We start from the raw sequence: 288358 nt of genomic DNA on the forward strand, positions 1-288358 counted from the left end.
CCCTCTGAGAACCAGCAGGCATTCATACAGCCGGCCTGCTGAGGGGTGAAAAAAAACAATCTGCTGGGAGCAAGAAGGGGACTCAACCCCCCAAAAAAATTAAAAATAAAAAATAAAATAAAAAATAACAAGCCTCAAAACGCTCTCTTTACATTTGTCTCCAGATACCACTATTTGAAATTATATTTGTTTACACTGTAAATTGTCCATTGCCTCAAGAGAATGGGAACTCCATGAGGGCAAAGTATCTGCCTGACATTCAACACTCTATCCTCAGTGTCTACAATAGTTCCTGACATATAGGAGGCCTATTCAACCTTATTGTTTTGCTCTTGTCCTGTTCCATAAATCACCTTACCATTTTCCTGATCACAGTGGCTTTTTCACTAAAATGAAATCAGGATACATAGATTCTGTTTATAGCACTATGAAGCTCTGTACTTTCAGCAAGAAACAATTCTTCTCAGGCTCTCCAATAATTTGGAAATACTATTTCACATAATGTAGGGTTCTTGTGAAAGCTACGTAAAAATGTTAGTATATAATGGACTACAGTTAATAGTACAATCATAAAATTGTTCTTTCATGAAGTGTAACAAATGTACCACGCTAATGCAATGTGTTAATAATAGAGTGGTATACAGGAAATCTTACTTTATGCATGATTTTTCTGTAAACCTAAAACTACTCTAATAATAAAATATATATATGTGAAAACATAAAACAAAAGATAATAATGATGTAATCATTATTTTGAGGTCTAATTCAAGTTCTACGTCTTTTTAGGCTTTCCTGCAGTCTTCTAAAGGTATACTATTCTCTAACACCCGCCAACCCCCCTTCCCCCCACCAATTCCTACACTTTTTGCACCACCCAGGTTTGCACCCAATTTTACCCCATTTTGCAAATTTATTTTTGGTTAATTGTTCACAAATATCTTATCTTCTCCCCATATCCTAGCAGAATTATAGGCTAATGATGGAGGACAGAGATTGCTATTTACAGTTCTTTTGTGCTCCCCCCTGGAAAAGGGGAGAAATTCTAGGAAAACCATTTATTTTTAAACACCAGTGATGTTCCAAGTAATATTAGGATTATTTTATTTAACTCTCTTAAAATAAAAGAAAAACTTATCATTGATCACCTCTCTCAGATACAAAAATTAGTGAAAAGAGAGGTGAACCTGCCCAAAATCATATGTGGCAAAACTGAAATTCAGACTCAGGTTTAAATGGAAAACTACACTTTGCTCACTAAACTGATGACAATCAAATGATTAGACTATAAATATTAAATATTGTGCAAATAATACTTGATTAGCCTTATTTATTGGTTGACTTCACTGCAAACTCTCTGAACTGAGATGTATGTATAGATCTGCTCTGGGAATAAAAGATTTCTCTGATCCAGAGTCAAGTCTGTTCAACCCAAACTAGGAACACTATGTAATTATACTTTAGGCTCTTTGGCACTGATGTTGTACATAAAGTGGCCTAGAATTATGTTGATTCATCTGCTTATACATAAAATGAATTTACAAAAATGTTTAATTACCTGTTCCCTACAAATATGCCTTAAATGTGTTTGGCTAATCTTGGCATGTGTGTGTTTTCACTGTTAATTGGGTTTTCCTATAAGACTCATAGATGAAGTGGGATAAACAGTGAAATAAAATTGAGGAATATAAAAGTTGTTTTGGAAATATTGGTTGACAGCCTTTTCTTCCTGCTTTCATGATGATCCCATGGCCTAATTACATAAAAAATGGATTTTTAATACATTTCCTGTGTTTAAATACTCAATGGGTTTTACTGAACTGGTGTGACTTTACTATGCTTGTTGGCATTTAATAGTCCCTAGATGTTAATTAGACCTGGCAAGTCTTTAAACTACACATTCCTCTGATGGTTCAATTATCCTCCATTAGATCTAGTGCCACTCAGGTTAATCCCTGACTTCTACCAGTTTATGGAAGCAAGCCATTATTCTTTATCAACACATGTTTCTTCCTCACCTTCCACCCTTTGATAATTGGCTAATAACCCAATTTCAGGGTTCACTCTGGATGTAACCAATGTTTCTGAGCCTCTACAGCCTTATTTTTTTTTCCATCAGTATACAGATTTTTTTCCCAAATGGTTTCCTCTCCAGCGATGTTCAATATGGGTTCCATGAACTTTCAATTGATTATTTTAAATAAGTCTATCAAATGAAGTTTATCTTGTGGTTCCCTGTCTCTTTTCTTCTAAGAGTTAGACTTTTTTTTGGCTGCATGTAACCAAAACAAATTTAAGTGAAGAGGGGAAATTTATCGGAAAAATCCTGGAATATTTCATGTAACCAAACCAAGGAAATAAATTATGCTAGAAACAAATAATGGAACAAAAATTCCACTATGTTTAAAGAAATTGAGGTAGCAGTACACTTGCTCGTGTGGCAAGATATTGAAGAAATACTGTGAAGCAAGCTATGGAACACTATATATCCCAACCCCACTAGTTCATGCTTATAAATGAATACAAATTCTGGAAGGATATGCAAGAAAAGGACCTCCTCTGGAGATTAAGTTCAGGGTAAGGGGATGGGTGTCAGTAAATTTTTCTTTTCAGTTTATTTTCTTCGTGAGATCTGTTTGTTTGCCATGAGCACTGTAGTGGCTACTCACATCAGCCTTAGGAGAACCCATTGTGAGAATGGTAGTTGGCTGGACAGCTTCCAGATGCTACCTTTCAGGTGCTCTGCAGTATTCAAACTGAGGCCCAGGCAATGACTGAAGATGGCAGGGATACTAGACATGAGGTACATGGTATACAGCTACTGCTTTGGGAAACACATTTTCTAATTGCAGAAAAAAGGGCAAGAAATAATTTGTGTCCATGTGAAATGGCCACTCATTTACACTTTTGCCCCAGGGATGTTAACTCTTTCAATCGCTGATGATATAATCTGAACTCTGGACCAATTAGACATTCCACTGAACATCACATTTATCCATTCACATTTATCCATTATATCAATGGCATTATACTGATTGGACAAGATGAACAAAAAGTAACTAGGCCACTGTAGGCCTTGCTGAGACACATTTTACAGAGGGTGGGAGATAAACTCTACGACATTAGGGGATATGCCATTCCTGTAAAGTTTTTAGGAGGCCAGTAGTCAGGAGCATGCCGGAACATCCCCTATAAAATAAGAGATAAATCACTACATTTTGTATTATCTACTAAAAGAAGGAAGCAAAGTATCTAGAGGGTCTCTCTAGATTCTGGAGACAACACATCCCAGTCAGAAACACTACTCCAGCATATCCAGGCTGTGATGCATCTGGCCCTGCAGCTCAGCCATATGATCTGGCAAACCTTATGGTACTGAAGGGGTCAACTGTGGGAAAAAGAAAATGCAACTTATAATTTATCAGAGGTCCACTGAACTGTGCTCCTCAAACGTATGAAGTTATCTGTGCAGTGTAAGGGGTGGATGAGGTTGCCGTGGAGGTGCACCACAGATCAAGAAAATCTGATGCAAGTAATGTAGTGGGTCTGACAGCCTCCAGCTGCCTCTCCTGATCTGCTGCAGCATTCACATGGAAGCCATGATCTCTCCCCAGACTAATCCCAGCACACTAGAGTCCCTGCTGTCCCCCAAATTCATTGGACTGTATTTTAGGGTCATGTTACTTATTTGCATTTGGGACATTTCTAGCAGGGAATATCCATTTTCCTGAGTAACTGATTTACTTCTATTTAAAAACACTATGAATCTTCTGATTATCTTATTCTACTCTTTACCAACTGTGCTCCACCTTTAAGCAAATGTACAAGACCTGACAGTATGCACTTTAATTATTTTAATCCTTGCCTAACCTTTTTTCTCTCTTTTGCCTTCACTCCAATTTTCTGTCTTTATACATCTTTGTACACTGCCTCAAATCATTTTTTGGAAAACAAGATAATGCAATAAACTCTAGAAAGTCATATTCTCATAAGTTATTCCTTATGGCATACAGTATAGATATTCTTTACTTGCTTAGTTCTCCCATTTTAGGATCAAGAAAGAATATATTTGTGATGAGCATATAAGGCAAGAAAGTCTAGAGATAAAAAATTAAAAACAAATTTTTTTTTTTAATTTCTCAGTTAGCCAAGGACGTGTGAAGACAAGGAACCATCAGTCTAGGAGAAATGCCACAACTACAAACATACACACAAACACACACACACATACAATCTTCCAAATACAAGATCTTACGAAAAGAGTTTAATTAGGAAAAATGATAGGAAACAAGGAAGAGAAAACTCATAGTCCAACTATTGGATGAAAAAAGATTCTATAGCTCTTCAACAGGATAACCAAAATTCACACAACGAAGACAGTTAGCATTTATTAAATATCAACTATGTACTAAGTACTATTAGGTATTATAGAAGTTAATCCTTACACATTAAGCTAGTAATGTAAAGTACAATTATTTTAATTTTTAAAAATACTCTGTGACTACGTGGCAGTAAGAAAGAACAATGTCGTGAAACATATGACAACATGGATGAACCTTGAAAACATAAGGCTGAGCGAAATAAGCCAGGCACAGAAAGAGAAATTACATGCTACCACTAATGTGAACATTGAAAAATGTAAAATAAATGGTTTATAACGTAGAATGCAGGGGAGCTAGTGATAGTGAGCAATTAATGGAGGGGGAATGATAACCCAGTAAGAACAGATAAGCTATCATGGGTAAATTTAACATTCTGGGAATGCCCAGAAATGACTATGGTCTGTTAATTTCTGATGGGTATGGTAGGAACAAGTTCACAGAAAAGTTGCTATATTAGGTTATTTTCTTGGGATAGAGTAGGAACATGTTGGAAGTAAAGTAGTTATTTTAGGTTAGTTGTCTTTTTCTTACTCCCTTGTTATGCTATGGTTTGAAATGTTTTTTTTTACTGTATGTTTTTTTATTTTTTGATAGTTAATTTAAAAAAAAAAAAGAGTTAAAAGAGAAAAAACATGGGAAAAAATATGCAGAGCCCCCTTGAGGAGCTGGTGGAGAATTCAGGGGTGTTAGGCTTCCCCACCTTGATGGTGGCTGATGTGCTCACAGACATAGGGGACTGGTAGTTTAATGGGCTGAGCCCTCTGCCACAGGACTTGCCCTTGGCAAGACTGTTGCTGCAAAGGAGAGGCTACACCTGCCTATAATTGTGCCTAAGAGCCTTCTCCTGAATGCCTCTTTGTTGCTCCGATGTGGCCCTCTCTAGCTAAGCCAACTTGGCAGGTGAAATCACTGCCCCCCTCCCCCGCTTAAGTGGGATCTGATACCCAGGGGAATGAATCTCCCTGGCAATGTGGAATATGACTCCTGGGGAGGAATGTAGACCCGGCATTGTGGGATGAAGAACATCTTCTTGATCAAAAGGGAGATGTGAAAGGAAATGAAGTAAGTTTCAGTGGCAGAGATTCCAAAAGGAGCCAAGAGATCACTCTGGTGGGCACTCATACGCACAATATAGACAACTCTTTCTAGGTTCTAATGAATTGGAATAGCTAGCAGTAAATACCTGAAACTATCAAACTACAACCCAGAACCCCTGAATCTTGAAGATGATTGTATAAAAATGTAGTTTATGAGGGGTGACAATGTGATTGGGAAAGCCATATGGACCACATTCCCCTTTGTCCAGTGTATGGATGAATGAGTAGAAAAGTGGGGGCAAAAAAACAAAAAACAAAAAAAACCCATCCAGTGTTTTTTACTTTGTTCTTTTTCACTTTAATTTTTATTCTTATTTGTGTGTGTGTGGTAATGAAAATGTTCAAAAATTAATTTTGCTGATGAACACACAACTATATAATGGTACTGTGAACAACCAAATGTACCCTTTGTATGACTGCATGGTATGTGAATATATCTCAATAAAAATGAATTAAAAAAAAAAATACTCTGTGGCTTGAAGAAGGTGACTAGCCTAACTAAATGTTATGCAGCCAGGAATTAGAATTTGGAATTAGAATCTGAATCAATCTGACTACAAAGCCCATTTTTTTGTTAAAAGTACTACAGCTGCCTGCTCTTAAATGTTTAGTTGGTAGACAGATAGACAGACAGACGATGGGTAGGTAGGTAGGTAGGCAGGTAGGTAGGTAGACCGACAGATATGGCAAAGGTGGCAAAATGTTAAAATTGGATCTGGGCAACTGAAGGTGTAGGGGTATGTTGGAGTTCTCTGTATGGTTCTGTGTGTATGTGTGTGTGTGTGTTTTGCAACTGACCTGTAAGTCTGAAATTATTTCAAAATAAAAAGTTAAAAAAACTAAAATTTAGTGGACAAGGCTGTGATAAGTCTGTGCCTGAGCCCTGCATTTCTTCAGAGATAAAAAACACAGCAAGATTTATTCATCATGGGCATAAAAGTATGATGAAAGTGACAGGGGAAAATCCATCAAATACACATATTTGAGTGTCTGCCAATGTGTCAAAAGAAGTAAGTTTCAGATGATGTTATAGAGATCGGTCTGTCACGAACTCAAGGATTTTGTTTCTCAAGAACCACTCATGGTACCAAAATCTGATGAGTTTCATCTTGCATAAGGTAAAGAGTAGAACAGAATGAAGAGAATGACACATGTAGAGCTAGATTTCAAATCTAGATATCTGGACTGAGGATGGAGTGGGCAAAAAACAATTGCCAAAAGAACAAGTCAAAATGCAGGCTATTTTCCAGTTTATAATGTATTTATTTTAGAAAACATATCAAGTCAAATAGATTAGAGATACTGCTCCTTTGTTCTGTATTTTTATCCTCCACTTGAAAAAACACACAGTCAAATCTCATCCATTCTGTTAATGAGGCAAGCAAAAAGTATCACTGGTTACTTCAAAAGGACCTGGGGAGGGTGAAAAAAACAAACGCGTACACTCACTTAAATCACAGACTTAAAGCAATCTCTATAAATAGAATAAGAAAAAAGAGAAATAAAAACAAAAAATCAACTAATGTAACGATAGTAAAATATTACAAATTGACTAGACTACCAAAATCCATAACCAGTTTTTTGTAATTCTAATACTTGGTGAACTCAGTTGACAAAGATACACGCTGATTCTGACTTGAAGGACTTTTAATGTTCTCATCATTAAAAATGAAAAGCTAAATCTATTACTGTTTCAACAGGAGCAATCTCACTTCCAAATTTACTTGGCCCTTTTTGGGGAGAAACTATTCTAACTCCCTGGAAAGAGTCCTTAGTTCAGCTTATAGGTCCATTATATTTTCTACTTTATCAAGATGCTGGCAACACAATAGCCAACACTCTTTTCTTTATCCCTGAGTGCTGTGACTCATTTCAGTTATAAACCTAGCTAAGAATACCTTCCTACACTTACAGATTAATTTAAACTGCACTGTAGAAATAATTTATATATACTTTTTAAAATCAACCCAATCTTAGACACAGAAAATTCATCATCATTAAAAAATACACAGGGTGCAAATAAAGATGTGTAATTCATGTTAATTGTTAACAATCCTATAATAAAGACAATTCTGATCCATTTTAGTCAGAAGAATTGTACATAAGAGAAAACACCTGAGGCAAGAATAAAATTTCTTATATAGCATCACACAAAACAAAACAAAATTATTGCACCAAAATGCCCAAACAAAATTAAGCTTAATTGCCTTGCTCAGGGCTAAATTTTCAACAAATTATAGAATAAGCAATAAATTTTGATTGATGAAATTCAAATCGGTTATAATTCAGTTCTAAATCATTAACATTCTATATACTAACACAAATTCTTGATTAAAACAAAATTTCAAAAAATTTCAAAATTCTAACCGTTCTATCTGAGGTAGTGTATCCCTGTGTCCCATACTATTACATATTAATCAGCATCAAGACAAGCAATTTTTAAAATTAACTGCCTATTTAGACAATGAGATCAGTTTTGCTTCATGCTACTATTCTGCCTAGTATTGCAAGTATACCAAATCATCCTTGTTCATTATTCACTTCTCCCACTGTTAGCCTACAAATCTGCAGGGAAAAAAAAGCATTTCAGAATAATGTAAAGCTTTACTTTGTTGTTGATTGATTCATCTTCAAGAGTGGGAACAGAAAATGGGCAAGGGAGAGGGAAAGGATGGATAGTATACCAGATCTCATGGAATTCATTCTTCTCCCTTGACCAGAAATTACAAAGAACACAAAGTTTTCTTTGCATCTTGGGCACCCTTCCAGAATCAAACCCTGGTACATGATATACTAATAATTATATTGCTTAATGTATATAATATAAATGTACACACATTAAACATGCAAACAATTCTGTACACAAACAAAATGGCCACTCACATCTTGCCTTAATATCCTTTACTGGAATAAACTCCCCACCCTACATTAGACACCGCAGGAACAAATAGAGACAAAGTTCTTTACAACATCACAGCTCTCTTTGCAGAGCATTTGTTCAGTGACTACAGATTTTGAAGGTCGCATGTTACACAGTGCAACAATTACTGTATTGGCAGTCAGGAGACTTAGGTCCTAGTTCTGACGTTCTAATGTTGGGCCAGTCACTAATTTCCTGACTTCAGTTTCATCACTGCAAATTCAAGATTATATTAGCTACTCTCTAAACTTTCCATCTTAAAAACTCTCAACTTCTATGGCAGGCCTTTGTTGGCCAGTAGCTCAATCTGTTACTACAGATGTTAACAGGATCAGAACTCCCTTTGTTTAGATAATCTTTCCTCTGGGTACCCTGTTTTTACCATCTATAAACCTAAAAAGAATTATTTGCATGACATTCTTAACAGAGCTAATAAAAGTATTTCTAAAATGCTCACATATATAGCCCAGAAAAAAGATTAAATCAGAGTTTTAACCTTCACCTGAAAGACAAAAAGTTGATTTTCCCTAGTATGTACATCTATAAAATACTGACTGCTTTGCTCATTTTGATTTCATTAGAGACTTAAAAAATCAGAGTAAAGTTAAAGTTAAAAATCTAGATAGATTAAGAACTATCCTTTCTGTCCAAGTGATTTTAAATAGCGTGGTTGCCAGGAATTATAAAGAGACTGTGGGTTAAAATAAACAAATATTGAGTAAACAGGTCCATAGCTTATTACAAATTTAGGAATTGAAATTTACATCATTTAATTGTAGGGGACTTGAAAATATCATTTAATTTCTTCTATTTGGCCTAGTATAATTCTAATATGTAGAGAAGTACAATCAAGTTGGTATTCTGATTCACATATCTAAAGGTGTTGAAGCAAAGGAAACACAACTCTATTACACAAGCAGATATAGAGAATGCAAATGAGAAAAGAGGAAAGAGGGAGGGAGAAAAACAGACACGCACACATATACAGCAGACACTAAGAAAAACAGTCAGGCAGAAATGAAAGATGGCAACACAAGTATATAATTCAGAGGGACTGAACAAGATAGGTAAGTACACAGACTGAGGTCAGAGAGCGGCAGAAAGTCAGGGAGGCAGAAGCACAACTAGAGAAAGGAAGAGAAGAAAAGTAGAGACAGATGAAGAGAGAAAGGTGAACAGGCAAAGTGGAAATGAAGAGCATAAAGTGATGAGGAAATGGGCCTAGATAGAAAAGGGACAGCCTGTTGAAGAAATCTTTTAACCCCCCATAATTTTTTCAAATTATATTCTTTTGTTTTTGTCCCTCCAGTGCTCCCAATAAAAGAGGGGGAGATGTAAAAAAAAAAAAAAAAAAAAAAGTAAAAAAAAAAAAAAAAAGAGGGGGAGACTTTAATTTCTGTAAAATGGTTAACAATGCATATTTCATTTCTATTACATATTTTTAAAAAGTCAGATTCACTGTCAACAAAATTTTTGCCATCATTAAGGTTCACAGATATCAGCGTACTGCGAAGAAACCCTAATTTTAGGTACTAATTTTTTTTCAAAGTAAAGAATGAGAGTACATGAGTTAGGACAAATTTGATGAGGCAAGGACCTACAGGCATTCATGATTACACTGCACAATGACTCATAAAACACTATTATCAGATTTAAAACACACTCTTATAATAGTTGAAAACAACTCACCATTTAGAGTCAAAATCCAAGAATCTTAGTCCTGTTTCCATTTTTTTGCCCCCCTTGCTTCACTTGGTATCTCATGTTCTATCTCTTCAACTATGCAGACTTTAAGTCAGTAGCCATCAGTCTGAATAATTCCTTCTTCTGCTGCCACCTACCAGTTTATTTCTCTGCTGCAGCAGAAGAGTATATAGAAAAAGTTCTTGCTTACTATTCAGATTAAACAGAAAGAATTACTTTTTTAATATTCATATATACACATCTGCACCAACTTAATGTCTCCCCCCACTCCCACTCCCAAATTCGAAACAAAAATCCCAAACACAGAAAATCAAACAATGTATGATCAATGTTTATGCTAAGCTGGAAAAATAAAAATTTTAAAGAAGTGTAAAGATTTTAGACACTCAGCAGTTGCCATCTTTTCAAAGAGCCATTTTATTTTCCTTCATCACCTATCCCTACAATTTACGAAGAAACACGTAACTTAGTTTTAACTAGGTATTCTACAGCTTCTGTAAAATCTGAGGTCAATACCAACGGAACTGTGGAAGATGCAGCAATATAAAAGAGCTTTTAAAAGTAATTCTAGAAACTAAGGGTGTTAGATGCTTTACCTGCTTGAGTTTTCAATGTTCTGGACTGCTTATTGCCCAAAGATTCTGAATACATTAAAACACGAACACATACGCCACCTACATTTAAAATAGGGTAGCATTTGTATGCCCATATAAGCATTGTGCACTGTGTATATTCCTTGCAAAAATAATAAACTCACTAAGTCCTTTAAAAAGGACTGACCATGAAAGTATATTTCCTCAAACTGCATATACACACAGAAGTGGGGGCAGAGTGGGGAAGGGAACAGAGTGACAAATGTATAGCAGTTGCAGGAGAACTGAATTGGAAATTAATACCACATAATGTTTTCTGTTTGTTAAAATCCTCAGATTCATTTCTATTCCCATTCTGTCTGTTTCTAGGGTCTAGGTTCCATCTACTAAGGAACAGAGTAATAAGAGTAATGGCTTGTTTTTGTTCCACCCGCCCATTACCTTTATCCTAAAATGAAGATATGTAGTTTTGCCAAGTAAAAATAAAAATCAGGAAATGAAACAACACTGACAACTTAAGCACAAAAGTCTAGTCAACAGTGGCACTGCAGTGACATTGTTTCTACTTTCTTTCTCATTCCGTCCCCCAGTCTCAAGCCCCACCCTTTGACCTCTGTAAATGGGATGAGCCTGAGCAGGAGAGTTGGTGATGTCAGGACTGCGCCGTTCCCACGGATGCTCCTAGAGGCCTGCTGTGCTTCTGGGAACTGGGGCACAGGGATGTCTGTCTGACTGAAACCTAAAACAACAACAGTTCACCCTACCCCTCATGTTCCATACCCCACAACAGCAGCCATGTATATATGCTATATAAGGCCCATCTAATAAGTTTGAATATTGTGAAATCTGAAAGCAGTATCCCTCTTAACAAATCAATGATACTCAATGGGGGCAGTAGAATGGAGGATGTCAAACTCTCCATGCCTCATGCAATCATGTAGTTTCTACATTCTAATGCTGGCCATTCGTATCAGCAAAAGAACAAGGTTCTCTTGAACCAGCGTTGTTTAGTACACATCATAAATGGAGGAGTGTATTTGGGATTCCTTTGGAAATTTCCTTTCACAGGTAAACATTTTTGTCTGAAGACACTTGGGGGAGTGACTGTCCCCATCTTTAATGAGTGAACTGAAGCACAGAACACATTAATGACCTATTACATGCCTTCAGCTTAAGAAACAGTGGTACAAGCCAGGATACCCAAATCACTAACTAGTGATTTATTGGACTTGATATCCTTTTTGGATAGGACATCTTAAGCCACAGGATAAAATTATGCTGAAGTATATCCCGAAAAGGCCCTTAGTACTTTCACTAAAATTCTACCTATTAGAAAGAGAATTATGCCCCCCCAAAATTACAATAACTCATATGAAACTTTCAGGATGAATACAAGAGGAAAGGGTAGATGGATTGGGGCAGCAGAAGAGGGAATAGCTTGTAACTTATTGAAACATACAAATTTTAGTCCGACTCCTGCCACTAACTTGCTTTATGGCCTTGGTTTATCTGCTTAACCATCCTGTGCTTCAGAAATGTCCTTCAATCTGTTCAAACTTCTGCTTTTTGAATGTTTAAACCATGATTTTATGATAATCTCAAACTGTTCAAATTTATATCTTTGTTAGAACTAGCAACTCAAAAATGCTAAAATGATTAGTTCCGAAGTCACGTTGCTCCTAAAATAACCAAAATCTATGTCTCATGATTCTCTTTCACTTTTACAATGATGTCACAGAAAAAGAAGCACTAAAAATCAGCTGAAAAATATGGTGCGTTTCTACCATATATATAACCTAAAACCTAATTTTACCTTTTCAAAACTAGTTTTCCATACCTGTCAACTCCTAATTGATGCCTTTATACTGTATGTGAGCTCATTGTGTATTCGGAACACCAACCCCTGAAAAAGCTGAAGCCAGAGTAGCACAATGGAAGAAACAAACAAACCCAAAACAAAAACAAAGCCAAAAGTCATACTCTGAAATAATTACAGACATATATGCAAAGAATGGAGTCATCTAAGTGACTAAACAAAATCCCCAAAGAAAGTCCTGACTTCATCCCAACCAAATCAAAACTTTACCCCCAAAGGTCTCCTTTAATCAAATTATTTGCTAGGATATTTACACATTATGTTTAAAAATAAGAGTTACTATAAAACCAAGGTTGCCTTTTAATTATATTAAGAAAGGAAATTTTTAAAAAGTGAAGTTAGCCTAGGGATGGAAAGAAAGGAGAAAGAATCAAATTACCTGCAAGCAGCCCGGGGCTGTGCCTGAATCCAAACCGCTGCATTTACCATTCATTATACAGCTGCATTATTGGGGGAAGGGGAGTTTAGAAGGGCACTGACCCCAAAAGTTCTCAATACTTCTCACTCATCATCAGGAATGGGGGAAGAAGGAAAGTTTTTTCTCTGGGTATTTTTTTGTTTGTTTGTTTTTGTTTTTTTGGCTCCTGAAAAGGCTGGCAAAGAACAGTAACAGTGCAAGCAGTTAGAATATTTCTTTAAAAACAATTTTTAAAATGCAAACATTAGGAATTTAAAAAGCCAAACTTTCATAAATAGAAAGAATTTTCACTAGAGTTAGGCAGCCACCCCAGAATAGCATGACAAAAGGGCACTGGTATAAAAGAAATGAAATACCACACAAAAATCCAAAACAAAACTAAAATCATTTCAAATTAAACCTGGAAGACTAGAAGATTCCAACAGCAGATTTCTGTCCACTACGGAAACATTCCAAAATCCAAGCTTCAAAGGCGCCTAAATATACTTTAAAGGAAATTTTTTGTTTTGTTTAAGGAAAAAAAAAAAAAAAAAGGAAAGCAGTAAACCTGGTTATAAATCCTACAATATATTACATTTTAAAAAATCCTAGTACAAAAAACAAATTTTAAATGAAATTAAACAAACAAACAAACAAATAAAAACAGTAGCAGCAGAGGTTACCTGTCTGAGCACCTACATTTTCTTAGGAGGGGATCGTGTCTCACCAGCCATATAGCCCATAAACCTTCTCAAAAAGAGTGAGCCAGGAGAAAAATATAACACAAGATTTGATTTCACAATGTCTCTCTAAGCCCCCCAGACCCCAAACTGGGTATTCAATGAAGAGAATTTGGTTTTCCATTGTGTTCCCTTTGAGAAGAAGATTTTGAAAGTCGATGACTGCTTTCAATGCTTCCGATACCTTCTCAGTCTGATAAAGTGCTTGATGTCAGCGAGTCTCTTGTTGGATTTTTTTTTTCTAATGTTCCAAGGAAGTTTCTTATTGATAGTACATACAGAAAGATTTCAGAGTTCAGTGGAGAAAAAGCCAGTAGAAATGATCAATTATAGGCATCAAAAAAGAAAAAAAAAAAACTTTAAAATTTTAAATGGAATAGTTCATACTTATATGTATATATACACATATACATATATATATATATGAAACCAGTTTTTATCACAGGTGACACAAAAACAATATCAGTAAGAATTATTTTTAAAATACAATTTACAATTACAATTTTAATACACAAAAATTTTACAACATTCCGATTTTGGTATAATGATTATACATGTCTGATAAGTACATTTTTACCTTTCAAAATAGTGATGAAGATTATACAAAAGTTATTAAACAATTTGAAAATAAAGTTAACTTTCACTTAAATTATCTGCTGCTGTTTCACTGGGTTTTTCCAGAATGATGTGTTGTTATTCTTTACCTTAATTGTTGAGGGAATGCAAGAAGATATCCATATTTTTAAAGTCTAAGATGACTACTACTGCCCTTTTCATTCTAACATGTGAGTGTACAATCCATAAACAGGTTGATAAAGCTATGTTCTACTATAGTGTGAATAGAAAAAAGATGGATAAATGGTCAGTAAACTAAAGGTAAAATAATTTCGGGTATTTCTTACAATCAAGTTTGTTAATTCGGTGGGGGTTAAAAATGACAAACTACATTTTTTCTAGTCCTTTACCCCACACCAACACAAACCTTGAGATTTTCATCAGAGGTTGTTCTCTTTGTATGTAAAATGCATTGACCTACATACGTGTGATATAACTATTAAAAGTGTATGTATTGTAACATAAATGGTAACCAGATCGTCCCTACAGAAACATATGAATGACGATTTCACTTTCCCTTATTTCTCTATACCAAATAATATGAATACCCCCAAATAATGGTCATGCAGTGAAAGAAGTACCAAGTATTTCTTTCTGTTAATGAGCCAGAGGTACTTATATATGTGTGTGAATTCCCCAGTAACCCTGCTCAAGTCAAATTTTAGGTGTAATTAGATTATCCTAATATAAATGAGAAACTTATGTACCTTTTTCTGAGGTGAAATGAAACACTGCACAAATCAGAGGTACTATTCTATTCATCAACAATCAACCTTTCACTCAATTGTAATATTATTTAATTCTATGAAAAAAAAAAACAAATTTTATTACATTCTTTTTTAAAATGGGGGAAAACTGTACAAGCATGATCAAACCTTTTGTTAGAGCTGTTTAATACTGATCTTTTATCATTGCCTTGAAGTCTCTCTAGTAGTGTCCAAGAAATTAAGTTTAAGGTCCATCTGAAGGAAAACAGCACTGGAGACGCAAGAAAGGGCTTGGGTAAAAGCTTCAGAGGATTTCAGGGAGATGAAACTTGCTGTTTAAAAAATTACACTGAGCACTGCAGAGTCTCCATTTCTAACACACCTTCCAAACCCATTACTGGAATAGTTTTATCCATGTTTTAAAGGCTCATATTATATGCAGTTTGGGAGGATTTTATAAATTCAGAAAGTAAAGGATTAAACAGTGGAGAATACTGAAGGCTTAAGAGTACGGCTGTAAGAGAATCAATAACACTAAATAAGTCCCCAACAAAAATCGTCCAGCTCAACCCACCCTAAATCCTATGAGTAAAAAGAGAAGTGTTGAAGAAAAGCATGGAGCCTTGAAAAAAAATCATACACTGAACAGTCTAGAACCGAAGGAAAAAAAAAAACCAAACAACATACATATACACAAAAAAGGTCTAGGAAGCATCAACTCCCTCCTCCTTTTGTCTTCTGGTGGGTTCCTCTACCCACTGTGGAATCTTGTTAAAACTCATCTGTTTTTTCAAACTCAAAAAGTGTGTTTCCCATCATGCTCCATTTTCTAGGATCTAACATTTTGATTGGTTGGTGTAAACAAAAAGCAAAACACATACACATGCATGCATGCACACACACATATATATACTCCCTCCTAAAATGTGAAAAATGCAAATATATAATGCTGACATTAGAAATTACTTCGGCTTTATACTTATAGGCCCTTGATTTGTCCCTTCACCTCCCCCCACAATCTTTTCCCTTGTTCTTATCTTTAAATGCCCAACCACCAACAGAAAAAGGAAAAAATAAAAGGCTTTAAATGCACATGTTTCGAGTCAGTGTCTTGTTAACAAAAAAGGAATCATTTTCTTCACTTTGGCCATTGTTAAAAATGCAGGCATAGAGCAAGGAATGTTAGACTAGCATGTATTAAAAAAGAAAAAAAAAAACATTAACAGAGCATATATCTTTCAAAAAGACTAAAACACTAACAAATACAAGTCAATGACATATTTTAAACTAGTGTAATTTTATCTACATTGGAATAAATGTTACTTTGTATACCAGACATTGCAATACTGTTCATTCCCCTCTCATCATGCAAAAACATGCCAATTTTGTCATTAAAAAGCCTTTATTAGGACATATTCACTTTGCCCTCCCACCCAAGGGGGAAAAAATCCCAATAAAAGAGCCCCTCAAAATTTTATAAACAACTATGAACATAAAGCTGCTAGTTAATACAGAAATACCAGAAGTTTCAGATTTATACAAAAAAATTCCTGTAATTTAGGCAGCTTATTTCACCTATTAGAAATCTTTGCGACACAATGTGAAATTATGCTACTCTGAAATTTATACTGTACAAAAACAAAAGGGACTATGAAAAAAACTTATATGTTCCTCATGGTCCATGAACATACAAATTTTTGAGTAATTTAAAAGGGTAACTACAAAAGCATGACATTTTTCTATATCCTACCTTTTCTGCCTCTAGATCTGTAGGATTTATAAAAGAAAGTCAGTAACATTTTAATAGCAGAGGTCTTATCTATCTCCCCCTTCTCTGCTAACTAATCCCACTCAATTTTCTCTCATGTTCCTGAGCATTTTTCATGAACAGCATTGCAAGTTGGTTAAAATAAAGAAAGAAAGAAAAAGAACGTAAGTTTTACAAGGGTTTTGTTGGTTAATTTATCGGTGGAGTCACTCCACCAGGAGTTTGATTTCATTGGCTAGCAGCTGGTTCATGTTGAACAGGCCCCCTGGGAGCTTGGTGGGCAGCTCCCGCTCCGTGCTTTCAGGGTCGCTGTCGACAGAGCTGGAACTTGCGCTCATGTTGTCGACAGCAGTGCTGGCTGGGGGACCAAGCTCCGGCTCACTAGTCTCACTGGCTGTGGACACCACGGAGAGCAGGGACATACGCCGGGTGAGCCGGCCAGAGGGCAGAAGGGAGGCGGCATAGTCCGCTATGATACCAGCTACATCTAGATTACAAGCCTTATCAAAGGCGATGAAACCTACATTTGCATTGGCCTCGCAGACACAGAAGGAGCCGTCATCTTTCATCAACAGGTCAATGCCACACACATCCATTCCCAGGATATTAGACACCTGGATAGCTAGCTGTTTCCCCTGTTCACTCAACGAGCACATCATACCCACACCACCTGTCAAAAGAGAAACAAGACAGGAAGTTACCAAAAGGACAAATTTTTTGGAATAAAACTGAAGCTGGCCTCCAAGGCTAAGCCTCTAAATCACTAGTGAAAACAAAAGTGCTATTCTAGCATACAATTTTAAAGTCTAGGTTTTCATAATTAGGAATCCCTCCTGACCCAGTCTGACTTAGCTCCAGTTACTTCTACTCCTTGAGACTTCCTGTATGTATCAACACAAATCCTGTGGTATTAATATAATTCTAGTGCCTTGCTTCATGGAAAACTGAACTTTGGAAAATGATGTGAAAACATATACTTTTCTATAATTGTGCAAGTGTGCAATGTGCTTACAAGAATACTTCCTAAACAGAAATTTAATTTCAAATTTCCAACTTTTCATTGCTAGCACATAGGAAAGCAACTGGCTTTTATATATTAATCTAGCATCCTCCAACTTTGCTATAATCACTTATCAGTTCCAGGAGTTTTTGTTGTTGTTGTTTTGTTAATTCTTTGGGGTTTTCTGCACAATCATATCTATCAACAAAAAACAATTTTATTTCTTCCTTCCATATCTGTGTACCTTTTATTTCTTTTTCTTGTCTTATTACATTAGTTAGGACTTTCAGTACGATGTTGAATAGGAATAGGAAGAGGAGACAACCTTGCCTTATTCCTAATCTGAAGGGAAAAGCATCTAGTTTCTTACTATCGAGTATGATGCTAGCTGTAGGTATTCTGTAGTTGTGCTTTACCCAGTTTAGGAAGTTCCTTTCCTCCTCCTTTTTTTTTTTTTAACCATAAATGGCTATTGGATTTTGTGAAATGCTTTTTCTACGTCTTTTAGTATGATATGATTTTTCTTCTTTGGCATGTTGGTGTGATTAATTACACTGATTTTCAAATGTTGAACCAGTTTTGTATACCTGGAATAAATCCCACCTAGAAGTATTGTATAATTTTTACATACATTGTTGGTTTCAAGTTGCTAATATTTTGTTCATCTGTGTACATGGGAGAGACTGGTCTGTATTTTTCCTTTCTTACAATGTCTTTGCCCAGTTTGAGTATTAAGAAAATGCTGGTCCCAAAGAATGAGTTAGGAAGGCGTCCTCTCTGTTTCTAATTACTGGAAGATAACATAGAGAATTGGAATAATTTTTTCTTCAATGTTTGGTAGAATTCACCAGTGAAACCATACAAGCCTGGCGCTTTCTGTTTTGGAAAGTTATTATTATTGATCCAATTTCTTTAATAGATACAGGCCTATTAACATGATCTGTTTCTCCTTGTATGTGTTTTGGTAGATTGTATCTTTCAAACAATTGGTCTGTTTCATCTCAGTTATCAAATTTTGGGGTACAGAGTTGTTCATAATATTCCTTTATTATCCTGGGGATCAGCAGTGATAACCCTCTTTCGTTTCTAATAATAATATAATATCAGTCTTCTCCCTTTTTTTCTTGGCAGCCTCACTAGAGGTTTATCAATTTTACTGATGCTTTCAAAGAACCAGCTTTTGCTTTTGTTGATTTTTCTCTATTGTTTTCTTGGTTTCAATTTCATTGATTTCTGCTCTAATTTTTATTATTTCTTTTTTTCTGTTTACTTTAGATTTAAATTGCTCTTCTTACTCTGAATATATGAACAGGGAGGTGTATGGAATGAAATAAAATTGTTCTAATCTCATTGGAGATGAGACAGAATAAATGGCAATAGGGGAAAGTGACAATATTTCAGAGGCTTAATATTATGAAGGAAAGGGAAAATTGTTTTTTATCTTCTCAAAGAATATAGAGATTATATTCTGGTTATGAGCATAGGGGAAGAGAAGGTAACCACTAATGGAATGCAAAACCATAGCTGGGCTTCCAAATTAAATTGGTTTGAGGGCAGGGGTGAAAGTAAAATTAATGGGGCCTTACAAGCCATGAAAAACTAGAAAGAGGTCAAGGACGACTCTTAGAATTTTGGTATAAACTGGAAAGATACAGTTGTCATTAATGATAGGGAAAAACTGTGGATGGAACACATCATGGAATTGGAGCACAATTCAGTTTTGAATATACTAAGATTGAAATGTCTATTAGATATATATATATGTGGAAGATATTGAGTGACAAGTATTTATTTATATGAACCTGGAGTTCAGAGGGAAAGCATAAGCTAAAGATATAAATTTGAAAATAGTAAGCATAAAGCCAGGAGAATGGTAAGATTACTAAGAAAGTGATTTAGAGAAGAGTAAAAAATCCAAAGACTAGGTTCTGAAGCACTTCAACATCTCTGAAAACACATATTTAAGACAAAGATCAGCAATCTTGTTTGGTAAGAGTAATAGGTAAAATGAGTTAGGACACAGCTTAAATGAATTCCAACTATACACAAATTAAGTTTACCAGCATCTTATAAATGAATACAACTCTATTATTAAAAAAAAACTCAAAAAGTAGTTTATTATTATATTAATAGTGTATCTACATATCCTTTTTACATGTGAAAGACAACATGTTTTTAAAAAGTTACTGAGTAAAAACACCTCAAGTTATAGACAAATGATCACTGGAAAAGTTGTACCATTAATTTATATACTAGAAAGAAAACTGCATTGTTTTTACCTAGTGAGCAGTTGCTTTGCATCCTTCCATCTGTTGAACAACGCAACATGGTGCCAACCACACGGCCTCCCACAACAATGACACGTACATCCCGTCCATGAGACTCTTTAACATACTTCTGGAACAGGTATGGAGCTTCATGACGAATGAGATGGCTTAGATCAGCCAAATGATGCTTATCTCGAGCCAAGAAAACAGCTTTGCCTGTGATCGGAAAAGAATGAAAAATTGTGTGCAGTTGGTAATTCTTATCTGTATCCTCTTGAATTGCAGACCATCTGCTTTTACAGAACCAATCACACCTTATTTCTTATAAAATTTTCTTTGTTAGAAATGTGTTAACCAAAGTAATACATACTTACAGTAACTGGTGAAAAGATGCAAAATTGTATAAAGACAAAGTTAATAATCACCTTCTACTACTCCTCAGCCCCATATTCTTAAAGAGAATCTAGAATTTCTTTTGGTATGTTGTGAGGTTGGGGCCTAGAATTTCTATTAATCCAAGTTAGCCAATAATGCTGGCCTTATTTATTAGCAAAACCATTTGCTCTGAATTCTAAGTTATGTGCTATATCCTATAACAGTATCTAATATACTATATTAGTATATAGTAATATAACAGAATGTTGTTACATAATGTTCTACTGCTCTATTTGTCTATTCTTGTGCCAAGGGCTGTAGCTCCTTTTATTTATTTATTTATTTATTTAATCTTCATTTTATTGAGATATAGTCACATACCACGCAGTCATACAAAACAAATCGTACTTTCGATTGTTCACAGTACCATTACATAGTTGTACATTCATCACCTAAATCAATCCCTGACACCTTCATTAGCACACACACAAAAATAACAAGAATAATAATTAGAGTGAAAAAGAGCAATTGAAGTAAAAAAGAACACTGGGTACCTTTGTCTGTTTGTTTCCTTCCCCTATTTTTCTACTCATCCATCCATAAACTAGACAAAGTGGAGTGTGGTCCTTATGGCTTTCCCAATCCCATTGTCACCCCTCATAAGCTACATTTTTATACAACTGCCTTCGAGATTCATGGGTTCTGGGTTGTAGTTTGATAGTTTAAGGTATCCACCACTAGCTACCCCAATTCTTTAGAACATAAAAAGGGTTCTCTAAAGTGTGCGTAAGAGTGCCCACCAGAGTGACCTCTCGGCTCCTTTTGGAATCTCTCTGCCACTGAAGCTTATTTCATTTCCTTTCACATCCCCCTTTTGGTCAAGAAGATGTTCTCCATCCCACGATGCCAGGTCTACATTCCTCCCCGGGAGTCATATTCCACGTTGCCAGGGAGATTCACTCCCCTGGGTGTCTGATCCCACGTAGGGGGGAGGGCAGTGATTTCACCTTTCAAGTTGGCTTAGCCAGAGAGAGAGGGCCACATCTGAGCAACAAAGAGGCATTCGGGAGGAGGCACTTAGGCACAACCATAGGGAGGCCTAGCCTCTCCTTTGCAGCAACCGTCTTCCCAAGGGTAAAACCTATGGTAGAGGGCTCAACCCATCAAACCACCAGTCCCCTATGTCTGTGGTCATGTTAGCAACCATCGAGGTGGGGTAGGCCAATACCCCTCCATTCTCCACAGGCTCCTCAAGGGGGCACTACATCTTTTTTTTTCCTTGTTTTTCTTTTTTTTTTTTTTAACTTTCCCTTCTTTTTTAAATCAACTGTATGAAAAAAAAGTTAAAAAGAAAACAAACATACAATAAAAGAACATTTCAAAGAGACCATAACAAGGGAGTAAGAAAAAGACAACTAACCTAAGATAACTGCTTAACTTCCAACATGTTCCTACTTTACCCCAAGAAAGTTACCTAATATAGAAACATTTCTGTGAACTTGCTCCTACTGTATCCATCAGAAATTAACAGACCATAGTCATTCCTGGGCATCCCCAGAATGTTAAATAGCTTATCTGTTCTTCTTGGATTATTGTTCCCCCTTCCTTAATTGCTCTCTATTGCTAGTTCCCCTACATTCTACATTATAAACCATTTGTTTTACATTTTTCAAAGTTCACATTAGTGGTAGCATATAATATTTCTCTTTTTGTGCCTGGCTTATTTCACTCAGCATTATGTCTTCAAGGTTCATCCATGTTGTCATATGTTTCACGAGATCGTTCCTTCTTACTGCCGCGTAGTATTCCATCGTGTGTATATACCACATTTTATTTATCCACTCATCTGTTGAAGGACATTTGGGTTATTTCCAGCTCTTGGCAATTGTGAATAATGCTGCTATGAACATTGGCGTGCAGATATCTGTTCGTGTCACTGCTTTCCGATCTTCCGGGTATATACTGAGAAGTGCAATCGCTGGATCGAATGGTAACTCTATATCTAGTTTTCTAAGGAACTGCCAGACTGACTTCCAGAGTGGCTGAACCATTATACAGTCCCACCAACAATGAATAAGAGTTCCAATTTCTCCACATCCCTCCAGCATTTGTAGTTTCCTGTTTGTTTAATGGCAGCCATTCTAATCGGTGTTAGATGGTATCTCATTCTGGTCTTAATTTGCATCTCTCTAATAGCTAGTGAAGCTGAACATTTTTTCATGTGTTTCTTGGCCATTTATATTTCCTCTTCAGAGAACTGTCTTTTCATATCTTTTGCCCATTTTATAATTGGGCTGTCTGTACTATTGTCATTGAGTTGTAGGATTTCTTTGTATATGCAAGATATCAGTCTTTTGTCAGATACATGGTTTCCAAAAATTTTTTCCCATTGAGTTGGCTGCCTCTTTACTTTTTTGAGAAATTCCTTTGAGGTGCAGAAACGTCTAAGCTTGAGGAGTTCCCATTTATCTATTTTCTCTTTTGTTGCTTGTGCTTTGGGTGTAAAGTCTACGAAGTGGCCGCCTAATACAAGGTCTTGAAGATGTTTTCCTACATTATCTTCTAGGAGTTTTATGGTACTTTCTTTTATATTGAGATCTTTGGTCCATTTTGAGTTAATTTTTGTGTAGGGGGTGAGGTAGGGGTCCTCTTTCATTCTTTTGGATATGGATATCCAACTCTCCCAGCCCCATTTGTTGAAAAGACCATTATGGCTCAGTTCAGTGACTTTGGGGGCCTTATCAAAGATCAGTCGGCCATAGATCTGAGGGTCTATCTCTGAATTCTCAATTCGATGCCATTGATCTATATCTCTGTCTTTGTGCCAGTACCATGCTGTTTTGGCAACTGTGGCTTTATAATAAGCTTCAAAGTCAGGGAGTGTAAGTCCTCCCACTTCGTTTTTCTTTTTTAGGGTGTCTTTAGCAATTCGAGGCATCTTCCCTTTCCAAATAAATTTGATAACTAGCTTTTCCAAGTCTGCAAAGTAGGTTGTTGGAATTTTGATTGGGATTGCATTGAATCTGTAGATGAGTTTGGGTAGAATTGACATCTTAATGACATTTAGCCTTCCTATCCATGAACATGGAATATTTTTCCATCTTTTAAGGTCCCCTTCTGTTTCTTTTAGTAGAGTTATGTAGTTTTCTTTGTATAGGTCTTTTACATCTTTGGTTAAGTTTATTCCTAGGTACTTGATTTTTTTAGTTGCTATTGAAAGTGGTATCTTTTTCTTGAGTGTCTCTTCAGTTTGTTCATTTCTAACATATAGAAACATTACTGACTTATGTGCATTAATCTTGTATCCCGCTACTTTGCTAAATTTGTTTATTAGCTCTAGTAGCTGTATCGTTGATTTCTCAGGGTTTTCTAGATATAAGATCATATCATCTGCAAACAATGACAGTTTTACTTCTTTTTTTCCAATTTGGATGCCTTTTATTTCTTTGTCTTGCCGGATTGCCCTGGCTAGCACTTCCAGCACAATGTTGAATAACAGTGGTGACAGCGGGCATCCTTGTCTTATTCCTGATCTTAGAGGGAAGGCTTTCAGTCTCTCACCATTGAGTACTATGCTGGCTGTGGGTTTTTCATATATGCTCTTTATCATGTTGAGGAAGTTTCCTTCAATTCCTACCTTTTGAAGTGTTTTTATCAAAAAGGGATGTTGGATTTTGTCAAATGCTTTTTCAGCATCTATTGAGATGATCAATTGATTTTTCCCTTTCGAGTTTTTAATGTGTTGTAATACATTGATTGTTTTCCTTATGTTGAACCATCCTTGCATGCCTGGAATGAACCCCACTTGGTCATGGTGTATGATTTTTTTAATGTGTCTTTGGATTCGATTTGCAAGTATTTTGTTGAGGATTTTTGCATCTATATTCATTAGGGAGATTGGCCGGTAGTTTTCCTTTTTTGTAGCATCTTTGCCTGGTTTTGGTATTAGATTGATGTTAGCTTCATAAAATGAGTTAGGTAGTGTTCCATTTTTTTCAATGTTTTGAAAGAGTTTGAGTAAGATTGGTGTCAGTTCTTTCTGGAAAGTTTGGTAGAATTCCCCTGTGAAGCCATCTGGCCCTGGGCATTTATTTGTGGGAAGATTTTTGATGACTGATTGGATCTCTGCTTGTGATGGGTTGGTTGAGGTCTTCTATTTCTTCTCTGGTCAGTCTAGGTTGTTCATATGTTTCCAGGAAATTGTCCATTTCCTCTACATTATCCAGTTTGTTGCCATACAGTTGTTCATAATATCCTCTTATAATTTTTTTAATTTCTTCAGGATCTGCAGTTATGTCACCTTTTTCATTCATTATTTTGTTTATATGGGTCTTCTCTCTTTTTGATTTTGTCAGTCTAGCTAGGGGCTTGTCAATCTTGTTGATCTTCTCAAAGAACCAACTTTTGGTGATATTTATCCTCTCTGTTTTTTTTTGTTCTCTATGTCATTTATTTCTGCTTTAATCCTTGTTATTTCTTTTCTTCTACTTGGTTTAGGATTGGTTTGCTGTTCATTTTCTAGCTTCTTAGGTTGATCCATTAGTTCTTTGATTTTGGCTCTTTCTTCCTTTTTAATATATGCGTTTAGTGCTATAAATTTCCCCCTTAGCACTGCTTTTGCTGCATCCCATAGGTTTTGGTATGTTGTGTTCTCATTTTCATTCGTCTCTATATATTTAGCAATTTCTCTTGCTATTTCTTCTTTAACCCACTGATTGTTTAGGAGTGTGTTGTTTAACCTCCAGGTATTTGTGAATTTTCTAAGTCTCTGATGGTTATTGACTTCTAATTGTATTCCATTGTGGTCAGAGAATGTGCTTTGAATAATTTCAATCTTTTTAAATTTATTGAGGCTTGTTTTATGTCCCAGCATATGATCTATTCTGGAGAAAGTTCCGTGAGCACTAGAAAAGTATGTGTATCCTGGTGATTTGGGACGTAATGTCCTGTATATGTCTGTTAAATCTAATTCATTTATCAGATTGTTTAGGTTTTCAATTTCCTTATTGGTCTTCTGTCTGGTTGATCTATCTATAGGAGACAGTGATGTGTTGAAGTCTCCCACAATTATTGTGGAAACATCAATTGCTTCCTTTAGTTTTGCCAGTGTTTCTCTCATGTATTTTGTGGCACCTTGATTGGGTGCATAGACATTTACGATTGTTATTTCTTCTTGCTGAATTGCCCCTTTTATTAGTATGTAGTGGCCTTCTTTGTCTCTCAAAACATCCCTGCATTTGAAGTCTATTTTATCTCAGATTAATATTGCTACACCTGCTTTCTTTTGGCTGTGGCTTGCATGAAATATTTTTTTCCATCCTTTCACTTTCAGTTTCTTTGTGTCCCTGTGTCTAAGATGAGTCTCTTGTATGCAACATATTGATGGTTCATTTTTTTTGATCCATTCTGCGAATCTATATCTTTTAATTGGGGAGTTTAATCCATTTACATTCAACGTTAAAACCGTGAAGGCATTTCTTGAATCGGCCATCTTATCCTTTGGTTTATGTTTGTCATATTTTTCCCCTTTCTCTATTAATATCCTTTATTGTACCCATACCGAATCTCTTTAGTACTGAACCTTTCTCCAAGTCTCTCTGTCCTGTCTTTGTTTCTCTGTCTGTAGGGCTCCCTTTAGTATCTCCAGTAGGGCAGGTCTCTTGTTAGCAAATTCTCTCAGCATTTGTTTGTCTGTGAAAAATTTAAGCTCTCCCTCAAATCTGAAGGAGAGCTTTGCTGGATAAAGTATTCTTGGCTGGAAATTTTTCTCACTCAGAATTTTAAATATATCGTGCCACTGCGTTCTTGCCTCCATGGTGGCTGCTGAGTAGTCACTACTTAGTCTTATGCTGTTTCCTTTGTATGTGGTGAGTTGCTTTTCTCTTGCTGCTTTCAGAACTTGCTCCTCCTCTTCTGTGTTTGACAGTGTGATCAGAATATGTCTCGGAGTGGGTTTATTTGGATTTATTCTATTTGGAGTTCGCTAAGCATTTATGATTTGTGTATTTATGTTGTTTAGAAGATTTGGGAAGTTTTCCCCAACAATTTCTTTGAATACTCTTCCTAGTCCTTTACCCTTTTCTTCCCCTTCTGGGACACCAATGACTCTTATATTCGGACGTTTCATATTATCTATCATATCCCTGAGATCCATTTCAATTTTTTCAATTTTTTTCCCCATTCTTTCTTTTATGCTTTCATTTTCCATTCTGTCATCTTCCAGGTCACTGATTCATTGTTCAACTTCCTCTAGTCTTGTACTATGAGTGTCCAGAATCTTTTTAATTTGGTCAACAGTTTCTTTAATTTCCATAAGATCATCCATTTTTTTATTTAGTCTTGCAATGTCTTCTTTATGCTCTTCTAGGGTCTTCTTGATTTCCTTTGTATCCCGTACTATGGTCTCATTGTTCATCTTTAATTCTTTGAGTAGCTGCTCTAGGTGCTGTGTCTCTTCTGATATTTTGATTTGGGTGCTTGGGCTTGGGTTATCCATATCGTCTGGTTTTTTCATATGCTTTATAATTTTCTGTTGTTTTTGGCCTCGTGGCATTTGCTGAACTTGATAGGGTTCTTTGAGGATTTGTAGACCAATTGAAGTCCTTATCTCTAATTTATCATATCTACAGCTTCATGGAGTACACTTTCTCTAACTAACCAGCAGGTGGCATCCACGAGCCACCTGTTCTCCACAAGCCAGTTCTCCCCTGCTTAGCCTTTTTAGTGAGTGGGGGAGTGAGTCTTGTGGGGTCCAATTGGTGTACCAAGCTTGCGTGTGTAGTTGGTGTTGCCTGCCCTGTATATGGGGCGTGTTTCTGGGCAGTCAGTGAGGGGGGGTGGCCCTAACAATCAAATCTCCCTGGTGATCCTAGAGTTTTAAAGCTGCTGCAATAGTCTAATCCTTCAGTTCAGTCCTGCCACAGTTTGTCTCTGCCACTGACCCACAAGTCCTTGGTACTGGCATATGGCTCCTGAGACTTGCAAGTGGGCCCCTCTTCCAGGCTGTGCACCCCGGGTCCTCTGTTGAGGGATGACTGTGCTATGTCACAGGTGAGTGCCATCCCCCCAGGGCGGTTCTGGGCTGCTGGGCTGTGTAGGGAGGCTCCCAGTGTGCTGAAATGATGGCTGAATGGGGCTTTGTTAATCCACACTGCTCCACCTTCCCAACTCTGGGACAATCAGCTGAGGTTGCAGGGAAGGCTAATGTCCACGCCCAGTTTTGTGGAGTGTGCCTGTTATCTGAAGCACTTCCATCACACTGGGTTGTCTGGGGCAGCTCTGGGCTATGGGGCTGGCGATGGGCAGGAGTGTTTCCTGTCCCCCAGGATGATGGCTGTGAGTGGACACCCCCCTTTTCTTGGGAAGTTGTGGTGTTTAGTGAATTTTCTCAGCCACTGGATTATTGCCTTTTGTCTCAGAGCTCTCTTAGTTCTGCTCTTGACTTGACCTGCCCAAATTGCAAGTCGTTGAAGCTTTCTGTATTGGGCTTCTTAGAGTAATTGTTTTAGAAAAAGAAAAAAGGATTAAAAAAAAAAAAAAAGGGCCCTCCTCACAGATCTAATGGGTTATTGAAATGCTGAGACAAAGCAACCAGGGCCATTAAGGAAAGGTCCACAGGGCAGAGAGATCAGCTTTTCCTTGGGATTTGCATATGCGCCTCAGGGCCTGAGCTCTGCCCTTCCCCTTTCTATGTTCACCAGAACTCCAAAAATCCTCCGCTTTTATTTTGGAGTTTTTCGTGTTGTTTTTTTTCTATGCCTGTCTCCTCTCTGCTGGGCTGGCTGCTCTCAGATTCTCTGGTGTCTGGTCTCAGTCTATGTATGGTTGGAGTTTGGATCAGTAGAATGAGTTTCCGATAAGGGCTGCCACTGCAGTTCTCCCTTCTCCTTCCCGGAGCTGACAGCCCCTCCTCCCACGGGACTGAGCCTGGCAGGGAGGGGCGCGGGTCCCCTGGCCGCAAAAACTTACAGATTTCACTGATCTCAGCAGTTCCACGTTTTCATGAGTGTTGTATGAAGTATGCCCAAAGTCAGATTGCTCTGTGGTGTCCAGTCCACGCAGTTCCTGGCTTTCTACCTACTTTCCTGGAGGAGTAACTAAAACATACAGCTCACCAGTCCGCCATCTTGCCCCGCCTCTGTAGCTCCTTTTAAAATATGATTATTAAACTTCTTGACATTCTTCTTATCAAGGGGCAATGGCAGATATGGCAGATGTCCTTTCTCCTCGAATCTAGAAGAGCTTTAACTGCTTCAAGCAACAGAATACAACTGGCAGAAGTAACTCCATATGGCTTCTGAAGCTAGATCATAAAAGGTCATGCAACTTATGCTTTGTTCATTGAAGTATTTGCTCTAGGAGCTTGAGACTTCTTGGGTGTCATACTGGAAAGGCCAGATATAAACATTCCAGTCAACAGTCCCAGATGAACCTGATCCAGACATCCCTATCAAGATGCTAAACATGTGCTATACTTGTACTTAGGAATCTTTTATGGTTTACACTTTTCATGCCTTAAGAAATCCTTCCTTAGACAATTATATCATAATGTAGATTACAAGGGGTGACAGTGTGATTGTGAAGACCTTGTGGATCACACCCCCTTTATCTAGTGTATGGATGAGTAGAAAAATGGGGATAAAAACTAAAGGACAAATGGGGTGGGATGGGGGGATGATTTAGGTGTTCTTTTTTCACTTTTATTTTTTATTCTTGTTCTGGTCCTTTCTGATGTAAGGAAAATGTTCAGAGATAGACTGTGGTGATGAACGCATAACTATGTTATCATACTGTGGACAGTGGAATGTATACCGTGGATAATTGTATGGTGTGTGAATGTATTTCAGTAAAACTGAATTTAATTAAAAAAAAAAAAAAAAGAAATCCTTCCTTAATCTGAGGTCATTAAGATATCATCATATATACTGTCCTCTAAAGTTTTATAGTTTTGCTTATACATTTTAAGTCTTCAAGTCACCTGGAATTGACTTTGTATATAATGTGATGCACAGTGCAATTTCATTTTTTGAAATCCTGATATCAATTGTTTTAACACCATTTATGACCTATATGTCTCAACCTGCACAAATACCATGTGGTCTTAAATGATAGGCTTCACAGTAATTTCTGACAAGTAATATGGGAAATCAATCCATCTTCTTCTTGAGGAGGGTCTTATTCTTGACTCTTCCATATAAATTTTAGAATCAATTTGTCAAAATCTTCAAAAACACTTGTTAGGACTTTTAAATTGATGCTATATTCAATCTAAAGATCAACCTGAGGAGATGACATCTATTCCTGTACTGTCCGATATGGTAGCCATTAGCCACATTTGGCTATTTAAATATAAATTTAAAACCAAATAAAATTAGAAATTCTGTTTCACAGTCACATTACACATATTTAAGTGTTCAATAGCTAACCATATATTTGCTAAGGGAAGAATAAAATATTTCCATCACAAAGAAAGTTGTGCAAATCAATAATGAGTACTTCAATTCATGAATATGTCAGAAGTCACCATTCTGTTAGGTCTTCTTCAATGTCTTTCAATAAAATTTTATAATTTTCTTCATATGGGTCTTTACCCTATTTTATTTTATTAGATTTATTTCTAGTTGCCTTATATAGTCTGTCATTTTAAATATTTCTTTAAAATTTTTATTTTCTAATTGCTTGTTTTTCATGTACCAATATACAATGTATATGTATTGATTTTATGAGGAGGAAACTTACTAAAGTTGTTTACAACTTTACAAACTCTAAAAATTTATCTGGCAATTATTTTGAGTTACCTGTGAACCTAATACGTAATAAAATATCATACAAATTGGTAGGATGATGATTGCAGTTAGTGGCGTAAGGTCCTTGTTTTATTCGGATGGTCAAGGTACTGACTTGAGACTCAAGACACATGTTAAAACTTCTAGGATAACCACTAAAAGAATAGAAATAGCTTCTAACCGAACCGAATACCTCACAGTTGGCTTCTATAAGCTTTAGGTACCATGAACTTAACAATTTTCCTCTAATTGTTCTCCAGAATCCCTGTTTCAAAAGCAATAAACGACTTTACAATTAATAACAAAAAGACTACCGTTTAGTCAATAATCACAAGCAAATAAAAAGAAAAATACAAATAACTGCTTTGATCTGATAAAGCAAAAAATCTATTTTATATAATCGGTCTTATTAATTCCCAAGAGTAATTTTCAAAATCGTGCTGTAGCAACAACTCATACACACCTCTATGGCCTCGTGTGTTCTTCACTACCATTGGGAACTCTAGTACTTCTGCTTCATCAATCATTTTAGCAAAATTTTCATGGCCACCTGGTTTGAGCAAAAGATATATTTAATAATAGCAACAGAGATGTTTTGTGATAAATTTTCTCTCTCCTAAAGACAGGCAATGATTAAAGGGTGACAGAAGGTAAGAACCTGATGACCAAGTTTGTTTTTCTTGGAGACAACAAATATAAGCTGGAAGTACAATTGAATATTGTTTAAAACAATTACATGGTTTAAAATGGATAATGGCTATCTTAAACTACACATATACTGATACCCAACTTTAAGAAAGTATCTTTCAGCTAAACAAAGCTGCGGAATTCCTAAAAATTTTTTATGTTTTTATTCCTCTACCACATGAATAACAGAACTTTCAGAATGTACTTAAAAAAAAAAATCTGCTTTATATATTCAATTTCCTGGTTGCTTTAAGAAATCGAAGAATGCGCCTGAAGAGATGCTATATGCAAACACACACACTCACACTTCTCTTTGTATTACCAAATATGTTTATCAATTTTATCTCTATTAATCAGAGCACAGAGCTTCTCAGAACTCATGATTCTTACTGTTTTTACTGCCCAGGAACAAATTATACAATAGCAAAAATGAATGGTAGTTGTGCAAATCAGCATGATGATAAAGAAACACCAAGCCAGAAAAAAGTTCATTAAACAAATGCAATATCATAAATTTGCAATTAGAGAAATTAAGAGATTCAGTTCTAAAAATTTAAACCTTCAACATTAGAACATATGGAATATTTTATCTCCTTTCCATTCTCTTCAGAACTGTAGAATCTTGATGCCTCTTCTTGGACATCTTACAATGGCAATTTCATCCACATACACTATACAGATTTGTGGAGGTCCTTCCTTCTTTACATTATTAAAAATAAGAAAGAGGTCAGGGATTTCTCTCTCTAAAGCCTCTTCAAGCATTCGACTGGATATTTATTTGGAGAAATACCTTTAAAGAAAACTCTTTACTGATTTTTAGTAAGTCCGCTTTTCTCCAAACTAGAAGAACCAGAAAGGCAAAAAATACATTATCATAAAATTATTTACAGCAGAGCTACTCAAAGCATGATCATGTTTCTGTGACTGTCTGCAACGTGTTTTTTTTTGATATGTTACCAGATAAACAGAAAAAGTAAGCACTAGAAACTTTTATAGCAATTTCACATTGCTTTGATGCTTTTACTGTGTTTTACCAGAATAGTGGTTCACAGCAGTATTGGCCTTTTTAAAAAAAAATGGTCCTTTACCACAGAAAATTTTAGAAGCACTGATTTAAGATACTCATTTTCTAAAAAATATGAAAGTTATTTATGAAGAGTTATCAAGAAATTCATAATATAGATGAGAAATTAAAGGGAGATGTCTCAAATTCTATTATGTTTTACTCAGAGATTGGTAAATAATAGCCTGTGGGCCACATTTGGCCCACTGCCTGTTTTTGTAGTAAAGTTTTATTGGGACACAGCCACATCCATTTATTTATGTACTGTCTATGGCAGCTTTCATGCTACAACAGCAGATGTGAGAATCATAACAGAGATCTTAAGGCCTACAAATCCTAACATATGTACTATCTGGTCCTTCACAGAAAAAGTTTGCTAATTTTGTGCTACCTCATATCCTGAACCAAATGTTAAGACTCATAATTCTCTGGCCCAGTTTGTCGAAATCAAAGAGGGTCTTTCATGTTCACAAATTTCCTTGTACCACACAATCCTATTAGGTTAGCTTGGCATTCAAAACTATTAGTGCTTTAAAACTTAGGCAATATTATTATTATGAGTGAACTCACCATAAGAGAAAGTATCTGGCAGAGGAACACCATGGCCAGCCAACTCCTGAAATGTCCAAAACTTATTAACACAGTTTAGGATGGCTTGAGGTCGGTTCATCAACCTACATCCCATCTTCTCTAGATGACGCAAAACGGTGATGTCACTATCACTTTGCACCCAAGGGGTTGGTACTCTTACTACTACCACCTGGGGGTAGGCAGTAATTAGTTCTCCATTGATCCGTAGACCTGAAATATACAGATATGAAGACAAAATCATTAGGAAGGAATATATAATAAAATTGAGGAATAGAAACATACCATAACTTTAGGTCACAAAATTAAATGCACTAGAGTTTGTTAACATTTGACTGGGATGGAAGGACATTCCTCCTTAAATTATATTCCTTTGTAAGAAAATGTGATTAGAAAAATCCCTGCACTAGTTAAATTATGGTGCATGTGAATACAATGAAACAGCACAAAGCCGTTAAAAAGAATGGCACAGACAAGGCACCTTCCTGCAATTAAAAACAAACAAACAAAAACAAAAAACAAAAAAAGAATGGCATACATAAAACGTTATATTCAAACATGGAAAAATTGTTCATATATAATGTTGAGTTTTTTAAAAAGCAAATCTGAGAATAAGTTTTATTTGTGTCTACATATGCATATAAAATGTCTGAAAGAGTAAACAAAACAACTGGCTCCCTCTGAATGTGACTGGATGGCTAGGCAAGAGGAAGGTAAAAGAAGGGGGAGACTTTAACTCTGTGCTCTGTGCAACTCTCTATTTGTTGAATTTTCTTTTTTGTAAGGACATAAGTCTTTAAAATGGAGAAAAATAATTTTTAAAAGAAGTTTTTTGAACTTTTATCTAATACCATTCTATTTAGGGAAACTCCAAATAATGAAAGACAACAGTATTTATGTGAGTTGCTCCTTAAAATGTATTTTCATTAAAAAAAGTGTATATCCTTGTTAAAAATATTCAATACAAAAATATATAACATATATTCCAATATGGTAGGAGTATACTGAAAGCAACAAAGTTATTTCAGGATATTTGTTTTTCTTATTCCTTTGCTACATTTTATTTGAAAATGTTTTCTTTTTAATTTTTTATAAAGTTAATAAAAAATATTTATTGTTAAATATATACATATATACAGATATATATATATAACATTCACCTCCTATCTAACATCCTAGGTATGCAGTGTTTAATAGCATGTATTTTCCCCACTGTTATCTAAGTAAATAAAAAAATACATCATTTTAGAAAAATAAGATTTTATGTATTTATTTTATAAAACTGTTTGCAATTATATCACGGACATATTTTATGTTGGTGGATACACAAGCTTATTTCATTTTTAACTGATGGACATTCAATTATTTAATCAATATTAGGTAACTGCTCTGTGTTAAATTATTTTCTGTTGGGAATAAATTAATAAGACAGGTAAGGTCCTTGGCTCTCAAGGAGCTTTTATTCTAGTGAGAGGGACAGATACGGTGAGTAATAATATTATGTATTAATATTTATGGTATTATCCTTTAAACAGAGAAGTTATGATAAAGTTCAGGGAAAGCTAAAATCATTATGGTAGAAGTGGAGTTAATGGCAGAGTTAGGGAATAAGCACTGAGAAATATGTGTATGTTTAAAGAAAAGAGAGTGGATACTTCGGATATAAGAGAGTAGCAGGAGACAAGTCACAGGGGAAAGAGAACAATATGTGTGCCTCAACTGCAAATTTGTACCAAGAAATATAAAAATAACATTGGTAAGACAAGGTGTCATATATGGAAAGCCACAAATTCTGAGCTCAAAATTTTATATCTCTTCTAATGGAGGGAACTGGGGATGTGTGCTGGATATTACCTGATGACACTCGACACCACCCCTAACTTTTAATCTCTCCCCATTACAGGAGAAGCCATAAACACAACTCCACTCCCTTGCCAGCAGGGTTCCATTTACTAATCTACCAATGAGAGGCAATTACACAAAATTTTGAAGGTGAAAGAAAAACAGAAGCCATTATTCTCCAGGAACAGCTTGGGTAGGTAGGTGGTTGTCAGCAGACAGCCAACATGAGGTTTTGCCAGTAGCTTAAAGCATTCTCCTCACATTCAGTTAGCTGCTACAGACATCTTGAAATCAGCAGCAGCAGCTTTTTGCAGTCCTGCACTTCCTCCTTTCTTAGGTTTTAAGCAATAGCTTGGCTGAACAGGCAAATCTAAAGAGCATTTAAAACAAAACAAAATAAAACCCTTAGTGACCAGAATGGGAGTTAAAATTTTGGGGACTAGGACATAAAAAATGGGAAAACTGAAAAGTAAAATCAGTTTGGGGCAGAAGATACGGAGTTTGGATCTAGATTTCAAAGATTGGGTGATACCAGAAGGAGGTTAAAATAGAACTCTGTAATAGTTCAAGATGGAATGGAATAGAAATGTATATATGTTTTGCATATATGTATACATTTTGTATATATGTACATTTTGTATATATGTATACGTTTTGTACTGGGTATGTGGCCTGTGTGTACACGTGTGTGTATTTATTTATGGGAGTCAGCAGAGAAGTAATAGTTAAAAAAAAATGAAGATATATTGGCTGAAAAAAAAAAAGGGAAGAATGGAATAAAGGACCAATATTTGGCAGATTTCAATAAGGTGTGGGAGTAGGATGGAAAACCTGAGGAAAAAACAATCAAAAAACTAGGACAATCTAATGTTTAGTAGTAAGTAAAAAGAAAATACACATTCTCTCTGTATTATCAAGAGAGTGTTCAAATTTTGTTACATGAAAGAGAAAAAAATGAGACTGAGTTTTGAGAAAAGCTTGAGCAATCAGGAAAAGAGATACTATCAATTGTCAGGAGAAAATTCAACCATTATTGCACTATCTTCTCATCAACACTAAATTGGAGATAGATTTGTTCCTTTTTAGAAGTAGGATAAAGAAAACCAGAGAACTCTTCCACTCCCAGCACACACCACCAGAATGAACCATCCATCTGCTGCCACCTGAAAATGAGGGAACTTTACCCAGAGAAAAGTCAGATCTGCATAGTATACTTTCATGTGTTTTATTTTGGATGGTATTCCTTAACAAAACAAATCTTCATGTTGTTCTAAGCAAGCAGTAGGTGATCAAAGGCTGGATAAACATAAGATACATTTATTTATACACATAAACATAAGTCAAAAAAAACCAAGTGATAATCTATTAAGATCCTACCTAAAGTACTGTTGATTTCTTGGTCATAACTTGAACAAATGCCACTCTTATCCTTGCTGCAGAGCTTGTAAAATTGAAATAAAAGGAATGGCTTCTTCCCTTTGATCCCTATTTTCAAGATACACATGCACATGAATGTGTAAAGAACTTTCCCAGAATTGCACTACACTCAGTTATTCCAATTGAATGTGCTAAAGACAAAGCTGACCAACTCCACTTCCTCAAATGCAAAATATTTCTTCAAGAAGGTTGGGGTCACACAGAACTGATGGCTACTATAAATGCAAATTAGTCTTCGGGTATATCTTTTTTTTTTTTTTTCACTTGCTTGTTTCTTCCACCAGGGCACAAAAGTAATTAGCTAAATTTTGAAGAGAAAAGGACAACTAGTAATGAGAATTTATGGTACCAAGGGTCAGAAAACTCTCAAAAAGTTACACAAAACATTAGAAATTCTTTATTAAAGCTGGATAAGAATGCATAAGATTATCAATTATGAAATATCAAAAACATCAAAAAAATATGCCTTTGACATCTGCTTAACAGCTTCCTAACAAGATATATTTTGTGTTTTCCCCAAGAATATCTCTTTTAACATCCTCATCAATCCCTTTGCCTTCTAATTTCTTAACATCTTATTTCTACATATTATCTACCGATTAATCACAGGGAGAGACATTTTTTTGTGAAGTATACTCTTTTGGGAATGATGAGGAACCAAGAGAATTCCTCTCTCAGATCTCTCATCAGCGGTTCAGAAAGAAACAAAAGGAGGACTGCTCTAACAGCTCACCTCATTATCACTGAGCATTGCCGCATTGCAGCTGACAGTCATGTGTTTAAAAAAAAAAAAAAGAACATGAAACAGAAAGGAGAAAGAGAGGAGGAAAAAAGAAAGCAAGCAAACAAGCAACAGATTACGGCTTCTCCTGTTTTAAAAGCATCGCTTCCTCAAGGTAATATGACTGCCTAGTTTCTTTTTAAAATACTTTTTAACTAAAAGAATCCAGTCAGTATCTGAGGTCCAGATAACCAACCCTATCCCAAAAATTGGCAAAGGAAGTAAAACATTTCAAAGATAGGGAAATGTGATACCAGCTAAAATAACTCAATTCAATCCATCTTTTTAAATTTTATAATTGCTAACATTCAAGCTCTGTATGTTTGAGTGCATTCTTTTAGTTCTTCCATACACAGGTAGTAAAATAAAAATTAGCTCAAGAGAAATACTTCATGAACTTGAAATACCAAAAGGCAAAATACCCTTAAGGGGCCCCTTCATCCATCCATCTATTCATTCAAAAACATTTGCTGGATATGAGAGAATTATAAAAAATATGCATATCCATCAGTCTTCCAAGTTTATTTTTCATTCATGTATGTGTTTGAGTAGTCACTATTTTTTAGTACCATAAAAAAGGAGTCTTTCCAATTGTATAACAATGTAGATTACAAGGGGTGACAGTGTGATTGTGAAAACCTTGTGGATCACTCTCCCTTTATCTAGTATATGGATGGATGAGTAGAAAACTGGGGACAAAAACTAAATGAAAAATAGGGTGGGATGGGGGGATGATTTGGGTGTTCTCTTTTACTTTTATTTTTTATTCTTATTCTGATTCTTTCTGATGAAGGAAAATGTTCAAAAACAGACTGGGGTGATGAATGCATAACTATATGATGGTACTGTGAACAGCTGATTGTACACCATGGATGACTGTATGGTATGTGAATATATTTCAATAAAACTGAAATTAATTAAAAAAAAAGGAGTCTTTCAATGCCGTGTTTTCTGCAGAATTTTCTGTAATTAATGAGTGAAATGTAATATGGAATTTACTCATTCTTTAAAATATTTTTGAATACAAATATTGCCTGTTGAAATACTCATTGAAGCCACATACTGCAGATGAAAAAGTTTTCCAACAACATGAAAGAAAACTAAGCAAATAATAAGATTTTTAAAAATTAAAAAAAAAAAAAAAAAAAAATTTGCTGGGCACCCACTTTAAGACATCTGAGCCTTGGGAAAAAGTCCTAGCCCCACCCAAGAGGTTTTGAGGAGCACAACAGGAAAAAAAATATGCATGTAAAGTACTTAAGTGATTGACTGGAACATAAATAAGTGCTTAATATTTGTTAGCACTCATTAACTGCTCTCTTGCTCACAGTGGTAGGGTGAATAGGCTGACACAGTGGGGTAAGTAGGTTGATGCACATGTGGGAACTGATTTCTTTATTCCCTTCTCCCACACAATCAAACTTATCTTGTCTATTTACTATATGATGCCTAAAAGGTTCAGCATTACCAGTTATCTTTATGCAAGCTTCAGCTAGATACCCTGAATGGCCACAGTATGCCAAGCCCTAACCAACAGGAGTCCCGAAATACTTAGGTCCCTATCTGAGACTCTATAAAGTTTCACTCACTAAGTTATTTTTCAGAAACTTAAATCCACCAGAGTGTTCCTATGCCAGACAACTCCTAAAACCCAGTAGCAACAGCCTCTTCAAGAACATCAACCAGATGCAGTCCCTTTTGTCGACATCCCTTTTTAATAACAAGTAAGGTTAGACTAGGTTAGCCTAGACACCCCTGAAGATCAAGACAGTGACTGAAGGAGAGGGAGTAGTAGTGATAGACAGGATAGGATTTAACAAAGGATTAGGAATACTGAATCTTTATATAAATACAAATATATATATATGTATATATGGTTTTTTTTTTGTTTTTTTTTTTTGTTTGTTTGTGTGGTTTTTTTTGGATACTAAGGTATTGGAATAGCTGAAGGGAAGTGACTAAAATGGTAGAACTGTGGCCTGTGGCATTCTTTGAAATCTGTTCTATGGCTACTCGTTACATTGTACTTTGAAAGTTATTACCTTTCTATATATATGTTATATTTCATAACAGGGAAATGATTGAAACCGTGGAACTGTAACCCATAACATTCTTTGAAATTTGCTAACTACTTGTTAAATCATAATTTGAAAGTTACCACTGTTCTGTATATATGTTAAATTTCACAATAAAAAATGTATTTAAAAAAAATTAACTGTAGTCTTCCAGCAACAGACTACCAGAGAAGAAGGAAAGGAAGAAGGAAAGCTTTAGCCTCCTTGCCAATTCTGGAAAAGGGTAAACTTCTGTTTAACAGTGGTTCCAAGTTAAAGTCAAATGTTTATACTAATCTTTTCATATCCAACATTTGGCAATCAAGAAAGCTTATACAACTTCATGATGGCTAGAACTTTCTGAATATTGATATAAAGTGTTATGGAATGAATAACAAAGAGGGGGGAAACTATATCAAGCCCTTTGAATATTGAAAATTCTGAAGAAAATGATGTAGAAAGTAGGATATATATAGGTTTTTGCCTCCCATGTTTCATTTAAATCCCAAATATCAAGAGATAATGAGAGAGGATAGCAAAAGGCAAAAACTCAAGAAGTAGATATTTGCAGGACTCTTCCTGGCATGTAAGGACAGCTGCATCCCTGGGTCAAATCCCAGCTCTGCCACTTATAACTGTGCAAACCCAGGCAAGTTACTTAATTTCCATATGCTTCAGTTTCCTCATTTGTAAAAATGGCAATAATAGAAGTAGCTTCTTTATAGAGTTGTAGTGAGAATTAACTTGGTGAACATTAGTGTAGAACTGCCTGGCACATAGTAAGCACTCAATAATTCTTAATCATCATTATCATTATACATCATTCACTTTTCCTCATGGGAAACGAGAGTTAAGTAACTAGCAAGTAAGTTCCACAAGCATAAGGGACTTGACTATCTTACTTGCAGCTATATCTTCCAGCACCTAGAATACCACCTGGCACACAGTAAATACTCAATTATTATTTACTGAATGAATGAACTTAGCCAAAGCCTCACTGTTTTTAAGAAACAGAGCTGAGGTTTAAAACTAGGTTGAGTCTGAAATTATAATGCCCTAAAATGAGACTGTCCCTATAAATGCTGAAGAAAAACTAGTCAACCTAAAACACCATAAATAAAACCATGTTAATACCTAAAAACACAAGTAGAAAAAAGAGTAAGATAAGAACAGAAATTAATGAAAAACAAACAATAGAGAAGACCAACTAAACTGAAAGTTGGCCTCTAGAAAAGATTAACAAATCTGTTAAATCCCTGGTAAGATTGAGCAAGGAAAAAAAAGGTACAGATGAAGTCAAGAATGAAGGCGGGGGTGGGGTGGGGCTTTCAGATGGAACCACCATCTTGCAGTAATTCACCAAAATAACAGCACAAAGGGAAAGATGAGAGGCACCCGCTACATGTTTTCTAGGCCTTTTAGAAAACACGGAGTTGTTCCTCTGGCAAAACTACAAGAAAGGTAATATTGTAGACATCAAGGGAATAGGCAGTGTTCAAAAAGGAATGTCTCACAAATGTTACCAAGGCGAAACTGGAAGAGTCTACAATGTTACCCAGCATGCTGTTGGTATCGTTGTAAACAAACAAGTGAAGGGCAAGATTCTTACACCAAGAGAATTAATGTATGTATTGAGCATATTAAACACTCTAAAACCTGAGATAGCTTCTTGAAGCATGTAAAGGAAAATGATCAGAAAAAAAAAGAAGCCAAAGAGAAAGGTACATGGGTTCAACTGAAGCACCAGCCTGCTCCACCCAGAGAAGCACACTTCATGAGAACCAATGTAAAGGAGCCTGACCTACTGGAACCTATTCCCTAAGAATTCATGGCATAAAACGTGTATAAAAGAAATAAAAGACTTGTGGATTGTAAAAATGTTACGTCTTCGATTTTCTCTTGAGTAAACATGTTGTATCCCATCCCCAAAAGAAAAAGTATTTAAAAAGCCAACCCTGTCCTAATTCACTGGGTAATAAATGCCTTTACTGTTAAAAAGAAAGAAAGAAAGAAAGAAAAAGAAAAAAAAAGGTGGGGCATAAAGGAAGGATTTTATGAACTTTGGAATGTACAAAAATCTCTAGTAAAATAATTAATCAAAACCACAAGAAGGACTATATCATCTGAATAACTTAATAATTAAAGAAAATTAATCTATTAAAAACCTTTGCTGTTTTTTTCAAGACCACAAACTGTATTAAGGATACTTTAAAGAGTTGCCTTTGCTGAAACACTATACACCACCATGTGTTAACAGTAAACACGGTTCCTTGCAAGAAAAATTAAAAATTCTTAGTGAAGACATGAAGCTTTACACTTCATGTAATTTTTTTTCAGAAAAATGTCTTCAATTCTTCTTAGTTACTCTACGAAAATATCTGAGCTTATATCAAATAATTTTTCAGAAATACTAGTGAAAGTGCACTGATATTGAAATCATGTTTGTTTTTTTGCTCTTTTTGTGTCTTGTGATTCTCATTTTTTAGCACAAATATTACATATCAGATTGTCCTGATTTATGTTTACATGTTCTAAAAAGTTTATGATATATTTTAGTAGCATTAAATGTATTATAAAATGTGGAGTAACCAGTTGTTCAACTGAATGGCATTTTCTGTGACTCACTGTTGGTAACCATTTATAATGCAGGCAAGTAAAAATTCACATTTAATTGTTTAGGAAAAATAACAAAGCATAACTATTTGCACTCTTTTAAAATTTAAAAGTTCTTTTGATTTGTAGGACTACATTTTATCTAAATTTTATGTTTGTTTTTGAAAGAAGTTCTTTCTTAGGTTGTTTTGATTTAAAGTCATTTTTTTTTAAAGTAAAAATGTTTGGAAACAATTATTCATTTCCTTAACACTAACCCTTATTGTAATGCTTTTGGTATATTTTAACAGAGTGACGGAAACTTTAAGACCTCATTTTTTTGTTGTTTGTTGTTGCTGCTGCTGCTTTGATAGAAATTCGTTATTCAGGCTGACAGCACAAAATTGGTTCTCCCCCTAGTCAAAGTAGGAAATATGGAAAATTTCAGTGTTCATTACTTTGTTACTTTCTCATCTATGAATAGCACTTTAAGACAGGCTAAACTAAGCAAATATGCAGTGTTATGTGGATCATTGTGCAAGGAAGCTGCTAAAGTCATGTGTGTGGTAAAGTCTGATACTCTCAAGCCTTATGTAAGTGCATATCATGTAGACATTTTAAAATATAAAACTTTAACAGAGATAGGAAAGCTGTTTAAAGCATTGTATAGTTGTACATAAATTGTTCACCTGAATTTCTTTTATTTTAAATAAACAAAACAAAACAAAACAAAACCTTTCCTAAGGTGACAGTGTGGTTGTGAAGACCTTGTGGATCACACCCCCTTTATCTAGTGTATGGATGAGTGGAGGAATGGGGATAAAAACTAAAGGACAAATGGGGTGGGATGGGGGGATGATTTGGGTGTTCTTTTTTCACTTTTATTTTTTATTCTTGTTCTGGTTCTTTCTGATGTAAGGAAAATGTTCAGAGATAGATTGTGGTGATGAACGCATAACTATGTTATCATACTGTGGACAGTGGATTCTATATCATGGATGATTGTATGGTGTGTGAATGTATTTCAATAAAACTGAATTTAATTAAAAAAAAAAAAAAAAAAAAAAAAAAAAAAACTCTCCCTAAGTAAATTCTAGGACCAGAAAGCTTTCAAAGGTGTATTCTATCAACCATTTATGGAAGCAATAACAAATGCAATAACACAATTCTTCCAGAAAACAGAGAGATAAAAACAAACAAAAACAAAACAAAACCTTCCCCCATCTGTTTTTTGAGGATGTCATAACTTACCAAAAACTGACAATGACGTTTCAAGAAAGAAAAATTACAAGCTAATCTCACTCATGAACATAAATGCAAAAATCCTAAACAATTAACAAATTAAATGCAGCAATGTAATAATAATAAGAAAAATCATAAACAAGTTGGGTTTATTCCAAAAACTCAAAGTTTAACTATTTAAAAATAAATCATGCTATTCACAATAGCCAAAAGGTGGAAGCAACCTAAAGGTGTGCATCAACAGAAGAATGAATAAACAAAATGTGATACATACATAAAATGGAATATTATTCAGCCATAACAGGAAATGAAGTTCTGATATGTGTGACAACATGGATGAATCCTGAAGACATCATAAATAAAATAAGTGAAAGGGGACAGATGTATGATTTCACTATATGAATTGACCAGAAGAAATCTTTCAGTTACAACTACTATACTCTATTGAAGAAATTAATAGAATGGACAATGAAAGTATGAAATCAATAACCACTGCACAAAACATTTCATTCAACAAAAACTATAAAAAGTCCAATGAATAAATAAATCAACGTCTTTCACCACTGCCCATTAACAGCATTTTGTTTTGAAGTTTGTCCTCCCTTGGTATTTGCAGTTTTTAAAAAAAAATTTTAATCTGGTTAATAAATAGCAGATCTAGTACACAGCAATAGTCCACAGCTTACATCATTACCAGACATTCTGCAGTTCTTTGACCTAGGAAAACAAACATTTTTATTTGACTTTCAGATTTCTTGTGTCCAAAAAAGCAATTTTAGCAGCTTTTCTTATTCCCTACAAGATATAGTAGAAGGAAAACAGTCTAGAGGATGACAGATGTAAGTGAACCACTTCATGCTCCTCTTTTTCCCCAGAAGTGAATTTCTGCTTCCTTAATGTATTCTGTATTTAGTTAGTCTCATAAAAGGACTACAAAGAACTCCAAAGGTTTTATCCAATGGTTTACTGGAACAGAGAAGGCATAATTCAGTTTGCCTCTTAGCATTTATTTCTCCATCTGGCAGTAAGATGCTTATTTTAAATAAATAAATACATGTATCTAGTTCTATAAAATGATTTGGAATAAAGATTAACTCCTTCCTCGTTCCTCTATGATGAGCTAATTAATGGGAAAAATATTGAAACACCATTTCATAGCATGGGCAAGTAAAATATGACTATATACAAACCAAATAGCAACCAAAAAAAAAAAAAAAATCTATGCTGTTTTAAACCCACAGCTAGAACTATTAAAGGAAGTCATATTCAGTCCAAATAACAAGCTTGATTCCTTAGAAGGAATTTAAAAGTTTATAATTTAATGAAATAGTATTTTCACCTGTGAAACTAAGAATGTTATATGTGTAATATATATGAGTTATGGAGACAGAGGATAGAGGCACTAATTTCCTGCTAGTGGGAATATAAATTATATAATCTTTCTGAAAATCCTTAAGTCACTCTGGCAACCACACACACATGAAAACATTTATACCCTGACTCAGGAATTCCTCTTTTAGAAATTTTCTCTAAGGAAGTAAAAATTAGCAGTATAAACAAAAACAAAACATAAACAGAAGTCCACAGATTACTTGACAGTAAAAAACAAACAAACAAACTCTGGAAGCAACCTAAATTCTAATGATAAACTATTGGTTAAAGTACAAGAAAAGTAACTAACATTGAGACTTACTATTCCAGGCACGATTCCAAGCACAATGCATTTATTAACTTATTTGATTTTCATAACAACCCATATAAAGGTGTTTCCATTATACACACAAAGAAAAGGACTAAGACAAGTCAAATTACTTGTCCAAGGTCCATAGCTGGTAGGTTACAGATAATTTAAATCCAAGCAGTCCGGTTCTAGAGCCTATGCTCTTAACCACTAACCTTATATACTGCTATATTACATCTATATAATGTAATACAACAAAGCCCTTAAAATCTGTGTTATGGACCAATATTTTCCAAGTTCATGAATAGTCAAACAAGTATGTTTGAATAAAATTAAGATTTGAAGGACAAACATCATAAGTTTAACAATTACTTTCTCTAGGTATTAAAATTATGGAAAAGGTTTCCTTTGTTCTTAAAATGAACCATTTATTATTAAAATTAAATCCATTAAAAAATACTTGCTATGTTTTGTACTCATGTTATATATTAACATTGAAGTATTTTTCTCCCATTTCTATGAAAACCTATCACATAATTTAAAGGATAGAAGGCTTGATAAGCTCCAAAAGACTAAGTGCCACAAAAGATGACTCATACCACAAAGGAGAGGTTGGGGAAAAATTTAAGTGCCTACTCTAAGAAGCTCAGTATACAATGCTATTATTTGTACAGGTACTGTTTTAGTTTCTAAGGCTACTTAGGCAAGTACCACGAAAAAAGGGCTAATTAAACAATGGGAGTTTATTTGCTTATGGTTTTGAGGCCGGGAAAATGTCCAAATCAAGGCATCATCAAGGCAATGCTCTCTCGCTGAAGACTGTGTGGTGTTCTGGGGCAGGTTGCCAGTGATCCTTGGTTCCTCTTGTCACATGGCGACATCTCCTAGTCTCTTCCTTCTCTTCCCAGTTCTGTTTCAGCCTCTCCCTTCCTGTGGCTTTCTCTCTATATACCTGAATTTCAGTCTGCTTATAAAGGACTCCAGTAATAGGATTATGACCCATCCTGATTGGTCTGGGTCACACCTTAACTGGAGTATCCTCATCAAAAGGTCCTACTTACACTGGGTTCACACCCACAGGAATGGATTAAATTTAAGAACATGTTTTTCTGAGGTACATACAGCTTCAAACCACCACAAGTATTACCATCCCTGTTAAGAAACTGAGATGAGTAGTAGTTGGCTTCAACAGGCCTGACTGTTGATGAGACTACGAAAAAAGAGGTTCAGAATGACCTCTGGCAATTTAGAGTAACTCACCAATGTTGGTGAATAATATGTGGAAAATGCACTGAACTTGGATTTTTCTTAAAAACAAGGTTTTATTCCACCAAACTGAGTAAGTGGCAATGTCTCAGATGGCTTCCTTTTCTTTAAAATGGAAGGTGGGGAGTAGATGTCAGATTCCTAAAGCTTTTTCTGGCTTAATTTTTGTACCAAAACTATGACACACACACCCCGCCCCCCCCCCCAATGTCTGAAAATTAGTCAAATGAAACAAGTATTCCATTTATTTCATATTATCCATTTTAAAAAGGATGTGAAAGCATACTACATGTGATCCTGGATGTTTCTGCAGATATGTCTATGCAACCCCTTATCAAAACACATGCTTCAGGTAAGACTCATTTTCAACAGTAAAAAAACTAAATCTCTAAATGTTTGTAAAACTTTTCACTTTACATGACTAAAGCTAACTAGCCCTGACCTGACTTCAAGAGCTCCAGACTATTTTCCCAACTCTTCCTGGCTATCTCCAACTAGATGTTCTAAAACTAGCTCTTATCCCTGACATTAATTGTATAACATTTTCCCAGCTACTCAAGCCAAGATCCTGAAGTCTTCCTTTCTCCTCCATGTCTTTAGTCAATAGGTCACCAAGGACAAAAGATTCACTTCCAAATGCCTTTCAAGTAAAACTGGCCCATTTTCTCTAATCCTGTTGCTGCTGCCCTAGTTCAAACCCTTAAATTTCTGACTAGACTTCTGCAATGGTCAGGTCAGATTATTCTTCCTGAAGGTTCCCCCTCCTTCTCCATGTCTTGGGTTGAGGCTATTTTCTTGCCTGAAACACAATTCTTTGTCTCCTTCTCTAAAGGTTCAATTCACTCTATAACGCCGAGGTAAAATGTAAACTTTTCCAAAAAGCTTCCCCACTACCCTATTCTACTAGATTGCTCCTCTGTGTTCTCAAAGTACCTTACTTGTATAAATTTTATAACCAACAACACTGTATCTTTATAATACTCTAGTATACCTAAAATCTCTTGATAGGGTAGGGACAATATCCCTTGCAAACATTAACACCTTTCAACAAGTCAATGCATACATAGTAGGGACTCAGTAAGTAGTCCCTGAATGAACTTTAACAAATTTTTTCCTTCACATTAAATAAAAAGTTTCAGATTATTCCAGTCTTTTACACAGAAATTTAAAGGTTCATTAATAATAGAAATGTTCCCTCCCATATCTATTCTTAACTCTGCTGGTAAGTGACAGATACTACTATGATGGACTTTACCGTGTAAATTCTTAATAATAGATCCTTGAAATTAATATGCTCTGAACTGATTTTTTAAATTTGAGTTTATTTTCTAAATAAAATATGCATAGCATAAAAGCAAGAATTCAAACAAAACTAATTTTTCACTTATAATCATTCAGACAGAAGTGATCTGAAATACACCTTTACTCATCTAATCTTTCAATTAAAACGCAAACCAGATTACAAAGAAAATGCTTAAATTTCACAAGAAAACTATCTTCAAGGACTTCATAAGCACCAATATAATGGTAATTACAAACCATATTTACGTATTTTATTTCTTGACTCAAGCAGTTTCCAAATAGACATTTACTAGGCAATACTGCTATTTGAAAGCCATGTATGCTTAAACTTGCTTTTCTCAGAGACTCACACAAATATGTTTTAGTCAGAGAATAAGTCCAGCCTTTTGGGATGGCAATCTTGAAAAATATTTCAAAATTTAAGACGTTAAATTCTACTGGCCCCAAATTACACTAGTCATTATCCTATGGTTATCTTCAAAAAGAATATAAAAAATTACAGAATATAAAAAAAAAAAACCACTAATCTTTGGTTGAAAAGATAATAGAATATTAGCTGCTGGAAGTAGGGTAATTGATTGGAAAAGAACATAATTTTCTGGGAATAATGGAAATGCTCAATAGTTTGCCACACAACTATACACAAGTACAGATAGTTGGAATTGAGCTTTTAGGATTTATGCATTCTAGTGCATGAATTACCCCTTGTTCTAGTTTGCTAATGCTGCTGAAATGCAAAACATCAGAGATGGATTGGCTTTTATAAAAGGGGGTTTATTTGGTTACACAGTTACAGTCTTAAGGCCATAAAGTGTCTAAGGTAACACATCAGCAATCAGGTACCTTCACTGGAGGATGGCCAATGGTGTCTGGAAAACCTCTGTTAGCTGTGAAGGCATGTGGCTGGCATCTGCTCCAAAGTTCTGGTTTCAAAATGGCTTTCTCCCAGGATGTTCCTCTCTAGGCTGCAGTTCCTCAAAAATGTCACTCTTACTTGCACTTGCGGTATCTGTTCTCTCTTAGCTTCTCTGGAGCAACAGTCTGCTTTCAACAGCCATCTTCAAAATGTCTCTCATCTGCAGCTCCTGTGCTTTCTTCAAAGTGTCCCTCTTGGCTGTAGCTCCTCTTCAAAATATAACTCTCAGCTGCACTGAGTTCCTTCTGTTTGTCAGTTCATTTATATGGCTCCACTGATCAAGGCCCACCCTGAATGGGTGGGGCCATGCCTCCATGGAGATCATCTCATCAGAGTTATCACCTACAGTTCGGTGGGGCACATTTCCATGCAAACAACCTAATTCAAACATTCCAACTTAATCCCCACTAACATGTCTGCCCCACAAGAGTGCATCAAAGAATATCGCTTTTAATAGGGGACATAATACACTCAAACCAGCACACCCCTCAATTTAAAAATAAAGAATAAAGCATTCTGTCTGGGCTAACATAAAAAGATCTCCAAGGTTACATATATGGGAAAAAAGTAATATACACAACTATCCATAGACAATGATCTTTTTAAAAGAATATATATTTAAGAATATATTCTGTTATATACATACTATTTTTCTCCAAAAAAAAAAAAATACAAGGAATTTAAGACTTCTGTACAAGAACAACAAAAAAACCATAATGTTTAACAAATACATGTAGCAGACAGATTTTTATGGTGGCTTTCCACCACTTCCTGGTGTTCACACCTTTATGTAATTCCTTCCCTTTGAGTGTTGACAAGGACCTATGATGTGATTCTAACCAACAGGAATAGGCAAAGATAATGTTACTTCCATGATTATGTTGTATTACGTAAGATTACATCTTGTTGGCAGACTCATCCTAGAGAGTCTCTTTCCCCATTTGCTTTTGAATAAATAAGCAGCCATGTTAAAAGGCCCACATGAAAAGCTGTTGAAAGTAGCCTTTAGGAGTTGAGGGTAGTCGCCAACCAAAAGTTGGCAAGAAGCCAGGGACCTCAGTCCTAGAGCTGCAAAGAAATGAATTCTGCCAACAACCCGAGTGTGTGTGAAAGCAGATTAATCCACAGTCAAACCTCCAGATCAGGACACAGCCTAGCCAACTCCTCAATGGCAGCCATGTGAAACCATACACTAAGGATCCAGCTAAACTATACCTGGACTCCCAGCACAAAGTAACGATGAGATACTGAGTTACTTTAAGCTGATAGGTTTGTGGTAACTGTATACCAATAGATAACTAATACAATATGCAACACATATAATAGGAAAGGACCAGTATTCAGAATATATCTAAACTTCATACACATAAAAAAATAAAAGACATAAAAATTCGAAAAATGTACAAAGAACATGAGCATTCAATGCAAAGGGAAACCTCAAATAGCTATTAACATATGAAAAGATGCTTAAACTTCACAAGTAATCAGGAAAATACAATTCAAACCCTAATGAGATACCTATCAGACTAACAAATTTCCTAAAGTTTGACAGCACCTAGAGTTTAGGATGTAAAGGGACAGGCAATCTCTTACACTATTTGGGAATATATTTTGCTTCAACTGCTCTGAGAAAAGAGCTAGCAAAACCTTGTAAAGTTAAAAATGAGTCTAACTTACAGCTCAGCAATTCCATTTCCAGTTCCATACCCTTCAAGTGAAGAACTGCTGCACATGTAAACCAGGAAACAGTTACAAGAACATTAACAGCAGCAATGTTTAAAACTAAGAAAAACTGGAACTATCCACCAATAGGGAAATATAAAATATGGAAAGCAGACTCTGTATCAATAAGACTACAGCTCAAAAGCAATGTAAAGAGAAAAAGCAATCTACATTGTGCCATTAAGGCAATTTTCAATAATTGATATATACATTACATACATACATACATACATAATAAAAGTACAAAAGCACTGAATGGCTCAACATCAAATTCATATTGTGGCTGCCTTTGGGTAAGGAAAGAATAAGAGGAAATTGCAACTTTACTGATAAAGTTTCGTTTCTTTAAAAACACCAGAAGAAAATATAACATTCATCTTTGTAAAGTCAGGGTAATGAGTTCATAAATATTCGCTCTATTTTCCTTTATTGATTTTAGCACACTGTATTATTTTAAATTTAATTAAAAATAGAAAAATCTTTAAATCTTACTTTAAAAAAGCAATTCTCCCAAACCAATAGGAATCAGCAAAATGTAATTACATATGAAGCCAATCACTTTTCTCCTTAACAATTAGCTTAAATGATAAAATGGCTCCAAATTAGTCCTGATATGTTTCTAAATGTGCTAATATCAAACCTGGGTTTTGACAGGCCAATAAAGTATGACCTTCAAAGTTTGCATTAAAGAATATTTATAATTATATTTAGCAATTTTTATTGACTTGAAATTAATAAAAGTTTAGGATCAGAATGATTCACCATCACTACCAAAGTAAAAATTACAGAAGTCCCTTCCTCTAACCTGTGTATCCATACAGCAAATGCTTCTTAGATTGCTGTTATACTTCAGAAAGATTCCTCAAGTCCCCACACAGTTACTCCATTCAGATTCTTATTTACTTGCTGTCAACCCAGAGCCCAAAAATGGATGCCAAAGAAGTCACAAGAAGGAGGATATGAAGGAAATCATCAGAAACTAAACTTTTCTACAGCATATAAATGAGTGAGGGGGATATTTAGGAATTCTTATTCAATAACAAATTCATCCTTGCATGATTTCCATGTTAAAATCGTTCCTGCTCTTATCTCAATCTAGCATTTAGAATCAAGTAGTTCAATTAGTGCTTAGTTTACTGGCTGCTAAGAATAGACTTGCTTAAGCAATGGGAATCTGAGGCAAGGAGAAGTTCAAAATCGAGGCATCGGCAAGGTGATGCTTTCTCCCCAAAGACTGTAGCTTCTAGGGCTGGTTGTCAGTGATCCCTGGGTCCTTGGCTTTTCTATCATATGGCAATGTACAAGGCGGTTTCGCCTTTGTCTTCCAGGTTCCACTGACTTCCAGCTTCTGGCTGCTTTCCATGGTTTCTCTCTCCTTGTCCAGTTTTCTGCACTTGTAAGGACTTCAGCCATTTTGGACTAAGTAGGGCCCACCTTCATTCAATCTGAGTACACGTAAACTATTAACATCTTCAAATATACTATTTACAAACATGTTCAAACCCACAGAAGTAGAGGTTGGGACCTGAACATGCCTTCTGTGGGGGGCATGATTCAATCTCCAACAGTCAGGTTGGTAACAGAAGTTTTTTAAGAAGTGTGAGAAATAAGGTTGGCAAAGATGTAGGCCTTCAATGTTGAAACCTAGGGGCTTACACTTATGTGAGCAACAAGATACCATTAAAAGCTTCTAAGTAATGAAAAGACATAATTATGAGTGGGACTGAGAAGATACATCTGGCATCAAATATATTCCATATATGGAAAGAATAAAGTGCAGAGGTATGGAAGGTTTGGAGGGCAATTCAAAGGCTATTTCACAGTTCAAGCAAAAAGTAATCATGGATTCTCTAAAAGAACCAATGACTTACAGCTATACTAGCACAAAGAGGCAATGATTCCTCACCCCAAAAAAACAAGTAACAAACTGGACAAATTTAAGATTATACTTCAGAGCTCTAAAAACTGACCAAAGGTGAACAACAAATTAACACACATTTATTAATGAAAAATCTGCTAGAATATGGGTATGAACAGTGGAAGTCTATGTCCTTTTTGTCTAGGGCTGTTCCCATTCCCACCTCCACCTCACCCTCACAGCTTAGCTGGCACAGTAATTTAACCAGACTGGGTAGGCTGTGCAGATGAGTGGCCCTGCTGCTGGAGGGAGGCGAGGGGGGATCTGACTTGGGACAGAGGCTAAAAACCAAAGGCAGCACTGTTAGAAATATTAAGAAATGAGCAGGGAAAACCCAGACTGCTAGCCCAAGAACATCAGGCAAATGGCAGACTGCCCAACTCCACTGTGGTATATAACAGCACAATTTATACAAAGGTATATTTTGGGATGAATGCGCCAAAAGGATTACAGAGATCATGGTATCTCACTGTGGTTGATATGGTTAACACTTTTATGCTGTAAACAAGGGACATTCAACATACACTGATTCATTAAATAAGGTATGAATAAGATCACAAATATTTATGTGCCCCATATCTGGCCGAGAGACTGTAACATGAAACGTAAGACAGTCCTCTGGACTTGAGAAACTGAAAAGATAAAATAAAAATAAATCCACTGTAGGAAAAAATGACTTTGTAATTAAGGATTAAATGTGTCCCATAGGCATTGAGTGCATTTAAAGTAGTCAGGGACAACACGAAGGTGTGACAAGACCAAGGAGGGCATTCACATGGAGTGAAATAGGTGAGAAAAGATAAAGAAACAGTAATGAGCAAAAGTGAAAATACTAATCCAAGGAAAAGAATAGGGAGTAAAGGGGGACCATGTTGAACAGTCTATCTTATAAAAAAAGCGACAGCATTTAAATCAAAGTGAGTCACCAATAGGTTGGAACAGGGTTTCTAACCTATTAAAGTGTCTGTTTCCTCATCAGAAACATGGTAATATCACCTTTCTTACAAAGTGATCTGAGATTAATATAAAATACGGAAAAGGTCAAAAAACCTAGAAATGCCTAGATACAGGAGATGCGTAATAATTTTTATCATCAACAAAGCATCTTAAAAATCAAGAAAATTAGATTTAATGTTACAGGGAGAAAAAGCGAGCTTCTGAAGGGTTTTTAGAAGAATGTTAAGATGATAAAAGTGGTGCCTGATGAAGATTAGAAACGGCTAGAGAAGAAAGACCAACATATAAGTCAGGTCGATAGAAGAAAGGTGATGTCAAAAAGACAGAAAAGCTGAGATAAGATAGTTTTAGGGGGGAAAAGCAAGTTCAATTTTGATTGGCATAGAAATGACAGTTAAGAACTAAGTGAAAACGTACAATAGGCTACTGAGATAAAATCAAGAGCAGTCAGATGTGGCCATTCTCTCTCTCTAAGCCCACTTGGCAGGTAAACCCACTGCCCTCCACTCTACATGGGACATGACTCGTAGGAGTGTAAATCTCCCTGGCAACACAGGACATGACTCCCAGGGATGAGCCTGGACGCAGCAACATGGGATTGAGAAACTCTGCTCAACAAAAAGAGGGGAGCAAAATAAAGTTTCAGTGGCTGAGAGAATTCAAATGGAGTCGAAGGTCACTCCGGTGGGTATTCTTATGCGCTATATAGGTATCCCTTTTCAGTCTTTAGTATATTGGAATAGCTAGAAGGAAATATCTGAAACTAACTGCAACCCAGTAACCTTGATTCTTGAAGACGATTATACAGCTATCATCTGACATTGTGATTGTGAAACCTTATAGCTCACACTCCCTTTATCCAATATGGACAGATGAGTAGAAAAATGGGGACAAAAATTAAATGAAAAATAGGGTGGATGAGGGGATGGTATGTGTTGGGTGTTCTTTTATGCTTTTATTTTTACTTTTATCTTTTTTTGGAGCAATGAAAATGTTTAGAAATTGTGATGAATGCACAACTATATGAAGATACTATGAACAACTGATTGTACACTGTGGATGACTGTATGGTACGTGAACATGTCTCAATAACAATGAATTAAAAAAAAAAAATCAAAAGCAGTGTGGTTTTCAATCCTAGATCTTTTTCAAACTATGACACTTTTAGGGATGCCCATTTCCGTCTCCCCAATCTTGACTAATTGTGTGCTTGACAGAAGCTAGCTCACACACAGAAGTCTACCTGCAGAGGACTCTTAGAAACACAGTCTTTGGTTTTCCAACCTCTAATATATAGGAACATTAAGCAGATACTGAATTTTGGAGAAAGGGTTTAACTTGATTTGATCAGGGATATTTGTAAAAACTATGGGGCAGTGTGGGGCCAAGATGGCAGAGTGATGAGGCATGGAATTTAGTCTCTCCTCTAGGGCAGTTGGTAATTACCCAGGAACTGTATGAAGCAGTGTTTTCGGGGTCTCCAGTGACCAGTCACACATCATATACAAGTTTAAAACCAGAGGAAAAGCTGAGATCACAGCAAACTTTGTAAGACCAGGGGTCTGGTGCCCTCTCCATGGAAGGAAAAAAAAAAAACAAAAATCTGCTGAGGGCAAGAAGGGTGACTCAACCCAGCCTCAACTTCAGAATTAACTAATTTTTGGCACTAGGGGGACTAGAGAAGGGCTGGGCTCCGAGAAGGGGGTCACATAAAAGTGGGCACCCATTCCCTAGCTCCAAAAAAGCTTGTTTTTTTCCTCCTACATTTTGTCCCTTCTCCTTTCTCACTGACTCCTTACTTTTTGCATTTCAATAGCCCCTGGCAAGGGCTGTAATTATCAGACAACAGCCCAAAGTACACCTTTAAATGCTCTATTCTGACACTGACAAAACTTCCGGGCTGGGGAAAGGCTTTTAAAAGGGCCTTTTTTTTTTTTTTTTTTTTAAGTAACATGTGGTTATTTCCTATGGTTATTTCCTATCAGACAGCTCAGGTCTAGGCTGGTCTTAGGGGAAGACAGAGCACCCAGAACTTCTTTGAATTTCAGATTCACTTCTGAGGACGGTCTCCACCCGACTCTTTAATTGGCAACTCAGGCTGACCAAGGAAGTAAGATGGAGTTGCCTCAAAGAGAAGGGAGAAGGGAATAGTGCCCTTAGGAGACAGCTGGAGTTCCCAGGATTGGGAGAGTGGAGGGAGGTACAGCTCAATTGGCAGCCCTCCTTCTGGGAACTCACCCCAGGAGCTGGAATTCAGATGCCAGCTTCAGTCAGCCATGCCCCCAACAGGATCAGAGTCACCGGGAGAACTAAAGGTTCCATACCTCCTTACACTGGTGGGGGAACTGCAGGCTGGCAAGTGCCACCTGCTGTACAGCATAGGAAAAGCACCAACAGAGGCCTCACAGGAGAGTCTCATTCTCAGGGAAACTCCATAACCTCCTCATGAGACCTGGGCCTCTCTAGACTGGGAAAACCTGACTGGGGTCGACCGTATCTGAGGAGACCCTCTCACAAAAAAGGCTACATAGAGGCAGGGCAAGAAACAGAAAAACAAGACGTGAAAAACTCTGATCAACTAAATAGAACCTAAGTTAGAGGCCTAGAATAAGCTGAACTAAACACCAAATGTTAGAGAACAAAGCCAACAAACAAGAAAACCCTAGGTAAAAGAGTGAAAATGAGATCCAGAATAAACTAATCAAGAAAGTCAGATGCCTAGACAGCTCAAGATAATGAGTCATACTAGGAAACACAAAAATATGGACCAGCCAAAGGAACAAACTAATAGTTCAACTGAGATACAGGAGTTGAGGCAACTAATGCTAAATCAATTCAATGAACTAAAGGAAGAACTAATTAAAGATGTTCAAACAAATCTCCTAAATCAACTCAAAAATCAAGTCAACGAACTGAGGGAAGATATAGCAAAAGAGATGAAGGATATAAGGAAGATACTGGATGACCACAAAGAAGAAGTCATAACCTTGAGAAAACAAACGGCAGAACTTACGGGAATGAAGGGCATAATGGAGGAGATGAAAAAGACAATGGAGGGATACAACAGTAGATTTGAACAGGCAGAAGAAAGGATCAGTGAACTGGAACACCAGACATTTGAATTCATACACACAAAGGAACAGATGGTGAAAAGAATGGAAAATACAAGCAGGGTCGTAGGGAGCTGAGTGACAACATGAAGCGCACAAACATACATGTTATGGGTGTCCCAGAGGGAGAAGAGAGGGGGGAAAAGGGGCAGAAAGATTAATAAAAGAAATAATTACTGAAAATTCCCCAACTCTTATGAAAGACAGAAAATTACAGATTCAAGAAGTACAGCGCACCTCGAACAGAATAGATCCCAATAGACCTACTCCAAGACACTTACTGATCAGACTGTCCAATGTCAAAGACAAAGAGAGAATTCTGAAAGCAGGAAGAGAAAAGTAATCCATCACATATAAGGGAAGGTTTATAAGACTATGTGCAGATTTCTCAATAGAAACCATGGAGGCAAGAAGGAAGTGGGGTGATATATTTAAAACACTGAAAGAGAAGAACTGCCAACCAAGAATTCTATATCCGGCAAAACTGTCCTTCAAAAATGAGGGAGAGATTAAAATATTTTCAGACAAACAGACACTGAGAGAGTTTGTGAATAGGAGACTAGCGCTACAAGAAATACTAAAGGGAGTGCTACAGGCTGATAGGAAAAGACAGGAGAAAGAGGTTTGGAGAAGAGTATAGAAATTGAAGATTATCAGAAAGGGTAAAAAGAGACAGAGGAAAAACTAAGACATGACATATAAAATCCAAAAGACAAAATGGTAAAAGAAAGTACTGCCCTTACAATACTAACACTAAATCTTAATGGATTAAACTCCCCAGTAAAAAGACACAGACTGGCAGAATGGATTAAAAAACAGGACCCATCTATATGCTGTCTACAAGAAACTCACTTTAAACACAAGGACAAAAATGGCCAAAAGTGAAAGGCTGGGAAAAGATCATGCAAACAGCAACCAGAAAAAAGCGGGAGTAGCTATATTAATATCAGACAAATTAGACTTCAAAAGTAAAACAATTAAAAGAGACAAAGAAGGACACTATATATTAATAGAAGGGTCAATTCATCAAAAAAAATAACAATCATAAATTTGGGCCAGAGTGTCCCAAAATTCATGAGGCAAACACTGACAACACTGAAAGGAGAAGTAGATAGTTCTACAATAATAGTTGGAGACTTCAATACACCACTCTCATCAACAGATAGAACATCTAAACAGAGGATCAATAAGGAAACAGAGATGTTGAATTGTATGATAAATGAACTAGAGTTCACAGACATTTATAGAACACTACACCCCATAACAGCAGGATACATGCTTTTCTCAAGTGCTCATGGAACATTTTCTAGGATAGACCATACGATGGATAACAAAGCAAGTCTCAACAAATTTAAAAATACTGGTATTATAAAAAACACTTAGATCATAATGGAATGAAGCTGGAAATAAATAACAGGCAGAAGACTGTAAAATTCACAAGTATAAGGAGACTAAACAACACACTCTTAGAAAACCAGTGGGTAAAGGAAGAAACTACAAAAGAAATTAGTAAATACCTCAAGGCAAATGACAATGGAAACACAACATATCAAAAGTTATGGGATGCAGCAAAGGCGGTGCTGAGAGGGAAATTTATTGCCCTAAACATCTATATTAAAAGAGAAGAGAGAGCAAAAATTGAGGAATTAACTTCTACATGGAGGAACTAGAGAAAGAACAGCAAACTAACCCCAAAGGAAACTGAAGGAAAGAAATAACAAAAGATTAGAGAAGAAATAAATGAAACTGAGAACAGGAAAACAATGGAGAGAATCAACAAAACCAGAAGCTGGTTCTTCAAGAAAATCAACAAAACTGATGAATCCCTAGCTAGGCTAACAAAAAAAAAAAAAGAGAGAGAGAGAGAGAGAGAGACAGAGAGCGGATGCAAATAAATGCAATCAGAAATGGGAAAAGAAACACAACTACTGACCCTGTAGAAATAAAGGAGGTAATGAGAAGATACTAGGAGCAACTATATGCTAATAAACTAGACAACTTACATGAAAGGAACAACTTCCTAGAAAAGCATAAACAACCAACACTGACCCGAGAAGAGATAGACGACCTCAACAAACCAATCACAAGTAAAGAGATTGAGTCAGTTATCAAAAAGCTCCCAAAAAAGAAAAGCCCAGGACCAGATGGTTTCACATGTGAATTCTACCAAGCATTCAAGAAAGAATTAATACCAATCCTGCTCAAACTCCTCAATAAAATTGAAGAGAAGGGAAAGCTACCCAACTCATTCTATGAAGCCAACATCACCCTAATACCAAAATCACATTCTGGGAATGCCCAGGAATGACTATGATTTGTTAATTTCTCGTGGATATGGAGGGAAAAAGTTCACAGAAATGTTGCTCTGTTGGGTCATTTTCTTGGGGTAGAGTAGGAACATGTTGGAAGTAAAGTAGTTATTTGAGGTTAGTTGTCTTTCTCCTATTCCCTTGTTTTGGTTTGTCTGAAATGTTTTTTTATTGAATTTTTTATTTACTGTATTTTTAAAAATTTTTTTTTGATATAGTTAATAGTTAATTAAAAAAAAAATGAAAAAAATATTCAGCGCCCCCTTGAGGAGCTGGGGGAGAGAGAACGCAGGGGTGTTAGGCTTCCCCAACTCGATGGTTGCTGATGTGCTCACAGACATTGGGGACTGGTGGTTTGATGGGCTGAGCCCTCTATCACGGGACTTGCCCTTGGCAAGACTGTTATTTCAAAGGAGAGGCTAAGCCTGCTTATAATTGTGCCTAAGTGTCTCCCCCTGAATGCCTCTTTGTTGCTCAGATGTGGCCCTCTCTCTCCAGTTGAGCCAACTTGGCAGGTGAAATCACTGCCCTCCCCACTATGTGGGATCTGACATGCAGGGGTGTAAATCTCCCTGGCAATGTGGAATATGACTCCTAGGGAGGAATCTAGACCTGGCATCGTGGGATGGAGAACATCTTCTTGACCAAAAGGGGGATGGGAAAGGAAATGAAGTAAGTTTCAGTGGCTGAGAGATTCCAAAGGGAGCCGAGAAGTCACTATGGTGTGCACTCTTACGCACAATATAGATAATCCTTTTTAGGTTCAAATGAATTGGAATAGCTAGTGGTAAATATCTGAAATTATCAAACTACAACCCAGAACCCTTGAATCTTGAAGATGATTGTATAGCAATGTAGCTTATGAGGGGTGACGGTGCGACTGGGAAAGCCATGTGGATCACACTCCCCTTGTCCAGTGTGTGGATGGATGAGTAGAAAAATAGGGGCAAAAAAAAAAGTCACCCAGTGTTCTTTTTTACTTTAATTGTTCTTTTCCACTTTAATTTTTATTCTTATCATTTTTTGTGTCTGTGGTAATGAAAATATTCAAAAATTAATTTTGGTACTGAACGCATAACTATATAACGGTACTGTGAACAACTGAATGTACGCTTTGTATGACTGCATGGTATGTGAATATATCTCAATAAAACTGAATTAAAAAAAAAAGAAGCACACTGAAAGAAAAAAAAAAGATCAGGAACAAGACAGGGATGCCCACTGTCACCACTGTTATTCAACACTGTGCTGGAAGTTCTAGCTAGAGCAATTAGGCAAGAAATAAAAGGCAACCAAATTGAAGAAGTAAAACTTACACTCTTTGCAGATGACATGATTCCATATATAGAAAAATCAGAAAAGTCTACAGCAAAGCTATTAGAGCTAATCAACAAATACATCAAAGTGGCAGGCTAAAACATCAACATGCAACAAAATGTAGTGTTCTTATACATATGTAATGCGCAACAAGAGGAAGAAATCAAGAAAAAAATTCCATTTACAATAGCAACCGAAAGAATCAAGTATTTAGGAATAAACTTAATGAAGGTGACAAAAGACCTATACAAAGTAAATTACAAGAAACTGCTAAAAGAAATTGAATGGGACCTAAAAAATAGAAGAACATACCGTGTTCGTGGATTGGAAGACTAAATATAATTAAGATGTCAACTCTACCTAAACTGCTTTATAGATTCAATGCAATGCCAATTAAAATCCCAACAACTTACTTTGCAGAAATAGCAAAACCTATAACCAAATTTATTTGGAAGGACAAGGTGCCCCGAATAGCCAAAAATATCTTGAGAAAGAGGAACGAAGTGGGAGGTCTCACACTACCTGACTTTGAAACGTACTACAAAGCTACAGTGGTCAAAACAGCATGGTACTGGCATAAGGACAGATATACTGACCAATGGCATCAAACTGAGTGTTCAGAAATCGACCCTCGCATCTACGGACAATCAATCTTTGATAAGGCAGTCAAGCCAAAGCAACTGGGACAGAGTAGCCTCTTCAAAAAAACGGCATTTGGAGAACTGGACATCCATTTCCAAAAGAAGAAAGAGGACTCCTATCTCACACCTGATACAAAAAGTAACTCAAAATGGATAAAAGACCTAAACATTAGCGCTAAAACCATAAGACTCTTAGAAGAAAGTGTAGGGAAATATCTTAAAGGTCTTGTGATAGGAGATGGTTTCCTAGGCCTCACACCCAAGGCGTGAGCAACCAAAGAACAAATAGACAAATGGGATCTCCTCAAAATTAAACACTTTTGTACATCAAAGGACTTTGTCAGGAAAGTAAAAAGGCAGCCTACGCAATGGGAGATGATATTTGGAAACCACGTATCAGATAAGGGTTTAATATCCTGACTATATAAAGGGTTCCTACAACTCAATAACAGAAAGACAAGCAATCCAATTAAAAAATGGGCAAAAGACATGGACCGACACTTTTCTGAAGAGGAAATACAAATGGCTCAAAAACATATGAAAAAATGCTCAACTTCACTGGCTATGAGGGAAATGCAAATCAAAACCACAATGAGATATCATCTCACAGAATAGCCAGTATCCAAAAAACAACAAATTAGAAATGCTGGAGAGGATGTGGAGAAAGAGGCACATTTATTCATTGTTGGTGGGAATGCAGAATGGTGTAACCAGTCTGGAAGACAGTGTGGAGGTTCCTCAGGAAGCTAAGTATAGATTTGCTATATGACCAAGCTATTCCACTGCTAGGTATATACTGAGAGGAACTGAAAGTTAAGACACAAACAGACATTTGTAAACCGATGTTTATTGCGGCATTATTCACGACTGCAGAGAGATGGAAACAGCCCAAATGCTCATCAACGGACGAGTGGATAAACAAACTGTGGTATATACACATGATGGAATATTATGCAGCTGTAAGATAGAACAAAGACATGGAACATATAATAATGTGGATGAACTTTGAGGACGTTATGTTGAGTGAAGTTAGCCAGAAACAAAAGGACAAATACTGTATGGTCTCACTAATATGAACTAACGTTAATGAGCAAACCTTTAGAGTTAAAATATGATAACACAGGCTATCAGGAGATAGAAAGAGGGTAGAGATTGGGTATTTGATGCTGAAGGACTACAGAATTTCAACAGGATTGACTGTATAGATCCAGAAATAAATAGCATAGTACTGTGTGATGGTAACACAATATTGTAAGTACATGGAACAAAGACGTCTGTGAGTAAAGCTGAAAGAGGTGGGAGAGGGGAATGTTTGACACCAGAGGTAAAGATAGATGATAAAGACTGAGACTGTATAACTAGGCAAAAACTGGAGTGGTCAATGACTGTGACTAAATGTACAAATAAAAAAATGTTTTCACATGTGGGAGAACAAATGAATGTTAACCATGCAGAGTGTTGAAAAAGGGATAGTATTTGGGAAATAGCATAATCAAAGTAAACTGGAGTCTGTGGTCAACAATAACACTGTAATATGCTTCCATTAAACATAACAAAGGCAATATACCAAAGCTAAATGTGTATGAGAGGGGGATATAAGAGAGGGACATGGGATTTTTGGAAGTGGTGTCATTTTCTGTCCTTACTATCATAATGTATTTATGACATTTCATTTTTCTATTATCTTTTTTATTATTTGCTAAAAAAAAAAAAAAAAACTTTTGTAGCAATTATTATGTTCAAGTGCTGATTCTAGTGATAAATATGCAACTTTATGATGATATTGTGAACTGACTGTACAATGTGGATAAATGTATGGTATGTGAATATATCTCTATAAAATTGTAGAAAAAATATAAATAGGGGTAAAAGTGCTGGAGAAAACATGGAGAAAGGGATGTACCTATCTAATGTGGATGCAGAGGCAGAATGGTGTAACCTTTCTGGAGGTCAGTGTGGCGGTTCCTGCAACCTCATTATGGGGTATGTACTTGGAAGATCTAAGAGCAGAAACATGAATGGACATTTGCACACCGTTGTTTATGGAGGCAGTATTCATGATCTGCAATGGGTGGAGGTGGCCTAAGGGTAAATTCACTGAGGAACAGAATGGTGAACTGTAGTGTATACATACAATGGAATATTGAGCAACTACCAGAAGAAGTGAAGCTGTGAGACAGGCAACAAGGTGAATGGATCCTGTAGACAGCATTTTGAGTGAAGCACACCAGAAACAAAGGCAAACACAATAATGCCTCACCAATATGGACTAACTACAATGTGTAAACTCAGAATTGAATATTAGAGCACAGCCTAACAGGGGAACGATTATTGTAATGGTCTCTAGATAGTGAGCTCTTACAGCAGTCAAATCTATTCCTGAATTATAATGGCTATCTCCAAACTCCAAGATGCTGATTCCTTTGTGTATAACCTGATTAGTCTCTGGAACATTGGGTATCTGTGTGACACCTGAAACTCAGAGATAGAGCTCGGCAGATATAAATGTCAGTTGCATACAGCAACTGTTAAAAAAAAAAAAAAAAAAAAGGCTGAAAAAGAGCCCAGACTTCAAGTAGAGATATGAATGAAGCAGATCTGGTTAAGACTAGGGCAAACTGGGCCAAAGGGAAAAGGTTGAAACTGACTGTGTATTAAAACTTCAACTTCCATGTGAGACCAAGGGAAGAGATATTCATTTGGCACAGCATCTATATTTTCTAAACAGTGTAACTTCTACAGTCAGTTTGCTCAAACACCACAATTACATGGAACTTTGAATAGGAAGTGAGATATGGTAGGTTTCTATAGGTTAGAGTGAAATAACGACATATGCCAAAGTAATTTGGGTGGAGAATAAAAATATATATATTCAGGTCCCCGCTGAGGAGCTGGGGGAAGATGCAGAAGTGTTGGACTTCCTCACCTGGATTGTTGCTGATGTTCTCATAAATATTGAGGACTGGCAGTTTGATGTGCTGAACCCTCTATCATGGGACTTGCACTTACGAAGCTCATTACTGCAAAGGAGAGGCTAAACCTGATTATAATTGTGCCTAAGAGTCTCCCCCTGAGTGCCTCTTTGTTGCTCAGATGTGGCCCTCTCTCTCTCTCTAGCTAAGCCATCTTGGCAGGTGAACTCACTGCCCTCCCCCCTACATGGGACCTGACTCCCAGGGGTATAAATCTCCCCGGCAACACAGGGTATGACTCCCAGGGATGAATCTGGACCCGGCATCATGGGATTGAGAACATCTTCTTGACCAAAAGGTGGATGCAAAATGAAACAAAATAAAGCTTCAGTGGCTGAGAGATTACAAATGGAGCTAAGAGGTCACTCTGGTGGACATTCTTATGTGCTATACAGGTAACACTTTTTAGGTTTTAATGTATTGGAATAGCTAGAAGTAAATACCTGAAGCTATCATACTCCAACCCAGTAGCCTTGACTCTTGAAGACAACTGTATAACAATGTAGCTTACAAGGGGTAATAGTGTGATTGTGAAAACCTTGTGGATTGCACTCCCTTTATCCAGCATATGGATGGATGAGTAGAAAAATGGGGACAAAAAACTAAATGAAAAATAGGATAGGATGGGGGGGGTGATTTGGGTGTTCTTTTTTAGTTCTATTTTATATTATTAATTCTGATTCTTTCTAGTGTAAGGAAAACATTCAAAAATAGATTCAGGTGATAAATGCATAACTATATGACAGTACTGTGAACAGTTGACTGTACACCATAGATGACTGTATGTATGTGAACATATTTCAATAAAACTGAATTTAATTTATATATATATGTATGTATAATTGGAGAAGATATCCTTTGGACAACTGAAAAAGAACATAGACGGAATATTTGATAATATTAGTTAATTTTCTTAGGTATGAGATATGGAGGGTATGAAGAATATATTTACTCTTTGGAATTTCACAATGAAATATTTAGTAGTAAACTGTAAGATGTCTGAAACATAATTTCAAATATCATTTGTTCTAAGTGGAGGGGGGTTTTGAGGGTGTTAATTGTATAATTCAGTGTGTCTGTATTTCAGCTTGAATTTTTTTTAATAAAAATTTTGGAATAAAAAAAGTACAGGAAGGATGCAAAATGGCATTCATTCCCTTCATTCATAACTTACCACAGTTATAATAATATCATTTCATGTAGGATATAGGGACCATGTCTAATTTTGCACATAGTAACTAGCACATAGTAAGTGTTCAAATAATATTTAATGAAAGAATGAACCAGATTCTATCCCAGATCTTCTGAACCTGGATAAACTGGTTCAGATGTAAGAACTAGGTACAAATATTAGACAACTGAACTGAAAATAAAATGATGAGCACTGTTCTTATAAAGGTAGTTATTACAACTTAGAATTATTTTTAAAGCAGTAATAACTGCTGAAAGATACTGAGGGTGAAAAATATTAAGAGGACAGAGAATAAAGACTTGATCACTTGCTAAGAAATTCTACTCACCGTATTTTACTAAACAGGCCAAGAGTCTGGATCCTTCAACTAACTATGAAATTATCCTACAACATTAGATAAAAGACTCCACTGTACATATTTATTGCACATTATAATTCTCACAATAACCATCTCTATTTTATTTATGGGGAAATTAAACCATGTGGTCTCATTATGACTCTAGCCAAAAAGCTTATATTCTTCTGCAAAACTGTCATTAAATTAGGAAGGGTTTTCTGAAAGTCAAAAAATTCCACTTACACGCCATCATATAATACCCCCTAACAGAAATGATCGATTTGGACATGCTAGTCGTAACTTTCCAAAGCAATCGTTCAGAGATTCCTGAAGTCAGTCCTAAAGAATGTCTACACTCTTCCAGGATATCATCCTCTTGTAACTCCAAGACAAATATGAAATATGAAAAATATTTATCACCAACCAAGCCAAATCATCAGGACACTTTTCCCCATACAAAAAACTGTATTACTATTTAATAAAGAATAAAGAATCACATGTGGGCTTTGATTAATTTACTAAAAGGACCCCAGAAAGTACAAATTGTCTTTATAAACCAGGTATTTAAAAACGAGAAGACAGTAAAAATGGAACAAAACTAGTAGATCATCTTTAATTTGATTTCCCTTCCAATGATTTCCTAAATACAACAATACTGGGTTCAATAAATACTAGTGCTTTTGTTTCTTACATAAAATATATTACAACTTAAGATTAGATAATACTTAGGAATGGTAAGACTCCTTTTTCTTAATTATTCCTAAAATGTGCAGATTCACCATATACCTTACTCTCAGTAAAAATCCACAAGAGAACTTAGTTTAATCTTACCCAGGTTCCCCTGCTCAATTGTCAGCACCAGCTCATCCATCACCACAGCCCTAAAGTCCAGTTCCTCCTCACAACATCTGGCCTTCAGAGCTCGTAAGATTTCTTTTTGGGGATAGTCTTCTCTGATGCGACGATCTGTCAGAAACCACAACTTGGCAGCCACAGAGCTACACATCTTGATCTGCTTATTCCTTCTTTTCCTGGATTATTTCCTCTGGAATGTGAACTCTATCTAGATAGAAGAGAAAATACATGTACAAGGTAATAAACCAACAAATCTACTTAATTTTTGGTTTTCACACAAATATTTTGATTATATATTAATTATAAAAACAAATAAAGGCAAATAGAGTTTTAACACCTTCTTCCCTTTCATTCAAACTAGCAACCTTTCCTGAAATAAGATTTCACCATTTTCAGCTGTGAAAGCTGGCACTGCAGTTTAATTACAACAGGTCACTTATCAGCAGAAACTTTCAATCTATTCCCTATATTATTTATAGTCAAGGAGCATACCTTTATCTGATCATCTATATTTTTATTTGATAATCTACTTTTCACTGATTTTTTTCCAAAAAAATTCAAACCCCTAATATGAAATAGATGAGATTCCAATAATCAATATGACTTAGTTTTATATTCAACTTTCTTTCCTTCTTTTGGTATATATATAATCCTGAGTCTTAACAAAAAGGTCAAACTATGTTCACTAAGACAGGAAAGAGCCCCATGCAAAAAAAAAAAAGAAAAAAATTTCTGGCACTTAAACGGGTAAGCCTTGGCTACCCAATAAGACATTTGAAAGGAAATAATTTATTCTCCAGCAGTGTCAGATAAATGTGGGGTTTGTGAATGTCCACATACACAGGAAGTACAGTACTTCCCTGATAGAAAACTCAGGTCAAGTAACTCCCATCCTCTATTTCTTTATTTCCCCAGAATATCCAGGAAAATAAAGTACACATATTGGATATCAAAGAAATGCAACTGATGAACAGGTGAGTAGCTCTTTTGAAATAAAGAGAAAGTCTATAAAGACAAATTACTTTTATATGATAGATAGTCTTTCCCTGTAAACTTCTGGATAGGCACACCAACAGAAAACATCAGTCATCAAATAGTCTAGGCAAGGCTAATTAAAAGGTTGGGAATCATAAATTTGTAAGTGAAATGCTTCGCTCACTCTCTGACTTTGAAAATGAACAAACTTTTCAATACTGAATATTTCCAAGATTCTTTTTAAGAAAATATTTTAGAAAGTACTACTTTAATTACTTTCCCCAACTTTTGGTGTTAATTCCCATAAGAAAACAATTCTAGAGATAATTTAATATTTTTACCTGACAAAAATTTTCAAGTAAACATTCCTAGAATCTAAAGCTTAGTAGCCTTTTCCTTAGCAGGTCAAGATTTCTCAACAAAGGAAAAGCTCAATGTTTGGAGTCAAAACCCAAAATACATTATGAATACTTACAATTTCTGAATGTATATATAAAAAACATATTTCAATCTATTCTTCCCTGCAGAAGGACAAATGGGATAGTAAAAAAAAAAAAAAAAAAAAAAAAAAATTGCATCAGAATAAGTGAAGAAAAGCTAAAATGAATGATTGAGGACACCCTTTCTCTCCCCTTATTTTCCTTGTGTGGCCCTTCCAATAGTAAATATTCTGGTAAAGAAAAAGCAAAATCACAATCTACCATCTGGAGCTATTAAGGCACATCTGCTATTAGTAAGTAATAGTATTACCATTCCAGGTAGGACACATCATCTGAACTCAGAAGATTGAAAAAGAAGTTGGAGAAGAAAAAGTTGTATAATAATATACAAACTAGAATTCACTCCATCCAGCAGTTACTACAAATATGTTTGCAATGGTATCATCCACTCTTCAATGTAGAATATAGGAGCTGGAAGAGGCTTGTAGAGAAAAATAAATTGGTGTATCATGAGTTTTAGGTACTCCTTCAGTCTCTTTTTCAAGGGCATTTTTCTCCTGACAGTTCCCTACTATACTATACCTAATACCCAGGACTTTTTAAGCCCTTCTCTCCCCTCTAGGAATGTCATCCACATTCAGTTTCGACAATAATCATTAAAACCTGACTATATCATTGAACCACCAAATGTTTCTTCCAAACTAAAAGCTCTCAGACCCCATTTCAATTTCCTGCTCAGCATCCCTAACTAAATGCCACCCACGCTACCTGAAGTTGAGCACGAAAAAACAGAACTTATTTTTATTCATTTACCTGCTTCAGCACCTGTTTTTCTCATCCTAATTAATGCTACCACCAGGCACTTAATCCAGAAATCTGGGAATCCTTTCTGACATCTTTCCCTCACTACAAAAACATACACCACACACACACTTCAATTCTGCCCTTCTCTCCAATCTCCAAGTGCATTCACTATATGATACATGGAATACTATAAAACCATTCAAACTAATCTTCTCCCCTCTATTCTCTCTTACTTCCAAATTTCTGAACATGTTGTATTCTCTCATGGTTCCTTTTTCTTAAAATATATATCCCTGACTCCTGAAGTCATTTTTCCTCCATGAGCCTACATTATCTTATTATACATATATACCCAGCCATTATCACACTATATTGTAATTCAGGGTTTGTTTGGATTGTTTAACTAGGGTCTTCCAAATGAATCCTTAAATTTTGTTTTTGTGTAGATTACCATTTTTTAAATGATTCTATTCATCATATTTTTTTTCAGGGGTAAGTCATAATTGAAAGGTATGTTCATGGAATAAGTCCAGTTTAAGGTAGTATTTCTCAAAGTAGGGTCCACAAACACATTCAAGGGGCCAGGAACATTTTTATTTTTTTTTTCTTTATAATTCAAGTTTAAAATAGTCCTAATCAAGTAGGTACTATAGACAGGAATGAGATCTTCTTGTCAATGCATCATCAGAACCTAGCATTTCCAGGATATTATTATATGCCCAAATAATAGAAGCATGATGTTTGTAAATGTTTTACAACTACATGACTTATCAAAGTGCAGACAGAGGAATAACTAATTTAATGAGCTTGTCTATATATGCTATCTCAATTACAACTCAGGTATTATAGTCATTTTACAGATTAGTAAACTGAGGTTAAGAGAAATTAAGAGACTCAACTAAAGTTTAAAAAATAAGTAGAGCAGCCTGGATTTCAAGAGATTTTCTGATTCTGAGTCCCAAGATGCTCCCTCCAAATCACACTATAATCCTAATAACTGACAATAAAATTGTGGCCTCAACACCAACTTTATGCTTCAGGTTTTTTAAACCAAAGATCTGTGTATCAAGGTTTTTTCTCAATGAGTTTTAATGCTTCCAATTCTCTTTAGCCCCCCCCAAAAAAAATAAAAACAAAATTTTTCCCTTCCCTTTCTCTTATTCTACCCAAAAGTATATCAGTGTTGTATCTGATAAAAAGACAGAAAAACAAGACGATGAGTAGGGGTAAAGGGAAAAAGGCATTAACCAGGATGGGGAAAAACGACAACCACCCACTGCAGATTTTAACTAAAGGTACAGGAAATGAATAAGATGAAAATCTCAGAAAAGTCTCAAATAATAATAAATTAATAACAATCAAATAATAATTGTTAGCCCAGTTACCCCAGCATCCACTAATTGTATTCCCCAGGAAATGATCACAAAAGAAAGTCCATATAGTTAATTCCTATGCCATCTCATCTCTTAACTAAGATGTTCCCTTAAAAATTCCACTCTGCTTAGGTATCTGAGTTTATAAAATGCCATTTTCTTTACCACGTTAACTTGAAGGTAGACTGGAATGCTGTGAAAGTAGGAGCAGGAGGCTAGCTATTAATCAAAGATGGCTTAAGCAGTGACAGTCCCATAGTCCCCCTTTATTCTCAAATAGTATACCTCAAAAACAGAGCAAACATATTTTTCTAAAGCTATCGTGGCACATTCCCTCTTACTTTCTCCTGATACCTTCAGTAGCCATGAAAAAATTTGACAGCTATATATGATACATGACTACATATATGATTATAGGTGAAAAATGAAAGTATGACCATTTTCCTATCCAAACTCAATATGGTCCCTCTATCAAAAGAGTGAAGAAAAATAGTAAAAGGTGACTGTTTAAACATTTTCCCAATATATTTTCTGATTTAATCATCATCATAATTCTATAATGAATACAGGTATGTATTATCCCCATTTTAAAGAAAAGACAAACCCAAAATACAATAGTAGGGACTGGAATTCAGGTTTTCTGACTCCTTTGTACTCTATTCTACTATATCTAAAGATACTATCAAAGGAAAGTTGGATAAAAAAATGAATTCACATTTTGAGTATGTAACAGATACTGTGTTAAGTGATTCATATCTTCTCATTCAAACCTCATAACCATCCCTTTGAGTAATTACTGCCTTCATTTGGGAGCTACTACAGCACAGAGAGGTTAGTTAATTTGCCTAAGGTCACACAACTAGAAAATGGTAGAGCCCACATACTGACTACTCTACATACTCTATGGAAGAGATTACCAGTTGCCTCCCAATATTCATTTTCAACTTCTTTCTTATTAATAAGATACTTGTGATTTAGCTGAGCACAATGTCATATTCCCCAGGCTTTCTTGCAGGTAGATAAAGCCATATAACTAAATTCTGCCCAAAGAGATCTGAGTGTACTACACTGCAACTCCTAGGGAGCATATTTAAGAACGATGTATTCTTCCTTAGCCCTTCTTCCATCCTGCTACCTGGAACGTGGAAGTTATGACCACAGGTCCTGCAACCATCTAAACTATGAGGACAGGGGTCAACTCCAGGAAAAGTACAACTATGAGTTGGAAGGAACTTGAATCCCTGACAACTGTGTAGTGCCACAGCCCTCAACTGCCTACCTACTACCTCTTTTATGTGCAGTAGAAATAAATGTCAATGGTATTTTGACATCCTTCACTATATGCCACTGAACCTTATCCTAACAAACATATTCCATCAAACCTTGCTCAAAAGCTACAGGAAAGCATTCCTTTGACATCAAGATTTGTATACATCAGCAAGTATTATTACTGAGTGGTACTGTTTGGATTGTTTGTAATTAAGCATTGTTTACAAGTGGGACTTTCTCTTCACACTTAGATTATCATCATTTTCCTCAAAATTCCCAAAACAGGCCATGGCATACAAAACCTATTAAAATAAAAAATAAGGTTGTATCTGGAATCCAAATAAAATTTCTGATGATTTCACTTAACAAAGGAAAGTCAAAGTGTCTCTGAACCATGGCACAAAATCTATAAAAAGATCCTGAGATACAATGCACAGTATGGCTCAAAGTTCATCACATTTAACATGATTAAATGTCAGCCTTCTCTCAGAATCTTCTTTCTATAAATTACTTTGAGAAAGGAGTTGAGAAATTATTAATTTATTCATGCTCGAGTCTTTATAGACATGGCTGATCAAATCACATGCCAAGGGGTAAACTAGCAACGGAAAATTCCAAGCATCAGTGAAGAATTCCAAAGATGCTGTTTGAGCAAACCTGCATGAATTTTCAAGATGCAGTTTTCTGATAAACCATCACAGTCTGAAATGCTGCCAAAGATGTGACAGCAGAGCAGTTAACACAGAAGTGGTCTGATCTTGTATAGCAACTCTATGTTCTATTTTAGAAACTGTATTTCTAAATTTATAAGAACATGAAGCCAAGAGCTAGTATCAGAAGGGGAGGGGGCATTTTTAAAAAGATATGGAATGTAAGGAGCCTAAAACAGACTAAAATTACTTAAGAGGGGGTAGGAATATAAAGTTTGGACTATTATTTTTTTTGTCACAACTTGGTGATGTTTTGCCACTTTTGAAAGACAGGTAGTAAAATTAATCAGGCATGCCAGTACTTAAGCAGATTTTTGTTCTGCTACCTTTCCGTTCACAAATTGGTACATATTTCATTAAAGAATCTAGTAAGCTTCTCTAGACATTGCTAGAATTGACTGACAGAAGAAAAGAATGGGGATCAATGAAATTAGTCAGACTTTAAACTCCATGAAGACAGAAAGAAATCACATCTGTTATTCTCTGCGGTTATCTCTAGTGAGAAACATAGATCCTGATAGATAACAGACTGAGGCATTAAAGGCTCACAGTTTTTTTGCTATATCAAATCACAGAGTATCAAAAACTTTCGCTCTTTTCAATATTAAGTATCAGGCAGCTTTGTATCCCCCTAAGATCTAAATGTAGCTGTCAGAAATTCATAATTTATTTTTTCAATTTCTCTTTAAAACAAAAAACGAAGCCTAATGTTACCTCCTATCATCATCATACAACCAATCCTAAAATAATCACCTGTGTTAATGACTAAAGTTAGGGAAAAAAACAAAACCCATAATTTCAGTAAGAGGAAAAAAGATATAAGCAAATGGGTTCATTGCAGACCAGGGTCTAAGACAGTAAGTTGGCCCGCTCTATGCCTTTTGTCCTCCAAGCCAATTTTGGGAGGAAAAAACACTGGAAAAGAAAACATTAAAAATAACACCATGGCACTAGTTCCGTGAAGCCAGAAAGTCAGTCCTTTCCTGAAAATCTAACACGCATACAGTTAGATATGGCACATGAATCCAAAATATGTTGTGCACAGATTATTTTGAGATACTATATTATTTCGTAAGAACCCTTAATATGACAAGCAGGAAAATTCTGAGCAATGAAAGACAATTACCCCAACATCTGTACTTAATCTTCCTACTCCACTTCTCTTGAAATAACTGCACATGCCAATACAACTAACATCGAAAAATACTTTTCATTATTCCAATCATAATCCCCTGCTCTCTCAGATTTTAAAATAACATAACTATTATAATTGCTAAAAGCTCTTTTCTCATATGCTTATTACTTAATCCCACTTGCAGAATAGAATACTACCCTACCATAAAAGTCTCTCTACAAATCCACATCACTGAAGTGCCCCCAAAACAGTTGTCAGTAAGCAACATACAATATAACTCACCCTCCTTACTTTATGTTTGGTTTTCTCTCACTCTTCACATGAAGTTCGTGGGTATAGAAGTTCTTCCTCCACCCATTTTCACTCAGTTTAGGTCTCTATGCCTGCTCCCCAGAGGAAGATGATAAAATCTACTCCTGCTTCCCAAAGCGTGGAACAACTCACTGTGCTCTGTCCCCTTTCCCCAGTACCCTCCTGTGTTCGTGATCGATCAGCTTCTCAGCTCATAGGGAAAGGAGATGTATTGAGCAATCAATCTAGTGCAAATCCCAGGTGAATGCAAACTGAGAAAAGGGGGAAATGGGTATATTTAAAAGATATGTTTCTCCCTATGCCTCAACAACCTATTGCCTGGAGCTTGGTTTGTGTTCTTTGGTCAGAAGAAATAAGAATATCCACTTTAGGGGGTTTCCCAACGATATGGATGAAAAGGGGTAAAAGATTTATAAGATTTTGGGGGTGATTTCCCTCTGGAGAGGAAAAGAGGACTGAATGAGAAGGCAAAAGAAAAAAGGGATAATTTGTCCCTCTCCCCTCCACTCCCTGATCCTACTACTGAAGTGAATACTTTCAATCGGGACTCTAAGGAAACATTAGGAAAGAAGCTACCCACTAGAAAATAAGTGGAATTTTAGCTGATAATCAATAGTCTACAGGTTAGATACTCAGCTCCTTGACCCGGGCAGGGAGAAAGGTGGGAAGAGAAAAGTGGCTCTTGACTGAGTGGAGGACTGTATGACAGAATTTGCTGTTCCCCTTCTTGGGTCTTTTCTCAGAATCACAGACTGCCCCCCTCCCTGCCAAGCAGACTCCAGCACCTGGTGGGGGTAAGAGAAGACAAGAGAGAAAAAAGGGAGACACAGAAAGATAAAAACATCAACAGCCATGTTGTCAAACTAACAACTAAATCAAAGAAATCAAATGAAAGAAGGAAATTAATTGCACTGACCAAGAAAGAAAGGAATAAACCTCAAAAACAAAATAGGCTGCCTTACCTTTGACATGCTAACCAAATAACACAAAGCGATTGTTGGTGAAGAAATTTAACTACAACTATTAATTTTTAAATCAGAGGCTTATACTCTAAAATTTAAGAATCTCCAAGCTGGGAATTTCAGAGAGTGTTTTATTTATTTCAAATGAACTGTTTTTAAACAACAGAAGAAATGACCTTTAAATTACCCAATATTGTGAAAGGAAAATGAAATTTAAATAACATTTTAATGGTTAGTTGCTAAGAACAGTATATAAATGATAAACATATCAAGCTCATAAATAAGAAAAATCTTTCATAATAAGCAGCCCATAAAGTTTCCACACAGATTTAGAATTTAACCCAACTCCACAAAGATGTGGAAAACAGTTTATGTAATTAATGGGAAAATAAAGCACACTGAAAGACTTTATATCAAAGTTTCATTCAAAATGGTTGGCATAATAACCCCAATCATAGATCAGAATTAACACATCATTTCCATTCATAAATACAAATGGGATAAAATACTGGAATTACAATCTGGTATCAGAAATAAGAATAAATTAGTAAGGAATGACTTTAGAAGCTATCCCCTTTTTTTGGAAGGGAGGGTTAATGCTTGCATCGTGGTCAAATGACTAAAAAAATCAAACAAGAAAAACAACCATTTGGTCCCCCACCGTCTTATTCAGAGGACTATCAAAGGGACGACAGGAACGACTGCCACACTCTCTAAAATTTACACATAAGGAGGAAACATGGAATTAATGTACTAACTGCAGGACGAACCCCACCTTCTCCTCCTCCCTCGGAAACACCACAGGAATGTCTGAAAGAACTAGGGGCAGAGAGACTGCCATAACCTGGAGGACAGGTTAGGAACCCGCATTTTTCACCCCAACGAACATTTCCAGGGTTACCACACCCCCTCACAAACAGGGGAGAGCACATTTTCACGCCCGAAGTCGCTACGTCCCTCCGACACAGCTCTCCAGTCACCGCCCCACGGCATTTCAACCCCTCCCAGCGCACACACCAAGACCAGGTTCTGACTCGCTCCTCACCACCTCGGGCACCGGAGCGACCACCGGCCTCCACAAACACCCGGCCCCGGGCGTGCACCGCCCCGTTCCCTCCGGGGCCGAGCCCCGCTGGTCAGGGACTCCTTTCTGCCGACCTCGCCCCCTAGGGGGGTGAGCGCGCCGCCACCTCCCGCCCCTATACCGGAGAAAGGAAAGCGATCGTACCGCTCACCTGGCTCGGACGGCTCCTCCCTCGCTCTCGGCCAGCTGGGGCCTCGGAGGGAAGCGCAGGCGTCGGGGCAGACTGGAAGTCGGAGGAGGAGAGGAGGGGGAGGGGGTCGGGATGCCGGGAGCCGCCTGCTTTCTCCTCCGGCTTCTGCGGCTCCCGCGGCCGGGCCGGGCGTCCTCGCACACTCGCTCACTTTCTCACAGCCTCGCGGCTCCTCACCCCTACCCTCCCACACACACACTCACTCCCACACACACTCACAGCCGGCCGCTTATCACTCCCTCACGCTCACTGGCCGTCGCGCGCGTGCGCGCGACCCTCTCACACAGCGCGCGCGACGCTGTCGGAGGCCGCCCGCGTTCCCCAGACCAAGGCGCCGCGCGCCGCCCGGCCGCGTGCAGAGTACCCGCGCGCGCCCAGCCCCGCCCCGCCGCCCCGCCGCCCCGCCGCCCCGCCCTCTAGGCTCCGCGGCACAGGGCAGGGGGCGGTGGCTGGCTGGGCGTGGGGCCTAATTCGGCAGTGCAGATCTAACACCTGCGTCGAGACCCGCCTTCGCGGCTCCTTGTCCCCACTCGCAGCCATCGCCGGCCTCTGGGCCTGTGAGAAGGCGATGGAGCGCGCGCGCAGGGAGGGAAATGGAAGCGCGAGAGCTCTCCGAGGACGCGCTTCTTCCACCCGCCCCCAAACCGTCCGCGCTGAGAAAGGGAAACGGGTAGAGGGAGAGGTTTGTTTCCAACTCGAAATCGCGAGATTAGTCCCTTCCGTTGTACGCCCTCTCCGCCCTCAGGTTCCCTTCTCGGGCCCATTCGTCCACACTCTGAACCGGTACGCGAGCCCACCAAACCTCTTTGGCTCACTGTCCTGTCTACGTGTCCGCGCCTGTATGCCCCCGCCCAGCCCACCTTCCACCCAGCCTTTCGGCCGGCCACCACCTAGAATCTTCTCTTACCGTGGTCTCTCCCCACCCTGGTGGCATAGATTTGGGGACAAAGATCCTTAATATCTATAGGATCCTTAGTCGTGTACGGAGGAAAAGACAATGCCTTTGTACACTGTGAGGCAAATTTTAAAACTACATCATAAATTCTCTGGGCTTTAAGCAAGTTTAAGGCTATAGACTGGATAGTGTGCTACCAGCTCTACACTTAGAAACCAGTGTCTTCCTCTGAGCCTTTTTTAGGAAAAATTAAGAGTATATTCCGGGGTTGCTGTAAGAATAAAATGGGGCAATTAAAAGCATTTCGTAAATTACAAAACTATATAAAAATAAAGTAAAATTATAGCCCAAAGGAGGCTGGGAATATGCATATGTTCAGCTATTACTCTCATAACAAGATCATTGTAAGGATTTAAACCAAAGGCAGCAGATGGCCATCTTACCTTACTTGGAAGATTCATTTCCAGATAACTTCAGTCATTCATTAACGTCAGCTATCCCTAACCAGTTTGCCTTTTTTGCAGGTTATGTCGCCTTCCCACTCATCTCGCCAACTACTACTTTTCAGCGCTTATTTCGCAGTATATTGCCAGTATAATTTAATTACCGGTCTTTTGTTTTTTGGGCTGCGTTCCCTCAGGGCACTGAGAGTCCTTTAAGAGATTTAGCATAACCTAGAATGATAATCTCTGGAGCCAGACTGTCTGTTTTGGATCTTCAGAAGTAACTTAACCTCTCTTGCCTTAATTTGCTCAACTGTAAAAAATGATAAAAAGTTATTTACTTCATTGAGTTATTATTAGCAGTAAATGAGAAGTATACAATACTTAATGCTAGGCAGAGATCTAGTGCTATTATAAGTGTTTATTAATATGTTATCACACTGAGAATCACCTAGGATACTGCCTTATTTTCATAGAGGGTACCTGGAGGAACTGATGTCTTCTTATATGATGTATTACCTTCAGAAGAAAAAGGACAAGGTCTACAGAACTAAAAATTTTTTTTTCCACTCTGATATTCAGTTTCCTAGGACATAAAGTATATTCAACCCAAAGAGAAGCATTTTGTGGTCATGGGAAGCCTGATCCCAGAGATAATAACATATGAAAATCTGGCAAAAGATATATAGGGAAACGGATGCAAGGAAGTTTCCATGGCTCTGCCCAGCCAAGGATCAATAATACATTGCCTAGTCCTTCAATCCCACTATTAAGGAACCTGATTCATGGTAACATGCAATACCACCCATGGCCAAATTGTGTTGTATTGGTGAGATTGTAGATAGGAGTATTAGACTATTAACTCGCTTGCCATTAGAACAAACAGTGCTACCTACCATTCAGTGTACTGCTACTGTGTGCCAGATACATCCTAAAAAATACCTAATGTGTATAACAACATTGATTTTGACTTAAGCTAGTTGGGAAAAAAATGCCTCAGAATCATATTAAAAATATATATATGTATGACGTGGCTTATCATATTGATAAGATAATATTTATGATATGAATGTATAGTTTCAAACAAGATGACTTGATGACAACTTTATAAATCCAGGCATGGACTCAGATCTCCTTTTGGTAACAGTGTATGCTCAAAAGTGTAAGTAGCTTGTCTTATCTTAATCATAGTTCACTCCTTTTTAACCAGAAAATATTCTTCAGAAGGCCCTGGGGTCAAATGAATTCCTTGGGAAGACATGATATAGGTAACTTTAGCATCTCTGGAGTCAGATAAATAAGATATGAAATCCCAGCTTTATTTATTATTTACTGGCAGCATGGGATTGTTGCTTAACCTTTATAAACCTTAGTTTTCTCATCAGCAAAACAGATATTAACACTACTTAGGTTATAAGGATTAATATCTTAACTCGAACATAATGCATAACATAAAAGTACTCAAGAAATATTAGCTATTATTATTCATGACTAATGATACTAATTATACATACTGAACAGTAAGACAGGTTGACTGTATGTCCTATGAGTATGAAACCAACCCTATAATTTGAGACAGAATTGAAGTGCATCCCTTGCCTAAACCAAAACACCTCCAGACTTTTGCCCTTATTCCCAGGCAGACTAGAATTAACTGGAGGTCTTTTAAAAACTGGATGCCGAAAACTGCACCCCCATGTAGATTAAATCAGAATATCTGGGATTGGGTTGTTTTTTTTTTTTTAAGTTCTCCAGGGGATTCCAATGTGCAGTCAAGGTAAAGACCGCTGGTTTAGACAACAGAGATGTTAGAATTACCTATATTTGGCCATTGTTGAAATGGTAAAATAACATGAAGATACCAGAGGAGGACACGCTTCTTAAATGATGGTTTGATAAAAAAAAAATCTCCTCTAACAAAGTTAGGGGTCTGTACAACCCCCCGTGTCTTTGATCCTACTTGTGTGCATAGGTGTATATGATCATTGGCCAGAAAAGCATAACTCACCCTTGCAGCAATAATTACAAGTTGCATTGACTATGCATGTCCAGCAAAGATCTTTAAGTACTCCATAAACACCATCTGGATTTAAAGACAGGGAAAAAAGCTGGGATTTGATCAAAACTATAGGGCTCAAAGTAGTAAAGATGAGAATTGTAAATAGGAACTTAATCTCTGAATCCAGACTAGTTAGTACTAAAAATAGTATTCCTTATGGAGTATCTAATGTGATGACTGCAAAATTCATGTGGCTGGTGAGTGTCTTATATCAGAACCTACACTAGCAAATAAGGAACAGTAGCAGCAGCTGCAATAGATCTAGCTCTCCCGCCTGGCTGCTTCCTCTCCCAGAGCCAGCCGGCTAGAACCAGCCTGACAACAACAGACTTCGCAGTTAGAATAGCTCAACTCTGAGCTAGCCTTTCTCCACCCACATCCCTCCTCCTTTTCCTCCACTCCCTTTCTGCACATTAAACTAAGAGACTCTCTAACTACACTAACAAAATGCTGATGCCAGACACAAAGGGAGATGGGGTGGGGAAAGGAAGGAAAGGCAGTAAATTGGCTGAATCAGAGAAAAGAGATAAGGGTGGTAGGAAAAAAGGATTTAGAAAGAGGGGTAATGTAGGTTTTTTCCCCTTCCTTTTTAATTGTATCTGGTTAGTAATATTTCTTTTTTTCCACCACATAGGAATAACGTGGGATGCGCGTCAAAATGCAGATTCCTTCATCCTCATCTCTGACCTGAATCAGCCTGCAAACCTGCATTTCGTGAGCCATCCTTAAAGTTTATTGAATTGGCCATAAGCTGATTGTAAGGCCCATGACAGTTTGAGACTGGTGTCATAAAGAGACTGGAATAACCATTTGTAGAATATTCTTTATTTAAAGAAATCGACGTTTATAAGCAAACACTGTTAGTGCCCTCTGACAAAAGAGAAAAGCAACTAAATCACCGTTGGTCATTTCCTGATCATCTGATTGTCCACCCACTAGAGTGTCTTAAAAACTACATCAAGCTGGGAAGAAAGGAAGAAGAATGGAATAAGTAAATGTAAAAAGGGAACGTGTACAAAAGACTAGAGGAAGCACCAAGTAATAAAATAAATAAATAAGCCCTCCCCCCCCCCGCCCGCCACACACACACACACACACACACCCCCACCCACCCACCCACCCTTGGTGCTATCTCCTTCCAGGGAAACATGACTGGTAGCCATGCAATCCAACCACAGAAATGATAATATTCAAACCTCTGCAAGGGTCATTCAGATCAGTCTCCATGCTCCAAGCAGCACCCTGAATGGTCAATAAATATTTGCAGATTGAATGAATAAATGAATGAATTCAGGAATGGCCTATGCCACCGTAATTATCCTGGTCTTTGGTGTCCTTTACACAATGAAAAAGGTAGACTAGGGAGCCCTGTTCATTAGTATAAATTAATGTATTTACTCTAGGTATGAAGACACGGAGCAGTTTATACCTATTCTGTTCACATCTTACTTGTCCTATTTCTTCATTTTAAAAAAATCATTTTTGCTGTCTGTTTACACATCAATACTGAGCTAGGTTTTCCCTAGTTTTCTATTTAACATCTCTTCTCAACTCCATCTGAATCCCCAATCTCCTTTCTTCCCTTGATTTTTCTTCTCTTGCAGTGCTTTACAATTTGCATTTCATCCTAACAGAATGAAAAGAAAAATCACTGGAGAGTGAAACAATGAAATGAAGAGGAGACTGTCTAATACACAGGTTCCTAACTTTTTTGCTTGCTTCCCAGAACTTTTTTGGATAAATAGGGCAGATATCGTAGACTGAGAATCTATCCTAAATGGTGAATGAAGAATAACGAAAACCATGTATGTACTTGAAAGATAAATAGTTACATATCTCCCCAGTCTGACAGAGCTTTTACATATATTGAGCCATTTAATCTAACAACCCTAGTGGATTTCAGTAGCTTCTTTTTACAAATGAGCTAACTAAAGCACAGAGAGGCAAAGTAGCATGTCTGAAGTCATACAGGTAACAAGGAGCAGAATCAGAGTTTGAATCCAAGCAGTCCATGCCCTCCAAAGACTGTGAAGATTTTGTCCACATTTTCCCTCTACTTCTAAGTGAATACAGTTTTATTTAGATATCAATTTCTGCTGTTTTGGCTTATGTTCTCCAATAACATTTCAAAAAATTGGTACATATACCTTAGAATTAGCCATGGAGAAACAGAAAAAAATGAAAAGGAAGGAAACTGAAGACTGTATAACAATAGTTCTAAGTCCATGGGCATTTGCACTCAGGAAGCTTCGGAATAATTTCAAAGGATCCAAGATTCCATTAACCAAGAAGCACGTACAAAGTTCAGTAATTATAGCTATTGCTAAAGTCATAATAGCTTTTTATCACTGTGCATTTTCTCTGTAACTACCATCCTGTGGAAGATTGTGAAATGTTTTGGTATTTAAAAAGTGACCCACTGACATGTTGGTACAAAACAGCAGAAAAACCAGGGTTTAGTGCCTGAGAGACCAAAAGTAGGTCAGTGTCCCTGGCTGTCACAGCTGGTGGAGAGTGATGTCATGAGACATGGGGGGGTGGTGGTGCGGAATTTAAGGTGGGGACATGGAGAGAACGTTTGAGGGGGATAACAGTGTGGGTGGGAGAGGGAGAATATGCAGGAGGGCTTTCAGTCTGCCTTTTATAGACTGATTGCAAAAACAGCTGAAGCACCACTCCCCTCCCCCAATCCCCGCCTGCTTTCTCCCAGGCCTCATTCCCTGTTTCTGCATTAGCATCTGACCCCCTCTGCTGGAGACAAAGACACCGGAAAAAGGAATGTAGAGAAAGAGACCGAAGAAGAATGTTTTCGATAAAGGAGTGGCAAGGAAAGAAGTGAAAGAAAATGTTGATCAAGTCCAGGAAAACATAAGAGGAAGAAATACAAAGCCAGGTGAAAGAATAAGAGAGAGAAAGGAGGAAAAAATTGCTGAATGAAACAAAAGACAGATTAACAAATGGAGCAAAGGTGGTATTGTAAATATTATTTAAATAATTGCTAATTATGTAGGTTTTAAAAAAATGAAGTGGGCAAAGAACTGAGAAAGAAAGACCTCATAGTGGATGTAATTTGAAATTGCCAAAAATATGTACTTGGTGTATTGGCAATAAAGCAAAACTGGGATACTCCCAACTAGGTTCAAAGTTATGCCATCTCTGTGTGTATCTATCTAGAGCTAGAAGAATTTCCCATGACTAAGTTAAATATCTCATTCCAGGTGTAGATGGTCCCTGTTAAATTTTGTTAATAAAGTAACAATAACCTTCTTTAGAATGTGAATATATGGTGTGTTTCAATGGCCCTGCACTACACACATTATTTTAATCATCAAAAAGACTCTTTTTTTCTCATCTAAGAGCTAGTAAGGAGCCTTCTGTATAACTGTTAAGGTTTTAAATATCCCATGGTGTAAGCAAAATATACCTGTAATATATATATGTCAAGATGAATCATGTCTAGAAAGAAGAGTAAGAGGGAGAGTAAGAAATATCTTACCCCAGGACCAGGGGAACCAAGGATGTGCCTATATCTGGAAGAATATATTGTTTTTCTTTCCCTCCCCCTATCAATTATTTTCCCCGTCTTTTATTTATCTTCTATTTTCTCATTCCCCCTTTCTCTAAATCTCCTTTCCTTGCCTTTCCTCTTAGTGTAATAGCTTCTCTTCCTTGTTTCCGTCTCATGTTGCCCCATGTTTCCTTCTAAATTCTGACTTTGTTTTGCCTTGGCTTAGTCTGTCAGGCTTCCACTAAACTTTCAGAACTAGAATCAGAACACTGCATTTGGCAAGTCAGTCACACATACCACGCAACCACAAATAAGCACTCTGACTGCAAAATCCTTTCAACAGTACATCCCTGTTTATTGCAGTCAGCAGTTCACACAGACCCATGATCTGAAATAAGCAACTCATACATTCATATGCATTCTGCAGGCACATGGCCTCTGCAGTCAGCTCACAAAGACACAATGTCTGCAGAGAGGTCTTGCAGGCAGCAAACGCAAGCGGTGCATTCTCCACCCCTTTCATAAGCTCTTCCTGACTGGCTCTTACTCCCTGCCACTTCCTCCTCCTCTCATGCTGCCTGGCAATGACACCCCTCCTTTTCCTGCAGTTCTCCAAATCCCAACTGCAGTGCCATTCAGCACTCCCCCAGCAGATTCTCAGGCAAGGCGATGGTTGTTTCTTGAAGCTCCCTGTTTCCCTGACTGGGAACTTGCTCTAGCAAAAGGACTGCCAGAACAGAATCAACTTCTGTCCCAGTACTGTAGGCTGGTCTCTAGTACCCTAACTTTTTTCTGCAGGTTTTAATTTTGCTATGAGAGGCACAGGGAGAAGGCCAGGAGGAAGGAAGGGAGGGGGGAAAAAAAGAAACGGGAAGGAAAGGGGAGAGAGAGAGTCCTGAAAGAAATTCCACTGAAGGCAACTTGGACAAAATCATAAAAACAGGCTTAAAAAGAAAAAGGGAAGAACAGAGGAGAGAGGAAATGGAGCAAGAAACAGATAAAGTACGAAAGATTAGTTTATAACATTTTTAAGCTTTTTATTACTGAGGTGACCCCAGAAGTAAGAGAAGATTCTCAGAAAAGGTTACTAGGAAAAACAACAATAAAGAGAATATTCCCCTGATGAGACTGTATATTTGAAATTTCCTAAAGACAAATTAGATATCCAACACAAATATCTGCTACAAGGGAGATTTAAACTACTAATTTGCAAGTATATGGTGATGCTTGTAGAGAAAGCACATGTTAGAGAAACAAAATCTCCTAATATATAAATAGTATAGCTGTCTGTGTCCCTAATTAAGTTTCCCAGTTGTCTCTCATCTTTGAGCACTTATTACTATGCACATGGAAAAATACCGGGACTATGAATAGATATTTATATTACATGTGACAATTTATGTGCACAGTAGACAGCAGCAGGTCCATAGAATAATCACAGACTCTGCTCACAGTCCTATTTTCCAGATCACATAGTTTTGGAAAGCACATGCTGTTTCTAGAGCACTGAACTAAAACCATGCCAAAGAAGCAACATGGCATGCCAGAAAGGGCACTGGACTGAGTCAGGAGACCTGAATACTGATTACTAACTAGCATTGTGTCCTTAAACAAGCCAGTCCTCTCCAAGTGTTAGTCACCTCATCCGTAAAATGTACAGAATGATAATATTGTACCTATTCAGGAACATGCTATGCCTACATAGAATTCCTACTAAATAAGATATTGCTATTAAAACATGAAAGAACATAGACACAGAAAGAAATCCCTCTAAAACTATCCTCAAATGTAAGTATCGAAAATCATTCTGTCATCTGTGGGACTTTTTCTTAGAACCATTCACTATTATGAGTATTTGAAAGAGCACATGGGTTTAGGTTAAGCAAGATGTGGAAAAGAACCAATTTGATATTTGATTTAAGAGATCAGGGGTTTGCTTAGCAGCAGTCAACTATTGTGTTTTGGTTCCGAGTGGTTCCTTTTTGTTTGTTTGTTTGTTGTTTCTTGGATTCTTTTCAAGAGCAGAATGGCATTGATATTAGTTTGGAGGTTCTAAAATTCCAGGTATACTCCTTCTGAGTGCCTTATTAAAAATCAATATAAAATTGATTTTCTCTTATCAAAATTGTTCTCCTTTGCTGATCTCATCTGTTCTCACAGCTGCCTTTAGCAGGTGGTCTTTTTGAACTCTCAAATCTACAAGAAAGAATTTTCTTAAGCTGTAGATTCACATCTTTATCCACTGGACACGTACGCATGGTTGTTACAGTAGTAGCTCCCATTTTAGTTGTCCAGAGCATCTTATTTGATTAGATTCATTAGATTTGAAACCTCAATATCATATATCTTCTTCCATACCTCCAGAATGAGTAGCCTAATCAGTCAATTCTACTTCTATAAGATGCTTTATAACCAACAATAAAAAAGAAAAAAGGCAAGATAAAGAAAACTCAAAAGGAAACTCAGACTTATTAACCAACCAAATTCTAGAAGACAGAGAAGCAATCCCTGTGTTCCTGGATTGGAATTGTTAAATATCAGTACTACCTGAAGCAATTTACAGATTCAGTCAATCCTGGTCAAAATATGAGCAGCTTTATTGCAGGAATGGAAATGCTAATCATCAAATTCATATGAAAGAGCCAGGACCCCAAATAGTGAAAACCAACTTGAAAAGGAAGAACAAAGTTGGAGGACTCACATTTACTACAAAGCTACAGAAACAAAACAGTTTTTACTGGCATAAGGATAGACTTATAGATCAATGGAATAGGATTGAGAATTCAAAAATAAACCCACATCTGTATCCAGCTGATTTTTGAAATAGTGGCCAAATCCACTCAATGGGGAAAGAATAGTCTCTTCAACAAACGGCACAGGGAAAACAGGATATCCACATGCAATAGAATGAAATTGGATCCCTACTTTACACCATATAAAAAATTAACCCCAAATCAGTTAACAACCTAAAAATAAGGGCTAAAACCGTACAACTCTTAGCAGAAAACATAGGGAAATATCTTCAGGACCTTGTATTAGGTAATGGATTCTTAGAAATAGCACCAAAAGCACAAGCAACAGAAGAAAAAACAGATGAACTGAACTTCATCAAAATTAAAAATGTGTGTGCATCAAGGGACATTATCAAGAAAGTGAAACCTACAAAATGGGAGGAGATATTTGGAAATCATTTATCTAGTAAGGGTTTAATATCCTGAATATATAAAGAAATGCTACAATTCAACAACAAAAAGACAAAAACCCAATTTAAAAATAGGCAAAGGACTTGACTAGACATTTCTCCTAAGAAGATACACAAATGGCCAATAAGCACATGAAAATATCTTCACAACGTCATTAGAGACATGCAAATCAAAACCACATTTTGATACCATTCCACACCCAACAGGAGGGTTCTAATTTGCTGGTGAGGTGAAATAATTGGTGAGGATGTGGAATAATTGGAACCCTCATGCATTGCTGGTGGGAATGTAAAATGGTGAAGCCACCGTGGAAAACATTTTAGCAGTTCTCAGAAAGTTAAACTTCGAATTACCATATGACCCAGCAATACCACTTCTAGGTATATACCCAAAGGGCTTGAAAACTGGGACTCAGATACTTGTAGGCCAATGTGTTATTAGCTGCATTATTCACAAAGCCAAAAGATTATGCTAAGTGAAAGAAGCCAGACGCAAAAGGACAAATATTATATGATTCCATTTATATGAAATTCCAGAATAAACAAATTCATAGAGACAAAGTAGATTATAGGTTACCAGGGGCTAGGGATAGGGAAGAATAGGGAGTTATTGCTTAATGGGATGGAGTTTCCATTTGGAGTGATGAAACAGTTTTGGCAATGGTTAGTGGTGATAGTAGCACAACATTGCAAATGCAATCAATGCCATACAATTGTACACTTAAAACCTGTTAAAATGGCAATTTATGTTACACGTGCTATCAGAGTAAACATCAAAAAAAAAAAAAACTCTATGTTCAAGAACACTTGTAACACTGTTGTTCATAATAAACAGCCTGAAAATATAGCCTTTGTGTTAACATGTTGCACCATACAATGGGATATTGTGCAGTCATTAAAAATATGATACAGATGAATGTTTATGCACACAGAAAAAGTTCATGTAAACGTAAAGCAGTGGTTCTCAAAGTATAGTCCTTTGACCAGCCACATCGGCATCACCTGGGAACTTGTTAGAAATAGAAATCCTCAGGTCCCCCACTGAGTCATAATCTCTGGGGAGTAGGGCCCAGCAATCTGTGCCCTAATAAGCACCCCAGTTTATGTTGCCAGCTTTAGCAAATAAAAATATAGGACACCCAGTTAAATTGGAATTTCAGATAAACAGATGATTTGTCTCAAATATTGCAGCATTTGAGACCTATTTGTAATTAAAAATTATTCACTGTTTATCTGGAATTCCAATTTAACTGAGCATCTTGTATTTTATTTGGCAACCTACCCCCGGGGATTCTGATGCATGCTCAAGTTTGAGAAATACTTGTATAAAGTAGGAAAGCATGATTTAGTAAGACCATCTGAATCAGATTCACCTGGAGGTGGTTGCAAAGTGCAGATTCTTGCCTCCACCACAGACATCAAACCAAAATCCGAAAGGAAAGAACCCAAGAATCTTCATTGCATGATTTTGATATACTACAGTTCAATAAACACTGACTACTCATAATTTCTCTGTGGAGTCCTCTGTAAGTCTGCATGGAGTTGAACACTGCATTTTTTATATACATCTATATATACAACTGCCACACTATATAGCTTAAGATGGGGTGAATGCCTCCCCCTATCCTAGAATTACCTGGGATGGTGTAGCAGGTGGGTGGAAGTAGTATAAAAGCAAACATGTCAGCCTTTCAGAAGATTCTAAGTTTTGGATATCCAATTTTATTTGCACCCAAAATCTGTCACCCTAACACCTTAAGGAGACCTTACTGATAAAAATGGGTCAGGTCACTTGTTTCTTCTTATGTTGGGGCAGAAAACAAAAGTTGGGAAACACTGAGTTATGTTTCTCTTTCCTACTAAATTCTTGACTCTTTAAAGGTAGGAACTGTGACTGATTTATCTTTTTTAATTGCCAATACTGGCACTGAGAAGACACCCAGTCTATAAGTGAAGTACAGTTCTGAGTCATTAGGAATCCTCTATTCTGTCAAGCACAGGCCAATATTCATTCTACAGGAACTACACCGACAGAAAGTTGGAAAAATAAATGGGATGGACGGAAGACAACAAGACAGCAAGACTGGTCTGGAGAGGTTATTTGCTGCCCTCTAACGCCCAGGTTTAGGAAATACAGCCTTTCCCCTCCACACTCCTAAAACTTAAGGTTCCTTAAACTTTAAATCCAGTACATCTTTTGACTCATAGGATGTGTAGTTGGTATGGGGCATACAACGGTGAGCAAAGCATCTTTCCACAAAAAGTCCACATGGAAATGAGGGAGACACTCAAGAAAGCAATCAAAGGAAATATTGTTCAAACTGAGTTTATAAAGGAGTAGAAATCATTATAGTGGACATGTTCCAGAGTGTAGCATGTGAAACATTTTAGAAACAAGAGAGAACTTGAGAGTGCTTACAGACCTGAAAAACAAGAGTTGAAAAAGTGTCAGGGTGGGTGGGCTGGAGTACTGGTGATTAGAAATAAAACTATTATCAAGAGCCATGTATGTATGTCATGTTAAGGAGTTCCATCCTATCCCAAGTAGTCTTTAAAAGGTCAGGGAGTGACTTAATCAGATTAGTGCTTTAGAAAGACTGTGCTGACTGTTATGTTATGAATGGGGATGGGAAAACATCAGAGCTGGAAGACCAATTAGGACTCTATTAGATTAATGACTGTACTGAGCTAAAGTGGTGATAGCAATAATGGAGGGAATGGATGGATTTGGAAGATATTAAGGACCTACCATCAATAGGATTTTTGGACAAAAACGGGTGTGTGTGCACACATTGGGACTCAAGGTGAGAAAGAGAAATTGAAGAAACCATGGATGTTCACACATATTTCAAGAGAGGACTGGGTAGAGGGTGGTACCATGGTCTCGTCTAAGCGAGGAGAGAGGCAGGGAGTGAGGATCCATTCACTGTTGTGATTTGTAGCAGGGCTGGTGTAGTTCTGGAGCCTGAGTGGTGACATCCCACTTTGGAAGGCGGCCTCCAGATGATGGCAGGAACAACAGTCTCTTTTTTTAATGGATTGTGAAACAAGTTTATTATTTAAAGTTATTAATGTAACCAAATGTAACCAGCCTTTAAAAATATATAACCAACAAAATCAGAAGGAGGGGTTCAGAAAAGAAAGTAATGTAAGTAAATCAAATTTCATATCTTTCATGTTGGTAGATATTGCTTAAAGCCAAGAAATCATGAAGCAGAAGTATAAGCATATACTTTAGAGCTATAGATGTAACTTTGAAAAGACTTAGAGACTGAAATAATCAAAAGGGATTACTTATGAGCAGTAGGGCTGAGAATGGGAAGCAAAACTTTATCTCCTTACCGTTTGAGTTTCTATTTCCATATGCATTTTGAAATAATGAAAAATGGGTGATCCACATGCTAAAAAAAACTAGGAAAATTTGGAACCACAGCCCTACAACATTCATAAGCTCTGACCATCTGTATTAACAACAGTCTCTTGAAAGTTACTCCTGGAAACTCAGCCTAGAATCTGTTTCTTCAGCCTTCCCTCAAATTTTAAGTCATTTAATAATCTTTCTGCTGAAACAACTTTGCTTTCTTTAATTAAAGCCTGACTGGTTCAAGGTGCTTACAGGACAACCAACTTGAGATGAGCTGTTGCACATTCAGGGATGGAGCTCAGTAGATAGACGATAAGTTAGACTGAAATATAGATCTGGGAGCTTTCTTTTCTCCAGGCAGAAATAACTTAAATTCCTTTAGCTCTTTGTTACAAACTGGGTTTTCTACATTTCAAGTGAGTTGTAGTACTAGATGATATAAAGGTCTGATTCATAGTGAATATTAAGGGGTGATTCTATGGTTTCTATGTGTTTTCTCTTTCTGTCTCTTTCATCTGCTTCCTTTTTCTCCCTCCCTCCCTCTTTTCCTCCTCCCTCTGTGTCTCTCCCATCTTGTCTGTCCCTTTTCTCATATCCTCTCCCCTCCTTTTTTTCCATCTCTCTCCTTCCTTTTATTTCTGTTTTCCTATGAATTTACTCATTTCAAAAGGAGGTATAGTGGCATAATCATACTTAGCATAGTGCCTACTGTGTGGTAAATCCTCCATAAACATTAGCTATTTTATTAATAGTTTCTCTTAACAGCTGATATATAACTACTTTATTATAGTACTTAATGTTAATTTAATTATATCAGTCTTCCCATGGTTTATGGCAGGCCTCAGGTTGCTGGCTATTGGCTAGTAACATCAGTTCCTTTCTTCCATAACTCACGACACATCAGGTGGCTTTTTTTTCAGAGCAAGTGAGCAAGCAAGAGAGTGAGAGAGAGCACCCAATGTGGAAGCCACAGTCTTTTTGTAACCTAATCTGGGAAGTTATGCCCATCGCCTCTGCTGTCTTCTATTTGCTTAGGAGTAGCTCAGCCCATATTCAAGAGGAGGGGATTGAACAACTGGGTAAAGACCAGAAGGGGGGAATTATTGTGCCTTTTTAGAGAATGCCTAGAAGATATAAAAAGTACATTATATAAATGTACTGAAATAGCAAATTATGTTACCTATTATTAATAGGTACATATGTTTGCAATTTCTGATTTTTTTTCCTTCTATACAAATTGTAGAGTTTCCCTGCCATCATAGTCATCGTCATCATCATCATCATCATCATCATCTTCTTTTAGCAGGTGGAGTGGGAAGATGGAGAGTTCCCTTCCATTAATGAATTTTTAGTATTTGTTTTGTTTTTGTTTGCCTATAGTCAGTTTTTTTTTGTTTTTGTTTTTGTTCTTGTTTTTGTTTTTGTTTTTTCCTTTTCAGAAACTTTAACAGATCCCTGAACCTGGATCAACCATTTTATATCTGCATGGTCAATAAAGTATGGATGTAGCAGTGTGAGGCCAAAATTCACAAAAAACAAAACAATAAGACAGTAGCACTAATTATGGTAGATACAAATTGCATTTGTTTGCATGCACTGATTTTATGTCCTTTCTCTGTGTTGGGGTGACCTATTTCTTTTCCATCTATCCCTCTCACAGTGCTTCAGCATTGATTACTTGTCCACTCACTCATACCCTCAAACTGATTCTCACCTGGAACTTGATCCTTTTACCCTCTGCATTTTGCTCAGCTTTTGATTGTTTTTATCTTAGAAATGGGAAGTTACTAGTTCAAATCCTCATCACAACTTAATTCAATTCACCAGCACTTATGTGCTAGCCATTATGTCAGTCAGAAATGAGTAAGACCTAGTTTCTGCCATCAGGAAACTAGGTTAATAATAGTACAAGATTATTGGTTAATAATAGTACAAGAATGTATTTCCATGAATTAAAACAAATGTATGTCACAACTACAAGGTGTTAATTATAGGGTGGTAAATGGGAAAAAATGTACCTAATGCAAACTGTGGACTATAGTTAACAATATCTTAATGTTCTTCCATCAACTGTACTAAAGGTAACATACCATAGTAGGTATAAGGGTTTTTTCTTTTTGGAGCTATGAAAATGTTCTAAAACTGACTGTGGTGATGTAAGCATTGCTTCATGATTATACTGAGAGCCACTGATTGTACACTTTGGATGGATTGTATGATGTGTGAAAAAAAAAAAGAAACTCAACCTAGCAGGGATTAAAGATACATAAAAGAATGTTTAATAAAATTGATGATATAATTACACAAACAGAGGAGGAGAGGGAGCTCAGTAGAGGGAGTGGTTAACCCTTCAGAGGTAGACAGGATCAGAAAAGACATCTGGGAGAGGGCAATTTCTAACCTGGGTTCCGATGGACAAATAAGCATCTATTTACTGGAGAATGGGGGAAAGTTTATTTCAGGCAGAAAGAACAGAAAATGCAATGCACACAGGCATGAACAGAAATATACTATAGCCAGTTAGGGTTACTGAGAAGCAGGAAGTTTCCCCTAGCCCAAGTTTTCTGAGGATATATGTCTCCTGGCTCCTAAGTCTTGCAGTAAGTCTCTCTTGAGTTTGGCTGTTATTTGATTGCTTCATTCCTCTACACACATTGCTCCCTCTCCCTTCCTCCCTCTCCACCTCATATAACCCTCTTCCCTTCCCTTCCTTCCTTTTATGGGAATTTTTTGTGTTTAGCCGTTGGGTTTAATTTAGTTGGTTTGGACTGTGGTAATAACGTTTCTGTACATTTGCCCAGAGGCCTTCAGCTAATGGGTGTATTCTTTACAGGCCAATAAACAGATGAATGGAGCCAGCCTGCTGTCTTGCATCTCTGCCTCCCTTCTCTATCTTCACACTTTACCCATCTTCCACTGATTAGAGATCTTTTTCAAAAACTAAAATTTTCCTGGGTAACCCAAATGTAGAAGTCATTTCTGTGCCTGCTAGTCAATTTCAGGGCAGGGTTTGCTTTTGCTGGAGGAAGTATTGTCTACCCACAGGAGATCCAGTCTGTGTAGGAAGGAAGTATGGACTGCTGGCCAGAGAGTTCCTCCCCAGTGTCGGGGAGAACCTCAGAACATGATGGGCTTACATCTCTAGATTGTATCTGCCCATTTCTGACCCTTTGTGCTGAGTTGGCTTGCTGTAATCAAGAGATGATGAACTGGTGGTGTGACAGAAGGAAGGCTGACCCATGACCCGAGTGAAGTAAGTATGAGGCTCTCCAAGCCAACATCTGAACACAAATGGGGAACTGTGCTGAAAGAGGCCACCACAGTTGCCAAGAAGAAGAAATTAACCAAACTACCTTGCAATAAACTGCATTCTTGAAAGTCTGTCCAACAACAATATACGGTTGTTTCTGCTCTTCCACCCGTTCCCGCCTGGCTCCTCTCCTTGTCTTCTGAGGTGATGTTCCCTCCCTGTCCTCTCTTTCTGTCTTGCTCTGAACATTCTGTTCCCATTTCACTTCTCTAACTTCAGACTCTCTGCTCAGCACCCCAGGAGAGCACTCCCTCCCACTGCCTGGGGAGGCGCCTTTCCTAAACTATGGTCTCCAGCTGGGCCAGAACAGTTGAGGTCATTGCTCTCCCTGCCAAATGACTGGCCTGAGTTCAGTTTCTCCATCTGTCTGAACTTCATGGAAAACATGATTGTTGCTCTCGGCTCTGTTCGGTGCCCTGCCTTGGCTCTGCTTTGCATCTGCCTTTTCATTTCCCCTCCTCCCATCCTTGCTTTTCTTTCCCTGGCTCTCTCCAGGCTAGAATCACATCTGTTTTCCAGCCTCTGCCGTCTCACAGAGGAGTACCTGGGAGAAGAACGAATTCTGGCCAGGCAGATCAGGAAGAGCTATGATTTATACTCAGATTTGTTTTGAGGACTGACCAGAATCCATGTATGTCAGAGATGGGGCACTTCTAGCTCCCTCAGAGGGAATCAGAGGTGCTTATGATGTGCTGTTTCTGACCATGTCCATTGCTGTACCTTTTGCCAAACTAGACAGCTAGCTAGCTTCCTTCCTTCCTTCCTTCCTTCCTTCCTTCCTTCCTACAATCCTCCCTCCCTTCCTTCTATCCATCTCTTATTCACTCTTTATCTTTTTTTCAGTCTTTAATCTATAGATACTTTCTGCTATTTGTCCACCTGCACTCTTCTCTAATTTTGTCCTTCAGTGAAATACGTAATGTAGACTAAGGAAGAAAACAGATAACTTGAAATGTGCACATTTCTATTGGACATAAAATCAACCACTCCTCAGACAGTTCAAGTTTACTCCCTCCAAACTGGGGATATTTTAGTGTTCTAAGCCCTAAGGTCTCTAAGAATAAAAGCCAACACAGTCTTTAAAACTCTTGTATCAGAGAAAGTATTGTTTAAATATCACATGACCTGAGGTAAAGTACTAAAGGAAAACAAGGCAAGCAGAACTTGGCTCTCAGTTTTCTTTGAGTTTCTGATGGCATTTTGTTCTTAGGATTTCAGAAACCAAGATTCTCAGCGTATGCCTAAACGAACATCAAAGTCAGAATAAAGTTGGCATCCCCTCCATGGAACTGGCACACATTTGAAAAGGATTCTGAAGGTACTATATTTCCCAACTTTCCCAACTCTGAGACAGCCAGCTCCTCTTAGAAAATGCTTGTGTCAAGTCTCTGTTTGCTTGGATATGGGGAATCTAAGAGGGGAGCACTGAGAAGAGTCTGAATGTGTTGATCAAGAAAGATCAAGAAAGAAGAGAAATACAGAGATACAGATGAATTTGTTGAAGAGATGAATATTGAAAAAGCAAGTGAGAAAGGGGAATAGAGAAATGATTCAAATATGGAAGATAGCTAGAGAGACAGAAACAGTCTAATGATGTGCAGTAATACATGCTATTTGGGTAAGAAGGAACCCAAGGAAAGAGAAAGGGCTGGGGCCAGACTTTGAGAGGGAAATAAGGCTGTTGGCAGAAAGGCATACATGAGCTTGGACCAGCCCTCAGAGCCAGCAGCAGTTCCTCACCAGTGTGGTCATAACCTTTGGAATGAGGGTGTGAGTAACTGTAAATCCTCAGTCTCTTTCTCATTCCATCCTGGTTATAACTGCATTCTATTCCTCTAGCCTGGCTTTCCCTCTCTCCCTCACTCTCCTTCCCTCTTTGTTTCAGATTAGGCCAAATGTGAAGTCCTTTCCTGGGAGTGGCCCTATTCATTTTATTCTCTAGCCAAAGTAGGAAGAGTGTGAGAAGGAGAGAGAGAGACATTCAGCAGCCAAGGAGTCACTAAAAGAGCAGAGCACCACAGACAGTGAGTACTTTGATTGTATAAAACCCTAAACAGACAGAGGGTGTGTCTGTGTGTGTGTTTGTGTGCCTGCATTTGCAAGTTGAGGAATAGGAGGGGTGATGGGGGATATCATAGAATTTAGAATTGAGCAATTAACCATGTACTTCAGATGAGGAGAGACACCAAGGTGGGCAGAAGAAGATAGCAAAAAGGAAGATTCAGACACTAGGAGTGAAATAGGCCACAGGGTAAGGGCAAGAATACAATATAAAGCTTATACAGCTTACAATATAAAAATGCCTTCATCTTGGTAGAAGAGAGTAATGAAAGTAAGAATAGTTTAAGAATAGAACTCGAGGTAGAAATAAATGTTGGGTGAAAGGACAAGGAGAAAGGATTTGAGTCAGAAGAGGAAATCAGGAAAGCTCCTGGCAACACAAGGAGACAGACACTCTACAGGTACCCTTCCCTGGAACTGAAATGCTGGTGTCTTACCCTCTACTCCCCATACCATCTCTGTTAGATATGCTCCTCTTGGGACCCAAGATGCTGCTGTTTCTCACTGCACTCATCATCCCCTCTGGTGAGTTCCCATCTTTATTCTTTTTTCCCTAAAATGCCAGCTCTGCAGCTACATGTGGGTGGAGATGTGTGTGTTAGACAGTGGGCTGGAAGGAGGTAGCAGGCAAATGGGAGGAGAGTTGCTTGCTGTTGAGCTCTAGAATTGCTATCAAAGAGGAAAAGAATAAATTCATTTCAAAGGAGAAAAGGAAGGAATATGAGTAGAGATGGCCTCAGACTTGAAAAAAGTATCCAGAGGATTATGAAACTAAGGTGAAACTAAGAGAGGCACAAATGCATATTAACCAAGAATTACATATCTTTACATATACAAGAAAACAAATACCAGAAGCAGCAGCTAATATACAAATGCATACAAACAGATAGAGACTACACAAGAAGAGACTGGACCAAACCTAAACCCTGAAGGAAAACAGTGGGTATATTTATACTACACCTAACAAACACTTGTACCAGCATGCACACAAAATATCTATGCTACACCTACACACAAAAGGAAAATGGACTTCAGAGATTTTGCAGGAACTAGCTGTAAGATTGGCCACCGAAAGGGAATCTCAGATATTGAGAAAACCTACCTTATTTTTTACTCATTCTGTCATATGCAGAATGTAATTACACAGTTCCTCTGCCTGATTCATTAGTGTAGCTGGTGGGATGGTAGAACAGTACATACTGGAAAGGATCTGTGGAATAAGATCCTACTCCTCCAGCTTGGGAATGAGGGGAAAAGGACATCCTGAATTAGGGCATAGCAGAGCAGGACTTCTTGGTGACTTATTATTTTTTTTTTATTTCCATACTAACTTACTAAATTAAATATATTTGCAAGCACCTTCTATATTTGTAGTGCTGATCTGTGGTATACATGCCTTTAAACAGTCCCCTCAGGGACTTCTTGTCTTTCTTGGGTGCTTCTATTCCAACCAGGTTTGTGTGCAGTATTAATGGTCTATGTAATTTTGTCTTGAGGTATAAAGGAGTAAAAACACAGAAGGAGAAAGTACAACTATTTTTCCATTATGTTCTGGCTCATCCCGTAAAAAAGGTGATGGGGTCTGGAGCTGGAGTGAATCAATCCCTTTTCTTCTTCCTTTTGGTACAGACTGGATAACCCTCGGGGTCAGTGCTCAGCGAGGAGGTAAGTGAACCCTTGGGTTTGGGCTCTGTTGAGATTCTTATCAAGAAAACCTGGACGAAGTGTCAGAGTTAGAGAATCTGTAGTGTGACACAGAGATAGATTGCCAAGGTGTGGGAAATAAGATCCACTTTGGTTTCCAAAATCCATTTATCCCCCATTCATAAAACTGTCTTGTCTTTTTTTTTTTAATCACTGAAACACCTTTGCCAAGACCTTCTCTCGTGCCCATTGTTTGCTTCTACTCCCTTCTATACATCTCTTAACTCACTCTGAAAATGCCCACTAATACTAGCAGAAAGCATTTTTCTACCCATGTAACAACAGAAACACTAACAGGCAAAGATAGAGCGAGAAGTCATTTCAGTAGTACAGTGAAATTGTGACACAACTGGACAGAAACCAAAAGTTTTGGCTCCTAGAGGACCATTTCCTTCAGCTTGAAGAAGGAAACTTGTAAAACAACTCCACCCTGCCTAAAGAAATGCAACATAATTACAACTTAACTCTTGCTTTTCAACCCATGAGAGCAAAGCAATGCACTAATGGGTCATACAACAATTTATTGTGTCACATATGGCTTTTTATAATGAATTAAAAAGAGTGTATTACATGTACATTGCAAGAGTAAAGGATTATTTGATACAAATTGTTTCGATTTTACATGTGTGTAAACTGGGGCACAACACAGTGTTTCTAATTGTGGGTCCTGGTACACATGATAAAAATATAGAAAAAAAAAGCTTCTTTTTTTCCCTGGTGTTAAAGGATGTCTGATTCCTTGACTTCCTGAACCTAATCAAATTTCAGCACAAGAAAAACTAAAAATCTGAATTTATCTTTCTGGACAGGTTGAAGTCCAGTTGAGTTTCATAAATTTTGGATGCATTTCTTTTTTTTAGCAGAAAAATTATGAAATACGATGAAAATATCTTCTTAAGATTCCTTTTCAGAGAATATTCTAAGAACCTAGATAAAAGCATTTATATGATGGTAGATGATGGAAAAGGTAGGTAAACTAAGGTAAATGCAGAAAAGTAGTACTCTGCCCTGAAATCCTGAGTAGCTGGGACACTCTGAAACCCTTTTGTCCCATTGCGTCACTCCTCTGTCTCTGTGAGTGACTGGGCTGGAATACAGCCAGGCCTCTGAGGAAAGAACACGGCAGGGTTGGGCTAACACCCGAGAGAGGTTCCACTTCTTTCTGGAAGGATTCAGGTCAAAGGTTTTAAATGTCCTTTGGGATTTGGAACAGGCTTGGATTCTTTCTATCAAAATTTGTCTGAAAGAAGGAAGCATTTACAGAATGTTAAAAGACAAGAAGCTTTCGTCAAAGCTGATGAATTCCTATCTGGAATTTAAAAAAGGAGAGGGAGGGTGAAGTAAGCAGGAGAGACTCCGGCAAATGCTTTATTTGTATTTCACCTCTCCTGTATTTATCAATAACTCTAACATGCTTCATAAAATATTTATTCTCCCCAGATTTAAAGCTGACATTTAGAATCTGAAAGTTTACAAAAAAAAAAAAAAAAAAAAGTCAAAACGAAGTATGTGAATATGCTGACACCTAGTGGATAAAATAGATAAGGAGTATAAGCAGTGTACATTGAAGGATATTTGCTAAATATTTGAATGTAAACACTGCTTTGTGGTATTGTTTTTTAAAATAGAGACGATTTGTTTTAGAAGTACTGATATTTACAGTTTCAGACAGTTGTCTTGGTTTATGCTAAGAGATTTCACCTTAAGACCCGAACCACTTTTACTTCTTCCGCCTTTACTTTTAGATGATCAATTGCAAGACCTTTTCTACCTGTGTTAGCATTTCCCTTCCCCTCTCTTCGCCATGCCTCCCATGGAGCATCAAGAAACCATCAATACCACCTTTTGTAAACTCTTGTATAAGTGTATTGGCACATTGCTATCCAATTATATCAAAATTATACATATCAAAATCACAGTTCTTTGGGACAGACAATTTTCACTCTAAATAAGTACACAAATCCATTGTATTTATTAACAAGCTATATGACCCTGGGTAAATTATCTGTTTTCTGGTGCTCAGTTTTATTGTCTAAAAAAATGGGACCTCAAATAGGTTACAGAGGATTAAATAGGTTAACAGAGGTTACTAGAGGTAAAGTGCTTTAAACAGTGCCTGGCACATAATAAGTAACGCCAAATTAGCTATGTGTATTATTATGTTAGTACAATGAAATAACATAAATTTATGAAGGACCAACTATTATAACAGTTTAACAAATGAGCTGTAATGATATAAAGGAAATCAAGAAATATTGGGAGTTCCTTAAGTTTTCCAGTGCAGTGCAAAGCCTAAGCAAAATCTAACTGGGAAGGGGATGCCCATGGAGAATTACCTGGTGGGCGTGTAGTTAATTCTTTCCACCAAATCAAGCAAACAAAGGAAAGAGGATATTCTAGGCTGGGACTGTATGAGAATAATGATGGCAGTGGGAAAGTGCAATGTTTGAGTTGCAGGGAAAAAGACTTAGGATGGGATGCCTGCTGTGTGTTGGGTGCTGTGCTGGACAGTTTCACTTATTGGGAGTATAAGAGGAGGAGGCAGACAAGGAATGCTTAGAAAAAGTTTTCTGATTTTTTCTGATTTTTTTTTTCAGACGATGTAACTCAAGTGACTCAAGAAACATTCACAGAAGATCCTAGTAAGCTACCTTTTTGTCAGTTCATTTGTTTTCTTATTGGGGATGGAAGGATTGAGGATGCTGTCCATACAAGGGAAAATAAAGACTGGGAAAGAGATTGCTGGGCACTCTGAGCTCACAAAGAGCACAGTTGTCCTTTTTATATGCCACCTACTCTGTAAGCATGCCCAACCTTATTATCCCTTCCATTCCTTTCTGTGATAGCCCCTTATATTTGCCCAAAAGTCATTCCTTGACTTCAGTTTTCCTTGTCTCTTTTTAAATCATCGTCTCCTTATCCTGCGTCCCTTTGCTATTTTTCCTGTCTGCATTTTTCATTCCCTGTTTTGTATCTTCTCAGATCTGGTAAATGATCCCTCTACAGATGAAACAGGTGCGTTTTACTGAGGTTCTGAAGAAATGGCATAATTCTTGCTAACATCCATAGCTCTGGAATTAATCTGTTAATTTTATCTCTGGAAAAGGGATAAAGGGGTGTGGAAGTGTTGTTCAGTAATGGTGGAATACAGGGAAAGAGGCCTTTTAGCCCCCCAAGAAGAGAGAACAAAGTGGATTATTGGCTAAAATAGGGCCTGGATAATAAAGGCTTCCAAAAATTAGTATAATGTGGATAGGAGCAAGATTCTTCAGTAAATATTCATAATGACTTCAATTAATTTTACTCCCTTGGACGTAATACACAAACCTAGCCAGCCTCCCTTTTCCTTCTCCCTTAGCAATTCCAAGCTCTCCTCATACCTGCTGTTTTGTGCCTTTCAGTTCTGGCTGATATCGAGCCTTCCACAGATGACCTGGGTGAGTTCAGATCTGGGGTCCCAGGGCCACCAGTGCCATTTGGGCTTTCCCCAGAGCCCATTATGGAAGGCAGTGCAGTTGGCGAAGGATCCTAAATAGACTGGATTACAGACAGATTACATTTTGAAGCCCAAACATGCAGGAACTGTGCTAGGTGTTTGATATACTACCTATCAAAGCTGTGTTTTTTCCTTTAAAGATTTCAAGATTTGGGGCAGGGAGGGGGGACGACAAATACATAATGTTTGGGAAGATAAAGGAAAACTTTCTAGAGGAAGTAATGTTTGAACTCAACGACTCTTGAAAGAAGAACAGGAGTAAGACAGACAGCCAAGGAGGGGATGGGCATTCCAGCCAGAGGGAATAACATGTTCAAAGATATGAAGGCAAAATAGAGTTTGGTACTTTGGGGAAGCTGATTGTAATGGCTAGAGAAAAGCCTACAAGTGGGGAGATGTGAGAAACTAGAAGAGCTAGATTGTTTTAACAAATATTTATTGGAAGCCTGCTATTTGACAGGCATTATATTAGGTGCCAGGGATATGAAGGTGAACAAAACTGATTTTCTTCCACTGGTCTTTTCTGCCTAATAGACAAAATAGACAAGTGAACAGATAAATTTATTCAGTGTCACAAAATGTTACAATCAAGGAAAGCAAAAGAACTCATGGAAGCACATAGAAAGAGACATCCGCCATATTCAACATTAAGGATCAGGAAAGGCTTCTCCTGGAGGGCACACTGACTAAGCTGCTTCCTGAAAGACAGGTAGAAGGAAACCAGGTGAATAGAAGATGGAAGAACTCTTCAGCTGAAGAAAACAATGTGAGCAAAGGCTTAGGGTGGAAATGAAAGCCAAGCGGAAAGGGGTTATGCAAGTGGGAGGCTCTGATCAGGTCTGTGTCTCAGAAAGTTCACTCACGCTGGCAAGGTGCAGGATGTTTAACCAGGATGAGCTTGGAACCAAGAAAACCAGTGAAAGACTGTGGTAGTAGTCCCAGTAAAAGATGATGGCCTGAATCAAGGTAGAGACAGTGAGAAGTGAACATGAACTCTCAGGGAGAGGGGATTGTTGAGATATGGTTAGATTTCTGGAGGTAGCTATTGGGTGGATGGTGGTACTGTTCACTGAAAGAATTTGAACTGGTGAAGGGAAGGATGATTAAGTCAATTTAAGATATGTTGAATGTGAAGGAGCTTTGAAAAATTCAGGAACCTTTTTATAAAAAGCAGTTGGGATTTATAAATTTGGAGCTTTGGGGAGACATCTGGGCTAGATTCATATCAACATAAAAACCTGTAATTGAAATCATGGGATAGATGAGATCACCTCACCTACTTGCTGGTATCCTATCCATTAGCAACTCTTCCAGTGGCATTTTCCCGGGTAACTCTCCTGATCAGTCTATTTCCTCAAAACTCATCTAACTCCTTGACCTGTTCTCTATTCTGCAAACTAGGCCCATTTTTAACTTGCCCTGAGCTTAGGTTTGGCTATGGCTATTAACTTCACTATTCTTTACCCAACGTTTTTTATCAATGAACCCATGATGAAGTACCCAATCTACAGAGAAGAATTTTTCTTTATGAGGGAGGATCTCCTACAGGATAATAATACTTTCTCTCCTAAGCACTAGGATGAAGCTCTTCTGGGCATATGGCTCTCTGCCCTGTGTTCCTATTAAATTTGCTCCTTTTCAACAAGACAAAGATGCTTGTAGTACAGTGGATTTCTGGGAGAAAGGGGAAAAGCTATATCAGATTTCCCTTCCTAACTCCTAAATCTCTTCAATTTTGTGGCTCAAACAGGAACTACTAACCATAACATTCTTTGACATTTGCTCTCTAACTATTTATTTAATCGTACTTTGAAAGTTATCACTTTTCTGTATATATGTGATATTTCACAATAAAAAATGTAAAAAAAAATGGTTATTAACTCACTTGTCCCTATTCATGGGGACCCCAAGTGGGTTCTGAATGAGTCAACATGACAGATGCAGAGGTAGTGACTTCTGGAGCTAGTAATAACTGAATAAAATTTCTGCCGTTCAGCTTCACCCAATGATAAAAACACCACCGCAGGTACGTTTGCCTCCTGCATGTCTTTTTATTAAGCTTTTTTCCTTCCTGTGACTTCCTTTATCTCTTTGCTCCTCGAAGTATTGGAGGATGCCTCTCAGAGAGTATTTCTTCTTCCCCCTTTTCTTTATGAGCTCCTCTCCTAAAAGTCATGGGAAAGCGATAGGACTGCAGCCTTCTGTTTGTGAGATGTGGTTATTTGTGACTCTATTTGATGGTTAGTTGGTTGGGAGATAAAATCAATCTGACTGCAAGGACTGCATATTACCATACATGTCATTGCTAAAACTACTTTCCCTAATGTTGTGATGTGACCCACCTAAAAATTCACATCCTCCAAATCCAGTCATTAGCAAGCATTTCAAGTAGATATTTTATATTGCCTCCTGGATAATCTCAGAAGGACTTTTTACTAGAAGACCTCTCAGAGATTATTTTATCATACTCCTGATTCCAGGTAGGAAAGCATCTAAATTTCATTTTAGCCAATTTCCTCTTGCTCTACTTTAATGAGCAGAAAGACATGCTCCAATTTACAATGATCCTCTGTAGGCACTATTCTATACTCTGTCTCCCCTCTGCCTTCACTTTAACCATCGTTTATTCCTCTCCTGTTGAGACCTTCCATTTTTGTGTGTTGCCTTCTTCAGAGTGCCGGGATGAGAAATTTCCTTGCACAAGACTCTACTCTGTGCATCGGCCAGTCAAGCGATGCGTTCATCAGTTATGCTTCACCAGGTAAGGGATCCCAGAATGCCCAGAGAATATGTTCCATGTAGTGTTTTTGTGCCATAGCTAATGAGCACCCACTATAGGAATTTCAGTCTTTGACAAGGCAGAAGTTTAGAGCCTAACTCTCCTAGCTATTTCTGAAGGTGCCTGTTAGAACCTGGAATCTGATTGAGTACAGAGTAGGGTGGCTGACAAGACTAGATACTAGAAGGCAAGTGAAGATGAGGGCTGGAAGAGGGAAGGTTGCACTGGCATATTAAATTTATTACTTGATAAAAAGGGGCTGAAGCAAAAGACATAGCTACAAAGGTAGAACATAGAGGGGAGTAATATTATATTTGACTCTAGGTGAAGGTGTGTGCAAAGTGTCACTAAGAAGACCTTATACTTCTCTGGGGAATAAAAATCTGAAACACTTAAGGAAATCCAGATAGGGGGAGAACGAGTTAGGGAGAGGGAGGAATATGGGAGTTGAAGAGACATTCTAGGCCAAGGTTAATTCTCCCTCTCAATGCCTGTTTCTTTCTCCCCAACTATGACATTGGGGCGGTGGCAGTTTGCAACGAACGTACATCATCAACAAGGAGATCTGTTCTCGCCTTGTCTGTAAGGAACATGAGGTTATGAAAGGTAAGGTGATGTCTGGAATGTTTAGCGGGAAGAGATAGTTATAAGAGAGGTATATAGGGATACTATGCTAATCGAGCCACCACTTTGGAGCAGGAGCAGAGCCAAGGTCTGGCTTTGGAGGAGGGCTTTAGCCTACCTTGCTTGTTTCCATCGGTCTGTGTCTCACCTCATTACCCTTCAAAATTAATGTAAGGAAAGCACAATACCATGGAAAATATTCTAGATCCCTTTCAAACCAGATTGTAACCCCTAACCTCTCCTACATAAACAGCTTTCTGGAGCTCTAACTGCTTTGGAGATCATTCACTGGGGTTCTAGGTGAAAAAGCCAAGTCAGCCATTATGGATAAGAGACTCTACTAGTCTAGAAAGAAAAAAGAGCCAGTAATTTGAAGACAGTAAGGTTTGGATAGGATAAATAAAATAAATAAAAAATAGAAAGGACATTTAGAAACTGGCTGCCTTATAAACACAGTCCGCCAATTTCAAGAACCGTTTATAGTACTTGTGAAATTTTGGAAATAGAGGAAGGTAGAAAGACTTTATAAGAGCAAAAAACAATTACAGGGGTCCAAAGTATGAGTGGTTATAGACTGTGCTTGGTGGGAACAGACATACTTCTCACCTTTGCCCATAGGCAGCCCCAAACGATGGCTGTGGTTGGAGAAGGCACCACAGACAGAGTCCCTTCTGACTCACCAGCTCACTCTTGCTGAGGCCCTGAGTAAGAGCCGTAGTTAACTTCGCAGAAGGAAACTTTCTGCTTACCCCTCTTGGCTCTGTGCAAGCCACCTGCAAGGGAAGCACCTTGAGATTGAGGATGAGCAACTGGGACTCTAGGCGCTTAAGTGTCTCGCGGGAGTTACCAAAGTTAGCTGTTTGCACATAGTAAACACTTAAATGTGTATTGAATGACTGGACCTTGTTTTTTCTATTCAGTAAGTCCATGATTAGAAGAGTTGGAAGTTAGGGTATAAGGGAACCTAACATTTACTGACTACCTGCTATGTTTCATATACCATGCCAGGTACTTGGCATATATTATTTCAATTTAATGCTCACAACTGCACTGCTGGAGTAGGTCTTTTAATGTTTATTTTACAGAAAGGGATAGTGAGGTTCAGCAATGTTTAAAAAAAAAAAAAACTTTCTAGTAAGTGGTAAAAAAGCAGTAAGTGGCAGAGCTGAGCTTCTAACCCAAATCTATTTCTCATCAGTCTTCTCACTTCCTCACTTCCATGCTGCAAACTACCCCCCACCCACCACCCACCCCCGCTAAAACATGATCCCTTATTATCTTCCTGCATTCTCATCCCATCACGCTCTCCTTGTCTTCTAGATGAGCTTTGCCGGCAGATGGCTGGTCTGCCCCCACGGCGACTCCGACGCTCCAACTACTTCCGACTTCCTCCCTGTGAAAATGTGGATTTGCAGAGACCCAGTGGTCTGTGATCCCCAAGCAAGAGCAAAGGATGCATGTATGGGTGGGAGAAAGGGAACGTTCTAGGAGGAGGGAGTTCTTTCTTGCCCAGGTGACACTGTCACCTAACCCGTAGACATTAGTATTTCTTAACCCAATCCTTTTTCAATGTTCAGCTTTTGCCCCCACTCCTTGATTTTTGACTGAGACTGATAACATTTATCTCACTTTTTTTTCTGTACTTAAAATACAAAAATCTGTATTATTGAATGTTTTTGCTGTTTCCCAATATTATCGACACAGTGGATGAATGATAACCATGTGGCTAACATACAAACATTTTACATTCAATTTTAGAAGAGATTTAACTTTTGTTTAATAATCTTTACCTTATGACTCTGAGAAAAAGGTTAGGGTGGAAGAAGATACCACTGTCTATTTTGACTAGCCATTCATTTATTTTTCACGAGTTTCCTAAACTAACTCCCCATTCATTTACATGTTCTTCTTTACTCTTATTTTACTATTTTGCTGAATTGTCCTATATTTGCCTGGGAATATTCTTTCTGAGACAGGTCATCATAACATTTATAGTCCTAGAAAATTCTCCAAAAAAAGTCAAGAAATATGCAATCCTACTAGCAATATATTAAGACCCAAAATGGTGTCTTCTGCTAAGCTCAGAAGCTGGAGCTAAAGAAAGGTGACTATGCCAGTATAGAACTTGAACTTATGATTCTTTATCAAATTTTTCATGCAGTTGTCCAATCTAGAAGTAGGGCTGGAAAGCAGGTCTCATTTATTTATTCATTTATGGTGGTACAGGAAGATAGCCTATCTACACAAAGCAAATTAGACAACTGAATATGAAACCATACCATTGGGTTGAGCTTCCTTGAGTTGTTGCTACTTCTTTCATCCTTATCCCTTTGCACAGTCTGTAGAGATTATCATGCAAATTACTTTTGGAATAGTCTACACTGGGGCCTAAGAAGGGAATTCAGATCTCAATTTTAATAGGCAGGCAGAAAGTTTACCTATTGGTTTATATGAAAGAGTGAATAAAACATGACATTTAGAAAACCCACATTCTTATCCTGGCTCTAGCAGTAACCATGTGACCTCTGATAAGTCACTTTCCCTCTTTAGGCCCTGGTTTAATTTCCCCATCTTTAAAATGAGAATGTTAAATCTGTATTACTTCTATGATTTCTTTTTAATTCTGTGATTCTCTAGATTTAAATGCATTACTTGTATTTCTTGGAGTGCAGATGCAGTCTAATTCACAACAACCTGTGTCTGCTTTATAAGGGGAAGAAATATCCTTTATTAGGACATCAGTCCACAATGTAGTAGAATAAAATTCCATTATAATAAGTTACAGATTATATATTATGGAAACTTTGCTCTGAATAACTCAATAACTTTCTATAAAAGCCAATGGAATTCAAATAGGAACTAGGGGACTTTGAGACAACAAATTACATACCTTAGAGTTCCACTCCATAGGGCTTGGCTGCCTTTCCTATTGCTCAGATAACTAGCTACATGATGATCAGACACTTGCTGTTAAGGAACAATTGACTTTAATGTGATTTGCACAACTAATTAAAGAGAACTACTAGTTTAAAAGCCCAAAGCATGTAATCTCTACTCCACACAGTCTCTAGAATTGTGTGCTCATATACAGACATAATATAAATGCATATTGGGAAAGTCACAGGTTCAGGGTTTCCAAGAATCTTTTCATGAGCTTGACTCTCCTGCATATTGAACGAGAGGTGGCCTTCCCACGGGAGGGCATCTCAATCCTAGTATTGTGTATAATGCAAATTAAACCCTTTTTTTGGTAATGAAAGCACATTTTTATAATTGTACTATTAACTGTAGTCCATGGTTTAACTTATGGTTCAGTTTATGTTGTGCAGTTCCATGAATTTTCAAAATTTTTATTCTAGTACCATATATACAACCTAACCACATTCAAATATATAATTCAGTGCTGTTAAAAGTCTTGGTAATAGATGGTGGTGATGGTAGCACAGCATTGTAAATGTGATTAACAGCAAATTAAACGTTTTAAAATAAATTTTTTTAAATTTCTTTCTCAGAAGAGAGTGGCTTGTGGTCTGGTTACTTCTTTAAACTAAAAATAATGGATCTTCAATGTTGAAATAAAAGGATTTGGTAATAGTATGGGTAGGCAATTTTTGACCTTGAATGCTTTCTTGGTACCTTGAAATCATAAAATATATAGAGCCTCAGCTGACTTCCCAAAGGGCTCACCCTTACTTTCTCTTCCCAAATGAATTGATCCTGCTCTAAGCCTAAATTTTTCCACTTTTCATGCTTATGATTGAAAAAAAAAATTCTCCTTTTTCTTCAAATGAACCAATTCTGGAAATCTATTCTCTCTAGAGTTCCATGTACACTTTCTCTTAGTATGATTTTGACTCACGGGCAGATGTGCAAACCCCAGCTGGTTTCCCCACTTCTGGGCCTTCCTTTTGATGACATCAGGCATATATGTTGCTAGCCACAAGCTCCTCCCTACTCCGCCTCAGGGTGTTCATGGCAAAAGCTGGGTGTTGAGATACCTCACACCTGGTTAGAAGGTGCAAGCAAGAACACCAGACAAGGGGAATAAGGAGGTGGAAGAGTGAGGACAGATTGACATGGGGCAGGGGAGCTAGGAGGCCAGAAGATGGGAATTCACACAGCTGTGTCTGGGAGAAGGGAATTTGGAAAGTGTAGAAAAGGGGTCCCGATAAATCTGGAAATCCACAGGGCAGCATGGAAGACCATCAGGAGCTCAGGAGAGGAGTAGCAGGGTCAGCCTTATCGATTACAGGGCGGCTGAAGATTTGGTTAACAATGCAATTCTCCAGCAAAAATTGAGAGTTTTCTATCTAGCACTTTTACCAACCAAATATCAGGGAAAGTGACTTGCTGAGGTTTCCCTGTAGTGGAGAGAGAAACAGGTGGCTACAGTTTTCAAAAAAATTTTTTTTCTAAAAACCAGTCAAGCAGTCAGAAGCAGCAGACACCAACTTCTGGGCAGAACCCAAGATGGAAAAAGCAAATGTTGTTTATATAAATAGAGGTGCAGAACCCATAGCTTCCTGTTGACAAACCGAGCTTTCCTTCACCTCAAAGCCTCAATTTTTTTTTTTTTTTGATAGCTGATAATGGTATTTTTTTTTCAATTTTCAATTTTATTTTCAATTTGTCCAATCACTTTAAGAAAAGTTCTAGTTTTTTTCCTAACCTCTGAGTGCCATGGTTTTTATTGCTTTCTCTCCACTTTCCTTTCTTCTGTGTTTTACCTAGCCATGCATCTATACTACATAGCTTTATGGAGTACATTAATAAATTTATATAATAATATATATAGGGATTGAATTCAGTATAATCTCATAAATTTGTGTGATTTCCCACCCCACCCCAAAAAAGTAATAGGTGAGCTTTGAACCAGTATAAGGAAATTATTTTAAGGGAAAGTAACCTGAATTATACTTAAGGGATTGATGGGCATTGAGGTATCAACTGTGACCCAAGACATCAATATATACCACTTCCTAATATATTCTGCTCCAAATGGTCAAACCTAAGGAATTGCAATGAAAAGTTAATGAGAACTGCATAGAAAAACATGTCTTCCTTTTGCATCAAATTGCATCTATATATGCATTCATTCCTGGAAATGCATGAGATTTTGTAGGTGGAGGGAAATAAAGTAGTATTAATACAAATCCTGATGCTTGTGATCTTGAGCAAATAACTTCTCAACTTTAAACTGGCAGCAGTATACCTGGCTTATGGGGTGGTTCTGAGCATGAACAAGATCAATGTATTCAAAAGGCTTAACACTTGTGCCTGCCAATCAGGTTAAGTATTCAAATATAGTAAGAGTATAGGACGTTTTTTCTCCTTGAGCTGATTGGCTTCTTCCTAACTGTTCCTGAGTAGGCTGGCCCTACCCCTCTTTCCCTTGAAACAAAATGAGATGAATAGCCAGTGACTGGGGAGATGCAATTTTTTAAGGTGCTCTTATATTTTATTTTATCTATTTTTTAAAAGCCCTTTTTTATAAACATATTAAATTCTCAGAGTGACCCTGGGAGGTGGGCAGCACAAGTATACATATTTGTCAGAGAACAGTGTTTAGAGAAGTGAAGAGACCTGACCAAGGTCACAAAGTTGGGTGCAGAAGAATCCTGCCTGAATGTGTGAATTCTGAAACTTAAGTTAATGTTCACTCATTTGCAAAAGAGAGACTCAGAAAAAAAAAGTAGCTAGCCAAAGAGGTTTGTAGGAGAGTCTCGACTTTAGAAAAACTGGAAATATATAGGTACACACAACCAAAATTAAAAATACAATAAAAATAGAGCTACCAATGGCATCAATTTACAGATAGTCTGTTCATGGTGGGAAGAGAGCAGTTTTTTTTCACATGATTATCATATCTTTAAAGGTCGTTACCTACTTTCAGACATCACATCGCCAAAGTCAGGGATATTTTCTACACAGAAAAATTTTGTTTTGGAGACTAGATGTAGTGGTATGTATGGTCCTGATTATTTGTTTGATTATCTTGGAGTGCAGATCTTTTTGCCTACTGACTGAGGGATTTTATGTGCTTATTCAAAGTCGAAGCAAGTGCTGGTGTCTGTTTGGCTTTTACATGCTACATACACTACCCAGGAACTGTGCAACTCCAGAATTCTGTGGAGGCTTAGCCAGTGGTTATCAGCTATGAATCTGTTCAGAAACAAGAACATGGGAAATGCCAAAGAGATTCATATTCTTCCTCTTCTCAAAGAATGGAGAATCAGTGTGTCTTTTTGCCAAGCTGTCCCTAGTTCATTCTTTCAGGAAGTATAGCTTATGGATCAGAGCCAAACTCTAGAGCTATGGTTCAAATTCTGTCTCTACCATTGGGATCTTAACCTCTGTTTCCTTATCTGTGCAAGGATATCAATACTCCCAATACTATAGGGCTCTACAGATTAAATTAATATATGTAAGGTGATTAGAATAGCACTTGGCACAGATGCATCATATGTATGAGTCATTGTCCTTCAGTCAACAAACAATGTTTGAACACTCATTATGTGCCTAAACCAGTGGTGGGGATACAAAGTTGAGACATAGTCCCTACACTCAATGTAATTAGTCACTTCTGTATTACTTCACTTTTCTTTCTGCTTTGGCTAATACTTTTTTGCCTCCTACAGTGATGACTACACATACATTTTTATGTCCTTAGGTTTTATTTTTGATAATAAAGTAATGGTCTAAATTATGCTACACTTCCTCTTTTTCAGGGACAAAGAGACCCTTCCCTTTTTATAGACCTATCCATAGCCTTCAGTTCCCCCATAAGCACCTGCTCCCTAGCTTTCATCCAAGTGAACTTCCTATTTATATCTTGGGTACTTTCTTCCCACTCCTGTTGTCTGTTCTTTCTTTTCTTCTATCCCAAGGCACATATCATCTTTGTTCCACTTACTTATGGATTTTCTCCTCTACTCAGGCAAAGAGAATATATACATGAAGAGACAATACCCCAATCATCACTCATATCTTTTTAGGACTGTTCAGTCTCCAGCAGTTAATTGGGATGTTTAAGCTTTTGGGACCTAAATAGCTAAATACATATCCAGGATAATTGTCTCAATAGGAATCCTTCTGATTTTAATTCTTTTTATGCTGTAACCATAACTCCTTGAAGGAACCTCTGGATGGAGATCTATAGTAACAACATGTGTGGGAGGCAGGTCCATGTTGAATAAATTAAGTCAAGTGTTGTAGTGTACAGAGTGGGTTAGTGGTGTTTTTATCTAATTATGCTGATGCAGTTGACTCTTCTGTTTTCCTCTAGTAACAAAGTGAAAAGATCCTTGTTGGTACCTTTAGCCCAGTGGGGAGAGGAGTGAAAGAGGGAGAAGAGGAGGGGAGGAAACCATGCTCAAACAGGTATCTCAAGTAATTTGTCAATTAGCTGATACAAAGTAGTTTTTCAAGTGTCATCAGAGATCCTGGATTTTAATTACAACAAGATGGGTTGAGATTTAAATAGTTGTAACAGATGTTTATTATAAAAGAAAGGCTATAATCAGCATAGACCCTATAAAAAGAGAAACAAAGAGGAAGAATTTGCCAATATGGCTCCAGGATTTCCTAGGGTAGAGGGTGATTGAATTCCAATGACTGGTGGAGATTATTTAAATAGAAATACCATTAGAGTGGAGAATGGCAATTCTACAGACAACATGTCATTTCTAATATGCTATATTTTCTTTTGGAACTGTCCATCATCCACTAATGAGCTATTTTTGTCAAGATAATCTCTACCAGTTATTGGAATTAAGTAATTCCTTACACTGCATCAGTGGGCAAACAAATGATGCAAAATTAGGTCTTTGTAATGCACCTATCCACAAAGAGGAAAAAGGCTTATGAAAAGTTCCATATTATTTGGAACATCTCTAGTTTCCCCTGGCATTTCAATTTGTTAAAAAGCAAGCAACCAAAGATATGGATAGACACTTTTCCAAAGATGAAATACAAATGGCTAAAAAGCACATAAAAAGATGCTCAATTTCACAAGCTATTAGGGAAATGCAAATCAAAACCACAATAAAATACCATTTCACACCTATTAGAATGGCTATTATTAAAAAAAAAAAGGAAACAGAAAACTACAAGTGCTGGAGATGATGTGGAAAAACAGGTACACTTAATTCATTTTTGGTGGGAATTTAGAATGGTACAGCCACTCTGGAAGGCAGTTTGTTGGTTCCTTGGAAAGATAAGTAGAATTGCCATATGATCTGGCAATCTTGTTACTAGTACAAACTTGGAAGAACTGAAAGCAGAGACACTAATAGATATTTGCACATCAATGTTTATAGCAGCATTATTGATGATTGGCAAAGATGGAAACAGCCCAATGTCCATCAACTGAAAGAGGATAAACAAACTGGTATACACATTTGATGAATTATTATTCATCTGTTAAATGGAATAAAGTCATGATGCATGCAATAACATTGATAAACCATGAGGACATTATGTTGAGCAAAATAAGCCAGAAAAAAAAAGACAAATACTGTATGGTCTCACTAATATGAGCTAACTATAATGAGCAAACTCTGAGTTACATTTGAGAGGAGACAGAAAGAGGCTAGAGATTGGGCAACAGATACTTAAGGAGTACACCGTTTTGATAAGGTTGAGTGTCAAGGTGGAGAGTAGCACAATATTGTAAGTATAATGAACAGAGCTGAGTGTATGACTGAAAGAGGAAGATTAGGGTTGTGTATGTCACCAAAAGACAAGCTAGAGGTTAAAAACTGGGACTATAGAACTTAACGAAACCTAGCGTGGGCAATGATGGTAGTTAATTGTACAAATCTAACAAAGTTTTTACATGAACTAGAACAAATGTTATGTCACTATAGCAAGGTGTTATTAATGGGGTGATAGATGGGAAAAAATACAATTAATGCAAATAAGGTCTATAGTTAACAGTAACATTGTAATATTCTTTCATTAATTGTAACAAAGGCACTGTACCAAAGCTAAGCGTCAATAATATGTCAATAATGGGGGATATAAGGAAGGGGTATGGGATTCTTTTTTTTTTTTTCCTCAAGAAATGGGAATGTTCTCACATTGATTCTGGTGGTAAATGCATAACCGTGTGATTAAACTGAGAGCCATTGATTGTTTACTTTGGGTGGATTGTATAGGGTGTGAGAACAGTTTTTTGGGGAAAAAAAAAAAAAGCAACCTTCTCTTCACCAAGGACTATGTCCTGTTGGGTAGTGACTGGACAGAGATCCACAAGATAGTTTTCTGCCCTCAAGGGGATGAAACTCTGATAAGGAAAAAAAAAAAAAAATCACATGACCAATTTCATTTCAGCATGATCTACAAAGGAAATATTCAAAGGTTGTTGGTGTAACGCAGACACCAGACACCTAACCCAGCAGGGGTGGACATGTACGTGTGCACATACATTAGGCAGCAACCACACAACTTGGGCAGCACTTCTAGCCATGAAATCTCCCAGCCTCCTTTACGAAAAAGATATGGAAGATTGAGCTAGAGCTTCCAAAACAAATATTCTTTTCTTCTCAGTTTGATTCAGTCCCAAGAGAATTTTGTCAAAACGCAAATTCCTAGGTAAATGTTTAACCAGAATCTGGGGATTAATACGCTTTGCAGGAGGTCTTGAGGTAGGAAGTCAGGAGAAACGTGCAAGGAAGGGACAAGAGGACAGTGGGAGTTGGAGAGAGGTACACCAAAAAAAAAAAAAAAAAGGCAAGCAAACACACATTATAACAACCCAATTTTTGAAACTATATAAAAGTCACACAATAATAGATTTTAGAGCTGGGAGAGACTTTAGAGTTCTTCTAGTCCAATATTTGTCAAAAGATGAGTCCCAACTGACTACCTGCTTTGGAATTATTGGAATATTTGTCAAGAAGGCAGAGCCCTAGGCAGCAATCCAGTTTACTGGATCAAAATCTGCAGGGACTGAACACTGGACATTGTGATTTTACACACCCACTCACACCAAAGCATGAGAACCTCAGATCTACTCACACATTTTATTACTAATCAGAAAAAATTGAGCCATGGAGGTGGATAACTTGTGGATGGTCACAACTTATGTTTTTAAAATATCTTGTTATCTGAACGTATCAACTTATGAGTACTTTATAGAAACAGTTACTCTTTATAGAGTATTTTCCATGAATTAGGCAACATTGCTGAGTCATTGGTTTATATGATCTTTAACAATCTTGCAAGATGGTTGTTTCAAACTCTCAACATCACTGTTCAGGTCTGAAAATTGGGATAAAAGAACCTGCATCTTGGACTTAAGTTGGACAATATATTCAATATGCTTAGCACAGAACCTGGCATAAAGCGAGCCCACAATAAGGGTTAGCTATTATTGCGATTATTTGCTCACATTTTACACATGGGGAAAACTGAGATCTACGACATTAGACCCTTTGCTAGGAAATGGTGAAAACAATTCAAATCTACATTTGTTTGATTCCAACTAACTTTTTCCACGACTCCGTACTGTTTCTTGTGTGATCAATAAGCTTTCTTAGTTAATTCTCCTATCAAAAACATTTTGTTTTCTTTAGCTCATAGCCCAGTCTAGGCTTTTGATAAATACTTATCATTCTCTCATTCTCAGTAAGTCCTGGGCAACTACACAATGAAAGTTGGATAAGTGATTCCTGTATATGTTCAAAGACCTGTCCGTCGACTTCTAGATAACCTAGAGAAATTCAGTAACACGGCAGGCAGTAAACTGAGAAAAACAAAAATCGGGAAATGCAGAAGTTGAAAGCACTCCAAAAACCACACTTTCACCCACGCGGAGCCATTTTTGGGCTCTTTTAAAAACAACAAAGTATCATATTGAGCAATCTAGCTGGTGTTCAAAAATAGTGGCCTGGGAAGTCATTGTCTGAGCGTCTTGCTCTCAGACACAGGAATGTATACCCCCGAGACTTCCGAAGGGGCCTTGGGCTTCATAAACGGGCCATAATGAAACCTTGCCTTGTGATGAAGGTTAGCAAGTGGTGAAGTCCAGATGTCCAAAACTTCGCTCAGTCACCAGAGGCAAAATTTCCAACTCATGTTGTTTTTGTTAAAAATAAATTGACCAGGTTGTACTGCGGTTTTTCATAAGAAGTTGGTGAGGGGAGAGGGTAGTGAGGAAAACAGTTGAATGAAACCCCCTAAAATTGTTTTTTAATCTAACTCCAAATCCCCAGGAATGAAAAATGCTATTGTAATAAAAGATGTCATTTCCTTCCTTTGAAAAGGGAAAGGTGAACAGAGAATATAGCTTTCTGAGAAATAAAATATTTTCTTGTACTGGATAAAGTCTTTTAAAAGCAAAGACTGTATAGCCATTATGCAAGTTATTCAACTGTCGATTTTGTTAGAAATTTTTCCCTAAGGAGCTTATGTGTAATATGGATAACAGCTCAATTTTCTGGGTCATTGCTTTGCCATGAGCCATCACTCAAACCAGACTAAAATTTTGCTACTAAAGCTTGGGAGGCAGGTCCCCACAGCTCATGCTGATTCTGTCACCTTCGTCAAGTGCATTGCACAGCTTCCAGTCACCGCGCTTACTTGTTCACACACAGTAGCGAGGTAAACCCTCAGGACAACTTTGTGAGGAAAGAATTCTTTCCCAATGTCTTGTACTGAGTATGTGGAAGAGCTGCTGTCAAAGACCCTGCTGGCTTAATTATGTTACACTGTCCTCCAGGAATCCTCAGCCCTATCCTCTTTATTTATTCAAATATCACCCATTCATCAAGTTCTCAATAAAGTACTGCCTCCACCGTAAAGCTTTAGATGATGACTTCAAACTACAGTGATTCTATTTCGGTTCCACTCTCGTGACACGAAGTGGGTGACACATGCCCTATTTCTAGAGATGCAAGTTGAGGGTAGAAGACCACAAATTGGGATGTTTTAGCAAGGATTCGTGCTTTCCAAAGAGAGTAATAATTTCATAGTTTCCACCAGGATATTTTGTGGGAGATGCCATTAAGAAGCATATGGATCAGCAATGGGGCAATTTTCTATTTCTGGCATAATTTGAAGAGAATATACAAAAGAGACTACTACAGATTTGCATAATCTTGTGAAGTAAAATCTGGACTATAATAAGGGAGCCTCTCATTTTATGGAGCAGTTAGGAAATGTTTTTCTTCCCCCTTTTGGATTCAGAGATGCAACCGTCTCTGGGAATTAACATTTAACCTTTGGAAGGGTGTGTGAGTATGTGTATATGTATACATGTGTGTTATCCTCTGGACAACGAGAAGAAAAAACATAAAGGACCAACTCACATCTGAGGAGACAAGTCAAAAGGAATCGGATTTCAAATGCCCTCACCTCACCTTGGACTCTGCAGAGGAATCTAAAGATCACCCATCCCTGACCCCTTCGTCCAAATGTTCTATGGACAGAATTTAGAGTGCCAAAGGCTACGACTGTCTATTGTCTTGCTGGTACCCTGAAGATGATTTTTAGAAAATATAACTCAGGCTTAGAGGAATGAATGTCTAAAAGAAGCATGGATCCTTGGGTGAGACTAACCCACCAAGACAGAAGGTAGCAGAGATTCTCTATGGAAGTTAGAAGGAAGAGGCTTCCTCACAAAGAGAGAACAAGGCTAGGAAACAGGTGTTGTCATGAGTAGGTTCCCTGGGAAGAATTTAATTTTTTGCAAGTTTTCTCTTGATCTATAAATCATAATTAACCTATGATGATATATAACTTTTCCCACATGTATTATTCCGTTTGGTTTCCCCCACTTCAGTAAAATCAGGTAAACCTTTACAATGTGGTGTGTTTGTATTGTGGAATAAATTGAGGTGGCATTGTAGAAAGAAGTGAGGCTTGTGCCACATTAAATCCAGATGCTCCTAGAGGACCCTTAGGAGTGAAATAGCATTACACCAAGCACCGCCATCTTGACTGGGGGTCCACAGCAAAGTGAAAAGAAATGTGCTTGAAATGATAATAAATGTTGGTTGTGGATAAATGCTGGTTGTGGAAAAAAAAAAAAAAGAGGAATGTACAATACATAGAAACTGGGAACATGAGCACAACTCAAGAGTATACAAGACTTTGTCCCCACCACCAGCTTTCCTAAATTTGCTTGCTTTGATTTTTTAATTCAATTTTTTTTAAAAGTTGTAGGTTTACAGAATAACCATGCAGAAAATAGAGTTCCCATTTACCACCCCCCCACACACTGTTTTCCCTATTGTTAACACTTTGCATTAGTGTAGTAACTTTGTTACAATTGATGAAACAATATTATAATTATACTATTAACTACGGACAAATTTTATATTAGGGTTCTCTGTGCTGTATAGTCCTATGAATTGTCTGTAAAATTTCTATCCCAGCAACATTTATATAATCTAAAATTTCTCCTTTTAACCACATTCAAATATATAATTCAGTGGTGTTACATTCACAATATTGTGCCATTACCACCATCCATTACCAAAACTTTTACCTCACCCAAACAGAAACTCTGTACCAGTTAAGCATTAACTCCCCATTCCCCACCCCCATCCCTGCCCGTGGTAACTTGCATTCTAGTTTCTGGCTCTGAGAATTGTACTTGTTCTAATTATTTCATTTCCGTGAGATCATACAATATTTGTCCTTTGTGTCTGACTTATTTCATTCAACATGATGTCCTCAAGTTTCATCCATGTTGTTGGATGTATCAGAACGTTGTTCCTTTTCATGGCTGCATAATAGTCCATTGTGTGTATATATCACATTGTGTTTATCCATTCCTCTGTGGATGGACACTTGGGTTGTTTCCATCTTTTGGCTATTGTGAATAATGCCACTATGAATGTCTGTATGCAAACATCTGTTTGAGTCCCTGCTTTCAGTTCTTTTGGGTATATACCTAGAAGTGTGATTGCCAGTTCACTTGGTGATTCTATACTTAACTTTCTGAGGAACTGCCAAGTCATCTTCCACAGCAGGTTTACTTTGATATTTAAAGTGCTTAGGACTCAAACATTTTAGCTGGATAAACTCACTTTAGAAATTTCCCTTCAAGCATTAGAAATGATGGGGTAGAGAGGAGAGATGGGGTAGGGCAAAGAGAAGAGTGAATAAAACAGTCTAAACTTGTGTGGTTTAGGGCAGCTTTAACAAAGGGTGTGATCTGAAAGTTTCTGAGTGGGGGCATAGAGTGTTGAAAGGAAGCAGCAAAGACAAGGTGAGGTCTTTTATTATGTGACATATGCTTTTCATAGCAAATATCACAATTTTTATCGTATTTTTACATGTCTGGTGACTTGATTATTGTATATTTCCCAGTTGAAAATGAGTTCCATAAGACCCTTATTGATGAATCAACACATTTTTGAGTGTCTATTATGTGCCAACACTGTACTTGACATTGGGGATACCACAGTGAAGAAAAAAAAAGACAAACAAAATTCTTTCCCCTCATGAACCTAAAACAAGATAAGGCAGATAAGTAAAATAGTGTATAATTTCATTTCCTGGCTGCCAAAGCAAATACCATGCAATGGTTTGGCTTAAACAATGGGAGTTTATCGGCTTATGGTTTTGAGGCTAGGAGAAATCCAAATCAAGGCATCATTAAGGCAATGCTTTCTTCACAAAGATTGGATTCTGGAGCTGGCACCAGTGCTCCTTGGTCCTGGGCTCCTCTGTCACACGGCAATGGACATGGAGGCCTCTCCAGGCCTGTTCCTTATCTTTCAGGTTCCAATGACCTTCAGCTTCTTGCTTCCCCTGGCTTCCTTTCTATCTGTCTGAATTTCACTCTGCTTATAAAGGACTCCAGTGATAGGATTAAGCCCCATCCTGATTGAGTTGGGCCACACCTTAACTGAAGTAACCTAAGTTTCTACTTACAATGGATTCATAGCCACGGGAATGGATTAAGTTTAAGAACATATGTTTCTGGGGTACATACAGCTCCAAACCACCACAGTGTATTCTAAGTGATACTTCTAGAGAGATAAGTAAATTAGGGAAAGGGGATCAGAAGTACTAGGATGGTGGGATTTAGTTGGAATTCAGATACGGTGACCAAGAAAATTCTCCACCCAGAAAGAGGTATTTGAGTAAAGACATAAAATAAAAGGTTCAAGAAGGATGTTCAAGGGAAGAGAAGTCCAGGCAGGGAGAACAGCAAGTGCAAAGACAGAGGCAGGAGTGTGTGGCCTTTGTGTGAGTGTGGGAGAGAGTAGATGAGGTCAGAGAGGCAAAGCAGGAGCAGATGGTACAGAGTGTTGTGAGCCATGGCAAGGATGTTGGCTTATACTCACAGAATGGGAGCCACTGGAGAGTTCTGCCAGAGCAACATGATCCGCAACATCTCAACAGGACTATTGACCACTGTGTGGAGAGTGGACTGAAAGATGGTGACAATAAGGCTAAGGCAATGGGAAGCTAACGCAATAATTGGGTTGCTTGGACCTAGAGGTGGTGACAAGTGATGAGTTACTGGATACATTTTGAAGACCAAGTTAAGAGGATTTTCTAATGGATGCAAAAGAAAGAGAATAGGGCATGAGAGGTAAAGAAATCAAGGGTGGCCCCAAGGTTTTTGGCCTGAACATTTGGAACATTTGGAATTGCCATTCACAGAGATGGAGAAGGGGCAAGAGGAGCAGTTTGGGTATGGGGAGTAGAAAACAGGGGCTCAGTGTTCGACAGATGTGAGATGCCCATCAGACATCCACAAGGAGATGCTGAGAGTGAAGCTGGACACACTCATTGAGTTCAAAGCTGGAAGTATAGATTTGGGGATAATCAGCAGAATGACAGTATTTAAAGCCCTGAGGTAGGAAGAGGGCAGGGACAAAGGCTGCTTTGCTCACCATTGCATCCCGAGTAGCTGGCACAGTTTCTGGTATATAGTAGGTACTAGGTATCTATTGAATAAATAAACAGAATGTTTAAGGGGTGGGGTAGGAGGGAAAAGCAAAATCTCAATACACCAAGTTGCAGGAAGGCAGGAACCAAAGTCTCTTATTTGAAAAACTCAACCTATTTTGCAAGCTCAATTTAGATACTGATTCTGTCTGGTGAGATATGCACTTTGGTGTTGTTTGCAGTTTTGCTGCTTCTGACTTCAAATTAAAGATAGGATTTTGTGGCACCCACAGCTTGGGCAAAAATTACTCTTTAGTATATACATCTAGTCTTTTAGTGATTGTTGTAAAGCAACCTGAAAGAGAAAAAAATCAGCGATTTGGGAAGCAAAATTTCTGCATCCTAGATTTTATAACTGATTGCATTTACTTGCTCATCAACAAAGCAGTGGCTGTTGGTACTTGTTTATATAAAGGTTCAGAGATATTGCATAATTATATGAGTTAATGGATTCTTCAGTTCACAGAACACAAGCTGTTATTCAAATGATCATCATCATCATCATCATGATGCTTTGAAAGTCAAAGATACGATTTATTACCCTAATGACAATTTAAGGAGTGACCACTGCCACTGCCTCTGGATCTTTGATACCTATGGAGGATGGACTGGATTTTTAGAGAAATAGTCCTAGAAGAACAGAAGCATAAAGCAGAGCTGACCTCAGTCACCTACCCTGAGTGACTCTGCCCGTGACAACCCCTCCCATCTTCATGGGACCCAAATCAGGGGAAGGTTTCTGTGGTACCTGGTGGTGGTGGTGCTGCAGGGGGAGGAGCCCAAAGGGGTAAGCTCAGATTTGAATGTGTGGGCCAATGCGTTATCTGACAGACTCAGTGAAGCAGCAGTACTTGAGGCAAGCTTTCCTTGGCCCAAGACTTTCAGGGAGCCAAGAGACACTCTGGAAACCACTATGGACAGGTAAAGAGGCAGTTTCCTCATGTGTGCTGGGTGGGTGCTTTCACTGGCTTGCCTCTCAGAGCATATCTGAGGAATGAATTGGAAGCTAACCCTTTCTCTCATATCACTATCCTACTGACAAGATCTGCTTATTTAAAATATGCATTTATTTTTCTGCATCTGTCTCCAGCTGTGCTCTTCAGCCTAATTCTCTGTACCTCATAGTTCTCCCTGTAACTCTCTTTTCCATGTTGCAAAAGAACTTTTATGCAGCATGTATTGACTTGTGTTGTGGTTAGAAGTAGCTTATAGTAATAACATTAGCACAGCAAATGTTGAGAGACTCATAGCATGAAAAAGTAATAGCAATACTATACTGAACACCGCAGTAGTAACTGTACTAATTCTGTACACAGTTCAAAAGTCAAACCACTTGAAGACCAAGTTTCCTAAGGAAACTTTACTGAGCAACTTAGCTACATAGTCAGGAAATTTGTTTTTATTTTTGTTTTTGTTTTTTTGAAAATAACACACATTCAAAATTAGTTGCCTGAAAGTCACTATGATTGTATATATAATACAGAGAAAGATTCAAACAAGTTATTTAATGTTACAAGCCAAATCTCTAGGCATTTAAACTTTATAACCAGTCTTTGAATTTGTGTAGACATGGCCTAATTCATTTTATAAATGTGGATTCTGTAATTTATGATAATTAAATTTCAGTGTCTCCACATGTAATTTATGATAATTAAGTTTATATCATAGAATTCAACTTTTATGATTACTAAAATTTATTAGAATCATACCTAATCCATATACTTTATCTCAATTTAATGCTTTTACATAGAATATAAACTATAGAATGAAGACTTTTTAACGGTAGGTTAAATGTTCTTCAGAAGGTTTTCTTGAGAGCAAACAGTGTCGAACTACAAATGACGTTTTTTTGTTTGGCAGTTATTTTAAAAACTAACATGAGGTATAAGTCAACAATCCTCTGTGGTCAGAGGTGGAGGGACCAGTGGAGATACTTGTAATCATGAAATACAAAGCCACAGTAAAATCAGTAGCCGAAATTCAGAGAAAGACAAAAAAGGAGAAAGTTGAAATTCAACAGGAGAAAAAGGGAAATATATCATTATCATTAAGGAAAATACTATCTGCAGAGCTCAGTAGCAATGGTGCCCCGCAAAGAGGATGAATGTCAGGATTATTTTTAACCCATTTGTCTCTGGTTTGCATTGCTGGGGACACAGCTCATGTTCTGCCTCAGGGAACACAGCTGTCCAGAGCAGCTGTCAACATGTGGGCCTGAAAAACTGCCTCTGCAAAGTCCTTTGTACCCAGAAGAGAAACCTCTCTTACACCTCTACTGGGATGAATGGGGAGCTGGCGATAGGCCACTAGCTAGAGAAGAAGCAAGAAAACTAACAGGTCACAATCAAGCAATTCCTTTCCCTGTGCCTGGTTACTTGTGACAGAAAAAGTAAGGGACTATTGCATTTTCATGTGAGGTAGGAAGTGAAGTCCATCTGAACTCCTTTAGCTAGGTCATGCCCTCTTCTATACCCCCAGGAACCTTTTCCTTCCTCATGCTAACGGGTCCTCCCATTTCTGCAATTAAAAAAAAAAAAAAATAGATATTTTCCCTGCCTTTCTCATCCACACAGCCCAGGAGGGTAGGTTAAATGTCTAAGTGATTTATTGGTAAAGATGATGCTCAATCTGGTTTAAACTGACTAGGCACCAAAGAGAGGATATGTTTATTTTATTTTTTCTCTTGAGTATTTATTATGCATCTATTATCTGTTGAGTTAGTTATATATGCAAAGGGTTATTATATGCTAAATATGTAATAGTTCATAGCAATTGTGGTAGTGCTAGGGTGATTACCATAAATTATCATTTTTAAATAAAGCCAACTATTATTAGATTTTTGTCAGTATCCTACCAAAGATGCACTTTTTTAATTTTTTAAAAAAAGGAACAATATGGTTGACTAATTTCTATATTGTTTGATATGTATAATATGTACACTGGTGATGAATCCAGTTCTCTGTCTGAGGGTGTAAGGTACTTTCCAATAAGCTTCATGTGTATGAGGAGAGACATTTGAATTGAAAAAGCCATAAGGAGCTCCTGACCTTCTTTGTCTATTTAATAAAAGTTGGCATTTGGATAGTTAACCTTTAAAATCAAGGACTACAATCTATATCTAGTTATTAAAATGTTGATCTTCAACATATCCACAAAAAGACTGGTGCACTAATGTTCAGAGAAGCTTTATTTACAATAGCATCAAACTGGAAATAATCCAAATGTCCACCAACAGGTGAATGGATAAACAAAATGTGTTGCATCCATGTAATGGAACACCACCCTGCATTTAACAGATAAAAAATCTACTGGTATTCACCACAACATGGATGAACCTGTCTCTTACACTGAGTGAAAGAAGTTGCTTTAAGGCATGAAGGAGTAGCTAATATATCATTTATATGAAATTCTATTAAATGAAAACTAATCTAGTTACAGAAAATAAATCAGTGACATGGAAGAGAGAAGGATTGACTGAAAATGGGGAAGAATGTCCTGGAAAGGTCAATACTGATTGTGGTAGCAGTTTGGTGTTTTCATTTCACATTTTAAATACATGAAGTTTATTTTCTGTAAATGATACCTTAATGCAAAAATAATAAGGAAAAGAGTTGCAATTCTCTTGCCAGCAAACCGTATTGAAATTCCTGACCTTGCCTTTGCTTCATAAATTTTCTGCACTTCTGTCCAATGCCATGAAGTGGCAGCACTGTCCCCACATGTTAGGCAAATACATTTCCGGAAATGACAAAACCAGAGACACCACTCATGCTTTAGTATTAACCACACTATATTGCTTGTTACTATGTTTACAACTGTAGTGGGATTCTTAATTTCTTTAAAGAAATTTGGACCAGTATAGAGTACTTCCACAAACTCAATCAATTCATTTTAGTGCTAATGATCTACAAGACACTGTGCTAGGAGCTGGGAAACAAAGTGGAACAGAAATCAGTCCCTGAGCATGAACAACATTGCAAAATATTTAGGTTTTACTGCCAAGTTAAAAAGGAAGCACAATACAAAATTACAATTATCAGTATAATGAAAATTATGTAAATATATACCTATATTAAGACTAGAAGGAAGAGCATCAGAATTTTACCAGTAATTGTCATTAGATAGTGATAGAATATCAACTATGAGTGATATTCTAAGTTTAAAATTTCTACTTTTCTGTAGTATTCAAATTTAGCAAAAATCAGGTATGTTCTTATACTTTAAAAATATTCATAACCTTTAAGACGTCATATTGAGTGAAATAAGCCAGACACAAAGGACAAATATTGTATGATTCCACTTATATATAAAATAACTAGAATATGCAAATTCATAGAGACAGAAGGTAGATTACAAATCACCAGGGGTAGGAGAGGAGGCAGTAGGGAAAGGGGGGTTAATGTGTAATGAGTACAGAGTTTCTATTTGGGATGACAGAAGAGTTCTGGTAGGTGATGGTGGTGATGGTAATATAATATTGTGACTATAACTAATACAACTGAATTGTATAGTTAAGAGTGGCTGAAATGGGAAACTTTATGCTGTATGTTACCACAATAAAATTTTTAAAATATTTTCTGTCTCAAAGAGCAAAAAGTAATTGGGGTGACAGAGGTCAGCAATCAACTGACAGCAAAGGACGTTTGCTGTGATAATAATAAGCTGACAAACAATGGGAAATTAGAGGGGTTTTGGGTTGTTACCATTGGGGTTTTGCCTAGAGATTTTGGCATAGTGGTGATGACAAAGGGGGTTGAAGCTGGGATTAGGCTTTGAAGGATGTATTAGTTTTCCCAGGGGAGAAAGGTAGGAAAGCACTGCAGTCAGTGGGCTGTGCATAAGCAGTGTCCAAGCAAGCTGAAGGAAAGGAGCCTAGGACCAGGGGCTGCTGCATGGGGAGCCTGCAGCAGTGGGGAGATGTAGGGAAAAGGGCACTGGTAAACAAGGCTGGAAATACAGATTGAGGGAGGACCATCTACAAAACCCGGCCTGAACACCCTAAGGAGGCAAGTGGGGCATTATTAGGGATTTTTCAGCACGAGAGTGATACAGTCACACCTGAGTTTTTGTAAAACAGCTCAGGTGCCAGTGTGAAGAATCTTATTATGGGGAGATTAGAGGCAGGAAGAGAGTTAAGAGGTCACCACAGCAGAGAAGGTGAAAGAAGAGTAGGACTTGAACTAAAGCAGAGAACAGAGGGACTAGAGAAGGTGCAAATGAAAGGAATGTTTGAGGATATGAATCAATTTAACATGAGAAGTGAGGAAGGGAGGCAGGTTTAGGGCAGTGGGCAGTTTAAGAATAGTTTGGCCATGTTGAGTTTGAGGTGCATAAGGGACATTAAGGTAAAGATTGGAGGAGAAATCTGAAGACGTACTTATGGGACGAAGGAGCAAGTTGGGATTTTGTTTGTTTATTTTTGAATGAGGTCAAGTTGGGATTTTTAAGTTGCAAGTCATCAGCATCTAGAAGGCAGCCTTGGGAGGAGGCTGTCCTCTGAGTTAGTATGAGTTTGAAGTTCTTGCTGAGTAGCTCTCAGCCTTATAAGCAGGAAAAAGGGCCAAATTAGCTTCCAAGCTCAGTGGCTCTAAGGCATCTAGCAAAAGAAGCAAGAGCATCTTCACCATCGGCTCGTGTTTGGCCCAAGTATTTTAAATATGGACAAAAAAGCTATAAAGGTAAGCCAGGAGTGATCCAAGAGTGAGCTGTATGCCCTACATTTCTTCTCCCTCCTCTCACCCACAGCTTCCTACTGAATAGGAAGACGTTTCTTTACCACTTCAAAAATGTCCGCTGGGCCAGGGGTCGACATGAGACCTACCTGTGCTATGTGGTGAAGCGGCGGGATAGTGCCACCTCCTTTTCACTGGACTTTGGTCACCTTCGCAACAAGGTATCAACTAAAGTTTACTCACTCAGATAAAAGCTAAACCCTGAAGGCTTTTAGAGCCACTGCTGATGGTTCCACTTTTCAGATTGTCTTTATGTCTCCACTAGATTCCGCATATCCTTTTTGTAAAAACATGTCTGTGCAAGTATACTGGACACGCACCAAAGGAAGTCATTTAATGTCCTCGCTAAGCAAGTTGGACACCCTAATGCCACACTTTGCTTCAATGACCAGTTATACTGCCCTCAACTTTCCTCCCATTTTCCCAGCAGCTAAACTGCCCTTGAGATCAAGGAAGAAAACAATGCTAAGAGCGTTTGAACTGGGGGAAAGCTAGATGGTAAATGTGTAAAAACAAATTGTGTCTTTAGAATTTTTGAAAATTAAAAAAGAAGTATTTAGGAAACATCAACAATAACTCAGAATAACATCTATTTTCTCCTGCTTACATAGTTCATAGGCCAGTGAATATATTCAGCATAGGAGTCCCAGAAAACTCAGAATTAATACAATTGCAGAGCTTATATTATGAGCAAATATTATTTCATTGCCGTTAGCCCATAGCAGTGCCTAATACCTCTCTTACAACACACACCTCTCTCCCTCATCATAATCTATTTTCCCTTTGTATCTTCCCAACAGTTCTTCACAAATTGTCCACCCCCACCCCCAACTCCAGTGGGTCAGATGTATTTCCACAATGTTACATCAACAGGCACTACCAAGCCATATTCCTTCTCCCCAAAGGTGTAAAAAGTAACTTCACAAACACAAAAATGAAATCTCTACTGAGCTAGTGTGATGCCATGTCCTCCAAAACTCAACTCATTTCATTCACCCCGTTCTCCACAAATCCTAGCCTCTCCCCACTCCACAAGGCAGAGAGGCTCAGCTTAGTACTTACTAGCCATGCTCTTTTGGGCAGTTAGTTGCTTTACCTCTCTCTAACAAGGGGATCATAACAGCAAATATCCCCAAAAGATCAAATGAGAGGGAGATGAAAGCTACCAGAGCCACAATGAATAAACATCAGCGGAATGCTCCACTGTCTCCCCAGTCCGGTTGCCACGTGGAGTTGCTGTTCCTTCGCTACATCTCAGACTGGGACCTGGACCCTGGCCGGATCTACCGCGTCACCTGGTTTACCTCCTGGAGCCCCTGCTATGACTGTGCCCGGCACGTGGCCGACTTTCTGAGAGGGAACCCCAACCTCAGTCTGAGGATCTTCACCGCGCGCCTCTACTTCTGCGACATGGATCACAAGGCTGAGCCCGAGGGGTTGCGGCGGCTGCACCGCGCTGGGGTCCAAATCGCCATCATGACTTTCAAAGGTGGGGAAGGGAACCAGTCCGTCCAGGCTCAGTGAAGCAGCTACTATTAGGCAGAGAAGAATCACTGGGGAAATTCAGTGCGAAAGATGGCAGGAGGGTACGGGTTCACATCAGGAATCAAATTTTATCAGTTAAAATTGGAGGAAAAGAATCAATGGCAGGAGACAAGACCCTGGAGAAATGAAAATTTAAAAAGGGGCCAAGATATGGTACAACATTATGTAGCCAGTAAGACATGGTAATTCTAAAGAATATTTAACCGCAAGGAAGTAAATTTATATTAAACTGCTAAATGAAAATAGGATACCACATGGAATGTTCACTGTAATCAATCTATGTGTGCATTCAACTAGCAACTGAGAAGGGATTCCCAGCAGTGGAAAAAATAGTGTTAGCATCATGTGAGACATATTTCTATTATTAAAACTGTCTTTCTAATTTTATGCTGTATTTACAATAAAAATAAAAGAAATGGAACTTGTACATATTTTTAAGAAGAAGGAGGGGTGCTAGGATTTTCTTTTCTTTCCCTTTGCTTTTCATGATCTGAACTATCCTCTACCATTTCTTTTTTAAGACTATTTTTATTGCTGGAATACTTTTGTGGAAAATCACGAGCTGACTTTCAAGGCCTGGGAGGGGCTACATGAAAATTCGGTTCGTCTCTCCCGACAGCTTCGACGCATTCTCTTGGTAAGGTGTTTCCTTGCTTCTCATTTTCTTTCCCCATCCACAGACTTTACCTGGAGCTTCTTATTGTATTTTTTTTCCTTTATCATCCCCATCTTAATAATTCCTCTGAAGAAAATTTTTTCTTTTTGTCTTCTTTGCCTTTATTATCTCTTCTACAAATCAGTCACTCTTCTGTTGTTTCATCCTGAGACCTCTGCAAAATTCCTTTCTGTTCCCTCCCCCACATTTAATTGTGAAGCCATACACTCAATTTATTTCTCTTTCTCCACAGCCCCTATATGAGATTGACGACTTACGAGATGCATTTCGTACATTGGGACTTTGATGCCAGCCTCTAAGAAGGTCATATGTGATGAAACATCTCTGTTGAAGATAGTGGATGAAAGAATAATCTTCCCAGTCTTCTCTGTTTTTCTTCAACTCTCATTTTCTTTGAGTTTAGAGAAAAAAATATTTTTATATATGTCTTTTCCTAAAAATATGTCTTGAAAATGGAGAAGGAACACAAGTCCACCTAGATAATGTTGCAACTGGTGCGGTTTTGAATGCAACAACATCTCCTACTGGGAAACCACAGAACTGTAGGGCCTGGGAGAATCGTGTTCCCTTATAACTTTGAGGCAGGGTGAAAATGGAAGGTAGACCGTTTAAAGCATGGTGAGAACATCAAATGTTTTTATACTCAGTAACCTTTTATCATTTGAACCATTAATTTTCAATGGTATAAATCATAGATATTTCTACTCTTTTCCTGTGGGGTTTGATTTCAGATAACACAAATTCTCCATCAGGCCATGATCTCTAGAACTCCTAATGAGAGAATCTGGCCATTGTAACCCCAAGCCATCTCTCCAAAGCATTAATATCCAGGCCTATGCTCTAAATTGTCTGAGGCATGTTTTTGTGTGTGTATATAAATGTTTTTTTGTTTGTTATGAAGTATACATGGCCACCTTAGGGGTATTTTAATAAAGGATCTTAAAACGGATGAGGGCTGTGAAGAAGACACTCTTAACAATGCCTTTGGAAACACAGATCCTTTTAAAGTCCATATGTTAGAAACAACCGTTTTACACATAATAATTAGTAAATGCTTGAAAGAGAGTTGGTCAAACACTGAGATGAAAAAAATCTATTCTCTGTGATAGGTCTTTTAACCTTAGCAATGCCAACCAGGTTAAGGTTTTCTACCTTTTGTATGTATGTATGATATATTCACTATATAAGAGACTGTGACAAAATAGACTGTTATTTGGGAGAGACTATTGCAAGGAAAGAGTTTTTTTATCCGGCAAAATATAGGGAGTCAACATGGCAGAGAGAACCTTGCCTATTTATCCCTAATAAATATCTTTGACCACAAGAAGATGTAGAATAACCACATCTCTGTTCAATTATTACTTAACAACCCTTGCAATGCAAATGAAAGGATCCACATGAATTACAGCTGTATTGTTTTAATCTTATTGTACATACGTTTTTAAAAGACTAAAATGCTAAAAATATTCAGTTCATATATTCATATTTTATTACATTGTATAGTGTCTAATCATATTTTTGTTATCATAATTTCCTTTTCTGGTAACTTGAGAAGGATTCCTAATGTCTCATGAATTTATACCTTTAGAAATTATTTTAATAGCAAAGGGCATAACTGTAACATAGTCTCTTCATTATAGTGACAAAATTGTAATAATATTGCTATGATTCTATTGTCTTGTCTTTTAGTAAATTTTTCCCCCAGTAAATTAGATTCTGTCTCATTTTCAATCAGTGAATAAATAAATAAATTTCAGAGTTTGGGGGATTAAATTAATAAATTATTTCCAAAAGTGATTTATCTAAAGGTAAAATAAAAAGTCAGTATGATGGATTGGAATTGAGAGTCCCGAAATAAACCCATTCATCAATCATCAATTGATTTGACAAGGATGTAAAGACCATTCAGTAGGGAAAGAAAAGTCTCCTCAACAACTTGTACTGGACAACTGGATATCCACAAGCTAAAGAATGAATTTGGACTCTTACCATACACTATATACAAAAATTTACTCAAAATGGATCAAAAAACCTAAATTAAGAGCTAAAATACCAAACCTTTAGAAAGAAACACAGGGGTGAATTTTCATGACCTTGGATTAGACAACAGTTTCTTAAATGACACCAAAAGCACAAACAACCAAAGAAAAATAGATACATTGGAGTTTATGAAAATTAAAAGCTTTCGTGCATCCAAGGACACTATCAAGAAAATGAAAAGACAACCTCCAGAACTGAGGAATATTTGCCAATTATCTATCTGATAAGGGCCTAGTATACAGAATATATAAAGAACGCTTACAACTTAACAAAAAGACAAATAATTCAATTTAAAACAGGACTTGAGCAGGCATTTCTCCAAAGATGATATAGAAATGGCCAATAAGCACATGAAATCATGCTCATTATCATTAGTCATTGGGGAAATACAATTCAAAACCACAATGAGCTACCATTTCACACACATTAAGATGGCTATAATCAAAAAGACCAGTAATAACAATTATAGACAATAATGTGGAAGAACTAGCACCTTCATATTGCTGGTGGGAATGAAAATGGTGCAGCTGCTGGGGAAAATAGTTTGGCAGTTCTTCAAAAAAGTTAAACATAGCATTGCTATATGACCTGGCAATTCCACTTCTAGGTGTATAGCCAAGAGAATTGAAAACATATGTGCAAGGAAAATTTTGTACATGAATATTCATAGCAGTATTATTCCATCCCAAAGTGGAAACACCCAAATATCCATCAACTGATGAATGGATAAACAAAATGTGGTATAGCCATACAATGGAATTTTATTAAGCCATAAAGAGGAATTATGCTATAAAATTTATGAACCTTGAAAACATTATAAGTGAAATAAGCCAGACACAAAAAGCCACATATTGTATAATTCTGTTTATATGGAATGTCTAGAACAGACAAATCCATAGAGACAGAAAGTAGATTAGTGCTTGGCAGGAGCTTGGGGAAAGGGGAAGGGAGAAATGTCTGCTTAATAGGTATGGGCTTTTTCTTTTTAAGAGACGAAAATGTTCTGGAATTAGATAGTGATAGTTGCACAACATGTTGAAGGTACTAAAAACCACTGAATTGTACCCTTTAAAATGGTTAAAATGGAGAATTTTATGTTTTGTAAATGTTATCTCAATTTATCTCAATTTTTTATAAGTCTTTGGCTTTGGAGTCAGGCAAATCTGAATTTGAGTCATGGTTCCATATGACAATGAACAAAGAATTAAACCTCTAACCAACAGACAAGGAATAAAGCCTTAATATCCAATCTGTAAAATCGGTATAACATTAACTTTGCTTGTATTTTGTTTAAGGATTAAATTAGAAGATAACACAAAGCTGGTATTTTCTTAGTGAAGTGCCATCCTTCCAGTTAAAAGACAGAAACCTAGAAATCACCACAGATCTCACCTTTTTGCATTCTGTTGTGTAAACTTTGGGCTATAAATATCCCTTGTATCCAGTTTTCTCTATCTCCCCTGCTACCACCTGAGAAGTAAAAAAAAAAAAAAGCTGTCCCTGCGGTCGAAGCTAGCCTGACACTCATAGTTAAGCCATACTTTCCCTATTGGACATAAAAAATCTCAGAATACAGACAAGTTTTCTCTATGACCGTGATAAAAAGAAAGAAAGCAAGGACGCTGCATAATTGTTCCTAAGCACTGACAAAAACAAGGTCATTATGCCGCATATAAAATACCAAACACTCCCTTTCTTGGCTAAAATGAATAACTGCTGCTTCTTTACCACTTAGAGCTTATCCTTGTTCTAGTCTGCTATCCCTATAGTTAAGACTTATTGACATACCCAGATACAGAATTGATTCTACTCCCCAACAACATCCAATCTAAAAGAGAAGCCCCACTTCTCACGGCTCCCCGTGATGTGCATTCTCCTTTGCTGCAACAAATAATGTCCCAACGTATTCAACTACAGGTGGGTTCCTGGCTGTCTTTGGCTGGAGGCCATTGACACATCTTTGTCCAAGCTATCCGTATCTTTAATTTAGTCTACTGCGACAGTCTATGGTGCTCACTAATTCTTATTACAGTTTACTGGGAATCACTATGTGATGGTGATACTGATGACTGTTTTTAAGATTTCATGAGAAATAAATGCTGAGTCTGCTTTCAATTCATTCTCTCAGATATTTACTGACCAACTACTATGTGCATAGAATTGTGACCAACATCATGGAGGTTAAAAAAAACCACAAGGTCCCCACCTTCAAGAAGCTTTCATTCCAGCCAGAAAGACAATTCATGTACATGGAGAAAATACTGTGTAAGTTTTTAAAGTGAAGGTTGGGGGACTTTTATTTGCAGAAAGTACTATTTATATTTCTTTTGGGATTTAAATTAATGTTCAGTTTCTTAAACATACAAACACCCAACTTTTAAATCTTTTTATGCACCTTCAAAACCATGTTATATGATTTACAAAGCTAATAATTTTTTGTATTAAATAAAAGCAACCACTTTTACTTTTTCTTTAATAGTAGAGCAACTCAAGAGATTAAACTTTCTTAAACATGAAACTTAGTCCTATTTACAAATGTGGTTAGTTACTTAATATTTTAGATTACATCGTTTATAATAATATACTGTTTTTAAACCACTTTAAATACTTGCAGGGGAGCCTTCCCGGCAAATCTAACAAGTTAAACCTGTAAAACGGCAAAACAAATTTCCTTAAATATTCCAAACATTTCAATGGTGTTTACAGGTTTAACCAAATTCTCTTAGACCTTTCAGCTTAAAATCCCAAGATCTAAAAGGTCAGATCCTTTACATTACATTTGCATGCAGGTCATCCTGAACTAAAACCAAAAGTATTAACATAATTGTTTTGAACCACTTCATTATCTATATGCTTAAGTTCAGGTCTTTCCAGGCTTGTAAATTATTTAATCAACTTCAAAGGCATAATTTGATATCTAAAATGACTGGATTTATCTGAGGTTACTGGCCTGAAAATTGAGGACCATAGTGTAGTTGCTTACCCAGAGGGTTAGAGACTCCAGACCAGAACATGGAATCTGAGAACTGCATAGCTCCAGCTTATTCTATCAGAGTAAGAGATGTACACACAGTGCCCTTTTATAGGATTAATTTGTCAACAGGTGATCCTCAGGTACTCTTGGCAACTAAATCTTGGTTACCTGATGTGGGTAGATGGAATCTAGCACCCCCTACCATCTTGCAGCTAACTTCCTTCACCCCTTGACTGGATTCCATTTATCTCTTCACTGTTTGATTTGATTCTGGATTCTTTCCACAACATTGACCACAATTCCATAGTCATTCTAATTATGGGAAATTGGGTTACAATGCAAATATAATCCAGTTTGAGAAGTTGCCAAGCACTTTATGACTTAATGAGAAGTGACAACAGTAATACTTTGGATTTCTAGAAGGAATAGATTATTGTGGGTTCAATGGTTCAAGAATGGCTAGACAGGGGATGTTGGAATTTACCTGGACCTTGGGAAAGATGTTTAAGAAATACTTTAATAAGTATCTAAATATCCCTGTGAATTGAGTGATGCCTGGCTCAATTGTGCCCTTGAATCTGGTAAAAATATTTTTTTAAAGATTGATGACACACTGTGACAAAACAGTCAAGCTCATATACTTTTGTTGGAAGGTCAACCAATATAGCATTTAAAATATGCGTAAACATTAAGCCAGCATTTCCATTTCTAGGAATCTAATCTGCAGAAATATCTCTGATATGTGTCCACAAGGTTACATATACAAAGATACTCATTTCACCATTGTTGTAAGAAGAAATTGAAAGTAACCTAAAGGTCCATCAAGAGTGGTAAGGTAAATATATTACAGAACAGCCATACTTAGAAATAGTACACAACAGTTTAAAAAGAAAGAGAGCCACAAATATGTATATAGAGAGACATAGAAAAAAATTCTAAAATATATTGCTGAGAAAATTTGTGTGTAAAACGATTTCCATAGTTTGATCTTATTTATGCTATAACATGTATGTGTGTATATATGGCTATATATATTTATACATACAAACATACATATACATACATGCTTAGCAAAACTGTTAGCCATGGTTATCTTATCTCCCAGGAGAAAAGCAGGCAGAGGAAAAGGAACTTTTACATTTTACTCCATATACTTCTGTAAAAAAGGTGTAACTTGTAGCTTTTAAATAATTAAAATTAAACAAATATCATTTAAGTACTTAAGACAATAGGAATTTCATTATCTTACTTACTTTCATGGAATATTCCATAGCTTTAAAGAGTTGAAAAAAATTCCAGTAGATGAGGTCTAGCAATTAGTCTTTCTTTGAGTAAGATACTTCCTCCTATGTTCAATAATCTGTAATAACCATAAAACTATATATACAGGACCCTTGAATCGTAGCATTCCATGACAATGGAAATTAACCTGGACATGACAGACTCAAGTGCCTTTAGTCCTTGCTCCATCAGTGACTTATGAAAAACTTTTTGAGGGTTGGACAATTTGCAGGAAAGACAGTTCAGCTAGGATTCATCCAGAAAACCAGAACCTGTAAGAGTATATATTAAGAAATTGGCTTACATAATTGTAGAAGCTGGCAAGTCCGAACTTGTAGGGCAGGCTGCTGGGAAGAAAGCAGGCTGGAACCCTGCAACACGAACTGAAGCTGCAGTCCACAGGCAGAATTTCCTCAGGGAAGCCTCAGTTCTGCTCTTAAAGCCTTTCAACTGATTGAATAAGTCCCACCCAGATTATTTAGGACAATCTCCCTCACTTAAAGTCAACTGGTTTAGTCAGATCCTCCAAGTACTTCACAATAACACCTAAGATTAGCATTTGATTGAATAGCTGGGGACTGCAGCCTAGACAAGCTGACACATAAAACTATCACAGAGAATTAACAGTTTTGAACTCAGACTATATGCTTTGTCACAGTGCTAGCAGACTTACAAACTTAACTTTAGGCAGTCATTACAATGAAACCCCAAATTTATCTTTGCCAAGGTCTCACAGCTGCTAAGTGGTAAAGGAAGGATTTAAACTTAAGCTCATCTGACTCTGAAGCTTTTTATTCTCTTAGTACAGATCATTTAGTTGCAGATAACAGATCTACTTCGTTTAGCAATAAAAAGGGCAAACAGGTAGACAGTAACTGGAAAAATGACAGAAATGGAGATATTTCTAGTGAATGGCCACTTCTTCTGTTTCTTTTTCAGGGACCACATAACCTCTATCTTCCTTAGCGTCCGTTTTTCTCTCCAAGAGTTTCCTCTGTCCACCACCTCTCTCCCTGGCCCGCTTCCTCTGCTTCCTCAAAGTTTCTGCTCTGTAATTTGCTTACAACCCATCATGGCTGCCTGTATCTTCTCTTTCTATTTTTGGCTTAATTCTTATGGCTAATTGGCTTTTTTTTCTTTCAGTTTCCCCAAAGTGGGACAATTTGATTGTCTCAACTAGTCTTTTAGACCGTGCAAGTTATGTTACTACTAAGGTGGTAACCGTGGGAATGAATTAGGAGTGAGAGGTGTTAGACTGTTTATAAAAAAAAAATTTGAAGAGATGAGGGGCTAGATATGGAAACAACAGAGGGAGAGAGAATTAAAAGCAAACCAGAGTTTCTACGCTCAGCAGAACTTTGCTCCTGGGCGTCGGTGGTCATTGAAGGGAGTAACTTATATCTAAGGCCCTGTGTCTCACACAGTGGCCCTAGTCAATTGTTTAACTGGCTGTCCACTCTGCCCCTGGTCCAGTAAGCCAGTGTGACTTACAAAGATGCACCTGACAGCAAACTCAAAACCCAAATACCAGCTTATGTTTGTCACCATTACCCCAGGATCCCTTTGGCTTGTTTCTCTCCTGTCTGTGTTGGAGGAGTTCTTCTGGGTGTGTGCTCTAATCTCTAGTCTCCAGTGATCCTTATCTCAATTTCCATCTTGGTAGTTCTAGGCTTTGAATATATATGTCTATGCCTGGAATTTGCATTTTAGTTCTCCTCTACTCAGACTTTGCTCAGTCCCTTGGTTTCTGATGAAAGTTGTTGCTTTTGGTAGGAGCAGAGCTCTAGAGAACAACCTTGGTGGAATCTAATCCCATTTTCTGGTTACTGGCTGGTGAGTCTGGACATACTCCCCTAAAGCGGGGGCAGAGGAGTCGTTCATTTATGTATCACATATCTTTGATATAACTACAATTTGTCAATCATACATGACAGCTGAATAAATTTTCACAAATGAACCCTTGTATGACAAACACTAAGATCAAGAAATAAAACATGCTAGCATTCCAAAAGCCTCCCTCATTGCCCCTTCCCAGTCCTCTTGAGTTTAATTTTGAAGAAGTTTGTACAACTGAAAAGGGGTAAGGATATACTTAGCAGAGAGAATAGCATGTCTGAAGATCGAGAGGCTGGAGGTAGTATTGTAGATTCAAGGCATGGGAATCATCTGCGGTGGGGGCAGAAGTGGATGGTAGGAGGTAAAGCTGATCTTGAGCAGCAAGGACCTTATCACAAAAGACCTTGTATTATTAAGTCAAGGTGTTAGGTTTTTAAACTCAAGTCTATGGAGAATATCTGAAAAGAATTTTTTTAAAGGGACAGTAGTTTGATCAGACTTACAATTTAGAAATATATGTGTGGAGATGGATTGGAGAGGATCAACTGAAGGCTAGATTTCTTAATGTATCATTATAGTTAGGCCTGGATAAAAGGGCTGAAAGCTTTAACTAAGGCAGGGACTGCACTCATGAGTAAGAAAAAGAGCTTGTGAATACTAAATGGTAGCATCTACCTTTAGCTGATTGATTGTGCACAGTGAGGAAGAGATTGGAGTTGAGGATGACTGCTAGGTTTCTGTTGAGGACTGAATCATGTCCCCCACAGAAGATATGCTCAGGTCCCAACCTCTGGTCCTGTGGGTGTGAACCCATTTGGAAATAGGACCTTTGAAGATGTTCTTAGTTAAGGTGTGCCCAAACTGAATGATGATGAGCCAATATGGCTGAAGTCTTTACAAAAAAAGGAAATTGGACATGGAGAGAGAAGCCACAGAGGGCAAACAGAAGTCAGAAATTAACAGAACCCGGAAGACAAAAGAGAGGACATCACCATGTGACAGAAAAGCCAAAGAACCCCAAGGACCTCTGGCAGCCAGCCCCAGGAAGCCACAGTCTTCAGGGAGAAATCATCACCTTGCCAATGCCTCAGTTTTGGACTTCTATCCTGAAAACTGTGACCCAATCAATTCCTATTGTTTAAGTCAACCCATGATATGGTATTTCTTTCAGCAGCCAGGAAACTAATAGTATCTAATTTGAATAATGGCTTGATGGTGATCCTAATCACCAGAGTGAAAAATAGAGGAGAAAAAAAGAATAAGGTAATTAAGACAAGGAGTTTACTTTGGGACCTTTTAGGACAAATAGCTTTACAGAGAGGTTTGGGTTGGAAAAAATAGATTTGGTGATCATCAGCTTTATGTTTCATCAAGTGAATCCATGCATATATGAGGTTCCCCAAGGAACAGAGTTTATAGAAGGGTAGAGGACTGAGCAGCACAGATATTTAAGGTATGGGAGAAAGAAGAATACAGGAAGTACTGGGAGAGAAACCCTCTAAGAGAGAAAAGGGAAGCCAAGAGAGTAGTATAAATAGACATAAAGAAGAAGGGAGTGGTAAGAGGGAGATAAGATTAAAAAGTATCAATTGGGTTTGGCAATATGGAAGTAAATAATAAGGGTTTCAGTGGAAAAGTGGATGCATGAGGTTAAAGAATGAATTAATGCAATTCTACTACCAGGTGTATACCTCAAAGTTAAGAACAGAGATTCAAACAGATACTTGCACACCAATGTTCAATAGTAGCATTCTTCATGATAACCAAAAGGTAGAAGCAACCCAATTTCCATCAACATATGGAATGATAAACAAAATGTGGTGTATATGTACCATGAAATATTATTCAGCCGTAAAATGCATGCTACAACATGGATGAAACTTGAAGACATCATATTGAGTGAAATAAGCCAGACACAAAAGAACAAATGTATGAGCTCACTGGTATGAAATAATTAGAATACACAAATCAAGAGAAATAGAGAGAAGATTATAGTGTACCAAGGGTGGGTATGGGGTAGGGAATGAGAGTTAATGCTTAATGGGTATCAAGTTTCTGTTTGGGGCAAAGCAAAAGTTTTGGTAATGGTAGCACAACCTTCTGAATGAAAATAACACCACTGAATTGAATGTGGTTAAAATGGGAAATATTATGTTATATATATATTACCACAATAAACATTTTAAAAAAATGAATAAGAAAAAAAAGAATGAATAGGCAGTAAAAAACTGGGGATGCCCTGAGTACCTCTTTGTTGCTCAGATGTGGCCCTCTCTCTCTCTAACTGAGCCAACTTGGTAGGTGAACTCACTGCCCTCCCCCCTACATGGGACCCTACTCCCAGGGGTGTAAATCTCCCTGGCAACGCAGGATATGACTCCCGGGGATGAATCTGGACCTGGCATAGTGGGATTGAGAATATCTTTTTGACCAAAAGGGGGATGCAAAATGAAACGAAATAAAGTTTCAGTGGCTGAGAGATTTCAAATGGAGTTGAGAGGTCACTCTGATGGACATTCTTATGCACTATATAGATAACACCTCTTAGGTTTTAATGTATCGGAATAGCTAGAAGTAAATACCTGAAGCTATCAAACTCCAGCCCAGTAGTCTGGATTCCTGAAGATGACTGTATGACAATGTAGATTACAAGGGTTGACAGTGTGATTGTGACAACCTTGTGGATCACACTCCCTTTATCTAGTGAATGGATAGATGAGTATAAAAATGGGGACAAAAACTAAATGAAAAATAGGGTGGGATGGGGGGATGGTTTGGGTGTTCTTTTTTACTTTTATTTTTGATTCTGATTCTGATTCTTTCTGATGTAAGGAAAATATTCAGAAATAGATTGTGGTGATGAATGTACCACTATATGATTGTACTGTGAACAGTTGATTGTGCACCATGGATGACTGTATGGTATGTGAATGTATTTCAATAAAACTGAATTTAATTTAAAAAAAAAGGACTGGGGATGGATAGCAAGAATCAGAAACTGTTCCTTCATGAAATTTAACTGTGTGAGAGAAAAGAAATATAGAATTTGTATTGTTTCATTTTATGTTTTATCTATTATTGTCTTAGAAGATTATGTCTGAAACATAATAGGCCCTCAATATATATTTTTCTGATTGACTGAGCATGTTGAGCTAGGGTATAAGATCAAGTTCATCAATAAATCCTTAGTTTTAGTGACATTGCGTGTGACCAGGCCATAACTTCACTTCTCTGGGAGGCCACAAGCACTAAACTGCTGGTTCCATGGAGGGCAGAGCAGATTTTTCTGTTGGGGGAAGATCAGGGCAGTTGGTGCCTGGTACTGGAGCAGGCCAGGGGGTTACAGAGTCTATTAGTCAACTTGAATTTGTCTGATCTTTACTCAGTGGTAAGATACCCACCAAAAGTTGAAGGTCATTATAATCCATTACTCCTGGACAGTGTGAAGAAAACAGATTCAAGGACATTAGGCAATTTGATAATCTAGGCTGTAACCTGGAGGCTGAGCCACATTAGGACCTATGAGGTTTTCAAGGGTCTAAAAGCTATTTAAGACCTAAAAACAAACACCTCCAAAATGCCCAGCTCCCCATTACCATATTCCTGCAAAATCAAAGTAAATAATTGTTTAATTAAATGTTGACAAAGCAAAACATTTAATTGTAGCTAAACTCATACATAAATTTAAGGTTGAATATGAATGCAGGCAATTGATATGATGCGTAGTAAGATCCCCAAAAGAACTGTCTAAGGCCTGTAGGTCTTAAAATGGATACTTGAGGAAGTACTGGTCTTCCTCAAGCCTTGGCTATCTCTAATACTTGGTGCAATGGGAAGGACATGAGATCCAAAGAAAAATTCTGGGTACTGATACTCTATACTACAGAACTCAAGTGTTGTACCTAAATGACATTCCATTTGGTGTCTGAGTTGAGGGGTGGTGATAACTTATTAACACAGGCATCCACATACTGGCCCCTAAAGACAATCAAATATTGCCCATGCCTACAAAATCCAGGCAAAACAATATTTCCTATTGATTTCATAAAAACAGTTAAAATAATAGCAGGAGCAAATGACACACACTGCCTAGAAAACATGAGAAGGGTTTAATAAAGGAGCTATTTATAAAGGTTTGGGTGGGGCTCAAGGAAACCAAAATGAGATAGTGAAGGGTCCTGGGGCTTAGGAGCAGCCCAGGGGCTGTCACCTCCCTTTGCCTGAGGGAAGGCATGGTTACTAGGATCCAGAGGGTTTAGCCGTAGAGACAAGACCACCTCCAGGCAGATCTTGTGAAGTCACAGGCCCTCAGGGAGACAGGCGTGAAGGCTGGCCAGCTCCGTGCATAGCAAGTTGTTCAAATCTTTGGACCATGAAATCTGCACAGCACAAATAACCACATCTGTGTGTGAATCAAATAATATCTGCCCCTTGGGTTTTAAAGCTGCCATGGACCATGGCTTTCTTTTTTATTCTATTTTAAGTTCCAGGAGAGTTTTGTGTACCCTTTCTCATAGATGAGACATGAATCAGAAATTAAGCCGAGAGGATAAAGTACATTGAAATCAGTGAAGTATGGAAGTTTGAAAAGGCCATCACAAAGATCAATGAAGTTGATCAAGAGTCTTAAGAATACAAAACCAGTCAATGATAGAAAGAAAAAATAGGAGCCTGTGGTGATCATCTACTTGCAGTATAAACTCTCACATATTTTTTAATAAAAAAGTTTTTCCAATGACTATTTATTCCCAATGAAATATTTTCACATTTTTCATGCAAAGATGAAATTTCATAAATATATACTACAAAAGAAATATGGCAATAACTTGTATAGCAATGGAAATTTGCACTCAGAATCCCAATATTTCTGTGTGTCCCAGGATGACTCAGCTGTCCCATAATTTTATGTTATGCCAGTTGATCTGGTGTATTCTTATATGGATGGTGGTTCTTTTGTCTAGGAGAATTCATGAACCCCGTTTTGAGAAACACTCAGCCAGTTGTAGAGGATGCCAGTTCTCAGCAAGCTGTCTCAGTGAAGCAAGTGGCTATCATTACCATTAGAGACATAAATAGCACTCTCCTTATTATGGTCTGTAAAAATTATGTACTTTATGTGGACAGGTCAAAACCCATCATCCAGGTATGTTCAGAGGTACACATACATGTGGTTCCCTTGCCCTGGGGATAAGGAGGTAGGTATTCAAGAAAGGATACCTGTTAATTGGGTCGTCTGTCTCCAGCTTTTTGTCTTTGGTTCCCATGTTATTAGTTTACTCTTTAGTAATTAGACAGTGAAGCAGGCTCACAGAGATTGTCTCAGAAAACTCATTTTATACTTTAAAGTGAGGAATATATGTCTCATGATGGGGGACCAGATATTTGAAAATATTAGATCAGAAAACAAGTTATGTCAGTCAGGATAGACACCTAAAGAGACGGCAGCCCACTCTAATACAAGTGTCAGGGTTGCCAGCCAAAGCACGACTCACACAGGCTCTGGTGGAGACATTTCACTCACATAGAGAAGAGACAGAGCAGGGTCAGCTCCACTAGTGTGCATCAGTTCCCTATAGCCAGTGGGTCTCAATCTCCCAATGCTGGGAGATGTTCTATGCACAGTACCCCTCTCTTGTGTTTGTGGGCTGTAATGGTGAAACCCCTCTCTCCCTGCTGGGGACACATACAGCATGGGCATTTGAGCTGGATGTCATAAAACATGCCCATCAGAGTCCACCTGTCTCCAGTGACTATTTACATATGCTCGGGACAATAGGGGACAGAATGTGCTGACAGTCCCCTTATCCACTGTGGGACTGTGTTTTATGCTGCCAGGCTGAGGCACCTGGTCCTGAGCACAAGATGTATTTGTGGGTCCCAGGAAAAGGTGGCAGGCCACCCTAGGATGGCTCCCCACCACAAGTTACAATTAGGGTGCTGATTCCAACTATAATGAGAGGACATATGCTTTATGTCAATATGGCAGAACAGTGGTCCGTGGCCTGTTTTCTCCAAGGGATATTTTTGAGTTGTAAAAATCTGGAGGGAAATAGATTTGAGATATAAAGAAAGTTGTAAAAAATGCTCTTTTTGTCACAAATGACTGCTTCCTCTTTAGTGAAGCAGTATAGTGACGTGATGAGGAGCTCAAACTCTGGAGGCAGAATGGCTTAAAACTTTATAGCCATATGACTGGTCAAATCATTTGAACCCCCCAGACCTCAGCTTTCTCATCTATAAAGTGGGATAATACCATTCTTATTTGCTGGGGCTGTTATGAGGATTAAATGAGAATACATGATGTGTACCATAAATTTTGCTATTTTTATTTTTATTTCTCCCCATTCAGCCCAGTACATATAAAACTTGATTGCCCACATTTGTTTACAGGTTGCTTCCTCTAACTACTTTGAAATTCCATAGGTTTCCCAAGCACCCACAGTATACTAGGAGGAGAATTCACTTGATCTATAACTTTGGAGATCAGGAAAAATATCAGAATTCAAGACATAGCTCTAGAATAAATGAAAATTAATAGTTATCAGCTACTGAGTGCTTATTATATTCCAAGCACTGTTGTAAATGCTTTACATATATTACCTCCTTTGATTCTCACCATCCTAATGCTTTATTATTCCTGTTTTACAGAGGCAGTAACTGAAGCATAAACAGATGAAGTAACTTGCCCACATTCACACAGCAGGAAGTAAAGAGCTAGAATTTGAGTAGTCTGATGGTTCCAGAGTCTGTTCTCTTCTCTACCAGAGAGTGCTGGAAGACTGTATGTACCCCAGAAAACCCTGTTCTTAAATCTAATCCATTCTTGTGGGTATGAACACACTGTAAACAGGAACTTTTGATGAAGCTACTTCAGTTTAGGTGTGACTGACCTCATTCAGGATGGGTCTTAAATCTCTTACTAGAGTCCTTCATAAATAGAATGAATACAGAGAGAGAGAGAGAGAGAGAGAGCCATGAAAATATTTCGTTTCACTCAATATATTGAATGAATAAATGATTGACAGTTTATGTTCTAGGGGAGGACAGAGAAAACTAAGAAGAGATCCAGGACACAGTATGTCATGGATATCAAAGAGTTTCAAGAATCATATAGTCAAACACAAGAATGCTGCAAACAGGTAAAGGAAGATAAAGACTGAAGGCGGCCCATCAGTGTACTCAGTAAAGGATTTCCAATGGAGTTGAGAAGGAGAAGATAAGGAAGTAGAATGATGGGTATAGATTTTGAGAAACTTGGCTGGGAAGACAGAACACATGAGAGTAAGGCACAGGGAGGGTTACCTTTTAAATCTGGCTATTAGACTTTTATTCATGACATTTAAAAAATTCTGATAGATACATACTCCACAAAATTATTCTAAATTTCATCGAGCAGAAAATGCACGTGAGAACATCATGTACATTCTGAAAAAGAAAACCAATGATGGGATTTGCCTTTCAGTTACTTGACCTCATTTCTCCCGTTCCACTCTACCTCAGCCATGGACTCCCCTGGCCACACCCTTGACATTGTTGTCCATTATAGCTACTTTGCCTTCTATATAGTTAATCATCCTGTTTGTTGACCTTAACAGACTTCTCTTCCAGATGCATTGCTTACTCCCACTATTTAATGACCTTTTTGAGATTTCAAGATTTAATTCACCTTTCTGATTTCCACCAACCCACCAACCCTCACCTTTCTTCATTTTTCTTCTTATCCAATTTAGAAATTTTTTTTTGCTCCTCTGTCATTTCATTGCTCCCATCTGGCAAAACTCTAAACCTGTCTGTCTAACCATCAGCTTTCTCCATGCCTGTACTGAGCAGCTGAGTGCTACTGGAGAATGTCACAAAATACAGCAGATTAGAGACTATAAATTTATGACTACCAACCCAAACATTATATAGGACAGCAGTAGTACTCTATTCCTTTTGTCTACTCACTTCACACTCTGGAAGGGGGGATGGGTGAATATATTTATAATCTGGTAGAGGGAAACACCTTTCTAAGCATGTCATAGAAACTGGAAATACAAGTGACTATATAAGAATTTAAAATTTCTCTACAGAAAGGTCCATAGCTGAAGTCAAAACACTGTGAAAAAGACATAAGAACAAAAGAGATGATTTCTCTAATATATAAAGTTCTCTTACAAATTAATAAGGAAGAGATGAAAAACCAGTACAGAAACAGGCAAAAGATGGTAACAGATAGCTCCAGAAGACCTAAAAATGGTCAATAAGCACATACAAAAAATGCAGAATCCCACTAATAATTAAAGAAGTTGAAATTAATGTATCATTTTTCACTCACCAGATTGTCAGAGATTTAACATGTTGATCATATCCAGTGCTGGCACGGATATGGGGAAACTGGAAGTTTATTTTTTTCTTATATACATCCTTTCTGGGTCTCTTTGTCCTGTTACTCCACACTGGATGATTACTTTCTGGGTTGACTGCTCAACTATTATTATCCTGGGATCTCCCTTCACTATCATCCTGGGGACTTTTTTTCTCTTCTGTATTGAATTACTTGTATCCTGGATTCTAGGCACTCTTCTCTTTTTTTGGTCTAGTCCCTCATTTTGGTATAGCAAACTCTCCAGCAGCTTCCTGTTGGGAAAGGATGCATGGGAAATAATGTATTTGAGAACTTGTGTGTTGAAAATGTCTTTCTTCCTCACTCACACTTAATAAGATTGGCTGAGTATACAAGTTGAGGCTGGAAAACATTTTCCATCAGAAGTTTACAGGTACTGGCCAAATGTCTTCCAGGTTCAAGGCTGCTTTTGAGGAGTATGACAGCAATCTTCTGTATGATCTCCTCCCTCCCCCCAAGGAAGCCTTTAAGATTAAAAAAAAAGTCTGTGTTTGAAATTCCATGGGTTAAGTTGACTAAATTCTGAGGAAGACAAAATTTTTCTCAACCTTTTCAACTTCTCTCTGGCCCAAATATACTCATTCTGATGCCTTCACTTCCTGTGACTCTGTATCTGAGACTTCCACATCCTCTGCTTCCATCAAACTGATCCTTCCAGTATCCCATCATCTCACAGCTCTGCTTTAATTAAACCCACTAGATTTCCCTTATTGCTCTTTATATCCCCAGTGCCTAGCTTAGTGGCTAATGTAGGCCCTTCTTATCCATATCAGTCACTTAAGAAATGGTGAAAATACACATTATTTAGAATTATTAAAGGCAGCATGAGGTGGTACAAGGAGCATCATCTGTATGTCAGAAGACCTAAAGATTTTTTCTTCTTTTAACTGATATCCGTGAACTTTATTAATTGAAATTGATAAACATTTTTTATCATAATGCTTGAGGAAATGTGGTATTTTTGTTAAGTAAGGTTCATTTAACTCTTTATGACTAAAATGCATAGTGGAAATCTTATATCAAAGTATAATAAATAACCACATTAATGAAAATATTAGTAAGAGGGAAAATTTTGTGTGGGGATGTGTGTATATGGGAACTGTATACCTTCTGCATGATTTTTCTGTAAATATACAAATGTTCTAATAATTAATTAATTAATTAATAATTTAAAATGCCATCACATCTTCCTAATAAAGTATAGCTGTCCATAAATAATATTCCTTCCTCTCAATCCCTTCTTCTGGATTTTAGAGTTCTTTTTCCAGCCCTTACCCTAAGCTTTCCTTGGACTGACTCACATGATCATCAGTTTATCTTGCAACAGCACATGGGTTAGACCTTAAAGCCTTATTGCCAAGAAACCATCAATTCAATATATGATTAGTTGTGTAATTATAGCTTTATTATAGTTAAGGGAACCACATCCTTTGGCCTCAATCAAACCTTCAGATGATTGTAGCCCTAGCAGACTTCTTTATAAGGACATGGATAAATGGTATCCTTCAGAGCAGATGTCATATGGATACCTAATAAGGTCCCAGGGCCTATTTATATCCCTCCTGGGAGACCCTAAGCCAGGAACACACAGGTAAATTTCCCCTGAAATTCTGACCCGCAGAAACTATGAGAGATAAAAAAACGTTTATTGTTTTAAGCCACAGAGTTTGGGGATAAGGTGTTATATGGCAGTTGATCACTAATATAATCCATGATACTGCTGTTTGTGAAAATTTCCAGATTCTTAATGGTACTCACTCTTTAGTGGGCCACCACTGTGTGTTCTTGAAACAGGGCAAACAAGGAATCATGCTATTCATCTCCAAGTCACAGAAGGTTGTATCATCCCCATAGCAAAAAGAGTATGGGGCAGAATCATTTGGTGATGGCAATTTCGAAAATTAAGACTGAAAAATGTAAGCCGATGCTGGCATCTTCTTGAAATCTTCAAACAGGGTGGAAGACTCTGGAATAAAAAAGAAGTTATGATAATATTTTTATTAATACTATTATTACCACAAACACTTTAAAACATCAATTGGAAGACCAGTGGACTACTTTCAAGAGAATCCAAATGAGACACATGCATTACTTAAATCGGATGACACACACCAATATGGGAAAAGAGGATGTCTGAAATACTGCAGAGTCAATACATGTTGAAAAAAATAATAATAGTAAAATGGAATTAATATGGGAACCACATATATCTTGGACCAACTTAGCCATTCCCTTCTCCTACTTATTTCCCACAAAGAGATTATCTTGTTCTCACATTTTCTTAAGATGGATCCACTAGTTTAATAACTAAACCTCAGTATAAATGGCAAAGAGATGGTGAAGAGAGTAGGCATCAAAATTCTGTTCTTTTTGCATCAAATTCTTTGACCCTTAAAGTAACTCACTAGGATTATGCAGCGGAGTTCCAGGGCATACATCATTGTCCATGAAGGTGGGTATCTTGGCCAGTGAGCTTCTTCCCCAGGTGAGTAGTTGACAAAATTCCTCCAGCAATAATCATACTCTAAGAAAAACACAGATCTTGGTTCTTGCAATAAGTAGGTACCATATTACATTATTTAAAGGGAGCCACAACTTAAAAATATATCATGTATACAACTTTCTGGCCTATTTGCTGTTGCAGATGAGCTAAACTTCCCCAGAACCCCTATGTAGAACAAAGCAGTTCATTTGAAGATGGCTGAGAGGCCATAGTGACAGAAGTGGAGAAAGGAGTCATACTTTCCTTGCCATGAATTTCATACCAGGTCCTTTCTCACATTATTTTTGACTTTTACTCTGAGATTTCCAGTCTGGGATAATCAATCTTTGACCTATGTACCGGTTTAAGACTGTTGTGTACCCCAGGAAAGACTGTTCTTTGAACCCACTCTGGTGGGTACAGACTTATTATGGGTGGGATCTTTTGATTAGATAATTTCCATGGAGGTGTTACCCTGCCAATCCAAGGTAAATTTTGATTAGTTCACTGGAGTTGTTAAGATTGCTCAGGGGCCGACCAGACCCAGATGCTTGGAGATGCTAAGACAGAAAGACATTTGCAGAAGCTAAGCTAAGAGATGATGCCTAGAGTTTGCCCCGGAGAAGTTAAGAGAGGATCCCCCAGACACTTAGAGAGAAATGTCCTGGGAGAATAAGCAAAGATGCACAGGAGCTGAGAGAGATAAGCTAAAAGAGACAGAAGTCCAGAGACAGCGATTTTGAATCCAGAATCTGGGAACAAAGGATCAGCAGACACCAGCCACGTGCCTTCCCAGCTGACAAAGGTGTTCTGGATGCCATCTGCCTTTCTTCAGTGAGGGTATCCTCTTGTTGATGCCTTAGTTTGGACACTTGTTTGGCCTTAGAACTGTAAATTTGTAACCTAAGAAACCCCCTTTATAAGAGACAATCCATTTCTGGTATCTTGCATAACGGCAGCTTTAGCAAACCGGATACTAGCCTAGAAACAGATACTAGCACCAGAGTCTCTCATAAACACTTAAAACTCTTGGCTCACTGTTTTTACCTGAGGCTGTCATAATCTGGATAGTCACACCACTGTTTATGAGGTCTCTGAGCCCTTGCCGGTTCTGTTGATCCATGTGGTGAAAAAGCCTGGCTACATAAATAACCAGAGTGACGTTGGGGCGCTGACTCAAAAATGCTCGAATTGCCTTGGAGCATTCCCAGCAGGGACTCCAGGATAAGAACCAGACGATGGAGCAGCTGATCGTTGGGCAAAATGGTCTTTCTGAAGTAAACTTTTCTATAAAATTAACTTCAACATGCTTGGAGGTGTTTTGGCCAGAGTTTCGCCAGATCTTACTGCTACTGCCCCACTTGATTTCATAGAGCAGACAGGCCTCTCTACGGAGTTCTCTTGGGTCGAAGAAGACTTCAAATTCCCAAGGTTGGATTCTTCTCCTGAAATACATAAAGCACCCCCTAGTTGTCAGGCAATCTTTAGTGGGAACTTAGAAATCATTTCATGCCCTGCTTTTCTACCAGGAAGGCCTAAATCATGTTATCTTAGGAAACACTTTTTTCTATTCTATGCCTCAAAGTTACCTGGAGAGGTCCATTGGAATGATCAGTTTCTCTCACAAACATAGCGAAGAGGTTTATCCCCAGTTGTGTTGTTAGGTACCATTGTCTAAATACCATTGCTTTTTAGTCTTGAATTCTAGTATTAATATGTCTTTGTTTCTCTTTAAAAGATTTCTCATTAAATTCTAATCTCTCTCTCTCACACTTAGAGATGCCATGTCCCCATCCTTAATCTTCACTATTCTTCAGAGGATTCCAACCACCTCAAATGATTAGCAAGATTCTATTGTCAAATTTGAGAAGGGAATTATTTAACCTCAGGATTCTTCCACATTAGAATCTTGTTTACTAATTTTTCACAAGGAAAAATAGTCAAATTGCTCCCGATGGCACTTGCTGTGTCTCAAAGCTGTGACTCGGAAAACACAGGATTGTGCTGAGGACTCTTTGCAAAATGGTTGTATCATAAACCTATTACATCCTATTTCTTCCCACTTATCCCAAAGTATCACATTTATGTATTACATAGATTAGTCCTTCCACCCATCGTGAGATAATATGTCCTTCAAAAATGGTCTCCACATTGTAGTGATATGTCAGGAAAATTGGCAGACTGTAAAATAGGAAGATGAGATCAAAGTGACAAATGAGTTCCTGGACATTTCATCAATAGCTATAAAAACATGTCATTTAGAGAGAGACGAGCTATAGTAAGACAATGACATAGAAGCACACTGGAAGATAATTTATGCAAACAGAAACCGAAAGGCCCAGGAGCAAAGATATAGGATGTGATAATCATAGACAGTGAGGTTGGAGAAGGCAAAAAGAAAGAATGAAGAGGAGCATGGTAAAAGGGGTGGTAAAGGAGAGCTATAGTCATGCAGCTCTTAAATATGCATTTATTCTCTTAAATTTCTTTTTATTAGAGCAGTTGTAGGTTTACAGAAATACACTCTTTCATTCTTGGTTGAATTAAATGGATACTATGATAGCATCATTCTTACCTCAAGGTGGCATCTCCAGGTGAAGGACCTGTTGACCAAGAGATGATTATGTCAGATCACACCTAAATCAAACTGAGCTGTTGAGAAAAAGTCCTCTTTTCTTCTAAACCTGCAATCTGTGTCAGAAAATGGAGTTAGAATATTCTCTCCTGGATGAATTGGATTGAACCAGCTCACTGCATCTGAGAAAAGCAGGATTTTAAGAGCTCTACTCAAATCTATTTGCTCAGGTGCTTGATTGATCCCAAACCAGATAATCTTCCATAAGACTCCAACAAGAAGGATTAAGTGCATGGGAAAGTCGCTTGTCAGAGACCCCTAGGTGTACTTTCTATGTGCTTGTATAGCCCCACCTTCATCATAGTCATCATGCCATATTATAATTGGAATACTGGATTATAAATTATGTGGGATAGGGATTACATATATCTTGTTCCAGACCCTATCATACTGCCTGAAACATGTTATTGACACAGTGATTTGAATAGTGTCCTCCAAAATTCATGTTCACCTGGAACTTCACAATATGACCTTACTTGGAAACAGGGTCTTTGCAGATGTAATTAGTTGAGATGAGATTATACTGAATTAGGCGGGCCCTAGATCAATAGGACTGGTGTCCTTATCAGGAGAGGAGAGGACACACAGAGACACATGGAGGGAATAAGGCCATGTGAAGACTGAGGCAGAGATTGAAGTTATGCTGCCATAAACCAAGAAATGCCAGGCGCCACCCGAAGCTGGACGATGCCAGGAAGTGTCTCCCCTAGGACCTATGGTAGGAGTGCAGCCTTGTCTACACCTTAATCTTGAACTTCTGAACATCAGATCTGTAAGAGGTGAAAAGGGATAATCCTGTCCCTCTTTTAGCCAAGAGCCCTGGTTGGCCACTGTGCCCATCAACAATTTGCTATCAACACAGGGGCATAATACCAAAATGGTCAAGAAGAGGATCCCAGCGACCAGCAAATAAGTCACCCCTGGGACTTGGCAAACTACAGTCTGTATTAGGGTGGTGATGAGGGGACATCATTTATTTATCCTTTCAACAAACATTAATCAACAGCCTACTAAGTGTTAGTGAACAAAACAAAAGAGGAGAGAGAAAATAAAAATAAATACATATACAATACAAAGTCAGTAGCAATAAGTGCTAATAAAAGTAAAGTATTGGAAGGGAATAAAAGATGATGGATGATATGTGAGGTAGTGGTAGTATATTGAAAAGGGTGTTCAGGGAAGGTTTCTTTGAAGAAGTATGTTTAAACGGAGACCTAATTGTAAAGTGAGGGAACAAGACATGTGGATGTCAGAGAAAGAGCATTATAGTAAGTTCAAAGATCCCAAAGTGCAAAGTAAAGAGGTTTCATGGCTAGGTCAGAATGATCAAGATGAATAATGGTGGGAGATGAACCATGGATTTTATTCTAAGTGTAATGGGAAGTCATTGGAGAGTATGGGAATGATTCAAGTAAAAGTACCGAATTTTAGAGACCCAGGCCTCTCAGGACTCAGAGTCTTGGGGTTGCCCCCAGCTATGAAAGGGGCACTGACCAGGCTTGGGCTCAGAATATTCAAAAGGCAGAATTCCAAAGCTTGGAGAGCAGAAATGCTACTCATTTGTTTTATTTTGGGGAACATGAGCTTTTATTTCGGCAACACAACTTGTTAAGAATTTGGCCCTGATTATTTGGAAGATAAAGTTTGGGAGGGCAGAAGAGAAAGTCCATGAATCAAGAGGCACATCACCAGAACCAATTCCTCCTCTCCAAAGAATCAGAGATACCTGAAGTTTGAGATGGAGAGCGTAAGTTTCCCCCACAAGATATCCCTTCTCAACTGATCAAAGAGGGACCCACTTCACTCCTACTTTGAAGGGGAAATGGCTGTGAGAAGAGGCCAAAACTCAGTGCTTAGGTACTGCTTTTTGTTTTGTTTATAAGATATTTATTGAGCATTTTCCATGTTCCAGACATTGTTCTGATGATCTTACATGCATTATTTCATTTGCTCTTTATGGTAACCCTGTGAAGTTGGGGATGTTATTATCTTCATTTCACTGATGAGGAAACTAAGGCTCAGAGAGGTTAAGAAACCTGCCCAAGGTTGTACAGCTGGTAATTTGTGAAATCTGATTAAGCAGATAATTATAATAAACAGAAAATGTGGCAAATGCAATGATAGAAGTGTGATTATACTGTGGAGGTTACTGGCATTTCTAGAGCAGGTGTATCAAATTTTTCTTGGTGGTGATTATAAAGATACTAAAAGTATTTTATTTTTTAGCCAATTCAGGTTTTTTTTTTTTTTTTTTTTTTTTTCCTTCGGGTCTCAAGACATTTTCATAGGCTCTTGAAAGCCCCTAGGCTGTGGACACTGACTTTATCATCTTAGGTACTGTTTTCAAACCAAGAAAAGTCACAGTGTCTGGTAGACACTTCCTCCAAAACAGGAGGTGCTTTACCCAACTTGTGTGTGTGTGTGTGAAGTCTGTTTGTGCATGGGAACTGCTGATAGAGGGGTGACAGGGAGAGGGGCATGCATGGCATGTATCCTGTAGATGGAAAATGATTCTAGCTGGGGTGAGAAACTAAAAAGAGAAATTACCAGATATCTAGGAAAGAGGGCAAAGTAGAAAACCCTATGCAGAGTGGGTCCTGAAGAATAAACCTCTCACCCTTAACAGAAGGAAAGGGGAATTTGAGCACTGAGAAGGTGGAAGAAGCAATGGCCATCACATTGGGATGTGCACATCTCAGACTTTCTTCCAAATTGCGGCCCTTAAATAAGCTGATCCACTCAGCCAGGGCCTTGCAGAAATGGAGGCCATCCCAGAAAGAGAGGGTGATGCTGATGATGGGAGGACACGCTTGAGAAGGAGGTGAAGCAGCTGGGAGAACTTCAGAAAGGGAGAGCGAGCTATATGCTCACCACCTAGGCTGATTCATACTCCCCGGGAATGCAAGGCGAGGCCACTAGCGGTGATTCAGGACGGTTGAGGGGTAAGACAAACCACCTCCGAGGAAGCTCAGGCATACTTCAACCCAGATCCTTCAACTAAATAATGTGATTTGATCTTTCCCCGACACACCGCACTGAAAAGAGTTTTAATAGATGGAGAAAATACGGAGAAAAAGATATCATTACTTAATCCAAAAACTGGCTTGGCTTCTGCCTTACCTCCTGTCATTCTCATCTTACTACTGTAGCTTTCAGTCTTTTCTGCTTTCAACCCTTTCCTTTAGGCTCCAGCTCAAATCCCACCTCATCTAAAAATCATTTCCTTCCACCGTCTGAAGTGTTCTCAGTCTCGCATGAATTTCTCTGACACTAAATAACTGTAAAATTAGTTTATCATTAAGCATGTCCTTAGGCTGTCGTTTCTGTGATCTTGAACTGCTATTTAAACTGTTGTATTTGTACTTAATTTTTAAAATCATGATGAAACAAGTATTGACAATGTAATTGGTTCAGAATCATTTGGGGATATAAATAGATCATACTTAGAATAAATGTTGTTAATAATATTAATATATTAATAATAGGATAGCTGGAAAATATCTAAAGACACAAGCACAAGCAAAACACACATGCTCACAGAACATTTTTTTTTTTACTTCAAGAGGTTGTAGGTTTACAGAAAAATCATGCATAAAATAGAGAGTTCCCATATATCACCCTATTATTAGCATCTTGCATTAGACATACATACAATCTTTGCACTGTTCATGAATATGGAGCTTGCCAGGTCCCTGGTCCATTTTACCTGTCTCAGAAGTCATGGTGCTCTGTCTCCCGACTGCTTCCCCTGAAGCCAGGTGTTGTACTGGTTGTTCCTGCTACCAACATACCTGAACTTTGTCTCTTCAGATATGCCCATGGCATTGCCACCTGCTTGGACAGAAGATGATTCATTCCTGAGTTTCAGGCAGTTACTGGGTATCTGGATTTCATTAATAGGTAGCAGAGGAAGAGGATAATTAGCAGGGTGGAGATTTGCATCATTTGGTTGATAAGAAAGCATCTGATGCAAATAACGTTAATCCTGTAGTGTAGATATCTGGGGGTAACCCAAATTCCAAAGTTCTTCCCTGATGACATTTGAGTTTAGTAACCTTTTCCTTTCCTTAAAATTAAGGTTAAGATAAGAAGGACTCATCTTTCTTTATGGGGGAGAAGAGTGGAAGAACAAGAGGGAGAATTACTCTTTTTCTGTGACCTGAAGGCCTTAAGCAATTACTCACTTATTTCTAACTTCCTCTTAATTGCTCTTTGCCCCAAACCTTGCTGGGAATGGGAGGGGCAATGTTAGATGCAAAGTCAGAAGGACCTTGGCCTCTGAGTCAGGCAATTAGTGTACAGGTCTTTGGTGCTCTCTCTTCCTTCCTGAGGCTAAAGGTTAAGCGTATGGCCAAGTCCACTTCTGCTTTTTATCCCCCTTGAAAGAGTGAATGCTATGACGCTTCCCTATGGCCATTGCATTGTCTCCTGAACCCTGGGTCAATCTCGGCCACCAACTCCTGAGTCTTCACAGCCCCTCCAGACTTGAGCTCACTCTCTCAAGACCTCTCAAGACCAGCCCTCTAGGGTCTCAAATCTGGATTTCCAGAATTTGAACCTCACAAATCTTCTTAGCTATGAAGGTTATGTTGGAGTCTCCACAAGGTGGAGCAGCCATTTGGACGTGGCAGGTGAGAGTTTTGAAAAGGGGGCAGAAGTCCCACGTCTTAAAGTCCTTCAGAGGTTGGGTGTTTTCAAGACAGACAAGTGTGGAAGGTAGAATGATTGCTCCACGTCCTAATCCCTGGAACCTGTAAATATGCTGACTTGCTTGGCACACAAGATTTTGAAGGTGTGATTAAATCAGGGATCTTGAGAAGGAGAGATGATCCTGGATTATCCGGGTGGGCCTGATGTCATCACAAGGGTCCCTTTAAGAGGGAGGCAGGAGGTTCAGAGTCAGAGAAGGAGATGTGATGGAAGCAGAGGTCGAAGTGGTGAGAAGGTTGACTGGAAGGCAGCCATCAGCCAAGGAAAGAGGACAGTTTCTAGAAGCTGCCAAAAGCAAGCAAACATCCCCCCAAGACTTTCCAGAAGGAACGCTGCCCTGCCTTCATTTTAGCCCAGTAAGACCAATTTTTCACTGTTGACCTCCAGAACTGTAAGATGACAAAATTGTGTTGCTTTATACCCCTAGGTTTGTGGTAATTTGTTACAGCAGCAATAGAAAATAGTACAGCAAGATGCATGCTCTTAGGAGGCACACATGCAGTATTAAGATGGTGTATAATTTGGGTTTGTTTCTACTAGAATTCTTGTTGGGCACTCAATAATTTTCTGTTTTGTTTTAGAAAATTCAGAACTGTCAGATATAGACAGACCATCATGACATTAATGTAATTAGTTATAGTCTCCCTTTCACAATAGCTATTTATTTAATTATTATTATTCTAGGAGATTTTGTACAATTCCTCCTTTGGGAGGCCTAAAGCCCTCCTGACATCAGATAATTATTTTTTATTTCATTTTTGGGGGAAGGATGGAAATAATAAGTTTGTGGCGGAAACAAGTAAGATCTATTTGCACCCTTCTCAGAAAGATAAATTTTACACTAATGCAATGGGGAAGAGGAAAAAGCTGCAAATTTTCATGATAAATTTTTAGCTTTTGTCCAAAAATAATTGTCCCAGCTTCCTATTTAATGATATTAAACAAACAATAGAGAAGAATTTACCTGCCCATTAAACCTACTTGAAATTTGAAGTAAGCAATGTGTATATGTTGAATGTAATCACTGACAATCATTTCTGCCCTAAACAGTGATGAAGACAACTGAACATGTCCCTGTCCCATGGAAGCAGATGCCTATTTTTGGTCAAAACTCTTCTTCAAAAGTCGAAAGGTTCAGACCTAATGGAATTGCTCCCAATGGATTCTACCCACAAACCAAGCACAGCAGTCAGAGTGATAACAGCTGTAATGCTTAATATTATTTTGAGTAGAGCATAAAGAGGTGAGAAAATAACCCTTAAATAATTTGTGATTATTCTTGATATTTCTGCCCCTTTTCTTATTCTAGAAGAAACCCAGAGTAGTCCTAACTTGATATTGGAAAGCTCCATTTTTATTCAGTAAATGTCAAATGAAATGAAATTGATGATGAAACTTCAGATCAAACTGATGTGTGTATGAGTGAAACAGGCCTGCTGTTAAATAAGACCACGAGTCTAAAAAATGCTCTGAAATAGCTGTGCTATACACCTGTGCAAACTTTATTTATATTTTGGAATGAGTCCTACCCTGCCCAATCCTGCCCAAATTAGAGCATATAATGTCACTTCCAGGGCATATATTCTGCCTATTCACAGACCAACCCTGACAGACATGTAAGCTTCTAATTAATAGGATTATGTGGGTTCTTTTTTTTTTTTTTTTTCATTTTTATTGAGATTGTTCAGGCACCATACAATTATCCAAAGATCCAAAGTGTACAATCACTTGCTCCTGGGTACCCTCATACAGCTGTGCATCCATCACACTTAATTTTTGTTCAATTTTTAGAAACTTTTCATTACTCCAGACAAGAAATAAAGTGAAAGATGAACAAAGAAAAAAAGAAAAGGAAACTCTAATCCTCCCCTATCCCTAACCAACCCCCCTCAGTTGTTGACTTGTAGTATTGATATAGTACATTTGTTACTGTTCATGAAAAAATGTTGAAATACTACTAACTGTAGTATATAGTTTGTAATAGGTATATAGTTCTTCCCTATATGCCCCTCTATTATTAACTTCTAATTGTATTGTCATACATTTGTTCTGGTTCATGAAGTGATTTCTAGTATTTGTACAGTTGATCATGGACATTGCCCACCATAGGATTCAGTTTTATACATTCCCATCTTTTGACCTCCGGCTTTCCTTCTGGTAACATATATGACTCTGAGCTTCCCCTTTCCACCTCATTCACACACCATTCGGCGCTGTTAGTTATTCTCACATCTTGCTACCAACACCCCTGTTCATTTCCAAACATTTAAGTTCATCCTAATTGAACATTCTGCTCATACTAAGCAACCATTCCCCATTCTTAAGCCTCGTCCTATATCTTGGTACCTTATATTTCATGTCTATGAGCCTACACATTACAAGTAGTTCCTATCAGTGAGACCCTGCAATAGTTGTCCTAATGTGTCTGGCTTATTTCACTCAGTATATTGCCCTCGAGGTTTTGTCATCAACCCATTTTTTTTTAATATGGTTTTGTTCACTCACCATACATTCCATCCCAAGTAAACAATCGATGGTTCTCTGCATGGTCATACATTTATGTGTTCACCACCTTCACCACTATCTATATAAGGGCATCTGCATTTCTTCCACAAGGCAGGAGGGAGAGTCAAAGAAGGTAGAGAGGCAAAAGAAAGAGGAAAAAAAAAATGACAGCTAGGAAGCAGCAAAAGGAAAAATAACCTTAAATCAAAGTAGAATAAACAATCAGACAATACCACCAATGTCAAGTGTCTAACATGCCTCCCCTATCCCTCCCTCTTATCTGCATTCACCTTGGTATATCACCTTTGTTACATTAAAGGAAGAATAATACAATGATTCTATTAGTTACAGTCTCTAGTTTATGCTGATTGCATCCCTCCCCCAATGCCTCCCCATTTTTAACACCTTGCAAGGTTGACATTTGCTTGCTCTCCCTCGTAAAAGAACATATTTGTACATTTTATCACAATTGTTGAATACTCTAGATTTCACCAAGTTACACAGTCCCAGTCTTTATCTTTCCTCCTCTCTTGTGGTGTCTCACATGCTCCCCACCTTCCTCTCTCAACTGTATTCATAGTTACCTTTGTTCAGTGTACTTACATTGTTGTGCTACCATCTCCCAAAATTGTGTTGCAAACCACGCACTCCTGCCTTCTATCACCCTGTAGTGCTCCCTTTAGTATTTCCTGTAGGACAGGTGTCTTGTTCACAAAGTCTCTCATTGTCTGTCTGTCAGAAAATATTTTGAGCTCTCCCTCATATTTGAAGGACAGCTTTGCTGGATACAGTATTCTTGGTTGGCGGTTTTTCTCTTTCAGTATCTTAAATATATCACACCACTTCCTTCTTGCCTCCATGGTTTCTGCTAAGAGATCTGCACATAGTCTTATTAAGCTTCCTTTGTATGTAATGGATCCCTTTTCTCTTGCTGCTTTCAGGATTCTCTCTTTGTCTTTGACATTTGATAATCTGATTATTAAGTGTCTTGGCGTAGGCCTCTTCATATCTCTTCTGTTTGGAGTACGCTGCGCTTCTTGGATCTGTAATTTTATGTCCTTCATAAGAGATGGGATATTTTCATTAATTATTTCCTCTATTATTGCTTCTGCCCCCTTTCCCTTCTCTTCTCCTTCTGGGACACCAGTGATACGTACATTATTGTACTTTGTTTCATCCTTGAGTTCTCGGAGACATTGCTCATATTTTTTCATTCTTTTCTCCATCTGCTCCTTTGCATGTAGGCTTTCAGGTGTTTTGTTCTCCAGTTCCTGAGTGTTTTCTTCTGCCTCTTGAGATCTGCTGTTGTATGTTTCCATTGTGTCTTTCATCTCTTGTGTTGTGCCTTTCATTTCCATAGATTCTACTAGTTGTGTTTTTGAACTTTTGATTTCTGCTGTATACATGCCCAGTGCTTCCTTTACAGCCTCTATCTCTTTTGCAATATCTTCTCTAAACTTTTTGAATTGATTTAGCATTAGTTGCTTAAATTCCTGTATCTCAGTTGAAGTGTACGTTTGTTCCTTTGACTGGGCCATAACTTTGTTTTTCTTAGTGTAGGTTGTAATTTTCTGTTGTCCGGGCATGGTTTCCTTGGTTATCCAAATCAGGTTTTCCCAGACCAGAACAGGCTCAGGTCCCAGAGGGAAGAAATATTCAGTATCTGGTTTCCCTGTGGGTGTGTCTTAGAAAATTGCTCCACCCTTTGATGCCTTGGGTCACTGTGCTTTTCTGTGCAGCAGGTAATGCCTGTTAGCCTATAATTCTTGACTGGTTTGAGGAGGTATGGCCATGTTCCCCCAGGCTCTGAGGTCTGGTTCTGAATGGAAAGGGCCCCACCCCTTTCCTCCTAGAGAAGACAGACCCCTCAGGTGGAGGTCATTAGCATTTCAATGGTCTCTCTCTGCTTGTGCTGTCTCCACCCTTCCCGGAGTCACAGCCCTGGAAACTGAAAATGACTGGGGCTTTCTCCACTGAGCCAAAAAAGAAACAGATAGTCCCCTTCAGACCGAGTCCAAGGTGACCCTCCGGCTCTCCAAGGTCAGTCGTCACCCAAAGCCTCTGTCTGTTTTTTGGGGATGCGTACCTGTAGTGAGCAGTTCACACTCGCTACTTAAAACCCCAGTTGGAGCTCAGCTGAGCTGTATTCGCTTGCTGGGAGAGAGCTTCTCTCTGGCACCAGGAGGCTTTGCAGCTCGGGCTATGGGGGAGGGGGTCCCACGACTTGGTTCCGCAGGTTTTACTTACAGATTTTATGCTGTGATCTTGGGCATTCCTCCCAATTCAGGTTGGTGTATGATGAGTGGATGGTCTCGTTTGTCCCCCCGCAGTTATTCTGGATTATTTACTAGTTGTTTCTGGTTTTTTGTAGTTGTTCCAGGGGGACTACTTAGCTTCCACTCCTCTCTATGCCGCCATCTTGCCCGAGTCCTATGTGGGTTCTTAAAGCCATGAAACCAATTAGCACCTGCTCCTCTCCAGCCTTGTGCTTGATAATAGTCTTAAGAAACAACTCAATTAACTCAGGAGCAGAAGGAACCTGCCAACCACAGAGCTACTGGAAGAAGAAAACAGTGACTATCTTTTTAAATAATAATCATTATTAAATGACATGATGGCGTTAAACCCACAGGCCCCAAAATCGAAATCTAAAATAGACTAAGGAAATCTGGCAGTAACAATTCAGTTGAAGTACATTTACTACTGCACCCTCAGGAATTGTGATTGTTGGGTTTTTGACACACACTTGTAATTTCAGAAATTAGCCCAAAGGATTCAAGATTTAAGGGGAGGCATGAAACGAAGGTAGATGAACACAATGGGTTGGCTGAAACAGTTTAGGAGAATAGAAGGCTCTGGTAGCATTCTGGCTGGCTGGCAATCTTTGGGTTCATTCTCTTTCCAGTCACATGGGGATGTCCTCTCCATTGTTCCTGCTGACTTCAGGTTTTCTGTTTCTCCCCTTTGCTTTCTTTTTATAAGGCATCCAGTAATAATATGGATTAAGACCCATCCTGATTCAGTTGATGTTCTGGTTTGCTAATGCTGCCATTTTGCAAAACACCAGAAATGGATTAGCTTTTATAAAGGGGATTTATTTGGTTACAAAGTTAGTCTTAAGGTCATAAAAGTGTCCAAGTTAAGGCATCAACAATAGGGTATCTTTGCTGAAGAATGGCTGATTGCCATCTGGAACACCTGTGTCATCTGGGAAGGCATGTGGCTGGCATCTGCTCCAGGGTCCTGGTTTCAAAATGGCTCTTTCCCAGGATGTTTCTCTCTAAGCATCTGGGGGTTTCTCTTAGTTTCTCCCAGGCAAACTCTGGGCTAGCAAGTCTGCTTTCAATGGCTGTCTCCAAAATGTCTCTCTCAGCTGCAGCATGGTCTTGGTTCTTTCTCCCAGGATGTTTCTCTTTAAGTGCCTGGGGGTACTGCCTTAGCATATCCCGGGGCAAACTCTGGGCTTCATCTCCTAGCTAAGCATCCTTCTGTTGCAACTCCAAGCACTTCCAAGCAACAGCATCAGCAAGCATCTGGGCCTGTGTGGCTCTTTTTAAAGTACTCTGGTAAACTAATCAAGACCCACACTGAACGAGTGGGGCCACACCTCCAGAAATAATCTAATCAAAATTATCACCTACAGTTGGGTGAGTCACATCTTCATGGAAACAACCTAATCCAAATATCCTACAAGAATGGATTAAAGAATATTGCTTTTTCTAGGGGACATAATATATACAAACCAGAACAGTTGGCCACACCTTAACTCAAAATAACAAATTCAAAAGGTCCTATTTACAATAGGTCCCTACCACAGTAATGGGATTAAGATTAAAAACATGTTTTGTTCTGGGATACACAAGTCAATCTACCACAATCCCCAGCAGGCTGGTGTCAGATTGGCATCATTGAAGTTGATGTTGTATACAGTAAAAAGGAGCAGAGTGCAGGTCCCTGGCAAAGTAATCTCTAAAGTGGGGTGGGTGTGTACAGCCTAGGAGACATGCATCTTGAAAAATCTCATTGGGGGAATGAAAATATTAGAACTTTTATCTCTGAAATGCTAAAGTAAGGGAAGAAAGTATTAGAACTCTTATCTCCTTAAAACACTGAGGTGCGTGTTCTTTTTTACTTTAGTTGCTCCTTTTCACTTTAATTATTATTCTGGTTATTTTTGTGTGTGTGGTAATGAAGGTGTCAGGGATTGATTTAGGTAATGAATGTACAACTACGTAATGGTACTGTGAACAATCAAATGTACGATTTGTTTTGTATGACTGTGTGGTATGTGAATATATCTCAGTAAAATGAATAATTAAAAAAAAAACACTGAGGTGCAGGAAGAAAATATTAGAACCACTGTTTATAATTATTAAATCAAAAACAAAGCTCTAATGACCATTTTCAAACAACATAATATATTAATACAGTTGTTTATGTGCATAAGTTATGATAATTAAATATGTATGTATTGGGGTGCATGCTCATTTTTTTCATTTGTGAGTATTCAAATGATATATAATCAAATGTGCTCCATTTTATGCTCTATGATAAAAGTGACCATTTGTGTTGATTCCCAGGACGCTGTACTGTAATTGGCAATGTAATATACACTCAGTAAACCAGTTGAATAACATAAAATCAAAATCTTGGAGATAATTTACTTCAGAAATGATCTGCCCTACCAGATGATGTGAAATGTTTGGCCAACACTGGGATCACCCCAATCAACTGGAGCAGCTTAAAGACTCAAGGAAGCAGACTTGGCACATAACATTATCAATAAGAAAGCCAGAATCCAATCAAGCATATTGTAACCTGATGGAAGAATGTCAATAGGAGAAATATAGTTTGAACTGACTAGAATTCCTACAGTATCTGGAACTGAAGGTTAATAAAACTTGACATTTAGATCAACTAATTCCCTTCCTCTGATTTCCCAATAGACATTCAGATGGTAATTTGGTTTCCATGGGCACTTGTATTAGTTAGGGTTCTCTAGGGAAACAGAATCAATGAGAGGTGTCTCTGACTATCAAATTGTAAAAGTGACTCACGCAACTGTGGGTATGCATGAGTCCAAATTCTGTAGAGCCGTCAGCAAACTGTCAACTCCAAGCAAGATGTCCGATGAACTCCTCAGGAAATGCTTCACTGGGCAGCCGAAGAAGTGAAGGTCCTCTATCTGTCTTGCTTATAAGTCTTAACTGGTTAATTAGATTAAATCCAGCCAATTACATTCTCTCATTGTGGAAGACACACCCTTCATTGACGTTATCAGTCACAGCTGCAGTCAATTGACTGATGATTTAATAAACCAGCCTGTTGGTTTATTAACCAGCCTCAAACATCCTCATAGCAATTGTTAGGCCAGTGTTTGCTTGAACAGACAGCTGGGTACTATTACCTGGCCAAGTTGACACATGAACTTAACCATCACAGCACTTTTCTATCAAAAATTGTATGCTGGATGCCCGCTTCCCGTGGCTGCTCATTGTATAATGCTGTCTGGTTCACAGGTGGAGGTTTATGAATTTTGTTTGTGTTGATCAGACTCCCTCATTCAAGTCTTAGCACACTATCAAAAACCCTGGGCTTGCAAAGAACGAGGACAGGGCTGGGGGCACAGGGACCTCACCAAAGCTCTGCCACCTGCCTCCATCTTTCTTCCATGACATTAGTTTCTTAGCTCATTCTTCAACGAATACAATCTGGAAGTGCCTTGTCAACATACTAATGTGGGTTATTACTGTTGGTGTCATCCTGATTGCTCCTCTAATTTGTTTCTAAGTGATTTGTCCAAAGTCTTAACCTCTCACACGATTTCAGTGAGTTTCTCAGTCAAATGATGTACCTGTCAAGGCGAGTGCTATTTAAGAACCAGCCTCCTGTTTGCGTTCAAGGAGGCACACTCGCAGTGGTGAAGCTCTGTAGTTTCTTCTTCATTTTCCTTAAAATTCCCCATTTTTACTGCTGCTCTGCAATGAAGCCCCAGCTAGAGAAAAAGATCTCAGGGAGAGATTTCGTGTCCCTTCTGTAGGAATGACTGTAGCGGTTTCTTTAAATATCCTGAGTGTCCGATAATAGCACGATAGATAAACCACAGAATATACATGTAATGGCTTATTCAGCAGTGAAAACAAATGAATTATATCTACACTTGTTAATCTGTATGAATCTCAGAAATAATAAATCGAGAGGAAAAAAAACAGTAGAAAAATATATTTGTGTTTCAAGCATTGTTTATACAAAGTTTATGTAATTGTGGAACACTATACTGTTTATAGATACAAGCATATGTAGTAAAATTATAAAGAAATGAATGGGAAAGACACAACAAATTCTGGATGGTGGCTTCATTGAGACTATGGGGAAAGAGACTGGGAGGGTGATGCAGGGGTGTTCACATGTATTTGTAATGTAGTTAAATTACAATAACCTTCATTAAAAAAACAAAAACAAATGATCAGGTTAAAAGTTGTAACAATAATCCAGATGAGACTGATGAGTTTGACTTTGAGGTACTGACAACTGGAGTTAGAAAAGGGACTAAATAGAGCAGTGATCAACAACTTTTCCACTTTAGTTCTGCTAACAGAAGTATGTGAACTCTTATACCTCCAGGTAAAACCCAAAGCATCCTACCAAGTCTAGAGTTTTATATGTTAATTTTGCATTCTACCGCATAATGTATCTGCTTATTTTAATGCCAACATATCTTGTATTAATTACAGAAGAGGCAATTTATTCCTCTGACTTCTGTAATTTCATGCCTGAATTTTTTTTAAAGGAGTAGGAACAAAATATCGGCAACAATATATGAATGAAGAGTTATTACAACACTATTCCATCATGAAAAACTGCACACAACATAATTGCCCAATGATAAACATTCTTTTAAGGAAATTATGGTATAACCTAAACAGTGGTGTCTAGTACAGCCATTAACTATGTAGAGGTTGGTGACTTGAAAAAAATTTCAATGATGTAATGTTAAATGAAAAGAAGACTCAAAATTATGTGTTGTGAGAATACACTACTAGAAATTATATATTATCAATAAAAGATAAGGAGGAAATGTAGAAAAGTATAGTATTGTCTATTATTTTGGTATATTTTTCTCTATTCTTCATATTCCTCAAAATGTTTTTTTTTTTTTTTTTTAGTAACACCGTCAATAGATGAGTAGGGACAGCTCGTGACCTTAGGAAAATTAGTTATTTAGCTTCTTGGAACCTCAGTCTCTTCATCTGTATAGTGTAAATAATAACTTATCTCAAAGAGCAGTGAAATAATGTTTGTAAAGTAACACGTAGAATAATCCCTGGTCCATAATAAGTCATCAGTAAATGCCAGTTTCCTTCTATTTAGAGTCTAATATATTGTCATGTGCATAATGAGTAGGTTAGAGCAGAAATCCACCAAGATCATTTGGGCTCCAAAATGTGTGTTGTGTGTATGTGTATGTGTTTAATTATGGGTATCATTAATCATAGTATTCTCAAGCCTGGATATTTCAAGACAAACTCTGAATATAAGTAAATTGACATTTTGACATTTCAGGTCCAAGAGGTCCTAAAACAAATAGGTAGTTTTATTAGAAGCTCTACTCTAAGGACACTTCTATTCTCATCTCCAGTAGCCTACCCACACCCACACTCATCAACCACCATATCCTCATAATGTCTTAGAATGACATTGTCATCGTTGTCCTGATAGAGCATGGAAATGGGGGACAGCTTGGTGGGGATACAGACAGCTTGAGGGATCTCTGGGTCAACTGCATTCATCAGAGCTTGCATGAAAGCATAATTGGAGCTGTTTAGAGAGGTGGTCAGTGAGAAAGGACACTCTCCATGGCAGTAATTTGCCATGAACCCCTTTGGGGCAATGATCCACTTGTGCCAACCCAGGTCCCGGAAGTTGATGAATAGCTGATGACGATGGCAGAAGTTCCCGCAAGAGGCCTCAGGGGCAGGGACAGCTGCCCTCCTTTTCCGGGAAGAAGGGTGGCACTGCTCAGGGTTGAGGGTGACCACCAGCAGGGAAGCATGAAGGGAACGTCTCAGCCTGGCACAGGTGTCCTCAAGCTGGAAATTCACCTCAATGTCTCTGTCGCCTTTGACAAGTATCTCCAGGAACAAGCCCAAATTCTTCTGGGGGTTGATGTACCAGTCCCGAGCCACCTCCAGGACGTTGAAGTGAAGGGCACCTCGAGGCTGTGGCACCGACTGCAGAGCAAAGAGTTTACCCGGCTTAGGGATGGACTTGCCCCGCACAGAGGGCTTCTGAACCAGAGACAGAGCCAGTTCCAGGTCCGGTCCCAGGTCATAGTAAGTGCTGGGCCCCAAGTCCAGGCCCAGCTGGGCCATTGTTAGCTGGTCCTTTTCCTTGATGGCAGACAGGTTAAAGGAGAGGAGCTTCTGTAGGCAGGAGGAGGTTTGGGAACGTTTCTTAGAACAAAGGAAGAAACCTAGATGGGAGAAGAGAGATGTGAGAGTCACCATAATATATTTTGCTTAATATCTACCTATATAAGTATCAAATATCCACACATACATAATAAGGGTGAAGAATTATCGGTTATTCTCAAACCCTACCATTTGGGGAAGAATTGTTTCCCCAAGGAGTCCTGGATAAAATTTAAAGGGTCCATGAACTTGGGTGGGGAAAAGAAATACATCTTTATTTTCACTAAATTCTAAATGAAATTTAGAATTCCCTTCAACTATGAATATAGGTGACAAACCCAGTAATACTACCAGGACCTGTGACACTGACATTGTCACCACAGAGTCACAGATACACTCATATCACATTAAGTTGTTAGCAGTATCTTAAAATGACACACACACACTACTTTGAACTTACGGTAGTTTTAGTGTCTCTTCCCTTGACCTTATTCATGGCATTAATTAAAAAAACACATATACTATTACATACTATACTATAAATGTATTTCAATCTTTAAATTTCTTTTGAAATACTAAATATTTTATTTCAGACATATAAACCATTATTCTGAAAAAGTGATTCATTTACTTGAAAAGATTGCCAAAGGGGCTCATGGTGCAGAATTGTTTAAGAATATCTATGCTGAGGGAAGCTCTGTAATTTCTGTATGATTTTCCCATAAACTTGCAACTTCTCTAATTAAAAAAAGAAAAAGAAAAAGAATCCCTGGTTGAGGCTGTCAGGTGTTGCTGGCCGAAATCCTACCACTCAGATTCACTCAATACAAACTCCTGTCATCCACAGCCTAGATGGGACCACTAGGAGGTTCTTTAAGGAGTCTTTTGCTTTTTAAACTTAGGGATTCCTTATCTGAGGCCTACAGGTGTCAATGTCAGCACTTCCCATTTCTGCACCTCTCCCACCTCTCTGAATATGGAGGTACAATGTGATTCTTCAGTTTCTCCAGAGACCTCCTTTCCCTGTACTTTTGATGTTGTCTATTTTTCAAAGCTAACTTCCCTGCCTGGATTTTCAAATCTCACCTCCTCCTCTGGAAGGTTCTTCAATTTCTCCCCCCTCAACAAATTAATTTTTTGGTCTAATACCACTGTTTTGTTTGGTAAGGTGGCAGGGATTTTCTAAGTTCATTCAGCTAGTGGAGAAATCAGAACCAGACCCAAGCATTCTAGACATCCCACCACCACGCCTCCTCATTTTAAAAACAACAAAATCAAAAAGACTTTAAGGACTTCAGCCACTGCCACCCATGACCCTTCCACTCCCAGGAGACCAGCTACCCAGACCAGTGTCCTGGGGCTCCCTGGAAGTGGGGTGGGGGCCGCCCCAACCACCTCGCAGAGCGGTGGGGAAGGGGTCTTCGCCTTTCACAGCCTGAGCAGGCTGCTAGTTTAAAAGCACTGGTGCTACAGTTTAGGAGCAAAGAGTCAAAATTAATAAGGCAGATGTCAGGGAGAGGTAAATAGTGTGAAGGCATGAGAAGGAAGCCATTCTGTCTTTAAAAAGACTGACAATTCCAGGTGCTGGCAAATGAACTCTCATACATTGTTGATGGGAATATAAAATGGCACAATCAGGCTGAAAAACTGTTGGACAGCTTCTTGTAAAGTTAAAAATAGATTACCATATGTCCCAAGACTTCCACTCCCAGCTATTTATCCAGGAGAAATGAAAACATGTGTTCACACAAAGACTTGTATGTGGATGTTCGTAACATCTTTATTTATAATAGCCCCAAACTTGGAAATGGCCTAAATGTTCATCATGATGAATGGATAAACAGAATAGGGCTTATCTGTTCAAAGGACTACTACTATGCGATAAAAAAAAAGTGAATTACTGATATATGCAACAATAGGGATGCATAGCACAGACATTATGCTGAGGGAAAGAAGCTAGATGGTAGGAGCACACACTATGAGTATCAGGAAACCAAAACCACATAGAAATTTGAAAAGGGAAAGTTTTAATATCAAGTTGTAACTGTAACCAGAGGCTAGAGTGATAAGGGATTGGCTTCTAAGAAGTTAAGAGAACTGTAAGGAATATAGAAATAGGAGATATTAAAAGAGCAGCCCCTACCCCCAGGTCTGAGAAAGATGACAGTCCTAGGCTGAGATCCCGACTTCACTGGACAGGGCACAGCCTTGGCTCACCAAAGGGCAAAGGCGTCCCTGCTGGGCTATGCCAGCAGATCTTGCTAAAATCCACCCTCTGGAACTTGCCAGAAATCCATCCTCTAGAATGCTGGGGAAAGCAGTTCAAGGTGAAGGGTCTTGCTGGCCGCTGCACGCGGCTAAAGCGCCATCCGCTGCAGGAGCCCGGTGCCGGAGAAGCTGCCCACGCAGAACGTGCGCGCCTGAGGAGGTGCCTGCGCTACAGCAGCCAAGTGCCGGGGAAGCCACCGGTTGCTGGAAGAGCTCGCTGGACCCAAACCTGTTCCCCCTGCAGTGTCTCTCCGGCGCCCTCTACTGAAAAAACTTATCATGACAGCTGACAAAGGAAAAAGCTTTAAAGGTTCAAGCTCCAATAGCACAGCTTGACAACTGACTGGCACACGATATGATTCCATTTATACGAAATTCTAGAAAAGAAAAATGAAGCTATAATGACAGAAAGTAGATCAGTGGTTGCTTTGGGGGTGGGGGGAATGACTGGGAAGGTGCAAAAGGGAAACTTTGGGGTTGATGGAAATGTTTCACATCTCAATTGTAATGATGGTTACATGGTTGTATATTGTTAGAACTCAAATTGTACACTTGAAATGTGTACGTTTTATCAGATGCAAACTATATCTCAGTAAAGGTATTTTTTTAAAGCCTTTAAAATTACCCAGTTTCCTCAAGTCTACTATATCATCTCTCACTTTAATTGCCAAACTTGCTTTTTAAAAGATCAGTCTATATTTGCTGTCTTCACTTCTTACCACATACTCTCCTATTATTTTCCAACTCTTTTACCCTTACTTCTCCATGGAAACTGCTCTCTCAAAGGTTGGCTAACTGTCAACTGCTGAGATGTTTTTACATGTCCTTACCCTTGAAGTAATGTCTCTGAAACAGTTGACCCTCTCCTGTTGGTGGCTTCTGTTATAGTGGTCTCCCTATTTATCCATGTCACTAAATCACATTCCTTAGGCATGCAAGAAAACCCAAAAACCAGAAAGGAAATGATCCAGAGATTTGACAGCATGAAAATAAAAAAACTTCTTTATTCAAAAAAAAAATCATTAACAAAATTAAGAAACAAAGAACTGAGAATACTTGTAACATACAAGATGAGTTAAAGTCCATGATTATAAAGATCACTTAAAAATGAGTAAAAAGAGGCCTTACACATCATTAAGAAAAAGTTGACTCCTCAATAGAAAAATGGTCAGACTGTATGAATAGGCAATTATTTGAAAAATAAAAATGACTCATAACCCATTTGAAAATGCATGCCACCTTATTAAAGAAACACAAATGACGAGATAGTTTTTTTTTTCAGCAGATTAGCAAAAATTAAAAGCTTAAAGGGTGTTGTCATCCAAATGGACACCAAGAGCAGCACAATAAATAAATTGTGATATTTTCATAGAATGGAGTGCCATAAAGCAATGATAATGAATGAACTACAAACATATACAAGCATTGATAAACCTCATAAATAGAATGTTGAGAGAAAGAAGCCAGACCCAAAAAAGGATACATGTCATGTTTCCATCTATATAAAGTTCAAAACCAGGCAAAACAAATAGCTAATGTTAGATCCCAGGAGAGCGGTTAACCTTTGTAGAGCAATGACAAACCAGAAGGGGGCATGAGGGCTCCTCTGGGGATCATTTTCTGTTTCTTGATCTGGGAGCTGGTTATTCTGCGAAAATTCACTGAGCTGTTCTCCATGATTTATGCACTTTTCTGAATGTATAGCATAGTTCAATAAGTTTCTACTTTTTAAAAGATTACTCTCAAAATTCTCATGCTGGGGGAGTAAATTGGTATAATCTTTTGAGAGGGCATTTGCTATATAGCAAAAGTTTAAATGTGCCTAATCTTTGTGCCAATAAGCCCTTCTAAGAATTTATCCTCGGGAAATAATAGAAGTGCACAAAAAATGGGTACTACTTATACTATGTCTATGTCCATAAATAGGGCATCAGTTACACAAATTACAGTACATCTATGCAATGGAGTATCTTGCAACCACTAAAACAAGCATGTTGACTATTTGCTCTGACACATGAGATGTGCATAATCATGATCTACAGGGTGAAAAAAGAGGTATGTATTATAATCCCAATTTTGCAAAAATGTTAGAAATTTATATTTATATTGTATATGTATATATATACATATATATATATATATGCACAAATTAGAAAAATCTGGAATAATATACATCAACTAGCTCTTAATGGTGTTTTTCTCTAGAGGGAAGGTTGGGGAGGGAGAATGGTGAGATTATGTTCTTCTCCTATATGATTTAGTAGGGGCAATGCTCATCATAAAAATCAAAGTTATTTCAATGGGGGTGGGGGAAGCATTCCCTAAACTTGTATCCTCAGGTCTGTTCTCTACTCTCTCCACGGAAAATTTGTCAACTAGTGTTTCACACTCCCTCTACCACTTAACCTCCCTCCGAGAATGTCCCCTCATGCCCCACTCCAGAAGACCCAGAGTTTCTATCATAACACTTAGCACAATGTCTGTCTCCCTTCTGTAAACTCTTCAAGGGCGGACTTTATCTTTAATCTCTGTACTCTTAAGGTCACAGACCATAGGCCATTCCTAGCACATAGAGGATACCCAATAAATGCTTACTCGATGAATAAATATCCAAATCTTCTCTCCAGCTGCAGTAAAACCAACCAAACAGGACTCTCCATTCTGCATCTCAACCACCTGGGAGACGGCAAAGAAATGCAGATTCTCTACTCCCACCTCAGATTTTGAATAAGAATTGGGTGGGAGATGGGGGGAGCAGGAACTGGGCTGGAGAATCTATTTTTAACCCGGTATCCCGTGTGATACTGGATGGTGGGTGCTTGGAGAACTATTGAAATCTGCCCACTCAAATCCTCATATAAAAGATATAAGAATGACATATTATGCTCGGTATTTGCAAATCAAGAATAGCCTTTTCCGACCAACAAAAGGAAAGCAGGACTCATGGGCAAACTGAAATCATAATTATCATCCCCTGCTTGCCATAACGCTACAGGCACCAAGATGTATATATTGTGGGCTGAAAAGTGGGAAACTGAGCTCTAATCCTGCCCTCACCCCTTCCATCTAAACTGCAGCACAAAGTAGTTGATTCATAAAAACCTATTTTAAATCCTAATTCTCTTTACACAGTGCCCTGTGATCTTGACTAGGTTACCTAGTATCTGAATCTTAATTTCCTTACAGTTAAAAACTTGCTAAGAATATCTGCTCTTCTCTCTGGATTGTGGTTGGGATTAAATGAGATGAAATAAGTCAAATACCCAGCAGAAGTCCTTTTACAAGCCACTTAGTCATTGTTATCTTCCTTCTCCTTTCCTTTCTTCACACTCCCCATTTCCAGATTTTTCTCTGGGAAACATTCTGACTTCCTTACCTTGGTCTGGGAGAAGTCGGAGCACGTTCCCGCGGACACCCAGCTCCTTCACGTAGCATAAGTCTTGGGACACCCCAGCGGCTGCTGTCGCCTCTTGATCCTGAAAGATTTTCCTCAAGATAAAAGGCACCGGCTGCAACTTCTGTGGTGAGGGCACCTTGCGTAGGCCCAGAAACTGGAGAAAGACGCGTTCTTGAAATTGGAGTGGCTGGCCCAACGCCAGAGTTAGCAGCAGGCTGAGAGCCAAGCCTGGAAGGAAGGGACGCATGGCCCGTGAGGGAAAGCAAGCTCACCGCTCAGGCTCGGGAGAACTCCAGCGCCAGATGGCCCAGCAATTCTGGTGCTGCTACTTATCTGATTTAAGATAATCAAGTGTGAATTGCTCTCTTCCCAGCTGCTCAGAGGCAATTGGATGAGACAAGACAGAGCATTCTTTTCCTCTTCCCTTGCTCTTCTCTTCCAGAAATAGTTCGTGAAACAGATTACCAATGTGTGGACATTAAACTCTGCACAACCTGAGGTTTCCCACAGATAGAGTGGAAAGGAGACCCACCTTTATTCATTTAACAAACATTTACTGAGCATCTATGTGCAAGGAGTATAGTAATGAATAATTCATAGTCTTAAAATTCATAGTCTAATTAGACAAATATATAGGCAGGTTTCTACTAGGTGTATCCACATCGATGTAGGAAACCAAACAAGGGAGGGGGTAACTTTTCCCAAATAAATTAATCTACACTCCCCAAACACTAAGAGGGACTAAATTTTGTTCATCTAACTTTTCCCTTCCTGATTAAGAGACAGGAGTCAGACTGGGTTAATTCTGGTTCAACCGTTTATTAGCCATATGACATTGAGCAAATCACTTAACTTTCAGTTTACTTAACTGAAAATAATAAAAACTGACATCCTGATTTAGCCATGGGAATCTGAAGAGAAGATGTGTTTAAGGTGCTGAGCACAAAGCCTGCTGCACACACAGTGTTCACAGAAGACAGCTTCAGAGTTTAAGCAGACATTTTTCAGTCAGACAATCAGGCATTCAAAGCTGAGGGAAATACATGCGAAAAAGCATGGAGGTGACTGACAAATATGGCAGCATCTATCAATTTCTGTTTTTATTTCTGTTTTTGAACAAACCACTAGAAGATTTTCAAATCCTATGGAAAAATTAGTTTGCTTGTCATCCAAATAATTTTCAAGCTCTTTGAGAACAGGAAATTGATTGTTATATAGTATTTTATCTTGCCTATTATAAGAATCTAATAAAAAAAATAGCTTCCTATCACCTACAGAATAAAATCTAACCTCTTTAACTTGGTATTTAAGGACTTTCTCGATCCATGTACCTTCATTTCCTACCACTCATCATCCTCAGTGTTGATGCTCTAAATGATACCTATTTGTCATTCTCCCATGAGCTTATTTTGTCTCAGAGCCTTTGCAGACCAAGTTCAAAGATCACATCCACTGCAAAGACCTCCTTGACTTGCCCAAGTAAATTATGTTTCTTCCTTTCCTCACTGAAACTTAAGTGGGCATCAGTCATAGCACTTAGGGCATTTCCTTGTGTTTTCCTGCCTCCCTTCCAGGCAATACACTTCTTAGAGATTGAAACTGTGTCTTTTCATCTAAGTGTCTCCACTGCCAAGGAAAGCATCTCACAGAGAGTAGACATTCAATAAATATTTGTGCAAGAAATGAATGAAGGAATGAATGATGCTGTTTTCAGAGCTCACATTCTTCTAGGTAGCCAGGTTTTCTCTGTTCTCATTGTTCCTGTTTCTTCCAACTTGCATCCTTGTTAGCACTTTAAAATCCATCCACAATCCCCATCTGTTTTCAAAAATAAGAGTGGGTTACATTTTGATTTTATTTATTTGAATTTTCTGACTTAAAGTTGGAAGTCAGACTAACTGGGCTTCAATTCTGGTCCCATCACTTACTAGTTGGGTGATCTCGGGCAAGCCATTCAACTGTGATAAGAGGGTAATACCTTCTTTGCTAGGTTCCTGTGGGGATCTGATGAAATAATGCATATGCAGTGCTCAAGACAATGTCTGCCAAATCGTAAGCCCTCAATAAAAGTTAGCTGTTGATTATTGTTATCATTTTTCTTTATTAGAGGGGAGTTTAATCAATGAAAAGGAAGGAAGGAAGGAAGGAAGGAAGGAAGGATGGATTGATTGGGAATGGTGCAGTAGCCTTATACAGCAGAAAGAGCACCAAATCAGGAGTTGGGGGATGAGTTTATCACATGCTATCCAATGACAGTATAGTCTTAGGCAATTCACTCAGTTCTTTATGATACATACCAAGGCATGGATATTTTTAAATGGAAAGATTTGAATGGTCTGAAAAGTCACAAAGGGCAAACCCTATGGTGAGACCTATATGGGTCTCAGTTTCTTTTTTTTTTTTTTTAAAGCGTTTTTTTATTGTGAATTTTAACTATATATATATATATATATATATATATACATAACAGTGATAACTTTCAAAGTACGATTTAACAAGTACTTAGAGAGCAAATTGCAAAGAATGTCATGGGTCACAGTTCCACAACTTCAGCCATATCCATTATTGTAAAATATACCGAAAAGTGTTAGCTTTCGATGTACAGTTCAACAAGCAGTTGTATATGCAATTTCAAAAATTGTTATGGGTAATCCCAACACATCCCAGAGTGATATGGGCAGAGAGTAAAAGCGTATTTGCACCCACCTCCCACCCCCCGGTCCCCTCCCAGGAGCTGAGGAGAAACGCGTCAGTGTTGGACTTCTCTACCTGGGTTATTGCTGATTTTCCCGCAAACACTGAGGACTGGCAATTTAGTGGGCCGAGCCCTCGATCTGGGGGCTTTCCCTTGTGAGGCTATTGCTGCAGGGAGAGGCTAAGCCCACTTATAATTGTGCCTAGGATTCCCCCCCAGAGAGCCTCTTTGTTGCTCAGATGTGGCCTCTCTCTCTAAGCCCACTGGGCAGATGAACTCACTTCCCTCCTCCCTCCGTGGGACATGACTCCCAGAGATGTGAATCCCTTTGCAACGCGGGACATGACTCCTGGGGTTGAGCCTGGATCCAGCACTGTGGGATTGAGAAGATCTTCTTGACCAAAAGGGGGAAAAGAGATGAAGCAAAGTAGGGCTCCAGTGGCTGACAGATTTCAAATGGAGTCAAGAGGTCACTCTGGAAGGTATTCTTATGCGCTATATAGATAGCACTTTTCAGTCTTTAGTGTGTTGGAATGGCTAGAGGGAAATACCTGAAGCTGTCAAACTGTAACCCAATGACCTTGATTCTTGAAGACGATTGTATAACTATGTAGACTGCATAGTGTGCCTGTGTGACCATGAAAACCTTGTGGGTTACACTCCCCTTATCCAGTATATGGACAGATGAGTGGAAAAATGGGGACAAAAATTAGATGAAGAATAAAGTGAGATGGAGGGGATGGAGAGATTTAGGTGTTCTTTTTTGCTTTTATTTTTATTTTGGAGTAAGGAAAAGGTTCAAAAATTGATTCTGGTGATGAACGAACAACTGTACAATGGTGCTATAAATAATTGTATACTGTGGATGACTGGAGGTGTGTGAATATATCTCAATTAAACTGCATTAAAAAAAGTAAATGAACAATGAGGGGAGGAAGGGAATGAGATGTTTTGGATATTCTTTTTTTATTTTAATTTTCGTTTTCTTTTTTGGAGTAATGAAAATGTTCAAAGTTTGACTGTGGTGATGAAAGCACAACTATATGATGACAATGAGAACAACTGATTGTACACTTTGAATGACTGTATGTTATGTGATTATATCTCAATAAAATTACATTAAAAATTGTTATCAAACTACTTAAGGCGGAATCCAGATTTGATATACCTGATATTATTAAGTGTGAGGACACACACACACACACAAAACCACAAAACACCAGTCCCAGGACAATGTGGACTCACTCGACATGCTGAGTTTTCCAATATGAAGATATGCTTGGATACTCAGGAAGTTCTGTGGTCCAAAAGTCCATTTTCATTGAATATGCAAGCACTGGTGTATTTTGGATTTTTAGCCAATGAAATGCTGTAATTAGTGCCTGTTACCTTTGAAGACTACTCAGAAGCATCATCTGGTTCATTCAATCTGTGTACATTAAGAAAATGATAAAAGTGAATAATTTTTTGCTTGACCAAGAAATTAAATGTGAGATTTAAAAAAAAAAAAAAAAAACATTATTATGGGTTACAGTTCCACAGTTTCAATTCTTTCCTTATTATAAAATATAGGGTATATACAGAAAGGTGGAGACTTTCAAAGCACACAATTCAAAGAGTAGATATAGAGCAAATTTCAAAGACTATTATAGGTTACAGTTCCACCATGTCATTTACCTCCTTCCAGCTATTTTATCACCCCAGCATCTAAAATATATATATATGTGTGTGCATATATATACGTGTATATATATGTTTATATGTTTCAGTATTCATAGACTTCTGTTAAATCTCATCTGATTTGTTGCTACCCCTTCCTCTCAATTAATCTCTTTCTCCATCTTCAGGGGTGTCAAGGCAGTGACCACCTTAACTTGTTCATATTGAAAGGGGGTGTCAACCATATTTGTGGAAGGAAGCTGCATCTGATTGTTGTTCTTAAAGAGGCTATTGCCTCTGGGTTTTAGGACTTGTCTGGCATAGGAACACTCTGGTGGATTTAAGTTTCTGAGAGATAAAACACAGTGAATCTTTTATAGAATCTCAGGTAGGGACCTAGGTATTTGGGGACTACTGTTGGTAATGACATGGCATACGGTGACCATTTGGGATGTCTAACTGGAGCTTGCATAAGAGAAACCTCCAGGAGAGCCCCTCGAGTCTGTTTGGGATCTCTCAGCCACTGTGACTTCAGCTTGTTGCCTTTCTTTCTCCCCCTTTCCTTTAAGTAGGCATTTTCAATCCCTCCCTGCCAGGGCCAGGCTCATTCCTGGGAGTCATGTCGCACCTCGCCAGGGAGATACATTCTCCTGGGAGTCATGTCCCTCATTGCGGGGGAGGGTAATGAATTTATTTACCAAGCTGGGCTTAAAGAGAGAAAGGGCCTCAGTTTCTTTACTTCTAAAATTACAGGGTTGAAATTGATTGTCTTTAAGGAACATAGATACAAAAACATGGTAATTCTGGACTTTCAGCCCAAATTGGAAATCAAATCTGAGGCAGTGTGGCTAAATAGTAAAGAATTAGTTCCAGGGTCATGGACCTAGATTAAAAATTTCAGTTCTATCTTTGTTGGCTATAGGGTCCTGGACAAATTGTTCTTGGAACGTTGCTTTCCTAATCAATAAAATAAGAAAAATATCAGCCCAGTGGAACTGTTGTGATTATAAGCATGGAAAATATTCAACTTCTCCACTAAACAAAGGAAAGCAAATTTTTAAAAAATGAAATGTCTTTATCCAATTGGTGAAGATGAGAAGAAGACCATACCTTTTATAAAATGAGAGAGCAAGGACAGCAGCTCCATCATGCACTGCTCCAGAGCTTACATTAGTATAACTCTTAGGGGAGACAAGTTTGCAATATGTTAAAAGTCTTAAAAATATTCATGTCCTTTGACCAGCAATATTACTGCTGGAATATTATTCTAAGCCACTAAGAAATAAGCTACAGAAAGGTAGGGACAAATAGTGAGCACCTGATAAATACTTGTTGATTCAATTAAGTAATGGAAGTATACAAAAAATTTCAAAAATATTCACTTTAGTATTATTTATTATAGAGAAAACTTGGAAACAACTCAAATGTTACAATAGTAATTATAGAACATCCATATGATAGATTATTACTCAGGTATAAATAACATCATAAAAGAATATTTAATAGCTGAGAAACTTATCCATGAATATCATTAAGCAAAAAAAAAAAAGTATAACAATATATAAACATAGTCCCAATTTTATAAAAATAATGTCTTATATGGGAACTCTGTATTTTCTGCATGCTTTTCTGTAAACCTTCAACTACTCTAATAATAAGAAAATGAGCATAACAGCCAGACAGTGGAAAACATGATATAATATGTGATATGCACAGTAAAAATCAGGAAAAATAGACATCAAAATTTTAACAACTGCTAATTCTTAGTAATTTTTGGTAAATTTCTGTATTTTTCAAATTTTTAAAAGCAAACATTCATTACTTTTGCCATCGGTAAAAAACACTTAAACAAACAAAACAACATAGTGATGTGGATGCTTCTGCCCATCAGTGAACAAATATTTGAGTGTCTGGAAAACTGTTCTACACACTAGGGATATGCAGTGGCAAAACAAAGTCCCATAGGTTAAAAATTGGGAAAATATACATTAAATACTAACTAAGGAGGAGAACTTCAGGCATATAATGAGGTCTCTCCAACCCTGACACTCTGACCTCACTCACACTGCCCTACTGATACATGAGCCCCTCTTTCTATAATAAACAGGCCCTGAATTTTTTGTTTGTTTTGCTTTTTGTTTAACATTTTCTTCTTGATTAACCTGTGGATGTGGCATCCCTCCTCACTAAATACATAGTAGGCCATGACATTAGAAAAAAAAGTGAAAAGAATCTTCAGGAAATAAGGAAAATTAATTGAGACTTCCTGTACTAAATAAAACCCCACACCCTGGTGACCATTCCCATCCCTTTTACTAGTTTTTAGAGAAGAGAATTGGCTTAGGAAATGAAAGTTTACCCAAATAGGTAGACAAATAATTTGCTTACGACACTCGCAAAGCCAACTCAACAAAATTAAATTTTTGGAAAGAATATGATATGTAAAAACATTAGGGGGGCATCAAGGAAAAAACTGGAATTATTTTCTGCCTTGGATGTATTTTGCTATTAAGTATAATATTTATTTCTAATTATGGTTTAGTAGGTGAGTGGTAAGAACTGAATAGGAGTGATAATAAGATGTAAGAGGAAAAAAAACATGGGATTAATATTCGTAATATTTCTTACATCCTGTGAGGTCTCATTCTGGTCATTTAACAGCTTGAGCATTTAGCATGTTGCTAAAAACCAAAACAATAGTGAATTAAAACCCTCAGAATCACTTTAAAAGCAATGTAATGATATCCCATTTGTATGAATGTACCATATTTTACTCATTTAGAAATTTTTCTTTTAATCTTTAGACACTAAATAATTACCTTAGCTGCATTTCCTGATGTGCCAATTAAACTTTATCTGAATTTCATATTATTTTCTCAATGAATTATAAGTTGGATTGTCAATTCAGTGTACACACGGACTATTAAAGGTCTTAATTCATTTGAATAAATTGTTTTAGAATGACCCTAGCTAGTCTTAGATATTCTCTCTCCTTTCTTAATTTTTAAAAAACAAAATATAAATGATATTCCTTTTATTTATTCTTGGATAGTTCCAAATTAATGAACCTCTTTGATTACTAAGGTTGATATTTGAAAGCCATTTGTATTTTCTCTTAGGAATATACATTTCTGTTGTTCATGTTCTTTTGGACTATAGCAAAACACCTCTTGCTCAAAAAAAGGGAACATTTTCAGTAATGTTCAGGCTATCAGAAACCCCCATTGCAAGGTTTTGTACTTCCTATGTGTTCTGCTGAGAGCTGTCTAGCTGTTTAGCCCCCAAATGTATACCACTCACTCTTTTTTTTTTTGATCAACTATATATACATATATATATATATGTATATTTTCAATATAATTTTTTATTAGAGCAGTTGTAGTTCTACAGAAAAATGGTGCATAAAATAGAGGTCCCATATAACCCAGCCCTATGATTAACACTTCCCATTAGTGTGTTAACCTTTGTTACAATTGATAAAGAATATTATAATTATATGATTAACTATAATTACAGCCCATAGTTTACAATAGGGTTCTCTGTGTTGTACAGTCATATGTTTTTTTTTCTAATTTTTATTCTAGTAATATATATATATATATATATATATATATATATCCTAGTTTCCCCTTTTAACCACTTTCAAATATACAATTCAGTGCTGTTAATTACATTCACAATGTTGTGCTACCATCACCACCATCCATTACCAAAACTTTTCCATCACCCCAAACAGAGACTCTATACCAATTAAGCTTTAACTCCCCATTTCCCCACCCCTACCCCAGCCCCTGGCAATCTGTCTTCTAGTTTCTGACCCTATGAATTTGTTTAATCTAATTATGTCATAACAGTGAGATAATACAGTATTTCACCTTTTGTGTCTGGCTTATTATACCACTCGTTCTTTTTCTTTATCATTAAAAGTGATACACATTTTTCATTCCATTCCACAACACAGCTGTGCCTGTTTTCTTTTTTTAGTGCAATTTTATTTGCATAGTAGATAATCATCCAAATGGTGCAATCAATGGTTCACACTATCATCATATAATTGTGCATAATAATTTTTGAAAATTTTCATTACTCCAAAAAAATAAAAAAATAGAAATAAGTGTGCTGGTTTGAATGTACTGTCTCCCAGAAAAAGCCATTTTCTTTGATGCAATCTTGTGGGGCTGACATTTTAGTGCTGATTAGATTGGAATCTGTTGAGTGTTTCCGTGGAGATGTGACCCACCCAACTGTAGGTGATAATTCTGAAAAGATAATTTCCATGGAGGTGTGCCCCACCCATTCAGTGTGGGCCTTGATTACTGGAGCAGTATATAATCCCAGACAGAAGGAGCCAGCTTGCCACAGCCAAGAGGGACACTTTGAAGAATGCACGTAAGCTGAGAGAGGAGCTGAAGCTTACAGAGACATTTTGGAGAAGGCCTTTGAAAGCAGACTTTTGCTCTGGAGAAGCTAAGAGAGGACAAATGCCCCAAGAGCAACTGCGGGTGACATTTTGGAGAGAAGCTGAAGCCTAGACAGGAACGTCCCAGGAGAAAGCCATTTTGAAACCAGAATTCTGGAGCAGATGCCAGCCACGTGCCTTCCCAGCTAACAGAGGTTTTCTAGATGCCATTGGCCATCCTCCAATGAATGTACCCAACAGTTGCTGCATTACCTTGGACACTTTGTGGCCTTAAGACTGTAACTGTGTAAACAAATAAACCCCGTTATATAAAAGCCAATCCATTTCTGGTGTTTTGCACTCTGGCAGCATTAGCAAACTAGAACAAAAAAATATACATATATATAAAAGGACACCCAAAACATCACATACCTCTTATTTATTCATTTTTTGCCTTTATTTTCTTACTTATCTGTCCATACACTGGAAAAAGGGAGTGTCAGTTGCAAGGTTTTCACAATCACACCATAAAAGCTATATAGTTATACAGTCATCTTCAGGAATCAAGGCTACTGGATTATAGTTCAACAGTTTCAGGCATTTCCTTCTAGCTTTTCTAATACACTAAAAAAGGGTTACCTGTATAATGCATAAGAATAACCTTCAGAACAACTCTTAAGGTCTATTTGAGTCCTCTCAGCCACTGAAACCTTATTTTGTTTCATTTCTCTTCCCACTTTTGGTCCAGAAGTCTTTCTCAATCCCATGATGCCAGGGCCAAGCTCATCCCTGGGAGTCATGTTCCACATTGCCAGGGGGATTTATGCCCCTGGAAGTCATGTCACACGCAGAGGGTGTCCACTCACTCGTTAGGTCTCCTGAGACAAATGCTACTCAAACTGTGATTTGTGGACCCATGGTTGTCTGTGAACAGTTTGTTACTGATCCCTGAGGACATGGTGCAGAAAATAAGAGTAAGTGTTAAAAGTGTGTTGGAAATATTCTACAGCTTAATACAGAATGTAAAAATAAAAATATAAAATGTAAATGTCAAAATTCATTGAGCTGCATGTTTAAGATCTGTTCAGTTTACATGTGAATGTTATGCTTTAATAAAATATTTTTTAATTAAAAAAAGGCATTGAGAATCATTTGGACCAATTTGTAGAGTAATTTTGCCATATAAATAAATCTAATCTCTTAAAATGGAATTTGTGTTCTGCCTGCTTTTTAATTTCATTTTTCTAGTTATTTTTAAATTATATTTTATAGAACTTTTGATCCATGATTGATTGGAAATGGAAAGCAACAAGCAGATCCTTTACTACAAACAGGTTGGGAAGTGTTGATTTAAAAAAAGTTTTTTTATACTCAGTGCATTAGTTTCCTATTGCCGTTTAATGAGTCTAAAATGGGTCCTAATGGGTTAAAATCAAGGTGGGGGTGAGGCTGCATTCCTTCCAGGGAGAATCCATTTCTTTGCCTTATCCAGCTTCTAGGAGACACCTGCATTTCTTGGCTGTGACCCCTCTACCATCTTTAAAACCTTCTGCAAATCTCTCTCTGACTGGGTCCTCCTTCCACTTATAAGGACCCTTGTGATTAAACTGGGCCCATCCGGATAATCCAGGATAATCTCCTCAAATCAAGATCCTTAACTTAATCAGATCTGCAAAGTCCCTTTGCCATTCACAGATTTGGGGGATTAGTATGCGGAGGCCGTTATTCAGCCCACTGGTTTTAGTCCCCAAAGCCATATTCTTACCACCTCCAGAGACCAAAAGAGGTTCTTGGTTACATAAAATAGACTTGTTTTCTAAGCCTCAAACTTTGTTACTCTGCTCTACCTCAAACTTTGCTACTTAACATCTTTTGGATAGCTGCACCCAATGATGTACTTCATTCTCTTTAACAGTAGCTATTGAATTGAATCCTGTGCAATTCAATAATTTATTTAGCTGATCCCCATTAATTTACATTATGTTGTTTCCAATTTTTCATATTATAAACCACCTTGTTTTTTATTATCACAGACCTCACGTGGGTCCTTACTGTTGACTGGAGTCACACTGTAATTCCCAGGCTAGGTCTTCTCCTATATTCCTAACACGTTTCCCTTTCTCCTTAAACCTCTAACATCTCTCTCATCCTCACTCTCAGCTTGCTTCCTATTTCCTGAAGAAAATCAAAACAATCAAAAGAGAATTTCCATACAAAAATTAATTCAAAATAGATCAATAACCTAAATGTAAGAGCTAAAAACCAATGAACTCTTAAAAGAAAACATAGGTGATCCCTCGGTGTTCCTGATTGGTCTCTGGAACTTTGGGTATCTGTGTGACACCTGAAATTCAGAGCTAGAGCTCGGGAGATATGAATGTAAGTATTAGCACATACAGCAACTGTTAAAAAAAAAAAAAGCTGAAAAAGAGTCAAAATTTCAATTAGAGATATGAATGAAGCATATCTGGTTAAAACTAGGGCAAATTGGGCTAAAGTGTAAAGGTCAAAACTGACTGTGTGTTAAAACTTCAACTTCCATGTGAGACCAAGGGAAGAGATGTTTATTTGGTGTAGGATCTATAGTTTTTAAACAATATAACTTCTACAGTCAGTTTGTTCAAACACCACAATTACATGGAACGTTGAATAGGAAGTGAGATATGGTAGGTCTGTATAGGTTAGCAGGAAATAGCAACACATCCCAAAGTAATTTGGGTGGAGAATAAAAATATATATATTCGGGGCCCTCCTGAGGAGATGGGGGAGGATGCAGAGGTGTTGGACTTCCTCACCTGGATTGTTGCTGATGTTCTCACAAACACTGGGGAATGACAACTTGATATGCTGAGCCCTCTGTCTTGGGGCTTGCCCCTATGAAGCTTGTTACTGCAAAGGAGAGGCTAAACCTGCTTATAATTGTGCCTGAGTCTCCCCCTGAGTGCCTCTTTGTTGCTCAGATGTGGCCCTCTCTCTCTCTCTAACTGAACCACCTCAGAGGTGAACTCACTGCCCTCCCCCCTACGTGGGATCTGACTTCCAGGGGTGTAAATCTCCCTGGCAATGCAGGATATAACTCCAGGGGAGGTGTCTGGACCCAGCATTGTGGGATTGAGAATATCTTCTTGACCAAAAGGGCAATGCAAAATGAAATGAAATAAAGCTTCAGTGGTCGAGAGATTTCAAATAGAGTCGAGAGGTCACTCTGGTGGACATTCTTACGCACTATATAGATAACACTTTTTAGGTTTTAATGTACTGGAATAGCTAGAAGTAAATACCTGAAACTACCAAACTCCAATCCAGTAGCCTTGATTCTTGAGGATGATTGTATAACAATGTAGCTTACAAGGGGTGACAGTGTGATTGTGAAAACCTTGTGGATCACACTCCCTTTATCCAGTGTATGGATGGATGAGTAAAAAAATTGGGACAAAAACTAAATGAAAAATAGTGTGGAATGGGGGGGACGATTTGGGTGTTCTTTTTTATTTTTATTTTTTATTCTTATTCTTATTCTTTCTGGTATGAGGAAAATATTCAAAAGTAGATTGGGGTGATGAATGCACAACAATATGATGATACTGTGAACAGTTGACTGTACACCATGGATGGTTGTAGGATATGTGACTATATCTCAATAAAACTGAATTTAAAAAAATTAATTAATAAATGAATAAGTGAACAACAACAACAAAAAAAGAAAGCATAGGAAAAAATCTTCAGGACCTTGTATTTGGCAATGGATTCTTAGATATGACACCAAATGCATGAGCAGCAAAAGGAAAGGTACATAAATTGGACTTCATCAAAATTTAAAACTTTTGTGAATCAAAATACATTTTCAAGAAAGTGAAAAGACAGCCTACTTAATGGGAGAAACTATTTGGAGATCACATACCTGTTAAGGGTTTAATACACAGACTATGAAAAGAACTACAATTTAATAATGAAAAAAACAAACAACTGAATTAAAATATGAGTCACAGACTTGAATAGAAAGTTCTCCAAAGAAGATATATTAATGGCCAATAGGCACATGAAAAGATGTGAAACATCATTAACCTTTAGGGAAATGCAAATCAAAACCACAGTGAGATATCACTTCAAACCGACAAGGATGAGAGAAACTAAGATGGCGGCTAGGTGAGACAGCAAAAAAACACCTCCATGAAAAACACTAGATAAAAACCAGAAAGTGACCCAGAATACTGGTTACAGCCATGCACCAGCTGGACGAGGTCTGCTAGTACCACAGGGGCTGTATACTTCGTGAAACCGGGAGTCTTCATTTTGAAACGAGTGAGTAAGCTGGCTGGAAGACCCACATCCGCGCAGTGGTGTGGGGAAGCCAGGGGTTGGCGTTTGGAGACCGACTGGTTCTTTTTAAAAAAAAAAAAGAAAGGGAAAAACCCAGGAGCGGCTGCAGTTGTGACAGTGGGAACCATGCAGTAAAACACAGCAAGAGGGGGCTGGGCCGGCCTCTCGGTGTCTGGCTTGGAGGATAGCCTGCTGCAGATTCCCCTGGGGCTAGGGGGATGGAGGGGAGAGCCGGAAGCAGAAAGAAACCCCGCGGCTCGCAGCTGGCTCCCCAGAGGGCTGGATAAACTCCTGTCCGGGGCCGTGCCCACAGCCCAGAGCCCTGCCAGTTGTCCCGGAGATGGAAAGGAGGAACTGTGCGAGGAGGCGGGGGTTGAGACACCCCGTTTGGCCATCTTTGCATCAGGCTGAGAGTGCCCCTGCATGGCCCAGTGGCCCGGGGCTTCCCTTGAAGGGTGGTGCACACTGGTGACATAGCATGGCTTTCCCTCAGCAGAGGTCCTGGAGGATCGCGGCTGGGTGGGGGGACCTGCTCGGAGAACCCAGGGATGCTACGCCAAGTCCGGTGGTTTATGGGACAGCGAGAGAGAGGGTCTGGGGCTGAACTGAAATGAAGGCTTAGACTCTTGTGGCAGCCTTGCATCTCCAGGAACCTGGGGGATTTGAATATTAAAGCTGCCCTTCCTCCCTGGCCACCAGGACATGCCCCACATTCAGGGCGGATGGCTCCAGCAACACACCCAAACTGAGTTCTCCAACTGAACCCCACAAGAATCATTTCCCCACATACCGCAGGGACAAGGTTGAGAACTGACTAGAGGGGTAAAGGTGACTCACAGACGCCATCTGCTGGTTAGGTAGAGAAAGTGAACGCCACCAAACTGTGTTTCTGAAAAATTAGATTGGTATCTTTTTTTACAACTTGAAAGAACCCTATCAAGCAAAGAAAATGCCAAGAGGCCAAAAACAACAGAAAATCTTAATGCATATGATAAAACCAGACGATATGGAGAATCCAACTCCAAACACACAAATCAAAACATCAGAAGAGACACAGTACTTGGCACAATTAATCAAAAAACTACAATCGTGGAATGAAAACATGGCAAAGGATTTAAAGGACATCAAGAAGACCATGGCCCAGGATATAAGCGACATAAAGAAGACCTTAGAAGAGCATAAAGAAGACATTGCAAGAGTAAATAAAAAAAATACAAGATCTTATGGAAATAAAAGAAACTTGGCCAAATTAAAAAGACTCTGGATATTCACAATACAAGATTAGAAGAAGTTGAACAATGTCTCAGTGTCCTAGAAGTCCACAGAACAGAAAATGAAAGAACAAAAGAAAGAATGGAGAAAAAAATCAAAAAAATCAAAATGGATCTCAGGGATACAATAGATAAAATAAAATGTCCAAACTTAAGACTCATTGGTGTCCCAGAAGGGGAAGAGAAGGGTAAAGGTCTAGAAAGAGTATTCAAAGAAATTGTTGGGGAAAACTTCCCCAACATTCTACACAATATAAATACACAAAGCATAAATGCCCAGTTAACTCCAAATAGAATAAATCCAAATAAACCCACTCTGAGACATATTCTGACCAGACTCTCAAATACTGAAGAGAAGGAACAAGTTCTGAAAGCAGCAAGAGAAAAACAATTCACCACATACAAAGGAAACAACATAAGACTAAGTTGTGACTACTCAGCGGCCACCATGGAGGCAAGAAGGCAGTGGCACAACATATTTAAAATTCTGAGAGAGAAAAATTTCCAACCAAGAATACTTTATCCAGCAAAACTCTCCTTCAAATTTGAGGGAGAGCTTAAATTTTTCACAGACAAACAAATGCTGAGAGAGTTTGCCAATAAAAGACCTGCCCTACTTCAGATACTAAAGGGAGCTGTACTGACAGAGAAACAAAGAAAGGAGAAAGAGATATAGAGAATTTTAACAGACATATATAGAACCTTACATCCCAAATCACCAGGACACTCATTTTAGTCTAGTGATCATGGATCTTTCTCCAGAAGGGACCATAAGCTGGGACATAAAACAAGCATCAATAAATTTAAAAAAAAAAAATGAATACACTCAAAGCACATTCTCCAACCACAATGGAATACAAATAGAAGTCAATAATTTTTTAATTGTAACTCCACTATTTACTTCCTACATGATATAAAATACATAAACTCTAATGACAAACCAGTGGTTTTGAACTCAACGTAAAATATGTAATTTTAGACAACTATATAAATGTGGGGGAATGGAGGAGTATAGGAGCATAGTTTATATGTCCTATTGAAGTGAAGGTGGTATCAAAGAAAAACAAGATTGTTATGGATTTAAGAGGTTAATTTTAAGCCCCACAGTAAACACAAAGAAATTATCAGAGAATATGACCATAGAGATGAAAAGTAGAGTATGGGTTAAGAGAAATGGGGGAAGGGGCAATGGGGAGTTAAGAAATGAGTGTAGGGTTGCTGTTTGAGGTGAAGAGAAATTTCTAGTAATGGATGGTGGGAAAGAGCATTACAACATTCTAAAGGTGATTAATCCCACTAATGGAATGCTAGGGAGGGGGTGGAATGGGAAGATTTAGGCTGTATGTATGTTTCCACAATTGAGGAGAAAAAAAAAAAAAGGAAAAAAGGACAGTCTAAATAGATGACAATTGAATGCCAAGGATGAACCTGGATGGGATTGGAGGATGGAGGACAGGAGGCTCAAAGGGACACAGTTGAGACATAAGGAAAAGGAAATATAGAATGTAAGCTTTGGATCATTGTTGAATCTCTTGTACTTCTTAACTGTGCTTAATGGGATTGCATAAAAGAATGTTCTTATTCATGGGAAGTGTATATGTGAATTATAGTGTTTGTTCAAGGATGTGTGCAGCTAGCTCTCATATGTTCAGAAGACAGAGCAATAGATGATGGATGATAGATAGGGAGGGAGGGAGGGAGGGAAAGAAATAGCAATGTGACAGCATGTTAAACTTGGTGGATTGGGCTATTGGGGGAGGGGGATCAGGGTATGATGGAATTCTGTGTATGGGGTTAGTATTGTTTTAGCAACTGTTCCTATAACTTTGAGTTTATTTCAAAATTAAAAAAACCCCACTAGGATAACAATAACTAAAAAAAAAAAAAAAAAGCTGAAAATAACAAGTGTAGGCAAGGATGTGGAGTAATTGAAACCCTTGTGCATTGCTGATGGGAATGTAAGATGGTGCAGCCTCTGTGAAAAACAGTCTGACAATTCCTCAAATTGTTAAACAGACAATTGCCATATAAATGAAGTTCTGATATATGCTTCAACATGGATGAATCTTGAAAATATTATGCTAATTGGAATGAACCAGACACAAAAGGACAAATACTCTATAATTCCACTTTTATGAAATGTCTAGAATAAGCAAATCCATAGAGACAGAAGGTAGATTACCAGGGGCTGGCAAGAAGGAGAATAGAAAATTATTGTTTAATGGGTACGGAGTTTCAGTTTAGGCTAATAAAGTTTTGGGAATGGAAGGTGGTGATGGTAGCAAAAGATTGTAAATTTAATTAATGCCACTGAATTGTACCCTTAATAATGGTTAAAATGGCAAATTTTATGCAATGTTACCACAATAATTTTTTTTTTAAAAGAATAAAAGAGAACTTCTAAAGTCTCCCACAACCTCACTGAGCCACTTACCCACATTCGTACCCACACCCTCTGCTTGCCTTCTTTTCACTATAAACTCATTCTCCTGGCTTATACATTGATTGCTTACTCCAGGTCATCACTCAGAAATTCTCTTTCATCAATGACAACAATTTCCCCTCTTTTCTGGATCCTTCTGAGCAGTAAACAGACCTGCTATTATTTTTCCCATTTAAAAATTTTTAAAAAGTCTTTCAACCCTACTGCCCACATTACCTACTGACTCATTTTTCTGCTCCTATTTGCTGCAAATTGACATAGCTGACTGTGCTGGTTTGAATCTGTTATGTACCCCATAATAGACTATGCTCTTTTCATCCACTCTTGGGGGAAAGACTTATTGTGGGTAGGGTCTTTTGATTAGCTTGTTTCCATGGAGATGTCACCCACCAATTGCGGGTAGGACCTTTTGATTAGATTATTTCAATGGAGGTGTGATACCACCCATTCAGAGTGGGTCTTAATTAGTTTACTGGTGACATTTGTGAGAGTATAAAAGGCAGAGACATTTTGAAGAGAGCTCAGAGATGCTTAGAGAGAAAATGTCCAGAGACATTCTGGAGAACGCTATTTTGAAAACAGAGCCCAGGAGAGAAGGACCAGCAGACATTGCCATGTGCCTTCCCATGTGACAAAGGAACCCCAGATGACAGCAGTCTTTCTTCAGTGATGGTATCCTCTTGTTGATTCTTTAGTTTGGACACTTTTATGGCCTTAGAACTGTAAATTAGCCTAATAAACCCCCTTTATAAAAGCAATCCATTTCTGGTATTTTGCATTCCGGCAGCTTTAGCAAACCAGAACACTGACTACACTTGCTGTCTCCAATTTTTGTTCTTTCATTCTACAACATTGCTCTTGTTCAGGTACCCAATGCTATCCACATTGCTAAATCCAATGTCCATTTCTCAACTACCTGACAGCAGTTGACACCTGTGATCATTCCTTCTTCCTTTCTATACTTTCATTACTTGGCTTCCAGGATAGTGCCCTCTCTTCGTTTACTTCCTATCTCACTAGTTACTCATTTTCAGTCTCCTTTACTGGTTTCTCTTCTCACTGGTCTCTTAGAGTTGGGGTGTCACAGACCTCAGGCTTGGATCTCCTTTCTTCTCTAATTACATGATGATCTCACCTAGTCTCAGGGCTTTACATACCATCTGTATGCTGATAAGTTTCAAATTTATATATATAGCTCAGACCTTCCCTGAACTCAACAATCCTTTACCTAGCTGTAAACTTGTCTCCTCCTGTATGTCTAAAAAAATACTGTAAAAGTTTAAATTGTCCAAGATGGAATCCTGATCTATACTGCCCTGGCCACAATTAGCTCTACCTGTAGGCTCTTCTAACTCATTCAGTTAATGCTAACCCTGTGTTCCAGCTGTTCAGGACAAAGCCTTGGAATCATCCTAGACCCATCTCTTTCTCTCATACCCCACATTCAATCCATCAGGAAATTGACTGGATCTATCTTTAAAATAGTTCAGAATCTGACCACTTTTTACCACCTCCACTGCTATCGCCCTAACCTAAGCCATTATTATTTTTCATCTGAATTATGCTGTAACTTCCAATCTGGTCTCTGCCTCCACCCCTGCCCCCACCAGTCTGTTCTCAACACGTCAGCCAAATTCTTTACAAATGTCAGTCAACTCATTCATTCTGCTCAAAACCCTCCATTGGCTCTCTGTTTTACTAAGAGTAAAAGCTAATATCTTCACAATAGTCTGCAAGACACTATCCCGCTTACCTCATCTATGAGTTTTGTCCCTTGCTCAGTCTGCTCCAGCTCTGCTGATCTTGCTGCTACTCCAGTTTGTCATGTACTTGCTGTTCCCCCTGCCAGGAACACCCTCATAGATAACCCCTGTCGGACTTCCTCACCTCCTTCAAGTCTTTGTGCAGTTCTCACCCTCTCACTAAGGCTTATCCTTGTCATTCCATTCTAAATTGTAACTTGTCCCCTTCCCCCACAACTTGCAATCCCGCTTATCCTGTGGTATTTTGTCCACAGCACGTAGTTTTTAATATATTCATAATTTAATTAATCTATTCAACAGATAAGTGTGCCAGGCATTGCTTTAAGCATTCGGAATAGATCACAGAACTAAACAGATAAAAATCCCTGACTTCAAACAACTTACATTCTGGTGGGTAGGACAGTCAATGAGCAATAAATACAATAAATAAGTAAAAATTATTTGTTGAATAATTAAATGGATATGTCTTTGAATGCTTGTGCAATACTTTTGTAGAACAAATTTATGTATCAAAAAATATGCACATTTTAAGTTTGTATACAAAATGGCCAAATTGCTAATCAACCACAAAACAGGAAAAAATTAGTGTAGTACACATACATACACATATGTATATGCATAACATAATTATAAATAAATATTTATCATATGAACATCAGCTGTCCCTTTTGGGTCTGACCTGCAACTTAAACTAGGAACACGTCTTTTTTTTTTTTTTTTTTTTTACATTTTATGAAATGATGCTGAGAATAAATGAAGGTTATTTTTTTGTTAATATTCTTACTGGGCAAAAAAAATTTGGAATTTTTTCATGGGGTGGGGGGATGGAAAATGATATTGGCTTCTGAAATCCCAAAGTCTGAGAACCACTGACCTAGAATACTTGATATTTTAGCGTTTCTCTTTCATAATCAAGGTGGATTTTAACATTTAAGACTATTCAATCCTATCAAGGAAATCAGTGCCATTAATCAATAAATTTATATACTCAGAAGATGTTCAAAATCAGAATAGCCTACTTAGAAGTATTAGACATTTGTGAAAACTAGGCCTGGCATAAAAATAAATTTAAGCATATAGCAATAGTCATATATCCTGGACAGGATAATAAAAATGTAAAATAAAAAATATTTAACACATAGTTGAATAAGTTTCTAATTAAAATTAAGTGAAAAATGAAATAAAATTACATTATGAAACTTTATAATTAATATTTTATAAATAATGATTAAGAAGCAGTTTCTGGAATGGCAATTTAAGATTTTAAATAAAGAAATGTCTGAGAACAATATCTCCTCTAGATAACAGATTTGTAAATCTTTTTGGTTTGTCCAAAGGCAAGGATAATAAAACACTAATATTTAAATGTCTAAGTTGTCTATCCTATTTAAAAGACTATCCCTAATGTCTGGGCCAAGAAAAAAGAAAATAAAAATTAGTCCTGTCCAACAAGGGTATAAATTTGTTATTGAGTATTGGTGGGGTCATTTATTTCCTTGAGATAAGGACGTTTCCAAGTCTCATATTCTTAGATAGCAAATTCCTAAAGGTTTTCTTGTTAAAGAGGTTCAGCAGACAATAGAAAAGATGATGCACACGAACTACACTCTCTTTGACATCTTTTGAGAATCAGGAGCTCCAAGTTTATTTTTGTTTTTTCAAAACTAGTGGCTTAATTTACAAGTTTCAAAGGATAGGAAAAGAACAAAAAGCAAAACAACCTTGAAAATATTTGGTTATAAAAAGGAATAAATTCTGATGCTTGCTACAACACGGATGATCCTTGAAGACATCATGTTGAGTGAAATAAGCCAGACACAAAAGGACAAATACTCGATGATCTCACCTTTATGAGGTGAGCAGAATGTACATACTCATAAAATCAGAAACTAGAATATTTTTTCCAGATACTGTCCTTTGCTGCCGTTGCCATTTTCTCTTTCCCGGAACCACCTACTTTCAACCCTTTTTTGGCTGTTTTTGGGGTATTTTTATCTGTATTTCTAAATATCAAGTTTGTAACAATACTTCTTGACTTTTTAAGTTTGGTGCATTATTTATTGATTTCTAGCATGGAGATTTATTCCCTCCTACCCCTACATATTTCCAATCTTGCCATCCTTCTAATTTGGAAATTTTCTCTTTAGTTACAATGACATTCCTGAGGAAGAGTGTGCATGTGTTGTGTTATTTTAGAGTAGCCAATTCTGCAGCAGAGAATAAAGAACAAAATGGGATGGATGGCACTCAAGCTTATGAAACGGGTTAAGTCTAGATAATAAACAAGTGAGACAGGCAAAACGTGTAAGATATTTTTAAATACACAGTAAATAAAATAATAATCTGTAAAACTGAAGAAAAGTATTAATTATAGAGGAAAAAGATGAAAAGGTTGAGTCATGGTCATACCACTTTTTAGACTGACAACTATGTCACCCCCAAATCAAATACCCATTAGTGGAAAGGAATATTATCCCATTATGGCCCCACATATGCTCTTGCCCTTGAAACACAAATAAAATTCATGGCTATTCACCAGGCTGATTGGCAAGTTACAGATATAACTTGGCATACTTCTTCAACACAGTAAGCGTGTGTCATTACCACCAAGCACTCTTTACTTGGGGCCGCTTCCTAAAACTCAACTCTGGTCCTCCAAATGACACCCTCAGGGGGAACGACGAGGCCAGGGAGAGGCAGGACATTTGAACACTGCATGCCTCAACTTGGGAAGTGAGATCCTTTTACCCCACTTGTATCCTATGCTAAATCTGTAAACTGTTTTTCCTCCTTACTATTTACTGTGTGGTTTTTAATTTATTTAATATTATGTGATTTGAGCATTTTAACTTGGTCTCTGAGCTTCTTAGTTTCATGACTTCTAGGATATTTTCTTAGTGTTTTTGGAGGCCACCATCGATTGCATCAAGTTAATTTCCCAGGAGACAAAGGTAGCATGTACATGGAAGGTGACATTTTTGCAAAAGAAACTTCATGTCTGAAAATGAACCACACTTCTCACTCAATAATTTGGCTGAGTATAAAATTCTGGGTTATAAATCATTTTCCTTTATAATTTAGAAGGTATTTCTCCATTATTGTCCACTATCCAGTGTGGTGGTTGAGAAATCTGAAGCCATTATATTTCCCGATCCTAGATTTTCATTTTCTTTTATTTTCTATATTATTTTTTATCTTTGTGTTTTTGCTCCACTCTTTAAGGAATATTGTTTATTTTATCTTCAAACTCTTCTTTTGAGTCATCCCCTCTCTGCCTCAGGTTTATCATTTATTGTATAAATTGAATATGATGTGATGAATTGATTGGCTTCTCCAGGTAAGAACTTAATGGATAAGGTACAGACAGTTCAGAATCCGTTTATGTTGCTTTCACAGTTGTAGTATTTTTAGATCTTAACTTGAAGTCTAGGACAATCAAAGCAATGCCTCCTGTGAGAATATAAGAATTGAAATATTTTTTTAAAACCAGTGAACTGGAACTGGGCATCAGTTTCTGGACCTGCCAGGATTTCAATCTTGCCAAAACTACAAGTTTTACAGCCCTGCTAGAAGAAGCTGCTCTTTTGAGTTTTTGGTTTCTGATATTGTTTCTTTTCTTTTTTTTTTAGTTCAGTTTTATTGAGATATATTCATATACCATACAATCATCCATGGTATACAATCAACTGTTCACAGTACCATCATATAGTTGTGCATTCATCGCCCCAAAATATTTTTAAACATTTTCCTTACACCAGAAAGAATCAGAATAAGAATAAAAAAATAAAAGTAAAAAAGAACACCCAAATCATCCCCCCCATCCCACCCTATTTTTCATTTAGTTTTTGTCCCCATTTTTCTACTCATCCATCCATATACTGGATAAAGGGAGTGTGATCCACAAGGTTTTCACAATCACACTGTCACCCCTTGTAATCTACACTGTTATACAATCATCTTCAAGAGCCAAGGCTACTGGGTTGGAGTTTGGTAGTTTCAGGTATTTACTTCTAGCTATTCCAGTACATTAAAACCTAAAAAGTGTTATCTATATAGTGCATAAGAATGTCCACCAGAGTGACCTCTCAACTCCTTTGAGATCTCTCAGCCACTGAAGCTTTATTTTGTTCAATTTGCATTCCCTTTTTGGTCAAGAAGACGTACTCAAGAACACGATGCCAGGTTCCGATCCATCCCTGGGAGTCACATCCTGCGTTGCCAGGGACCCTGGGAGTAAGGTCCCACGTTGAGGGGAGGGCAGCGAGATCACCCCCCAAGACGGGTTAGTTAGAGAGAGAGGGCCACATCTGAGCAACAGAGAGGCACTCAAGGGGAGACTCTCATAAGCAGGTTTAGCCTCTCCTTTGCAGTAACAAGCATCATAGGGGCCCCAAGACAGAGGGCTCAGAACATCAAGACGTCAGTCCCCATTGTTTGTGAGAACATCAGCAACAATCCAGGTGAGGAAGTCCAACACCTCTGCATCCTCCCCCAGCTCTTCAGGGGGGCCCCAAATATATATATTTTTATTCTCTGCCCAAATTACTTTGGGATGTGTTGCTATTTCACTCTAACCTATACAGACCTACCATATCTCAATTCCTATTCAAAGTTCTATGTAACTGTGGTGTTTGAACAAACTGACTGTAGAAGCTATATTGTTTAGAAAATATAGATCCTACACCAAATAAACATCTCTTCCCTTGGTCTCACGTGGCAGTTGAAGTTTTAACACAGTCAGTTTCAACCTTTACCCTTTGGCCTGATTTGCCCTAGTCTTAACCAGATCTGCTTCATTCATATCTCTAATTGAAGTCTGGGTTCTTTTTCAGCTTTTTTTTTTATTTTTAACAGTCACTGTATGCGTTGATACTGAAATTCATATCGGCTGGTCTGTAGCTCTGAGTTTCAGGTGTCACACAGATACCCAGTGTTCCAGAGACCAATCAGGTTATACACAAAGGGATCAACATCTCAGAGTTTGGAGATAGCTATTACAATTCAGGAATAGATTTGACTGCTGTAAGAGCTTACAATCTAGGGACCATTACAATAATCATTTCCCTGTTAGGCTGTGCTTTAAGATTCAGTTCTGAATTTACACACTGTAGTTAGTCCATATTGGTGAGGCATTATAGGGTTTGCCTTTGTTTCTGGTGTACTTCACTCAAAATGCTGTCTACAGGATCCATTCACCTAGTTGAGTTGCATGTCTCACAAGTTTCACTCCTCGTAATTGCTCACTATTCCATTGTATGCATACACCACGGTTCACCATTCTGTTCCTCAGTCAGTGTACCCTGGGCCACCTCCACCCATTGCAAATCATGAATACTGCCTCCATGAATACCAGTGTGCAAATGTCCGTTCATGTCTCTGTCTCAGATCTTCCAAGTACATTCCCTATAATGAGGTTGCAGGACCTTATAACCCCCACATACTTAGCTTCTTATTGTTTCTTTTTAAGCATTCTTTTTTGCTATTTGAATTTCCGTTTTTAAAAAAGAGCATCCTGGTTTTTATTCACAAATATTACATGATTTCTTATCTCTGAGGAAATTAGTGACAGTTTTCTTGAAGTATTCTTGTACAGTCTCTTTTTTTCAGTTGCTTCATTCTGTTAGTCTGGCTTTTTATTGTCTCGTCTTCATATTATAAAGAAAGAACATGTTAACTAGAAAGATGTTTTAATTCTTTTGAATATTTATCTTGTGTTTATTGTTAATTCTAATTTGGGGATTGATATTTGGAATTTTTAAGGTGTGCTTTTAGGCAAGCAAAGCTTTTAACTCTTTATGGTTTATAAAATGGTGATAATAGTACTTGTAAGATTATGAGGATTAAATGTGTTAAATGACACAATAAGTGAAAAGTGATACAATACATGCAAAACATTCAGATCACTGCTTGGTAAGACCTCCACAGATGTTTCCTATTATTATGTTTAGGTATACAATTTCATACAATTAAGTCCCACATTCTATTTCTTCATCTACTTCCATTTCACCGTCCTTCTCCACCAGTGGTTTCCAAACTTTGCTGCATGGAAGAACCACGTGGTTCTTCTAGGTTCTTCCAATGCCCAAGCTGCTGCCTAAACTGATTGAGTATTGGGGTGGGTGGGAACCAAGCATCTGTATGTTTTTAGAGATCTTCAAGCGATTCCAGTGTGCCACACTTCTATTCCTTTCCCCCATTGTCATCTTGTCCCACCCACTTGGTAAAAGCATAATCCCAATTGAACTCAGCTATCTGCAATCTCCACTTTTATGGTGGAGCTGGAGAAAATTCCTTTCACTTTAGCATAAAACAAATAACCATCTGAGAGGCTACTGAATTTACCCTCTCCTTACTACAAATTTACTTCAGTGTTCTGAATCGGGGGCAAGAGTACCTCCTCTGGCATAAGCCTGGACCCTGGATCCCATCTTTTAAAGCATCTCTCTTTTGGCTCAGCCCCTCCTGTGTTTAAGAAAAAGGAAACTCCACCATCAACTACACATACCTTCCTGGAGTTACCTACCCTTCTATTACCTTTTTCTTAAACCCGAATTTCTTGAATGAAAGTCTTTCACACCTTTTGCTGTTTTTACCTCCCAAACCTCTCTTTAATCTTTGCCCTGAATTCTCTAATGGAATTCTCCTCAGATACTAGTGCAGGAGGGAGAGCAGCTGAGAACAGAACAGGAATGGGAAGTTAATGGTACCATAAAGCATGCCGTCTCAGACCTTAGCACATATTAGAATTACATAGAGGCTTGTTAAAATGCTGATGGTTGGGCCCCAAACCCAGAAACTTGGATTCAATAGGTCTGGACTGGAGCTCAAGAAATGACATGCCTAACAAATTACCAGGTGATGTTGATGATGCTTGTCTAGAGGACACACTTAAAAAAAATTTTTTTATTGTGATAACGTATATAGAACACAAAATTTCCCATTTTAACCTGTTTTAACCATTTAATATCCCATGTTAACCACTGTCATGGCCCAAGGAGCTTTTGCAGCTGAAGGACTAAAGAAAGTGTGGGACATGTTCTGAGACATGGGCTTTTATTCAGGGCTTACCTACATGGTGGGAAGTCAGCTGCTCTGATTGATGGTGGGTTCAGAACTCAGTGTGAACGGACTCCATACTTTGTGGGGGCTGTTGAAGCTGGTTATAAGGGCTCCACATTCCAATGGGTATGAGGAGAGCATAAGTGAATGATCCCGGATCTTGTGACACAGGGAGAGGTAGATTGTAGTCAACAGGGAAGAGGGGAGGATTATAGTTTATCTTGTAGATAATAGTATCTCAGGGAGTTTCAGGGAGGAGGTAAGCTATAGTTTACATTTAGCGCCGGACGCCTGATTTTGCAAAAAGAGTAGATCAAACCTTAAATGACCTAAGTCACGTAAGCTGCTGTGTGCAGTCTTCAAGGCACTTGGGGAAGGCGTAGTTTCTGTGGCTCTCGCAATCACTTATTTGTGTACAATTCCATGATGTCAATTACATCCACAATGTCATGCAAACATCAATACCAGCCATTACCAAAACTTTTTCATCAACCCAACCAGAAATTCTCTACCACCACCCCACCATCACCCCCTTCTGGTCCCCAGGTAACTTGTAATTGGAGGTCACACTTCTGAGACCCACTTGTATAAAGGATAATGACTTGGTATACGTCTACAGCTTATTCTTCATCACCTACAAAAATATTTCTGGATCACAGCAAACAAAATTACCTTCGAATATTTTCTCAGTTTCCAGCTAAGGGGGAAATGGGAGGGAGGGGTGCACATCAAATCGGAGAAAGGAAAAAGAAAAGAGTGGGGCAGCTGGGAACTTATTCTCACCTCCTGCAGACAATCAACAGTTAATGTGACCCATGACATTCCTTGAAATTTGCTCTTTAACTACTTGTTAAATTGTACTTTGAAAGTTACCACTGTTATGTATATATGTTAAAGTTCACAATAAAAAAATGCATTAAAAAAAGAAAAAATTACAGATCCAAAATTACATATCCATAAAACATCAGCCTCTTAAATTGTTTATCACAGATATTTATTTTCCCATTACTTTCTCTTACTAGCAAACAAGGTGGAACCATCTCCAAAGGTTTAAGATGCGTTAGTCAAGGAAAACTTTAAGGGCACTTTCTCAGTTAACTTAATCAGGAGTTAATTGGTAGTTGGGGAAAAACTAACATTTTCCTCTCTGCACTGAGACACTAAGACTCGTTCACAAACTAGTAACCATCCCTGGGAGTAGAGATTTTTTAAAAACTGATTTTTCAGCTAAATTTAGTGAGACGCAATCACACAAAAAAAGAGGCTTTTTATAAACTTTCCAGCAGATTTAGAAGAGGGCATTATTGTTTTCATGCAGAGCAGATGAAGAAGTATCCTGGTAGCTCAGTCTATGCCCACTCACCTAATTCCTTTAATTATGGGCTCATTTACATTGAAATAGCCCGGTAGATAGGCTTATCGGTGGTTTCATAGGAAAGCAGACTTAAACCTTTAAGCCAGTTCTTTCCCTCACCACTGTTGGAGTTTAGATTTTTTGACTCTTTCTAGGCTGTAGTTTCTTTCCAGACTATCTTACAGCGATTTGAGTGCCTTGAGCCAACTTCCCTTTCTGACCCAAAGACTAGATCTCCGTGGATGCAATACGGAAGCTCAACCCAACCCTGAGCCCGGGGTTTTCCCGGATGTCCACTGAAGAAAATTCCCAGGAAGACTCCGGTAAGAAGATACGTCGTTTATGACTAAGGCGGTTTGGGAAATGAAGAGACTGTCCTCATTTCTTATACTGACTTCAGTCTTTTAAGGAAGAATGCATTTAAGGAAGCCTCAAACACCGGAACAGGGAGTGTAAGTCCCTCCAGTAAGAAAACACAGAGAAGGAAGGGGGAAAAAATAGATAGATAGGTAAGAATTCATTATTCATTCACTATACTCAGAAATACTTAAGTTTCCTTAAAAAAAAAAAAAAATTTAAACTTCATTTTAGCCTAAAGATTTTGTTAATCTCTCACCGACATTTCCGGGGTTGGTTTGTGCTTTGGAATGCAAGTATTGGAAGGAACACAGGAAAGCTGCTCTCTTAGAAATTGTGCCCCAGGATCACTGATAATTAGGTCCCCACTCCTGGCCTTTCTGGCACCCCTCTCTGGCCCAGCTCATTTCATCTTGGGGCCGCACTCAGCCCCTGGGCTCGGCCACGGAGGCCTGGGCGCTCTGTTTGAAATCGTACTGATGGGGGGCCTGGGTGGTGTAGAGTGTGGCCCCTCATCCTGACTGCATCCCCTGTATGTAGATGAAAGAACCCGGTTCCGTACATCTGGGTGGAAAAATTTAAAAGTCTGTCTGTATAACAAAGCCTTTCCTTGAATCTGCCTTAGTGCTGGATAATTCCACAATGAGGGATCCGTCTATGTGCACAAGTCCCTACAAGTTGAATAGATCCCAACCCGTAATATGATTAATACTTTCATATGGAGACAATTGTATGAGGTATTGGTGTGTATGGGCTATGGGTAATGGTTCTTATGGGGAGGGGAGAGAAGAGTTGATTTCCCAGAATATTGGGTTTGAATGGAGCGCTCTAATGCTGTGAAGGAGCTGGGTAACTGGATCAGGTCTAGTTGGAGAGGATAACAGAACCACCTAACTACTTCCCATTTTTGCTTAATATGAGGTTTTCTGGAGACTGTTCTGTATGGAGTTTTCTTTGTCTATCTTATAGGGTTCACAGAATGCACAATAGGTAACGCTGGGTGGGACACTAAGAGGGTCTTTGTAAGACCTGCTGAAGGGTGCACCTAGTTTGCATGGGGGCAAGTGACTGTGGATGGGTGCGGTTCACCCTAACGGATCTTAACTTTCTCTTTTCTTTCAGCAGACTCTGATCCTTTCTCCTCAGAAGTGTTAATGAAGAACCTGAACAACTTGACTCTCAACCCTGGTACCCAATCCCTTTCCTCTCTGCCAGAAGATCAGTTCCAGCAGGGGGACAGAGAAAAGATCAGAGGGGAGAAGAGAAATGCTTTTGTCTTCTGGAGAAGTGCAGTAAGGACATCGTTATCTCGGCGGAAAGAAATGTTTGAGAGAATGGTAAAAGTGAAATACCTCTACCTCAACCAATCTTATCTGGTGAGTTTAGGACAGTGTGGGCAGCCCTGCCCGATTGTGGGGAAAGCGCCTGTGCTGCCCAACTCCAGAGGGCGCCATTTGTCTGAACTAAGATGTAAGTGGGATGGTTTGTGAATATATTTCAATAAAATTACATTTAAAAAGGAGATGTAAGTGGGATGAGTGACAGTCACTCATGGAGGAAGTGATTGACACCTGTCTTTTCAAGATGCTCCAACTTCTCTGTCTTACTACAACAGTGTGTAATTTGTAACATCCTACTTTTTCTTGACAGTGTTTTCAATGAATATTTCTTTATCCTTCCCATGAAGGTTGAAAGAGAGCTAACAAGCACTCGGCATGAGAGCTTTCAGGTAAATAGAAATTATTTTACTATTCATGTGGGCAGGTATCTGGTTTGTCTGTTTTGTTTTTGGAGAGATGCAAAATGGGAATTGACTTGGACTTTCTGAATCTCCAGGAACTCTGGAGAAACCGGTTTATTTGTACTTTTTCAAGTGCTGTGGCAGACATTATCATAAAAGTACCATGTGATAAGAATAGATACCATAGTGTCCAGCAGCAGAATGAGTTACTCACATTTAAGGCCTTAAGAGAACTGAGACTAGATTTGTTTTTATTGATTGGCAAAATTTGCCTTTGTTAATGTCACAGAATAACTCACCATCTGGAACCCACACATTTCAATGCTCCCTCCTTTTTTCCCCTAAAATGTTTGGCTTTGGACCCCTCTTTTAAGTGTCTCTATCAAAGGATGTCCTAATAAACAGCATTAGATTTGAAGGTGGGGTTACATTCCTTCTTGGAGTGCAATATCCTTATTAATCCACTTCATTTTTTTTTTTCAGAATGGATCGAGAAATGAAACATTAAGATGCGGCTGTCTTTTTTGCCTATATTATAGTTGAGATTCTTCTGAGAATGCTAGCATAGAGAATAATTATGACTTAGAGTCAATTTAGTCATAAAAATCATTCTTGTACTTTTCTTTCTCACTAGTAATTTTAGGATCACTCTATAGCAGATTATGAAAGCTACTGTATGCTATGGCAGGCTGTAGGTTTTGATGACCTATGAGTCCTGTGATATAAGTTGTCTTTTTTTCTTCTTGCATCTTTCCTTCCTACATTGATCCCAGAAGTTTATAAGGAATCTGTATCTATTGAATGCCCTTGCTGCCTTCAATGGTACTTTAAGTTCTACTTTGTGTGTATAGAAGAACTTATTAAAATTGAGATGTATTTGAGCACCATTATAAAAAATTCTTTATATATTTGTTCTTGCCAGTATGTATTCAATGATTCAGTAATTTTTTATTCTCACCACGTTTCTAGGATGTAAATAATCTGGCATTCCAATCTTTTGTGATATTATCCCATTGGGAAGAAATTTTAAACATTTAGAAAAGATTAGAAAACAAGAGGACAGATAGATTTTTGCATACATCAGCTTCCTGGAAGAGATGTTGTCAAATAGGGAGGGAGGGAAAAATTATAACTAGATAGATAAATATGTAGAAGGAGGTAGCAGAGGGAAGTGGAATTTAAGAGAGAGTTGAAAGAATATCATACTGATAATAATACCAAGGGGAAGATGCCATCCAAGGTGTTTAACTTCAGTTGTTTTCCTTCTTTCTTTTGATGATGTACCACGACCTGACTTCTTGTGGTATACAAAAGAACTTATAAAATCTGTCCTCTGCTCTCCAACTTTAAATGTTCAAAGTGTGATATTCACTAAAAAGAAAAAAAAAATCAGGTACCTAACAGAAAAGCAGCTGGAGAGCTGGGATTAAAGAAATGCCTTGAAGATTTTGGCTTGCGTAGATAAGGACCGAAAACCTGTTGGTATTCAGATTGTGGTAGGAGCAGAGAGGCCACTTAGCGAGTTGTGTATGTGTATGTAACATGGTGCATGCACCTGGAGGATTGGTTGCAACAGAAGTGGTATTAGAGTTACACAGGCTCTACATTTTCTTGACCAAAAGGTGGATGCAAAATGAAACAAAGTTTCAGTGGTTGAGAGATTTCAAAATGAGTCAAGAGGTCACTCTGCTGGGCATTCTTATGCACTTATATAGATATCGCTTTTTAGGTTTTAATGTACTAGAATAGCCAGAAGTAAATACCTGAAACTAACAAACTCCAACCCAGTAGCCTTGACTCTTGGAGATGAGTGTATAACAATGCAGCTTACAAGGGGTGACAGTGTGATTGTGAAAACCTTGTGGATCACACTCATTTTATCCAGTGTATGAATGGTTGAGTGGAAAAATGGGGACAAAAACTAAATGAAAATAGGGGGTGGGATGGGGGGGATGGTTTGGGGTGTTCTTTTTTACTTTTACTTTTATTCTTATTCGATTCTTTCTGGTGTAAGGAAAATGTTCAAGGGTAGATTGGGGTGATGAATGCATAACTATATGATGGTACTGTGAACAGTTGATTGTACACCATGGATGACTGTATGGTATGTGAATATATCTCAATAAAACTGAATTTTAAAATATTACATGGGTTCCAGACCCATTGTGTGTGTGTATGGGGTGGGGGGTGAGGGGTTGCCATAGAACAACCCCTAGAAAAATACACATAAATATACTACACAAAAGTTTGCATATAGCTGCTTGTGCCGGTTTGAATGTATTGTGTCCCCCAAATGCCATTATCATTGTGGTCTTGTGGGACAGAGGTTTTGGTGCTGGTTAGATTTGCTTGGAATGTGCCCCACCCAGCTGTGGGTGGTGACTTGGGTGGGATACTCCTATGGAGGTGTGACCCCACCCATTCAAGGTGGGCCTTGATCAGTGGAGCCATATAAAACATGCTGACTCAAAGAGACTGAAGGGAGTGCAGCTGTGAGTGACGTTTTGAAGAGGTGCAAGCTTGCTAGAGAGGAACGTCCTGGGAGAAAGCCATTTTGAAACCAAAACTTAGGAGCAGATGCCAGCCACATGCCTTCCCAGCTAACAGAAGTTTTCCGGACGCCATTGGCCATCCTCCAGTGAAGGTACCCGATTACTGATGTGTTACCTTGGACACTTTATGGCCTTAAGACTGTAACTGTATAGCCAAATAAACCCCTTTTTTATAAAAGCCAATCCATCTCTGGTGTTTTGCATTCCGGCAGCATTAGCAAACTAGAACACTGCTGTAGAAAAGTTTGGTGGTTCCTCAAAAAGTTAAACATAGAGTCACCCAGCCATTCAACTCCTAGTTATATACCCAAAAGAAATGAAAACATACATTCACATAGAAAACTTGTACACAAATGTTCATAGCAGCACTATTCACAATAGCCAGAAAGTGAAAACAACCCGAATGTCCAACAACTGATAAATGGACGAACAAAATGTATTATAGTCATACCATGGGATATTTTTGGCCATAAAAAGGAATGCAGTACTGATACATGCTACAACATGGATGGACCTTGAAAACATTATGTTAAGTGAAAGAAACCAGACTGAAAAGGTCACATATGGTAGGGTTTCATTAAAATGAAATGTCCAGAATAGGCAAATAGAAGTACATTAGTGGTTACTGGTGGCTGTGGGGAGGGGATACATGGGAGTGGCTGCTAATGTGTATGGGGTTTCTTTTTGGGGTGACAACAATTTTCTGGAATTAGATAGTGGTACTGGTTGCACAACATTGTGACTATATTAAAAACAACTGAACTATACACTTTAACTTGGTTAAAATGGTGAATTATATGTCATGAATTTTATCTCAGTTTTTTAGATAATGAACTAAAAATAAGTTTGCATACAATATTTTTGATTGGAAATTGACTTGCTTTAAAAAGATAACAATGAATATGACTTTCCCTTTCTGGATTTTTATGCAAAAAAATTAAGTTCATTCCCTTAAGAAATAAAATGTAAATAAATTTATAAATACAATAAGACAAAATAAATTTGTCTTCTCAAGTGCAAATATCAATGAGAAGATTGCTATTATTTTATCTTATTTCTTATAAACTGGAAGTTGTCAATAATTTTTGATATGACAACATGCATGTCATCCTTAGTACCTGATTGATTTTTACTGTTCATTTTAATGACAAACCCAGATCCTCAAAGTCATGGGAGGAGAGATTTCCCAGAGGTTGAGTTACAATGTGAAGCTGGGCCTGTATGTAAAACACCAGGAGTATCTAGGAGTTGAATTTCTTTCTTTGGTTTATTTTTATTACCTATTATTTTATTGTATGAAATAGAAAAGGTAATTTATAACAGCTACAAAATATATCTGTTCTGGATGTTTTCTGTTTGTCCCTCCAGTTCTATTCCTCATCATTCCTCACCCAGCTGTGTCCTGAGAAGAAAATCTTTATGGACTGCAACAACAAGCTTCTTTGATCCTGATTCTGTTTGGCTAAAAGGAGGGGCTGCTGTGATTAGATGGATGAAGAAGAGTTTGGGGTATTTATTTCCTTGTTTCCAGTGAAGTGCTGGTAAATGTTTAACAACCAGCATGTGAGATTCATCCTCCAGGTCACTTCATGGTCAATGAGAGCTGATGGAACTCCAGCCAACACATTTACTTTGCAAACCAGAAAACTAGGAGAGGTGGAGGAGCAAATAGGTATACAACCCTTTCCACTTTTGTTTGGTTGTTTGTTTGTTTGTTTTTTAATTAAACCTTTTATTTTGAGATGATTGTAAATTCATTTATTAGTTTCCTAGGACTGTTGTAACGAACTACAAGGAACCTGGTGACTTAAAATAACAAAAGCTTATTCTCACAGTTCTGGAGGCCAGAAGTCTGAAATCAGTGCTCCCTCCTAAGGCTCTGGGAAAGAAGTTTTTTGTTTTTTTTAGCTTGAATGGTTGCTGGCAATCCTTGAGGTTTCTTGGCTTGTAGATGCATCGGTTCAATCTCTGCCTCTAGCTCCACAGGGCCTTCTCCTCCATGTCTGTGTCTCGTGCCCAGATTTCCTTCTTAAAAGGACACCTTTCATATTGGATTAGGTCCACCCTAATCTGGCATGACCTTCTTTCAACTCAATAACATCTGCAAAGACCCTAATTCCAAATAAGGCCACCTTCACAGGTACTTGGGGTCAGGACTTCAACACGTCTTTTTTGGCGATACAAGTCAACCCGTAACAATTTGCATGCAGTTTTAAGAAATAACACATAGACAGCTTTAGAATCCTTCACCCAGTTTCCCTCAGTGGCAACATACTGCAAAACTACAGCACAGGAGAGAGGGGCAAGATGGCAGCATAGAGAGGAGTGGAAGCTAAGCAGTCCCCCTGGAACAACTACAAAAAACCAGAAACAACTAGTAAATAATCCAGAATAACTGTGGGGGGACAAACGAGACCATCCACTCATCATACACCAACCTGAATTGGGGGGAATGCCCGAGAACACAGCATAAAATCTGTAAGTAAAACCTGCGGATCCAAGTCACGAGACCTCCTCCCCCATAGCCCGAGCTGTGGAGCCTCATGGTGCCACAGAGAAGCTCTCTCCCAGCAAGCAAATATAGCTCAGCTGAGCTCCAACTGGGGTTTTAAGTAGCGAGTGTGAACTGCTCACTACAGGTACGAATCCCCAAAAAACAGACAGAGGCTTTGGGTGATGACTGACCTGGGAGAGCCGGAGGGTCACCTTGACTGGGTCTGAAGGGGACTATCTGTTTCTTTTTAGGCTCAGTGGAGAAAGCCCCAGTCATTTTAAGTTTCCAGGGCTGTGACTCCGGGAAGGGCGGAGACAGCACAAGCAGAGAGTGAGACCATTGAAATGCTAATGACCTCCACCTGAGGGGGCTGTCTTCTCTAGGAGGAAAGGGGTGGGGCCCTTTCCATTCAGAACCAGACCCCAGAGCCTGGGGGAACACGGCCATACCTCCTCACACCAGTCAAGAATTATAGGCTGACAGGCGCCACCTGCTGGGCAGAAAAGCACAGTGACCCAAGGCATCAAAGGGTGGAGCAATTTTCTAAGACACACCCACAGGGAAACCAGATACTGAATATTTCTTCCCTCTGGGACCTGAGCCTGTTCTGGTCTGGGAAAACCGGATTTGGATAACCAAGGAAACCATGCCTAGACAACAGAAAATTACAACCTACACTAAGAAAAACAAAGTTATGGCCCAGTCAAAGGAACAAACGTACACTTCAACTGAGATACAGGAATTTAAACAACTAATGCTAAATCAATTCAAAAAGTTTAGAGAAGATATTGCAAAAGAGATAGAGGCTGTAAAGGAAGCACTGGGCATGTATACGGCAGAAATCAAAAGTTCAAAAAACCTACTAGTAGAATCTATGGAAATGAAAGGCACAACACAAGGGATGAAAGACACAATGGAAACATACAACAGCAGATCTCAAGAGGCAGAAGAAAACACTCAGGAACTGGAGAACAAAACACCTGAAAGCCTACACGCAAAGGAGCAGATGGAGAAAAGAATGAAAAAATATGAGCAACATCTCCGGGAACTCAAAGATGAAACAAAGTACAGTAATGTACGTATCATTGGTGTCCCAGAAGGAGAAGAGAAGGGAAAGGGGGCAGAAGCAATAATAGAGGAAATAATTAATGAAAATTTCCCATCTCTTATGAAAGACATAAAATTACAGATCCACGAAGCACAGCGTACTCCAAACAGAAGAGATATGAAGAGGCGTACGCCAAGACACTTAATAATCAGATTATCAAATGTCAAAGACAAAGAGAGAATCCTGAAAGCAGCAAGAGAAAAGCGATACATTACATACAAAGGAAGCTTAATAAGACTATGTGTGGATCTCTCAGCAGAAACCATGGAGGCAAGAAGGAAGTGGGGTGATATATTTAAGATACTGAAAGAGAAAACCACCAACCAAGAATCCTGTATCCAGCAAAGCTGTCCTTCAAATATGAGGGAGAGCTCAAAATATTTTCTGACAAACAGACAATGAGAGACTTTGTGAACGAGACACCTGCCCTACAGGAAATACTAAAGGGAGCACTACAGGGTGATAGAAGACAGGAGTGTGTGGTTTGGAACACAATTTTGGGAGATGGTAGCACAACAATGTAAGTACACTGAACAAAGGTAACTACGAATACGGTTGAGAGAGGAAGGTGGGGAGCATGTGAGATACCACAAGAAAGGAAGAAAGATAACGACTGGGACTGTGTAACTTGGTGAAATCTAGAGTATTCAACAATTGTGATAAAATGTACAAATATGTTGTTTTACGAGGGAGAACAAGCAAATGTCAACCTTGCAAGGTGTTAAAAATGGGGAGGCATTGGGGGAGGGATGCAATCAGCATAAACTAGAGACTGTAACTAATAGAATCATTGTATTATGCTTCCTTTAATGTAACAAAGGTGATATACCAAGGTGAATGCAGATAAGAGAGGGGGATAGGAGAGGCATGTTAGACATTTGACATTGGTGGTATTGTCTGATTCTTTATTCTACTTTGATTTAAGGTTATTTTTCCTTTTGCTGCTTCCTAGCTGTCATTTTCTTTTTTTCCTCTTTCTTTTGCCTCTCTACCTTCTTTGACTCTCCCTCCTGCCTTGTGGAAGTAATGTAGATGCTCTTATATAGATAGTGGTGAAGGTGGAGAACACATAAATGTATGACCATGCAGAAAACCATCGAGTATTTACTTGGGATGGAATGTATGGTGAGTGAACAAAACCATATTAAAAAAAATGGGTCGATGACAAAACCTCAGGGGCAATATACTGAGTGAAATAAGCCAGACACATTAGGACAATTATTGCAGGATCTCACTGATAGGAACTAATTACAATATGTAAACTCATAGACATGAAATATAAGGTACCAGGATTTAGGACGAGGCTTAAGAATGGGGAGTGGTTGCTTAGTATGAGCAGAATGTTCAATTAGGATGAACTTAAATGTTTGGAAATGAACAGGGGTGTTGGTAGCAAGACGTGAGAATAACTAACAGCGCTGAATGGTGTGTGAATGAGGTGGAAAGGGGAAGCTCAGAGTCATATATGTCACCAGAAGGAAAGTTGAAGGTCAAAAGATGGAAATGTATAAAACTGAATCCTATGGTGGGCAATGTCCATGATCAACTGTACAAATACTAGAAATCACTTCATGAACCAGAACAAATGTATGACGATACAATTAGAAGTTAATAATAGAGGGGCATATAGGAAAGAACTATATACCTATTACAAACTATACTACAGTTAGTAGTATTTCAACATTTTTCATAAACAGTAACAAACGTACTATATCAATACTAGGAGTCAAAAATTGAGGGGGGTTGGTTAGGGATAGGGGAGGATTAGCGTTTCCTTTTCTTTTTTTCTTTTTTCATCTTTCACTTTATTTCTTGTCTGGAGTAATGAAAAGTTTCTAAAATTTGAACAAAAATTAAGTGTGATGGATGCACAGCTGTATGAGGGTACCCAGGGGCAAGTGATTGTACACTTTGGATCTTTGGATAATTGTATGGTATCTGAACAATCTCAATAAAAATGAAAAAAAAATGAATAATAGGGAGGGATGAAGGAGATGGGATGTCTTGGGTATTCTTTTGCACTTTAATATTCTTTCTTTTTTTGTGTGTGGTAAAGAAAATGTTCAAAAATTGATTCTGGTAATGAATGCACAACTATATAATGGTACTGTGAACAACTGATCATACACTTTGGATGATTGTATGGTATATGAATATATCTCAATAAAATTGAATACAAAAAAAAAAACAAAACAAAACAAAAAACTACAGCACAATATCCCAAGCAGGATGTTGAAACTGACGCTGTCTGGGCAGAGAACATCTCCATCACCACAAGGCTCCCTCAGGATGCACTTTCATAGCCACAGCCACTTCCCTCCTAAAGCTACCGCCTCCTTAACTCTCCACGCCAATAATTTTGCCATTTCAAAAATGTTGTCTAAATGGAATCATATGCTATATAACCTTTTAATTATTTTTTGCTAGAATAACACTATTTTATAAATTTATTGAAGGGCAAGACTATTTTTCTACATAACGATTTAAATTTAAACTTTTAAAACCCTCACAATTTAAACATAAGTCAGAATTATATCATCCCTTTCCTAAAACTGAATCACTAACACTCCAAAAGTTCAGGAAAATAATAAATCACAGGATGAACAGCTTCAATTTAAGAGAATGTAATGGAGGTGGAGGGGTGGGATAGTTGCCTTTTTTCCTAGGTGCACTACTGCACTGAGATTTTATAACACGGTAACTCATTTCACCTGCTTGGATTTTTATTTTCTTCTTTATTTTTATATTTCTCAAATTTTCTATGATGAAAATTGAATAAAAGGGTAATACAAACTTTATGTTAAAAGCTTATGATTACATGTTGATATATTGAAATGCTTCTGCTCCTTTAAATACTTTTTAAGAGAAATCTAGGCTGTTTGCTTCTGAGTAAGAGTGTATTTTAAAACAATGGAAACAAAGCCAGCACACATCACGTCACTGGGATCTGGTATGGGGAGAGGGGTATGCTAGAGTTCACTGTCAAGGTTTTAATTATTTTTGCAACTGTCCTGAGTGTTTGAAATTATTTCAAAATTAAAAGTTTGAGAAAAAAATAGAATGGAGTATTATTAATATAACAGCAATAGCAAACTTAAAATATAAACAAATAACCCCTGAGCTACAAATACCACTCATTCAATCCTCCATCCAGAAGGCTTCTGATTAAACACGAGAGAAAGATAATTCCCAGTCACCACTGGGCCTTGTCGTAAGATGTGAAGGCTGACGTGTTGTCCCTCTTTCCTGACAGCAGATGGAACCATTGGGACGTGCACAACTTGCAGGAAGAAAAAAGCTAAGCACATCTTAAGCTCAGTTCCAGATTTTTCTATGATAGATTTAAAAGCTGAATAGTCAAGGAGACAGAAAGTGGATTGGAGGGTGCCAGAGGCCAGAGGGAGGGGGGAATGGGGAGTTACTACTTGGTGGATGCCGAATTTGTTTGGTTTGATGAAAGGGTTTTGGGAATGGATGGTGGCGATATTGACACAATATTGTGAATATAATTAAGCCACTGATTTGTACGTTGAAAAATGTTTAAAATGGCTCAACTAGCTGGATGAAAATAACGATTTTTAATAAGGAGAGATGCTCTAACCAATACCACCCTCACAAGCACTGCAGACCATCCTTGGGGAGGGCTAAGTTGTATGGAAGAGAATTAAAATAACTGCTTTAAGAATAGGAAAGTCATCTGCTGATTGAAACAAGACATCTGCTGTGTTTGAGTTGGGTAAGAATTAGAAATGTACATCTAAAGGACACACGAGCTTTGTTTTGTTTTGCTTTAAATAAACCACTTTATCATTTCACTCATTCTTAACAGAATAGTGGTATGTGATCTGATTATTGGAATACCCTCCCCCACCACACACACACACACACACACACACACACTATTGATAAATGCATATTGTGGCCATGAGTGGTAGTCGTCATTCTCTGGAGCTGTGTGTCTGGAAACACAATATTTGCAGCATTTTTTTTTTTTAAAAGAATTTAGAGTTTCGGCATTGAACGCTTTCTGGTGGTGATTTCTGAGAAGTTAAAAAAAAATTTTAGATGACCTTTTCATATAACACTTTGGACTAGAAATATTATGATGCCTATTACTCAGATATGGAAATTAAGTCCTAGAGAAACTACTTGTTTTGACTTAAGTTACACAGCTGCTAAGTGAAGAAACTAAAACTAGATCTGACTGTTAACATTATGCTATGCAGACTCATTCTCTGGGCCAATCTCTAAAAATGCATGTTTGAAAGTCAAGAGATGGCAAGGTGGCATGTACCAGAGATATCCAATACAGACTAGGAACATGTTGAAGCCATCAGGTCTCATCTCATCTGTTCCTGCATTCTCAGGTTTTGCCAATAATCCTCTTCCTCAGAAATTAAAAGTAGTTGTGCAGTCTTTGGCAGCCACTTTCTACCAGTTGGAAAATGTACTCACCTTTTCTAATCCTGGGACCCAACAGAGAAGCAAACTTAGAGTGTTAAAAACCTCGTTGAGTTGAATGAAGGAGAGCAGGAGAACTATTAAGGGGATCAGAATTCCAGAAAGATTCAGGTGTAAGATGAGTCAGGATAGTAATATTTAATACCATTAGATCAGTGGTTTCCAAGTAAGGGCAGTATTGCACCTGTGGGGCTGGTCAGTAATGCCTGGAGACAATTTTGGCTGTCACAACTTGGGGAGGGGTGCAGCTGGCATCTGCTAGAGGACCAGGGCTAGGATGAGACAAGAGGGGCAAGAGCAAAATGTAAGGAGGGGCAGGACACCCAAAACTTAGTAATAAAGATAAATATTTTAATGTACTCTTTTTAGAAATCAAAATTAAGAAAAATCCATGATGTGCTGTCAACACTCGTTCAATATGAACAAGTTAGGGTGCTCACTGTCTAGACACCCCTGAAGATGGAGAAAGGGATTAAGTGAGAAGAAGGAGTAACAACACACAAGATAAGATTTAACAAAGGTCTATGCATACTGAAACTTTATATAAATATATATATTTTTTAGATGCTGGAGTGTTGGAGTAGCTGGAAGGAGGTAAATGACATGGTGGAACTGTAACCTATAACATCCTTTAAAATTTGCTATAGCTACTCATTGAATTGTGCCTTGAAGGTCTTCACCTTTCTGTACATATCCTATATTGCATAAGGAAAGAACTGAAACTGTAGAACTGTAACCCATAACAATTTTTTAAATTACCTATGTAACTGCTTGTTGAGCGTACATCGAAAGTTAACACCTTTCTGTATGTATATTTTACAGTGATGGAAATAGCTGAAGTTGTGGAACTGTGACCCATGACTATCTTTGAAATCTGCTCTCTATCAACTTCTTAGATCATACTTCGAAAGTTATCACTGTTATGTATTATATTAAAGTTCACAATAAAAAATGCATTAAAATATTTTTTAAAATCCAGATGGACAGAATATCAAAATTTTAAATAAAGACAGTAACAGTGCTCAGTGACACTATTTAGTATAAATCCCTTTGTATTAGTTAGGTTCTCTAGGGAAACAGAATTAATGAGAGGTATCTATGACTATAAAATTTATAAAAGTGACTCACGCAACTGTGGGTATGCATGAGTTCAAATTCTGTAGAGCAGACAGCAAACTCTCAACTCCAATGAAGATGTCCGATGAATTCCTCAGGAAGCGAACTGGCAACTTAGACGAACTACTCAGGAAACACTTCACTGGGCAGACAAAGAAAAGTGAAGTCCTCTATCTGTCTTGCTTATAAGTCTTCAACTGATTAATTGGATTAAATCCAGCCAACTGCATTCTCTCACTATGGAAGACATGCCCTTTGGTGAGTCATCAGTCACAGCTGCAGTCAATTGACTGACAATTTAATAAACCAGCCTGTTGGTTTATTAACCAGTCACAAACATCCTGGCAGCAATTGTTAGGCCAGTGCTTGCTTGACCAGACAGCTGGGTACTATCACCTGGCCAAGTTGACACATGAACCTAACCATCACACCCTTTTAACACTAAAATCCCCTCTGACACTAAAAACCAAAGTGAATGACCTGAACAGGTTTGAGACTTTCACTGACTGGCTAAGGAGTCCTGGCACATGTACCTATAAATACACATATCCCTTCAAAAGGGACAGGCACCTACCAGATGATGGAACTGGCAGTGGGGTGGGGCTGCACACTGATCCATGGAACAGCCTACGCTTTTTCACGTTTGTGCCTCTGCAAGATGAACAGCCAGGGAGGGTTACTGACTGGTCCTGGTGTGAGGAAAATGCTCGTGGCACAACCTGTACTGAACGTTCCCCTCCTGGGTTCTGCCGATTCAGGAATAATATTCACATTGAAGACAGATCTAATCCAAAAGCAGAAAAAGAAAGATGAAATTAAAGCAAAACAGAAAAAGGTCAGTAGCTCAAGGAATGTGGTACCAAGACAATTAAACTTGTGAGTTTTTGGATAATTGCTCCTGACCTGGATCATTTGACTCAGCTGATCCAAAAGGTCTCCAAAAGACACTGGAAGCACAAGCCCTCATGACTAGATAGATGATTAACTACTTAACCCACCATATGCTTTATTTGGGCTTTTAGAACATATAAAATGTAAGAATGTTATTATGAAAATAGGAATGGAGTATTAAAAGTTCTGAATGTAGGAGAGAGTGAGAAATGGAGCAGAGGATCTAGATTTTGTCGGACTCACTCTGGAAAAAAAATAATAGTGCAAATAAAATAATACTGAAGTTCATTTAACTTGTTCTGGTTAAGTTTATTGATCAATTTTGTAATCATTATATTATTATGCTGTTACTTCTAAAGATGTTTAAAGCATTTAAAATAATTGATTAAAAAAGAAAAAATATGATAGATTCATTAAAATTGATTAACTACCAAGGAAATTTAATTTCTTATAGTAGAACTTTTAAATTTCTTAAGGCTATAAATAGTTTATAAATGTTTAGAGAAATATTAATGGTTCAAAGATCCCTAAGATGGTCAATGTCTTTAGCATATTTGAAAATCTAGGCAAAAAAAAAAATAAGAAAAAGAAAAGGGAGAAACAAACCAAAACTATCTTAAGAATGCATCCCTGGCCTTTAACAAAGAATAAAACAAAAATTGTGTTACTCCTTTATGTTTTGCACACATTTTATAAAGGAAAATGTTTGCAGAATAAAAATATATATATATATATATATATATATATATATATAAGTTTTATAATTGAGTCCTGTTTTGGATGCAGAACATACAGTGGACTCAGAATGACATAAAATTTAGGTGTAAGAAGTATATGGACTTCCATAGAATAATAATAATAATAATACCCACACGACAACAATAATGGCTGACATCATTAGGCGTATCCCAGGTACTCATCTGACTTCTTGGCATATGATGAATCTTTTGAGTCTCACAAGATGCTTATTATCTCCATCTTTAAGATGAGGAAACTAACTCACAGAGAGAGTGGGTTTTTTAAATTGCTTCTAGAGACAGAGTGAGAGTGTCAGAAATTATTCTCTACTTGGACTAAGTACCTGCTTTTAGTTTCTTAGCCACTAAAACAAATACCATACAATGGGTTGGTTTAAGAACAGGAATTTATTGGCTCATGGTTTCAGAGGTTAGAAGGTGGCTTGCTTCCTCTCGGAGTCAATATCTTCTGGCTGGCTGGCAATCGTTGGGGTTGCCTAACTTTTCCTTCACATGGCAATGCACATGGTGGTGTCTTCTCCCTTTTTTTCTGGGTTTGGTTGACTTCTGGCTTCTGGCTACTCCCTGTGGCTTTTATCTTTATCTGACTTTCCTTCCGTTTATAATCTAGAAATCCGGATTAAAGCCCAACCTGATGCAGTTGGGCCATCCTTTAGCCGAAGTACCATCTTGAAGAGATCTTCTTTACAAAGGGTCTACCAGAATGCAGACTAAGACCAAGAACATGTCCAAACTGGGATCCACAATTCAATCCACCACAGTACCCTTCAGCTAGAAATTCAAAATTATTTTGTTGAGACATAAAACATAAAAGTAAATCATGATTTATTTTTTTAAATTCCTGCATTTATTTGTTAGATTGAAGGAGACAAAGACTTTCAAATTATTTGTTTGAATAAGGAGTCTTTTAGAGACATAGTTTAAACTATATTTTCATCTCTGATAAGAGATATGAAAACAGGGAATTCCAAACTCCTCTTCTGACTAAAAACACAAATAGTAAAAGCAACCAAAATATTAAAAGAAAAGAAAACAAAAAAGTCTCTTAGTATTTATACCTTCAGAACAACAGAGATTTCGATTTGAATATTATTACCATTGCAACATATTACCAAGCAAGGCAACCAATTAGAAAAAGCAGTGTATACAGAGTTTAAGGTTTCATTAATTAGCTGGCAAGGTGGATGTTTGGGGTGTGGGTGGGTCTTTGATAAGACAGAAAATTAGGGTCAGACCATGGTGGGTGAAGTTAGAGTTAAGAATTTATCCAAGAGCAGTGGGAACCATTAAAAACACTAAAGCAGATTATATTTTAAATTATTTCTGCATTAAATGGAGAGTAATTGTTGAAGAGAGGCATGAGTAGATGTGCATAGATCAGTTAGGAGGATTCTGGAGCTTTCTTTGTGAGGAATAGCAGTTGCCTGGAGTAGGGATGGGATGGAGATGGAGAGATGCAGCAAAATTCAAGAGATGTTTATGAGATTAAGTGTGCATGATTTGTGGTGATAGGTTGAAAATGGAAGATCAGAGAGAGGGAGGTTTCTAGAACAACTTCCAAGTTTCTGAATTCATCATCATGTATTTCAGAAATAAAACACAAATTGGGTTGATGGTATATTTAGCATATACTAGTGTATACAGTGAGAAAAAGGAAAAGTCCAGTATTAAATTCTTTAAAATTCCTACTTTGAATGTATCGTTTGTGGAGGATGAGGCTGCAAAGGAAACAAAGAAGAAATGTCCACAGAGGTAAGGGAAAAACCAAGAGTGTCAAGCAAGCCAAAAGCAAAACCAAGGTCTCAGATTGATTAAAATATTTCCATATTTTTCTAAAGCAGTTCTGCTCAAAAAACAGTAATATTTTTCAGCTAGTAATTATATTCTTAACTTGTGTGGTTTGTTTTAATTTCCTAGGCTGCTTAAGCAAATTACCATGAAATGGGTTGGGTTAAACAATGGAAATTTATTCACTCACAGTTTTGAGGTCAGAAAATGTCCACATCAAGGCATCATCAAGACGATGCTTTCTTCCAGAAGAAAGTAGTGTTCTGGGGCTGGCTGCCTGTGATCTTTGATTCCTCTATCACATGGCAAGGCATGTGGTGGTGTCTCTTGGTCTCTTCCTTCACTTTCCGTTCCATTTCAGCTTCTTGCTTTCTGTGGCTTCTCTCTCTTTCTGAATTTCATTCCACTTATAAATAGAACTCTAGTAATAGGATTAAGACCCACCCTGAATTAGGTGGGTCACACCTTAACTGAAGTAGCCTCATCAAAAAGTCCTACTGGGTTCACACACTCAGGAATGGATTAAATTTAAGAACATATTTTTCTGGGAAACCACCACATGGTTGCATTGAATAAAATCGATATGTTGTGGTGTCTCGTAGAGCACCAGGACTTACAGATCCCCGCCAATCCAAAATGTACATGACTTACAGACTTCTATAGATTTGTTTTAGTTCCTGAAAGTTCATAGTAAGACATCATTAGTGGGAATCTGACAAGATGGTTGGGCTGCCCCACAGGATTATCAAGGAAACCCAGTGTTCACTGGCAGAACTAGTTTCCGGTATTAAAGCAGAAACAGATGTGAGCAATGCCCATTATTTTCATATGGTCTTTACTGGCTCCCAAGAGTCCCCCTTTGAGGGAGGGACTTTTAAACTTGAACTATTCCATCCAGAAGAATATCCCACAGCAGCCCCTAAAGTATTTTTCATGACCAAAATTTATCACCCTAATGTAGAAAAGTTCGGAAAAATATGGTTAGATATTTTGAAAGATCAGTGGTTCCAAGCACTGAAGACCTGTGCAGTCCTGTTATCAATCCAGGCTTTCTTAAGTGCTCATCTGGATTAGATGATCCATTAGCAAATGATATAGCAGAGCAGTGGAAGACGAGAGAAGCCCAAGCCATAGAAACATCTACAGCATGGACTAGGCTATATGCCATGAATAATATTTTCATCGATCTGATCATCCAATGTGCATCACTTCTCCTGTTCTGCCAAGAATTTTTCCTTTCTTGTTTGCATTTAATGGACACAGTCTTAGAAACATTACAGAATAAAAGCCCAGACATCTTCTGTCCTATGGTGGTTAAATGCATATTAAAAAACCTTGTTCTGAATCACTGTTGTGAAGCATGAGCAATTTTTGAACATTTCATTACTCCAAAAAATAAAAATAAGAATAAAAATAAAAGTAAAAAAGAACACCCCAAACATCTCATACCTCTCCCCATTATTATTTACTTTTTGTCCCCTTTTCTACTCATCCGTCCATACACTGTCCATACATCTGTCCATAAAGGGAGTGTGAGCCACAAGGTTTTCACAATCACATTGGTCACACCGTGCACGTTATATAGTTACATGATTATCTTCAAGAATCAAGGATTCAAAAATTGATTGTGGTGATGAATGCACAACTATATGATGATACTGTGAACAACTGTTTTACTCTTTGGGTGACTGTATGGTATGTGAATATATTTCAATTTAAAAATGGTAAAGAAAAAAAAGAATCAAAAATACTGAATTGCGGTTCAACAGTTTCAGGTATTTCCTTCTAGCTATTCAAATACACTAAAAACTAAAAAGGGATATCTATATAATGCATAAGAATAACCTCCAGAGTGACCTCTTTATTTTATTTTGTTTCATTTCTCTTTCTCCTTTTGGTCCAGAAGGCTTTCCTAATCCTATGATGCCAGCTTCATCCCCAGATGTCATGTCCCACGTTGCCAGGGAGATTTACACCCCTGGGAGCCATGTCCCATGTAGCGGGGAGGGCAGTGAGTTCACCTGCAGAGTTGGCTTAGAAAGAACAGCCACATCTGAGCAACAAAAGAGGAAGAACCTATGTTTTAACAAGCCCTCCTGAGGATTATTATGGGAATTCCTGGAGGGTGAGAAGGGTGGGTGGGTGGGGATTGTTTTACCAGAGGATATGAGATTTTGCTGGCTGCATTTCAGTAATTCCTTATGACTGTTCCTCTTCAATAAAATATCTACGAGAAGCATGTTGTAAGAAGGAAAATGTGCTGAAAACCTCTGTGTCAACCCCTCTGTGCCCACCCCTTAATCAGGTCACTTCTAAGCTTGTTCATCCTTGAATAAATGTGCCCCACACAAGAGTTCAGGTTTGTTTATCTGCATTTTGGCAGGATTTCCCATGCGACTGGAAAGGTCAGACATTTCTTTTTGTCACTTATCTTTAGTTGCACTTTTTCACTCTGGAAATGCGAAACCTGATATATCGAGTACAGATGGTTATTATTTTCAAACATCTCGGTAGATCAGAATAGAAATACCACAGATCCTGACTCACAGATGCCCCAGGGGTGATCCCTTTAATTTTCCTGAATCACATCCCTCTTCCTCTTGGGATTCAGAGTCAGACAGCCTTTCTTCCTCTCCAGGCTCTGTCACCTAACTAAGCTGTGACCTAAGCCAAGTTACTGACTTTGTCTAAACTTTGGCTTCCTCATTTAAAAAATGGGGATTATAATAGTTCCTGTCTCATAAGGTTGTTTTAAGGATTAAATAAAATTATTAATCTTTATCTTAACTGCATATTATTCAATAGTAAACATTCACTAAACATTAGTTAATATCATTACTCATTAATCCTCATATCACTCATGGAATCCTGGCCCCCTTTCTATAAGCAGATGTCCTTTTCTAGCTCATTGAGAAAATGAAGTTATTAGGTGTGATTTTCCTCAATCATTCCCCTCTCATTAAGTTACCTGTGTCCACATGCACCCCCACCCGCTGGGGTCTAATATAAAGGCTGAGGGACTCTGATTCCCTCTCCTCTCCTTTGTCCTCCTCCCCTTTCTCTCCTTTTTCTCTTCCTCCCTGTTCCAGTTTGCTAATGCTGCCAGAAATGCATCGGCTCTTATAAAGGTGGTTTATCTGGTTACAAAGTTACAGTCTTAAGGCCATAAAGTGCCCAAGGTTAGGCATCGACAATCGGTTACCATCACCGGAGGATGGCCAATGGCATTCGAAAGCCTCTGTTAGCTGGGAAGGCAAGTGGCTGGCGTCTGCTGATCCGAGGTTAAATTTCAAAATGGTGTCTTCCAAAGTGTCTATCTTAGCTGCAGCTCCTCTCCAAAATGTCACTCTCAGTTGCTCTGAGCTCCTTTTGTCTGTGAACTTTTTATATGGCTCCAGTGATTTAATTCAGACCCACCCTGAATGGACAGGGTAACACCTCCATGGAAATTATCCAATCAGAGGTCTTGCCCACAGTTGATTGAGTCACATCTCCATGGAAACAATCAATAGGTTCCAACCTAATCAACACTAATATGTCGGCCCCAACAAGATTGCATTAAAGAATATGACTTTTTCTGGGGGACATAATATATACAAAGCAGCACACTCCCTTTTCTCCTCCTCTTTCTACTACTTTTCCTCCTTTCCCTTCCTTCTATTCATGGTCCACTTTTCACCTGAGCCCTTAATGGAAAAATTTCCTTCCTTTCCCTCTTAGCCTATAAATTTACTCAGGTTGTTCTAATTCATGCAGGGAGTGGGGGGGGGGGACTTCTTTGGAAGGGTGAAATCATTAAAACTATCATAGTGCAGACTTATTATAAGGGGCATGTCAACTTGGAATCAACTTCGTGATGATTCATGCAACTAACTTTTAAAATAAACTAAACTTTAACATAGTTCTAGATTTAAGGAAAAGTTTCAAGGACAGTACAGAGAGTTCTGGTATACCTTGCACCCAGTTTCCCCAATTGTTAACATTCTACATTGCTATGGTATATGATATATTAACTAAGTCCATACTTTATTCAGATTTCATTAGTTTTTCTCTAATGTCCTTCCTGTGTTCCAAGATCCCATCCAGGATACCGCATGACACTAACCAACATGCCTCCTTAGGCTTCTCTGGGCTGTGATGGTTTTCCAGACTTTCCTTGTTTGTGATGATCTTAACAATTTTGAGTAGTACTGGTCAGGTGTATTTTGTAGAATGGCCCTCAATTTGGGTTTTCCTAATGATTTTCCTCATGGTTAGATTATGGTTGTGGGTTTGGGGGAGGAAGACCACAGAGGGGAACTGCCATTCTCAAAACATCATATCAAGAGTCCACACTATCAATATGACTTATCCCTGATGATGCTAACCTTGGTTCCTAAGCTAGGGCTTGCCAGATGTATTAGTCATGGTTCTCTAGGGAAATAGAACCAATAGGAGATATCTGTAAATATGAGATTTTGTAAAAGTGTCTCATGCAACTGTGTGAATGCATGAGTCCAAATTCCTTAGGGCAGGCAGCCAGCTGGCAATTCTGATGAAGGTCTTTGATGAACTCCTCAGGAGAGGCAGGCTGACTGAAAAGTGAATGTTCTCTCTTCTCCCTTAAAAGTCTTCAACTGATTGGATTAAATCCAGTTGATTGAATTCTCTCATTGTGGAAGGCACACCCTTCATTGATGTAATCAGTCACAGATGAAATCAATTGACTGATGATTTAATAAACCAGCCTTCTGGTTTATTAACACAGCCACAAGTGTCCTTGCAGTAATGATTATGCCAGAGCTTGCTCAACCAGACACCTGGGCACCATCACCTGGCCAAGTTGAAATATGAACCTAATCATCACACCAGGTTTCTCCACTGTAAAATCACCTTCTTTTCCATATTGTGTTCTTTGGAAGCAAATCCCTAAGTGTGGTCCACAATCAAGGGTTAAGTGTTAAGGAGTTGTGCTCTACTCCCTTGAAGAGATAGTATCTATATATATTACTTGGAATTTTCTGCAAAGATTTGTCTCTTCTCCCCCATTTATTTACTATTCAATCATTATTTATTTCAGTTTGGACTCATAGATATTTATTTTATTCTTTGAGTTACAATCCAATAGTGGGCTATTTATTTTATTGCTTAAAGTGTTCCAGTTTTGGCCATTGGGATGTCTTTCACTTGGCACTGTTTTTTTGTTTGTTTTTTGTTTTTTGAGTATCTGTTTACTTTCTTTTTATTATTATTTTTAGCATCTCTTTACTATCTAACACTACAAGATACTCCAAGTTCATCTTGCATATTCCCTGCCCCAGTCCTAGAATCAGCCATTTCTCCAAGGAGTCCTAGTTCTTTTTATTGGAGAATGGTTTTAAAACCAAGGTCTGGGTGCCAACCAGAATACAGTGATTACATACAGTTACTTTTGTATCTAGTCTTAATAGTTTCTAGTCATTTCCAAAGTTACTTAGATCAACACCTCTTCTCTCCCCACCTTCAGTGGGTTTATATCATTTATTTGTAATGTAGTTAGATTATTTTGTCATAGTCTGCATTCCATTCTGTGATCCTCTGTTTTCCTGGTTGATTTTTTTCAACTCATGCAATTGATTTTTTTAAATTCATTTTATTGAGATATATTCACATACCATGCAGTCATACAAAACAAAGTGTGCATTCGATCGTTCACAGTACCATTACATAGTTGTGCATTCATCCCCATCAATCCCTGACACATTCATCACCACACACACAAAAATAACAAGAATAATAATTAAAGTGGAAAAGAGCAATTAAAGTAAAAAAGAACACTAGGTGCCTTTGTTTCCTTCCCCCATTTTCTACTCATCCATCCATAAACTAGACAGGGGAGTGTGGTCCATACGGCTTTCCCAATCCCATTGTCATCCCTCATAAGCTACATTTTTATACAATTGTCTTCGAGATTCATGGGTTCTGGGTTGTAGTTTGATAGTTTCAGGTATTTACTGCCAGCTATTCCAATTCATTAGAACTAAAAAGGGTTGTCTATATCATGCGTTAAGAGTGCCCACCAGAGAGAACCAGACCCCAGAGCCTGGGGGAACACGGCCATACCTCCTCACACCAGTCAAGAATTATAGGCTAACAGGCATCACCTGCTGGGCAGAAAAGCACAGTGACCTGAGGCATCACAGGGTGGAGCAATTTTCTAAGACACACCCGCAGGGAAACCAGATACTGAATATTTCTTCCCTCTGGGACCTGAGCCTGTTCTGGTCTGGGAAAACCTGAGTTGGATAACCAAGGAAACCATGCCTAGACAACAGAAAATTACAACTTACACTAAGAAAAACAAAGTTATGGCCCAGTCAAAGGAACAAACGTACACTTCAACTGAGATACAGGAATTTAAACAACTAATGCTAAATCAATTCAAAAAGTTTAGAGAAGATACTGCAAAAAGAGATAGAGGCTGTAAAGGAAGCACTGGGCATATATACAGCAGAAATCAAAAGTTCAAAAAAACAACTAGTAGAATTTATGGAAATGAAAGGCACAACACAAGAGATGAAAGACACAATGGAAACATACAACAGCAGATTCAAGAGGCAGAAGAAAACACTCAGGAACTGGAGAACAAAACACCTGAAAGCCTACATGCAAAGGAGCAGATGGAGAAAAGAATGAAAAAATATGAGCAATGTCTCCAGGAAATCAAGGATGAAACAAAGTACAATAATGTATGTATCATTGGTGTCCCAGAAGAAGAAGAGAAGGGAAAGGGGGCAGAAACAATAATAGAGGAAATAATCAATGAAAATTTCCCATCTCTTATGAAAGACATAAAATTACAGATCCAAGAAGCACAGCGTACCCCAAACAGAAGAGATATGAATAGGGCTACGCCAAGACACTTAATAATCAGATTATCAAACGTCAAAGACAAAGAGAGAATCCTGAAAGCAGCAAGAGAAAAGCGATCCATTACATACAAAGGAAACTTAATAAGACTATGTGCGGATCTCTCAGCAGAAACCATGGAGGCAAGAAGGAAGTGGTGTGATATATTTAAGATACTGAAAGAGTGCCCACCAGAGTGACGTTGACTCCTTTTGGAATCTCTCAGCCACTGAAACTTATTTCATTTCCTTTCACATCCTCCTTTTGGTCAGGAAGATGTTCTCCATCTCACGATGCTGGGTCTCCATTCCTCCCCGGGAGTCATATTCCACGTTGCCAGGGAGATTCACTGATCCCAGGTAGGGAGGAGGTCATGTAATTGGTTTTTATTTTTGAGTGTCCACTGAACTAGTCTCCCTAAGATCCCCTAGTCTTGTGTATCTAATAGGCTATTGTGGAACAGGCCTAAAAACATTTGCAATACAGTGTAATAAGAGATAAGCTAGAAATAAACTCAGTGTGCTATAGACTTGGAACCAAACATATCTGGATTCAAATCTGGATTGTGCCTATTTTTAGTATGAACTTGCAAAGTACTTCTCTTAATCTCAGTTTTCTCATGTGTAAAATGGAGATAAATAACACCTGCCTCACAGGGTTATGAGTGAGTATTAAATAAGATACTGGACATAAAGTGCTTAGCACCATCCCTGGTGAAGCAGAGAACACAAACCCTTATTACCACCCCAAGTCCCTGTTACCACAGAGAGCATACCCCCACTTGAGGGGCTACATGTGGCCACTGGAACTTGCTTCCAACCACAGCTAGTTCCTGTAATACACAGGTGTCCTCACTTCTCCAGGTCATAGCAGGATCAAATCCATCCATCACATTTGGACAATAGCTCATTGAAGTTAGGCCTGTCTGTCCACATTTTTCCTAGACATTGTCAGGGATAAATCCATCACAGACCAACCCCCTTATTACAAGGGTTTACTTGCTGCAATGCTGAGCTCTCTTTAACCATGGGAAAATTTCTGCAAATTCTAATAAGTCCCCTAACCCACTGATTGACCAATCCATTTTCTTATTGTCAGTCCCCCTTATTTACACTCTCTGAGTCCCATCCAGCTTAGATTCCAAAACACAGCTCTATAATTAGTCTGTAGTTCTTGTGCTCTTTCCTTTCTCTGTCCTGCCCACCTGGCCAACCTATAATCATATGTGTCAATTACCAGATTTGAAATGGCTGCTGCAGGGACAGCTAGAGGGCAGTCCAAGGACAGGTAAAAGAAGGGCAAAGTGACCCATTTACCTTTTGCTTTTACTATTTCATTGTCTTTTTTCTTTCAACTATCTTTCCATAGGAGATTATTTTTCATGTTTCTAAAATTAAATTTACTTTTTAAAAGTAACATATTTTTTAAAAATGCAAACAGTACAGAAAAGAATAAAATGAAAAGTAAAAGTTCTCCTCTTCAGCTTAATCCCAGACTGATTCTATAATAGGCACCACTGTTAATGACTTCTTGTATTCTTTCAGAAAATTCTTAAGCAGGCAGAGTCAGTTCTAAGGCTAGCATTTCACACTTCTTTATCCTCCACAATTTCTATTGTACTATAACATTAATATAGTAGAGGCATAACATTTTTCTGCTGAATGAAGTATGGCTCCTCCCAGCGCACTTGAAAAATTTCAGGGATTGTAAATTTTGGAAGTATAATTGATGAGAAAAGGGGACAAGTATATTAATATTGTTACCCTTGTTACACTAGTTTTTTTAAAAACATGGAATAAAAAACTAGGTGTTTGACATTAGGGACTGGTGATTTGGTATGCCGAACCCTCTGTCTTGGGGCTTGCCCTTGTGAGGCTCGTTGCTGCAAAGAACAGGCTAAACTTGCTTACAATTTTGCTAAGAATCTCCCCCAGAGTTCCTCTTTGTTGCTCAGGTGTGGCCTTCTCTCTCTCTCTCTAGGCCAATTCAGCAGGGGAACTCACTGCCCTCTCCACTATGTGGGACATGGCTCCCAGGGATATAACTCTCCCTGGAAACACAGGATATGACTCCCGGGGATAAACCTGGACCCAGCATCCTGGGATTGAGAACATCTTCTTGACCAAAAGGGGGGAGTGGAATGAAACAAAAAAGTTTCAGTGGTTGAGAGATTTCAAATGGAGTCGAGAGGTCACTCTGGTGGGCATTCTTATGCACTATATAGATATCCCTTTTTAGGTTTAAGTGAATTGGAATAGCTAGAAGTAAATACCTGAAATACCTGAAACTATCAAACTCCAACCCAGTGGCCTTGACTTTTGGACACAATTGTATAACTATGTAGCTTATAAGGAGTAACAGTGTGATGGTGAAAACCTTGTGGATCACACTGCCTTTACCCAGTGTATAGATGGATGAGTAGAAAAATGGGGACAGGGAGTAAATGAAGATTGGGGTGGGATGGTGGGGGATGATTCAGGTGTTCTTTTTTACTTTTGTTTTTTATTCTTATTTTTATTCTTCCTGGTATAAAGAAAATGTTCAAAAATAGATTGGGGTTAGCAGCATTATTCACAATTGCCAAGAGATGGAAACAACCCAAATGTCCTTCAACAGATGAGTGGATAAATAAAATGTGGTATATACACACGATGGAATACTACGCGGCAGTAAGAAGGAACGATCTCGTGAAACATATGACAACATGGATGAACCTTGAAGACATAATGCTGAGTGAAATAAGCCAGGCACAAAAAGAGAAATATTATATGCTACCACTAATGTGAACTTTGAAAAATGTAAAACAAATGGTTTATAATGTAGAATGTAGGGGAACTAGCAGTAGAGAGCAATTAAGGAAGGGGGAACAATATTCCAAGAAGAACAGATAAGCTATTTAACGTTCTGGGGATGCCCAGAAATGACTATGGTCTGTTAATTTCTGATGGATATAGTAGGAACAAGTTCACAGAAAGGTTGCTATATTATGTAACTTTCTTGGGGTAAAGTAGGAACATGGTGGAAGTTAAGCAGTTATCTTAGGTTAGTTGTCTTTTTCTTACTCCCTTGTTATGGTCTCTTTGAAATGTTCTTTTATTGTATGTTTGTTTTCTTTTTAACTTTTTTTTTCATACAGTTCATTTAAAAAAGAAGGGAAAATTAAAAAAAAAAAAAAAGAAAAAAGAAAAACAAGGAAAAAAAAAAAGATGTAGTGCCCCCTTGAGGAGCCTGTGGAGAATGCAGGGGTATTCGCCTACCCCACCTCCATGGTTGCTAACATGACCACAGACATAGGGGACTGGTGGTTTGATGGGTTGAGCCCTCTACCATAAGTTTTACCCTTGGGAAGATGGTTGCTGCAAAGGAGAGGCTAGGCCTCCCTATATTTGTGCCTAAGAGTCTCCTCCTGAATGCCTCTTTGTTGCTCAGATGTGGCCCTCTCTCTCTGGCTAAGCCAACTTGAAAGGTGAAATCACTGCCCTCCCCCCTACGTGGGATCAGACACCCAGGGAAGTGAATCTCCCTGGCAACGTGGAATATGACTCCCGGGGAGGAATGTAGACCCGGCATCGTGGGATGGAGAACATCTTCTTGATCAAAAGAGGGATGTGAAAGGAAATGAAATAAGCTTCAGTGGCAGAGAGATTCCAAAAGGAGCCGAGAGGTCACTCTGGTGGGCACTCTTATGCACACTTTAGACAACCCTTTTTAGGTTCTAAAGAATTGGGGTAGCTGGTGGTGGATACCTGAAACTATCAAACTACAACCCACAACCCATGAATCTCGAAGACAGTTGTATAAAAATGTAGCTTATGAGGGGTGTCAATGGGATTGGGAAAGCCATAAGGACCACACTCCACTTTGTCTAGTTTATGGATGGATGAGTAGAAAAATAGGGGAAGGAAACAAACAGACAAAGGTACCCAGTGTTCTTTTTTACTTCAATTGCTCTTTTTCACTCTAATTATTATTCTTGTTATTTTTGTGTGTGTGCTAATGAAGGTGTCAGGGATTGATTTAGGTGATGAATGTACAACTATGTAATGGTACTGTAAACAATCGAAAGTACGATTTGTTTTGTAAGACTGCGTGGTATGTGAATATATCTCAATAAAATGATGATTAAAAAAAAAAATAGATTGGGGTGATGAAGCCACAACTATATGATGGTACTGGGAACAGTTGATTGTACACTATGGATGATTGCATGATATGTGAATACATCTCAATAAAACTGAATTTTTAAAATAACTAGGAGTTTGAAAGGTAAGCATTAACCAATCATTATTAAAATATGATATTTGGTCAGAGAGCACATGGATGAATTGGAGACTCCCCCCTACTATAAATATCAATTTGAATTTATTATTGGCATAAAGCCTGAGAGAACAAGGAATCATTCTAATTCTGCCCATTTTCTTGAATTTCAAGAATTCACCAGAATATATATTGATATTGATTCTGCACTGTTTAAAAGATTAATTCCTTTTAGAGGCAAATGATGTAAACAAGAAGCTTTAGTGAAAGCAAAAATGCCTAATGGCTTCACATCAATTTTATCATCCCAATAACTAAACCATAAATCTTTCCGTTCTATTTCCATCATCAAATAATCAATACAACAGACACACTCAGCACCCTTCCTCTCTGAAACGTCTGCCATGAAAGCTCTACTACTAGCACTACTTTTTTTTTTTCTTCCTCTTTATGTGACAGATGAAGATGGTGGATTCTTGGCTTGAGTCACTCAAATGACGAATTCCTGAGACACCAGGGTTTCAAAGGGAGAAAGAGTTTTATTGCTAGGCAGGAAGCCAGAGAGCAGATGGCCTATCAGCCCAAAATCTGTCTCCCCGAACTGCAGTAATTTTGAAAGCTTTATAGTATCAAAAGATGGGCAGGTTTTAGGATAATGAACACAATGGTCCCAGATGATATAATTAGAGGTGATCTAATTATTGAGCATGCACAGATTGATTACAATGCTTAGTCATAGAAAGTATGTAAGAAAATGGAGGCCTTAATATGATGATGGGCATAATATTTACTATTATAATAAGGTATAGTCGACTTATAGGTTAAAGTCTAAGCTACTGTGCATGTCAGGTTAAATCCAGCTTTGGCTTCGGTTATCAAGATAACTTTGGACTTGGGGTGGGTTAGTTCTGGGCTGACCCAAGTCCTTTCATTAATAAAAATTAGGGGCTATCTTTAGTGTGCACAATACTCAAAAGTCAAAAAACTGGATAAATGTTGCTCTAGTTTGCTAATGCTGCTGGGATGCAAAACAGCAGAAATGGATTGGCCTTTATAAAGCAGTTTTATCTGGCTACAAATACAGTCTGAAGGCCATAAAGCATCCAAGGTAAGTCATCAACAATCGGGTACCTTCACTGGAGGATGGCCAATGGTGTCTGGAAAACCTCTGTTAGCTGGGAAGTCACGTGGCTGGCGTCTGCTCTGGAGTTCTGGTTTCAAAATGGCTTTTTCCAAGGATTTTCCTCTCTAGTCTTCAGCTTCTCTCCAAAATGTCACTCTCAGTTGCTCTTGGGGCGTTTGTCCTCTCTTAGCTTCTCTGGAGCAAAAGTCTGCTTTCAAAGGCTGTCTCCAAAATGTCTCTGTAAACTGCAGTTCTTCTCTCTGCTGCTGTGCATTCTTCAAAGTGTCCCTCTTGGCTGTAGAAAGCAGTGAGCTTCTTCTGTCTGAACTTATAAGTGCTCCAGTAAACTAATCAAGGCTGATGCTGAATGGACGGGGCGACACCTCCATGGAAATTATCCAGTGAAAGATCTCACCCACAGTTGAGTGATCACATCTGCACAGAAGCATCCAATCAAAAGTCTCCAACCCAACCAACACCAATACGTTTCCTGCCCACACACAATTGCATCAAAGATAATGTCATTTTGGGGGACAGAATACATTCAAACCGTCACAAATGGGTACAAGTGAAGATTAGTCACAAGGTTCTACAATCACAAGGGCACAAGATACAGACTTTACAATCTTTATCAGAGATCAAGGCAGCTGAATTGCTGTTCAGAGGTTTCAGGTATTTCCCTCTGTCTATTCTAATATACCAGAAAGTAAAAAGGAATGTCTACATAATAATTCAGCAATCATAATCATCCCTTAAATCCTAACTTCTTGGTTACATTTTTATTTGTTGAAGGTAAGAGATGATGACATTGCCCTCCAGTGTCTACTTGCTTGGGTGACTCAAGAGCAGAACATGACAAATATTTTCGCATTTATCTGTTTGGTTTTTATGTGACCAACCAGGCATAAATCCTTTATTACAGCCAGAGTCACACCTAGCAAGAAGAGTGCTGATATCACTATCATCCTCCTCATCATTCTTAAAAACTAATCTGTGATTTAATCAAAAGAGGAAAAGTGAGTTCAAGCCACAGTCCTCAGCCTTGATTTTATATTGAAATCACCTGGAGTTCCTTAACAACTACTAGTGCCCAGGATCTGCCCCCAGAAGTTCTCATCAAATTGCTCTGAGGTGTGGCCACATCTCCTCAGGTGATTCTCCTGTGCAGTCTCAGCTGAAAACTCCTTGAAAGTAGGGGAACTACCCAATTTATAAATCTTTGTACCTAAAACCTAGCACAAAATAAGAAATCAGTAAGCATTTGTTGAATAAATGAATTTCTCAGAGATCCCTTTTCTCATTTGGACAATGATAGTTTACAATTTTATTTGATTTCCAACAAGGTAGCAGTGATTCAGGAAACTCATATGCCAAAGTACACATTGTTAGAGCACAATTTTCTGGAAAGTAAGGCAGGCAAGAGCTTTTGTTTAGTTTTTCTCCCTTAAAATCTGGGCATTATTTTGTAGGTTAAGCTACCAGTTTTAGTTTATTTGATTTAACTATTTCTTAATTTTAAAAATAATACTTATTCTATAAAATCCAGCATTCTTCCTTGATGAAACCACTATGAAAGATCGGAATAGAAGGAAACGTCCTCAACTTGATAAAGAGCATATATGAAAAACCCACAGTTAACATTGTACTCAATGGTGAAAGACTGAAAACTTTCCCTTTAAGATCAGGAACAAGACAAGGATGCCCATTGTCACAACTCTCATTCAACATCATGCTAGAATTCTAGCTAGGGTGATTTGTCAAGAAAAAGAAATAAAAAGCATCCGAATGGGAAAGGAAGAAGTAAAATTTTCACTATTTGCAGATTATGTGAGCCTATATTTAGAAAGTCCCGAAAAATCTACAACAAAGTTACTAGAGGTAATAAATGAGTTCAGCAAAGTGGCAGGATACAATATCAGTGCACAAAAATCAGTAGTATTTCTATACACTAGTTATGAGCAATCTCAGGAGGAAATCAAGAAAAAAATTCCATTTATGATAGCAACTAAAAGAATCAAATATCTAGGAATAAATTTTAACCAAGGATGTAAAGGACCTGTATTCAGAAAACTACAAAACAATACTAAAAGAAATAAAAGAAGACCTAAATAAATGGAAGGACATTCCATGTTCATGGATTGGAAGGATAAATGTCAATTCTACCCAAATTGATTTACAGATTCAACACAATCCCAATCAAAATTCTAACAGCCAACTTCACAGAAATAGAAAAGCCAATTATCAAATTTATTTTGAAGGGTAAGGGGCCCTGAATAGCCAAAAACATCTTGAGAACAAAAAACAAGTTGGAGGACTCACAAGTCCTGACTTTAAAATATATTACAAAGCTAAAGTGATCAAAACAGCATGGTACTGGCATAGAGACAGACATATTGATCAATGGAACTGAATTGAGATTTCAGAAATAGACCCACGCATTTATGGTCAATTGATTTTCAACAAGGCAGCCAAGTCCACTCAACTGGAATACAACAGTCTCTTCAACACACGGTGCTGGGAGAATTGGTTATCCATATTCAAAAGAATGAAAGAGGATCCCTATCTCAACCCATATTCAAAAGTTAACCCAAAATGGATCAAAAACCTAACTATAAGAGACAGGGCCATAAAACTCCTAGGAGGAAATGTAGGGAAGCATCTTAAAGATCTTGTGGTAGACAGAGGTTTCTTAGATTTGACACCCAAAGCACAAGTGATGAAAGAAAAAATAGGTAAATGGGATCTCCTCAACACTGAATACTTTTATGCATCAAAGGACTTTGTCAAAAAGGTAAAAAGGCAGCATACTCAATGGTAGAAAATATTTGGAAACCACATATCTGATAATGGCTTAATATCCAGAATTTATAAAGAAATCCTACAACTTAACTATAAAAGACAAACAACCCAATTAAAAAATGGGCAAAAGACTTGAATAGGCATTTTTCCAAAGAGGAAATACAGACGGCTAAAAAGCATATGAAAACATGCTCAACGTTGCTAGCTATTATGGAAATGCAAATCAAAACCACAATGAGATATCATTTCATACCTACTAGAATGGTCTTTTAAACAAACAGAAAACCTCAAGTGTTGGAGAGGATGTGGAGAAACAAACACTTATGCACTTGGTGGGAATGTAAAATGGTACAGCTGCTGTGGAAGACAGTTCAGAAGTTCCTCAGGAAGCTAAGGATAGAACTGCCATACAATCCAGCAATCCTGCCACTAGGTATATACTCAGAAGAACTAAAAGCAGGGAACAGACATTTTTGCACACCAATGTTCATAGTGGCATTATTCACAATTGCCAAAATATGGAAACAACCCAAGTGTCCATCAACTGATGAATAGGTAAACAAAATGTGGTATATACATATGATGGAATATTAATTCAGCAATAAGAAGGAATGAAGTCCCGAAGCATGCAACAACATGGATGAACCCTGAGGACATTATGTTGAGTGAAAATAAGTCACACACTAAAGGACAAATATTATATGATCTCACTAATATGAACTAATTATAATAAGTAAACTCATAGAATTAAAATCTAGAATATAGGTTACTAGAGGATAGAATGAAGGTGGACAATGGGGAGCATATATTTATTGTGTGCAGAACTTGTAACTAGGTTGAATTTAAATGTCTGGAAATGGATAGAGTTGATGGTAGCACATTATGATGAGTGTAATCAACAGCATTGAATTATATTGTGATTGTGGTTGAAAGCAGTAACACAGTAAACCCTATGGTGGATGATGACTGTGATTAATAGTACAAATGTTAAAATATTCTTTCATGTACATCACTATTACAAGGAAATATATGGGAAAAAATGCACCTATTGTAAACTGTGGACTATAGTTAACAGTAATATTATAATATTCTTTCATCAAGAGTAACAAATACACCACACTAATGCTAAGGGTCAATCAAAGGGGGATAAAGGGTATGAGATGTTTTGGCTTTATTTTTTTTGAGGAATGTAAATGTTCTAAAATTGATTGTGGTGATGAATGCACAACTATGTGATGATATTGTGAGCCATCAATTGTACACTTTGGATGGATTGAATGGAGTGTGACTATATCTCAATAAAAACTGCTTAAAAATACTTATTCTAGTATACATATGGTAGGTGTGATATATACATCCAAACAATATTGAACTGTAAAAAATGAAAGTGTATGTTTCCTTCATTACTACCATTTTCCCTTCCCAAAGACAACCACTATCAGAATTTTCTCATAATATATTTTGTCAATAATAAAAAAAAAATTCTGGAAATAAAGACATGCATGGAAAAAAAAATGTTTTTCTGGTCTTGGAAAGGGAGACTTATTCAAAAGGATTATGGATTATTGCAAGGGGTAAAGGGATTACTGCAACAGAGGGAAAGGACTATTACAATAGGGAAAATGCTCTTATCCTAGGGTCTGCAAGGGTCTCCAGAATTAGGCAAAAAGTGAGGAAAGAACCAGGTATGGGAAAGTGAGATCAAAGGATGATGTGATCAGATAGTAGATCAGAGAATGTTTTATGCTAAAGCAGCCTATTTTCTTCGGCCTGGAGAAAGGAGAGAAGCTTAACCTAAGTTTGGTTAACAAGTATTTTGTTTCAATTGATCCGTGGGGACAAGCAGTTCAGCTAATCATTTATGAGGCAAAGAATGGGAATTCAGAGGGTCTGTATCTGGCTTGTCACAGGTAAACAAGAGGGCTTCCACAAGTCCTAAGCCATATGGGGAAGGGGAGTTCTTTTCAGTAAGCCATTTTCCAGAACACAAAGAGTGGGAGGGATTTCTTTAGTGTTTTCAAAAAACACAGGGCTAGGCTAAAGTCAAAGATTGTCACTTTCCAGTAATCTTCTATTCAATCATTCATACAACAAATATGTATTGAACACCTCTATGTGTTCTTACTGGGCATAAAGAAGTGAACCAAACTAAAATCTCTGCCTTCATCAAGCTTAAAAGAGGCAAATAGAAGATAAACAAGTAAAAAAGGTGGAATGGAAGATGGTCTAAGTGCAATAGAGGATACAGAGAAGGAGTATGGGGAAGTAGGTGGTTGCTATTTTAAATGTGGCATTCTAGGAAGGCTTCACTGATAATGGATTTGGAGAGAGGTCTGAGAAGGTAAGGGAACAGGTCAAGCTTTTATCTGAATAAATAGCTTTTGAGGGAGAACACATAGCCAGCTCAAAGGCCCAAGTTGGGATCATGATTGGCTTGTTTGCTGAAAAGCAAAGAATGCAGAAAGGATGGAGCTGAGAAAGTGAGGGGAAGTATTAACAGGAGAAATAAGAGAGGTAGGAAGAGATCAAATCCTCTAGGACACTGTAGACCATCGTAAGGTCTTTGGATTTTACTCCAAATGAAGTAGGAAGCCATTTTTAAATTTTGAACTAGGGAGTGATATTATCCAATTTACATTTTAAAAGGCTCACACTGTCTGCTATGTTGGAAATAGACTTTGGAGTGGAGAGGACCAGGGCAGAAGCAGAGAGAATTAAAAAATATATTTAGTTTTGAGATGATGGCGGTGGTATGAAGTGGTAGTACTCTGGCCATGTTTTGAAAGAACATCAAGATTTTCTGACAGATTGGGCTTGAAATGTAAGAAAAAGAGAGGCATCCAGGAAGGGTTTTGACTCGAGATTAAGAGTTGGCATTTCTAAATGAGAGGAGACTGAGAGTGCATCAAGTTTTGATGAAGGGGATCATGAGTTGAATAAGTGGAGATACTGAATTGGGAGTTGGATATAGAAGCCTGGAGATAAAAATCTAGAAGTCATCACTATGTGGGTGGTATTAAAAGCCATGAAATTGGATTACCTAGACCATGACTATATAAAGGAGATAAGAGATCCAGGGATTTAGTGAGTGGAAAGTTCCAAGTTCAGGGGAGGTGTGGAAAAACAGAAGGAAGAAGGAAAGAAACCGTCAAAGGAGCAGCCATTGATACGGAAGGAAACCAGAAAAAGATGGCATCCTGGAAACCATGAGAAAGAAGTTTTCTGTGGTAGAGAGAATGATTAATATGTTGAAAGTTCCTGATACATCAAGTAAGACCGGAATTTGGGAACTGAGCATTAGATTTTTGCAGAGTTAAGGTCATTAATTTGTGACTGAAAAGAGAAGTTTCTGTGGAGGGCTGTATGGGAAAACTTGATTGGAGAAAATTGAAGAGAAAATGGGTGGGGAGGTGGGGGTGGGAATCCCAACAAGCAAACAGCAAATGTAGGGAACTCTTCAGAGGAGTTTTGCTGTAAAAGAAAATGAGAAATACGATGGTGGCAATGAAGGGATGTGGGATGCAACAGGTTTTTGTTGTTTTTTTTTTTCATGTGTAAACATTTATGATTATATTGATGATGGAAATGATAAAACAGAGAGGGGAAATTGATGATATAATTAATAATTGAATGCCACAAATGAGAAGCTGCAAATTTTAGAGTAGAATAAGTAGATTTAAATTTGAATTTAAACAGTATATTTTTAAGCTGCCTAATTTAATGAGCCTTAACTATTGTGTGCTCTATAATCCTGGGCTATGGGAAGAATTTTTAATTGAAATTATGATTCACATACCAAAAATGTATGCTTTTAAAGTGCACAGTGCAGTGGCTTTTGTATATTTACAATGTTATGCAAACATCAGCACTAATTCCAGAACATTTTCATCACACTAAAAAGAAATCCACCCCGTACCTATTAGCAGTCACTCCCCATTCCACCCTACCCTTACCCTCTGAAACCATTAATCCCATCTCTGTCTCTGGATTTGTCTATTCTGAACTTTTCTTATAAATGGAATCATATAGTATGTGGCCTTTTCATGCCCAGTATCTTTTACTTAATGTTTTCAAAGGTTCATCCATGTTGTAGCATGAATCAGTACTTTACCTTTTTGTGGCTGAACTTCTTATTCCATTGTAAAGATATACCATATTTTTGTCTATTCATCAGTGAATGACATTTGGGTTGTTTCTGCTGTTGGACTATGAATAATGCCTCTATGAACATTCATGTGTTAAGTTTTTGTTTGGACATGTTTTCAATTCCCTTGGATATATACCTAAGAGGAATTATTGGGTCAGATGGTAACATTAATGTTTAACTTTTTTTTTTATTAGAGCAGTTGTAGGTTATATTTAACATTTTGAGAAAGTGCCAAACTGTTTTCCAAACAGCTGCATCAATTTTACATCCCCGCCAGCAATGTATGAAAGTTCCAATTTCTCCACATTCTCCCTAGAACTATTTATTTTATGTTTTTTTCCCACAAAATAATTTCAATACTTTGTACTTGAGCTAGCAGCATCTTGTGCTGTGACATTTCTATATACACAAACATTTTATCCAAGTACAAATGTTTGTTAAAGGAGTAAGCTGCCTAATTATTGCTTAATTGCCAATACCAAGGTAAATAGACACTGTAAGTTATTTTTTGTCTTGAATCATTTTTGCTGCATAGTAAATTGCAATTACATGTCAGTATAATGTTACCGATCTATAGAATACACTTCGAACTGTGAGATATGACAACTCCTTTTGAGAGGAAGCTAATACGTAAACCTGAACATCTTCAGTGATTTTTCTTTTTTTCTTTTTTTTAGCTGCCATGGATGGGTAAAACAAAAAAAAATCCAGCATTCAGAGACCATAGAAATGTACTTTTTCTGATCAAAAAAAACTCAGATATTTCCTTTTGTTTCCTAATTGGAGCACTGTTGCACAAATATAAAGTAAATATTGATATGACGCTAAATTTGTAATGGAATTATGGATTAAATAATTTATTAAAGAAAAAATCCACCAGGTCATTTACTTTCATCAAGTTGAGATCCTGATATATACATCCCAACTTTCTAATTCAAAACTGCACTTAAATACTTCTAATTCACTTGAATTACCATGGTAATAAGACAGTTAAAAACTGTATATCTTCTTAAAAAGGACTTGCTTAACATAAATTCTAAACACAGATGAAGCACAAACATCTTCTCACCCCCAACTAATATTCAGCTCAAAGAGTTAAGGTGTTGAGAGCTGGTAGGGCAAAAGCCATCACTGTTTAACATTTCCACCAGAGTAGAAACCAATAAGCAAAAGTAACTGCTGTTTAAACATCTAATAAATAAGAAATTAACATGAACCAATTGACTGAAATTAAAAGGAAAAGTAAATAGTCTGCCATTCCAATTTGAATATTTTAAATAAGTTTTTCCACACTTCCAAAAATAGATACTAATAAATGCAGTTTTCCTATGTCTGTGCCCAGATTACATATTTAATTTTAAGGTTCGGTGCTATGTCATATACACATTATTCAAATATACTAGGAAATAAATCATGGTCGGTTAAATTTATCTTGGGTTAATTATCACAAAACATCAGTGGAAATAAAGGAATCATAGAAATGGAACCAAAGAGAACAGGAAATGAACTACCAGAAGAACTAGTTGAATATTAGGTGGAAATGGATTCAAGAAAAAACAAACTTGCATTGTTCCTATGAAAGGAAGAATAAACTCCATGTTTTGTCCACATTAATATTGTACCCAAGATGACGGCAGTCCTTTTTCTAGTGTTTGCGAGAGATTGTCTTTAATATACAGTGCTAGGCAGGCACTTTAGTGACAGCATAAAAATTACAGTGGTTAGGAAAAGTGGAAAATTACCAGTTATAAATTAATATCAATAACCAAATCTGTATTTTGGCCAGAATATTAGAGAGGATATATGCATGTAAGAAGCTACTAAGAAAATCTTACTGCTTCACTTTTAAAACCTAAATTTACAATTATGAAGATTCTTTGCAGAATGAAGCATCAGATTATTAAATTGCAAGAGGGATCTTTGCTGACCTATCCAATAAGTGACCTATATACAGGAAAGCTGTGTTATCTGGCACTTTGCTAACCGGAATTTCTGAACACCCAATGCAAATCTTCACTACACTACTACCCCAAATGACTTAATCATACAACAGAACTTGACCACAATGTCATTAACACTATGCGGTTTTCAGGATGGTAAGATGGCGGAAGGGAAAGAAAATTAGAAGAATATCACCTAGATCGACAGGAATTAACTTTTAATTAACAAAACATTTTAATCCACTTCTACTTTACCTTTTTGTGGCTGAACAATATTCCATTGTAAGGATATACCATATTTAGTTTATTTATCGGGTAATTAACATTTGGGTTGTTTCTGTTATGAATAATGCCTCTATGAACATTCATGTACAAGTTTTTGTATGGGCATATGTTTTCAATTCTCTTGGGATATACCTAAGAGGCATTACCAGGTCAGATGGAAACATTAATGTTTTTAACACTTTTTTTTTTAATACAGCAGTTATAGTTTATATTTAACATTTTGAGAAAGTGCCAAACTGTTTTCCAAAGCAGCTGCACTATTTTATATCCCTATCAGCAATTGGTGAAGGTTCCAATTTCTCCACACTCTGCCCCACACATTTTGTCTATCATTTTATTATAGCCATCCTACAGGGTGTGAAGTGGTATCTCACTGTGGTTTTGATTTGCATTTCCCAATGACTAATGATATTGAACATCTTTTCGTGTTCATTTTTACGTCTACATTCTAGATACTAGACCTTTATCAGAGATATGATTTGTAAATATTTTCTCCCATAAAAAAAATCTTTTTACTTTCTTGATAGTTTTTCTCTGATGCACTGTTCTAGTTTGCTAATGCTGCCAGAATGCAAAACACCAGAGATGGATTGGCTTTTATAAAAGGGGTTTATTTGATTACACAGTTATAGTCTTAAGGCCATAAAGTGTCCAGGGTAACACATCAACAATCGGCTACCTTCACTGGAGGATGACCAATGGTGTCCGGAAAACATCTGTTAGCTGGAAAGGCACGTGGCTGGCATCTGCTCCAAGATGCCATTCAAAATGGCTTTCTCCCAGGATGTTCCTCTCTAGGCTGCAGTTCCTCAAAAATGTCACTCTTAGTTGCACTTGGGGTATTTGTCCTCTCAGCTTCTGCAGAGCAAGAGTGCTTTCAACGGCCATCTTCAAACTTTCTCTCATCTGCAGCTCCTGTGCTTTCTTCAAAGTGTCCCTCTTGCTGTAGCTCCTCTTCAAAATGTCACTCACAGCTGCACTGAGTTCCCTCTGCCTGTCAGCTCATTTATATGGCTCCACTGATCAAGACCCACCCTGAATGGGTGGGGCCATGCCTCCACAGAACTATCTAATCAGAGTCATCACCCACAGCTGGGTGGGGCACATCTCCAAAGAAACGCTCAAAGAAATGTAATCAACACTGATAATGTCTGCCCACACAAGATTACATCAAAGATAATGGTGTTTGGAAATGTAATCAACACTGATAATGTCTGCCCACACAAGATTACATCAAAGATAATGGTGTTTGGGGGACATAATACATTCAAACTGGCACATGCACAAAAATTTTTAATTTTGATAAAGTCCAAACTTTCTATTTTTCTTTGGTTGCTTCTTTTTTTGGTGTCATATCAAATAAACCATTGCCCAATCCAAGATCATGAAGATCTACACCTGTGATTTCTTCCAAGAGTCTTATTAGTTTTTGCTCTTATATTTAGGCTGTCAGTTCACTTTCAGTTAATTTTTTGTGTGGGGGGAGTAAAGGAGGGGTTGAACTTCATCTTGTTGCATGTGATTATCCAGTTGTACCAGCACCATTTGGGGCATTCTTTCCCCATTGAATTGTCATAGCACTTGTCAAACTCAAATGACCATAGATATATGGGTATAATTCTGTACTCTCAATTCTATTCCACTGATCTTTGTCTTGATTACTGTAGCTTTGTAGTAAGTTTAAAAATTGGAACGTGTACACCATCCAACTTTGTTTTCCTTTTTCAAGATTTCTTAGATTATTCCATATCCCTTGTAAATTTTTGGATCAGCTTTTCTGCAGAAAAGGCAGCTGGGATTTTGATAGGGATTGCATTGAATCGGTAGATCAATTAGGGAAATATTGTTAACTTAACAATATTATCTTCTGCTCCATGAACATGAGATGTTTTTTCAATTTATTTAGATTTTTAAAATTTCTTTCAACAAGGTTTTTATAGTTTTCAGAATATAATTTTGTATTTCTTTTGTTAAATTTATTCCTACATATTTTATTCTCTTGGATGCAATTGTAAATGGTATTGTTTTCTTAATTCCATTTTTGGATTGTTCATAGCAATTGTATAGAAATACAATTTATTTTTTTAATAGTTTTTGTTTTTGTTTTTTTCAACAACAGATTTTTGAATGTTGATCTTGTATCCTGCAACCTTGCTAAACTCATTTATTAATTTTAATAATATTTTAGTGGATTCCACAGGACTTTTTTATATGCCAGATCATGTCCTCTTCAAATAAAGATAATTTTACTCTTCCTCTCTAATCTGAATACCTTTTACTTCTTTTCCTTGCACAATTTCTTCCCCTGACTAGAACCTCCAGGAGAATGCTGAATACAAGTGGGAAAAAGCAAGCATCCTTGTCTTGCTCCTGATCTTAGAGAGAAAGCTTACAGTCTTCCCCCATTAAGTATGATGATTTTAGCTCTGTGCTTTTTTTGTTGATGCTCTTTATCATGTGAAGAAATTCTCTTCTACTCATTTTGTTGAGTGTTGTTTTTATCACAAAAAGGAGTTTTTTTTATTTCATCAAATGCTTTTTCTGTCTCTATTGAGATGATCGTGTGTTTTTTGTCCTTTATTCTACTGATAGGTGTATTACATTGACTCATATGTTGAACCAACCTCACATATCTGGGATAAATCCTACCTGGTCATGGTATTTAATCCTTCTGATATGTCACTAAATTCAGTTTCGTAGCATTTTCTGAGGATTTTTGTGCCCATATTCATAAGGGACATTGGTGTGTAGTTTTCTTTTTTGTTGGATATCTTTGTCTTGTTTTGGTATTGAGTGTGGTAGTCAGTTTTATGTGTCCAATTTGCTAGGCTACAGACCCCAGTTTTTCAATCAAACATGAATGTAGGTATTGCTGTGTGTTCCAGTTTGCTAACGCTGCCACAATGCAAAATACTAGAAATGGATAGGCTTTTATGAAGGGGATTTATTAGGTTACAAATTTACAATTCTAAGGCCATAAATGTGTCCAAACTAAGGCATCAACAAGAGGATACCTTCACTGATGAAAGGCCAATGGCATCCAGAAAACCTCTGTCAGCTGGGAAGGCCCTTGGTTGGTATCTGCTGGTCCCTGGCTCCCAGGTTGTATTTCAAAATTGCTTTCTCCAAAATGTCTCGAGCCTTCTGTCTCTCTTAGCTTTTCTCAGCTCTCTGCTTGGTTCTGGGGCATGTCTCTCTAAGTATCTGGGAGTCCTCTCCTAGCTACTCAGGGGCAACTCTGGGCTTCATATCTTAGCTTAGTGTTCCAGTTCACTAATGTTGCCCTTTTACAAAATACCAGAAATGGATTGGCTTTTATAAAGGGGGTTTATTTGGTTACAAAGTTACAGTCTTAAGGCCATAAAGTGTCCAAGTTAAGGCGTCAACAATCGGGTATCTTCACTGAAGGGTGGCTGATGGCATCTGGAAAACCTCTGTTAGCTTGGAAGGCACATGGCTGGAGTCTGCTTGCTCCCAGTTTGCATTTCAAAATGGTGTTTTCCAAAATGTCAGCATCAGCTTTTGATGGTCATCTTCAAAATGTCTCTCTAAGCTTCAGCTGCAAGCTCTTTCTGTCTGCAGTCTTCTAGGGCTCAGAAAATTAATCAAGATCCACACAGAATGGGCAGTGTAATACCTCCATGGAAACAATCCATTCAAAGGTATTACCCACAGTTGGGTGGGTCACATTTCCATGGAAAGAACCCAATCCAAAGATTCCAACCTAAACAACACTAGCACCTCTGCCCCCACAATACTGCATCAAAGAACATGGCATTTTGAGGGATATAACACATCCAAACCAGCACATGTAGCATCTCCAAAATGTCCTTCTGTCTGCATCTCCAAGTGTCTCCAAGCATCAGCTTTCAACCACTGTCTCCAAAATGTCTCTCTCACCTTTTCTTGGGGTATTTTGTCATCTCTGCTTTCTGTGTGAGCTCTCTTTAAAGGACTCCAATGATCTAATTAAGACCCACTGTGAATGGGTGGGGTCCACACCTCCATGGAAATAATTCAGAGGTTCCACCCAAATCAACTGACTCATCTATCTGCCCCCAAAAGATTGCATTAAAGGATATGGCTTTTCTGGGGGACGTAATATATCCAAACTGGCACACCATGATTACATTTCGTTTGATGTAATTAAAGCCCACATCAGTTAACATTAAGTAGGGAAAATTTCCGTACATGATGTGGGCGGGCCTGATTCAATCAGTTGAGAGACTATAAGAGTAGAACCACGGCTTCCCTGAAGAGAAGAACATCTGCCTGTGGACAGCAGCTTCACCCTGTCCTTAAGAGTGCCATCCTTTCTGACAGCCTGCCCTATGCATTTTGACTTGCTTCAGAAGGACTTTCCTGGACACTCTCACAATTGTGTAAGCCAATCCCTTGCAATAGGTCCCCTCATATATTTTTCCTCCTGGTTCCAGTTCTCTGGTTGAGCCCTGACTGATACACAAGGTAATAGAGGCCTCATTAAATGATTTGGTAAGTGTTCTTTCCTCTACTATTTTTTTGGGAAAAGTTTGTGAAGAGTTTAATTTTAAGGTTTTTTGTTTTGTTTTGTTTTGTTTTAATCTAAAGAATTTATTCTATTGTATGTATTCACTTAAAGTTGATCTTTTATCTTAAATATGCCTGGGACATCTTTCAATGTTAGTATAATTTGGACCTAGTTCATATTTCCTTTAGTGCTGGATTATATTCCATAGTATAATACTCAAGGTTTTTTAGCTTGGCAGATAGATCTGAGTACAAATCCTAATTATAAGCTTACTAACAGTGTGAGTTTTGGCTGCTTCTATATTTTTTCTTTCCTAGACTTATTATTCATATTTTACAAATTAGGACAGAATTGTGGTTGGGTAAAACCTGGAGCTTACAGGGTTGCCTTCTCTCTGTTGTGTTCCCTGTCCAACTTCTTCATCCCCTCTAGATAAATTTTGATCTTTGGAACTTTGTTGGGGAAAAGAAAATGAAAAGAAAAATGAAACACAAGCCCCCCTGATTTTAGTAGCTTGGCCACAGTGTATCCTATTACAGTCATTTGTCATCAGGGTCGTCAGTGAAAATTAGATTTTTTTCTTCTAATAGTTATGGATTTCAGGGATAACAGTATAGATTCAACTGCAGCAGAGTTGAACAGATAACTGGGAAGAGAGTCAGGGAAGTCGTAGGGGCAGCTAATTGGAGAAAGCAGCTTCAAGATCACCCAAGGTGCTCTTTTAAAAACAGATACCTTGTTGCCATAGTTTTGATTCAGTAGGTCTGGGATATGCTTAGGGAACCTGGCTTCACTGTTTCTGAGCTTCAAGTAGCCTTATGTGAATGAGACCTTGACAAATTCTTAACCTTAAAAGGTATACAGAAAAAAAAAAGGTATACGGCCCCAACCTACTGTTGCATATGTGAAAAGGAAATTTAAAAGGCCTGCAATATGAGCCATTTCAATATGCATTATTTAGTAGAAAGGAAAAGTATTGAATCATTCCCCAGAAAATCTGTTTCTTTGCGACCTAGTAAGTGATTTATTTGTATCCCTGAACTTGAACTTCCTCTCCAGATCTAGTTTTCCTCATTTTATTAATGATTCCTTTTATTTTGCCTTAATCAAAATTCTATTCCCAACTTTGGCTTAATCATAATTCTATTCCCTTCAGGACCCCATTTCTGACTAAAGAGAGTAAGTTTCCATCTGCAAAAGAGTGAGTTAGGGAGATGGGAGAAGGGGAGAGGAAGGCCTGGTAGCCCAGGATGCTAACGATGGACGATGTGCAGAGCAGGAATGGTCCAGGAGGCTCTGATAACAGTGCATCCACAGTCCATCAGTCTCTGTGCTAGAGACCTGCACGGTCACTTGTAACATGGAGAGATGTGTTCATGGAACTGGCACCGTGTCTGTCATTCCTGGGCCTCATGACAGTCACATTGGTCAATATTTCACAGCTAAGGGTTTGAACACAGGGAGGTTTGAGTAAATTGCCCAAGGTAACATAGTCGTTAATTGAAAAATCTGGAACTTAGACCAAATCTGACTTGAAAGAATGCCTCCCAGCATGGACACAGGGTTGCTTGGAAATTCAGAGGGTTGGAAGAATGGGAAAAGTGAATAAAGAATTTGAAATAGGGATAAGGGACTTCTGGGTGAAGAAGGAACTTGTGGTTTGCTAAATTCTGGTCCAATTAAAATGGCCCCAAAGATTTTCAAGGAAATATTTACTGTTTCTATTGTAAATTATCAGAAATTAAAATTTAATATTACTATGTTTGTTGGAGATCAAAACATAGGAAAATGATACTTTCAGATACACTGAAATTTGAAGAGTCATTGCAAACAATGCTATACTATCTTGTGATCATTGCAAGTATAGTAATAAAAATTCTTTCTTTATTATTTATTTACTTTTTGCAGTAAGTATATTACCTGGAGATGTTTTTACTACAAGTCATACTTATTTTAATCCTCCATATTTTGAATAAAACCAGAGCAATAAAGCTCAAGTTGGGGGGTCAGTACTTTTAATGATTATTTTTCTTCAAATTAGAGACTTTCTTGGAAATGAGAAATTCAGTCATTTACACATAAAACTTTGAATACTTTCTTACCACAATAATCCTTTTATTCTTTTCAGGACTTTTCTTAGGTAAAACAATCTGGTGGTGAGGATTTTTTTATCTCTAAAATTCAAGCAGAACATCTGGCAGAAAAGACCCAAAGCAAAACAACCATGGACTTAAATCAGCATGGCCTTGAAGCTGGTGATGAAGTCACAAAATCTAAAAGTAAGTGCAAATTAAGTAGGCTTCAAATAGTAAGCAAATTCATTGCCTCTTGTCCTTTACTCCATTCTCAATCTTTTTTTCTATCTATAACCATTCCTGTCTTCCCAGTTCTTATTACAAGTCTTTCAAATTTCAGAGCTTATCAAAATGCCAAAACATAGGAATTCATTACTGACTGACTCTTTCATTTTAGGTCATGCAGGCCCATCTAGTTCACAGAATTGCTGGAGAGTCTCTGACCACGATGTAAATCCACCTTTGGAGGGTTCCATCCATGACATGAGCTTTGAGGGGACCATGAGTTCAACGCATCCATTTTTAGCCCAAGAAGCACAATATACAGATCTCCTGCAACCTCTCCAGGACACAGAGGCACATGAAAAAGGCCCAGCTGCTATTCAACCTTCAGGTATTCCATGGAGTTTTCAGTATGCTAATTTTCATTCATTTATTTACAAATATATGTATGCCATTGCACAAGTGTCAAAAAAATATGGAAGTAGATAGCATAAAATACAAAAGTTCCCTTGCCATTTTACTTTATCCTCCCTCTGTCGAATTCTGTGGGTGTCGTTCAAACTTTCCTTCCATTTATGTACAATCCTGGGCGTGTCCAAAATTTTGTACATGCCCAGGATTATACTAAAAACAATTTGCAATTTTCATAGTATCTCCTAGAATCAGTATAAAATACTTAATGTTCTTTCATTGGTGAGCATAAATTTGCTTAAAAAAATAATAAGCTATTATCTTCAGTGTTGCAATAAACATTCTTTCACATAAAATGTTGGACTAATGAGCCAGGGTTTGTTGAATTTGCTAGGTCCAAAAAGTAGGTACATTTTATATTTTGTTAGGACTTCCAAATTGGCTTCCAGAAGGATTTTTACTGTTTTGGACTCTCACCAACAAGGTATAAGAGACATAACCTACCTGGATATGTTTTTTTCACAAGTAGTTCAGGAATAATTTTAATTCGATCAAAACAAGGTGTGCCTCTGGTTTATGACAGATTAGGTTTTTAACCATTACCCTATAAAAGGGGAAGTCGAAACACATTAGATGCCTTTGTCCAGAGAGGAGAAAAATCCGTAGGCCTCAGAAGTGTGTTAACAGCAGCAAAGTACTGTCTTCCTCGGAAACCCTGTCAGCAACAAGTTCTCTGCCTGTTTTTCAAGTATTTGCCTGTTCGTGAATTCTTTAGTTTGTATTTAGAAGAGACTCGTCTCCTTTCCGTTTGTAAATGTACTTTTAAATGTAATTGAAATCTGTGACAGCATATATAACATATTTAAGTTATGAAACAAATTAACAATATGAACATCTTGGAACCAACCAAATTTAAAAATGTCTTAGTTTTATAAAATATAAAGCAATATGTATTATTATATATTATGTATTAAATAATAGAAATAACATAGATGAAAGATAAATAACTATAGCATTACCCATACGTGTCATCTACTTATGTGTGGCTCCTGTATCCTATCCTGTTTTTTCCCACCATCTAACTGAATTTTGTGTTTATCATTTCCTCAGTATGACAGTCTTTATCACATATTTATGAACCCTTCAATAATATATTATTTAGTTTTGAACTTTCAAAAAACAGTATCAATCATTATGTAGTACTGAGACTTGCTCTTTTTACTCAATGTCATGTTTCTAAAATTAACCATGTAATTAAATGTAGCTGTGATTTGTTAACAACATTCTGCCAAAACACTAGATTGTTTCTGCTTTCTGGTGTTTCAGACAGTGCTGTAGTGAACATTTTTATTCACGTCTCCTTATGCACAGCTGCAAGGGATTCTCTAGGTATACATCACAAATAAGACAATGTGTAATTTTATAAGAGAGTGCTGAGTTGTTCTCCATACACTTTGAACCACTTTACATTTCCATGAAAAGTTTGTCAATCCTCCAGCCTCTAACGCTTGGTATTATAAGATTTAATCTCTGCCAATTAAGTGTGAAAAAGAGACCTTTCTTTCTTATCGTCATTTGATTACTAAAGAGGTTGAAATTCCCTTCAAAATATTGGCCATTCACATTTCAGCTTCTGTGTAATACGTACTCCTGACACCTGCACTTTTTGTTTTGTTTTGTTTTGTTTTCCCCCAACATTTAATTATTAAAAATAATGAAAAGCTGAAGTAATTTTAAAGTTGATGCCCAGGTCAACCAAGATACTGCTTTTTTTTTTCTTTTCCAAAAGGATTGGCTAACTTTTCCTTTCTGATTTATGGGAATTGTTCATATTTGCAGATACCAACAGTTTATGAGTTATAACTGTTACAAACATCTTTTCCAGTTTGTAACTTGCCCTTCCACTTTATTTAGGGGATCTTTGGTGAATAGAAGTTCTTAATTTTGATGTAGATTTATTAAATAGCCCTTTGTAATCCCCTCTCTATTCTCTATCATGTTTTTATTATATACATGAGTTTGTTTTTAGGCTCTCTTTTGGTCCAGTGGCCGATTTGTCCATTTCTATACCAATACCTCATTGTCTTAATTACCATAGCTTTCTATTAAGTCCCTAATTATATTCTTCTTGTATCATGTCTTGGTTAGTTCAAATAACTGAATTATTTCCTTAATAGTTTAGGTAGGAAAACCATATCAGATGTAGTCTAAACCAGAACACTTTCATGAAATGGGGTGTTACTGATAATTACAGCAGAATGCTGAGATGTGCCGGGACAATCCTGGGCAAAGTGAAATGCAAGGCCACTTTAGTTTTGGGACTATTCAGGTTTTCAATTTCTAATTAAGTCAGTTTTGATTAAATACATAGTTTTTAGAAATTATCTATTTTGTTTAAGTTTTAACTTAAATTGACAGGAAAATGTTCATAATATTTTTTTTTTACTTTTTGTTTCATCAGTTTTATTGGTCCATATATCTGAATTCATTATACAAATCTTTCAAAATAACTAGATATTACAAGAATAGCTTACAATTCAGCTCTGATTGTACAAATACGTGACACAGGAAACCATTTTTACAAATACATGTTTTCTTATAAGAATAATTTAATAAAGAAAATAAGTCTTTATATATCTTATAGCAAATTTTATGCAATCCCATTCAGTCAGCCATCATTTCAGGTTTCTATTACAGTGTGTCCATAATATCCAATAAACCAAATTACAATCTGCTGCTTCTAATGTTCAACTGCTATTGAGATTTACACTGTTAAGAGTTGTTAAGCCTCTTTTTCTAATTTTACTGGTCTGAAGAATTCATGTAATCAGGCTAGGAGAGGTCATTTAAACAACATTCCTTTTGAAATATAACTTGTATCAGGTTAATCATTGTGTTTGGTGAAAGATCTTTTTTACTTCTCACTTGTGCTAGACCAGCTGGTAGTTTTACCCCCATCATGTCAAGAGGAAAGAGTAAAATCTTTACATTCTAAACAGCAAAAATAAAATGCTAGAAAACAAGAGTTAAATAGAAATATTAAGAAAGCTAGAACATTTGCTATTGATTAGAGTAGAGAACACTTTTAAATTCAAGGTTTCTCCCAAGTTGAAGAGATAAAGTGTAAGGATGTGGCAGTAGTTTATAAAACATTGAAAAACTGAAAAATGTTACTTAGGTCAGTGGTATATCATTCTCAAAATGCCAGAGGATTCAAAATTTTGGACTCAGTGGTCAACTAAACTCAACACTTGACATTCTTATGTTGTGGCTTTGAAACAGCCTTATAAATATCCACTTGCCCAGAGCAAGTAATCCTTTAGGCCAGCGACCTTCCAGAATACTGACCACATTTACTGGAAGAGAGGTAACAAGGAGACATTTGGCATTCACTCCATTCTTTCTGTTTGTGAAAAGTATGTCCACTTGGCAGAGCTTGTGGTCTTCCTTTCAGGTAGCATAAATTAATACCAAGAGACTAGCAATATTCTACAGTCAAATTCAAGTTCCTGAGGACTCAGCTCCAATTATTCAATATTCCTAAAAGGATTCTTTAATCAGACCCTTGTCCAGTAAGAGGTTTAGCAGTACGCAGGGATTACCATGTGTCCCATTCCTCTTCTATTTTGATTTCTGTTTCTCACCCCAGTGTGACATGTTGCTACAGGTTTTTACCAAAATGCTGCAGCAATAAATTATTCTGCATTACTAGGTGTTCACATTGTATCAAGTCACATTTGCATATGACTATGAGGAAACCAAACAGCATCTACTGCAGTGATTTTGCAAATTCAGCATAGTCAATGTGTCCATCATTGTTCTTATAATCATCTCTCAAAACACCGTGTATTAAGTTAATCAGATCTTCTTTCATTGGTAGTGTCTGGTCACTCCCTTCCTTATGGGCATGAGTGATGGCCGTGGAGAGTTCTAAGCCATCAGGTAAATTATTGCCATCATAATTGTGCATTTTGAAATAATGGAGCTGCAGTTCTTGTGGAGACATCTCTGCCTCTGGTTTTTTGATGACACCTTCTAGATGCTCCAGGATATGCTCTTGGTCGTGCACTGTGTTCCTATCCAGGCCTGCGCTGCAGGGATGTTAGAAGCTGGCCCCAGACTCCTCAGCCCTGGCACCTGGGGTGCAAAAGGCCCAGAGCAGGCTACGTAGGAAAGGGGTTCTGAACAGCCACAGAGATCCCATGGTCATTGGCACCGTCGCCGTCCTCACCGCCAAATCATTTTTCCAGACCTGTTCATAATATTTTATAATTATATGTGTAAACTATAATGAACTTGTGGTTATAGTTCTTCATTGTTAATATTATATATGAATGCCTTCTCTTTTTACTTGATCATTCTTTTCAGAGGATAATCTAATTTATTGATCTCTTCAGTGAATCAACTTTGAATTTTGTTGATTGACTCTCTTTTTACTCTAGAATCTTTTGTAAAATTGGTGCATCACATAACTTATTCATTTTAAGGTAATTTACTTTTTGACCAATTAATACCACAAGGAGAGGTAATCATTTATTAGATAGATTTTTTTCTTACTCAGTATATATTTAAATTCAAAAGTAGACACTTTTTTGGCTGAAACAGACAGAGGTTTGTTTTTCTCTTTCAATAAGTCCAGGGCTGGCTGAGCAGTTCCAGGGCTGTTTGATAAGTTCACTTTTTATTTCCTCTCTCCTTTCTGTCACCAGTGTACAAGTTGCAACTAACTAATGTCAAATACCTTCTCACACCAAAGAATGTTGACTTTGAGTTGAAAGTCACATTAAGATGTATCTTGATTTTATCCCACAGATCTTGCTATACAGAGACAACCAGCAATGTCTTGCAATCAAAATCCAGAACAATCAAATAGGAAACATGGTAAAGATGAAAGGAGGCGAAAGAAGAAATGGAAAAAAGGAGCAGCAGCAGCAGGAGCAGAAGCAGCAGGAGGAGCAGCGGCAGTCGGAGCAGAAGCAGCAGAAGCAGAAGCAAGAAGAATAGCAAGAAGAGCCGCAGCAGCAAAACGAAGAATGTTGTCAGCAATTCGCAAGAGAAAATCAGTCAGCAGACCACTCATGGACAAACTCTGGGCAAAGTTTAAATTAAACAATTGCCCCAATGCAAGACAGCATCAATCACTCTCCCTTGAGTTTGGCCTGACAGATCAACAGGTATGGCAACCTATTTTTTCACATAAAGACAGAATCACTTGTGTAATGCTATTACTAAAAGTAACCTATATCCTGAATTCTCCCCCCATCTTATTTTATGCAGATAAGTCAATGGTTTAATAAAATGAGGAAGAAATACAACAAAGAGATGTCCCAGTTGAAGCATAACATAAGACAGCAAAGGTAAGAATGATTTGGATGTAGAACACTAAGTTGTCAGGAGGTGAAAAAGGAATATCTTGACTTTTGGAGACAGTTTGTGTTCCCATATTTACTGGATCTCCCATAAACTTTTTCATGTTCTAGCATGCGGGGCAATGTACCATTTACCGCCCTCCACGTGTACATACAAATTTGCGTGCCTACACACACACACACACGCACACACCCTACCTTTTTAACATATTGTCATATTACCAAAATACAACTACATCATTTAGATTTTTACTGATTTCTGTATACAATTAATAATTTTGTCCTTTTTGATCTTTAGATGCTGAATATATTTGGTGATAGTCTTTGGTACGGCCTCTACTGACAGAACCTCATTTGATTTTGGAAGGAGCTACGATAAGAACAACAGCATTTTTAATAGTGCTCGCCTGGTTACAGAGCAAATTTTTAGGCATTATCTGACTTGATCACCATTCTAACCCATATATGAGGAAACTGAATTGGCAAGAAATAATGTGACTTCATTAAGAAGCAGTGTTTCTAAATGTCTGAGCCTGAATTTGGACTCCCATCTCTCAACTTCAAATCCTATGTGTTTTCAAGAATAATGAGAAAAAGATCCCAGGCACTATCAATTTCTGTTTTATATGTAATGCTTATATACTCCTAATGTTTGCTATTAAAATTTCAATATGATAGTATTTCTGTTCTGGTTTGTATGTATTACGTCCCTCAAAAAGCCATTATCTTTGATGCAGTCTTGGGTGGGCAGGAAAAGTATTGGTGTTGATTGGGTTGGAGACTTTTGATTGGATATTTCCGTGGAGATGTGATCACTCAGCTGTGGGTGAGATCTTTCATTGGATAATTGCCATGGAGGTGTCACCCTGCCCACTCAGCATGGGCCTTGATTAGTTTACCAGAGCACTATATAAGCTCAGACAGAAGGAGCAAGCTTGCTACAGCCAAGAGGGACACTTTGAAGAATGCACAGGAGCGGAGAGAGGAGCTGCAGCTTACAGAGACATTTTGGAGACAGCCTTTGAAAGCAAACTTTTGCTCCGGAGAAGCTAAGAGAGGACAAACACCCCAAGAGCAACTAAGAGTGACATTTTGGAGAGAAGCTGAAGCCTAGAGAGGAACGTCCCGGGAAAAAGCCATTTTGAAACCAGAACTCTGGAGCAGACGCCAGCCACGTGCCTTCCCAGCTAACAGAGGTTTTCCGGACACCATTGGCCATCCTCCAGTGAAGGTACCCGATTGCTGATGTGTTACCTTTGACACTTTATGGCCTTAAGACTATAACCGTGTAACCAAATGAACCCCCCTTTATAAAAGCCAATCCATTTCTGGTGTTTTGCATTCCGGCAGCATTAGCAAACTAGAACAATTTCTAACGTTTTTTTTTTGTTTTTTTCTTCATTTATTTTTTCAAGCAGTTGGATGTTTACAAAAAGTCATGCAGAAAGTAGAGTTCTCAGATGACCCCTACCTCCACCACACACACACAGTTTCTAATGCTCTCACCTTTATGAAACTTTTCAGATCTGTTTTCAGAAGATCCACTTGTCTCTCTTTTATGGAAATTCTTTTCCAGATTTAATATATTTTAACATATGTTAAATATATGTAATATGTTGGGAAACATTTCATTTGACTTTATTTTCATGTTCTAAATGGATAAACAAGAACATATTAACAATTGTTAATTTTGTGAAGCGGGAGGGAAGTTCCAAGAAGATTCTAAACATTATATTTTTATCCTACTGTGGGGTTTGAGGCTTTTATAATGTAAGTTTATTGATTTTATCTGAGGAAAAAAATCAATGAAGAAATTGCTAACCTCTCAGGAAATGCTCAGGGAATGAAAAAGAAACATACCATAAAATCTAGTGGGTTTGGTGCACCCTGCAATCTGTTAATGTACTCTATCTCCAAACAGCTCTTCCTGCTTTTTCTCTACAGACTTGACTGTGCTCCTTGAAGGGTGAGTTTTGTCAGGACTGAATGAGAGGATCAAGACTGCTTGGATTTTCTGTAAAATTCATTTGATAGGTGCTCCATGGATAAGGAAGGATGTAAAGGCAAGGTGGCCCTAATGGACATAAGGAGGGTCACTTCCCAGGTTTTATCAGATTTTTATATTTGGTGGGTGTGATTTTCACAGTTCATGATATGGTTGGATCATCTGATATTCAAGCCTTTACTTCAACTTTCTGAAACCCACAGACCTTCATCCCCTCCCAAGATCCAGATAGATCTTTAGTGTTTTACAACAGAAATCTCAAAACTTCAAATTCCCAATTTTCTTCTATTCTAGCTGTTTCATTCTGTCCTTCCCGGGCTTTGATGCAATCCCATAGACTGTATGCTTTGAAGCCTCACTTTTCTTCTGATTTTGTAGCGCCCTTCTGCCATCCCTCCATTCCCTGAAGTCTGGATTATGTCGTTTGATAACCTGAATCACTATCTCATCAACATGCTGATTTCCCTCATTACTCTTGTTCTTTTGTCCCTCCACATGCCTGGCAGAGTCTCAGCTTTTCTTGAGCTTCAAAATACCCCTGTATTAGGTTGTCTGAATACTGTTTGTGCCAGCTTGAAGCTGTTATGGACCCCAGAAGAGCCATGATCTTTTAATCCAATCTTGTACTGTGGGACCTTTTGATTGAATGTTCCTGTGGAGAGACAACCCTTCCATGTATGGGTGAGACCTTTTGATTACATTATTGCTGTGGAGGTGTTACCCCACCCATTCAGGGTGGGTCTTGATTAGATTGTTAAGAGTTCTTTAAGAGAACTCACTGAGAGAAGGAGCTCAGAATAGTTGAGAGAGACATTTTGGAGGGAAGCTAAGATATGTAATCCAGAGTTTGCCTCCAGGAGAAGCTAAGAGCTGACATAGACCTAGATGTTTGGAGATGCTAAGCTAAGAGATGAAGCCCAGAGTTTGCCCCAGAAAAGTTAAAAGAGGATTCCCAGATGCTTAGAGGAACACCCCAAGAGAGCCAAGCAGAGAGCTGAGAGAAGCTAAGAGAGACAGAAACCCAGAGAAATTTTGGAGAAAGCCATTGTGAAAAGCAATCCAGGAGCAAATGACCAGCAGACACCAGCCCCATGCCTTCCCAGCTGACGGAGGAATTCCAGACGCCATCAGCCTTTCTTCAATGAAGGTATCCTCTTGTTGATGCCTTAGTTTGGACACATTTATGGCCTTAGAACTGTAAATTTGTAACCTACTAAACCCCCTTTATAAAAGCCAATTCATTTCTGGTATTTTGCATAACGGCAGCTTTGGCAACCTGGAACACTGTTGGTAAGCATCAGTTTTTTAAAAATCACAAAAAATAAATTGAAAATCAGGCTTTTTTGTGTTTATACTGACAACTGAGGGATGGAACCGATTCAGAGATGAGGTTAGTAGGCTTTCTGTAGTACATATTGTTTAGTAATTCAAAACAGTAGTTTTGTGGTTTTATACTAAGGTCACATCAAAATTATGACACATTATTCTTCCATCCCTTGTTTTATTTATTTATTTTTTTTATTTTATGCCTTCTTGTTGTCAACCTAGAAACTTATAAAAGTCCAGTTCCTTGTTCCTTCCTATATGTTAAACTGAAGTCTTTCTGTTCAGTCTTTCCTCTCGGTCAATGAACATCTTCAGGCCTCTCTGATCCACAAAAAAAAAAAAAAAAGAAGGAAAGAAAGAAAGAAAGAAAAAAGAAAGAAGAAGAAAGCAAAATACAACACCCTTACCTTGCCTTTCATGCAACTAACTACTCCTAACTGTTTTTCTCATATAACCACTTTTTCCTCTTAATCTTTTTGTCTTCCAAATATAAAGGTAAAATACTTTATTTTGGGAAAATTCAGAAAGCCCCAAAGGGAAATAAAAATCACCTGTGAACACATTGCCTAGAGAGAATCACTATTAAACTGTGGTTGCATTTCCTCGTAGGCTTTTATGGGCACAAATTTCAAACTAATTGATTTCATATGTGTACAATTCATTTCTTTTTCTTTTAACACAAAATGATGAACATTTTCAAAGCCAGCAATGTTTGAAAACATTTTTTATGACTGCATAATATTTCACATATAAATGAATCATTTTTCCACATTTCTTTATCTAAATCCCAAGAAGTAAATCCACTGAGTTAAACATAGAATTATTTTTTTTTTATTTTGCATAGAGCTCTATAGAAAGGGTTTACAACTTTATTCTCAACAATAAGAGGAAAGCAGGTGTTTTTTTTTTATTGTACTATAATTTAAATAAGTGATGATAATATCAGCCAAGCCACTTAAAAGATCTTCCACCAATTGTTTCCAGTCAATAGGAAATGCTGGCTACATCAAAATCACCCGAGAACCTAAAAACAAAACAAATCTCCCCGGTGATTCTGATATGCAACCTGGTTCAGAGCTAGTAGTTTACATTCAAGATCCCCACTTTCTCACGTACTTACTTGAAGCCACTGAAAGCTAACACTGACTCCATTTCTGTATTGAAACTTTTCTGGCAAAGGTAATCGATGATTTTTCTATTGCTAAGTCCAATGGACACTTTTCAGTCCCTGGCTTTCCAGCTCACTAACTCTAGTATTCCCACTCCAACAATTCTTCAATCCTTGTCTCCATTCTCAATCCCCCAAAGCACTAATTAATATTCATGATCTGCTAATCTGACCATCATTTTCTTCCTTATATCCTTTCTTCATAGAAACCTCTCAAACCACAACCTTCTTTTAAAGTTTTAACTCATTTCATGCTTCACCTTAGCAATTGAAGATGGCTGGAGAAAAACACACAACCATGCTGGCTGGCCTCATTTTAAATTTATAATCACAAACTTCATGTGGCCCCTCACCACTGCCGTACAAACCTATCACATTTCCCCAGTCCTTTCATTCTCGCAGACACTTTCATCCTTTTTCTCTCCAACCTTTACCCTCTCCTCACTCTTGAGTGATGACATCTTTATGGTCCCATATAAACTAGAAGCAAGAAAAGAGAAACTCTTCATTTTCCCAGCATCGATTATACCAAGCTACCCATATATTCCACCTGCTTTTCTTAAAGTGTATTCCCCCAGACCCCCACCCACCATCTATTCTGGCCACTGCATATTTCTAGGTTTCTAAGTTTATCACCTAACTTGACTTCTCAGCATCATTTGGGATAGTTGAATATACCTTCTTTCTTGACACACTTTCTTCCCTTACTACTGGGACATCATTCTCTCCCTGTTTATTTCTTACCTAACTGGCCACTTCTTGGTCTTGATCTTCCTTCTCCTCTTCCTCTTTTCAAAGCCTATAGCTGTCAAACCTCAGGGTTCCTCCCTGGCCCTCTACTTAATATACACTAACACCCTTTATTGTGGTCTTAAATACCACACATGAAAAGGAGGAAGTAAAATTATACTTATTTTCAGATGCTTCTGTACTGGAATATGTCACTTACAATATAATAAGTTAGAAAAAGGAATATTTGTTTAAGAAATAAACAACAAAAATATGTAAAATCTTTGTGAAGAGAACTTTAAAATATTTTCATGAAAAATTCAACATCCATACATTTTTAAAATACTGTTACCAAAACAGAAATAGAAACAAATTTATTCTTATGGAGAGTATCTACCATAAAATCTGCAGCAAATATCATACTCAATGGTGAAACATTGAATGCTTCCCCTTTCAAATTAACTATAATTCTTGGATGCTCATTATCCCCACTTCTTTTTAACATTTTACTGGAGATCCTAGGAAGTGTAGTCATGCAAGAACAATAAATACAAAATATAAGAATTTGGGAAAAGAAGAAACATATTTATCATTACTCACATGATAATTATGTGTGTAAAAATTTTCAAAACCTACAGATAAATTATTGGAATTAGTTTAAAATTAGTGGGGTTGCCAGAGCCAAACTCAATATACAAAATTCTGTTGTATTTCAATTTCCCCAAAAGAGTAAGAAAATAAAATTTAATAAAGGAATGTTATGTACAATTACATCAGAAAGCATCAAGGGCCTAAAAATAGATCTAACAAACGACAGGCAACACCTCTAAGGAGAAAACTACAGTTTAATGAAAAAAAATTAGAGAAGATATATTAATTGTAAAATCACTTTTTGTGTTACAAGATTCAGTATTTTAAATATGTAAATATTTCTCTAATTTCTATTCATTCACTGTAACCCAAATCAAAATCCTTACAGTGTTTTTAAAGAATTTGACAAACTGAGTCTTTATATGGGTATAAAATGAGCCCCAAATTGCCAGCGCGGCCGAGCGGCAGTCTGCTCCCTTCCCTCGTCCACATCGGCCTGAAGGCCACCGTGGGTCCGAAGGCGCTCACGAGCCCTCGGGAGCCGGGAGCCGCCGAGGCCTGGAGCGGGGAGCGCGGTGGCAGCGACACGGACCAAGCTGACCCTTGAGCGCCGCGTCCCAAACTGCCAAGCCCGAGCCCGTCCCAGCCGGCCCGCCACGCCAGCGGGGCCACCCACGTGACCGCGGGCGCCGGGCCCGCCGAGGCTCTCGGTCCCCGGGGCCCAGAGGAGCCGGAGTCCTCACCTCTCAAGCCTGGCGGGGGAGCCGGGCGTGGAGGTTCGTCCCGCGAGGAGGCGGCATTTCCCGCAGGTCCTGGTGCTGCTGCCAGTGAAGCTGGGCGCTCTGGGAACGGTGCTGACTCAGACAAGGCCCCGGCCCACTCCCACCCGGGCGCAAACTGCAAGGAAGAGCCAACTTGTGGGAAGGCCCAGAGATGGCAGGGAAAGCGCCGGGAGCCGAGGCTCCGCAAGCACCGAGGAGGTGGGGTCCTGTCGGGCGCCGGCAGCACCACCACAAGGCCAGGGCCGCGAGCCGGAGCTTTGGGTCAGTGCCTTAGAGGCAACAATTCCCAAACACTGAGACCGCCTCTAGAAAAACGAAACTTGGAACTCTCCGGCGCACTTCTGGAGGATACCAACGCTTTCCGGGGTCATTCGATATAGTTTGCTCCCGGAATCCTGGCTCCCAAAGACACGCTGAGGTCTGTACTCCTTTAAGATGGACGAGGCTCTTCCCCTTTTGCACGTTTTACCTCCTGGGTCACCACCTCCGCCACCGCGAACATTCCCCTAGATCATTCCACTTACTCCGCGCAATACCCAGTGCTTCAGTATCACCTCGTGGTCTACACCTGTGGGAACGGTACCCTTGGCCGTGAGGCCCCACCTAATTGACCTGGGCCCTACCTCAACCCGGAGCGCATGGAGTCACAGCGCTATTACCAACTTCAGGAAAAACATGTGCCTCCATGTGTCTTAAGCAGCTGGGATTATGTCCTGCTTCCCACGCTGTGGTTACAGTTTCAGAAAACCAGTGCCTTTGGACAGAAAAAATCAAATTAAAAAATAAAACTAAACTGTTTACCCCTCAGATTGGTGAATATAAATATAAATATAAATATACATACAAATATATATATATATGGGCTGTTCTTACGTTGCTCATAAGTGTATGGTTTGCTACAACTTTTTTTTCTAAAATTCCTAAACAGCATGAATAGATGCCCCCTACCACCCTAGGGCATTTAAAAGAGGCAGGTTTACCAATGCTCACCTGGAATATTTTTATTTATTTATTTATTTATTTATTTATTTAGCACTGAAGGGGACTAGAACATACCCCTTCTTTAATTTCATCAAATAAAACCAACTCTCCTAGATTGTACAATGTGATTATCATGAAAACAACTCTTTAATTGATGAGATTTAGCAGATTTAATCTCATCTGCTCCTCCCATCTGCTCTACACTTCCAAATCCACGCATTCTTCCTGTCAGTCCCGGGCAAAAGTACTAAGTCCCCATTTATCTGGTATTGCTCAACCAGTAGGACAGTAAAGAAATGCCAGGAAAATGGACCTGCTTGTCCAAGAATGGTGAGATGTCTGAGGTTTGATCAAGAAACGACTTTCATTTCTGACTATCTGGCATGCAGAGAGCCCTGGGCCAGCTTGAAGCACATGGGCTAAATTGAATCTAAACCCTGTGTGCCTTATGGAGTCAGTGATTAGAAAAAGCTGCTCCAGGGTATAAGAATAGCTTTGAAATTCCCTCTGAAAAGTGATGGGTGTGGTTTCCAGTTGTCCTTCTTAGGTGGGATTAGGAGCTTAAATTCTTTAGTGGGCAGGGAGTTGTTGGGAAGAAGAGATGTTTTAGAGAATTGTCACATGATCTCTCCCACCCCACCCCGCCCCCAGGAACTTCTTTCTCCTTGTCCACTTGGCCTGCAGAAGTAGGAATTTCTAAGAAATATTTCTGCTCACCGAGAGCCTTGTGTTGGAAACATGAGGAAGTCCCATACCGGGCACTATACTCCCAGTACTTCTAAGAAAAGGGAAGCTCTCCACAAAGCAGCAGTAGGTACGTAGGAGCTGGGCTTTGGTATTGTGGTATTACCAGCTGTAAAGTGAGCAGGAGGAACTAGATGGACCTAGAATTCTGTGGTTTGGGTTTGCTTTTTCATTTTTTGTCTTTCCTTAAAGCTGATTACAATTTTGAGAAGCACAGCTTGATGCCTAAAAAGGAAAAGACCTGGAAGAAGGGAGAATTTGACCACAAGAGAGCAAAGCATCCTAGGAGGGTGAGGCAACGTCGAGTCAGCAAGCCCCTCCTGGAGACACTGTGGATCCATTTCAGACACACCAGAAATGTTGATGCCCGGCAGGTACAAATGCTAGCACAATGCCTGGACCTGTCACCCAATCAGGTAAGCCCTTCCAGTCCCATTACTGGAGATAAATTTCTTGTCTGCATCATTCCTATTCCTAGGGCTTGCTCCAAACTTCACACTTACATTGTCCTTTGTATTGGTCTTGCTACTTAATTCCCTTTTTTTTTCAGGTCAAAAACTGGTTCCAAAGAAAGAGTTTCCTGTATAAAAAATGTTTCCACAGACAGCAGAGATCAGCCGGATATGTACTGGTAAGAATGATAGGAAATGCAGAGAGGTGTAGGCAGGTGGAGGGCAAGGAGGAAATCTGGACACTCAGCAGTTGATCTAATGCTTGCATGGAAAACACAACTGTCCAGACCGTTGAGCGAGATGATGCCATAGGAGCCCACCCACCCACCATAAGGGGGAAGGAGGTTCCCACTTGCAAACAAAGTTTCATTATTTATTTTTCTGCTTTGTCCTATTTTAATTTTCCTCAAAAGAGAAATACACTCCCTGGTCTCTTTTCTGTTTCCTCATCTTCTGTTTATTGTATGACGCATCACAGTTGGCTTTCTGGCTCTTGTCACTCCACTGAAAAAAGATGTTTCTGGGAGCAACATATGTCAAAGGACATTTTTTAGTTCTGAGCACTTAACTCTTGAGTCAAATTTGACAACAGTGTATGCTCCCTCTTGAAAACACTCCCCACTTTCAGCTTGCATTGCATGTGACATGGTACTGTTTTTCCCCTACTCTATGCCACCTCCTGCATCTCCCCTGAAGTCAAACCCTCCTCCTTCCCTCATCTGCATGTTGGAGTTCCTCAAGGCCTGATTAAGGCCCCTTCCTGGGTTTACTCTCCTCACAACTTGGTTAATTTTACACAGACCCATGGTTGTGAATCTATAGGCAGATTCAAGCACCAAAAACTCAACTGAGCTCCTACCTGGGCCTGGAATTATTCTAGGTACAAGGGATACACAGTTGTGAAACAAACATGAAACTTTCCTTATAGGGGTGGGAGAAATAATAAACAAGTAGAACACTGAAAGAGGTAATTCCTGCTAGTGATAAGTACCTTGAATAAAAATGATAAAAGAAGGTGGTAAAGAGTTCTGGGAAAGTGCAGGAGAAGGGGACAACATTAAATAGTATGGTTAGATAAAACCTTCCAGAGGAGGTTGTTTGCAATGACATCAGAATCACTAGGAGACAGCATTTGAATATCTTGGGAAGAGTTTCTAAACAAAGCAAATAGCAAATGCAGAGATTCTGAGATCGGCAAGAGCTTGACATGGCCAAGGAACAAAAGAGAAAGTGATGATGGACTAGATGTAGAGCAGGTAAAGGCTGGAGCTTGAGTAAGTAGATGGAAGACGAGGCATGGAAGAGTTTTTTTGGGGGGGAGAGTGGTGCAGCGGCGGGGCAGGAAGAAATCAAGAGTTTGTTTTAGACTTGTTCATCTTGAGGTGCCTGTTACACATGGAAATTTCAAGGTTGTAGTTTCCAGGGAGAGGTCTATAATGGAAATTAGACATTTTAGTCATTGACATCTAGATGGTATTTATACACCTGAGATTTTCTATAAAAGAGAGCCCAGGGATAAGCTTTAAAACACTCTGACAATAGGAATTGAGTTGAGGAGAAGGGATTAACAAAGGAGCCTTAGTCAGGAAAAACTAGTAAAGTAACAGGAAAATCTCTGTGGTCATCTCAGTCTAGAGAGGAGAAGAGCGTCTTCCCGAGAAAAGGGAATAAACAACTGAATGCTGATGAAATGTTAAGAAGCTCAGGATTGAAAAGTGATAATCCGTTCCAGCTCCTTCTAAACTAAAATTTTCTGCCAGGGTAGCTTTCTAAAACACAAATCTGCTCATCGTCCCCACCTGAATCCATAGTCCTCATGCTTCTACTTTCAAATATTTTCCTGTTGTCTCATGATGAAATCACGATGGTCCCCAACAGCCTCGTTTCTCGTCACCCTCACCTTTTCCATGTCAGCCACATTGACCATATTTCAGTTTTTCTATTCTCCATGCCCCTCCTGTCACAGGGTATTCCTACATGTTTTTCCTTCTGCCTGGAAGCATGGACCTTCCTTTTTCATCTGATTAACTCCCACTGAGCCTAAAAACCTAAGCTCAGATTCTAACAATAACAGTTAAACTTTTGAGAGCTTAGTATGTGTCATCTGCTGTTTAAGCATTTTTATATGTATTTTGTAATTTTTAATCCTTGCAATTACCCTAAGAATTAGGTACTAATATGATCCTATTTTACAGAAGAGGAAACTGAGACACAGAAGTTTAAGTGTCTTGACTTAGTATTGGTGAAGCAGGATTTGAAACTAGAGTCCGGGCTCTCAGCCACTAGGCTTCCCATCACACTACTCACCTGGGCTTTGTATAATTTGATTAATCTCTGCCTCCCTCTCCTCCAAGGCTCCACAATGTCATCAATACCTAGCAAATTGTCTGGAATTTATTAGAAGATCAATAAATATTTGTTAAACGAATTAATATGAATGGATGAACATTTCCTTTTCTTGCCCCCAGGACTTACAACCACGGCAGCAGCAATACCAGCTAAAATTCCTGCCTGGAACAAAAGCCCCGAGTTTCACATTCCGTGAGACAGATCAGAAACCAAGTCTGTGGAAGGCTGTTACTCAAATCCTTCTCTGCATAAAAGACTTGCTAATTAACGTCTCCAGGTACAAGTCATTAGAACTTGCTCCAGTGTCTTCAGTCATCAACTCTATTTTTTCTTACGTCAATTCTGATTATATGTATTTATCAGCTCACCTAAAAACAAAAACAAACAAAAATTTCCCGCTTTGAATTCCCATCTCCCAATTGTTCTCCATCCTTTTCAAAGTCAAATTTCTTGAAAAAGTAATCTCCTTTCCCTACTACTACTTTTTCTTTTCTAAAAAAATTATTGTATTTTACTTTTTTACGTTTTCCACTGTGAAATGTAACATATATACAGAACAGTGACAACTTTCAAAGTACAATTTAACAAGTAGCTAGAGAGCAAATTTCAAAGAATGTTATGGGTTACAGTTCCACAATTTTAGTTTATTTCCTTATTTTGAAATATATCATATATACAGAAATGTGATAACTTTCAAAGTACGATTTAACTAGTTATGTAGGTAACTTCAAGGGATGTTATGGGTTACAGTTCCATATTTTTAGTTATTTCCTTATTGTAAAATATACAGAATAGTGATAACTTTCAAAGTACCATTTAACTATAGAGCAGATTTTAAAGAATGTTATGGGTTACAAGTTCCACCTTTTCAGTTATTTTCTTCTAGCTATTCCAATACCCTAGCATCTAAAAAAAGTGTTAACATAAAGATTCAGTATTCATAATCCTTTGTTAAATCCTATCTTGTCTGTTGCTACCCCTTCCTCTCATTTAATCACTTTCTCAACCTTTGGGGATATCCAGGCAGTGCCCACACTAATGTTCATATTGAAAAGGGATATCAATGTTATGGGGCAGGGGGCTGCATCTAGTTGATGTTCTTGAGGAGGCTGTTGCCTCTGGGTTTTGAGACATCTCTGGTATAGGAACACTCTGGAGGATTAATGTTTCTGAAAAACTTAGTGAAACTTTTACAGAGTTTCATATAGGGACCTGGGTATTTTGTTGGTTAGGGCTTGGCATAGTGTGGCCTTTTGGGATATCTAGCTGGAGCTACTGCTACTTTCATATTTCTAATTCACACTACTCAAAAAACTGTCAGTCACCAGTGAAAAGACTTTACTACGAGATGTTACTTTTTGTGGAAAAATGTCTTTTTGTAAACTAGGACTGGGAATAGTCCAAGGTTGACTTTGTTTTTTTTTTTTTTTTTTTTTTTTAGAAGTCAATGAAACCTGTAGACTTTGTTTTAATATCAGAACTTGGCAAAATCATAAGTTTTCCATTTTTTGGTATCTGCCCTTCCTGCATATCTGCTCTTGACTCTAGGTTTGCAGTGTTTTGAGAACTTATTAATCTATTAAATAATTTTTAAAACAGTCATCTATTCATTAATCACAGGTTATGTATTTTTCCTTACAATTTTGACATATTAATACTTTTATAATAAAATCACTGACATACTGCTAAATCCAATGGATTCTCGCCAGTCCTTATTTTAAAAAACCTCTCTGCTTTGTTGTATACTGGAATCCATTCCTTTCCTCTTGAAATTCTCCATTGCTTTGGATACTATAATGTGATACTCTCTTGACCAATTTTGTTTTAGTCTCCTTTTTTGGACACTTCTTTCTATCCTGCCCCAGAGATCACACTTGCCTAAAAACTACAAATATTCTCCCCTAACTCTCCCATTCTAAGACTGTTTAATGAATAAGTTTACTAAATTCAGTTTGGCTTGATCCAAAAGATTTCTGATGGTTTTGGAGAAGTCATTAGTCAAACTGACTATTTTTCCCAGATACCTTTTTATAACTACTAACTAAAAACTTTTGAAGTTTTTTAGCCAGAATACATAAAGGACATTTACAGCCCAATGATAAGACACATGCAAAAACAATTAATAATAGGCAAAATTTTTAAAAATACTTTACAAAAGAAGATATATAAATGGCCAATAATCACATGAAATGATGCTCAACATCATTATTCATCAGGGAAATGCTAATAAAAATCACAGTATGGTAATATATATATATATATTCTTCAGAATGGTAAAATTAAAAAATATTGGCAAGTCTCATATATTGCTGATAGTTAAACATACCTTTATCATCTGCTCCAGTAATTCCATTCATAAGTATTTACTCAAGAAAAATTAAAACATATGTTCACACAAAGATTTGTGCAGAGATGTTCATAACAGCTTTATTCAGCCCAAACCTGAAAACAACCCCAAGAATTATCAAAAGGTGAATGGATAAACAGATTGTATTATTGTCAAAAGTCATCAAAATATATACTTAAAATGGGAGCATTTTATTGTATGTAAACTATTCCTCGATAAAGTAAATTTAAAAAATCATGTTGGTGATTTGATTGGTATTGTGTTAAAGATAGACTCACTTAGGGAAATAAACATCACTACAGTGTGGAATCTTTTTCAAAATTAGAAATTATCTTTCCATTTATCTAAATCATAGTTGCCTAAAATATGGTTTAGAATTGTATAGTTATCAGTAATAATTGTAGAAATATTTCCATAAAGCCCTGTATATTTCCTGTTTAGTTTCACAATTTTATATTATTACTACTAAAGGAACATTTACTTAGGCTTGGTGTTTTAGAGGAAAATTACTGATATTTTTGGGTTTTCAATATATGTGCCATATTATTGGAAAGTAATGGTTATTTTTGCTTTTTCTTTCTTCCTGTTTATACTGCTGATTTCATTTTCTTGCCAAGTTACTTTGGATAGAACTTCTAGAATAATGTTAAATAATGATGATGGTAATGGATATCATTGTTTCCTGGTAGAAAGAAAAATTGTATGTGGTATGTGTTTCCATTAAATATGAGGCTGTTTTTTGTGTGAAATAAAAATGTTTACTCATGTAAGGGAAATATCCATTTATTCCTATTTTATTAGATATCCATCTCCCACACCACGTGGAGATTTTGAACTAAAAGAATGGCTTTTGTGATAGCTATTGAGAAAACATGGTTTTTTTTTCCCCCTTTGACTTAACTGTATAGGTGAATTATATGGTTGTATTTCCTAATATTAAAGTATTCTTATATTCCTAGAATGAAACCCATTTAGTCATAGGAAATTATTTTTGAAGAACTTTTGAATTCTATTTGCCATTCTTTATTGAAGATGTGCTTCAAAATTAAAAAACAAGATTGGTATTTAATTTTCTTTTTTGTCAGTGGTGATGGTCTTTCTTTGCCAGGTTTTGATTTTAGAGTTTTATTGGCTTTAGAGAAAGAATTTTTACTCTTACTCTTTTTTTAAATTGTAGTAATATATTTACAAAACGTAAGATCTGCCACTTCAACTGTTTTTCAGGCATACAATTCAGTGGCATTGATTACTTTTACAATATTGTGCGATCATCACCACCATCCAGTACAAAAACTTTTTCATCACCCAAAAGAAACTATCCACTAAGCAGTAACTCTTCACACCCCTTTCCCCAGCCCTTGGTAACTTCTAACCTACTTTCTATCTCTGTGAATTCACTTACTTTAGATATTTCATATATGTGTGATCTTCCCGTTTTTTTCTCTAAATTCTACCATACTTTAATTATTAGAATTATAGGTACAATGAAATTTAGAAGAATTAACCTGTGACATGTCTGGGCTTGGATCTTTTATTGGGAAAGAGGCTCCTTTAATAATTAATTTCTTCAAAATTTTCAGTGGCTCCTGGGGTCAATTTATACAACATAAATATTTTCCCAACAATAGCCATTTCCTGAAGGTTTTCAAATTATGTACAGAGTTCTGTATCATATTCTTACTTAATTGTTTTAATTTTCTTTGTATCTATGACTATTTCCCCTTTATTTTAATTTAGGATATTAGTGATTTTTCCCTCTTTTTTATGTTTGTTGTTATTCATTTTTACTTGATGCTTGTTCAAAGAACCAGCTCTCTGATTAACCCATGAATTATCATGATAACAGAGCAATCTGTGATGTGTTTAGAGAACTGTCTCCCCCTCTCCTGGCTGTTGCAGTCCCTTCCTCCTAGAGGCAGTTATCCTGGTACCTAAATTAAGTACTTATTAAGTGTGCGATCACACAAACTGAAACTTTTTAGGGGGAGGCAAAAGTTTTTCTTCCTTTGCCACTGAAGGAGATGAAAATGTACTTGCTTCAAGTAGGGGAAAAGCTTTTGGATGAAAAGAGGAAGTCGTCTTATTGAAGCTCCCTTGTGTCTGACACATTGCTTCTCCCTTGCGGCTTTCAGCATTCTCTTTACCTTTGACATTCGACAGTTCGAATACACTGTGACACAGTGTGGGTCTATTCGGGTTTATCCTGTGGCATTTGTTGAGCATGTTGTAGGTGTATATTTATGTCTTTCAATAAATTTGGGAAGTTTTCAGCCATTGTTTTTTTTAAATATTCTCTCTGCTCCCTTCTCTTTTTCTTCTTCTGGGATTCCTACAAAGTATATACTGGTATGCCTGATGGTATCCCACATATTCCTCAGGTTCTGTTCACTTTTCTTCATTCTTTCTTCTTTCTGCTTCTTTCACTGTATGATTTCGAGTGTCTTATCTTCAAGTTCACTGATGCTTTCTTCTGCCAGCTCCAAACTGCTGTTGAACCCTTCTAGGAAATTTTAAATTTCCGTTACTGTGGTCTTCAGTTCTGTTCGGTTCCTTTTTATAATTTCCTTCTTCCTATTGATATTTTCTTTCTGTTCATCTGTCATTTCCTGTTTTCTTTTAGCTCTCTGAGCATATTTAGGACCTGGTCTGATCCTCCTCAATGATAATTTCTAATGCTTTAATCTTCTCCTTTGCCCAGGCCATTGCACCCTTTTCTTCTTATGTTTTGTAATCTTTTGTTGAAACCTGGAAATTATGATATTTTAATGAGTTATTGCTGGAATTTAGAATCTGAGGTGTCTGTTCCTTAAGCTTGATTCCAGCCAGTGTTATGATAGGGCTTTCCTTGAAAGCCAGGAGCTAACAACAACAGCAACAATAATAATAATGGAAAAAGGAAAACATCTTCCCCAGTCTTTGAAGATGGAACTGTGTGAGTGCTCTCCTTCAGAGCTTATCTTTACAAATGGTTTAGAGAATAGCTCCAGGCCAAAGCCTAGGCACCTCCCTGATCCTTTCTGCACATGTGTTTTTTCTTGGGCATGTACTTTTGGCCCTAGGACTTCTCCACACTGATAGGAATGCCCCTTCTTCCTTAAGAAAGAGTTTCCTCATGGTCCGGGCACTGTCCTATATGTCCTTCAGGCAGCAATCCCTTGCCCCAGCAGCAGGACTTGACTGCTCTCCCGCAGTGTTCTGTAGGAGGCCTCAGGGAGTGCCCTCTATATGCAGGGCAAGTTCTGGGACAGCAGATCCCTCAGGCCTCCACCAGACAGATTGGGCCAGACATACGTGCTCCAAGTATGTGTGCAAGGGTTACTCTGCTCCCTCCAGATCTGGGACCAGGTTTCTGCACTGGGATCTAGGCTGGCTCCATGCCATGCTGGTGAGGAGTGGAGGAGGAGCCAGCCAGGGCATTGGGGGATCCTACCACTCTTGATCATGTCAGATAGACTACTTCTTCACAGAGACAAAATCACCCGTAAAAAGAGATTCCTTAATTCACTCTTCTTACCTTCCATGGCTCACTCCCAGTTAGAGGAGAAAACAAATGGACAGATTTGGAGATTTTGTTCATTTACAGTTGGTCACAGTGGGCAAGGAGGACCTCAAATGAGACTTTCTGTGCATTCTTTTCTTTCCTCCATCCGCATGCCCCACTGGACCACCTACTTACTCTGTGATTCTTACTCCTTTTCACTCTATTTTCTATTTCATTTCAAATGCTGGTTTTGACACACTAAATTGACTTCACTATGATAACAATGAAGGTTGTAATCTGCTTGTTGGTCATTTCTGGAGGATGCTAGTGCACCAACTGATTGTCTGAAAACACCCAAAGAGAAAGCATCAAGCATTTATCCAGCTCTTCCTGTACAAACTCTCCCAATCAAACAGTAGACAACAGCAAATTTTGTGCAGTCCTGTATCTATTAAAAAATTCAATCTGCCATTAATACCCCTTTCCAAGAGATAAGTATAGGTCAATCAGTCTGCTCCTTCAGTAGTCTTACAAGCATTTAAGGAAGAAATAATATTCTTTTTTTCCCCTAGTTTTAATACTTATTTTATTTTTACAACATTAAAATATAGCTAAAGTAGTTAAGGCAGCATGATATTAGTATACAATTAGCCCAAACAGATTAATGGAACAGAATAGAGAGCCAAATATAGACCCACCTGTTTAGTCAATTGATTTATGAAAAAGGAGCCAATGCCAAGGTTAATCAATGGTGGAACAAATAGTCATTTCAACAAATATTGCTAGAACAACCAGATCATGTTATGAAATAGAAACAGAGATACTCTTCTATGTATATGTTATTTTCATAAATCTGCTACTGAAGTAAGATGCATCAGCTGCAAATCTAAAAGGAGGAATTGAGGTCCAGAAACATTAAATGGAAGGACCCTGACCATACAGCTAGGAAATGCTCAAGGCAGGATTCGAACCCCTTCATCTCTAAATCTACATGTTGCCCCAGGAAAATAAAGAAGCCTCAATGAAGGAAGAATGATGGGGAAAGGAACACAGAAGGATGACAGATTGTAAGTCCCCAGGAAGCTGAGTATCCTCCCTGCCGCTTGGCCCCTCTTTATAATTCCATTTGTCATCAAAGTCCTGGCCACCAGGTTTAGAGAAAAAAGTTGTCTCCTTGAACTTCGTATTTTATTTTCATTACATTCGATTTGGTGAGCGGAAGGGATCCTGAATGAATGCATGGATCTGCAGTATTCCGTTATCTCTCAAACAGAATTGGGATCCAGGTTCAAGTTGTCATTAAGACCAGGATCTGCATCAGAGTCAGAAGAGGTCGGCCACTGCTTCTGGGAGCTGGGGTCTCTGGGGAGAATGGCAGGATATGGGCATGGAGGTGACCATGGAGGACTTGGGGTCCAGGGTGCCCCTCGTGGTACCTGAGGGTTCTCCATGTAGATCACATGTGGGGAAGTCCACATCAGCTCTTCAAGGGGCATGAGGACGGTGCAGGCCTGGAGCTGGGACTCGGGAGGTGGAAGGTTGGCCATATCTGAGGAGACATTGCCCTTCCAGTTAGAGTCCATTATCCTGTGTAGGGCCTCTCCGTAAGGGCAGGCAGGGGTTCAGTCCTTGGCTTCTGGTTGGCCTCATGTATAGTCCAAAATAAGTCTGACAAACTTATCTTAACATGTGGAGACACTATCGCCAACTCTTCTTTATGCCCCTCTTCCTGAGCCCCTGGACAATTGATTTTGACAGCACATGATTCTTTTTCTTCTGACTGGGATACATCTCACATTCAAGGGATTCCCATTCCTGAATGGAACTCCTGATTTCTTCATCACTCCAAGGAGTATTTAGCTGGCCTGAGGGCTTCTCTGGTTCTTGAGTGTCTTCTCCCTCCTTTACTTCCTGGGGGTTTCTAGTAATTTCAGGCTGATGCATCACTTCCTCCATTTTTATCCCTGAGTTTTCTCCTGAGACTCTTTTTCTGCAGCCACAGGGCCTAATACAGGGCAGGCAGAGCTAGCACACACTGTGTTGCAGAAATTTAGGTAAGTGTGGAGGCCCCGAGTGTGGAAATTTGTTTGCTTCTCTCTGTTGCATGGCATCTCTCAGAAATAATATTCCTAACAAAAATTCTTTCTGCTGCAGAGAAAGAGGGAATACTTAAATCACTTTATGAAGCAACCCTACACCAGGCAAAAACTTGACAAGGACCTTCCAATAAATAAGTAAATAAATAAGAGAAAAATCATAGGCGATCTGATGAACTTGTTTAGATGCAAGTGTTCTAAACAAAACATTATCAAATCCAATCAATAAACATATAACAACAGATAAAACAATACAATCAAGTTTATTTCTTGAATATAGGGTTGAATTAACATTAAAAATTAATATATTCCATGATAACAGACTAAAAGAGAATATTCACATGATCATCTCAGTAGATGCAGAACAAATTTTTGGCCTCTTCCGGCTGACACGTTGGCTGGTGTGTAGGTGTCAAACCAAGTGAAGCAGCTCCACTGGCTCGGTTTCCCCTTGTGCTCCCCAGAGCCACTGGTGGCCGCAGCCACCCACTGGGCCAGCTGGAGGGGAGGAGACACAAGGCTAGGTGCTGGGTTCTCATTGGTGAGCAAGGTAAATTGGAGTTCTTGGACTCGTGGAGTTCAGCCCATTGTTGGAATCATGGTCCTTGTTCTAGCTTGGTCATAACTTCCAGTTTCTTGAATATGTGGCTCCAGAAAAGGAAATGATTGTCAGGGATCTCATCCCAGATTGATGATAGAAACCAAACCTTCGTAGGGCATGGACTTGCTGAGGACAGGGACGTTTGTTTCTTGGAAGGGCTTTGCATCAGTAACAAAAGAAAATAAAAATGACGACTTTGTCTATCAGATGGCAGATGAAAACCACTGTGAACTATTACTCAGAGGCTGAGATAAAAGTCCGCAAGTCCACCTCCAATGGCCCATAGGGCCCGTCCAGCTCTCTGGTGATGGAGATCGCTGACCTGGCCTACAGTGCGGTCGCCTTATTGGAGATCATGAGCATGTTGTGGAAGCAGCTCAATAACCATGCAAAGAACTGGTGGCATGTGTAGAAGACACTAACGCTGCTATCTACCTTATCAAGACTGGCTCTGAGCACGTGGTCCAGCAGTGCCTTGAGAACATCTTTACCTCCAGAATCTGAAAGTCTTCTAGTACATTGACCATGATAAAAAGGAACAGGGCATCAATGTGCACGAGAAGTCCAAGTAGCTGGTGGCCCAGCTCAAGGATGAGGAGTGGCTGAAGGTCAAGAGGGCCCTGGCTCTGAAAACCAAGGAGCACATGGCCCAGGTGGTCATCAGCATGGGTAGTAACCAGATTACCTTTGGCTCTAGCCAGCTCAACCTCTCCATCAGCTACTTGGAGCAGGAGTACAGCAAGGCCAGCAGGGGCTTGCCGACAACTTACCACGGCTCCACTTCCCCGCAAGTATCCTCCAAGCTGGAGCAGGCCAGGTCTCACACTGGCAGAGAAGAGCAGCTGTAGCTGCAGCTGGTACTTGCCATGAGCAGAGAAGTAGCTGAGCTGGAAGAAAGCCTGTGGTGGGGGTAATGATCTAAGATTACAGATGGCTCTGGGAAAAAGCCAAAGACACATGGTCAAAACTCAAAAAAAAAAAAAAAAGAAAGAAAGAAAGAGCATGGCTCCCACCCACAGCAAACCTCTCTGGTGGATTTAATGGACACTCACCCCAATTTGGGCCCTGCTGCCCAGAAAGTGGAGCCCTGGGGCCCATTGTCCGTGGCTAACCAGACCAAACCTGGAGCGGGCCAGCAACCCCAACCAGCATTTCACACCCTTGGCTATCATTTGGTGCCAAACCCACTACATCTGTCAATCCCTGGGGAGGACCTACCAGAGCCAGCACACATTCTTTCCCCGAGAGCTCAGATCCCTGGGCAGCTCTGCGGCAGCCTGCCCCTGGTGCTAGAAAAGCAACTTCTGAGGCCTGGGGCCACACCTCTGCCGCCAAACTTGTGTCAGCCTCTGGGTCCTTTGAGCTCTTATCTGAATGGCTCCATTAAAGATGACTTTTCCAAATTTGACAACCTCTGAAAAGCGGAATCCATGGTGCTCTGCCTTCCCCAAACAAATGGAGCTACCAGCCCCAACCTCTTCAATTCTTAACCCCTGACCATGGCTTCAAGCATGTTCCCCAAAACGTCTGAGTCCTTCCTGGGCCCCACCGCGGCCCTGTGAACCTGGAATCGCTGGTGGCCAAGCTGGCCCCACCCACCCTGTCCCTCCACTACTTCCTGGCACCAGGCTTTGCTGCGGCCTTGGCCTCCTCAACCCCTTCCAGATGAACCAGCCCCAGCCGACGGGCTGCGCAGGAACCCAGACCCGGGCATGAGCATCTCCACAGCCTCTGTGACCTCTGTGACCTCTGTGACCTCCGAGGCCCCTCACCAGCTGCTCCTCCGTGACTCCGCTGGGCCCCGCATCAATGAACATGGTGGGCAGCATGGCATCCCCTAGAGATGTCCAGTGGCCCGGGCCTGGGACACCTCTCCATCGAGTGCCTGGAGAGGCGATGCCAGAGGACGGGAACGGGGACTTTTGTTTTCTGGAATAGTGTCCGAAGGAACAGGGGATGTCCGAAGGAACAGGGGATGAAAGTGCCCAACTCCAGCTTTCTGTTGGAAGGGCTGCCTTCCTGGCCCCATGCGCCACCCAGTCACAGCCTGCTGGTCGCCACCTTTCCGGGCCGCCCGCCTGCCCCTGCACACAGCCTTCACACATGCAGGAGAGGCTGGCCCAGCAGACCCAGGACTCATTGCCTGAGCCCCCCACTCAAGCCCTGGCTCCCCCAGATACCTGCTGGTGCCCTGAGGCCTTGAACGAGGAGGACAGAGGTCTGCAGGGTTGTCCCCGCCCGAGGCCCCGAGGCCCAGATGTTGCCAGCCCGGGACCTTGTGCTATCGGCCTTGTCTCTGCCTGTCCCCCACCCTCGTGAACCCCTCGGGAAGGCCCAGGAGTGAGTGGAAGGAGGCCAGGGCCAGATCCACTAGACACTGACCTTTCGAGGGACTGTTATGTGAGTACAAAATAAACACAACCACCAAGGGACAACTCTTGAGTTAAATCCACTAGAGCTCTGAGCATAACTCTCCACACAGATATATGCTTGTATACATTTGCACATATTTCAGTTTCATATATGGATTTGCAGAATTACCTAATAGTCTTTTTTCAGCTAATATTTTTATAAACATCTAGTTTTGATAGAATTTACCAGATCTGGCTGAAATAAGATATTGGTGTGTCATTTTAGTGGTTTAAATTCTCTTATTTATGGTTTTAACCCTAATAAAATTTTAAAAGGAAGAGACATTTGGATTAAAAAAAAAATGCCTTATGGAGAAATGAAAGCAATTCTTGTGACTTTATAAGAAAAAATATGGAAATTTACACATAAAAGATGATGTTTATCTCTTAAAAAGTACAACAATGACAACAAAAATTCCATTCATGATGAAAAGGAAAAAATTATTAGCAAACTAGAAATAAAAGAGAAATTCCTTAATTTGACAAACCTTGTAGCCAAATATTATACGTATTTAATGGTGAAATGTTGAGAAATTTCTCCCAGAAATGGGGAATGAGACAAGGATGCCCATTATCATCATTTCTATTCAGTGGTTGTACTACTGTAGGTTGAGTCAGTACAAAAAAAGCAAGAAAAAATAATAGAAAGTATATACATATTGTAAATGAAAAACTAAAATGGTTGTTATTAACAGTCAACATGACTGTTTGCCCCAACTATCCCAAATAAGCTTCAGATAACCTATTAAAATAAAGCAAGACCACTGGGTACCTAGGTCAACCTGCAAAAATAAATTGCATTTATATTAGCTGAAGCAATTAGAGAACACAAATTTTAAATTAACATTTAACATACTCCCTTCCTGCCTCTACACCCAAAAATCAAACACCTAGGAATGGATCTAACAAAAGGTGTCTAGGAGCTCTCTATACTGAAAACAACAAAATATTATTGAGAGAACAGCAGTGGCAGAGATACCAGGAGTAGCAGTCAGGCTCCAGCATCGTGAGTGAGTTGCAGCATCTGTGTCCTTCTACAGTGGCAGTGGAGTCACCCCTAAACCATCCTGGCATTTAACTCTGCGTTGTTCCTGGCTGACTGCGTAGCCTCCCAGTCTGATTCTCTAGCCTTCTCCAAGGTTCAGTGTCCTATCTAATATGCGTTCCTTCTTTTTCACCTTAACCTGCATAGAGTGGGTTCTGTTGTTTGCAATTAAGAACACTAACTGATAGCATTCTTCATGGCTTGTCCTCACACTTAGAATAAAAATATAATTCCTGGACTGCAGTCTGTAAGAACCTATATATATAATCCGGCCCTTGCTCAGGTCTCCCATATCAATTGATACCACTCTCTGCCTTGTTCTTTACATTCCAGCCACACCTGCCTTCTTTCCTTTCTCAAGGACTCTAGTTTCTTACCTCCTCTGGACCTTTGCTGTTGCTGCTCCCTCAGCCTGGAATGGTCTGCCTCCAGGTTTTAGAATGACAGCTTCCTCTGCAGCATTCAGGTTTCGCCTCTCATGTCCCCTCTACTGAAAAGTGTTCCTAGGCCATTCCATCTAAAGTAGCCCTACACATATGCATGCCCAGCCACTCTGGGTTGCATCATCCTTTCTCTTATCATTACAGCATTTCTTTCTTTTGTCTGCCTACCTCCACCATAATGAGAGTTCTGTCAGGGCTGGGACCTGGTCAGTCTTCATTGGCAATTGTTCACTGTTGTATCCCCAGTACTTAAACCAGTCTCAGCTATACTGGAGATTCTCAAAAATACTGCCGAACAAAGGTGCCGTAAATGTCTATCATATAATCTCATATTGCCTTTCCAAGCCAAAGGGATGAGAAGAATACAGAGGTTCTGTTTAACTGTGAGTACAAAATATCCAGTGGGTCCTGAGAATTGGAGAAGATGGGAAATGATGCTGAACATTGATCTTGCTAATAGTCAAGACAAATTCAGATGGCTTATCTTGACAACTTACACATTTATATTTTCTCTAGGAAACATTCCTGAGGTCACTGGATTTTGAAAACATGATTATAATAATGCAAAGTTCTAACAAGCATATAGAAAAGGTCAACAATAACCCCCATCACCTTTTATCTCACTCATTTGCAGTACCGAAGTGAAAATTTGTATGTTTCTTTCTACACTTTTCTCTGTTCTCGTACAAGAATATACAAACAAGTGTATTTATAATTTTGCACACACACACACACACAAACACTGTGCTATACCCTATACCACTACATGCACGTTATGTACATTATTCTGCATCTTGCCTTTTTCACTAATAGATCATGGCTATCCCATACTTGTCATACTGAGTAACATTCCACTGTGTGGTTGCCATCATTTATTAAACAATTTCTGTACTGACAAATACTTAAATTGTCTCCAATGTTTGGGAATAAAAGCAATATTACTGTATACATTCTTAAAATATATTCTTACAAATGTAAACTTCAGCTTTTTTCTTTCGGTAAACATATATGAATGTGCACATGGGTTTTCTTTTCTTTTCTTTTCTTTTGGTTTATTATTAAATATTTAAGACATATCAAAATAAATATAGGCTAATATAGTGAACACTTATGTATCCGCCACCTGCCTTAAAATGAAACATTGTCAGAAATAGTTGAAGCTTCTTGAATACACTCCTTTGACATCATCCTTTTTCTCCCCAATAGAGGTAAGCAACTATCTTAATTTTGCATTTGGCATTTCCATTCACTTCCTCAAATTTTACTATGCCTGCATGCGTCCCTAAACAATATGATATTGCATTGCACATTTTAAACATGTAATTAATATTATACTATCTGGTATTTAACTTTTATATATACTTTGGATTTGCACAAATCATCTGTGATGATTAGGTTCATGTGTCATCTTGGCCAGATGATGGTGCCCAGGTGTCTGGTCAAGCAAGCACTGGCCTAACGGTTACCCCAAGGACATTTGTGGCTTGTTAATAAATCAGTAGGCTGGTTTATTAAATCGTCAGTCAATTGACTTCACCTCTGACTGATTATATCAATGAAAGGTGTGTCTACCTCAATGAGAGAATTCAATCGGCTGGATTTAACCCAATCAGTTGAAGACTTTTAAGGGAGAAGAGAGAGAACTTTCACTTCTTAAGGTAGCCAGCCTCTCCTGAGAAGTTCATCAGACAACTTCATCAGAGTTGCCAGCTCACTGCCTGCCCTATGGAATTTGGACTCCTTTGTCCTGCCCTATGGAATCTGGACTCGTGCATCCCCACAGTTGTGTGAGACTTTTATAAAATCTCAGATTTCAGATATCTCCTGTTGATTCTGTTTCCCTAGAGAACCCTGACTAATACACCATCCATGCTATACATTTAGCTCTAGTTCATTTCTTTTCACTCCTTAGTAGATTTTTCACTGAATGGGTATTCTACTGTATGAATTTATCTGTTGATGGACATTTAAGTTTTTCCAATTTTTTTAAAACTATAAACAATGCTACTATAAGAGGACATAGGAGAAACAAATGGAAGACTTGGGAGTGAGGTCTGGGATACATCTCAAAAGATAAAATTTAAATTGTAAAGGTAAAAAAAGAAGTTGTAAGGTAGGTGAAGAGGTCTGGAAAAAAATGGGAGGAGAGCAAGATGGACTGTGGACAGATGTTAGACATTCCAATGAACAATTCAGATTCAATATATAGCAGAATCTAATATCTAGTTCCTTTTGAATGATTAGGTGACATAATTTTATTGCAGGCAATGTTTACTCAGTGGTGTAGTTGTGTTTCATGTAGTATCATGTGAAAATTTCTTTTCAGTTTGTGATATTATCCAATCTATGGCATCTTTCCATTAACCTCTGAATTAAAACTATTTTCATCCTGTAAGTAATGGGTGACAGACACTGAATATTTTAAGTAGGTGAATGGTATACTTATACATTTTAGATCTATTATTCTAACAGCCTTATGGAGGATATATTTGAGAGAGGGAAGAGTGGAAGAGGTGTTAAATTAGGATGCTGTTACAGTAGTCCAATCTTAAAATAATTAGGGCCCCCCAAATAGAGAGAAGTGCAGTAGCAAGGATGATGAAGATAATAATGAGTAGTAAATAATAGCTAGCATTTATTGAGCACATCCTTCATGCCTGCCACTCTGCTAGCATCTCACACACATTAGTTCCTATACTCCTTACAACAACCCTGAGGTAGGAGCTACAGTTCTTGACATTTTACAGATGAAGAAATCCAAGCCCTACAACAAATAGGTAGTAGTTGAGCACCATCCATCTGGCTGCAGAGTGAGAAACTCTCCCAACGGATCTCAAAACGTCAAGTCCAAAAAAATAACCTGGCATTCCTGTTATACTTACAAACTCCTAGTCACCATCATCCCCTTCTCCAAAATTCTGATTTACCGAGTTTGCAGAAGGGCCATGGAGGTTGGAATTTAAATTTTTAATAGGCATCCTAGTTAATTCTGATGTAAGTGCCCCAAGTACCACATTTTGAGAAAAATGATTTTAACCACTGTGCCTGTTTGTATATTTATGCTCCCCAGAAGAAGCCATATTCTTTAATGCATTCTTGTGGGGGCAGCATATTAGTGTGGATTGGTTTGGAACCTATTGGTTCAGTGTCCATGGAGATGTGACTCACCCAACTGTAGGTGATAACTGATTGGATAATTTCCATGGAGGCGTGGCCCTGCCCATTCAGTGTGGGCCTTGTTTAGTTTACTGGAGTACTATATAAGCTCAGACAGAAGGAGCTCATAGGAGCTGGAGCTGAGACAGACATTTTGAAGTTGGCGGTTGGAAGCTGATGCAGACATTTTGGAGAATGACATTTTGAATCGCAACCTGGGAGCAAGCAGATGCCAGCCACGTGCCTCCCCAGCTAACAGGTTTTCCAGATGCCAATGGCCTTTCTCCAGTGGAGGTACCCTTTGTTGATGGACACTTTATGGCCTTAAGACTGTAACTGTGTAAACAAATAAACCCCTTTTTTAAAAAAAGCCAATACATTTCTGGTGTTTTGCGTTCCGGCAGCATTAGCAACCTAGAACAACCACAGTGTCTGTGCCTCAAATAAAGGAATACATGGGAAAGTGCCCAGCACAGTACTTGTCCAATTAGATTCAGACACCCAGTCCATACTGAATATGAATCTGCAGCCTCCAAATAACCATGAAAAGGAATACTAACCCAGAACTTCTGCTTCACATTAGACATTCTGATGAACATTTCAAATTTAATACTTAGCAGAATCTAATATCTAATTCCTTTTGAATGATTAGGTGGCATCATTTTATTGCAGGCAATATTTTATTCTGTGGTATAGTTGTGTTTTATGTAGTATCATGTGAAAATTTCTTTCAGTTTGCAATATTATCCAATCCATGGCCTCTTACCATAAACCTCTGCATTAAAACTATCTTTATCCATTCATCATTTATTCAAATGTTTATTGAGCATATTCCCATAAAACAGGCATGATTCTAGGTGCGTGATGAGCACAGTAAACAAAAATCCTGCCATCATGTTTTGATGATTAAAATGCCTGTAGAGAGTATTTAATGTCAATCATCAAATTATTCTAGGCTATTATTAGTTACTCTTGCATTTTGGTCATAATCAGATGTCATAACTGTATTAGTCAGATCTATTGTAAACTATGTGTCACTACCATAAAAATTATATATATATATATATATATATATATATAACAAGATAAGACAATTTTATTGAGTCTCAGTTATCAAAATATTAATAAAAACTTGTCATGGGGAAACAAAACACAGCAATGTCTAGAAAGGCCTAGAAAGGTGAAATCATTGCCCAAAGTTAACCAGCAGGGTCTGACACACCTACCTCATGGATATCTTTTCTCTGTTGAGTTCTAAGTATAATGTTCAAAAAGTTTAAAAGACATATTTAAATCATAAATGGGAGAATCAGCAAAATGACTAAGCTGATATAAAGAGTCAGTTGGTGAAAAATTCTGGAATAAGAACACAAAGTCAAGTATAAACTGGTTAATGGTTAATGTAATGTATCGTACAGGGTAATCAAACAGTAGTCCCTGGGATTCTTTTTTTTTTTTTTTCTGAAAGACATCAAAGGTTTATTTTTGAATCAAAGATTGTAGAGAATTCAGAACTGTTTATAATTAGATTTTTTTATTAGAGAAAATTTTGGGTTTACCAAACAATCATGCATAAAATACAGGATTCCCATACACCACCCCACCACCAACACCTTGCATTGGTGTGGAAAATTTGTTACAATTGATGATAGCACTTTTTTGTAATTCTACTATTTTTTAACAGTAGTTACATTTGTTACAATTGATGAAAGATTATTAAAGTAGTACTATTAACTATTGTCCGTAGTTTATGTAGGGGCATTTTTCCCCTTATTCCCAACCTATTATTATTATTTTACTTTTCATGCACGTCTTTATTTTATTACTTTATTTTACACTGGATAAAGGAGTTGTCAGTCCCAATGTTTTTACAATCACACGGTTACACGATAAAACCTATATAGTTATATAATCATCAAAAGATCAAGGCTACTGGATTACAGTTCAACATTTTCAGGTATTTTCTCTGGCTACTCGAATTCACTAGAAACTAAAAAGAAATATCTATATAATGAATCAGTAGTCATAATCATTTGTTAAATCCTGGGAGTCTTTTTTAAAAAATCTACTAGCTAAAAATAATTTATACACTACCAGACAAAAATGATTTGCAATTTACCAGCCCTCTACACGTTAACTTTACAGAGTCTGGGTTTTAATCAATGGTCAAAGTAGGACAAGCCAAGATTACTTCCCCTAGAACATCCGATGACATTGAATGGGCTTCTTAGATAATGCTCCAGTAAGACGTTGACAGAGTATGAAGCAATCTTTTTGTCACATTTTTAAAGTTCTAGATAATTTTTAGAAAATATTTCTGTGATTTCACTCTCTCCTGACTTTGCTTCTGTTTTTTTTCCAGTACCTGTGATGTCTCTCTCTCTCTGCCTCTCTCTTAAATGTTGTTGGGCCTCTAGGGTCTGTCTGTGGCCCCGGTGTCCTCAATCTCTTATCACAGAGGACCCAAGTAGGCAGCTCATAGGCTGAGTCCATTTAAGGGCTCAATATAGAATATAGATAATGTTTTGCTAGCCTCCTAGTGATACATTTTTTTAATCATTTGACAACATTTAAAAATAGAGATTTAAAATTCAAATCTTGATTTCTGCCTTCTCCTTAAAAATTGGAAGATCTTGCAATATTTGACCCACTTTCCTGAATGGCAGCAATCGGAGTTGTGCTAGCTTACCCTTGCAATGGAGACTGTGGTCTTTCCCTCACGTCAGTTTCCACCCCACCCTGTTGTCTGCTTGACCCTGAAGCTGTGGGAGATCTGCCAAATATCTTTGCTATTGAACTGTTTATTTTATCCTTGTATGAGAATTAAGGGGAAAGTGAATTATTTCTTATGCTCATTGTCTCTATCAAAAATGTTCTTTTACCTGGCCCCTCAGATATGTAAGTTTGCAGCCTTGCTCTACCTGGTCACTCTGATTTCATGGCTTCAACTACCAGTCATGTACTATATTCATTCACTAATTCCACATTCCTCATTCACTAATCTCTGTATGATGAGACCTCTCTCAAGATTTCCCCATATCCAAATATCTTCTGGAAATTGTCAACTGGTTGTGTTTGATACAGCAATTCCAAAACACCTTAACATTTAATTAATAATTTTCTTCCCTCAAATTATTTATCTTCTTGTAATTGAAAATTGAGTCACTGGCACCAGTTCCCACCCAGATGCTCAAGCTAGAAAAAGTGTCATAATGCTAGATCACTACTCCTCAGATAGGTTGCCTATCAATTCTGTCTCTTAATGTAGTTCGTATCCATCCATTCCACTCTCTCTGATGGCTCCTACTTTGGTAAAGCCTATTATCACTTTTATTAAGATTGGGGCCAGCATTTTGTCTGTAAAGAGGCAATCAGTAAATGAAAGAATTTGCAGACCATAGGATCTCTATGACAGCTGTTAAACTCTGCTGAGAAAGCAGCCCACAGATGATATGTACACAAATATAGTTGTGTTCCAATAAAACTTTAAGGACACTGAAATTTGAATTTCGTATATTTTCACGAATCACAAAATATTCTTCTTCTTTCGATTTTTTTTCTTTTGTAATCTAACCATTTAAAAATGTAAAAACCATTCTTAGCTTGTGGATCATACAAAAACAGGTAGCATGCTAGTTGTCTTCATGGGTGTCCCTGCTTCTATTCTTGCTCAGTCTTCTTCCCCCAGCCCTATCTAGGTGTTCTTATAAAACTGATTATATTATCACCTACGTAAAACCCTTCAGTGGCTCCCCACCGTCTACAAGCTAAAATCCAAACTCCTTAGCATAACATAGACCTCTATAGCATAACATAGACCTCTATATAAACTGGCTCCTATCTACTATTTTTTTAGCATCATCTCTATCCATACCTGCACCAACTATGTGTAGTCCCCAGTAGATGCCAGGGTACTTCGTAATTCCTGCTTTTTTCTATTGCTACCCATCTTTCAAGATTCAATTCTAATGTCACCCTTTTCATGATGGTATTTCTAACTCATCTCCCACCAATGTAGAAATCCCTTGTTTGTACCCCTTCTGTAGCTCACACATATTTCTACCTTAGCTCTAGTAACACTTTCATGCACTTATTTGTTTACATGGCTAGTTCTCCATACTATATCGTAAAACACTTTGTTATAAAGGAAACATACATAATTCATTTCTCCCCCAGCTCTAAGCACAGCACCTGACACTTCATAGGTACTTAAATATTTATTGAATGAAGAAACAAATGGATCCCCCAAAATGCAGCATAGAGAAAATAACCATCGTAGTAGCTAACACTTATGAGCACCTATAACATAACAACCACATTTCTGATCTGTTTGCATCAATCAGCTCAATTATTTGTCCCAAGCCTATGAGGCAGCCATGGTTATTGTGTGCTTTACACTTAAGGAAGCTGAGGCACAGAATTGTGAAACTACTAGTCACATAACCAGTGGGAGGAACTGGGATTCAAATTCAGGCTTTCCCACTCCATCTCTTCAACACAAAATAATTTGGAAAAGGTCTAAAGAACATGGAATTTCGAGATTCCTGGGTTTTTAACAGAACTGCGGTGCTGGAACTGCCCTTTATTCTGATCTGGGTGGTGGTTACTCAGGGTGCATAAATAAGTAAAAATTCACTAAGCTGTATGTTCGAGATTTGTTCACCTCACTGTATGGAAATTATTCCTCAATTTAAGTAAATTTTTAAAATGCTTCCCCACATTTCCTCATCTTCCTGCTCTAACCCTTTCTAGTACCTTCAACAAGTGCTTCCTTACATTGGAATTCCTCTTTCAATTTCACGTTATTTATTCTACCTTAGAATTCTTTCCTCCATGTGATTAAACTTCAAATTACTCCTGGGAAGCAGAGACCTCTTGATTCCTCTTCTTCACCCCTTTACAGTAACTGGAAAACTCTAATGTCCTGAAATACTCCAAGTAGAGAATTTAGAAGCAGTATGATCAGTGTTAACAGCTGTAGTTTATTTGACTACCAGCTAATTAGAGCAATAGCTAAGGTCAAGATAAGAGATTTATAACAGGTGCTAGACTTCTCCCTTTACTCTCCCCGCCACCATCTTCCCTCCATCCCAGGCCACTCCCCTCCTCATACAATCACCAACTTTTTCCAAGTTCTCCTTCCTCATTCTCCAACACCCACTGAGCAACTGAGGAGCTTGCTGTCTTCTGGTGGGATGATATTCACCTTGTCCCAGAGCAAGTTTATTTGTTTGCTCATCTTTGATAGGCATTCCTAGATATCACTCCACCTCCAGCCCCCACCACCAAGGCTGGACCCGTATCTTGGGGTGAAAAGAGAAATCCCTTTTTACCTTGGGTGAGATTCCCTGAGGGTAGGGTGGGAAAGAGGGAGTAACAAGCTGGTAAGGCAATGTTGCTCCAGGTCACAAATTCTTGACAATTCGGTGTGAAGGTTTATCCTCCCGAAGTCTCCCTTCGGAAACCTTAAATTTTTTTTGTTGCCGTTATTTTAAAATTTTGATTGTGGTAATATATAGACAACACAACGTTTCCCATTTTAACCAGATTTTGGTAAATATAATTTAGTCCCTGAATTTTAAGAGCCTTTAGCTAAAGTAAGAAGTTCTAAGAAATCAGATATTTATTCTTGTCATTCTCCAATTTCATGAATGTTGTCAATGTTCTAGCCACGGGAGCAATTCATGAATATTAAGATCCACCCCCCCACCCCACCCCGCCAACTACTGTATCCTAGAACAGTGAGTGCTTCTCAAAGTTTAGGTCCACAGGATTTACAGATTCTTAAAAAACAGATTCCTGGACCCCACCCCCAGAGATTCTGATTCAGTAGGTCTGTGGTGACGCCCAGCCCAGGAATTTGCATTTCTAACATGCTCCCTGGTGATGCTGGCTCCCTGGTCAGGGGGTTTCAGTAACTCAGGCCCTCAAGGAGTTATTAAGCTAGCCGGGAATCCAAACACACAAAAAAGTATAACTAAAATGCAAACTGGTAACTGTTGTGGGAGAGGTTAGGCTCTGTGAGATAAGGCAGCACGGTGGAGGGGCACCTAATTCAATGGGAAAGGGGGCTGCCAAGACCTGAGCTGTCCTGACAGGTAACTGACAATGAACCAAGCAGAGAGTTTGGGAGAAAAACATTCAGGACAGAGAGGATTGCTTGGGTAAAGCTTTGCCAGAGCTTGAAGTTGGTTTGAGAGACAGGCAGCTAACAGACCTAGAAGTCCTCTTCACTATTCTGGAGAGCATGAAACGACTTAGAGAAGTCTAGGCAGAGGGATAATGTGGTTGAATTTGAGGAAGATCATTCTGTTCATGGTGGTTCCAAAGGCTGACTGGAGGCAGGGAAACATTATAAAGCCTGGGCAACAATGGTACCTGAAAGAGAGCAAGAGTAGGTGTTAGACATACAGGGAGCAGATTAGAGCAATGTTATCAAGATACGGTTGCTGATGGAATAAAGTGTGGGAGGATGGAAAAAGGAGTCAATGATGTCTCCCATATTTCCCTCTTGAGTGAATCTTTAATTGGACCTCAAAACTTGTGCATATGGTAAAGTCATAGATAAAACAAGATTAGCCTTGATTATTTAAACTGGATATAGGTACGTATGTGAAGGTTTATTGTATCTTTAACTTTGTAGGTTTGAAATTTTTCATGATAAAAAAGCTATTTCAGGGAAAAAAGTGTGCTCACTTTCTTTTAGCTACAAAAGGCAAAATAAAGTGGAAAAAATTGTGATTCCATTTGTAAACTCTGAATTGGCAGTTTTGATTGTTGTGTGGTTCATCTTTACAACACAGATAATTTTAGAGTATTCTACCTCCTATAGAAGCTGGTAAGGATTGTGTTTTAAATTAGATTAAACTCTTTCAGAAGAGCTCCAAACTCACTGAATTATTGCTTTAGGCAATCTAAGGCAGAGAGTCTCAGAGCATTGTTGTTTTTTAAGGGTTGTTTTCTAGGTCACACTGAATTGCCTCCCATCCTCGATTTGCCTACAAACCCTAGTTTTCATTTAAGTCCATTCCTTTGTCAACAAATAATTGAGCAAGTACTGCTTGCCAGATACTGTTCTATAACAGTAGTTCTCAAACTATAGCATGTAACAAGAGAACTTGTGAAAACACAGATTTCTTGTCTGCATCACCAGATTCCTGTTTGGTAATTCTGTGGTAAAGCCCACCATTCTGTCTCGAAAAAGCTCCCAGGTGATGCCAAAGTTGCTAATTTGTAGGCCACACTCTTGTAGGGCTGGGTATTCCATATTAAACAAAACAGGCAAAAATCAAAACAATTGCCCTCATGAGCTTATAGTCTAGTGGGAGTGGGGGAGATAGAAGAAAGGAGATAGATGATAAAGATAATACATAGTATGCAAGATGGTGATTAAGTGCTACCAAGAAAAATAAAGTGGGGAAGGATAGAACGAATCACTTGAGAAGCTAATAATAACATAAGGATTTCAAGGAGGTGAGAGATCAAGCTGGTAATATCTCTGGGGGTATAACAGATCAGAGAAAGATAAAATTAAGGGCAAAAGCCCTGATGCTGGAAGTTTTCTAACTTGTTCCAGGATCAGCAAGGAGTCCTTGGGGGTAGGGAGAACACAAGGAGACAAATCAAGCAAATTACAAAGCCAGAGGAGGGCTTTGTAATTCAGCACTTTGACTTCTTACTCAGAATGAGAGAAATCCAAAGATTTTAAGCAAATAAATGGTTTGATCTGATTTGTCTTTTTTAAAAAAAGATTATTTCTGGTGAATACCTTGAGAATAGATGATAGAAAGGCTAGCGTTGAACCAGGGAGAAGGAAGTTAGGGAGCTTTTGAATAATCCAGTCGATGGATGGTGGTTGGACAGGGTGGTAGCTTTAGAGGTATTTAGAAAAGGTTGAGGGCAGCCTGGGTTGACACACATCTTATCTGGGCTTACTCTTCTGCCAGGGACACAGGTAACTTCAAATCCTGAGCTCTCTTGTGGCACAGACAGTAGCAAAAGAAATACATGTCCCTTAAAAGAATATTTCTTGCTGCTCTGATGATTCTCCAAGCCCTGATCCATATGATCATCAAAAACTCACTCAACACTGGAAAAAGAAAACATGTGGGGAAAAAAATTAAAAGAAGCAACTGGATTCTAGATCTATTTTGAAGGCATAGTGAACAAAGATGGCTCTTAAGATTTTGGCGTGAGCAACTGGAAAGATGGAATTGTCATCCACTGACATGGAAATGACTATGGGCGGAAACTTTCTAGGGAGGAACTTTTGAGAGTTTGGTTTTGGAAATACTAATCTTGATATTCCTGGTAAGACACCCAAGTGGAGATATTAAGTACACAGGTGGATACAGGTGGTCTGGGATGAAGATATGCATGAGAGTCAAGACATATGGGTGGTATGTAAAGTCCAAAGATAGGATGAGATCACTGAATTAGTGAGTGTAGATAGAAGAGAGACATGAGAGCTAAGACTTGGGACACCCTAACTTTTAGATATATGGGAGATAAAGAAGATCCAGCAAAGGAGAAAAAAAACAACGAAGGTAGGAGGAACACCAGTATAGTTTAATAAGAAGAGGAGGTTTAATTCAAAGTTTAGAGTCTTTTTACTACCTGTGGTAACTTTACCTCTCAGGTCTCCTGATGCAAATTTTCAATTATTTATTTGACATCTCCATCTGTATTTATTTATTAAAATCACAATTATTAAATATCTACTATGTATCAGGCCCTGGGCTGGATGCTAATTAAGATGGCCGCAAAAATGAAAAGCAGTGCCTAATGCATATTAAAATCTGATTGTATATTAGATGCTATTGTTGTTCCCCCCAATTCCCTCACAGGCACCTGGCCTTTAAGTTCATGTTAAATGACAGCATTGGAACTCATCATGTTCTTTCATGCCTTGGTGCTGTATTTACCCGAATTGCTCTTTTTCTGGAATTCTCTTCCCCCTTTCTCTCCACATTTTTCCATCTCAGCTCAGCTGAAGATCCTCCATGAAATCTTCCTAGTCACTTCTTTCTCTGCCCCACCTCCTGTTGTTGATGCTTTCTTAGTATCCAGCTCATAGCTTCTTGCTATTTTCGTTTTATTTATTTATTTATTTTTTTAATACTTAACAGAAGACATTATAATTGCTGTCTTTTTGGTTTTTACTAAATCGTTAGCACCTCAAGGGCAGAGATGGTGTTTAATTATTTCTTCTCAGGTACATGATAGGCACTCATCTATTAGTTGAATAAGCAATAAAAAAATAGTTGCAGGTCAGTAGATATTTATTAAGTCACTAAATATAAAGAACCTGATATCGCGACATGACACAGGTACTGATAGAATGCGTTTATTAGGTACAGTGAGACATTAAAGAAAAGAGGAATGAAGCAGAAAAAGAAAAAGAAAATAAGTGAAGAACTATCAGCTTGGATATACTCAAGGAAACTCAAGTGGACAATGAGGCGTGAAATGAATGATAAATCAATACTAAACTGGATAATTCCATCTTAATTCGGGTATACTCCACACCCGAGAACTGAGGAACTGCGAATTCTACATTCACACTTTCCGCGATCCTGGTTACCTTCACAAATCAGCCAAATCCGATGTGAAGAGCTCTGAATTCCCTAGTAAGGAGGTCTGCGTTCTTAACAGATTGTGTGGGCTAAAAGGCATTTCTAATCTATAAAGGAGGAAGAAATCTTAAATGTAAAATATTTTTCATTTCTAATATTGAGGTCCCCGCACCCCCTGGCCCAGACAATCCTCTTTAGAGAATAAAATTTAAAGTGGGCTAATCACCGAATCCGTTTTTCATTTGCGGCCCCGGACTCGACACACCCCTCCAACCCGCGCAGAGCCCACCTCCACAAATTCAAAGTCTCCGACAACTGCTGCACACTCAGCCTCATTCAATTTATTTTCCCTGGCAAAGAATGTAGTACGTCGGCCTTCTAGCTACCAGCCCCCTTCCCTTCCTTTGGTCTTTCACTCCGGAGGCGCTCTTCCTAGTTACAATAGGACCGGGGGAGGGTTGGGGGTGGGGTGAGTTCACCCCAGGCTTTCTTGCAAAGACCCGGGTCAGGAAAACACAAAGCTTCCCGGCACCCGCAGACTGAGGGCAAACTCAGGTATTCGGTGACCTTGACTGCCCAATTCACCACACCGTCCTGGCTGGGAGCCAGGGAGTCAAATTTTTCCCTTTTTTAAGGAAATCACATTCTATTTCTAAGGAAACAGACGAGCTGCCTGAAGCATGATGTATCTAGTTCCACCCACCTCCGCCCCAGCCCCTGTTCCTACTCATTGCTTCTGCAGAATCTTGGTCTGAGAAGACAAGAAAAGGCTATAAAGAATTTTGTTTCCCTGTTAGAGCTTTGCAGTACCCTTCCTACCCTCACAAGCTGGCATCTTTGCATTGTGAACGAAAATCAATTGGCGTGGGTGCAAAGCCAGCAGTTCTCCATGGAGACTCAAGTAGCAGAGTGCATGGGAGGATTACCCAAGAGTTGTATCTTAGAAAAGACATAATTGGAACTTGCTAAGGGTTTACTTTTAGGGGTGGAGACTGGGAAAGGGGAAGAAATCTTTACTGAATGTTGCATTTGGGAAAGGGAATGAAAATATATGTGGGACCCAAGTCTAAAAACTTTGTGGAGTTGAAGCACAGGAGGGATTGCCAAGCCTGAAAAGGAAGGGGCAGAGGGTGGGGGAGCCCGAAGAAGATGCCTGCCTGGGAAAGAGGGGTAGAGAAGAGAGGTTCTGTGTTGCCGAAGGCTTTGGCAAGTCGATTTATAGGAACAATACTTACCACAAGATCTTTAGCTTCCTTCTTCCAATTGGGTTGGATTAAGGGTCAATGCATTTCATTCTTTTATATTAAGTAATACCCTACATGGAACAAGAAGGTAGGACTTTCACTCTAACATGTTGCTCCCTGGATTAAAATAAAAATCACAACAAAAAGGTAAATTCACACTTGGGCAGCCATGGGCACAGGATCCTGATAGAATTTCTATTAGCAGCCAGTTTATTTATCACTGACATGTTAAGTATTAAGTGTGTTCTTTATCTTCTTTAATTCTTGCAACGACCTGTGAGGTAGGTACTATCATCTCTATTTACAGATGGGGAAACTGAGACCTAAAAGTGGCTGGGCCAAGATGCTATCTTGTATCTGGTATATAAAGACTAATTGAACATCTTCTATAGTAATGGCAGATGCATAATTACTAACAGAACACCAAAATATCTTATGTGAACAGGTCACAGCTCTTTTCCTCTGACTTTTGTCAAAAACAAGACAACTGTCCTGGTGGAAAGAATTTCTTCTGTTTCTTAAAGCTAAAAGAACAAGAGAGAAGTAAAGTGGCAGTTGAAAACAATACTTTTTAACATCTAACTGATGTTCTAGCAACATGGTGTTATGTGTTTTATTGTGACCTTAGGGTGACTCAAAGGGGGAGAAGGAACTAGTTGAGACTTTTGCCCAAGCTAGGTAGAGTTTGAGGCCGTGAGAGGTCTCAGACCGATGTTAATTGCCCTAGTGGGAGTTACAATAACCAGAAGCACCTTCAGAAACTGGAGGTGCATCTTTGATTTAAAGGTAGACCTGGAAGTTTTTATTGGGTTTGTCTCCAGCTTCTGTGGCCCCGGTTTTCTAGTTCCTTCCCCACCCAGTCTGGGTTACTAGGCAGCTCTCCTTTTGCATTACAATGACCTGGGTGAGACTGGCAGACAGGATTAGCTGAGAATTCACAAGGGCGTGGGGGGGGGGCCTGGGGGCTGCCAGCAGGGGCGGGCCTAAGGATGACTGAACCTACCTTATAAGTTCAGAGACTTAAAATCATTATCTTTTCCTGCATTGGGCTGTTTGGGTATTGCTACTGCAGAGGGGATTCCCTTCATCCTGCCCTTTTAATACTTTTGTATCTGTAGATCTTCATATTTCTCTAAGTTCTTCCACCCAAATTGTCTTTTAAGCCCACCTTGGCCATTCTCACAGACTAGGCCTTTGATTTTTTCTCCCCCCTCCTTCTGCTCAACAACATGAGCGTGGATCTAGCTTCTCCCCAAAGCCTGCCTTGCCCTGAAACAGACAATTCTCGTGAGTCTTCACCAATGCCGGAGATTTATGAGGCTGAAAAAAACTATGCATCCTTGCAAATGTCGTCTGCTGAGGTGCACCAGCCAGAGACAGGTAAGGAACAGTTAATTCTTGAAAAACTTTAATTCTTGAAACACTTTCAAGTTCTGGAAAGAAGGGAAGAGGGCTGAGATTCATCCATTTCCTTTGACCTATTCTGCACCATCAATATAAGCAGGTGTCATTTAACCTATTAACCCCTATAACCATGTCACAGGTGTCAGGAGTTGTAGACGGAGGGATGGGGCTTTCCGCAGTTCAATTATGTACTGTACATTGATTGAGAACCTATGTGTTTTAGGCACTGTGGACACAATGTTAATGAGTTGGAGCATAAATCTCATTTTGAAACGTGCTGGCCGTTTACCCCTCTCCGACGGTAGATGTTGGCTCTTTTCCCGCCCTTTGGATACGTGGGTGTTACCGGGGGCTTCTGAGTTTGGGCACCTGGTGTGCTCTAGGTTCCATGCCCAATTTGCATCCATTCCAAGGAAGTGTTCAACCCATTTTAAGGTAGAGGTCATTTCAGAAAGTTTAATCTGCTGACAGTCAGAGCTGGCGCTTAAGTCCCGTTTCACTTCGAAACCCATCCTGCTCCTACTCATGCTTCTGAATGAACCCTGAGGAATGCTCAGGTTACTGTAAAGCCAATTCTGCCTTTTGGGAAATCAATTTGGCAGTTGTCGAAACTCATGAAAATGAAAAAGTAAGCCCTCTTAAATCCAGGAATGCTATTTTTAACATTTATAGATTACAAAAGTACATTTACATTATAATTTAAAATGTGCTTAATGAGGGAGAATAAGTAAACAGTGGTAACTTCTGTATATCCTGTTTTTCTAAACCTTATGCTTGCTTTCTTAATTTCAAACTTTGAAAATATGGCACTGGGTTGTAAGAGCAGAAACTTGGGAATAAGCCATGAGCACGTTCTCAGCAAGCAAGTACAAGGCTGGTATAGATACCACTTGTGGGCAGCCATTCGTGGAGGACCTCCTTTCTCCTTCTTAGGTGTACTGGCAAGAAGCAAGGGATTGTGAATTTTTTTAAGGCCTGTTTACTTATTCCATGACTACAGGACAGTATTGGAGTTGGCAACTGTGAACTTCGCAGTACAAATAATTAAGCACTATTAAATTCAATAATACAGGAGATAAGTAAACTTAATTTTTAGTTACTTAATTGAAATGCACCACATCCTGTGGTAGAAATTTTTAAAATCTTTTTTTTTTCTTTATTAGAGAAGTTGGGAGGTTTACAGAAAAAGCTTGCAGAAAATACAAGAATCCCCCCATATACTCCCCTAATATTAACAGCTAGTATTAGTGTGGTACCTTTCTTATAACTGGTGAAAAAATATTAGTATAATTGTAGTGTTAACTAGTCCACGGTTTATATTAGGGTTCACTTTTTGTGTTGTATAACGCTATGTTGTTTTTTATACTAGTAACATATACAACCTAAAATTTCCCCTTTTAATCATTTTCAAATATATAATTCAGTGGTATTAATTACGTTCATAATGTGCTACCATCTCCACCATACATTATCAAAGTTGATCCATCACCCCAAATGTGCAATCTTCGAATTCACGAAGAAACCGTGTGAGGAACTAATTTTGGAGAAGAGGACACAGAGGTAGTAAAGACAAAGCCTGGATTGGAATGGAAGCCTGCTCAAATTCACATCTCTTGTTCGTCCTGGTGTTAAAACATACAGTGATAATTTTATGGAATCCCCAGAATCTGAACAGGTAGTTTTAAAAATCATATATGTGGTGTTGGCTAAAGTTAAAAAGAGGAAGTTATCTATGGATATAGCAGGTGACGTCGAGTCTTTATTAAAAACCAGTGTATATTTGGAAAGATTATATGGTGTGTGAGTATATCTCAATAAATTATATGGTGTGTGAGTATATCTCAATAAAATTGCATTTTAAAAGTGTATATATCCACAACTTCTAACGAGAATTAAAAATTTAAAAAAAGACTTAAGGTAACTGCAAAGAAATATTGTTTGAGGAGATGGAATATTGGGAATTGATGGTGGTGGTGGTAGCAGGACATTGTGAATGTAATTGCACCACTGAATTGTATACTTGCAAGTGGTTAAAATGGGTTTGGGATTGTATATATGTTAGCACAATAAAAGTTGTTCAGAATACCAGAGGCCTGTACAACATGAACAGTGAACCCTAGTATAAACTATGGATTTTAGTTAATAAATAATAGTGGTTCAACTGTGTAGCAGATGTACCACACTAATGCAAAATGTTAATAATAGGGAAGATTGTGTGGTATGCGTCTATGGGAACTCTCTGCAAATTTTTCTGTAAACCTACAACTGCTCTAAAATATAAATAAATAATATAGAAGTAGCATGATTTCCTATCAATCAGTATGCAGCGATTATCAGAGTCATGGCTTCGACCCAAAGTTTGACTCCCACTCCGCTTCCCAGCAACATGTGATGTTGGCTTGTTCCTTTAAGTGGAGTGCCAGTCGTATCTCCTGGATTGGTTAAACATGGCTCAACATGTGTCTGTTAAGCATTAAGATGTTAACACCGCTCTGCTGGTAGGGTATATGAAACTACTTTTTAAAACAATAAGTTTGTAAATAGAATATTTTAATATCTGAAAAAAAGTTTTAATTAAAAGTGTGATTTTATTTGTTCCCAACAGTCTCTCCTCTTCCTTCCTCTGTGGATCTGCTTATTCAGGATAGCCCCGACTCTTCCACCAGTCCCAAAGTAAAACTACCCATGTCTGGAGGGAAGA

The 288358-nt window shown here is 38.1% G+C and overlaps 7 protein-coding genes, 2 long non-coding RNA genes and 4 pseudogenes across 35 annotated transcripts in view; 8 read left to right on the forward strand and 5 right to left on the reverse strand.

The window, feature by feature from the left end:
• Positions 1-6718: 6718 nt before the first annotated feature.
• RIMKLB (ribosomal modification protein rimK like family member B) lies at positions 6719-74523 on the reverse strand. Of its 15 annotated transcripts, none has more exons than XR_005218259.1 (11): positions 74220-74523; positions 64981-65212; positions 32544-32774; positions 30687-30773; positions 20076-20279; positions 17321-17466; positions 12949-13162; positions 11305-11432; positions 10697-10774; positions 10086-10252; positions 6719-6889 (listed from the first exon to the last, which is right to left on the reverse strand). XR_005218259.1 is itself a non-coding variant. In XM_037845363.1 (7 exons), exons 3-7 carry the CDS (start codon positions 65153-65155, stop codon positions 17003-17005), a joined length of 1161 nt encoding a protein of 386 aa, XP_037701291.1. In that variant the 5' UTR covers positions 65156-65208; positions 71993-72807; positions 74220-74523; the 3' UTR covers positions 13892-17002. The 15 variants fall into 15 exon arrangements, 5 of the variants coding, with proteins under 5 accessions (XP_037701291.1, XP_037701289.1, XP_037701290.1 ...); XR_005218254.1 differs by having other exon boundaries at positions 10086-10289; XR_005218261.1 differs by lacking the exon at positions 11305-11432 and having other exon boundaries at positions 10086-10249.
• On the forward strand, positions 36671-80875 carry LOC119541422. Of its 7 annotated transcripts, none has more exons than XR_005218268.1 (6): positions 36671-36736; positions 65920-65978; positions 76807-76864; positions 78290-78693; positions 79260-79353; positions 80366-80875. It is a non-coding gene; the product is annotated as an uncharacterized LOC119541422 (long non-coding RNA). The 7 variants fall into 7 exon arrangements; XR_005218267.1 differs by having other exon boundaries at positions 78290-78369; XR_005218262.1 differs by lacking the exons at positions 36671-36736; positions 65920-65978; positions 76807-76864 and adding an exon at positions 74665-75041.
• Positions 80876-90892: 10017 nt separating this feature from the next.
• Positions 90893-103378, forward strand: MFAP5 (microfibril associated protein 5). Of its 7 annotated transcripts, none has more exons than XM_037845367.1 (12): positions 90893-90982; positions 92250-92357; positions 92925-93063; positions 93566-93625; positions 94730-94765; positions 97402-97446; positions 97787-97819; positions 98206-98241; positions 100297-100326; positions 100974-101061; positions 101612-101685; positions 103024-103378. In XM_037845367.1, the coding sequence occupies exons 4-12, from the start codon at positions 93568-93570 to the stop codon at positions 103134-103136; spliced, it is 513 nt and encodes a 170-aa protein (XP_037701295.1). In that variant the 5' UTR covers positions 90893-90982; positions 92250-92357; positions 92925-93063; positions 93566-93567; the 3' UTR covers positions 103137-103378. The 7 variants fall into 7 exon arrangements, with proteins under 7 accessions (XP_037701295.1, XP_037701297.1, XP_037701298.1 ...); XM_037845369.1 differs by having other exon boundaries at positions 92982-93063; XM_037845366.1 differs by lacking the exon at positions 90893-90982 and adding an exon at positions 91532-91670.
• A 15052-nt stretch (positions 103379-118430) lies between these two features.
• Positions 118431-125905, forward strand: AICDA (activation induced cytidine deaminase). Its single transcript, XM_037847502.1, has 5 exons — positions 118431-118471; positions 123361-123508; positions 124563-124836; positions 125414-125529; positions 125801-125905. Exons 1-5 carry the CDS (start codon positions 118431-118433, stop codon positions 125852-125854), a joined length of 633 nt encoding a protein of 210 aa, XP_037703430.1. The 3' UTR covers positions 125855-125905.
• Positions 125906-143712: 17807 nt separating this feature from the next.
• Positions 143713-151056, reverse strand: APOBEC1 (apolipoprotein B mRNA editing enzyme catalytic subunit 1). The gene is made up of 5 exons (XM_037847824.1): positions 150909-151056; positions 147143-147170; positions 145615-146012; positions 144491-144609; positions 143713-144051 (listed from the first exon to the last, which is right to left on the reverse strand). The coding sequence occupies exons 1-5, from the start codon at positions 150922-150924 to the stop codon at positions 143902-143904; spliced, it is 711 nt and encodes a 236-aa protein (XP_037703752.1). The 5' UTR covers positions 150925-151056; the 3' UTR covers positions 143713-143901.
• Positions 151057-160659: 9603 nt separating this feature from the next.
• GDF3 (growth differentiation factor 3) lies at positions 160660-168740 on the reverse strand. The gene is made up of 2 exons (XM_037848146.1): positions 168473-168740; positions 160660-162890 (listed from the first exon to the last, which is right to left on the reverse strand). Exons 1-2 carry the CDS (start codon positions 168738-168740, stop codon positions 162061-162063), a joined length of 1098 nt encoding a protein of 365 aa, XP_037704074.1. The 3' UTR covers positions 160660-162060.
• Positions 168741-190422: 21682 nt separating this feature from the next.
• On the reverse strand, positions 190423-192295 carry LOC119542916 (annotated as a pseudogene).
• Positions 192296-195590: 3295 nt separating this feature from the next.
• On the forward strand, positions 195591-198190 carry LOC119543346. Its single transcript, XR_005218561.1, has 4 exons — positions 195591-195965; positions 196939-197189; positions 197464-197542; positions 198038-198190. It is a non-coding gene; the product is annotated as an uncharacterized LOC119543346 (long non-coding RNA).
• Positions 198191-213442: 15252 nt separating this feature from the next.
• Positions 213443-214086, forward strand: LOC119542917 (annotated as a pseudogene).
• Positions 214087-245127: 31041 nt separating this feature from the next.
• Positions 245128-245568, reverse strand: LOC119543345 (annotated as a pseudogene).
• Positions 245569-253256: 7688 nt separating this feature from the next.
• Positions 253257-258679, forward strand: LOC119543344. The gene is made up of 5 exons (XM_037848147.1): positions 253257-253746; positions 254961-255123; positions 255246-255469; positions 255604-255684; positions 257974-258679. Exons 2-5 carry the CDS (start codon positions 255048-255050, stop codon positions 258256-258258), a joined length of 666 nt encoding a protein of 221 aa, XP_037704075.1. The 5' UTR covers positions 253257-253746; positions 254961-255047; the 3' UTR covers positions 258259-258679.
• Positions 258680-266566: 7887 nt separating this feature from the next.
• LOC119542918 lies at positions 266567-268317 on the forward strand (annotated as a pseudogene).
• Positions 268318-285336: 17019 nt separating this feature from the next.
• The window catches only part of NANOG (Nanog homeobox), a 5207-nt gene continuing 2185 nt past the window's right edge, over positions 285337-288358 (forward strand). The window contains exons 1-2 of the mRNA XM_037846842.1: positions 285337-285633; positions 288263-288358. The exon at positions 288263-288358 is cut by the window's right edge and continues 167 nt beyond it. Coding sequence (XP_037702770.1) covers positions 285483-285633; positions 288263-288358 — 247 coding nt within the window. The 5' untranslated portion in view covers positions 285337-285482. The remainder of the gene's footprint in view (positions 285634-288262) is intronic.

Source organism: Choloepus didactylus, chromosome 8 (genome assembly GCF_015220235.1).
Source record: "Choloepus didactylus isolate mChoDid1 chromosome 8, mChoDid1.pri, whole genome shotgun sequence".
Lineage (NCBI taxonomy): Eukaryota > Metazoa > Chordata > Mammalia > Pilosa > Megalonychidae > Choloepus > Choloepus didactylus.

What these genes read in the sequence shown, in the direction of transcription:
- RIMKLB (XM_037845362.1), bottom strand. Translation starts at nt 65,155, where the DNA reads ATGTGTAGCTCTGTGGCTGCCAAGTTGTGGTTTCTGACAGATCGTCGC. An exon ending in AATTGAGCAGGGGAACCTGG is followed by an intron (nt 32,775 to 64,980) that starts GTAAGATTAAAC and finishes TGTATATTTCAG; the next exon opens with GTCTACGGATCAATGGAGAA. An exon ending in GAACACACGAGGCCATAGAG is followed by an intron (nt 20,280 to 30,686) that starts GTGTGTATGAGT and finishes TTCCGATCACAG; the next exon opens with GCAAAGCTGTTTTCTTGGCT.
- GDF3 (XM_037848146.1), bottom strand. Translation starts at nt 168,740, where the DNA reads ATGCGTCCCTTCCTTCCAGGCTTGGCTCTCAGCCTGCTGCTAACTCTG. An exon ending in CCGACTTCTCCCAGACCAAG is followed by an intron (nt 162,891 to 168,472) that starts GTAAGGAAGTCA and finishes TCTCCCATCTAG; the next exon opens with GTTTCTTCCTTTGTTCTAAG.
- MFAP5 (XM_037845367.1), top strand. Translation starts at nt 93,568, where the DNA reads ATGCTCCTCTTGGGACCCAAGATGCTGCTGTTTCTCACTGCACTCATC. An exon ending in GGTCAGTGCTCAGCGAGGAG is followed by an intron (nt 94,766 to 97,401) that starts GTAAGTGAACCC and finishes TTTTTTTTTCAG; the next exon opens with ACGATGTAACTCAAGTGACT. An exon ending in TGATAAAAACACCACCGCAG is followed by an intron (nt 100,327 to 100,973) that starts GTACGTTTGCCT and finishes TGCCTTCTTCAG; the next exon opens with AGTGCCGGGATGAGAAATTT.
- APOBEC1 (XM_037847824.1), bottom strand. An exon ending in CCTGGAGATGCCACCTTGAG is followed by an intron (nt 146,013 to 147,142) that starts GTAAGAATGATG and finishes TATGTATTTCAG; the next exon opens with GAGAAGAATCCAACCTTGGG. An exon ending in AACTCCGCTGCATAATCCTA is followed by an intron (nt 144,052 to 144,490) that starts GTGAGTTACTTT and finishes TTTTTATTCCAG; the next exon opens with AGTCTTCCACCCTGTTTGAA.
- LOC119543344 (XM_037848147.1), top strand. Translation starts at nt 255,048, where the DNA reads ATGAGGAAGTCCCATACCGGGCACTATACTCCCAGTACTTCTAAGAAA. An exon ending in TCTCCACAAAGCAGCAGTAG is followed by an intron (nt 255,124 to 255,245) that starts GTACGTAGGAGC and finishes CTTTCCTTAAAG; the next exon opens with CTGATTACAATTTTGAGAAG. An exon ending in TGGACCTGTCACCCAATCAG is followed by an intron (nt 255,470 to 255,603) that starts GTAAGCCCTTCC and finishes TTTTTTTTTCAG; the next exon opens with GTCAAAAACTGGTTCCAAAG.
- AICDA (XM_037847502.1), top strand. Translation starts at nt 118,431, where the DNA reads ATGCGTTATCTGACAGACTCAGTGAAGCAGCAGTACTTGAG. An exon ending in TTGGTCACCTTCGCAACAAG is followed by an intron (nt 123,509 to 124,562) that starts GTATCAACTAAA and finishes CTGTCTCCCCAG; the next exon opens with TCCGGTTGCCACGTGGAGTT. An exon ending in CGCCATCATGACTTTCAAAG is followed by an intron (nt 124,837 to 125,413) that starts GTGGGGAAGGGA and finishes TTCTTTTTTAAG; the next exon opens with ACTATTTTTATTGCTGGAAT.